This window comes from Drosophila sechellia, chromosome X (genome assembly GCF_004382195.2).
Source record: "Drosophila sechellia strain sech25 chromosome X, ASM438219v1, whole genome shotgun sequence".
NCBI lineage: Eukaryota > Metazoa > Arthropoda > Insecta > Diptera > Drosophilidae > Drosophila > Drosophila sechellia.
The window spans coordinates 18,869,656-19,149,602 of NC_045954.1; the positions used below are offsets into that span (position 1 = coordinate 18,869,656).

A 279,947-nucleotide genomic window follows, 5' to 3' on the forward strand; every position below is an offset into this window, starting at 1 on the left:
TTTCATGGCCAACTTATCAGCACTGGTGCCCCATCCGGCTGGCCACTTGGCAGGCGTGACACGTCCGATGGCCTACATGGGAGTGCGGATAGAGTGCGGATGGGGCATCCGGCTAGGCGGCGGCATAGCCCACTCACACATGGAGCCCACTTTGTTTGCTGTGAGCCCTTTAAATTGACGTTACGCATCCGCCCTGTTAGCCGGCACGCACTGAAATCTTTATGAATGGGCCGCACAATGGAAACGAGCGGGCCGCAAGTGGCTGCTGTGCCCGTGAATGCGAATTCCCACACAGTTCATGTGTGATGGCAGTCATTTGCATTTCGCTTTCATATTTTGGTAAAAAATTACAATGTGTGCGACATGTGGCTGAAATAAATCAAAGCAGCAGCCCACCCAGCCGCCAGGAGCCAAATTATGCGATGCTCTGATTTGTGGCCATTAGCTTGAAGCTTGCCGAGCAAATGTCATAAATTTCGGGCTCAAAATTAATGAAAAGCAAGCAATTTATGGTGGCAAAGGTCGTAGCGAGACTCTTGGTTCCCTCAATTCATTTCGTTTCGATTCGATACGGTTGAAAAAAAACAAAAACATGGATCGTGCTGGGCAGGCAGTCTAGCATTCCAATTCCCCGTGGACGGTACACACATACATATATAGATACGATGGGTGGTGTGGGTATGGGTGGGCAAAAAGACAAAGACCCACTCAGGTGTCACCGGAGAAATGACAGCTCATCAAAAGCCCGACGACGAGGAGAAGATGGAGGATGGCAAGGGGGACGCCGCCGCAACCCACGCCAAAGACAAACAAACAACAGCCATTTACGCGTGTCATCGAAGGGTGCTTTGATTCTAATTTTGATTGATGACAGTGGTGTACACAGTGCTCAGTATACAGGGGGAGTTGCAAGGAAACGCAGGACCGTTGGCTTAATGCCGGAGCACGCCAACACTGCCATTGGGGCACTATTCAGCAATGTATGACCTTTGGGAGGCTTGGAGGCTGGGGCTCTATTGACGACAACGCTTGTGATCAGCGTAAGACAACAAGGATGAGCTGAAACGTGCCCAGAGTGGGAACCGGTGTTTCTAAATTTCTGCAATTGAAGACGCTGCGCTTTAACTGCAGCCAATTTTATGTCAAAGCAATCCAATTTCGTTGAACATCTATTGGAAGGAAGCTACACATGCGGACTGGTGACCCCGATACTTCCGTTGCCTTTGCCAGAAGGGGTTCCTGGAAGCCTTAGGTAGCATGTTTCTATTTATATTTTCTGTTGTTTCTTGTCTAGTTAATAGTTGCAACTAATGAAAGACTCGGCAAAACGGGCTGAGGAGCATGGTACATAGTACCTGGTGACCCCTATCTTTTCCCTTAGAGTGATTGCAATGGGAATGTACACTTTTTCCTTCGAAATAAAATCCCAGAAGGCCCGCCCTTGGTTTATATTCGAAAAACCTCACCACCCCTGAAATATAAATCACACTCGAGTAATAATTAATTCGAAATCAGTTTTCGAATGCCAATCCCACACCCACATCTCACTTTGTCCCGTTCCCAAGAAGAGCTCTCGTTCGCTAATGCGATTAGTTTGAGTGCTGTCAGTGGGATTTTTAAACCGTTTAACAGCCAGCACATCTAGAGCAGCACATACTCGAGAGCCACCCACACCCCACGCCCCACACACCACCAAGCCCATCCTTCCAATCAGCATCCTCGTGGCGCCTTCAGAGTGCATTTCAATTTCCGTCTGTCCTGGCACGGCGATGTCGTATGGCACAAACACACAGAGCATTCGTGAGAGCCTGCTGCATCAATTCCAAGTCTCTTCCGGCCTTTGTTTGAGATTCGATTCATAACTTTTTCATCTTGGCTAGAAATAAAGCAAAGGAGCGCACAATCGAGGCCGGCGAGTACGCAGAGCTAAGCTGGAATACCATAAACAAGGAGCAGTCGCCAGCTCAGCACCCCGCCATCGTTATCTCTGCTATCCTTATCATTATCCTGCATACATACTCCTTTAAAGTTCCGCGAAACGAGGCGATTCGAGGCACTCCTGCTCCCGTTGCGCAAACAATGGGGAACGACTCGGAACACTCAAGTGCAATATTTGGGAACATTAATTTAATGTCTGTACATAAGGAGCGCAATTAAACTTTGACCAAGTGCCACCTTTTCCGACTTTTCCGGCCGAGCCTGCAACTTCAGCGGAGCGCCCTTATCAATGTTTAAACAGAGCTGCACAACACACCATACCCTGGCCCAGCTAAAAACAAAAGCAAGAGCTGTAAAAACCGGAAGAGACCGCTGAAAGTACTTGAATCATTTTAAGACCAAATTTTATTATTGCCCAGCAGAAGGAGGAATGAAATATTAGGGGGTAGCATAAGCGGAATGCAGGTGGCAAGCTCGTGTGGCATTCCACCCACGCCCCAAAATAACCTTGTGTGAAATCAGCGGGCGTGGGGCCGTGGCGATAAATCCGCTTTTAATTAATTAACATTTGACTTTGTGTTGCGACCCTGTAAGCTAATTACTGACCCCTAATTAGTCACCCCCCATCGATTGACCATCAGTGCACTTTCGTTGCACCCGTGAATAATGTACGAGCATGCTGGCCATCCGCCAAAGCACTCCGCATCACCACGACCTTTGGTTATGTGCTCCGGCTAGACATTGCATCATCCCTCCTGGCGCATCCTCAGTGGAGCCGCAACGTCCATGGGTTGGGAAGGCGAGCGGCTTAGTTCGGTGCGTATAATTAAACCTGTAAGCTGCTTATGGGTCTTCCTTGAACCGAGCAGCAAGTACCGATGGAGTGCATACCACCAATGCCGATTGGCACGTGTCACCGCACTTGACGGAGGAGTTCCAACTGCCGAAAGTCGCAAGTCGGAGATTTCTGCTGCCTTCAGCAAAGTTAATTAGTTGTTGACTCCCTGCTAATGGAAGACAGCAGCCAGTTTTCCCATTGCCATGCCCATGCCCACTCCCATTCCCATTCCGGTTTTCCATGCAGGCAGCTTTCGCAGCAGGCAGCATGTGTGCCCGTCAAGATAAATGCCGGATGCCGGGGAAGCCTTCTGGGCCGGCAATTTGTTAAATTTTAATTAAATTCCTCTTGGAATAATTGCATTGCCGGGATCGCAAAGAAGCCCCTGTTGATTTTACGAATTAGAAATCAAATAACAACGACGAGGCTCTTACTGCCAATTAAATTGCTCGACTTTAAAGTTTTGCGAACTCCCACACACACCCAAGACAAAGCGACAGAGATGGACATGGGGCAATCTGGCAAGTGGGCCGGGAGAGCCGGGAATTCAATTCGAGCGCAATGAGCTTCATGACTGGAGCCACTGGGTCGGAGTCCACGACCGGGTCAGAAGTGGCAGACGCGTTCGCCGGGCATTACTCAAATCGCCCCCGAATGATGGTCTATTTATATTTCTCGGCACGGAGGCGAACTGACCGACTCATGGACACGCAACAATTCCATTTGGCATCCAGTCCAGAGCAGCTCGGTTACGTATGCACTCAGCCGGCGATGGCTCTTTTGGCAGCTTCGTAACTCATTAATCTTGTGTACCCTCATGTAAATTTTCGGTGAAAAACCACGTGACGAATGCCCATTGAACTTTCGGCTCAGAAAGTAAAGTTTCTGCGGAGATGTGTTGGCTAGATGTTGGGTAAAAGTTTAATTGCTCACGGATCCCCGGAGACTACAGCTCTCTGGCAATTCGCCGGGTCGCTGTTCCTTAAAGGCCCCGGAATACCCAGTAATCACAATTTCTACTCGACTTGGCCTGCGGTCGCCACCGCCTGCGGCCCCTAGGGGGCGCCACATGGACGGCTCGGTCACTTGGCAGACAGTTTAGTGACCCCAAAGGACCGCCATGGTTCACACAGGCCCCCTACTATGTGTGCGCCCCTAATCGCCATGTATTAGAGCCGTGACCGCATTTTTGGGCATCCATATCCAAGAACGGACGGACGGAGTCTCAATTCCAAAAATTGGGCAGCATATTAAATATTTAAGCGTCAAGCCGTAAAAATGCCAATTTTCGAATACATAAATGAGCTCTCCTCTGCCTTACTCACCCATATAGAAAAAAAAAAGAAGAAAGAACACATGTATGGCTGGTGGTTTCGTCCTTGGTCTTGTAGCTTTTTCATCTGGCATCGCTTTGCAATTTAAATTAAGCTTCGAGAAGGAGCTCCACGTTTCTATCCTCTTCGCGGAATCAGACGAGTGTCTGGACCTGGACATCTCGGGTCTTGCAGTTGGCAGTCCAAGGGTGCCCCATCTGCCCCGAATTCCAAGCCCCCGACGACGAGCACTGCACACTGGGCTGGAATTGTATTTCCTGGCGTTCCGCGGAACCCACGAACTCAGTGAACCCTTTTCGAGAAGGGAAAACTTCTTTTACATAAATTAAACCTTTTGGTTAGCTCACAACTTTTCCAATTAGGTCATCATATCAAAGTAGTATTGCTTGGAAAGTTTTCAGTTTAGTTTTCTATCAATCTGCACTTAAATAAATATACTTTATTTTGGGTGCATTTCCTTGACATGTTAAGCTCCTTTAATATTTTATATTCAAGTATCAAAGCCATTTTTAAAGCCTATTGAAGTTCCCATAAAATGCTTCTTAAAGCTTCTTATATCGATTAAATATGGTGATGCAAGTTTTTGTTGGCCAATAATTCATCAAATGGAATAAGCTCGAACAAGCAATTTATTTAATGCAATTGCATTATTAGTCTCTTCATTTGTCATTTAACATATTGCCTGCAATATAATAACGAGGTGACAACAATTAAAACTGAGAGCTCGAGTCCAATGTGCCCGGTAAGACGCACCCCAAATATGCAGCATCCTCCAAAGGAAACAATTCCGTATCTGCCTGTCACGCCACTGTGCATACACTTAGCATATTCGCATTCGCATTCGCCATCGTATCTTCGATGGCCGAATGGACGGACTACAGCGGCAAATTGATCCTGGCTGGAGTAGGCGTCCTTAGACAGGAGTTTCACGTTCGACGGGCAGCCAATTTAAGTGTAATTGAGCGGGATGCCAGGTCTTAAAGGTCACCAAAGGCCGTGGGCTATATATATGGAAACAATTGAATAGGTTGCACAAAAACTGCACGCGTGCCTCAGGTTGGAATTGTAATTAAAGTGGGCTTTCTACTCCCAAGAACTTCAATTAGGCCAGGAAAGTGGAAAAACTAACAATTTCCAGCTGGCTTGTCCAGTAAAGTATATACACAAAGTCCCCAGCGTGGCGTCAAAAATCGCATCATGTTGTTTGCATTCCAAATTAGAAAAGCCAGAACACGCGGTCCTGCAAGTTTCGCAGTTTTCCGCGATGACATGTGATGCCCCAGATTAGGTGCCACATGGGTAAACAAGACTGCCACGGAGCAGTTCAGTTCCAAGTTTTGAGCCAAGAACCTGGCCATTAAAGCGTTCAACCGTACCATTTTCCCTGCGAGTATATGTATGTATATTCCGTTCCCAAGTCACGGATGAGGAAATAGCCATTAATGACTAAATAGCCTTGTAAGTTGGCCAGCGATGACTGGGCAGAGGAAAGTTTGACAGCAAACATCGACTTGGCTTAACAAATTCAATTTCATTAGCACAACAAGCATAATTAAATGGAACACGGCGGGTGAAGTGGTGCAAGCGAAACTGAAAGTGGGGCATGGAAATACGCGACTTTCAGCAAGGACATCTGTCTCGGATTTGGCCCGCATCTAAGCCGCTTAGCCGTCGAGGAATGGGCGAAATGAGAAAATCGAAAAACGGAAAACTTTTGGCCATTGACAAACGCATTAAGAGTTAAATCGTCGTCGTCGTCGTCGTCGTGATCCGGCATTCAATGGATAATTAAGGACATTCCCGACAGGATGCTGCACACTCGCTTCTATGCACGCAACTTTGGAGGAAGGGGATAGAATCCTAAATGGTGGTCGGTGTTTGGTGTTCCAAGAACTCCACCGGATTAGCCGGGAGTCAAGGTGGAAAAAGTGCTGAACTTAAGTGGACTTTTCTTTTTTTGGCGGTCTACAGATGGGAGCTGCAAAAGTGGCTATTAGTCGGTGAATTTAAGGGCAGCTAAACCAGGTGGAGGTGGTCGAGATGGAGGTGGAGATGCATTTGCATGCAGGTCTCGGACGAAAAGCTTCATTTCCCATTTTTGGCCCGGCCCAAAATCCAAAAGGTAAACTCATTTCCGCTCGGGGCGTGCGTAGTTCGCCGCGAATTCGTTGGCCAAAAATCAAAAGGGTTTTAGCCAGTTTCGAAACGGAGACACGATGTCTGCCCTCTGCTGTCACTTCTTAACGGCTTCGCCTTTTGACGTTCGCATAAATTGGCAAAAATTTTAATTTTCCACTAGATTTGCGTGGATTTCCCCGTGTTCTTGGTTACCAGTTCCGCTTTAGCCCTGTTTTTTCGCCATTCTATTTTGCCTCCTTTCGCTTCGCTTTGCTTTGATTTTGCCACATTTGTTGTGGCCAAAAGGAGGTGGGAGGTGGAAAATTTATGACTGCATCTCTTTGAGGTTTCTCGTTTTTTTATCTTTCTGTTTGCGTTTCACTCGCTTCATTTGGAAAACTTTTGCTTCGTCTTGATTTTACTTGTTTCCCCCAGCGCTGCCCACATTTTCCTCTTCCAGCGACATCCATGTTTTCGTTCTTGTCAATGTCCTTCCCATCACCCCGCCCCCGTAACCATCTCGTCTGCCAAGTGGTATCAGCTCCTTCTTTACATTTCGTTTCCCAGGCATATGACGGATATTCGTAGCGTCACCAACGACAGTTTGGGCACGCCGATAGAATTACCAGCCAAGTGCTGCCCATTCGTCCTTTTTGCTGCCTCCAATGGGGTGTCCTTGCCGAAAAAGAAACCTCTGTGTATATCCCAAATATCCTAGTTGAATTTACATAATTACGAACCATAAACTTGTTAAATGGCTCATATAGATTCCTTGGCAGTCTATAAAGAAATGTTCAAGTTAAATTAAGTGATAAGAATAGCTGGGCATCTATTTTTCTAAACAACTAATACATATCCCGTACTTTCTTGTTGTTAAATTACATTTTCATATTTGCATAAGCTCAATTCTAAGTACTGAATAGATATATTAGTACCATTACTATATAATTGGGAAAAGCATCTAATTTTCTTGGGCATCACTGCAAGGACGATGTCCTGCTGGCAATGAACACGATGATAGCGGGAGATCGACAGATGAAAACTCGCATAATGGGTTATTCGCTATTCCAATTGAAATAAGCGAATCAATACGCGAATAGCAGCACATTCAATTCAGAATCCTGTTTGAAGTGTAGCAATTGAGATTGGTGACGTGCTCCTCGTCAATTTGATTAATTCGCAGACTTTTGCCAAATGATATGGAAAGCCGCGGGGCCGGAATGGGGGGCGTTTTTCAACTTGGCCGTGATTTATGGATGAGATAAAAAAGTCTGAATGCCAAAACTTTGCCCTCGCCAACCAGCCGCGCAACTCGGGCGAAAGTATTTTTAGTCGCGCGTTCTCCGGATAATAAGCGATGAAGGAAGCTGGGGACAAAACAAATTATAGCTGATACCCGTGGCAAGCTTCAAGAGGCATCCATATGCCAAATAGGCTCATTAGATGCCGGGAGAAATCAAATTAAATCGGGGCGCCTGGCAACGAAACACGAGAACGAGAGCGAGCCGTGGATGAGGATGAGGATGTGAACATGGACATGGTGGACACTGGAGGCGCCACAAAAAAGAAAACCCGACACCAAAAGGCAATTTAAATCGACGGCCGACTGAATGAGCCGTACTATATTTCAAAAATGAGTAGGAGGAGCAGAAGTTGCAGGAGCAGCAGGACTACTCCCTGTCCAAGGAGCGCAGCTGCTCCTCGACAGCATTGCGGCAAGCCTCCTCTGGTTCGGTGGCCTGGATGCACTTCTGGACGCCAGGGAACTCCCGCTTGAGCACCGCAAATGTGCTGGAGTACAGCATCTTGTCCTTGATCCTGGCCAGCGTGGGACACCAGAGCATCAGGATCAGCTTTTCCTTCAGACAAGTGGACATCGTGCCCTGGCACTGGTGCTGGTACGCATAGTCGTAGACGGCGAAGCGGCACTGATTGGGTCCGGCCCATTGCAGATGCGTCAGGAAATCGTCGTAGTTCGCCTCCCTAACTCCCAGCGCCTCCACCTTGATCTCCCGCTCGTCCTGGATGACGAAGACAGCGTAGCGATGCTGCTTCAGCTTCCGGATCTGCTCGAACACTTGCTGGCACTCGCGGCTCAAATTGATGCCAGATGCCATGCTTGTTGATTCAGTGCAGCAGCCAAGATTTAGGCCAGAGAGACTGGAAATTTTGAAATTTTGATTTATGTACGAAATCCAGACGGAGACTTGCCAAATGCTCAAATTTCACACTGAGAGAAAAGTGAATGAAGAGTTGATTGAAAGCATATCATATCCATAATATGACAATACTTGTAAATATTGTTTGTTCAAGTAGCCATGCTTTTTTTTAGCTTTGAATTACTACGAATATGGGTGAAATGCAACCGATTTTACTTTACAAGTTTAACAACGATGCTAATTTTCCACAGTGCAGCTCCAACTGGGCCATGAATATTTATGGCTTCAGCACCTTCTGCTCCAGAGCCCACACTTTCCTGCAACCCAATCAAATAGAGATAAATTTAGAACTGTTTGTAAGGACTTTTGTCCATGCGAGCCGAAGGATACGCCACATCCAGTGGATGCAACGCGTGTTTGTGCATGCAAATCTGCTAAATGCCGCTTGTGGCCCGAAACAATGTCCAGTTTGTGGATATGGGCTTGGCGTTACGAAAATCGGATCTCTTTGTGGTTGAATTAATGCACCATTTTATTCCGAATGCCACAGCGACAGGATATATGTGTACATGTATGTACAGTCGCACATGTGTGTTGTTTGGCTGGCAAGTAGTTACGACATGCTGACTGACAGGAGCACAAAGGCGGCGGGCCACAGGATGCAAGGATGCGAGGATGGCAGATTGAGGGGCGCTGCAGCTGGCTGCTTTGGAGGGGAAATGAACTTACCCAGTACCCGCCACACGCCCGCTGGCAATGAGTATTAATGGTTTAAAGGGGCGCCCACAAACTCAATGAATAAGGACATAAATGTCCATTAGTGCGCAAAATAACAAGAGTTGCCAGATTCTTTCATAAGCCATTGTATCTTAAAATTTAATATGTCATTTGTTCGAACTTTAAAAGCAGACAATGGCCCATTTTCCCATCGATTGAGTTGGAAAATGTCACAGCATAGCTCGAGTCGAGTGCTGCGTTTGCCATGCACTTCATTTCCTAATTAATCTGCGGAATGGGCCGCGCGTATAAACATCGAGGTCCTTGAGTTGCTCGTGACTCGCGGCACATGGACGTGGTATTCCGCCATCAATTGAGTATCCATCCTGAGTGAAAATGTATTTAACTTATCCACTTTAGCTCATAAAAAGCCGGCAAACTTCATTCCCATACCATCCCATTCCATCCGATCCCATCCCACAGCGCTGTCAACCGCTCGGCGCCACTTACAGACACTCGACAACTTCTGGGAATAGATATACTCGTACCACACACACACACACACTCCTCTAAGGACTCGAAAGGATCCCCGTTCTATGCGTTTTAAATTCAATGCGCTTTCGGCCCGGGCTCATGCATATTTAAGCGCTTTTGCCGTGTAATCAACATGTATGGCTTATACTTTTATGCCATTAAGAGCCTACCATCTCCTGGAGCGGGAGAGAGAGAGAGAGGGAGTGCGAGAGAGAGAGTGTAAAACACTTTCTCATCGACAGAGAAAGTCCCCTTGGGGAGGTTGAGCTGTAAATTAAATATAAAATAACGTAAAATACACTTGAGGCAGCCGCAAAGTATACGGGAAGAACAAAAAGTTATGGCCATGGAGTGGCACACTTTCTATACGCCACCCACTCTACGTACACCCACTTTCTTCCGGAGCTTCAAAAGCCGCCCGGCGGCCATTGTTCAACGGAGATTTCGTTTTTATTACGCGTAAATGAAAGACATTTGTCGTTGAATGTCGACCAACGGGGGCGGGGCAAATGATGGAGGTTCGCCCGTCGCGGGCGGAGACCACCCACCCACAAACCACCCACCACCTACCAATCGAGCACCCAGAGAAAAAGGGCATAGTATACGTAATAGTTGGACTTTGTAAGAATCCAAGTGTTCCAAGAAATACATTAAGGCAATATTCTACATTGAGCACTTTCGAAAACTCATAAGGTAAACATTTAGCTGGAATCCGAGAACAAGATAACCTTTCAATTTCGGGGAATTAATCATGTCATAATCCAATCAAGATACATTTTAATTGAATTTTTCAAGTCATTTGAGATGCAAATTAAAGATGAACATAAGCTGCTAACAAATTTCAGTTTAAATATGTGCGAAGGGATCAAATAATAGGTTGAAGTTGAGGTTAAGAGCTTAAAGAATCATATAGAAACATGTAATGAATGTAACATTGACCGCTTAAATTTCCTATGCAACAGTATAAATGTTATCTAGGAGCCTAGTATCTTGGAGATACTTCCCTGTTAACTGTCTCATTGTTTGGATACATAAAAGCCATGATATTAAACAACCATTTGGGCCAACTTCTTTATTCCCTGTGCACACTGTGCATAAATTTCCTGCTAAGCTGGGCGATAAAAATCGCTTTACGGCTGGCAGGCGTCGCCTTTGCCTCCATGATGAGGCAACGGACATTGTTGACCAACATGCGAATGATTAACAAGCAATCGAAGCAATCACCAGGGAACTGAGGTTGTGACTCCGACGCCTTCGCCCTCGCTCCCGTCCTCGCTCCCGTCCTCGCTCTCGTCCTCGCCAGCCAGCCCATCATCACACCCATTCCGGATCCCGGATCAGATTCAGATTCATATTGAGATTCCAATTGCGATTGCGAGTGCCGCTGATGGATGGATGGAGCCTCGGGAAACTATTTTAATGGAAAGAGCGTGTTTTGCCGTGGGGGGCGTGGTGGGCGTGGCAGGAGGGCCGAAAGGCAGGGAAATGAAAAGCACATTTTTGATTTAATTATTTCGGTGCCATTCATGCACGTGCGAATTCAAGCCCCCCAACCCCTCCACCGTTTTCGATTCCATTGATTTGAAAAGCTTTAGTATTTCATTTCGCTGTTTGCTATTTGTTATTTGGCATTTGGTATTTGCTTAGTACTTGAAACAATAGTAACCCAAGGTTTCGATGGTGGCGCGAATGGAAGGTGCAGGGGTTATGGTTTGCATATGCTTTTGTTCATAATAATATGCATATATATATAAACATTCTATGCCATTTTCACACCCAATTAGTTATCAAAACCCCAACAAAGCTCTGCGGAAACATGCTGCCGCAACATGTTGCTACTTGGGGCGTTACCAACTGAAGAGTTTTTAATGACTCGAATGGAAACTTGTGGCAGCTGCATGGGAGAAGCGTAAAGTTTGCGCTGAAAGTTAAAGACCACTGCCCACCATCCAGTAGTCCAGTATCCACCCAACCAACTGGGCAGCAGCAGCACTTAAGTGCAAAGGCAGTAGGCTCCTGCTGTGACCACCGAGTCTGCTGCAACACCCTGCATTTCCAGATGGTCAGGCGTTGTGCACTTCCATAGTTACTTACTTGTCGACACTTCGCAGCTATCTCACCCACCATCGCCTTTTTGTCGTCCTTTAAAGGCAGTTGGCGCAAGTTGGCAAACACGCCCGCAGCACTTTTACCTACAGAATTGAAAGGAAAGAGGAAGTCCTACCGGAGTGCACACAAGAACAATAGAAGTCACGGGTCGCTGAAGACTAGGCCAGGTCAAAGTGAGTGTTTACGCTCGTTTATATATCAGCACAGTCGACGTTATGGAAAGCCGTTACGAGACTTCAAAGCACATCTGAAGGGGCTTACAGCTCATAAATTACCCACAAGAGTTGGGGCATTTAAAGTCGTGTGGCGTGAGATTCAGTAGAATCTCAGATGGTTTCCTTTGCATTTTTCCACCATCCACGCATGGATCTTCTTCCTGGCTTTTGGCCATTATTTTGTGCGACTGCCAGCGGTTTCCGCTTCCGCAGTGCGTGAAATGCGAAATTGCCAGAGGTTGTCAGGCTGAAAAAGATGCACGGGAAATGAGAAACGGCAATTAGCGATTCACAATTTCCAGAAAGCAGGAGCTATCGATTTGGGCATAATGCTACTTCCACCTTCTTGGCGACAAATTGATGGGTGGATGGATGGATGGGCGAAATGACACAGCCGATTGAAGCACAAAAATGCTGGTGGATCAGGAATACGAAGAAAAAAAAGGCATCACATTTTGATAAGATTGAAGCGCAACAGTGCGTATGAGCAATTTGCAAATAGTTCGAGTCCAAGACACGTGCCATGTACGTCCCGAAAGGAGCTCATTTGCCACAGAAATTGCAAGAGTTTGAAGTATTTGCACCAACTATTTCGCCTTTGAAAAGTTTTCGAGCCAATCACAGTTGGGCCCACACCCAAATTGATTCCCAATCCGATTGCGACTGCTTAAAGCTGCATCTGGAGTGTTCCGGCTTTGACCAGCAATTCAAATTACTTCCCAACTGGGGCGTCCTATAATTGGCATTCCTTCCGATCGACTGCCACCTGGCACGTCCAGTTATGCAACGACTGCTCGTTGGAAAGAGCAAATAGCGAAAAGTATGCACTGGCAGAAAATGTTACCTCGTGTCACAAACAAAGACATTCCTCGTGTCGTAAAAATATACAATATATAGAGTCCAAAGCCTTTAAGAACAAAAATACGCGAATTCTTCAGCAATGTGATGAGTAATTCGTTTACGCAACATACAATAAACATTTGCTATTTTAAGGCCAGAAAGCTCCTTTAACCATTTTCATATGGAGTGAATTTCTTGGCTAAATCCACAAAATGTTTGTGAGAGTGCCGCCGCTTTACTTCCATATCCGATTAAGTGAATTGCAGCGCGTTAACGCAAGCGGTGATTAATGCGTATTCCCTGTCAGTAAATACTTTAATCGTCTCGAAATGAGCCATCAACTCAACTGCAACGAATCAACGAGGACTCAACAGATGGCTCTCGATTATCGAGTGGTGCTCAAGTGGATGCAGGCATTTCATCCATTAGTCGAGCTCCTTGGGCGGCATTCGTTCCCCCCATTCCGGCCATTCCTCCATTCCTGCTATTCCTGCAGCCCATCCCTTCCAGCTAATCAAAATGTAACCGCTCCGAAGCAATTAAAGTGGCAACGTGGCGCACGAAGACTGTTGCCGCTTTTCCATTTGTATTCATGAATATCATCCGAATATGTGCCGCGTTCCTTTGGCCCGCCCGCTTATTTGGCACATCATCCTCCATTCGCCGGCGTTTTTGCTATTGCCAACCGCGATGCCAACTTTTTCTGCTATGCAAATGAATGACACGGCAAGTTTAGTGACTGCCGCAGACACTACAACTACGGTCGACCTGGATATATGTATGTACATTTGGTTATCCTCATCCCATCCGCCATTCCCATGAAAATCATCTCTGCCTTTGTCAAATAACTACGACAGTAGCTCACTTCTGCAGCCACTAACATGCCAGGCGCAAAGCAGTGGCCTCATAGAAAGTATTCGAATGATATATGCCCTGCAAAAGATTAGGGGCCACAAAAACAAATCATAAAACCATGTATTTTTAATCGACAAGCTTTACGAATTTATTCCGAAATATAAAGCTACTTTTTTGCTGCATACTTTTCGACACCTTAGGTGCTGGCATAACTGCAGACATCTTTTTGTCTAACACGTTTATATTTAGATGTTCTACATTTGCGTTGAATTTAAATTCCGACTATTTATATACTATTGCAATTATTAAAGGAATAGGGCATACGAATAGTGCTTACCCTGCAAATGGACTCTGTTCATCATACTTCTTGGGTGATAAGTGGAACAAGCAAAAGAAACAACAAAGTCTACTTGCTAGATTCATGGATAGCATTCACAGTAGTTCATTCCAGCAGATACTTACCCGTGGCCTAGCATGCTCCTCGATTCCCTGGCCATTTGCCGGAAAGAGGCGGAAATAATAAAATGCAAAAATATTATTTTTTAATTAAGTCATAATAGCAATGTCGAGGGCTAATCGGGGGCCCAGGGGCTCCTCCCTTTCGCCGAGTGCCGTGTGAATGCTAATGACCCGGGCGAAAGCCAAGAGGAGTAGAGCTGCTACCTGGACGGATGGATGGATACGGGGATGTGGACGGACTGGCGGGACGTGCTCACAGTTTTCGACAACGCGCACGCAGTTTGCATATTTTCACATCATTTTGCATTTGCCCAAGGACGAACCGAAGGCGCTGGTGGGCGTAGCACAGCATAGGGACAAGGACATTCAGCAAATTGCACGACCAACGGAGCCGAAACAAGTGGACTCTGCCATGGTAACTAACATACATATTATCCCAAGTGGGTCGTCATCTAAACAGTAATTACTTGTATCGAAGAGACCCAACCTGACCGCCACGAAGTATGTATCTCTGCGGTTCTGCGTCCATTTTGCGGATATTCGTCACTCATTTAATCAATCAATTAATCAAGAGTTAGCGAGCAAAAGCCGGGGAATTGAAACGATTGAAAAGATAAGGCGAGCACTTAAGGGGTTTATTGGAATAAATTGAATTAAATTTTCACGCTAATGAGCAACGCATTTGGATGGGGGGAACTCGGGATTTGGGATTGGGGATGGGATGGTTGCTGGATGGGGATGAGTCCCTTTGCCAGGCGGTTGCGTCTGTGGGGCTAAACTGTGTGCGTAATGTAATTTCCGGAAGTAATTTCGGAATTAACTTTGGCAGCCAAAAACTAATTTCGTCGGTGGTTTTTGGATTTGCGGCGAGAGTTCGCAACTTCTCTTTAGCATACAGACTGTGTTCGTTCTGAAGTATTCATAAATCATTGCCGGACTCGGTGAGTTTGGTCCGTATCTTTCCGCCTCATTTGCCCAGACTCAAGAATTAATCAAACTTGAAAGGATCCCTCAACACGCGTTGGGGCCAAGTGAATGTCCTTCGCATTACCAAACAGGTTGCAGCAGTGTATTCAAACATTGACAACAACAAATGGCACAATAGGTCAAATGGATGGCAAGTGTAGCTAAAGAAAATATTTGGTACAGCTAGTCATATATTCATATTTTCTATGCTTGCTTACCTTTGACTGTTTTGATGGACAGGTGGGAAGGAGGGTCATTGACTTTTGCTTTCTTAACTCGCTGTTCTTTTTTTTTTTGCTCCAGATACTTCATATTTCATTTGGCATGATCGACTAAAATTTGTACTATAATTTAACTACTTAATACATATTCATTTATCTTGACTATTGTAATGCTTGAAGATTCGGGAATGTCTTGGCTTTTTGGCATCGTATATTATGTATTCAATTTTGTAGTTTCTTTTCGAAAATATCCCCAATGAAGTACTTTTCCAGCTTGCCCTTGTCTTGGGTCCATAATCCTGATTTCAACTTAACAATATAAAAGCAATTTAGTAACATTGGTGCAAGTGGCTAAAATATATCTGGAGTGGGTTCGCTGGGCTTCGAAGGACGCGATTGCGTTGGCAACTTCTGGCAGCGATCGTGTCCAGGACGTAATGACCTTTGAGCCGTGCGGACCTTCCAATGCATTTTGTACAGCTCCTCGTCCTCCGACTGGCCATCGTTGGCCAGAGCAGATTGTGCCATCCTGGAGGTCGTCGGCTGCTCACTGTCGCGATCCTTCTGGTTCATCTTGGTCTTGGATACGGAATCACCAGGACGCGCCTGCAGTGTGGGCAAAGTCTCTGACAGAGCTCCCATGGAGATGGCCGACGGGCGATGGCCCAAGTTCCGCTTCCAGACGATGTTTTGCTTAAGATCTGGAATTTTCAGACGCGGACTTTCGATCGCCACTGGCCCAGCCTGCGCATCCATACGCATCTTGACCATATCGGCGATTCTCTGGCCGTAACGATGGCTCTCCCTGCTGCTGGCATCAGTGGATTCTTTTGGTCTCTTTTGATCTCTTTTGGTCATGGATTTCAGGTTAAAGTCCGACCAGAGTTTCGCAAACCCCTCGGATTTTGAGATATTTTGTTTATTGGCGTTGGAACTGGATTTTTGGTCATCCGGCTCATCTTCTGCCTCCAGGAAGGCAAATCGATCAATGTAGTAAAGCTTCTCTGGCGGTTTTCCCTTGCCGGAGGTCATCTGATACTCGATCATCTCGAGCTTGTACACATTAAGATGATACCGCATGCTGCGCATCCGGCAGCGTATAAATTCGGCAGTCAGATGACTGCCCAACTGGCTGGCAATCTTCTCCCACGAACTGCGCTTCATGTCCGTATCCTTGTACGCCGGCAGCGAGATCTTCCACAGGCACGGATGCTCCCTGTAGAGGTCCACCAGGCGCAAATTGAATTCCTTCTCCTGGCTGGAAGGCAGTGATGATGCAGCATGGCGCATGGCCAATAAACGCTTCTGGCGCTCGAGACGCCGTTCCTCCATCATTTTGGAGCTGTTGTGTGGATCTGTCTATTGCTTGTCTATTCGGATGAACGAAGTGTGTCCAGGGGCCTGCTCAGGTTGTTTTCATGGGGGAATCAATTGAATCCACCTTGAAATATTAGCTTTTAAAGTCTGTCAGCTGTTATTACGGATGCTGATTACATGGATCCCAGGTAAGCCAGCAGCAGAAGGTTTAGCCTGGGACTGAGCCTGGCCAGGAATGCGTCCCCGCTCGATGTCAGCAATTACATGCTTCAGTGCATCCGCATTATTTGTGCTCCGGGCAGGATGGGCGGCTCAAAGGCATCAGAATGTTGCAACCGCATAGTTGCCCCGCCAGTTGGCAGGTGAAAGGGGCCAACGGAAGAGACGGAGGCAAATGCGTCTCATGAAAGTTGCAACAAAGGACACGGCACTCACAAGTAAGTGGGTGGTGGTGGGTTGGGCCATGTATGCCATGAAGGGACATGGCACTTAAACGACAACAAAGCTCAGAAGGAAGCTCGCAAGTGCTGCCGGTTTATCCATTTTTTTTTTTTTTGATAGCTTGCCCTGCATCTCGCCGATAAATTCCAAAAATTCCTTAGTGCTTTGCCAATTTTCGGCAGAAATTTATCATCCGATTTCTAGCAATCTTTGCGAGTCATAACATTTATGTATTAAGAAAACCGATTAAGGTTAGTCATTTTGACTAGTTATAATTTCTTAAAGTTTCTCATACATAAGCTCTAATTCTAGGAACACCATGTTTATGATATGTTTAGTTGTATGAATGTTTAGTTGTGAAATATTTTGTCCGGAATAGTTTTATTTTTAACCGACGAATGAGTGCAGTAGTGGCCATCTCTACGACTCACATGATGGGTGGGCCACTTTAGTGATATTAAATCGCAGCTCATGCCAAATCCGTCAACGTAAAGTCGTCCTGCTCCTCCTCCTCCTGGCCCACCTGCTGATCCTGCTCCTGCTTCCACTGACATCTGCAGGATGCGTGTCCGGTGACTGCTCCTCGGATGCGGCTGGATTCCCTATTGGATGGAAGGGTATTTAATTAATTTCGCCACTCAGACGCGGCTGAATGGATGGATGGATAGATGGCTCCGGTGTCTCCGGTATATCCACGGATTGGAATGCGAATGCCAGAGATTGCGACATGGCGCTACGCCTCGTTCGTCAAATGCAAATGTTACGCACTTTACGCCGAATTTGAATAAACAAAATGCGTGCCAATTAAACACAGAGGTGCCGGTGGGAATTGAAGCTCCGCATTTTGCAATTGTGCCGCCTAACGAACGTGAGTAATTAGGGCTGATTGGCGTTGGGAATCGCACGTTTGCATAATTCAACAATGAATATGGGACAAACAAACACAGTTTCGGGCTCGATAGGGAAACGGAACCGGAATGGGAATGGGAATGGGAATGGGAATGGGAGGGGGAGGAGTGGGTGCCATCAGGCGGGAAAAACACGCAGCATTTGATTTTATCGCTTTGAGAAGGACTCCACTAATTGCCCACAGCTGGAAGAAAGTTTGCTGCGGAAAAATACACGTGCAGAAACCGGGGGTCATAATATAAATAAAGTAAATTACACTCTGGTTTAATGATTTGGGAATCTCTATTATAATGACTACTAAGGAACTAAATTAAACTAATCATGGAAAGAACATCTTCTTTGCTTCTGAAATCCTTTTCTGTACTTAAGTGCTTCATAGGCTTTCTTTCTCTACTTAAATCAAACTATTGTATATTTGCTATTCAACGAAATTTTCCATAGTGTATTTATGCTCTAGTATGTGCTTTAACATTTCATCACGGCGTCTCTGGCAAAATTAAAGCGTGTTAAAGCCTTGCATAATCCCAGGATAAGGGGAAGTCCCCAGCAATCTAGCCGAAGCCGAAGGATGACATGGTGGCAGAAGGTTTGAGGTCAAACTATGGACAAGAGTGATTAGTGCAGCTTGTGGCCTTGACGGCGTCGAAAAAAGTTAGCCAAGAAGTCGGAGGAACTAATTTTCTATGTTATTAGAGAACTTATAAACCGGATTACGTGGGGGGAAGCTGGGAGGGGAGTGTATGAAAGTGGGTTGCGGTCGGTTTTGAACGCATACCCAAACCCCAAGTCAAACTGATTAGTCAGTAACATCAGATTTACTTTTTCCAATTAATTACGACTTTTGTATTTTGCGGTTTCCACTCCTATAAGCGGATTAAAAGACACTTCCTTTGAAGAGTTTAATTGCCAAAACATTTAGATTAATCCTCTCGACAATTTCCGATGGCCAGATTCATTTCGATTGCCAGAATTCGGATGAGCAGCAAATTTCCACATTTATTAGAGTCAAAAACCAACAGCCTGCAAAAAAATGATCTGGGAAAATGGAGCACATGCCATTTGTTTTGCAATTAAATCGGATGTTAAGAGCAGATGATATTGACTTCAAATGCTTTTACGAGTGTGGACAGCTACATTTGTTCATATGCCAATAGACAGACGCACAAAATGAGTGCATTTATTATTATTATCAAAAACAATGCGCTGGCTTATAGTGTCAGTTATTCATCTCAATTAAGTGGTGTTTTATTCCGAATTCCATGCAGGCTTGACATCTTTTATTAACTTTTATTTTGTATATTTTCTTCACTTTGCAGCTAAAACTTTGGCTAATAATTCGACCGCCAGGTTGTGCGCATTCTTGTTAGCCCTGGGGATCCCCTTTCTCCAGGAGTTCCGCATAGACAAACGAAAATTTAATAAAGTCAGCCTCAAGCGGGTCCCCAGTCCGGTAATTGAGTTTTGATGGTCGAGTGTCAGGCGCCCCGTCCGGCCACATCTGTTGCCAGCATGTAAATAAGGTCCTGCCCGCAAATAGCCAGAGAGTGCCCACCGCCAGGACCTTCGCCATAACCACCCAGTTGCCTAACGACCGCCGTTTGTTGCCATCGGATCGCAATGTTCCAGTCATCGTGGGGGACCCTTTTGGCCGCACGCGTAACCAGCCACGCTTTCCAAATGAAGTCCCAAATCCTGCAACACTTATTGCGACTCCAAACGGCGAAGGGAGTGCGATCCTGCGCAGGAGCCACGGGGCAGCACCGCTCTGGCTTCCGATCTCAAGGGGGGGAGGGAAGGGGGAGGTTGATGAGCAGGCGAAACGAGAAGGCTACACTGGCACACCAATATGGATGGCAAATAGAGTAACTCATTCAACGATGCGTATACGTAATATGAACATCACTGGAAACTGTCGGGCCAGTCAAACGTCAAACTTTGTTTGGCTATCTTGCAGTTCAAACTATAAAATGGTATTTGCTACTAAGCTACTCAGATATCGGAATATGTGTAGACTTTAACTTGGCACAAGAACAAATATTGAAACAAACGCAACACCACGTATACGTAATGTGACATTCAGAGCAGTTGGGCTTGCCAAAATCCGTTTGTAGTTTAAATTGATAGATAATATTAGATACTAGTTAGATATCAGATAAAAGGTTTAGCCCGGAGTTGTACATACTGCATATCTTAGCTTAGCATAGGTACATTTATTCAACATTACGTATACGTAATGGGACATTCAGTGCAGTTGGGTTTGGCAAAATCTTGTTGGTTATTTAGCAGTTTCAACTGAAAGATAGTATTAGATGCTGTTCAGATATAAGATGAAAAGATAACCCCGGAAAAGTATTTATAGTACATGGTATGACTTTACATCTAGGAAACGTTCACGAAGTGATTATGTTCAAGAATATATATACCTAATCCATCCTAACATACTAAAATACCTTGAATTGATTCGAATTGCTGAACGTGTCATTAGTTTTGCTCCGTGTAGCTGCACCATCCATTCCGTGGGGACAGAGCAGGCTTGTGCCATGTTTGTGCACGGCAAATTGTGTTTAAACTGGATGCACTGCGGCACATGGGAGTTGGCTGCCGTTGCGAGGGCGGTTGGCCAGGAATCGAGCGATTCCTCGAATCCATTGTGCGGTGGACCATGCGCTCGTTTCGGTTCCACTTTCATTAAAAGTCCTTGCGGCTGCAGGATAGTCAACGTTAAAAGATCTGCAGGAGGCGTTAGGCATATGCGAATCGAATGCTCATCGGCTGCTACACTCGCAAAAATAGCATGTACCATATATATGTTGGTAAGCATTGAAGAAACAACTTTTTTGAAATTTGTTAAGTTAAAAAACGTTGCTTTGCAAATAATCTACATAAGTATGTAGTCTGCCTGAAAATGTTGATCCTCGAAACATAGGCTTTAATTTTTTTCAGTACGTGCAATGTACATATTTATATGTTTGAGCTTGCCAATGAGTTTTCCGTTCGACATTCATTGCAATTTGGCAAAAGCATTTATCATTCCAAAAGCATGTGAGTTGGTTGTAGTAAAAAGAATTCTATTTGCATAGCGACGATCAAAGGATGAGCTTTTACAATTATTTTGCCATAGCTGATGGGTTTAAAAATATTCATTTCCACCATGGATATTTCACATGGCATCTTGGTGAACTTTAAGTCGTCCTACTATAGTTTAATTATACTTATGTAGGGGCCCGATATAATTTCCATCTGACAGCGACAGGTGTGGACCTATTCTGGGTTTCTTGGGGCTTCAAATTCAATTCGAGACCAGGAAATCAAAAATACTCCCAGCTGACGCCTTAAATGAGATAACAAGTTTGTAATTTTGGCATAATTGCGGCCTCCGCAGGGAGAAGCGGCATGCTGGGCAGGATGAGCCCACTTCCTCCCTTCCCATCCGCACCCGCATCCGCATCCCCTACCATTCCACTTCTTCTTTGGAGTTGCGGGGCTGCTGTGTATTAATAATATTAAAATCAAAATCCCGTATTTTTGTCTGCCGCTGACTGCTGTTCAGCAAACAATTGCCAAAAAAAAAGTTTGTTTTCCTTGCCTTCGAATGGGGGGCTCTTAAACGGGCTTAGAGGTGGGAGGTCAGGATTCAGAGGTCAGGGGTTGGAGCTCGGGGATCACAAACCGGAAGCACACGTGCTGACAACAAGCCAATTAAACGCTTGCCAGGAACACGAAATTAAGCCTGCAAACTGATAACCCAGCCCGCCAAAGCCTTCCCCAGAAACTCGCCAAATTTGGCCAATTGAAACTTTATTCGTGGCCAAGAGCATCCAATAAACGGTTTTATATTCAATTTGAAGTTGATTTTGATTGTGCTGCTGTGATTTTGATTTAGCTTAGTTTAAACAGAAATAAGTAGTCTGTGTTCTATTATTTGGCATTTCAACAAGGCGACTCATTTGTGGCATTCATTCAGTGTTTAAACACTCAACTAACACTAATGAACAAACATAATTTAAATAATTATTTATTATAAATGAATATTATTGGTTTGCATAGGCATCCTTCTGCCTGGTAAAAAACCTTAAATCGAAACTATCTAATGAGAATTTAAAGTACCGACCATACATATTTAAGAGCAATATTTTTGAAAGCCCATCAATGGTTATTTTATGATTTTATTTTACTTATTTTACGGCCTTATATTCTCTAGACTTAAACTTAATACGCTTAGTTTAAAATGCCTTGTAAAGCTATATTTCAGGAAAAGTAGATTTGGATACAAGCTTTGTCTTAATAGTTTCAAAAACATTTTTCAGCTATTTTGTTAATGGGTTAATTTCCATGGACCTGCGTTGCCTGCGATTCCCTCGATGACCCTCGATTCCATTAAAAAACTTTAATGAAACTGTCTCCGCCGACAGCTAGACAAACAGGGCAATAAACATTCCTTGACCCTGATTTCAGCTGCTTCTCTTGACGGTTTTGTACATCTGCAGCCTTCTTTGTTCTCTGCGGGGCTTTTATTGTTGTTTTTCTTTTTTTTTTTTTTGATTTTCTTGTTGGCTTTACCGCTTCGGTGGCAAAGGACATTTCCAGCCGTGGGCAGTCGCCAGAAATATTTATTATATTGTAAATATAATAAATAGAAGGGCCTTTGTGTGCATTCTCGGCTAAATCAAAATCGACTTCCCCAAGGGCACATCTAATCCATCCAACTATATATATATATATATAGACATATATTGATGTACATACATATGTATTTGCGAAGCGGAGCAAAGGTATTTCTGTTGTTTTTTCATGACACTCGGCTCCATGGTGGAAATTGATATGTCATTGTGCGGATTTTCCGGGGATTTTTGCAATTAATTACGCTTAGTGTGCGTATACCATATACCCGGAACACGTCCTTATGGGCTCCTTAAGATCGACTGTACTTGTTGCCCGCCGATCAAGTACTTCAGTAATTAAGGGAACCGCACAATTAAATGGCATTCCATTTTGAAGCACGGCCCGCAATCCATTTATCCTGACTCGTGTGGCCAACTCTTTGTGCGGATCTCATTAAAAATTCAATAAATTTATTAAAAAAACAAAAGAAATGAAATATTTCCAAAAGAATGCAGCTTTTTGTTGTTTGCTTTCGCGCTGACCGCGCTGGCCGCTGGGCTGTTTCAGCATCCAGTTTTCGACCATTTGCTCGCAATAAGTGAAAATAAATTGTATCCCGCCAACAACTCGTTTAAGTCCTGCCACACACACGCACACACTCACATGTACGTAGACACATATACATATACACGCGCCCATTAAAGTCCTGGGAAGTGAAAATGGAACGGAAATGGAACCCCTGATGGTCGGAGAAAGGCGAAAAGCTGATGAAAACCAAGGCGGCAGGCGGGAAGCCAGTGAAAAATATCGACACGATTCCATTCTGCAGACAATGTTAACGATGATGTTGCTGTTGAGTGATGTTGAACTTGATGTTGATGTTGATACCAAATTTGATGCCGATGTTGAATTTGATGTTGTGGCACCATCAGCAGGACCAGCACCAGAACCAAAAGCAGAACCGTGCCGCCCATGATGGTCCTCTGATGTTGATTTATCGCCCTGGCCCTGGGTACACAAAGCATCCGCTGGCCTGTGTCAAATGCCCAAAGCGGCCGAATCGACGGTTTTCCTGGTCAATGTCCCAGGAAGCCGCACATTGGTCTTCGGGCCCAAAACAAGTGTGCGGTGCTCGTAAATATGCGGGTGTAAAATCCAATATCAAAATGCCAAGTTAACACAAATCTTGGTCATAACACCAAGTTCGGCGTATACACGCACTAAAAATGCGCGAATGAGTATCAAAGTACAGCAACTATTGTTCCGCATTTTATCAAATTTGATCCTTGGCCAAGTGTGCCGACTTGGTTTCGGCCATTTCCGTTTCCGCATCGCTGCTTTTCACTCTTTGGCTGTGTGAAATATTTTCGGCCAAGCACATAAAACTGTTGTAAAACAAAACGGCAGCCCGAAAAGTGTGCGTGTGTGGGTGCCTTCCGGAAGAAACCATCATCTAAATGCCTACCACGTGACGTAAGAATGACAAACGACGTTAGCGACTGCTGGACTTTAACTTTTCCAACTGAAGGCATGTCATCAAGGTTTGGGTCTTTAAGTCTATCTATCTATAACATGATGTTCCACAAGCTATGAAGTTAAACGTTTTAAGCAGGAAGTTAAACCCCAAAGACAAAAAATTTAATAATACTGTAGGTCTTTTATTTGAAACATGATACACATGCAAGCCACAGGAGGAAGTATCCAATAGCTGTTGCTCTGCCAAGTGCTCATATCCGAATGTTGTACTAACTAGAAGGTCTCAAGAGAGTTGGGTATCCAGTTCTGGCTACCCAATCAATCTACTTATGCCAATCGATGGGAGACACACAATAATAGACCTGATTAACTGGACACTTGTGGTAATGCAAACAGTATGGGCATTCAGGTCGATAGCCTTCATTCATTCAACTGGCTGCAGTCACGTGTGCTGGCTCAAAACAAAGGCAGTTCGATCGAGCACATATTTCAGCAGGTCCAGGTCACATCCACCATGTTTACATACAGGTACTTTTTTATATATATATATATATTAAAACGATGTCCATGCGGAGATACAGGCCGGTGGGTATATGCATGTCGGATGCCCACAGTGTCAGCAACTCAATCTTGGTAAAAATTTGTCGCACTGGAATTTCATTTATTCTGTTGACTTTGACTTTGTTGTGGTTGGCCAACATGGCCACAACACCGAACCCCCCAAAAAGCAGAACTACACATATGTACATATATATGCTGTATTTTCGAGGAGCCGGAGGCCAAACTACTCGGAATCGGCAGCATTTGCCGGAGTCCCCCAGTCGGACCGGAAGCATCGAGTCCGGAGCTGAAAACTTTTAATAAATCGTATTTGCGCCGAAAACTTGTGAAAGCTTGATCCAATTTTGGGCTTTATTAAATTGTTGACTTAAAATATTCATGCCGAAAACCAGGTTGGGCCAAAAAAAAATTTGATTCTCGGTTAAGTTTTTCGTTTTTCGCATTTTTTTGTGTGCGCCGAAAAAGTGACAACGACTCGCGTTGACAAGAATGAAAATAAAAGGATGCTCTGTCCTTCGTCTGGGATTGTAAATTAAAAACCAATCCCCGGCGTGGCCTCTCAAGTGGAAAACCCCCGTCATTATCATGTGGTAAGATGGGGGAAGGGGGAATCAAGTGCACAATCAACAAATGCGAATCAAATTGCATGGACGTCGATGCCCCGAGGAGCAGCCAGTGGCCACTTGGTCATCAGCCTAGACAATCCGCGGCAACAATTGGGGTTCATCAGTGGCGGCCGATTCGTTGGTTCAACAACCTCCGACGCAGTGGGTCAAAATCCTCGCTAGAAAGGCCAATATAAGGCAAATACAGATAGCAATTAGTTGCCGATGATGCTGCAGGGCTTAAACATGGTGTGGGTGCTACAAAATGTACAGAATTAGCCGGATGTGACATCTGTTCCAATAGAATTCAATCAAAACGACAAGTGCCACCATCGCATTGCGGGACCCCGCCCGGAGCCACTAAAGTTATTCCATTTTATTTCACTGTGTTTATTCTATTTATTATTAGAGGTGCCCAAATGGGTGTGGGAATGCGAGTGGGTGTGGGTGCGGGGATGCAGGGATCCGGAGCCGACAATTGTCCTGTGTGCTGGTGGTGTCAGCCCAAAGACATTAGGCCGCATTATTTAGGCTTTGGCTATACATAATCCCCGCTTGTCTCCTGTCTCCTGTCGCCTGTCGCCAACGGCTGTCAGCTGTGGCTCCTCGGCAGGATCTCAAGGAGCCTGGGCTAGTTCGGTGGCAATGTGCGTGTCGTGGCGGCAACTCAAAGCGCAGACACACTGGCACACAAACAACACAGGCACGTCAGTGCCATAAGCAGCCGGGAGCCACCGCATCCGGAACAATGAGCCGGCAAACAGCGGACGTGGAAACGGCAGAGCCGCCAGTACCACCAGAGCCTCCTTCTCCTGTTCCTGCTCCTGCTCTTCCACCATCCAACATCCATTCCGTAGCAGGATAAATTAACATCCCAGCTGGGCTGGCAAGCCATCAAGTGCTTGATGAGAAAGCCCTTATAAAATTCGACGTCGCGCCATTAAGAGGCATAGAGCAATCAACAGGAGAGGTCCTTCGAAGTCCTTATGATAAATTCATCGATTTGCGACTGCTGCTGCGAGATTTGTTAAACTTAAGGTCCCCAACATTTGTCAGGCTCCTTGGGTGGGCGGATGCGAATGGTTGACATGGGTGGCTGTTTATGAATATTCAATCATTTGCCAAGTTCATTGGAGCAACGATTCGATTATCCCCATCATTATATCCTCAAACTAGAAATAACTTTTCTGGGCACCGATGGCAACGAAAGTATGGAAAAATTTAATGATGATGCCTTTGCCTGCCCAGTCATGAAGATAATAACGAATGGCCCACGCCCAATTAGTCGTTTAGTGGTAAAATGGGTGCCAAAGAGGTCTCCAACTTTTCATGGCCCCCAATGGTCTTCACTTGTCGAGTGACTCTGCCATGGACCAGGCACTGCTCTTTCGCCACCATTACCATTGTCGCTGATGCCTTTAATCAGCTCTTTATAGTCGAGAATTTCGTTGGCTCCCACGCCGAATCCTGTGTGTGGAATCCCCAGGGCCTTCACGCACACGTCCGTATCATCGAAAGTGAAATTTGGGTGCGGTTTTGATTGTTTGCACCACTTGACCCCGTCCCATCATCATCATCGTCGGCACCTTTCGTGCTGACTGCCTCCTCCTGTCCGCCCCTCCTGCTGAATGGATCATCATCAAAACAAGCGGCTGGGCCACTTTACGTACATCCAGGGTGTTTGTGTCTGTGCACCAGTCGAGTGCCGATGGCTACTCAACAGCATCCCGAGCAGCCCGTTCTGGCCATCCACGATATCCACACCAGCACCCGCACCCACGCCCACATCCGGGCAGCCAGGTCAAGAGCGTGTCGTGAATATTTATACCTATTTGATTAGAGTCTCACGGGAGGAGCATGGATGCCCGAACATCTGCAAGTTTGATTGGATCCACTCCCCGGATACTGACGAGCTCGAAATTTATCGTTTAACGGACACTATAATTGAGCGGCACTCACCATAAGTTGGCCAAACTGGCGGATGTCGCTCCGAGTGGCATCTTATGACCCAGTTTTATTCCGTCTTTATTTTTGGGTGGCTTTGGGCGGTTGGTTGCTTGGTGGCTGAGTTAGTCACCTAACAATTCCTCACTGGGTAATCCTCTGTCAAAACTATTCGACGCTGCCAGTTGCAGTTTGACAGCAAGGACACCACACACATCCTTATCCTTGAGCTGTGGAACTTTCTGCCGCTGTGGCGTAAGGAGTCATGAATAAAAGAGCAGCGCCAAAGCAACCCATCATCGTCATCATCATCATCATCATCATCAGCAGTCCCCCAACATCCGCCCGTCGACCACAGAACCGCGGCGAGTAGTTTGTCCTGTCATCAGATGAGATTGGTACATGTCAAAGTCGCCTAATAACTATGTACGTCTCGGGCCGGAATATAAAATAAAATAAATTAAATAAAAGCCAAACTAGGCTAGGCAAACTAACTGAACCGGCACCCAGTTACCCAGTTTCACGAGCCAAGTGAAGGGTGTCAGCCGAATGCCTTCATAGGTATCCCCCATTCGACCCACACGAAGTGACATACGTAGCTGCGCCTTGATTATAAGGATGTGGCTCGCATGTTTTTTCCTCCCATCCGCCGTTTTTCCTTTTTTTTCTGGCCAGGACCAGCCTTTGCTGCGGAGGATTTGCCATAAATTAAATTACCCAAAAGCCCAAAGCAGATTTGCGAGCCGAGCCGTGCCGTGCCGTGCAGAGCCGAGTCGGCTGACAACTGCTCGTTTAGGGCCATACATCTTCCGGAATACGGAGTCCGGAGTACGGAATACGGCTCTTCCGGACTATCCCCGATCCGGGATTTCTCGAGCAGATGCGGACTTTTCTGCATACAACGGCACTTTCGCCGACTGCCTGTCAGTGCACATTTGCCTTTTGCCAAAGCCAAAGTTATGTGCATGAATAAAACAAATTGCAGCTCTTCGCTCCGCTTCATTACTTTGGGCCTCTGTTTTTCGGCCAATTTCTTAACGTGGCTGCCAGGCTGTCGACATGAAAAATTGAGCGGAATATCATTTGGCACGCTGCTGCATAATGCGATATTAATTAACGTGTCCATCTCGTATCTCAATCTCTATTAGGGGGTAGGAAATATTATATATAGTTATTATAAAAAATTAAATCAACTTATGGAAGAGGCAGCTGTAAAGTGCTAGGCTTTGTGCTTAGGCATTTTTTTAAGACTCTAATGCAACGTTCCATTAAAGAAGCAACCAACTTAGTTCCAAAAGAAACCCACAAGCTTTAAGATATACTCATATCTCATCATACTCATAACTCCTGAGAATTGTGGAAACTGATCTACTTTCTCAGCTATGCTGTTTTTTTCATTCAACTTTTATTGCTGCCGATTGATTAATTGAATGAGTAATTGGGATGCTGATAAACAGGAAAACCGAAATGTCAACAGTTGATAAGGAACATTAAAACACAAATTAAGTGGACGGTAAGTCCTTCACTCGGACCTTTACAGCTGAGCACCGTAAAGTGCTGAAGGGATTGCCCCGCACCCACTTCCACTTCCACTTTAAAATAATCATCATGGCCCTCTTTTTTGGCCAGGCTGCGGTGGCTTTGGGCCTTAATTGTCGACTCAGTTGCTCTGCTCTGCTGTGCTGTGTACTCGACAAGGCGACGAACCGAGAGCCTTGCAGCTCCATAATGACAGGCGGATGGACTCGAACTCGAACCCGGACCCGGACCCAGTCCACAGCCAGGACATAAGCGGCTTGTGCTCCACTCAACTGTCGCCTTTCGGAGCTGCTCCTAGCTTGCAATTAAAGTACCCACTTGGGCCCTATAAATTGTGAAAAAAGGAAGGCAGGGTCGAAAAAAGAATCCAGCACTTTGGTGTATGGGGCGGGGTCCACTTAATTCCCAGGTACTCACCCAAAAGGATTCCAACTATAAAAACATACAGCGAGAGTGCTTAAGTTTTACTCTGTTTATTTGCAGCAACCTTAGGAAGTTCAATTGAAACACCAATAGACTAGCGTCTGAGTTATTTTACGAGTACGATCATAATCACAAGTAGGTAAAAAAATCCATATTCGCCTTACTTAAAAAAAAAAAAACCACATACAGTTCGCTTATCATACATATTTACACCGCATCTCTCAGGATTCGGGCGAATGGGTGCTTGGAGGCGAATCCTGTACAGCTTAGAGCTGAGGACTGTTGACGGCGGCGGCGGCACTGTTGGTGCTCACCACCGAATTGAGAAACTCGTTGCGCGAGCGACTCCGCCAGGTGCCCATACCCATGGCTAGGCCGGGATTGAGACTGATGTTGGTGTTGGCACTCGCATAGGCGCCGGGGCCTGCGCCCGCCTGGCTGGCGGAGAGTCCTCCACCAGCACCACCACCGCCAACTCCGCTGCCACCTGCTCCACGACGCCAGGGCAGACCCTTAAAGGTGTCCACGAAGGCGCGCCGGAAGCTGGCGTTCATGAAGCAGTAGGTGATCGGATTGCAGCAGCTGGAGGAGTAGGCCAGCAGCTGGAGGAAACTGATGGCCGTGTAGTCCACGTACTCGTACACCACCGGTCCAATCAGCATGACCATCGTGTTGATCACGTACAGCGGCGTCCAGCAGATGAAGAACTCCAGCACCAGCACAAACAGCATCTTGACCACACGCTTCTTGCTCTCCAGGGTCTTGGCCTCGTTGGACCTGGATAGTGGATTTTGGATAAAAGGGAATAGGGCTGTCAGACTGGCTATGCGACAAGAATCCTACCTGCGAAGTGCCGCATCGTGGACGCGAATGCTCGGCGAGGAGGTCTTGGCCAGCGTCACCGTGGTCGTCGTGGTGGTGGTGATCACAGTTGGAGCCGTTGGTCTCGTTGTCAAGGTTGTCGTTGCCATATTGGTGGATCCTCCGCCTGCGGATCCCTCTGAATTTCCATTATTATTGTTACTATTTTCTATGTGGAAAAACATATGAACACAAGCCAAATATAATCAAACAAATTAACGTTATTAGCAGCAACAAATAAAACAGTTGCCATAACTAATCTGAACTAATATATGGACCAAAAATAATTTAATTTTCTCAAAAATTATCATATGTTGTTAAATAGATTTGTACCTTCTTATCGAGCATTTCACCAACAATCTATATCATATCGATACATTACATTATTTTATATAATATGAAATAATGTACGATTACATTTAGATACAAAATAGTATCCAAGGGATTGAAAGGGCCTTAATTTCGTGAATATGCTATATATAAAGAGGTACGACTTGATATTTTCTTGCAGTTACCAACCATTATAGACTGCGGTGGCGGTCAGGACGAGGATGCAGTTGCTACTGCTGCTGGTGCCCGGATTCGGTGCGCTTCCGCCGGCCGTTGCAGCGGAAACAGGCAGCGATTGCTGCAGGATGCGTCCGCTGTCCTTGGCCATGCCCACGTAGAGGGTACGCGTGATGAGGATGTAGGCCACGCAGAGGACGAGAAGCGGCAGGACGAGCAGCAGGAAGTCCAGCAGGATGTTGTAGAAGAGCTCGTATCCCAGGTCGGGCCAAAACTCACGGCACTTGCAGTAGCCTGTAACGGAAGTTGGTATAACAACAAGAGGACGACTGCTGGCCAGTTTGCTATGCACTCACCCGGTCGACTGGTGGGTATCAATTGACTAAAGACCGCTATGGGCGTCATGCAGAGGATGCCGCCCAGCCAGATGAAGCCGATGATCTTGTAGGCGTGGCTGATTGTCTGCCAGGATCGCGAGCGCAGCGGATGGCATATGGCATAGTAGCGCTCGCAGGATATGGCCACCAAGGTCCAGGACGAAACGGCCACGGAGGCGGCTGAAATAAATGGAAGCGGATAACCTTACAACAGACCGAGCACGGTGGACACACCCAGCTCCTGTCGAGCGGCATGTCAAATCGCTTTCATTAGAAGGTCCTTCGCCCGCGTTCGTTGCATTTTAATTACACAATTTGCATATTAGGACCAGACGAACCAGGCGAACCAGACCAACCAGACGGACCATCGCTCTTCGCACTTCTGCCAGTTCTTGTAGTATGACAAACAGTGCACGATGCAATTTGCAGAAAGTGCAATTAAGCTATTCCCCAGCCACTCCTTTTCTTGTTGCCCAGTCTCCTTTTCATGTGAGCCTGTTAGGGGATTTCCCATTGTAAAGCAATTTGCTCCCACACCCTGCCCATCCCTCATATTCCCTTGGCCACAATTTCATCCTGCCAGTATTGATGGGGCTACACAAGTGCGGTTCCATATGCAAGTCAATAGGGTGGACTGCTGTAGGGGAAAAACTGGACACCGGGAAAAAGTTTCGATTGGAAAATTGGTCAATTCTAGCGCAATTAAATGAGAAATATTTTCTAGTTCTTCAATCGATTTTTTTTTAGCACCAAACCATAAGATAACATATATGCATAAAGTCATCAAATAAATATGGTAAATTGATCAAATGCAAGCATAATTTGTTTGTATGTATGGGTGTATCTGGAATTAATAGTTTACCAAAACACTTGTGAAATTTGCAAATATATTTGTTCATACAATGCAATAGGCTGTAAGGTTTAAATTATTAATATTCCGAAATGGTTGTGCTTGCAGATACATTTGTGGTTTGCTAGATATACATATTTGCTAATAAAGGTATATACGTAATAAAGGTATATATTCAAAAGCAATAGGCAGTAGGTTCAATTGAATCAAGGAACGAGTAATTAAGACAGCCTGCATCAGTTCCCTTTTCTTAATTGGGACACCCCATTCAGGCAATTAAGGTCCACCCTAATGTGCTTATCCCTTCAGCCAGCTGCAGCTGCATTGTATTATATTAGAATGGTATGTTCTCGCAAAATGATATGCAAGTTTTAGATTAAAGTATAATACGTTTATGTTTATTGTATCTACAATTGCAGTGATTACTACTTTGAATGTTCAACTCAGGTACAGATGATATAGTAGATATATTTGCTAGCAAAGATGGTAGCCTTAGATTCTTTTGAAGTCGCAGTCCTTTTCTCATTTCCCCCTAGTTCACCCCATCCAGGCAACCAAGGTCCACCCTAATGTGCCTGCAATTCAGCTGCATTGTATTATATTACATTTTTGCTCCACAATTGTTTACTTTATATTTTAATTATGTATGCAAACTAATAAGAGCAGTAAAGATTGATTACCACCACCTGAACCATAGGAGTGCACCTCGTCCTGGCAACCAAGGTCCACCCTAATGGCGCTTGCCCTTCAGCTGCATTGTCACATTTGTCTCGCCCTCTGTTGCGTTTGTTGAGTTAACCCCCTGAAATTGAAGTTTACTTTTGATTGACGGCGGTGTGCGATGCTCTAAGCCAGAAATACTAGCATATGTGCGATTAAACTTAAAACAAACAGCGGCAAAGCATTTCCATTTCCATTTCCAGTTTGGTTATTCGCCCGCTCAACTTTAAGGCTTTTCGGCTAAGCAGTTTGATTGATTCGCGCGCTGAGTCTTGACAACTAAATCATTTCGAGATACCAATACAATCCGCCAAAGCCTTGTGCATGTGCTGAAATACTTTACTTACGACATGCATATATATATGTGTATATATATGCCCCATTCTGGCGCCCACAGTGCGTAATTCAATTGGCAAATGCAAAACTGACGGCAAATAAGGCGGCGTCGGCGGCAAATGACGAACCCAAATTGAATTCGATGCCCCGCCCCCTTTCTGCACGCCCATGATGTTTTTCTTTTGGCAACTGATTGAATTTGATTTGTGCGCAGAGTGGGCAGCAGCACGCCTTTGAGGCCAGAAAAAGGACATGGACGAGGATGAAGATGGGGATGGGAATGGGGATGGGGACAGCAGACGTGTTGAGCATATTACGCATACGACACGCAGTCCTCGAGCCCCGCATAAATATGCGACTCTGACAGGCCGGAATTTATAAGCGTCAGTTGGGTGATAAAATTTGATTGCCGCAAATAAAAACGAGCACACTCAGCAAAAAAAGGGAAACTCGTCCCTTTGACTACTACAGTCGAGAGGATTCGGTTTTCCATTCAACAAAGCTGGAAATAGCTTTAAGTTCGCAGCCACTTAAATCTTTTGTGCAAAGAACTAGGTGTTTGTCTCTAGCTTGGGGAAAAAAAAGAGGAGCACACACTTGAATGTTTTTCAACACTTTTCTGGGTAAAAGTGTACAAATATTTTTTCCAAAATTTGCCCGCTATGACATTTAGTTTGCATCAGTGGCATAAGAACTATGCGCCTGAAAAAAGTTCGATGGAAGCAAAAACTTTTAAGCGATTTTTTTTGTGGAATACAAATATTTGTAGCACAAAGTTTTTGGCTAAGGCGCGAGGTTTAAAATTGAAAATAGTTGCCAACTCTGTATGAAAACAGATGGTTTTAATCTCCAGCTCAAAACCATTTGTTTTCATACAGAGTTGGCAACTATGCCAGTTTGTGTTGGGTAACATGCTAACATGGCTAATTTCTTTAAGTGTACAGCAAGCAAGGCATTGAGCACGAAAAGACCGCAAAATGTGCTTTGACCAGTCTCAAAGTGAAAGAGAACGCCTGCGTGCCTGTCGCTCTTCGAGGAACTCGGAACTTGGTCCTTAGTCCTGTGATTACAGCTGCAGGCGGTGCAGGTTCCTGTCGCCTGTCGCTCGACTAAGCAGATTGAGTACTACACGCTGATGATGAAACATATTGCCGGACCTGGCGGGGAATGGGGCTGGGATGTGCTGCACAGAAACCTGGCCAAAAATTGGTGCTGATATTAGAAGTGTGCTTGGTAATTTGTTCTTGTGGCTGGGCCAAGTGCCCAAATTAGTTTGGCATCATCTCGAGTGACTGACAATCTGATGCGGTCGCTGACGGGAAAGTGACAGGCCGGAAAAATACTCCTGAGCTGGGATGGTTGACATGAAAGCGAGTGGATCACGGGGTCTTCGAATGGCTCGACTTTAAATACAAAAAGAAAAAAAAGAGATACATTTCCCTTGCAAATTGTACACATTGTCAGCGGATTCGAAGGAAACAAACATCTTTTCGGGGCGAAACTCAATTTAAATTCAATGATTCGGCCCAGCAAATGCATTCATTCTAATGCGGGGATTTCCACACGCGATGTACAAACTCGCTGTGAGGAATCCTGAGTGGAGGAGCGGAGGAGTATCCTACCGAAAGCCTGCCGCCAGTGGAAAAGTTTGAGTAAAAACGAAATCAGAGTTTGCCCAGACATTCTATTTAAGTTGCAAGAAACACAAAGTTGCTTTTTATCGAATTAAGTACTCCAAAGTGCCTAGGTGGCTGGCTGTGCGTCCAACTTGGCTAAGCTATCATCCGGAGGGATGAGGCATGCCCCACAGCCCCACTCTGCCCCAAATCCTGCCCAATCTCACATGTCTGGAGCTGATTCAGCCGAGCGTGGCTCTCTTAGCGATATTAATATTGTTCTCAAGTGCTTCCATTCCGAATTTCCAGATTTTAGATCTCACATTCTCCACGCCACGTGCAGTTGGCATGCGGCAGTTGGCAAATGAAAGTTGCTGCCGACTTTGCCGAACCGAATGTGCATTAATTAAAAAACTTCATGGCTAACAAATCCCGAAAGGCAGCAAACTTTTCCAAAACAAAGCCCTCGAATGGGACAAAGTTGAGCCACTAAGTTTCTGCCACCCACATTCATGGCCATGGCGCCAAAGGGAGTTTTTCTCGGAAATATATTCTCCGATCCTATTTATGAACAACAATTAGCCAAGGAGCAGAGAGAAAATCTTGCCCGCTGGCCAAAAACTCATCAGCACAAAGTGCTCCTCCCATGGCTGACCACCAGTGCCTGCCCCCCATTTGGCTCCAAAGGCTTCATCCCCCCTCTTAGCTTAACCATGCGACCAGGTGGCACTACTCCAGTGGGCAACTACATCCTGCGTATGCGTGGCGATAAAAACGAAACTTTAACCACTCCGCACAGTGTGGGCCCAAATGCCACCGTTGAACACATGTTTCGCAGCTTATATAGCCTTAAACAACGAAGCCCCAACAACGGCCACAAATGCAAAAAAAGAGGAAAAAAAAATTTTTAAAACGAGCTGCGTCGAAATTGGTTTTTTCTGTTTAACATTTAGTTGGAGTCTGTTTGGGGAAATGGGGAGCATCGGCAAGCCAGTGGCCTTTTTAGGTGCCAAGTCGAAAAACACCATATTTGTACATATATCCGGGCCGATCTCTTTGAAAATGGCAAGTTTTCCTGCCCGAATGTCGAGCTTAAACTCGTTAAAGTTCATTCAGACTTTAATGCCTTCGACAACTGGCAGCTAAAAAACTTGCCAAACAGAATAATAAATGTCAGAAAACATTAATGCATTCAAATCAAAGAGCCAAAGACAAAGGCTTTCACAAAAATATATATAGTTATAGTTTTTGCTCGGCCAAAGTTGAAGTTAAAAAAGTTGTCTGTAAATAGAATTCATGCGAAGAACACGAATGCATTTAGACCTTGGATTCAAACTGAAACATGAATTCATCATTGCTATAAATGTCACTGCACTTCGTTTCAATGGATTCCGAAAAGGTAATTTTGATAAGCAAAAAACATATCAATAAAGTAGGATTAATTCTTGTAAATAGCTATTCACACATTAAGCCCGATTAAAGGGGAAAAAAACTGCCGAAACATCAGTTTATCAGTATGGATTTCCATTAAGCTAATTTAAATAACTCATTCTATTTATTTGTTAAGCCAATGTTTACCTTGAGTTTATTTAAACCATAATTGACAGGCGTGCAACACTTTGATGTTTGCTTTCAACTTAATTTTAGTTTCGCATAACGAAACTTGAATACGTCACGATGAAAATGCAAGCATGCACGACATTTATAGAATTTCTTAAGCAAACGTTTACGTACGAAAATAGAAGCTATCGAGAGCCCGAAGCTAAGAGGACGTCTCTTGACCACCGCCTTGTTGCGTTCGCCATCGGCTCGCTTTGGGCCAGAGTCCCACCTCCTCCGGTGGACGCACCCACCTTCCGCACACCGTTTGCGATCCAATGACTCCGGCCTTGTTTGTTTGTTTTTTTGTTTTTTTAGTTGCCCATGTTCCACATTTCCCAAGGGCACCTCCCAACTGGCACCATTAGGAGGTGGAACTGCGACCGCGCTTGTGCTGTTCCGCCTGTAATTGCAGAGCCCCACGTCCACCTTCTCATCCTCATCCACATACACATTCCCATGCCGTGCGACATGTGTATGCTGCGCTGCATGTTGCATGTTCCCCAGGTGCGTGACGCTTGTACCTGCCACCAGGAACAGCTACATCCCACTCCGCTCCAGCACCCGGCCCCGTGCTGTGCCAATTGAAATGGTTATTTAATTCGCCCGTTCGTCTGTTGTGCGGGGGGTGGGGGCGTGGCAGGGGTATGGGGGCCAAAAGTATGCAGCGCTATTGCACACAGCCGCTTTAAATTGCGCAGCCAAGTATGCTACGCATTTGCGTTTGCTTTTTGCCCGACAGCATAGTGGCTCCGCCTCCCTTTGCCATCCGAGATCCACGGCATGCCATTAGGGTCGGGGCCAAGCCAACTCCCACGCAGTGACGAACTGGATGGAGGCCGGGATTACTGGGGCAACCTGCCACATGACGCAATGGGCAACAGTTACCGAAATCCTGAGATATGTATTTACAACGCCGTTGCTAATGCGCCGTTTCCCATAAACATAAAGAACGAGCTGCCAGTTTTTTCTCCCGAAAGCCCATTTAATTGTCCATGGGCCCCAAGTAGCGCCAACAAATGTCTTTTTAATCACGTCCAACTGTTGTCCTGCCAACGCGCTTGATTTGAAGTTATGCGATGGCCATGGGACTCTTAAGGATGCACGCTATCTGTATCCTGCCCACTGACGATGGCGCACACTCTGTCAATAACATGGTCCAACATTATGGTTCTCATTTCCATTTTCAGTTTTCTGGGAAAAGGCAACACGCACAGGGATATGGATACGGATATGGATATGGGTATGGTGGTATGGTGGTATGGTGGTATGGTGGTATGGTGGTATGGTGGTATGGAAGTAAAGGGGTAACTAGGAGGAGATGGAAACCAGGACAATGTATGCCCATCTTTTACACAACTTGTTGTTTTGCGCTCTTTATGAGCTCCCCCGCATGACAGGGCCAATAAAACGATCCACATGCGACGATAATCGTAAAAAATTATTTTAATGCCCCACCAAGGAACCTAAAAACGCTGGAACCCAAGAACCCAAGAACCTAGGAACCAAGGAAACTACGAATCCCGGTGGCCCCCACTCACACACGCGCCATAAATAGGGCCCTCAACTTATGTATTTGTAATTCCAGCTAATTGAAGGCTGCGGAAGATGGGGGAATTGGGCCAGCTAAGCTAATATTAGTCGGTTACTTATAATGTCAGAGAACGCAGCTCCCTCCAGTGGGACAGGTCGTTAAATAAGCCAGGCGTTTAGGCATTTAGTGGTTGCCGTTTACCGGGAGGACTCCACTCACCTTGCGAGAACTGGAAGAGCTTGCAGAGGAACTCGCCGAAGATGAAGTTTCGCAGCAGGGTGCCCACCAAGGTGACGGGCATGCAGAGCACGCCCAGCAGCATGTCCGATATGGCCAGGTTGAGCAGGAACACGTTGGTTATGGTACGCATCCGGCGATTCTGCACCAGCGTCGAGATGACCAGCAGGTTGCCCAGCACGGCGAACAGCAGGATCATGCTGTAGCTGGGTATCAGCCAGACGGGCATGCCAGTGGAAGTACTGGAGCTGGAGACGGGAGCGGAACTGGGACTTGGACTGGAACTGGTGCCCAGGGAGAAGGCCAGTTCGGTGACGAAGTCACTGGGCTCGGTGTCCGTATAGCCATCCCTATCATCATCGCCATAGCTGCTTGTCGCATTGCCCGCCAAGGAGCCAGTGCCTCCGTTTCCAGTTCCATTGTAGGGTGCCACGTTGAGCGACACTATGTGACCCGCCGCACTGGGCGCATTGGCATAGTAGTCGAGCAGTGCCCTATAGGCAGCCGCTGCAGCCATGGCCGCCTGGTCGGCATCCCCCTCCTCGTAGTTGAACATCCCGGTTGACCGGGTGATTCGTGGCAATCACTGGCCACCACCGCCGGACATGTCCCGTTGGGTCACCGAAAAAAATAAAATAAAATTGCACTCAATTGCTGTTGAAACGGCGACGCTTGCGCGCAGGCTGGCGAGGATTGCGATATGGAACTCGGGGGTATCCGAGCACACGAGCTGGCGGCTTTGGCTGCCAGGAGAGGGCTCGCCTGCTACCGTTGCGGGTAACGCGTCGTGGGCAACTGACGACTGGCGGACGAGGACGACGCCTCCGCTCCGCTGGGCTAGCTGCCGCAACATGTTGCGTGGGCGATGCCGAATGGCGCAAACTCACCACGGCAACTTGTGGCCAGCAGCATGCTGCCAAGCAGCCCTGTTGCCGGGCAACTCCCATGTTGCGCGGAGGACGTTCCCTGCCGATTGGGACAAATTAATACGGAGCACTGCGTCTGCAGCGGCGGAGCAGCTGCTGCTCGGCCCACGCACCGCGCAAATCATCGAATCAGCCGCATTCCTACGGCACTTGAGTGCCAGAGAATACAATCTCGGCTCGTTATGTATTTGCACAAATGTTCTGTGCTAATTCCATGGATCGCATTCCCAGCCGACAAGCTGGCAGGGATCAGTGCTGATCTAGCCATAGTTTTGGATATATAGCGATTCCGATTAGCACCTATAGCACCTATTTCAGAGCTTGCAATTGTTGCTCGTTTTTTCGGCGCAGTAAGTGAATGATATCGCCCTCGATGGAGGAAGATCACATGACCGGGAGCTGCAGTGGTCCAACGTTACTCCACGGGGACTGGCCAGGAATCCGTGTTGCCGAAGAAAAACCCCTTAGACCCATTCTATCTAGTTTTTCTTCGCTTTTGTTCCTTCATGTTTTGGCCAGGTGTCGCGGTGCATAGTTGGAATCCTTGGGTCTCCAATTCTCGACGTGACTCCACTTCTTGTAAGCCTCTTTCCCTATCGAGGGATCTCTTCCTTCTTCAAGGGATTCAGCTGCTCCTCAAGGACCTACATAGTTTAAGTTGAGGAGTATGTTGTGGTTCTTCTATCCATCTGACTATACATATCTTCTCACACGATGTTATGGTTTCCTGTGGCCATTCTGAAGCTTATCGAATAGTTTTCTGTACTCCAGGAGCCCGGATTCGGAGAGATCATATTCATCCGAAGGGATATTAGCTGAGATTTGATTTCTTTACTCATTATATGAGCAATGTCAGTTAAATGTCACGAAGTATTTATGCAAACTTCATTACGATAGGAGCAACTAGCACACTCAATTTTCTCGCGGTGTACGCATAAAACACTAGCCAACATCTGGCTTTTTTTGGTGTTTCCGAAATGCCTGCACTGAAAATGAAACTGAAAATAAAGCCAAATGCGGCGACATCGTCGCAGTTCGCGCGCTCTCGCTCGCTCCCCGCGCAGCCGTCTCTGTCGCACCTGCTGTTTGTCTATCAGCTGCCGTGAGGCCTTCTGGCCAGTGCATCTCGCTCGCACGCACGGCGACTGCGCCGCCGACTTCGGCGGTCGACGGTCGGCACTTCATTCGGAGTTGCAGACGCCGGCACCGCCGCATTCGTGAGATACAACTCGTGGTGGTCGGACGAAGTTCAGCGGCTGCTCTATTATCTGGATATCTGGAACTGTGCCTGGTTCTGTCCATCGCTCTTTGTGCGCTTGCATTGTGTTTTTTGTTGTTTTTCTGGCGCTGTGTATTTTTGTTTTCGTTGTCATTGTGCCACTCTGCCACTTTGTCACCTTGCAAACGGTCAACTCTTCCTGCCGGACCAGCGCTCCGTTCCCCTTCGAGACTCACCCGCGATCCCAGGAAGCTGTTCCCAAGAGCACCAGCATCCCAGCTGCGCATCGAAAACCATATCCATATCCATATCCACATCCAGAACACAGCGCACCAGCATGTCGGACGGCATCGAGGTCGAGCAATTGGTGGAGAGCAAGCCAAGAAGGGTGAGTAGTGGGGTGGGCACACATGGAGTTCGAGTTGGAGATGGGTAGCCAGAGCAGGCGGTAGTCCTGCTCCGGGCAGGGACCATGAAATGTGTGTGTATACCGGCAGGGGACGACCGAAAATTAAGAATTATAAAAGATTGGATGGGGCAGCCAGCAGTCCAGAGAGTCAGAGAGCAGGCCGGAGAGATATCTTATAAATGCACCGAAAGAAAATAGGTACTGAGTATGCTGATCACCAATCCGATGCCAAAACCTTCAAATGGAAGAAAGTTCTAATCACTAGATTATAAATAACTACAATTAAAGAATTCTGAAAAGTGGCATTGAATTCGATCTCATGAGAATAATGATAGATTTTCGAACTTTAAGTTGGTCAAATATATATCGTAAGATATAGGATTAGTAAAAACATACACATTTTATGACCAGAGAGCATTGATTATGCTACAATAATATAAAAGTTGAATTACCAACACTGGTATTGAACTCGGACATTGGCTTAAAGGATACTGTGAAACACTGTTTTCTTCCGGTGTACACACTGGAGTTGCTGAAGCCCAGGCCCATGCGGCGTGTGTGTATCTCGCTGGGCATGCGTGAGTGTCTGTAAATAACTCTGACATTGGCTCGCCGGCGACTCCGCTCCACAAGAACCGGCCCCAGAGGGCCAGAGGTCCAGGAGGCGGGGTGGCAGCTGGGTTTTATGGCTCTGCCCGGACGGAAAGGGGCAGGGCAGGGCAATGGCAGGGGCAGGGGCAGGGACTGAGTCTCGCGGGGCAACATCAGCTCGGCTGGTTGCGATTGCGGGGGCGGATGCAGATTGCGGGGGCGGATGCAGATTGCGGGGGCGACTCCGAATCCGAATCCGAACCCAAATCTGAATCCGAATGCGACGCCTTCGCAGCGATGCATATCAAGTTCAAGTGCGTTTGCAGTGCGACTGCCGCTGCTGCACTTGCTCGTTGGGGTCTCGAGACACCATCGATACCCACCGAAGACGCTGCGGTTAATGCGGCGGAGTCCGTCGCCCTGGCCAACACGTATAGCTTTCCAGATTACGGTGCTTAGCGGGCACTGGGAGCTGAGGAAACGGCTGCAGCGCCATTATCTTGGGGGTACTTCGTTTAGCTGATCGCGAGATCTGCGTTTCATGTGACTTTCGGTGCACGGCACTTGTTCGCCAACCTAATCTCTATGGCACCACCAAACAAAGCGATTGCGCTTAGCAGCCAGGCCAATAAATAATACAATTTCGAGGTTTCCAAGTGCAGGGAACAAAAGGAGTAATAATAAAATAAATGTGTGGAATCGTTGGGGATATTAGCCATTCCACACCCTCCAATGCTCGGGAAACGCTTCCTGACGCGCCAATTTTGGTCATCCACTCCCCGAGTCGTCGTCGTCGCCATCGTCACCTTCTGGCGGCATGAATCACGCACTCGGAACCTCGTTTCCCACAACCCGTACCCCATACCGACATCCCGTAGCCATCAGCATGGCCATCGCCAACCCCATCCGGCATCCCAGATCCCCCGACTCCGGGCGTCTGGGGCGTGAGCAGCCATAAAACAGTTTGCTCCTTTGTTTCCTGCACTGTGTGTTAGTGTGTGTGGCGAATGAAACATCGACGGCAGCGGAATAAAAATAAGAAATAAAATAAAGTGAAGTAAAGTGGGGGAAAAAGAACATTGACATATCGGCGGTCCCAGACCCGGAGCAAGTACGTCATTGCGACTGCGCTGCGGCAACTGGCAATTTGTCACTACATTGCGATTTATTTATTTGGTTTTTTTTTTCGATTTAGCCTGGCCAAGGCGAAGCGGTTAATAACCGATTCGTTGCAATTTATTGGTTATTTTCCAATAGCCTTGCCGATGAGTGAGTCAGTTGCATCGACCCACGAATATCCCGCATATTGTGTGTTTACTGTGCCGTATGTCATATATCTGCATCGCCTCTCCTTTATTTCCCTTTATTCATGCCCGATCGTATTATTTGGAATTTTTTCGTCTCTAATCTGAAATTCATTAGTCAACATAAAACAATTTCGGTCCACTTGTACATACACAATGAAAAAGTGAATAAAACACAAATGTGCAGTGCAGTCAAAAGTATCACTCGGTGAATACTCTTACTTTGATTGTTCATACTTTAGTATTTGCTTTATCAGCTCACGATCTATATATACCATACAATTAGATATATGTATATACTATACACAATCATAGTTAACTTAATATAATGTCAGGCATCAAATGATAAAAGATATGGGCATGGTGGTGTCTTTGACTCTGTAGTTCTCGATAGCTTGCTTTTTATTTAAGGACAAGATTCTTTACGTACGTTCTCATAGATTTTTATATTAAAGGTATCTCAAGGGTATCAGCGTTGAGTTACGCGGCAAGTCAGTTTCGAGCACCTGGCTGCGGATTCGGTTTCGTTTTCGTTAGCAATTTTTATTTGCTGTATTATGCTTGGTTACGTTTAGCTGCAGTTATAGCCGCGTTTGATGCATCGCCGGCCCGCTCATTGCCAGATATCGATGGATATAGCTATAGATACTATAGCTACATACACATAGCTGGCAATGCAGCGTGCTGTATGAATGCACACATGGGCATATATGGCTCATTACGTACGAATCCACATAGATAGATAGATACATACGTATCTATCGGATATGGAGGCATGCCATTTGAGCAGTGTGAATTGGCAGATGGCTTTCCTGCTGAAAAGGTGGCTAACTCCATGGAGCTGTTAGGATCATTGGTGGTTCCACTATATATATTTCCTGTCCTCGCTATAAGATTACTTATCCGTCTGACCGAGACTGTTGCTGACTGTTTTCCATCGAGAATCACGCATCACGATTAACCATATCAATTATGGCCTGGCTACTGTCGCTCGCTTTTCTATTCGCGGATCTTTCGAGCATGACGCACTCTGACTTTCCTTGGAACTAGTTTCCCTTTTTCGATAACATGAAGCCAGCCCAATCTCTCGATTCCTATGACTAAGCGCCAACCTCGGCTGGATTTTTATGGTGTGTAAAATTGGAACAGGCGAGCCCTGCAGATTTACCCGGCCACTAATTGCCCGGGCGATCCCAAGAACTTTCGGTAATAAATCAATTACAATTCCTTTAGTTCTGCGACAGTTTTCTTATCAGAGCAAATAGATGACAGTGCGTCAATTCCGGAGGAGGGGCTATCCGAGCCTATCCTATCCGATCTTTGGGTGCACTCCCAGCCCAACTGGAGTGATCTAATTTGTCGTGTTGTCATTGTGTCAGAGGAGGAGATATGGCCATATAGGTATATATATGTTTATAGATATATATACATATGTGCGAACGTTATCGGGCTTATCGGCTGGAAACTTAATTTCAGCTAATTTTAGCCAACAACTTGGCTCACGTAGCCGTGGAGGTTGCAGGAGGAGGACCGACATTTCTATATACATTTGTATCTGCTATCTGGCTTTTTTGGGGGAAAATTTGTCGGGTATTTTCGGTGGGTCATTCGCTGCAACGGTTTCTTAGTCGTCCGCTCATTTTTGGCACAGTTTGCGTCCGCATCTTCTTCATATTTTTTTGCCTGCCTTCCGACTAATTAATTCAGAGCCACGAAACGGGAGCTTCAGAGCTGTTCCATAGTTCTGTGCGACGCATAGAATACACATACAAACTCCAAGTTCTCACTGCGTCGCGTTGTGAAAGTCGTCGCCCGAATCATCTTTGGGTTTAATTGTTTGGCTTTTGATATTTTCGGCAGTCGTCGCTTTTCTAATTGATTTTTCTCACCAGACGCCGTACTCTCCGGTCATTGAACGCATTATAGAGCGATCTCTATCTCCATCTTCCCATCGGTATCTGTATCTGTATCCGTATCTCTGGCCCAGCTTCAATGTCTATTTATACGCGTGTTTAGTTCCTGACTCCAAGCCCGGTCCATTTTGGCTGGCAGCTGGCCCTCTTTGTTTGTTGTCATCCCGTTCCGACGACCCCAAGTCACTTATCAAATCTCTGACCTGCTTTCCGCCGGCTGCTGATTGAAAATTGTCACGCGTAAATTGATTTTAATGCGGCGATCCGCTTAAGACAATAAGAGTGCACTACGTGAAAGGGTAGTTTTCCAATCCGTACTCCAAGTAGTATACTCGTATCAAACCCATCGATCCAATCGCTTTGCACGCATCTAAGCTGGGCCCAACTTTGTGCACAGAAAGATGTGTTTATGTCCCATAATGATACCCCAAAGTCCACTCAATAAATCACAATTGAAATTAATCTTTAGCTAACTAAAATCGTATTGAGACTTCGTTTTTTTACATTTCACTATCAAGCATTCGAACTTATCAAGCCATTTAAATTCATTTACATATCGATTTTTTTTAAATCATCATATTTTGGGCTTCGAACCGGAACCCTCATATGTGTGTGCATTTCGATGGTAACTCGCTGATATCATTATCAAAAATGCTGTAATTTTATATGCGGGTATGTTCCAGCTTATCATAATAAATATAAATAATATAACATAATAAAATATGTATTTAGATTGGCTACTTTTCCACTGGCCCGCTGGTATTATGTTTATAAAGCACTAAAGTGGCAACAAATTGCTTTCCGTGAATCTGCCCGAACGTAATGCAAGTGGGCGATGCAATGGCGTGCCTTTTCCCTGGGCGATTTGAGGTTGCCTGACACGGAAACAAGTCGAATTGAATGTAATATAACCATCGAAAGCGAAAGCCCCGCTCAAATCTGACTCATAGATGGCGCCGTCAAGAGTACTTGGCCCCGCATTGAGTACATACAATACATTTCGCTATCGATGGGCCAAAGCGGATGATCATTCGCCTTGGCGAAACGAGGCGGACTTGGAATACATGATTAAGATATATACTTCCGTCTGAAAGTTGTTTACAATCCCCCTCTCCGCTTGCTTATAATCCTCTTCCCCCTTGCTCTTTCGCAGATGCCGCTGGCCACGTCGCTGGAGAAGGACTCGATTCGCGAGGCCTACGAGGATGTACGCTCCGATCTGACGGACACCGAGTGGGCGGTATTCAAGTTCGATGGCGCCCAGATCATTGTACATGCGCGCGGTCAGTGCTTTGAGGAATTCCGACAGCAGTTCGGCGACTCGGAGCGCGCCTTTGGCTACATACGCATCCAGATGGGTGACGAGATGTCCAAGCGCAAGAAGTTCATCTTCCTGACGTGGATCGGGCAGGAGGTGGGCGTCATCCAGCGGGCCAAGATGTCCACGGACAAGGCGCTGATCAAGGATGTCCTGAACGTGAGTAGCCAATAGTTAGAGATGCCAGATCCCAGATGCAGAAATATATCCTCTAATCTTTTGCAGAATTTTGCCGTGGAACTTCAGGCGGGAGTGGAGGCCGAGCTGGACATTGAGCTCTTCCGTGAGGCACTGAACCGTGCCGGCGGCGCCAACTACGGAACGGGCATCCGGGATAACTAAGCGGCCTCCAAGTTACTTTATATATAAATTTTTTTTTGCAACTCTTAACTGCTTACCAAACTGCTCCTTTCTCTTTAATTATTATGAATTAATTTTATGAAATTTAAAAACTACATTTTATGAAATATTATACAAGCAATTGTACAATTACTGGGTCCTCTTTTCGTATCATCCGTAGTGGCATTAAGGATTCAAAAATGGTACAAGAAAAGTCAATACCAAATTTCAAAAGCGGATGTAAAAGCGATCGATAAAAATTCGATGCCATGTGTTTATAGTAGAACTGCTGAATTTCTTTGATGATAAGACAAAAATTTTGCTCACTTGATACTAAATACTAAAGTGGACAGATATGCCAGAATTCACATTAGAAAATAAAAAAAAACTGTTCGTCTATTCAAGTTTCTATAGTAAAGAAACTAGTCTGGTTTACTGAACATACGCCGGGTGGATCGATTCGAATTTTATAAGCTCCAAAATGAAGATGGTTTACATTGGTGAACTTAATACTACGGATATGATGAAAATGATGAGAGATGAAGAATGATCTAGTTGCCTCTTAGTCCCGGGCGCTGCCTCGCGCTTCCTAGCGGTCCCGGAAGAGTACCGAGTGAAGTGCATCGATGTCCACCTCCACGCCAGACGAGTTGGTGGTCACGGTGCGAGAGCTACGGACAAGAACGTTAAACAATACTGCTTGACATCTTTAAAGCATATCACTCACCTGGCCTTGTGCACCGAGCGGCGGGAGGAGTGCGGATTGACCAGCACACAGTGCATTGGCTGGTCATCGAACTGACGATGGTGATAGGTATCTACGGCCTTCTCGGCGTGTTCCAATGACTTGTAAATAACTTCGGCGGTGCCGGGACGCACCACACGAGCGTCGTACACTGGGCCGATGTCGCTAAAAAGCTCGCGAATATCCGCAGTGGTCACGTTAGTATGCAGATTGCTCACCAGCAGGCGATATCCACCCTTGCTGGTCGACGTACCCAGCGACAATGGGGATGGCGAACGGCGCTTGTTCTTCGATGGAGCAGCTGCATTACCATCACCATCACTACCGCTATCGCTATCACTACCACCACCGCGACCAACGGCCCTTCTCCGGTTCTCGTTGGCGTAGATCCCATGAGAAATGCGAGGATCCTTCTTACTGACAAACAGACGAGACCGCACGGATTCTGGGAGTTTACTTGTGTTTGCTGTGTCGCGGTGGCGGCGCTCGAGAGGCTCATTGGTGGTATCTGCGCGTCCAACTACGAGTCGGGTGGTCAGCAAAGGACGCTCAATACGATTGCGGGCCGCCTCGTAAATGGAGAATGGATTTGTATCTATTTTGTTATTGAGTGGAGCCATGGACATCTCCACGTCGTTGCCGCGGTTCAGGTCGAGGCCACCAGTGGAGTAGTGTGGCAACGCTTGCTTCCTCTGCCCTAAGTGCAATGTTCGAGATATTTCCTCTGAAAGTAGAAGAGCTTTTTAGGAACGGCTTGGCAAAGAAAGACACTAACTAACCATCCTCCAGGTCCTGCATATTATCAAGATCAATATAGCGCCGTGGAGCAAAGGGTTGGCCCGGCTTATTGGACATGGGGTCAAAGGTTCGACGCAAGCCGGACAACATGTGGTTACCCAGTCCCACGACATCGTCGTCTGAGTCCCATTTCGCCTGAATGGTGCCGTCCGCATGGTTTGACATGCTAATAAGGCGGTGACCAAACTGACCGATGTGCACTCCCTTTCCGCGTGCGCGATGTGATGGCTCAAACGACTCCTCTTCTGCATCAATAAGTATTGGGGCCGCCGAACGGACCTTCTTTCGCTCCAGTAGCTGGCGGGCATCGATGCCCGAGTCGCGCACGCTCTTGTTGATCAGATCCCGGGCATCGGCTATCTTGGCCCGTGTCTTCGCGGCGATCTTGTTCCTGGCATCGAAGGTCCGCTTTGCCGGCGGATCAGAGTGAGATCCTCGAGCGACCGATGGCTTGAAAAAAGGCTTGTTCAGCAGCTGGCGCGGCTTGGAGAAGTTCGCATTGCTGCAATAGAAAACACATTGAGTGCCACTCCATTTTTTCAGCTGTCCTGTAAATGCACTTACAACTTTCTGTCGATGGGACGATAGCCGCGTTGCCCGCGCTTCCGCTCTATAATCTCGTCCAGACTCATATCGATGTCCATGGCTCCCAATGTACGCTTTTCACACCCTTTCCTAAGCTAGGTGTGAACTGAAAACAACCAGATTCAAATTATCCCGACTCCTCGAACTACGTTCGTAAAAATAAAGAACTGGCGTTTCACTGGTGACACTTGGGGTGGCGAACTATCGCCCAGCACTATCGATAGCAACTATCGCTTATAAACACTTTCGTGATGCTGGAAACAAATGTAAAAAAGAAACAGTAATATACTAGCACTAATGTATGAATACAAATATACGATTAATACTAATAAACTAATAAACTACTAATAAACTACGGTTTCACTTACAAAAACAGTTTTTGCATGTCTTAACATTAGTTTGTAGACAATTGAGGTCTTGAAAATTCTCAGAACTGACATTGATTCTCTTAGTACCCTTAACAAACATAATACGTTTTATCCACTGACATTACGCGTCACTAATTCGCAGTGTGCCCACGTCGGGTCTGGTCACACTGCTACCTGCACAACAAAAACAACGCACAGCCTTAGCTACCAAATATTTTTGTATCAGAATTTCACCTACTCTTTTAGGACTTTTAGAAAAATTAAAACCTTCTAAAGATACCACCTACCGTCCGTAGGTGCCATGAACCATTCATAATCCATAGTGGAATTATGCCTACGTACGTCCTTGCACGCTCAACGGGACTGCCAGTCAAGGTATGACTTCGATGATGTGAAGCCAGGTCGCACTCCTTCCTTCATTGTAGGCCATGAGTGCTCCTCCTTCCACCCTTTAGTCGCTTTTTACGCCAAGCCGGGAACGCTGAGGTAGTATTCTTACCACCCACCACACTGGACACCTGTTTGGGCTTAGCCACACACTCTGTGGCCATCTCGTCTGATCGGTCTCGTTCCATCATCTTAACTGGGTTAGGTGGTAGTCCAATCATTTGTTTTGGCACTCTGCCCAAACCGCCAACTCAAACGTTTCACAGTTTTTTTAACTGACAATATCCGTCTGATCGTATAAGAGCTTGTATAAGAGTTTGTATAAGAGTTTTTGCTTGTTTACATGATCCGCTGTGAGCTTTCAAAGTAAACATATGTTTTAACATATTTGGCGTTACGGTTTCGTGTTTGTTGATTGGCCGTTAATTGAAACAAAGCAAAACAAATTGATTCAACAACTTCTGTTAACTTTAGTAAATGGTATGTTCTAAATAAAAACAATGTGTTTGTGACCTTTTTTTTATGTTTTGTAATAAAAATGAGGTATTTGAAGCTTGTTATTTTACCAGGTATGGCATAATGCTTGATACTAGCATATTTGGACTATAAATAACCTTGTTCCAAAGACACTAGAATATTCTAGTCTATTCTAGTGTCTTTGCTTGTTCACTGTTTTTCAAGCTGATTCTAGCATTTATGTAACGTGTGAGCTTTTGTGTCGTTAATTTTTTCAGAATTATATCCAACTTCGACCAACTGTAAAGTCTGTTGTACTTTTTAGATGAAATGTCAAATGAGCCCGCAAAGAGAGAGCCCTTGTTTTAAAAGAATTGGTATTTGGTACAATTTTAAAGAACCGCCAGCTTTTTGAAATGGAATCTGAAAGGATTACTAGAAAATTAACTAGTTTTATGAGCCGTCTTACAGAAAAATGGTAATCATGTCATTACAATAGAACTTATTTCGAGAAAAAAACTAAATCAAACTATAGAATTGATTCGATCAGAGTAGGATATAGTATAAAGACAAATACTGAACATTCAACCAACAATTACAACCTTATTTACAATGTAGTATGTGCCTATGCAATATTAAGAACAATTAAATAAAATAGCATATTAACATATGGCAGCACTTTGTTGCTATGTTTATGTTTATGTTTATGCACGCAGTTAGGCCCAGGGCGGATGTAACATGATCGCCCACTCGAAGGCCACAAAGTATAAGTGCATTGCCCACTTGAAGGCCAAAAAGTATAAGTGCATGGTCAGCATTCACACGCCGACCAAATGCTTATTACATACGTACATACATAGCTCGCTCTCCCGATAAGCCTAGATATATAAGATATACATAAGAACTCCGCTCCGCCGCTGGCGTACCCGGCAGCGCAGCTACGCGGATTAGCCTAAGTCCAAATATATTCAAAACTGTAAAATCAGACACTCTGTAGACGTTGAGCTGGCAGAACCATTTCTGCCTACTCTAAAAAACCAAAAGAATAAATTGAAATAAATATAAAGTCAGCCCGACGGCTGCATTCAACTTAAAACGGACTTGTGTTCTGAATTGGAGTTCATCATTACAACAATTTCCCACGAATTTCATATGACCATGCTAGATGGCAAAACAGTTAGCGGTCGAATAAACCATTCTCGTAAGAACAAAAGGAGTAACACAATGGAGGATGTTATGAACGGATTACTTGTTTCATCGGATTCGTATATGTATATAACGGCTATGTCGTAAACTTCTAACACTAGTTGCAAATAATTCAATTTTGATAAAACCGTTGAAAACAATTTAAATAAATCAGATTCGCCAGATTCATCCAATTCCGATTAATTTCTGATGAGAAATATATAATAAATTCATTAAAAGTCCAAAATATAAATTTACAGTCAAATCTGTTTTTGTTTATTCGAGTTATTACTAAAGTTCCGCTAGCTGGGAATTATTTACATTATTTTTTATTATTTGCAGAATTTTGCCGTGGAACTTCAGGCGGGAGTGGAGGCCGAGCTGGACATTGAGCTCTTCCGTGAGCCACTGAACCGTGCCGGTGGCGCCAACTACGGAACGGGCATCCGGGATAACTGAGCGGCCTCCAAGTTACTTTATATATACATTTTTTTTTTTGCAACTCTTAACTGCTTACCAAACTGCTCCTTTCTCTTTAATTATTATGAATTAATTTTATGAAATTTAAAAACTGTACATTTTATGAAATATTATACAAGCAATTGTACAATTACTGGGTCCTCTTTTCGTATCATCCGTAGTGGCATTAAGGATTCAAAAATGGTACAAGAAAAATCAATACCAAATTTCAAAAGCGTATGTAAAAGCGATCGATAAAAATTCGATGCCATGTGTTTATAGTGGAACTGCTGAATTTCTTTGATGATAAGACAAAAATTTTGCTCACTTGATACTAAATACTAAAGTGGACAGATATGCCAGAATTCACATTAGAAAATAAAAAAAAACTGTTCGTCTATTCAAGTTTCTATAGTAAAGAAACTAGTCTGGTTTACTGAACATACGCCGGGTGGATCGATTCGAATTTTATAAGCTCCAAAATGAAGATGGTTTACATTGGTGAACTTAATACTACGGATATGATGAAAATGATGAGAGATGAAGAATGATCTAGTTGCCTCTTAGTCCCGGGCGCTGCCTCGCGCTTCCTAGCGGTCCCGGAAGAGTACCGAGTGAAGTGCATCGATGTCCACCTCCACGCCAGACGAGTTGGTGGTCACGGTGCGAGAGCTACGGACGAGAACGTTAAACAATACTGCTTGACATCTTTAAAGCATATCACTCACCTGGCCTTGTGCACCGAGCGGCGGGAGGAGTGCCGATTGACCAGCACACAGTGCATTGGCTGGTCATCGAACTGACGATGGTGATAGGTATCTACGGCCTTCTCGGCGTGTTCCAATAACTTGTAAATAACTTCGGCGGTGCCGGGACGCACCACACGAGCGTCGTACACTGGGCCGATGTCGCTAAAAAGCTCGCGAATATCCGCAGTGGTCACGTTAGTATGCAGATTGCTCACCAGCAGGCGATATCCACCCTTGCTGGTCGACGTACCCAGCGACAATGGGGATGGCGAACGGCGCTTGTTCTTCGATGGAGCAGCTGCATTACCATCACCATCACTACCGCTATCGCTATCACTACCACCACCGCGACCAACGGCCCTTCTCCGGTTCTCGTTGGCGTAGATCCCATGAGAAATGCGAGGATCCTTCTTACTGACAAACAGACGAGACCGCACGGATTCTGGGAGTTTACTTGTGTTTGCTGTGTCGCGGTGGCGGCGCTCGAGAGGCTCATTGGTGGTATCTGCGCGTCCAACTACGAGTCGGGTGGTCAGCAAAGGACGCTCAATACGATTGCGGGCCGCCTCGTAAATGGAGAATGGATTTGTATCTATTTTGTTATTGAGTGGAGCCATGGACATCTCCACGTCGTTGCCGCGGTTCAGGTCGAGGCCACCAGTGGAGTAGTGTGGCAACGCTTGCTTCCTCTGCCCTAAGTGCAATGTTCGAGATATTTCCTCTGAAAGTCGAAGAGCTTTTTAGGAACGGCTTGGCAAAGAAAGGCACTAACTAACCATCCTCCAGGTCCTGCATATTATCAAGATCAATATAGCGCCGTGGAGCAAAGGGTTGGCCCGGCTTATTGGACATGGGGTCAAAGGTTCGACGCAAGCCGGACAACATGTGGTTACCCAGTCCCACGACATCGTCGTCTGAGTCCCATTTCGCCTGAATGGTGCCGTCCGCATGGTTTGACATGCTAATAAGGCGGTAACCAAACTGACCGATGTGCACTCCCTTTCCGCGTGCGCGATGTGATGGCTCAAACGACTCCTCTTCTGCATCAAAAAGTATTGGGGCCGCCGAACGGACCTTCTTTCGCTCCAGTAACTGGCGGGCATCGATGCCCGAGTCGCGCACGCTCTTGTTGATCAGATCCCGGGCATCGGCTATCTTGGCCCGTGTCTTTGCGGCGATCTTGTTCCTGGCATCGAAGGTCCGCTTTGCCGGCGGATCAGAGTGAGATCCTCGAGCGACCGATGGCTTGAAAAAAGGCTTGTTCAGCAGCTGGCGCGGCTTGGAGAAGTTCGCATTGCTGCAATAGAAAACACATTGAGTGCCACTCCATTTTTTCAGCTGTCCTGTAAATGCACTTACAACTTTCTGTCGATGGGACGATAGCCGCGTTGCCCGCGCTTCCGCTCTATAATCTCGTCCAGACTCATATCGATGTCCATGGCTCCCAATGTACGCTTTTCACACCCTTTCCTAAGCTAGGTGTGAACTGAAAACAACCAGATTCAAATTATCCCGACTCCTCGAGCTACGTTCGCAAAAATAAAGAACTGGCGTTTCACTGGTGACACTTGGGGTGGCGAACTATCGCCAAGCTCTATCGATAGCAACTATCGGTTATAAACATTTTCGTGATGCTGGAAATAAAATGTAAAAAAGAAACAGTAATATACTAACACTAATGTATGAATACAAATATACGATTAATACTAATAAACTATTTTTTCACTTAGGAAAACAGTTTTTGCATGTCTTAACATTAGTTTGTAGAAGATTGAGGTCTTGAAAATTCTGAGAACTGACATTGATATTTGGAAATTCTTTTACTACCCTTAGAGATAATACGTTCTATCCACTGTCATTACGCATCACTATTTCGCAGTGTGCCCCTTCGCAAAACCGAGAACATTCGCGGTTAACTGTTTGCCCACGTCTGGTCTGGTCACACTGCTACCTGCACAACAACAAAAACAACACACAGAAAAAACAGCAAAATAGAGCCAGCCTTAGCTACCAAATATTTATATTAGAATTTTACCTACCCCGGCTGCGAAGTGCGCGCTTTTTACTGCGATTTTTCGGCTGCCCCTCACACACACGCGCACGCACACGAACAGTGATTGCGCAATTCCAGTGGAACGAGTGGAGTGTGGTGGTGTTCGGTGTGTGTGTGTAAACAACAAGCGGACGACAAGGAAACAGAAACAACGGGAATTGATTGGGACGAGTGGAGCTTTTGATGGGCAACTCGCAACCGCGTAATGCAAGCAGAAGCAGAAGGACATCCCAGTGGCCACAAGGCGCAGCGGAACTAGGCGCCACAGCCAGCGATCACCACTACCACCAGGAGGAGCTGCATCGGGAGCAGCAGCAGCAACAACAGCCGCAACAGGAGGAGGAGCAACCGAGCAGCAGGAGGATCCAGTTCCAGGCCCAAACCAACCAGCCAACACAGTCGCATCCTCCGGGCGAGGAGGAACAGCCTGTACAATCACAGCAGGTAATGAGTAAGAAAAGTTGCAAGTGGAGTGGGCGGTGGGTGGACGTTGTGGTATATATGGAGGACGGGCTGATAAGGCAACCCACATATGCGCATATAAACATACATTCGTACTTACATATGTAGACTTTGTTGGCCATGTTTGCCCTCGTCAGCGCGAATAAATACTGCGTCATTAATGACATTAATGGGTGCTGGGTTCGCGTTTTCCCCATTCAATTACGTTGCGGCTTTTGACCCCTGACCCCCACAAAACGCCCTCTTCCTCCCGCCGCCCCACAGGCAGCACGTGTGTGGGCGCTCTTTTCCGCACTTTTCAAATGCCCCAAGTATTTCCGCATTCGCATACGACTTTCATGGCCATGCCAATTGAGCCTCCCGCTGCGCAAATTCTGGCGCCCCCTTATCAAATCCGCCCGTTTTGCTCCCCCCTCTGTTTTCGCTGTATGAATCTGAGGATTGCACAGCCTACGCGGAGATCCAGATCTACAGATGTGAACATTATGCTCCATACGCGTGTGTGTAGCCAGACGGAATGGAATGGTGACCCTCATGCAAAGAAACGCTGACCACAGGCGCGGGCCAGCATATTGGTACGGCTTTTGCAAAAGCGTTGAGAAAATGAGATAAGAAAACGTATTTAGTTCTCAGTAGTAGTTTATTAAAGATTTTTCACATCAGAAATCCATATTAAGAGATAAAAACATATGTACACAAGAAGCGCATAGCTCCATTATTTTTCAAACGAATTGACTGAAAAATATGTTTTAAATCAACACTTACGTTTTGAAAGTACTTAGTAGGAAAACCATTTTAAATTCGCTGTATTACTCGGTTTGGCTCAAAATGGCGTTATTACTTTGACTACAAATCAGCAATTTAATGTAAAAAACGGAATTTTTTTCAAGAATGTGTCATAGTGAATACTGAAAACAGATGATCACTCTCGGTGGACACCACTGTATAGTCGATTCGCTCTCTCGCTCTCTTCTGCGTTCCGTTCCCAACTGTTCGATCATCGGTGGCGGTGTTTGTTTGCAAATATTCACAAGCCATACCGCACGTGTCGTCGCCCAGTGAAAATCGCAGAAGCATCTCCTACGCCTCCGTAGAAATTCATAGATTGCTAGAAAGTGTTCTGCGAATTCATTAGCTTATTTTTCCGGTGGAAAGGGATGGGATAACCGTTGAAAACGACGCAGGTAAGCCGTAATAAATCCGCTGAGCCCGTTTCAGGCCGTTTTTTGGCTTCAGCACTGGTCATTCAGTAGACAGGCAGTCCGCCGCGTGTTCAATATATAAATAACTTACACACAAATGTACATACACAAGGGATAGATAGCAGTGAAGGGCGAGAATTGTGTACTGAACACCAAAACCTAATGATCTGTCTTGTTTCAGCAACAGCTTTCCACCTGGAGTCTTGGCAGCCTTAGCGGAGGACGACTCAACTGGAGCTTCTCCGGTGCCCGCAACTCATTTCGCCATCGAAACAAGGCCACGCGAAAGAGGTAAAATCGCATTGACCGCCTCTTAAGTTTCCATAAATAATATGCCAACTCTTCCTTGCAGCTTGACCTCACTTCATGGCTCTCGTCGTGGCAAGACTCAGTGGCACCGACCTCTGACCAACTCAATCTTCAACTCGCACTTTAAGGAGTCCAGCAAGAACGATCTGTACCGTATCGATCATTTGGTGGCCAAGGGAGCCTTCGGCGTGGTCTTCAAGGTGTCCAGCAAGAGTGACAACAGTCAGTTCTACGCCCTGAAGGTGCTGAAGAAATCAAAGGTTGTTAAGCATTCTGTTCGGGTACTGGCAGAGATAAAGTAACTCACCTACTTTTTTTATACAGCTCATAGAAGACAACAGCGTACGGCAGATTAAGGACGAGGCGGACATTCAGAAGGTTTGCGGCCATCATCCGTTTATCGTGAAGCAAATAGATCTGTGGCAAAACCGCCACAACCTCCATATTCGTGCGTTAAGATAAAACTATACTAACGATTTTATGTGTATCCTAAATACTCTAATCCACTGCAGTATCGGAGTACGTACCCAACGGCGAGTTGTTCTCGAAAATAACTCACTTCTCCATTGATCTGGTTCGCTTGTACATTGGCGAGATAGCACTTGCCTTGGGTGAGTAAAAGAGGTCTTGGGCCAGCTAACCATAATCTCACGTACGCTGTTTTTAGATTTTCTCCACAACGCTGGGATTATATATCGTGATGCGAAGCCGGAGAACATCCTGCTAACTGAACAGTTTCACATAAAGCTAACCGACTTCGGCCTTAGCAAGTGGCTCAAACTGGGGGCAAACACGCGCACCATGTGTGGCACTTTCAAATACATGGGTACGATCTAATCCAACTTAAACATACAAACACCTAAGTAATAGATTTAGCTGTTAAGAGGCGCGCCGATCCATCGCAATCCAAATCGTTCAAAGGTATTTTCGTAAAGAAAGCCCAGCAAAGTAACTTAGAAGAAAAAGGGAACAGAGCAGTATAGGAAAATAGAGCATATATAACTCCCTGTTACTCTAGGATACTACTATTTAAGCTAAAAAACGATGTACATTTAATGAGATAGGTTATTGAACTATAAACATTACTGGTGAGCCAGTAAACATAATCAGAGAACAAAGATCAGACTCAAGAGGCATACCATAGCAGTCAGGCGATAGTAAGGGAACAAGGGAACCAACGTCACAATACCGACGTAACACTGTATATAGGCAACACACAAACGTAAACCCAATCTCAAACTCAAGCCGTAGAAGTTATCGCAATGAACGCGCGATCGCAGGTTTTTGATCTGACCATGGAGGGTCGTCAGGTGGACGAGGCGGTGGCCACCATTTTTCACACCGTCCTCTTCCACCGCTGCCTGGGCAAGTATATGTACACGGGCGACGCCCAGTATTCGATTGGCACGGTCGGCTACACGGACGTCGATTGCAACTTCATCGACTTCACCTACGTGTGCTGCACCTCGGACAGCTTGACACACAAGGTGAAGCGGGCCATCAACTCGTTCAGCGAGAAACTGCGTTCCAACGAGAGCTGTGGCTCCGGCCAGATCAGCCTGGAGTTCTTCCAGAAAAAGAAGAACCGCTGGCCCTTCCCGCAGGAGTCGATCCCATGGGAGGTGTGGACCGTGCACCTGGATCTGATCAAGCACGAAAACGAGGATGAGAGGCAGCTGTGCCGCGAGAATGTCTCCGATCTCCTGACCGAAAAGGTCATATACATCACTGAGCTGATGAATCGGCACGACTACGTGCCCAAGACGCCCAGCCAGAGCGAACTGGACCTGATCTTCGACACATCCTTTCCGGACGTGCAGCCGTATTTGTTTAAGTTTGACTACTCCACCTCGGGCTCGGCTGCTCCCTCCATGGGTAACGCCATGAAGAAGATCATCAAAGAAACGCTCGCAATGTGACGGGCTGGCGGGGGAACGCAAATCCTCCCATCATTGTGTAGTTTTGGTGGCCACTACTTAGTTTCTCGCGAGTTAATTTATTAGTATATTCTTTTTTTTTCAATCTTCTACGCCTGGTGTTTCGTTGCCCATGACCAAGGTTGGGTCATAGACAAGGGTGATAGGATGAAACGCGAAGTGAATAATTGTTTATGGCAAATGACACGTCCCTGCTGAACTAGATCGTTTAACATATAGGCTTCGTCTTAATTGTTCTGCCTTAATACTTTTAGTTGTTATCATTGCTTTAGATATTCACAAGGTTCCATTGACCACCGCTTAACCCACGAGCATGCTGGACTTACATGTCCTCGGCAGGATTTAAAAGCAGGAGGGAGATTTGCATAGATGTAGATAGCCATTAGCTATCCAGATCCCACCAAATGTATAAGCTATATCCCCTTCATCATCCATGCAAAACGTTCCAAAAACAAGCTTTGAGCTCCACTAGCAAGCAGTTGCTGTCAGCCGAGCAAATATACTTTGTTAATTATATTTTAATCGCCAATGTAAATAACGAAAACGATGCAAGCTATGAAATTGTGCACGGTGTGCGAGAGAAGAATCGAGCTGAACAGAAGAAAAGCAAGCATTAACGAATTCAGAAACCATCTAAAACCTAATGTTTAGATCGTGGCAAGTAGCGATGAGGCGGTAGAAATGTATGTATAAAAGATTGTGATTGTACTTGTAGTGATTAAACTATAGTACGGACTCCATGTACCCATGGATATCCAATATGTAGACATGTATGTATGTATATCAATGTTTATCTATATGTCCAAACTATAAAAGTAATCGATAAATGTACTTTACGACTTAACTAATATTGTAAAATCGATTTAAGCGGAATAAATCCTTTGAAGCACACGTTCAAAGTAGAAATGTAATTGGCCTTTTTGCGAGCATTATCCCAATAATCCATCCAATCAATCACATCGACCAGCCATGTCTCCGCTCCAAGTTACCCAAGCTGTCCGTTTGTTTTGTCCGTATAGCGCACCCCATGTCCGTATACCAGTTTATACGTATCATCCAAATTCGGCGCGCCGAACAGACCATTGCCTCTGCACCATTTGTTTGCGGGTGGGTAAAACGTTCTCCCCATCTCGTATCGTTACAGCCCCGGAGATTCTGTGCGGGGAACCTTATGGCCATGCGGTGGACTGGTGGGCCTTGGGCGTTATTGCCTGTCAGATGCTGACGCAGAAGGTAAGCGACCAAATCCGGTAGCGGGTAATTCAATCGGTAATAACCATTCAGAATGCGTGCATGCGCCATCTCGGCGAACCGATTTGTTTTCCGACGCAATAGCCATAGTACTAACATCCATAGTGCAGTCTTAGCTGGATCTGGAACTGGGGAACTGGTTTGCTGCATTGCATCAGTGGGGAATACTCGGTGTGTTGGCCACCAGTCCGCAATGAAGCTCTATAATCCGAGCGTTTATAATTGGCCTCGCCGTCAGAATCAGAGCTCTATATAATCAGGTGTTGTCTATCCAATTCAAAGTCGGTATTCATCTGTTTGATGTTCAGGATTAGATGTTTCCCATCCTCTCCCACAGTTTGGAACTAAAATCCCCAGATAGTATTCGACGCATTTTAGTTTTTCGATTTTTATTTAAGAATTTTCTCAGTCTATATAAAAGCATATATACTTCTTCTCATATATACGTTATAACACTATCGTTATTAAATGTAGTTTCATTATGTTAGAACTCAAATAAAAAAAAAGGTTTTCTCATTTATAATGTATCATAGGCGATACTCATCGAGTGCTGGCTTCGTTCTGGGTGCTATTTTTGGAAAGGACTTGGTCTTGATCGCGGTCTTGGTGTGGACATGGGTGGGCTGATCTAGGAGTTTTTTCTTGGGGCGGGCGGGTACCGGGTGGTTGTCTTGCAACGACTAAGATTTAATTAAGATTACATTTATTAAATTATAATTATAAGTATTACTTTATGCCATCTTAGCGGTTTGTCCTGTTTGTTGTGTATTGAATTGTTATGCCTACGCGTGGTTACCTTCCGATCCACTTGGTTCTATTGATCCTGGGGCAGAACGCCATCCTCTTCTCCACAGTCCTGCCCTTCATATTCATTGTATGCTTTTGTGTGTGTCATTTCGTTCTGCTCCATTTACAACTAAGGATACCACTAACTACGATCGTAATATTAAGACGCTGCCAAGGCGTAGCAGTGGTGCGATGGTCGGTAGGGTTGGTGGTGCTGGTGTTGGTGCGGGTGGTGCGGTGCGGTGCGGTGTTGAGTTGGAGTTGAGTTGGTTAAGGCAAGGTGGTAGATGTAAAGCTCTTACTATTCCTAGTTCTCCTTCGATTCGCTGCTCTCCTCCGACTCCTTGGACTCCGAGGACTCATCGACCTTGGACTCGGACTTGTCAGACTTTTCCTCCGACGACTTTTTGGGCTCGGCCGACGGTGCCTGGGCAATGGGCTTGGCAATGGCCTCCTCGCCCTTGACCACGGGCTCGGCAGCTGGTGCTTCGTCGATCTTCTTGGCCTCGGGCACGGCAGCAGGGGCAGCGGCGGCGGCTGGCTCTGGTGCTGCTGTCTCCTCCGTCTTCTTCTGTTCTGGCAGGGCCTTGGCAGCGGTATCGGCGGCTGGCTGTTCCTTCTCCTGCTCCTTGACAGCCTCCGTCACCTTGGTGGCACCGGCCGGAGCAAGTGGGGCATTGGTCTTTAGGACGGGAGCGGACTCGGCAACGGTTTCGGTGCTCTTCTGCTGGTCAACTGGCTTGGGGGCCTCACCGGACTTGGCCTGGGCAGTCTGGGCGGCAGGAGAAGCAGCCGCAGCAGCGGGGGCTGACTCGATGGACTTCTTCTCGGGAGCAATCACCTGGATGTTGGAGTCCGACTTGGGGGCTTCAGGGGCGGCGGTGGGTGTGGCTTCAGCGGCCTTGGCTGGCTCCTCGGGAACAGCAGCGTCCTTCTTGGCATCCTTCTGCTCGATTTCGTTGATCCTCTCCTGGCGGGCGGGCTGCTCGGGCACGGGTGTCTCTTTCTCGGCGGCAACTACGGCGGGAATCGCTGGCTCCTCGGCGGACTTGGCATCGATCTTGGGCTCCTGGGGCTTGACCTCGTCGACAACTTGCTTCTGCACCTCGGCATTGGCGGCTGGGGCTTCGGGGACCTGTTCAATGGCTTTGGTGGCCTGGGGCTGAGCCTCGGCAGCGGGTTCCGCCTCCGTGCGGGCAGTCTTCTCCTGCTTCTTCTCGGCCTCAACGGGAGCGTTCTCTTGGGCGGGCTTGGCCTCCTCGGGCAGGGTCTTCTTCTCGGGAATAGCTGGGGCGGTCTCTACGTCCGGCGCGCTCGACTTGAGCTCCACGCTGTTGATCTCCTTGGCTGGCTCGGCGGCAGGAGTGATGGGTGCGGGCTGCTCTGGAACGGCGGCCTTGGCTTCTATGGTCTTGGTCTCTGCCGGCTTCTCGGCCTCGGGCTTCAAGGGAGCAGGCTCAACGGCGGTGGGCAGCACGGTCTTGGTCAGGAGCTCGGCCTTGGTACCGCTGTCCGGCTGGATGGCCACCTCCTCGTCGGGCACGGGAAGCGCCCAAACGCTGGCCAGGCACACGGTGGCCACGAAAAGCAGTTGGCACTTCATTCTGGAAAGGAAACGACAGACGGGGGACTTTAATTTAGAACCCACAAAGCAATCGGCTGCACAATGACCCTCACTGAGAATTTTTTTAAATGTGGTCCGGACTTTCTATTCCGCTTTAAATTCCCCAATCATCGTTTCGTCTTCCGCGGAATTACGTTTCGTTTGGTTCTTTTGTAATTCGATTAAATGAAATTCTACCTTTGAATTGAAATTGCCTGTCGTCGGCGGCAGTTCGTAGACCCGGTGGTCCGCCAGTCCTGCTGGCATCCATCCCACTGGCCACTGGCTGCCTGTGCATCTAATGATGCTGCCTCCTTTCTCCCGCCACCGGCTGGTCCACATTGAAAGCGTTTAATTATTCAAATGCGGCACTTAAACGGTGATCACTTAAGTTTTTCAAAACTGACCATCTCGGACCATCTGACAACGACTGACTTGCAAATTTGGCCATCTGCTCATTTCCTTATGCTAATTAATTCGGCCGTTTAATGGCCATGGATAAACCCTAATTTATTGAAAGAGAAATATCAGATATAACGGTTCGATTTCAAATCTAATGGGGTTCTTGAGCCCGGCACCCATAAACAATGTGCATTTGAATGATGAATTGTGCTGTATGGCTGCACAAGACTATTCAACTATTGGCCATTACTGGCCATTATTTCGTGGGTGTTACGCAACGTGTGTCTGTCTGGTCGAGAAGCCATGGTTACCCCATGCCCGCTCCCACCCAAAGATACGATCTTTATAATTTACGAGCGGCTCTTGTTGGCCAAAACTGCATCTAGGTACATATGTACGTCGTCGCCAAGACTTGGCAATCGAAACTCGTTAAGAGACGCTGGCGGTGATTTGCGAAACCCAATCGGTTGGTTCACCCATTTGGCCACTTCGATGACCCGCCACCGATGCAGATAAGGCAGGCTCCGTTACTTGCACCAAGGATTCCACCCGTTTCGATACCTTGGCCTTGGCCAGCACTCACCTTTTGATTGAAGCGGCTAACGTCGGTTTAGAAACTGTGTTTGCTTTGGCACTGCGTATCTCACAGATACACTTATTTGTTAACAATTTGCGGTTTTGCAATTTTCGTTTGAGAATATTCTGGGATTTCGTTTCGCGTCCTGCAACAGAACACACAACGCACAGAGTTAAAAAAAAAGGTAGATTTTGGTTAAAAAAAAATATATATATGTGTGTGATATGTAGGTGGGATTCGTGTGGTTTATGTATATGTATATATATATTCTTAATCCACTGCGCTGCTGGCCTGGCCTGCCGCGTGTTCTCACCGGTCAGTTTCAAAAAACACTTTGAGTGGATGCCAGCGCGCCGGGGCGTTTATATACACTCGTCGCCGGATCACGAACGCCCGAAGTCGGCGTCGGCAGAGCATCGGCGGTATGGCCATAGACAGCGTGCTAGGCACGAACGTCGCAGCAGCGGCGGTAGCAGCAGCAGCATAAGCAGCAGCAACAACAGCAGCAGCCGCAGCAAGACGCAGCACGCAGCAGGCAGAATCTTTAGAGGATGGGGCAGCGGGAATGCGTACGTGAGAGTCGCAAGTCGCAAGGATCCCGTGGATATGGGTATTTTTAGTTCGGCGTTCTAAGCCGGGAACGAAAGAGCACTGCAGAACCCCATCCCCAATCCCAATGCCATGACCATCTCCCATCCAGAACCCTTTCTCCATAAATAGACGGCAAATTGTTCACTGCGCGCTGTCTATTTTTAAAGCGAATGCAATTTGTAAGTCTTCTGCAGAGACTTCTTTGGCAGACCGCAGATACGTGGTACCTGGTAACTGGCAACTGTTGGTAGGATCTATTTATAAAATCGAACTAGCCAGGATCGCTGGCTGCCCGCCCGCCCTGCGCTGATCGATTGCCATAAGCGTCATTAAACGCAGCACGATTTTCAAATGCAGTTGGTACGATGATAATATCAGCAATCAGCCAGGGCCAAAGAAAAATGCTTAATTGTGGTTCAATGCAATTGGCGGGGTTGCTTGCTCGCCAGCTTGCTCGGAGGCGGCAGAGGAGTTGGCCTGGCGAAAAAGAAACCGGTATCTACTTGGGCACGAGACGGGATTAGGGGGCATGGGGCCAGCATGCCTGCTAGTTCCACCAGCACCAGCAACCAGCACCACCAAGAACTTTAGCAATCGAGCCAAAGACGAACTAAGCCAGTGGCCAGAAGAGGACCAAACCAGACCATAACCATACCCATACCCATACCCATACCCATACCCATACCCATACCAATACCCATACCCATACCCATACCAGGCTGCATTCGATCCCGCCGAGGAACATCATTAACATAATCAAAGCAGGGGGTTTCCGATCGTTGATTATCTTAGAATGATAAATGCCTGGGGGCAGCTCCAAACAGGCCTGCCGATTCTTTTTATAGACTGCCACCAGATAAAATATAAGGTGTATGTATAGTACACATGAGCTCCAAAAAGGATAGATGCGTTTGGATCGGTGGAAAGTTCCACTTCCCCGCCAGAAAGTGGCGTTCCACACGCTCGTGGGTGCGCTAAATTGCCCAATCCGTAGTTGTCGCTTATGAAAGTCCACATCCACGACTTTTTCGCCTCCTCCAAATTGGGCCACTAAATGCCACATAATGCTTGTTGTACACCCGAAAAAATCCAATCAAAGCCAGTGATTTCGATCGTAATTCGTAGATAGATCATGAAATATACTCTAGATTCGAATAGAGATCATTTGAAATCGTATGATAATATATGTATTATTCAGACCCTTATTCATTTATAGCCCAATGGGTTTAAGATTTCCCTTAGTTCGTACATCAAATTATGGGGCATCTAATATCATTTGATTCTTTTCTCTTCGAGTGTGCACCCATGGAAACGAAGTGCCTTATGCGAGCAGAAGATACTATTGCGTCGACGTCTCTAAGGTCGGACAATCGTTTAGCGGAAAAGTTCTGGGAGAAGAGCTCTTAAGTTAAACGTGCTCTGATTGGATTTGGAAAGAGTCTGATTTCAGAATGCACACGATGATGATACTAATGGTGCGAGATAGTAACCGAGATGGGCGAGATAAACGAGGGAAAGCCACATTAAGTCGGCTGTCCAAGAAATATTTGAACGCGACCCATCTGTTTATTTACGACCCGTTTGGGTTCGGTACGGTTTTGGGTTTTATGGGCCCATGGATTATCTGGCCCCGGCTGTCTACCTGTTTTTCGGAATCTATAGTTAGGCAGGATTGGCCACGTAGTTGCGTACCTAGGAACTTGTAAAGTGTATGCAAAACCGATGGATGGCTAACCCAAATACCCAAATACCCAGAACCCGAAAACCTTTACGACCGACCCACCAACACCAGTCGTAGGCCAATTTTGAAGGTCGATCGCGCTGTAGATAGTTCTGTTGATCTCGTAGATCTCGTCACGAAAATGAATCTCATAATCTTTAGATATTTGCGTTTAGAAAAATCATGCATAATTGCAATTATTAAGTTGCTCAATGATTTCCATGGATGAACGGCTGAGGAACAACAACTCTGACTATGCGAACTGTTTGTTCATGGCAAAAGATGACGTATTCTAATGGTGTGACTACCGTGCTAATAGTCTAAACTTAGCTTAGATTTAAATCGCACTTTTACGAGTCTAATAAGAGCTTCTATTAGCTCAGGTTTGCCATGGCACTTTGCAAGTCCTTGTATACACATATGTATGTATCTATATGCAAACATATATAGTCAGTTCAGAATATCTCCCCACCAGACATTTAATTGCCCGATCTAAAAAAAAACCTCAGCTCTGCTGGAGGACAACCAAGTTAGAAGAAAACCTGAACCACTGAGTTCCAGCCAAAGTAGGCGATGCTATTAAAAAATGTGAGATTGCCTAGGCTACGCCGAAATAGTGATACCCTTTCTTTTAATAAGATATGATCGCATGATGATCTATGATCTATGATCGAAGATCTAAGAAATACGATACTTCATCAGCTTAAGGAACTCTTAAAGATTTCAATCTGAGATATAGATTTTTCTAGTTAAATATAGGTGTTACTAACTAAGTAACTCCTGTAGTTTAGGGTATCTGTGGTATGGAGAAAGCTCATGCGGAGCCCATACTCATACCAGCGCCAAATCAAATGCAACTTTTTGGCGCTGAGCTGGAGAAGATGGTGGAAAATTGGCCGGGCTCGGGAATGGGCACTGCTCTGTGGGATGGCTGCCGATCCTCCTAGCGTGTCGTCCGATCTGAAGAGGTGGGAATGCGGCGCCTTAGAGGTGGAGGGCAGGATGCACAAGCACTTGCCTGCTGGGCCAAGTGGTCAATTAATGGCTGCACTGGTCTTCTCATTTTCTTGCGACATTTTTATGCTCTTGACTTGCATAAATATTTGCGCAGTCCGCAAAAGGGAACCTCTTCTGGACGTAGATTTTCTGCAGGCTCTTTGCGGAGCAGCGAATGCAATAAATTTGTGCGCTGCCGACACGACTTGGGCATTGGCCATGGATATGGACTTGCTTGGAGTGGAGTAAAGCCTTTTAAGATTGGATGATCGGCGGAATCGCAGGGGGAAACTGCGGGGAATGGCCACGATGTGCTCGGTCTGCCATCATACATACGAGTATAATATAAAATGCACATGCGTTGCAATCAACATCAACATTGTCCTGGTCGTCAACACAAAAGCGAAAGGGAGAACTAGCATAGATCGCGAGGCAGGAGCATTACCATCATCATTATCATTATCATCCTGGCAAAGGTAATTACACAGGGCAGCAGGGGCTTAGTTTCCCGACTTGGTTCTGTGGCTCGGCCCAAATCTGCACATCCAACTTGGGCCACCTTGTTGCCCAGTGCTGGCTGCATGCCACATCCGTCTGCATATACACATCCCAGTACTAGACCTGCGAGCAGAGCTTCAGAGCTGCAGAGCTGCAAGACTGCAGAACAGCGGCCGAGTCGCCTTTGTATCTCATGGATACATAACTCTTTGTTATTGGCCTTGAATGTCCTAAGCACGGAAAAGAGGTCATTGTCGCATAATACACCGCCTGTCCAGCCCGTCCAGCCTGTCCAACTGGTGGACAATGACAGTGGACAGTGCCTGGCAGTGGTGGCTAGTGGATACTAGAGACTGGTAGATGGACGATGGACATGGACGATGGACATTCCCCCAGGGGAAAAACTGCAAAATCTATGCGCACTTTTATCCACCTCTGCGCGACGTTCGCCTTTTCTGTTTTGAAATTTGTAATTAAAGTAGACACGCATTTTAATGACTGTAATTGAAAAGGGCCCATCCCCATCCCATCATGACCATGTGGCCATGTGGTTCTTCTGCAGGCGATCGCAGTGGCTATCTTTGGCTAGATATGGATGCGCATGTGCATTTAAATAAATACATCTCGAATCTGGCGATTGAGCAACCTATTACGCCACGGATTTTGAGCCAACTCGCCGACTTGCCACACATCTTGGCCAGATCGAAGAGCACTTCCTGGCGCGTTTGTTTAGGTCTGTGCGGTGGAGGCCACCACTCATCGGCAAGCTGAGCACTCGTAAAGCCGCAATGGCCATTCGAAATCCGAAATCTTGCTGATTGTTTTCGGTTTTTGCTGCTGCGCACTTCAGTATTGTCAATCCGTTCTTGTCGGCTTCCTTTTCGTTTGGGGTTTGGCTTTGGGCTTTTGGCTTTTGGCTGACTGTGCAATATGCGATGTACAGTCGATTAAGACAATTATCTCTGGACATTAATTCTGGGAAATATAAAAATAATAATCACTATCAAGCTTTTTGCTCGCACTAAACTTTGTCGCGACGATAATTGGCCAACCGAGCGAATGGCAGCCGGAGAAGGAAGGCGGTTGATGACCTATGGTAGTTCAAACGGAAGATGGTCTTCGGCAACCCATGACTGGGCCAGGGCCAATCTGTGTGTGATTCTGTGATCCAGTTTGGCCAAATCAAACGCAGAAGTCGCATTCTAGCTGATTTGAATACACGGAGAGGAAGAATGTGCGACATGTATGTAATTGGTGTATTGTGCACTTGAATGATTGAACTATTGTTAATGGGTAGTGGTCAGCCAGCCATCCAACTTGGACTTGAATCCAACTAAAGCTTCTTCGGTGATCGAACGGTTTACCCCATTAAAAGCAAGTGTAATTAGGAGTGACTTTGTGTGGATAGGCATTTGGATTGGGAATGGTTCTAGTTCCCATTGTAGTGTAGTTCCGATGGAGTGACAGCTGGTGGCGGCCAGGCCAGCGTCCAGCTCACGTGCCGGCAATTACAATTACCATGCGTCACATTGTCAGCGATAAAGCAGATATAATATGAACGGACGGAGATCGCCAGCGTCTGCGGGAACCAGAGCAGAATCAGTGGAGCGCTCGACTCATCTCATTTCGCAACTTGTTTTCGAATCAACGAACCAGGAAGGTGGCATGGTCAGCCCCAGTGGCAGTGCCAGCCGCCCTGCTCCACCCGCGCTCTAGATCCAGATCTACCCCGATCCACCGATGATCATTACCTCTCCTCCTCTCGTCGCCCAGCCGCGACTCGCTCGTCTGTGATTTAATTTAATTTTTCTAAGCTAAGCACAGCCCAAACTGTTTCTCTTTGTCAACATTTCGCTGTTTGTCAGTTGGCGGTCGCAGCCGCATTGATTAAGCTTAATTTGTTGCTCCAAATGCAGGTCAAACCTTTCGAAATCTCTCGGCATTAGGCCACCACTCAATGCATCCTAAGTTGGACTTTTATCCACCGATACACACATATGAGTACATTCATTTACTTGTATGCTATGTGCCCGGCCAACGATCACCTTGAGTCTGGGAATGAATCTGGATGACTAAGGGGCCATTCGCTGACATTTCCCGAATGCCACCTGCGCTTTTCCGCCGTGAAAGTGCCAGCAGTCGCCGTCTCCCATCGTGAATGCCATTTTTGGGTCATGCCCGAGAGGTGGCCACTTCTCCGGTCGGCAGTGCATGTTAAGTTCAAGTGCGTGCATTGCTCGAACCCGGACCATAGTCATCCTCCATGAGCCATCTACTATACCCATGCCATATGTGCGAGTATTCAAGTGCAGCCCGTGTAATTAGCAGCTAGTCAGTGTCAGTAAGTAAGTGGCTTTTACATGACAATTGCGTTTGTCAAATTAGATTTGCATGAATTTAGCTATTCAATGGGGAGTTTGCTGTATATTGTGTTCCATAAATGTGATTGATCGAACCGACTAGTATTATTCCGGTGTACTGGTGTTCCAAATGTCACATGCTTGTATACATATGTCCCAATCCCTACGAGCATCTAGAAAGTGCCATTTTTGAGTTGACATGTGGGGTATTCGCCCGTCGATCTGACATTTGCCACCGGGTTTCCCCATGATTCCCTCCATGTGACCGCAGATCTGGAACGTACTCGGCAAGTGAGAGTGCGAGTATTACAGCACTCTCCATGGCGACAGCGACAATGGGTCCAGCAACAGCAACAGCAGCATCCATCAACTCGACAAAAATTTTCTATTTCTATTTTAGAAGTAGTAGCGCGCTAATTGAATCCAATTTGCATGCATTAGCGCTCGTGGAGCCGATCTGAGCTTTGCCGGGCTAGTTAGGCACAGCCGATCTTAGACATGGATCTTATCCAAGTCGGGTATCCAGATCTCAGATCGCAGACTTCAGATTTCTGATTTCCAACGTCGTTTATCTCATTGTAATCGACATAATTGCACTAGAAGTGATGCTGAAATTGGTTTAAAAGTTCCAGAATATTCATTATTTAAGTTCCATTTTATTATGATGGTTTGCGCTATAAGCTAATGTAGAAAATATGAATTTTATATCAGGTATATTGGTTCTGTAATTGGAACATGGTACTTTGTGGTGACCCCGATCTTTTCCTTAGCTTTTCAGATTAACTGGCACACATTTTACAGTTTAGCCATTGGATTTTTCTTAGTTCTTGTTAGTTAATTTGTAATTTTTTAAATGAAACATATGTATTAAGTTAGAAACTTAAAAAATTTGATAAAATAACATTTAGCTCATTTCAGACTCCTCTATCATAGATCCATTACATGGCGGGCTAGATAGATTAGCCCTTTTACCTGTGAATTGGTCGTGTTTTTGTAGCTATTGAATTCCTAGAAGAATTTGTAACAAAAATAATGAGGCCCAGAGATATGCTTATGTTTACTCCAGCTTATTGAGTTCCATGGCAAAAAAAAAAAAAGAAGAAAAAACCCAGAGCCATGTGGTTAGCTGGCTCTGTCTATAAGCTGACGTTTGTGATTTGCGTGTTCATGTGTCTGTGGCAAATTGTTTGGTTATTTAGATATGATTCAGGGCGTCACCATTCACCATTAGCATTGTTCGGTTGATCGTGTTGGCACCGGACGCTAATTATTATTTTTTGGAATAGCTGACAGGCGGTGAAGATACACAGAGGAGTATGGCTCATCGCTTTGGTTGTGACTACCCATGATATCTTGCAGACTTGGTGGTTTGAAATCAGAAATCAGAGACTCTGGACACATGGATGGGTTCTAGTTGTTTATCTATATAGCTATATACCTGTATAACTTGGCAGAGGTATTTTGCATGAGGGTTTGCGACTTGGCTAATTTCCAGCGTCGCTGAAAAGTATGCTCTAGTGAAAAGGATTCACTATTAATGGGTATTATAATCCTAATTGCAGTCGCCCAACATCAAACGTCACCTGCTGCGACGGAGGGAGAGTGTGGAGCCGGAGGACGGCCTGTCCAATGCCCCATCCATTGCCCAGATCAACGGCTGCCTGCAGGACAGTGACGGCGACAGCGAGGACTTCCTGCCGGAGGAGGTGCAGCACCTCACCCACGAGGGCAGGGATGTGCTGCGCAAGCTGCTCACCATTGAGCCGCGCCAGCGTATCCGCAGTGTGATGGCGCTCCAGAGGATTGCCATATACAAGGACTATAACCTGAGCTCCAAGCAGCTGCTAAGTGTAAGTCACATTCAGTTTACCATGCCATGGAATAGTCTTCCAATTGCCATTTGCAGCTCTCGCCGCGGGAGATTATAGCCAGGGATGGAATCCGTATCTACGAGGACAGGCAGTTCGACCAGCTGACCAATCAGTGTGCCATCGATGCCTTCCTGGACTTCTAGCGCCCGAGTTGGAGGAGCCTTACAAACAAAATCAGCCATATTTTTTCCACATTTTTTGGTATTATTTAAACTGCAACGTTCCATTTAACTAACAATTTGTACAAAAGTTTTATACTCTCGACTCGATTAACAAATGCCTTTAAAATGAAGAAAAAGTGCTTGCATTCTTTACAAGTGAACAAATAGCAAATTGTTTAAAAATTAATAATAAATTATATTCCATATTATATATGCTATATTGAGCGTTAAATTCAAATGTATTCAAAAAGCTTGCAGTGATAAATTTTAAATTTATAAACTGAGTTTTTTTACGTTTCGAATGCCATTTTTACACTGTTTATGTTTGCAATGTATTTTCAAGCTCGAAAAGTAATTTTAGTCCAATGCGCCAAAATAAATGTTTTCCTTGTTCTTAAAAGTTAAATAGTTTTTTATATGGGTTCCTTAATTTTAACATTAGAAAGATGTTATATTTTGTTCCCTTATAAACATCTTGGAGTATATTATATAATATGTAGTATTTGATAAAAATATCTTCAACTTATGTTCATGATTTCTTTAGGACCAACTCTTTTCTAATTATTTTTTTGAGTGACACCGAATGCTGTGTGAAAATAAGTGACGGCAAATGGGTTTCCTGTCCAACGTCAGGAGTTGCGTGCGTTGTGTTTGCCCAAACATTTCATGGACGAGTAAATAGAAAGCTCGCCGAACGTGGGTGGCATTGTCATACATAACCAACTACGGTGATTTTCCGCATTTCCCGGAGCTTTTCCCCCTTTTCCGGAGCTTTGTCAGCTGCTGCTCACGCCAGGATGCGGGCACGAACAGCCGGGAGGAGAGCGAGCGAGAGCGCCAGCGAGAGCGCAAGGACTCGCTGGTTTCCTTGCAGAGAGTCCTGGCGGCGGAGTAGCGGAGCAAGCAGCAACAGCGGCAGCGCAGTTACAGTTATTGGCAACAACAAATACATACACATGCACGCTCGCACATCGATAACCGTATCCAGAAGAGGTCCTTTCTAGAGGCAGGAAAAGGAAAAAGTGGACAGTGGTCACGACTCCTGGCCGCATCCAAGGAGCGGAGCATGCAAATTGGTCGCCGCTGGTGCTGGGTAAACTGCAGTTCCACACCGCAGGACAAAAGCACACCCACACACACGGTTACACTGACTTGGCCAGGATACATGGCTCTACGCAGGATTAGGCAACTCCAAACAGGACACTAAAAAACCGACATGGCACTGGTGCACACTTTCCTGGGCACCTGGGAGGTGAGTTGCTTCGTTACTTCCCAACTACCTGAATTAGTTGTCCATCTAACATATACACCCACTCCCAAAAACCTCAGATTGTCTGCTGCACGTTCGAGGGAAAGCGGGAGCTGTCCGGTCTAGAGGGGTAAGCTAATCCTGAAGAAACGTAGAGTCATCCTAATATTCTCCGACACAGCATCAAGTTCCGCCTGGATGACACCAGTGACATTACGTGGTACAACGACCTGGTCAGCCCGCTACCGGAATCCAAAGACTGCGGCACCTTCTGCGAATCGGCCAGTGTTCTTTTCAGCTGCGAGACCTTCGATGTCCACGAGATCAATCCGCGCCTGGTCTTCGGCGCCTTCGCCGGCCACAGCATCGAGTTCAGCGTATGTACTACACACATACATATGTGCTCCTTCTGCAGAGCCCTTTGGTTAACCTTTGACCTTTCCCATACGCAGACCAACACCTTAACGCCGACTGATACGCTGGTGCTCAGCTGCGAGAACTGGTATGCCGTGGAGTGCAAGCGCCTGCAGGACAACCAAGCCGCTGGTCAGGAGAAGCAACTGAGCTTCGGCGAGGCCCTGCAGGAGTCCTACTTCAGCGACGTGATGGTGAAGAGCTCCAGTGGCCTGGAGTACGCCCTGCACGCCTCCATACTGCGGCTCAATGGCTTCGATTGCAGCATGTGCGTGAACAGTGCCCCGTCATCGGATGCCGCTCGTCCTGCGACCAGGTCCTGCCACAGTGGACCGAACACCCCGAATCCCATACGGATCTCCGTGGCACCGGCGGCCAACGACGATGGGCATGAGAAGTCCCTGCCTCGCCTGAATCTCTCGCCCATTTACCTGCAGCCGCCGTGCGACTTTCAGACCATGCCCTCGTCCGGCTTGGGCGCCCAGCGCGTGCATCAGTTCAGCAGCAGCTTCAATTGCCTGAGCAACGGCAACGCCGGGGACTCGGAGTCGGTGGTCAGGACCACGGGTCTGCTGAGCCTCGAATGTGGCGGCGGTGGCGGTATGTATCGTCTGCCGCCCACTTCGCATTCGGATTCGCATCTGGAGACATCGCAGTCGCACTGCAAGAATATCTTTAACTTCTGCCAGGACCTGATGCTGCAGCCAACGCCGACGCCCATGCCGCCGACCACTGGTCTGGCCATCTGCAGCATCCGGAGGCCACCACTATCGCCGTACCGTGCCCGGAGTCCCTCGCCTTTTCCCAGCTCCATGGACACGCCGCCATCGTCGCCGCTGACGCCCGTGGGCGTGCTATGCAATCTGCCCAACTTCCTGCTGGGCCCCATCCTGCACTGGCTGTACACGGAGTCCCTGCTTCCGGACCTGGACGAGGATGTGTGCGAGAAGCTCATCAGCTTCGCGGAACTGCAGCCATCGCTTACCAAGCTGGTGGAGCCGACACGCAAGTACCTGCGGCTGATACGACTCAAGAAGTGTAAGCATTATAGAGCCTATAATCCGGTGTATATCGGCGTAACTCTTTACGGATTGCTTTTAGTTGTGGTCAATGTTACAATGGATCTGCACGGCATTCTCAATCGGGTCATACAGTGCATCAATCCCGGGAACATAACCCGCGATCCGGCGCAACTCTATGCCACCTTTCAGGATGCCTTGCGCGAGTGTGCCATTGGTGAGTCACTGGGATATCAGTTATCCAGGTTCTATAGGAGTATGCATCTTTTTAGGCTGCGCCAAGGTGCTACAGTTCTGCAATATCTTCATTACGGATGCCGCTCACATGACGCGATATCAGAAGAACGAAATCGTCAAGTACATCCGCACCCGCATTCCCATCTTCATGTCGCAAGTTCAGCAGCTGCTGCAGAACGTACTCGGAGTCTTTGTGAGTCTGAGTGTGGACGAGAAAGCCGAGCTGGTTAATTACCTAGTACCTGAAGTGAGTTACGCGGGCACAACTAATTGTATGTCGGGCCAGAGAACTAATCCATTCTATCCAACAGATCGAATCAACCTTATTTGTATTGACCGCTGTGATAGAGGAAATCAAAAACTCACTGGAAATCATGTGTAAGGTGAGTTGGGCTTGGGATTAGCAGGAGTTGTCTAAGCAGTAATAACTATTTTTCCCTAACAGGACCTTAAATGCTCCCACTTGGATCTGCCCCTCCAACAACAACAGGCGGAAGATGCTATTGTCATGCAACTGCAGATTGCCGATGGAGGCGAACCCTCGCCACGTCCTCGTCGCGGTGCTCCAGTGGGTCTAACGCTCTACGATAATCTCTCGGACAAGCAGCGCCTAAGTTCGGCGGAAAACGACCTGAAGTTTGTGCTCTACATGTACGAGGTGCGGAAAATGCGCGACATTTACGGCAGGATTGTGGCGGCGCTCGAAATAATCAAGGACAAGAAGTGGGTAACCGTGGACCATGGTTGGGATGACCAACTTATGATCTCTAAATCATTGCAGGACTACGTTCTGCGAAATGGATTTCCTGAGCAAAAGCAGCACAATCAACCAGAACCTCGAGCAACTGATTATGGACATTCCCGCTTACATCTTCATCGTGGAGAACCTTTCCGATCGACTGGACGACAAGCTGGGCTGGAAGGAGTTCAAATTCTGCTTCAAGCTGGCCACCAGTCAGATCGTAAGCTACCTGGTCCACTTGGATGGCTAAGAACTCCAGTTCAACCTCTTAATAATTTACAGAATGGCGTCATTGCCAAGCTACTGGACCACAAGGACGCCCTGCGGGACGCCATCAGTCAGATCTGCATGCTGGTGCGCAAACAGGAGTTCACTCAGTCCGTGATTGAACTGGGATTGCTGGACGACACTTGCACGCTGTCGAACAATTTGAAAATGGCTGATCACGAGAACAACCTAAATCAGGGCCTGAGCGAGAAGGATGCAATGTATCTGGATCGCAAACAATACTATGATTATAATAGCATTAAGGTAATACTATGATTGCTATATCTCAAACTGGTATCTGACTAACGATCGTGATTTTGCCTTCAGTTAAACCTCATTCGGCACCTCTGTGAGCCACCCATAGCCGCCAGCAGCAATCTCTCGAAGAACGCCCTACGCCTGCTGCACTCCACCCAGCTGGCCGACATGGAGTTCGAGGTTCACACATACGCACCCACGCCTGGTGCTGCCAAGGCAGGAGGCGGAACTGAAGCGGTCCCTGAAACCGCTGAGCCGGCAGCAAAAGTCCTGCAGGTGCACAGCTTCAAGGCACATCGGGTGATCGTTGCCGCTCGCTGTGAGTGGTTCAAGAAGGCCCTGATGTCGGGCATGCAGGAGTCAATCAACCGGAAGGTCATCATCACAGACACCTCACCCGTGATCTTCCGGCGCCTGCTCCTCTATCTCTACGGCGCTCCTATTGATCGTACAGTTGGTGCCGAACAGGTGTGCGAGCTTATGCTCCTGGCAGATCGATACTCTATAGATGATCTTAAGGTAAGAGATGGGTACTCCAGCACTCTCAAGTACAATAACAAATATGTGTACGTCGAACAGGAATTGTGCGAAAACACCCTATACTCTCTTATTGACGAGGACTCCGTGGTCTGCCTACTTGGAATAGCCGATCGCTACATGGCCACTGCTTTAAAGTCGAAATGTCTTTCTTTTCTCTCGCAACATGCGCAACTGACCAAGTGTGAAATATTCAAGGAATTGCCGCAAACACTTCAGGTGAGCACATGGATATGAATGAACGAATAAACTAGCATCACATTAATGCACCATCCTTTCAGCTGGAGGTTATGGATTTGATACACTGGTTCGGACGGGTCTCGGAGCCGTGGAACGATCGCGGCTTCAAGCCGCGGAGCAGCTCGCGCCACAGCCTAAAGAGTCCTTCGAAGCCACGCTCGAGATCGCGCAAGTCCTCGCCCTCCTACATGTGACGCCGACAAAGCGCCATTGAACACACGAATGCCAACTTCTTGTGATAATTTTAGAAGACTTCGCTATCCAGATCAGATGGATTAAATAGTCAGTAAGGCGGGGAGAGGAGCATGGTAACCAAGGACGAGCGATGCCATGAGTTTAGACTTTACAGGGCGAGAAGATTGCTTAAATCACTTACAGGAATGACCGGGACTCGGCCTTTCGTCTCCGATTAGTTGAAATATATCACCGGAGCAGAAGGAATATTCCCAAATATCAAGCCAAACGAAATGGGCAAACATGACCTGATTTTAATGCGTTTTACTTAGTTCACTAGTAGATAGATAGGATTTTGTCGTATAATTTACATTTGTTCTCTCGAATGCTATTATTTATGTAGGAAACCTGTTTCCACAAGTGTAAATCACTAAAACAGTTGAATTTGTCCGATTACAACAGCAAAAAGCAAAGATCGAATAAGTATAGAATGAGAACCATTTGACAGACACGTTATGTAAATACACAAGTGAGTAGCATAGAAAAACTTTTCGAAAACACTCCTTATTTCGAAATTTTTTCCACTTGTGGCATAGGTTAGATGTACACTTATATTCCAATGACGGGTAGGTAGAATCTAGTCCTTTGGAAATGCCAAAGTGAATAATTGTTTTGTATTGGACTAACGTAATATTGACAAAATGCATAATACCAATATTTTCGGTTCACCGAAGATTGTGGGCTACACTATTGTAAACTAACTAGTGTATTTTGACATATAGACACATATTAAATTTAAAACTAGACTATTTACCACGTGACATAAAAAAAGGTGTTATGAGAAAATTCGGCGGATTTTATGTATGACAGCAGCGTATTTTTTCATTCGATTTGAAAGCGTATCAAATTAACAGAATATGTGTACAAATATTATGTGTAAATTATATTATTGTACTAATTCAATACATTTCTTGTTGTCTTTTTAAAACATATCACAACCTAACTCTTTTTATTAGATACAGATTATAAAAATGTACGTATGTAAGCAACGCAAAAAAAAAAAAACATTTGTTTTAGCCGTTTGTGGGAGGTATTAATGGAAATAAATGCGTTAAAACGGAAATGTCTGAATGGTATGATATAAAAGGCAGGTAGTATATACTGATTTTGAACGAAATTTACAAGTTGTGAATCTCCATGATGCGCGAAACATTAATTTTTCAAACTATACATAATACCAAAATGTTTTATTTATGAGTGAAAATCAAATTTCTAACGGCCCAGGGGGGATAAGCAATAATCGCTAGCACTGCAGTAACGAGTACTTAACAGGTAAAGTTCAAAGTTCACGTATTTAAATGTTCTAACCGCCATGTTAAGCGCTAGGTAATGAAACGTCGGAAATGAAGCAACGAGTAAGATTCGTTACACATTGCTAGGCATTTTGAAGATAGGATGAATTTTAGCATTTCTTTGTTTTTTGCTTAATATGAACACATGCTTACAATTATACCCGTTACTCGTAGAGTAAAAGGGTTCGTTGAATAGTATGTAACATGCAGAAAGAAGCGTTTCCGACCAAATAAAGTATATATCTATATATTCTTGATCAGGATCAATAGCCAAGTTGATCTGGTCATGTCCGTATGAACGTCGAGATCTCAGGAACTATAAGAGTTAAAAGGTTTAGATAAAGCATACAGATTTTAGAGACATACACGCAGAGCAAGTTTGTTGACCCATGTTGTCACGCCCACTCTAATGCCCACAAACCGAACAAAACTGCCACGCCCACACGTTTGAAAAATGGTTTGATATTTTTCACAGTTTTATTAGTCTTGTAAATTTCTATCGATTTGCAAAAAAAAAATTTAGATACGCCCACTCTAACGCGCTAAAACCGCCAAAAACTGCCAGGCTCACATTTTTGAACAACTTTTTGATAGTTTTTCATAATCTTATTAGTCTTCATAATTTCTATCGCTTTTCACGCCCACACTTTTGTATAATTTTAAAATGTTTTCTCATTATATTCCCCATTATCTTCGATATCCCAGAAAAATGATGCAATTTCGCGTTAACAGGCAAGCTTTATGATAAATATTCGATAAGTAATTGGAATTGCCGTAACGAGTATCCGTTTAGTTACATTAAGTGAATTGCCGTAAGTTTTAAAAAATAACGAGTATTACATTCGCGATAGAGATGGCCAAAAAAGCGATAGTTGTAAGGAGTCGTAATTTCGTGCAATCTTCCTCTTCCAGTGGCAAAGTTCGCGGGCAGCCTAGCTTTTCCAGCGGGCCGCGGGCACTGGTTTTTCCAACTGCGTTGCCACAGGGCTGACCGCAGCTTTTCCACCCGAGAAACTTGGCGCTGGCGCTCTCGCTATCGCTACTCTCTCTGCCGCTCTCTTCTCGATTCGTTTCGATTCGCTCGTTGGCATTCGGGTTGCCGAAAAATGGAGACTGCTGCTGCTGGCGCTGTTGGCGCAGGAAAATCCATTTTCCATTTTCCTACATGCGGACACTGGCTCAAAGTATCGTGTGCGGCGGACGTCCTTGTCGTGCGTGCGTCGTTTGCTCGCGCTGACGGTGTTTTTTTTGCGTTGGGTTCAGGGAGCACATCCACATCGCATCGGGCAACATGGAGACATAAGCACCAGCTAGGCGGAATAACAAGAAGGCCCAACTAGAAGAAGAATAGAAGAACTCTGTATTTTGCAATCGCACAATTGGAATTTCGAATCGATTTATATAGTGTTGTGTGTTCTTTGCGGTTCGTGGTGTGCTGCATTTTCGGAAGATGCCTGGTTTTTTCTTTTTGTTTAGTGAGATTTTCTCCTATTTTTTTTATCAATTTCGGTGAGAGTGCTGTGCAACGAAAGGGAATACGCAAAAACGATTTTTTTTAGAAAGTCGCGAGAGTCCCCGAAGGAGAAGGCCATACATAGAAACGAAAAGGAGAAGGAAAAGCGAAAACGAAGCAAAGGCAGCGCAATAAGGTAGCAAAAGAAGACAAAAAAAGGAGGTTAAAAAAACGATGTATTTGTTTGTGTGCGAAAGTGCGAACACCGTTAGTTATGCTAACATTGACAGTGAAAATGTGAACAATACGCGGAGAAAAGAGAATCGTCTGCATGTGGAAAATATGAAAAGTGCCCAATAATACATTTTCACTTGACCCAGACGCTGGTGTGTGTGTGTTTGTGTGTGCTGCGAGTGTGCACACCAACACACACAATTTGTGGTGTGGCGGAGAAGACAGTGAGTGTTCCGGGAGAAGTTGCGAACCAGCTGGCTCGGTGGACGTAAATATTTAATTGCCCACTGGGTGTATGTATGTGTATACACACGGTTGTATAAAAATACGGAAATGTGTGTACTTGGTGATTTTTGTTTATTGTATGTTATGGCAAACGAATTTCGAATGGCCAAAGGTGTGAGAGTTCAACGAAAGCAACAAAAAGAGCAACAGCAGCGGCCAAGTCCTGAACTCCCCAAGTGAAATAACTGTTTTTGCGCAAAGTTTTCTGCCGTTATTGTTGTTGTTGTTGTTACTGCTGCTGCTGCTGCTATCTGGTTGTTGATATTGTTGTTGCACACACACACAAACAGGCACCCTAGCAAAATCATCATCAATTACGCCCCCTCCATAGAAAAACCAGAGAGTGTGTGCGTGTGTGTGCGCCTATCAAAGCTCTCTCTTCGCCCACACTCACACACGCACACGCATGCAATAGCACCCGCACCCGACACACACACACACACGGGCGCACAAAGAAATATAGTCCCCCTATAGGCACACTTTCTCTGATACTGTACCGTTTTAGTTTATTAGCTTGTATTCCCCCTTCGACAGTGGTGTTCGTTGGCCAGAAAGTCTGTAAAAATGTTTGTTGATTCGATCTACAGTGGAGCCTGCCCAAGTCGATCAACGCTTTCGGCCTTACGTCAGCTTGGCTCACGAAGGCCAAAACGACCCCAAAAGTAATGGGAGACAGCTGGTTCAGCTGGGCGAAGCTCCAAAACATTGCTGGTGGGGGGAAACTCCAAACTTAACCTTGATGTTTTCATTGTCTACTGTTGATGTGAGCACTGTTCTCTTGGTTTATAACTTCGAAGTTATGCCGAAATATGATTTGTTTACGAACTTTGTACGCGGCACTAACAGGAAGTTAGTACACTATGTAGTTCAGTTGTAGTTCTCGATAATCGCCAGTGGTCATAGATGACAACTTGCTCATAACCTTAAAAATCGGCGAGAGGTGTTTGAAAGTATGCAACTAATAACATTCTGCACCATTATGGGCAATTCCTATGTAACCCTCGAATAATTGTTATCTCAATGCCTTATCGTCGCTATTAGATATACACTACACTGATCCCCAACAGGTATTGTTTATCTTTTCTTCTTCGTACGCACGTGAAATTCTTTTCAGCAATTTCCCAGATGTGTGTGAGTTCATGTGCGTAGTCGTAAGTTATAGAAAACGGCCAATTACTCTCCCTGGGTAAAATTGATTGGACGTCTAGTCGATCCATGAACTGCCCTTAAATTAAAGTTCTATTACGAATAAGTAGTTCGATATCGATGTGAATGGGTGTATGGTATCGTACCGTACCCATGGTACACTTCCATTATCGCATGTCTAGCCAAATATGTTTGATGGCTCGGCCTTATTTTATGGCATCCGAATATCGAAAGAGTACAAACAAATTTAGCCCCGGCCAGCAAGTACATACCAAATCCAGACGTGGCAGTGTTGATTCCCCATTCCACACTGCACACTGTTATTTTCGCATTTACGGCGTAATTACTCAGCCAGATCTTGATGGAAAACGGCGGAGCGATCGCCACTACACTCATCTGTAGACAGCCCAGTTCACTCAGATGGGGCCACGACGCCCATATCACATGACCAGGCGGCTCTACAAATCCGCAGAGGATTGTCTCTTATAAAATTTGGCCGGTCAAGTAAGATAAGCTTCTTAAAGATATATAGATATAGCCGTTCGGTCATTCCCAACAAGATTCCTTTTGTTCATTAACGTACAGTTTAACTAAGCTGTTTCGTGCAAATTCCTTTATATTTCATATACATATTTCCCTTTAATTGGTAGCCTTAAGCCCTTTGAAATTCCAAATAACAGCTCCTTTGGACTTCGTTTAAAATAGATTTCATGATTTCCAAGTATTCCTATGGCCTCTTTAGTGATTAACGACTATTGTTATGCCAATGCAGCGCAGGAGGTCGAGTGGTAAATGCCAGGATCTGTATCTAATCAGTTTTGGGAAGTCGTTCCAGCGTGCTGCATAGTCTTAGTTCCGATGCACTGCTGCAGTTGTGGGCTCTCAAGGTGGGCGTTGTGGGGTGGTCGTGGGCGTAGGCGGCAGCGTCAGTGTTTCGGTGGCCTTGACCAAAGTAATGTGTGGGAAGATTAAATCCTCAAAAGAACGTAAACAATGGGGCATCTTAAAGTAATCCTTTAACAAAGCCCCCTGCTTAAGGCAACTCGAGAGCCCAGCAGCCAGCTGTAATCGCATCAACTGCGCCGTGCAACCAGAGCACCATTGCACGAGATGGTAATCAATATCAATGCAAAGATAAGCTCCTACCACTGCGAACTGTGGGCATCTTGAGTTTCCTGAGTTTCCTCAGTTTCCCCAGTTTCCCCGTTACCCCAGTTTCCTCAGCTTGCCCAGTTTCCTCAGAGTTCCCAGTACCCAATAGTCGGGGTAGCCAGGGCTCAGTGCTCAGTACTTAGTACTCAGTGCTCGGGGTGCAGCATTCAGCACTGCGAGGGACGACTAAATGCTGCTTCAGAGTCAATTTGCATCCCGTGTCGGTGTGTTGTGTGTGGCCCAGAACACAAGGATATGTGTGTGCTTTCTCATAGTTAATTCAGCCTTGTTTACGAGTTGGTTAAGTTGGCCAAGAGGCTCGCACTTGTTTACTTTAAAGGTTTATTGTTCATTGCATTGTGGCGCATATAGGGCAGCTGGTAGGATCAGGATTTCGAGTAGCAGGCGCAATCCTATGTGATAAATATAAGTAAGAAATAATATATCTCACATGTGCATCGCAAGCTCATCGAGCTCATTAAGTACTTATTTATTGGTACAATCGGTTATTAAGAGGTCCACAGCTGTGGACAGACAATCGAAACGCCCAGATTTGTTTATTATGTTTGGCAATTTTTCATCGACTGCCAGATTCCGAGTAATAAATAAAAAGTGGGCAAACCCGATGTGCAGCAAATTAATAAACTTTTGCTAACTGTGCGAGCATGTAACATTGGCACAAAAAACCAGAAGCTAAGGCAAAAAGGAGCAAAAGGCAGCCAGAGAGTCAACAGCGAGAGCAGCAAGAACAACAAGGACTGCAGGCAGGAAACCTCCCTCGCAAACGGAAACTCATTTGCCAACAGTTTGAAACCAACTTCCGGCCCAGTAACGACGACAACGACAAGGGCAGCCGCCTGCGACAAATGCATGACAAAAGTCACATTTAAATGGTCGAAGGGGGGGTGGTGGTGCGGGTTGTGGGGGCGGGCACTTCACGTGGGAGGGGCTGGTGGGGAAAACGCTTCAACAGTGGCGGCAACAAAGCCCAACAAAGTCAGCGCTACTTATCAAAATTAGAACAGCAAATCTCGGCAAACAAATTAAATATAGTAAAGCAAACTTTCCCACTCGCTGTTTGCCATATACATATGCACATATATATATATATGCTATGTATATATATAAATATATATATATGTGTATATATATGCGCCAGCACAGGAAGTCCGTAAAGCCCTCATAATGCCTCTGTGCTGCTGTTCGGTAACTGGAATAAGCGTTCCAATTATTATTATTTTTCGGGGAAATGCCTGGAGTTGAGCCAAATGCATCGGGAAATTGATTATTATTTTCTCGCTTAGTTTTGAGCTGTTGTTTTTCGGGCTAAAGTATAGGTAAATAAATACCATCTAAGTTACATTGTCGTGCGATTTCCAGATAAGTTTAACCGCCTTGAAAGCAACCTATACCACCTGATTAGGAATGCAGATGAATTATGAGTTTGGAGCTCCCCTTGTTGATTGGAATTCCAAGAAATCGCTCCGAAAATATCTCAGTGAATGGGAAAACCACAATTGTTCAGCCTGAAATTGTGCAGATTTTTGCAGAATTGCAAACGCAAACAATTCGAAAGCTCGGAAGTTTGCCGTAAAGTCCCCGATTTGCCCAGAAAATTGCTGAAGTACGCAAATGCATGCATGTGTCCTTTGAGTGGTTCGCCATCATCGCTAAGTACGCACCGGGCACGTCTTACGTAATTGAATTAAATCCTTTTTAATTTGCTAGAAGCGACCACTCTGCACATACATAAGGTGGGCACCTAATGCTCTGCCCGAGCATGAGCCTAGAGCTCCAGAGCTCCGCTTGATTGACAAATGAACAAATCGATGCGGAAAGACAGCGCACAGAGTGCATTATTGATTGGATTGAAATGGCCCCGGGGATGTTTAAATTGACTTTATCGCCTCGCAGTCCAGCGGGAATATCTAGAGAAGGCTTTAAGAAGCTACAACACATTCTCATTTCTGGAGCCAAGTGTTGCGAGAATGCCAAAAAGTATGCAGCGAAAATGAAACAACTTTCGAACTCAGCTATTGCATACCTTTGGACACCTTTATAGGTGTTTTGTATGCCCCACTGATGCAATGACTACACCATCGCATTTCTTGTAGGCTTTAGAAAAGCTACAAGTTCTTATTTCGAAAAGAAGGCATTTCACAGAAAAGTATTGCATACTTTTGGATACCTTACTAGTTCTTTTTCCTGCGACTCCACTGATTGAATAGCTTAAATGAATGGATTGCTTAAAAGCTATCAAGAAGCTACATATTCTTATTTGGAAATTAAATAAAATTAGTATCAAATTAAGCAAACTTAACTATTTCATACTTTTGGATACCTTTATAGTTGTTTTCCTGTGGCTGTTACCCTACACTGTTACAAGAGCTTCACTAACGAATTTCTTGGAGGCTTTCATTCTCATTGGGAAAACAAATTAAAATTATTATCATTTTCTGGCCAAAATGATTGAAAAGAGCGTTAATTTCCATCGGAGCCATTGCATACTTTTGAAGACCTGTATAGAGGATTTCCCCAATGATACTATATACTTCAAAAATCTCCCCACTCCTGAATATATATATTTAGGGGCGTTGTTCGTCTGCATCTTATAGTTACCAATATTGGTGTCACAGACCCATTTTTCTGCCAATTTAAGCCCAACAGCCTTTGTTATTTTCAAATGCTATCATTAAAGGAGGCGCAGTAAACCTGGCACATTGGAGTCGCACGCGAGCGGCTCCACTGCTACATGTATCCACTGGTATTTGACTGGAGCGGAAAGAGGTCGATAGGGCAAAGTGCGTTTGTTAATGACAAAATGGTTATACAAGTTTGCCGCGGGCACGCAACTACAAATAACAAGAATGAAAAGCTCGCTTGGCGAGCCAAAAGTCGAATACCCTCGCAGCTGCATAACAATTTGTTATATTGTTAGTTGGAAAATCATTTTGAAAGGCCACTAAACTCCGGAGCATTTATGCTGGAAATATATGTATGTACATAGGATGTAGTCAGACATAGTCATGACACTAAAGTCATGAAACCTCAAGGATATAAAAAACAGTATCCTGTATATCCTTGCTATCCTTTCTGTGAGGTAGGGAAATCGCAGAGGCCAGCTTAAAACGTGGAGAATGGGGTAAATTGTTCAATTTGGCCCAGAAAAACGTATTTCCGTTTAAATTCCGGGTTAAGGTGGGAGTTCCCGCCAGCAGCACTTGACTGTTGAAGGCACTTAAAAAGATGTCTGAAAGTATGCAATAAAAAATGAAGTCGTTTTTGAATGAATGCCTGAAATGATCAAGTTAGTTGGCTTGTATGTGTGTATACAAACAGTAGCTGCATATAAACTGATGTATTTTCTGTACGCCTTTTGTAGGTTTTCACCTGCACACACCGCCTTTAAAGTCCTGACACTGAATACCCGCCATTTGGAGGCCATGAAAGCGGGCTATTTATGGATCGAATAAGTAAAAGGAGTCCCAATCAATTTAAACACCAGTTCAGCATCTTGCGGTGGTTGCTACAGCAAGCTGGCCGAGAAGAGGGCACTCCACAAGGGCTTCGCCGGCGATAGGCGATACTAGGGGGCGTCACTTTTAACGGAAAGAAAGGAGAAGCCAACCCGACCGAACCATGAAACATTGTAAGTTTGCTCATGTATATTGTAAGGTGCTTTCCTTCGCTGGGATTTAATCAGAAATGTTTACCATCCTCGATGCACACTGTGGGTGTCTAAAAGTATGCAGCGAAAATAGAATCATCAAGATACCCCTCATATTGACGAGACTTCAGCTCCTTAAAATATTGTAGCGGACTTTTCGACACTTTTATGGAAGATTTTTAAGCTCAATTCTTCAGTTATTTCATCGAACTGTTTGCCTATTTTCAGCAAATATTTCCATACACAAGGACATGATGGAATTCGGGTAACTAAAACCGAGAGCAACGCACACAATTAGAAGTAGGACACATTCACAGAATACTTCATTCAGCGGTAATAAATCGCGCTAAAGATCATGAAGCGAACGGATACATCCGGAACGCGTAAATGAAAGCACACTTCCGAACGAAGCAACTTTGATATATATCAACCAAACCGAACTGTTCCCAGCGGATCAGTAAGAACCAGGACGAACAGGCGGACGACGAGGAGGCGGACGAGGCCGACGGGCCAGAGACGGCAGCCAAATCGCCGCCGCGCCAGCAGGCACAGCGGTCATGGAACCACCCGGCGGAGTGCCGCCGGACAGGGATCGGCAGCTGGTGCTCCGTAATCAGTCGGCGGCCCTCGTGCCCGTGGTCGTATCCGCACCAGCCACGGGACCGGGTGCCGCGCCCAACCCGCAGCCACCGGCACAGGCCCAGTTGTCCCTGGTGCCCAGCAAGCCAACCAGTCTGAGTCTTCAGCCGCATGCCGTGCTCCAGGCCATGCAACAGTTGTCGCCCTCGGCGGGTGGCAACAACAATGCCAGTAGCACCGCCGCCACCGCCACGAGCAGCAGCAGCGGGAACGCGAACAGCGGCAGCAGTCCCGCCCTAGCCTCCACCGCCACGGCCATATCGGCCACCACGCAGGCAGCCACTGCCTTCAGCGGCAGCTCGGTGGGTCACCACCACCTGCAGCACCACCACCAGCATACGCATCCGCATGCCCCACAGCAGTCACAGTCACAGCCACAGCCGCAGCACCAGCGCCAGCAACCGCATCCGGCCAGTGTGCCGAGTGCAGCGCCACAAAGCCACCATCACGGCTCCATATCCGTCAGTGGGTCAGGCGGTGGACTACTCGGCTCCAGCGGCGGCAGCGGCAACCAACAGCAGGCCATCGAGAAGCTATCACGACCCATGGCTTTCGATAAGGTTGGTGCAATGACCTGGTATATCCTAATTGAATTGCTCCAATATATTTTACATTTCTTTAGATGGAAATGCTGGTGCGGGAGATGCAAGATCAGGAACATGGCGTGCCTGTGCGACAGCAGAAGATGTTCCTGACTTCCATACCATATGCGTTTATGGGTAAGTGGTCCGTTACATCATCCAATCCTCAAAATGTCATAATAACTTGGATTTAGCTTATAAGGATTTATAACCATTTAACTAATCGCTGATTGCATATTGGTCACTTTCAGGATACGATCTAATTGAATGGCTGATGGATCGCCTGCAAATCGAGGAGTCGGAGGCCCTTAACATTGCTAACCAACTGTGTCTGCACGGCTACTTCTTTCCGGTCAACGACTCAAAGACGCTGACCGTGAAGGACGACTCGTCGCTGTATCGGTTCCAAACGCCCTACTATTGGCCCTGGCAGCACAAGGCGCCGGATAACGTGGAGTACGCCATCTATTTGGCCAAGCGATCGCTGCGCAACAAGCAGCGCCATGCACTGGAGGACTACGAGGCGGAGGCACTGGCCTCGCTGCACAAGAACCTGAAGGGCAAGTGGGACTTCATCTCGATGCAGGCCGAGGAGCAGGTGCGTCTGGCCAAGGAGCGCAAGAAAGGTGACAAGATCGTGGGAGACTCGCAGGAACGAGCTTACTGGAGAGTTCACCGTCCACCACCTGGCCAGTTCACTCCGTTGGAGCCCTGTCCAGTGCCTTCGCGCGATCGTCAGGGCCTCAAGCCCAATAAAAAAAAGACTGTCGATGACATGCAGCGCGACGTTGACTACTTGGGCAAGTCGCTGAATCGGACGCGGATGAAGATGTCGCAGGCCTGCGAGTCGCTCGTTTGCTACTCGGAGACATTCTCCGAATACGATTTCTTTCTGCAGCCGGCACTGCCCTCCAATCCATGGGTGACGGAGGATATTGCCTTCTGGCAGCTGAACAACACCTTTGTGGACATTCCCACAGAGAAGCGCGTCAAGCGGTGGGCCATCTCCATCGAGGAGCTCGTCTCCGATCCCACTGGCCTGCAGGAGTTTACCGGCTTCCTGGAGAAGGAGTACTCGCACGAGAACATCCGCTTCTGGATAGCAGTCAATCGATTGCGCCGTTCCGCCCACTCCCAAGTGGCGCGAAAGGTCAACGAAATCTACGAGTGCGTATGACGAACCCTCCACTTGATCACCTTTATATGTATGTGTAATCTTTTCTGTTTTTGTTGTTGCAGGGAGTTTTTGAAGCCCGGCGCACCGTGCGAGATTAATATTGATGGCAAGACCATGGAGAGCGTGCTCAAGGGCCTGAAGAATCCATCGCGGTTCACTTTTGACTCAGCATCGGAGCACATATACATGCTGCTGCTGAAGAAGGATTGCTACCCGAGATTCATACGGTCGGAGCACTACAAACGCCTGCTGGACACCGGCATACAGCCGTCGTACAAGAAGCGCTTTTTCAACTTTGGCGGCGTGAGCGGTGCCAAGAAGAAAATGACAGCCGCGCTGAGTAGCCAGCCGAATCTGGGGGATGCGGCCAAAGGACCCAGCGGCACATCCGCCGGCAGCTCCATGATGCAGGCTCCACCACAAGGAAATCTCGCCCGTCGTCGTGGCAGCGATCGCAGCCTCACGGGCTCCGCCCACGAGCTGGCCGTGATCGGTGTGAACAAGGATGCCGGCTCCAAGGTACCGCACTCTCATTCCCAGAGTAATCTCAGCGAAATCCCCTTCAGGTAAGTAAAGATCTCGACCGGATGGAGAGGTGCTGAGTGAGTTCAGTTCAATAATCGATACGATCGATATTCAGCGAGCTAATTTTTCTGATTTTTCGCAATGTTTGATTTGCCTGAAAGAGCCAAGCTAAGCAAAAACATCGTTTTGATTTTTGGCGACAAAGCTTTTGGTTTCCATTCAACATATATACTACTATACTACTAACTTTTTCACGATGCGCACGAGACCTTTAGAACGAAAACAACAAAGAATCCGAAATCCGAAATCCGAAACCCGAAACCCGAAACCCGATACCCGATACCCGAAACCTGAAACCCCCGAACAATTGAACAACAATTGATACTCTAACAATTGATTATATCATATATATGCCATACAATTTACATCACACACGCACTGCAGTAGCGATTCAATTTATCGAGGCGATATGCCACAGCGCCACATGGCGATCATGGATATTGGGATATATGCGGCTTACGGGAATCGCGAAAGTAGTTTGCAGACACTTCCGTAAGACATGTTTATTGATTGGTTTTGCGAAACGCTTACTACTTACCACTTGTACTAACTAAACTCTTTCCAAACCCTAAACGTAATGCTAGTTTTCTCCTATCCACACCTCTTTTGTTCAACGTTCGATCTGTGCCCCAGATCTTTGCGTTACTTGCCTTCTGTTACCCTCGACTTGTCGCCTGTTCTGCCCATCTTTGAGATATCCAACTATTTGTCCAAGCTACTAGGCAACTTGAGAGCTTAATATATGTATTTGTTAACTTTAGTATAAAATATTGCATCTTGGGGGAATGGGCGACATCAAACTCTTTTGTAAACTTACTTGTTGTCTAACTTCACCGCAATGCCCTTAGTATAACCGGTACTTCAGCATTAAGTTTAAACTATATTATTGAAATATGTTAATATTCCTATCCAGTTTAGGCTCTATTTTGTTATGTACCTAACAAGTTTTGGGATACAACCACCCAGTCCGATTGATCTTAATAAAAGGATGTAGCTCTTGTGTTATGAATCGAGTACCGGATATATGAAAGTCGGATGCACCGACTTTGGCATTTCCACTTTGCTGTTTCCTGTCATCTGCATCTGTCCAGCGAGTTGCCAGTTGCCAGTTGCCCAGTCTGTATGTCACCACTGTCACCGCTGCGATCCTGTTTGCCTCGCCTCTCTTCCAGACTTCACCAACTGTCTCCGAATATACAATCGTTGCTATGCTCGAATGTTTGCTGTTGTTATATTGTGTGTGTTCTGTACTATTTATGTACCATTTCGACATAAGATAAATATGGCCGATTTGACTGTTCGTTTCCGGATGCTTCTCCCATGCGCCTCTTACCCTTTTCTGTTACCAATTGTACATATGCATATATGTAAGTCTACATGTTGAACACCAGCATTCCTTTTAACCGCCGTCTAAATGTGTATATAGAGCATATGGTTTCCAGGAATTGCTATAATGTATATATGTGTACCATGGTTTGTCCCGCAGAGAAACGCCAAAGACGAAGACCACCGTCCTCGATGCCACGGAGTCCACATCGTCGTCCACAGCTCTGGCTGCGGCGGCCAGCAGTGCCGTCTGCCCGTGGGATGACCCAGCCGAATCAGTTCCGCCGCCGCCTGCGGCGCAAGTGAAGCTATCCGTGTGTCCCTGGGAACTGGATAGTGCCACAGAGACGCCGGCAGCGGCTCCAGCAGGTGGGGCAGGAGCGTCGAAGATCCTAAGTTCCACCGGGCAACCAATGCGATTAAATAGGTAGGCGCACACCACCCAGAAACTCCGGATGTTTGGACAGCCAGTAATCAACATTTTATGCGCAGCACTTCCTCGGACAACAGCGATGTGAATGATCGAATGCAGCGCAATTTGGGCATTCGCCATCAGAACACCGTGGACAGCGGCGAAGCAGGCATAAAGCGTCTGATTCCCAACATTCCGGAGCAGCGTCGGGCGTCAGTCTCATTTACTCCAAGGTAATCAAGTGCTTTCATGCCAAAGCATCTCGAATTTTAAAGCGTCTTCTATTGCCTTGGCAGCCCCACTCCGGATTTCCAGCTAGGAGGCACTCCAACGACGACCTCCTCACCAACTGTGGCGCCCAGCAGCTCCACTCCGCTGCAGGCACGCAGTGCTGTGTACGGCAGTGGCCAAGGCATCGCCAAAGATCCGCCATCTGGCTCGGATGTCGATGCGGAATTGGAGGAGGAACTGAACAAAATATCCCTGGGCGAGTCCTCGACATCGGAGCCGCCGCTTCTAGTAGTACCCACCCCCGAACAGACCCCGCCGCCCATAACGAAGATCACGCCACCACCGGGAGAAAGCGAGAATCAGGCGGATCAGTTGGTCGATTCGACCGAGATCCCGGGAAGCTCCTGTTCAATCCAAGGCAACCAGCTCGGCGAGGCCACGGCGACTGTGACCACGGTCAAGGAGGTCCAAATCGAGCTGATCGAGCAGGGCAGTGGTGTCCAAACAGAGCCAGGTAGTCCGCCCACCATTAAGGTCCTGGTGCCAGAGGCAACTACGCCCGTGTCCGCTGAGACCGCATCAGCAGAGCCAGGCGAGGATCTGGCAAAGATGGCAACCACGACCAACACCACCACCATCACCACCGAGGATCAAGCAGTGCGGGCGGACGATGCAGAAAGAGACGCTGAAATCGAGCAGACGGTTCTGGACGAGCTTTCACCAACCACCGACGAGTACCAGGAGGGACTGCAGTTTGGCGATGCCAAGGACGCAGTGGAAGACTTTGATAGCATAGACATTGGCTATATACCGCCAGCACCCACCCCGGCGCCCTCCATGGCGCCCCTGGCCGAACTGGACGTGGACACCGTGGACGACGAGCCGTGCGAACCGGCCGCTCCTCCTCCTCCTTCTCATTCTGCTCCGCCCAGCAGCAGCAGCAGGGAACTGGTGATGGCCTCCGGCTCGGTTACGGCCACGCCCACATCCAGCAACGAGGAGGCGCGTAAGCGGCGCAAGAAGCGAAATTCCGAGGGCAAGAAACTTAGCTCGCAGGACGAAAAGGACAAGGATGCGCGCGAAAGGGCCGGCGGCAGCAGCATGGAGGCAGCTGACCACAATGCGGTGTGTCCCTGGGAAGACGAGTTAGTATAAAGTTTCACACCACCTAAAACGTGGCTAAGTCCGCTTTCTCCTTCTCCTTCTCCTCCCAACCAATGCTCATCCACAGGAACGTCAGCACCAACGACGGCACCTTCGTGAAGACATACGCCACACTGGGATACTTATGAATAAAGCCCAATCTGTTCAAGACGGTGGTCAACAAGTTGCTGAAAAGGAAGCCATTGAAGAAGTAGGGCCAGGCCTGGGTAGCTAAGTTTATTATACGGAGGGAGTATCTATTATAATACGTACACATGCAAACATATTATGTAAATGTAAGTATTTGAATAATTGAGTGTATGCATATGTAAATGTTAAATGCTTCACAAGTTCTTGAAGCCGTTGAATCAAACGAGGCGCAGTGGTTTATTGCTGAAAATTTCAATTTCAATTGAAACGAAATGATATGAAAACGGTCTATGAATGCTACAAAAATACATACTTTATCTACAGACGTACATACTTATTTACAAATCCAAGTGGCTAAGATGGCTAACGTGGCTAACTAGAGTAACGAGAAAAATCAGAAGAAAACTAAATGGATATTAATGTGTTTAAAGTCGCGAGTGCCGCCTTCTGATTCACTTGTAAAAAGCGATACGATGATAATTAAACGGAGCTTAGATTCGGCAGACGACACATTTTAATGTATACAATGTATATGATCTTTCTGCGCATAAGAAACAATTTTCCATAGTTAATTCGAAGCTACACATACATATATATATATATATATATATATATATATATATATACTCCCCCTCAAAGTCAAAAGCAGTAATCAAGATCGCGATGAATATAGACCATAATTTGTATTATAAAGGTAGGCAGGCCAGCAGTGGGAACACTTCACAATCCATCTGCGATCAACTATGTATTTTCCCCTGGAAAAGCTCTTGTTATCCCAGCAAATTTGTGACCTCGAGAACCCCAGGATGAGCTGGCAAAGGGCAAGCTGGTGGTGCCTGGCACTTGGAATACTATTCTTGGTGCCTCGGTCTAGAATGGGGACAATACTATCTGAAGTTGTGATGGTGATGGCGATCATGCTTGCCCCTTGTCAACTCAGGAGCCCAAGATTTATTCAGCTATTAGTACAAAGTGTTGGGCCTATGTAACCATGGCTCCGATTCACCAACTAGAATAAAAGTCCCTCGCATAATTAAATTCACAAGTTGCTGCGCAAGTAGTTGCCATTTGAAATCTCAGTTCGAAGTTAATTAGCCGTTTCATTTCACGCGTACATGCCAGAACTCACGAGCCCCAAAATTGATGTGCAGTGAAAATGAAACACAGTTGGAAAACGCAAATATTTAGGAGAAGAAGTGATTATGTATGTAGATTATTAGAGAACCCATAGCCAACTTTGCCAGATTATGTATTATGTATTTGCCCATGCGAAACTGACTTGCGCGATCAACTTGTGCGTTTCAGATTATATACCCACGTGTCCTAGCAATGACTACCTAGTAATTTTCTCTATTCGACTAGAAATGTATTGAGCTGCCCGGCCAAACAATCGCAGTGGTTAGTATAACACTAACCACTTCTTACTCGTAGAGCCAACATCCATCGATGGGAGGGAGGCGAGATGGGCCGCATCTCTAAGATCAAATTGCATTCGATCGATTCGAACTATTCGAACTTAACTTAATGTGAATCTAACAAATAGAAGAGACGAGTATATGAAACAGATAAACAAAGAAATTAGAGAATCAAATTAAGATGAAATCCTGGTTGTTCGCGACTAATACCTTTATATGAATCGAAAGATGATAACTTATCGAAGAACTATTACAATCTAAGTACATATATTTCTATTTTCATTGTGCATATGAATTAGCTACTTTACTGTCGAAAACCGATTTGCTGGTAAACAATCTTTATATGGGATATCCGAATATCGGAATATCCGAATATCCGATTATCTGAATATATGAATTCTCTTTGTGCTTTCTATGCTAAACACACATTTTTGAACTACTTCAATTAACGAGACGAAAACCCAAAGCTGTAACACTTGAATTCCGAGATCCGTACATAAGTCCCCAAAACGATATCCCCAATGTAAAGAGCGTACCGAAAATCAAAGCCAGTGTTGCATAGATATTACGAAATAGTACGATGGTACGGTACGGTACGAGTACGGGGAGTACATACATCAGTATAGAGCATATTGAACTTATAGAGCATATAGAAAAATAGGAACGATGTGCCGATGTGTAGGGCGTGCGTACAAAATGTGTACATGAAACCACCGTTAACTTTGCTTCATGCGAGCCGAGCAATTAAAGAGTTAAAGAATAAAATACAAAATGAAAAATACAGATACAAGTGAAAAATGAAAAATGAAAAAAAGAATACCTAATGCAAACAGAATAAATCAGCAGCAGCAAAAGTTCCGAAATTGTTGTCGAAATATATAATAATAGCAGCTTTTAGAACAACACCAAGGAAGTTGTAGTAAATGCGGAGGAAAATTGTATTGTTGTTGTTTTTTATGTACATTTACTTTTTTGTATTACCGTTGTTGTAAGTCAAATATGCCAAAAATGAATAGTTTACTAAGAGTTTACAACAAAAGATTCAAATGCAGGCAAGATATGAATTACTTTAAACGCAAATCGCAAGAACAAGTTCCGAATGTTTTTAGTAGTCAATGGAGAATATCTTTTAATCGCTTACACTAAGTGTTCCCATGCATATTTATGGGTTCCTTGCCGAAACAGAAATCTTACATAAACACAAATATAACACAAGAACGCGGCTGTCGACTTTACTCCACCCCGGTACTCAAAATGTTCGAATAAAAGAGTGAATAAGTTACTGAATCATTGCATGCAACATAGAACGACTTTAGCTAATGGAGAATCGTGTTATTATATCGTATTCAATTTTTACCTGATTTGATCCCATTTCGCTATTTATTGAACGTTTGATGTGAATTTAAGTGATTCCCCCACCCACAGCATTCTGCAAAATAGAATAGTTAATAGAAAATGCAAATACAAGATCATACGTTCTCGATTCAAGTGTTTAACTTTAATATGCATTTTCAGTTTGAAGAAGCTCTTGTACATTTTGTGATGATCCAAAAATGTTTTTTTTTTAGAACTGGCTGCGATTTTTCGACTGTAGTGTTGGAATTTCGCAACCAAGAATGTTGCTTGTGTATTTAAGTGGTACCATTGTGTTATTTGAACTTTTGAGTATCGGGTGAGCATAGAACTAAGGAACCATTAGAGGTCCGATGGATTGATTGAGCCGCCACAGAGCCATTTTGATAATAAGAACAAAGAATTCGATAACTATGTATGTTTAATGGATTACATAAGTGTGTACTACTTCACGCAACAGGTGGGTGGCATTGCCCTGCAAATATTTACTTTAATTTCTGGATAATTAGTGCTCACATCACTGATTAGAGGACAGGAATGCGCAAAACAATATGCTTAATACATAAGATTCCAGAGCTTTTAGTAACGCCATGTAAATTCTGGGTCAAGAATACAGTTGTGAAGATTGAAGATTGTAACCGAGGCGTTTGTTATTATGTATTCAAGTCATTTATTATAAGTGTATACAGCTTATACTATTACAAAAGTGTTAAAAACATGAATTATTTTGAGAAAAAAAAAAACACAAAAAAGAATATACAACAAAATGTTAGTCGGTAAATGAAATCAAATGTAAAACAATTTAATGTAGACTGTACTAAGAATTCAAGGAAATTTGAATATCAACACTCCATCACGCAAATAACTAAAAGGAAATTCGCAAATTGAATAGAAGTTGATGGGAAAATTATTTGCACAGTGCAGAAAAACGTGTTATAAAATTATTATACTATACAAAAACTATATATTATTGAATTATGCTGATGAAATTAAAAACCATAAAAGTATGTAAAAAAAATTCAAATACAAAATGATTTAAATGAAGTACAATAAATATTCAAGTGACGAAAATGTACGAGCGGGCTCTTTTAATGGGAGTATTTTAAATGATTGAAGGAATGGTTGGAAATATATAGAATTTAATTTAAAAATTTTTGAATTTTGTTTTTGAACAGTTCGGGAAGTAAGTGTGACCGCATATTGATATATTCGGTATATTTATTTTCAGCTTGCGGTCAATCGATAACAAATCGCACCTTCTGATATCGATAGACAGCAAGCCGTTTTGCTTGTAAATACAATTTTAATTGGACAAACTAAATTGATGGAACCGGTGCCCATCCGGCCAAAGGCGCCGGGAGCGGATAACCGCGGAGCCCTGCCGCTGGCGGCGAAGAAGCCGGCCAAGAAGCGTTCGTACCACTGCGGCGTTTGTTTTACGGAGTTCTCTCGTCATACGGCCACCAAGCGGCACGAACAGCAGTGCGCCGTCAGGTTGAGGTGTCTATTCGTCTGCCGCCACTGTCTGACGCTCTTCGGCGAGGAGGCCCGGCTGGAGCGGCACCGGGAGCGAAAGCACATCGACGGCCAGTTCCTGTGCCTGCAGTGCGGCAAGAAGTACGCGTCCGCCACGTTTCTGTACCGGCATGTGGCCAGCTGGCACGGCCAGCAGTCGCTGTTCTACTGCGACATGTGCGCGGACAACTGCAACGACGTTAAGACCTTTAGTGGTATGCTGGAGCTGCAGGAGCACGCCGAGGAGGTGCATCGCCTGAGTACCCTGAAGTCCACGGCCAGTGATGCAGGTAAGTATCCTGCTTACGAGTAGTTGTGATGTTTATGGCATACCCTGCTTATTAATACTATTCAATCCGATCCCTGCAGACAGCCAGGTTGATGAAACGGAGGACCTTGAGATGCTGGAGGAGAACATTGAAAACATACTGCCCAGCATCGACTGGGACGACGATCTCACCTTTGGCTGGCCCACGGACCTGGACAAGGAGTCGTGCATTGTGGACGCCAAGCCGAGCGTTTTCGTGTGTCCCTTCTGCGCCAACGGATTCCCCGGCAGTCTGAGCCTGATGCGGCACCTGGAGCAGGTCCACGGACGCAGCGCCCTGGAGTGCTGCTATTGTGGCAAGAGCCATGGCAGCCGAGAAGCCCTGCGGTCCCACCTGCAACGTCTTCACATCCTCTTGCGCGGTCATGTGTGCGGTATTTGCCAGGCGGACTTCGCCACCGCCGATCACCTGAAGAAGCACGTTAATAGCCTGCACCTGGACCACCGACCACATCTGTGTCCCACGTGCGGAAAGAGATTCACCCAGCGGTGCCACCTCACCGATCACATGGGGACGGATCGCTGCCACGGTAATTACACCTGTGAATTCTGCGTGCGGCCCTTCTTTCGGGCCATCGATCTCGAACGGCATGTGAGTGAGGAACATCCGTAGGGCAGTCATCCTAGCGGGAATCGTAGATACCTGAGCGACATCTCACGTCCAGAATTACGCTTTATATACATTTAAGCAATGGATAATTCATGGATGGATAAGTCATCGGAAATGCTTTTCCAAGCGAACTTGAATTGAAAATCGCATTTTAGTTTTTGCTGTAAAATTAATGCTTATGAGACGATTTAATTTACACCTTAAGAACTATAAATATAAGCGATTAGTTACTTTAATATAGCAAGCAGAATTTGTTACACCATTGCAAGCTACGATGGCTGAAAGACAATGTACTTATATGAATACTAAAATAACAATACATGAAGTCATGTTAATAAAAACGGGCATAATTGAAATATTGCCTAAGGAAAGTCTGAAAGATTCAAAGAATGCCTAAAGAAAGTTTACAGAATATTGATGCGTACTGTTAACCTTATGAAAATAACAATGAAATAATGCTGCTTTATCAGTAATATTTATACTCCATTTCAACACATATGGTACAAATAAATAGAAATATCATAATATAAGATACATAGAATGCAACATAAGTATTGTTAATGTTGCTCTGTGTATATTTAAATCTAATCTCAGCGAGCCTCCTGAGCGAGGGTGTGCATAAGTCGAGATCGCGCTCTCCCAGCGTTAACTGTTAACAGTGAATCCCATCCGCTCCGCTCTAGGCCCCAAGATCGAGAGAGCGCTGAGCGGAGCGGTTCGATTGGGATGGGATGTGAGTGGAGAGGTGCTGAGCGGAGCGGAGAGCGCAATGCTGCGACAGCTGGTTACTGTTACTGTTACTGCAACAGCTACTGCTACTGCTATTGTTATTGGCGACTGTGATGGGGGCGCAGTAACTTGGCCCACACCGACGAGTCGACAGTTTTGAACGGAACTTGCTGGTGCTTGGATCGCAGCTCCGCCGATCTCCGCGAGGCTAACACCACCAACTTCGACGCGCTCAAATATATATCACAAATTACCAAATACAAAACCCTCCATTTGTGCACACATATTTTTTTGTTGTTTGTTTACCGTTTCGTGCTAACCGATTTGTGCTATCCGATTTGTGCTGTTGAACGTCGTGTAAAACATAGTATTCAGAATTTTCGAGCCGTGTTTTCATAGAGTAAGTGGTGCTTCTCAAAATTTTCAACATTTTAACACAAATCAGCAGCGTAAACAAGCAAGCCAGGGACCCTCGACTGCGTCTAACATTTAAACTGAAACTGCTTTTTGTTATTGTTTATATGTTTTTCCACTGAAGCTGGGCCTTTTAAAAAGCTCTCCACAGCGCACAGCCTTTTGTTATATATATGTTTTTTTTCCAAATAGCTTTCGAGAATAACCAGAACACCGTTTTATCATTAACAAATGCAAAAAAAAAACCAACAAAACAAAAAAGTACAATTGCAATTAACGTTTTTTGATCTGGCTGTTGAGTTATTCCAGTGGCTGTGTGGAAAACCCCCGTGAAAATGTTGCGCTTGAATTCCTAAAAACAAAGTCTAAGCCGGGCATAATCGGTATTCAAATCGAACTGCGTCAAATCGCGTGCGAATCGAAGATTTTTGAATCACAAATGAAAGTGAACTTGGCTTAAATGTAGTCGCTGCCTTAAATTGCAATAAATCAAGATGTTTATGATCGAGTTATTGCGGATAAATCGTCAATAAAGTTCAACAAACTAATGCTGGCAATGTGCTCAAAGTTCATGTTTATTTTTTAATTTACTTCGTTACTAAAATGCCATTTTTAAGTAATAATTTATTTTGGAATTTACAATTGCGGGTTTTTATTAAAAGGAAACACGTTTAATGATAACGTTTGCTCACAAAAGTCGCACATTATATATTATGTGATAAATTGATGCATATTATACTATTTTACTTTTAGGTTTTGTAAAACAATCACGTTCAGAAACATAAAAATGCCATATAAACTTAGGTGCAAATATGCGTTTCCAAATTATAACATGCATATTTTGTATAGAACTGGAGAACTTTGATATCCTACAAAGGAAACTATACCTAGATGAAGTCACACCTTCACTAAACTTAAAAAAAAACAATTATTTTAGATATGCCCTAGTTTTTCAAAACTTGTCCATATTTCCGCCTTCCAAAAGTTGAAATCGGTTAATCTTAGACTCGCATTCCAGACGTCGCCGTTGACCCGATCCCTTTGGGAGCCCTTTGGGAGCAAATGCATAATTTATCTTGTAGAGCTTGTAGAACCCACTGCCCATTGTCCATTGCCCATTGCCCTCCTGTTGCTCGAAGTTTTGTGTTTTCTTGTTTGTTGTTTGCTCTGCTGCTCCCCTGTCTACATGGGCCCATGGATGCAGTGGAGTTATTATCATGTCTATATTGTAATTGATTTGCCTGAGCGAATGACCAGACGGGGAGACAAGCTATGGGCCTGTTCCCTGATCTGCCACGCCTCCGCCCGCCCCGCCTCCGCAGGCTTATCATTAACGCTCGAGTCTTCCTTTTGTTTTGGAATTCATGTGCGGGGAGCAATTGCCTGGACGGAGGCACACCCTTCGCATAATTGTGGACCGCCCAATTGGGGATCGCGTTCCCGAGATGATTCCTTTAGGTTCCTCGCCTTTTCCTCCTTGAGATTACTTTATATGATTTGATATCTTCGGGTGACGTACCGGGAAGGAATGCCTCGAAAGTGGGAGAATAAATACAGGTGACACCTGCGCAAACTAAATACAGATCATATGGGTATCGTCTATCGACTATATGATACCTGAGGCATAGATATATGCATATGATAGCCTTGTAAGGTCAATATTCTTAGAGAAATCTTGTAAACAGTCGCTTGATTGCGTTTTTGGGACACCCTACACCATCGGAAAGTCTTTGCTGATCAGATGTCGCCAAAGTTAGCACACCTTTTTAGTACGGGGTACTAAAAGCAATCAGTATGAGGAGTAACAAAAGCCTGTCGCTTTCGCAATAAGTATTCGCATTTATACGTATATATTTTAAAAACGTGCTTAATTTTGTAATCTGCCTTTCCCCCTCCCCCTCCTCCCATCTATCCGTCTCCCTCTGGTCGATCTGTAATATCTGCTCTGACGAAATGCCTCAGTAGCAACAAAAACAACAACAACTGATAACTGATAACTGACTAGACGCGCAATGTTAACCGTTGAATCGGGTTAAAGAGACCTTCGATGTGACAGGTTGTGCAATCATCAGCGGCCCACCCATCGAACGAAAATCCTATAGAGGGTTTAAAAATTTGCAATATATTTTGAATCTTGTTTTAAGTCCGTAGGATCTATCGAAATTCTTTGCAGATAGACTAGTAAATTATTTGAAATCTTTTAAATTCCAATTGGAAATTATTCCGAAATTGTGAACTCGCTGTTAAGCTAACAGCTGTTACTCCACATAAAGCTTGTGCAGCAGCCGCCAAAAAAGAAAAACAGAGCAACAACAACAAGACGGCACAGAGGAATGTCAAGATGAATCACACAGGTGTGCGTGACACCTGGCAACAGTGAGAGAGAGAGAGAGAGAGAGAGGGAGGGAGAGCAATAAAAATAATCACAACGTTTGGTCTGTCATATCAAACGGCATTTGTTTAACTGTTAAAAAGAGCCAAGAAAAGTAAGGAAAACAGAAAGGAAAACAATGATAGCCGATTTTCGTGTGTGTCGATTGCAGCCCACAAATAAACACTTGTGCACCCACTGCACCTAAAACACAAGTGCAGAAACACACACACAAATTGAAACTCCCGTGGAGTCCCGTTACAAGGCGAGCTTAAAGCTATTTTTAACACCATCCGATCTTGCTCTCCTTCCCCTCCCCTTTCCACACACCCCTTACCATTTCTGCTATCTCCTTTCCTGTGTTGTTTTTTGCACCACTTCTCACTTTGCTTTTCTCCGTCTTGCCCTCATGCACTGCACGAAATCAGGATCTCTTAAAATTACTGAAAAAAAACTTTCCACACTTTGTTATGTGTAAAAATATAAAATAACTTTGTACGTTTTAATAAAGATCTTTTCAATTTGCAAGATGCATTCTAAAAGTTATTTGTATAGTAAAAAAGGCTTATAAAGCCACCTTAAAAACTTGCATCCCACTATTTTTCTTTAAATTGTTATCCTGTTCAGCAAAATGTCATTCGCCGTACATACAAAATTCGATTAAACTTAATTAAAAAACAAACCACTTTTTGTTTTTAGCTATACTAATTAGCGAAGCAAGCTCTTGGAATCTAGCAGTCCGTTCCAATATATATGTACATATATGTATGTATAGATTTCCCGATCCATGGGGGAGCATATGGCTATGTTTACATCTTTCTCACTTCTTCGTCTTCTATTTTTTGTTTTGCATTTTAATGAATGAACGCCTTTTGCGATTTTACAATAGCCATTTATATTTTATTTGCTATTCACTAGGCTGATAAAGCGCCTTGACCAGCAAGCTATATACAAATCTGTATATATGTATAGTATGTTTTACTGGGACCTATCACTATCACTAGGCGTGCGTTTCGTTATCGACAGCCCAAGAAGAAGGGGAATGAGAAGAACAGAAAGAGAAACGCGAACTGACCTATAATAAGAATTTTCATATTTAAGCAGCACGCAAAAAAGAATAAGAGCAAGGGAGCGACGAGAATAAAAACAAATAATAATAAAATACATCAAATGCCAGAGCCACAGTGGAGCCGGCACTGGAAATAAATTTATTGGCTTAGCAGCATAAGAAGAAGAACGCGAATTCTTCAGTTCACAAGGAGAACGCGAATTCTTCAGTTCGAAAGCAGAAAGCGAATTCTTCGGTTGGCTAATTTTACCTATGATTTCATTTTCGACCAATTGCACTTTTCCTTCGAGTGCAACATAATCAGTAGCTGAAGCTTACTTTCCATATGCAGGAAATATTAAACACCCTACGCACTTAGCATTCGAAATAGAGTTTGAGAGACAGGAAACGGACTGAAGAATTCCCGCTTGAGTCTTCTAGATTGCCGGCGATTACACAAGAATCCTGTCGCCTTTTGCCGGCTTGTAGGGCTTTAATGGCCACAAGTGTAGCTGATTTATGAGTCAGGGCATGGCCATAATAAAAGAAACGGTCGAACAAACGCGGCTCATTCATAGCCAAAAGTGGTAGTGGTAGTGGCATTACATTGCCTTGTACCGTGTAAGCAGTGTGCGCCAGGGGCGTATGCGTGACTCAGTCGTTTAGTAGCCATATTGAACTAGACACAATTGCTTGACTTACCCTATGCACCTAATACATTTTATTGTTCATTGAATTGTTTACTTGGCATTGTAAGTTATTTGTCGAATACTTTATGATTTCAATCGAGATTAAGGGGTGTTTATCGAGTGCCGCTGGTGACTAACGCCCGGTGCTTCCTGTCCCCCGGCAGGTTGATTGTCTCATTGATATGCCTGACGCACGATATCGTACCCTCGAGTGATGATAAGACGTTTTGTATCAATGTCAAGTTGGCCGTCGCAGGTTTTTTGCTGCCTCCAACGTTGGACAACATCGCGTTCATAACCGAAATGACCCCAATTCGAATGGAAAACGTGCCCGCCCGCCCCCACCTGTCACCCACACCTGAAGAACACACCTGCTGCCCGAAGAATTGACATTGTGGGGGAAAAGCAAATGAACCCTAGGAAAACAATATGAATCTCTGAGTCTGTCATCTTCCAACACGACCCGTACATATATCAAGTCGTAAATCAGTCAGAGGAAGTCTGGGAATAAAAGTCGGCTTCACACTTCTACCGGCATAAAAATAAAAATTGAAAAATATACAAATTTTCAAATGAAAAGGAATCTTTACGTTCTCGAATCTTCGCGGCTTTGAAGAATTTTCCAAACAAAATTAAGCTGAATTTCGAGATTCCGAAAATATTTATTTATGCTTAAAACATGACTCACCTTTCGATTTGAAGGTCACTTCCGCAAATTATAGTACATTAATAATTTATTACTAAATTGTTTTAGCTGAAAGTACGTTAAATTTCCTGGTAATGATGTATTATCCCTTGGTTTTAGCTAATTGTAACGGATTCTGTGTCCTTCATCGCCATTGAAAGTGCTCTTCCATCGCATCCGCATGGCCATGTCCCGAATCCGAATCCCAGAACCCATGCAGCATACATTGCTCCCCCTGCCACTGCTCCTCCTCGTCCTGATCGTCGGCAAGGCAGCGGCGGGCTCCTTGGTGTCCCCGAACAACAGGCAGCCATCGCAGAGGTTCTTCTACGCCGCCGCCACGTCCTCCTCCTCCACGCAGACCAAGGTGCGCCTGCTCCGCCAGGCGGACGATCCCGGTGCGGCGCCGGGTGCACTGGAGGGCAGCTGCTGCCAAGGAGCAGCCGCGGAAGCCGGAACACCATTGACGGTAAGACAAATGCTACAATCACTCCAACATCCATCAGTATAGTGAAACTAATTAGAAAACTATTTGATAGTGTTATATTATTAGGAGATTTATTATCGAAAATTCAGAGTGCTATAAGCAAGTAGAAAAAATTTGGTTTTATCAGAAGGATTCGAGTGATATAATAAATGGGTTTTTAAAAAGTTCCGAGGGTGATTCCAATTACTACATTTTTGGGTTTTTGGTACACTGCATAAAATGCCAAGAAAGTGCTTTTTGATGAGTTTGATAAGAGTTAAGAATTTTAGTTAGTCTGTTATTTAGCAAATATTACTATAAAATACGGCTGCATCTAGATGGCGCCACTGTGTCGCCCAGAGACATCGCCTATTTGGGTCAGCGTCATCACCGCGTCTTGTTTGCAGCTTGATAAGGCGCTGCCTCGCTGCACAACGCCAACCCCAACCCGATCCCAGATCCCAGATCTGAGACCCCAATCCCAGACCCCAAACCCCACCAAAGATCGGGAGCAGCCGGTGGACACAGTGGCGCCGTTGTCTCAGCGCATCTTCTCACGCAGCGAAAAGGAATAGAATAGAAACTACGCACCAAAAGTAAAAAAGTAAATTTTTTATCAAATTTTGTAACTGCCAAGAAAATTTTATATTTCTTTAATTAAAGAAGTAACTTGTAGATACTTCAAAGTATCCAATATACTAAGTATCTATAAAATTGAGCACTTAATTATATTTTATTAAGTATTTTCCACTTAACAAATTCCACTTATTAGTACTTTTAGTTCTGATAGCTTTTCTGGATACCTTTTAAAGGGATTCCCTATTACTTCAGAGTACAGGCCAAATTTCTCTCAGTGTTTGCCTTTCTGCTTCTGTCTTTGGCATTGATAGTGCTGCAGTGCCGCCTTGATTCCAAAACAAACAATTCGCATTACGTTTTTAATTGGGCGTTACTCACTGGCCCCCACCTCCAGTACCTTCTAACCCTAACCCCCACGAGAACAAGCGTTTTGTTTGCCTTGCTGTCCAGATCAACAAAAGATTTCCTTTCCCGGCGAGAAAAGCGTGGGGATACTCATATGTACACATATACACTTTTATATTTATGGCGGTGGAAGGGTTTCTTTTCTTTGGGATTACGGTGGAGTTGTCATATTGGCTGGGTAAACAAGTGGGGATAGGTTTCTGGGCACTCGGCAAATATCCACCAAGACACAGAAGTCGAAACAAAAACAGTTCCGATATCGGATAGCAATTAGTGTTAAAAATGTGATTCGCTTCCCGGAAGCTTATCAATAAATAAATACATACATATGTAGAATCTATTATTCGTGGTAAACATTCGTTTTGATTAAAAAAAATATATGTTTATAATTAAATGGTAATATTTGAGCTGCCTATTGCTGGAATTATTGCTAAAAACGTAGCTATACAAATATTCAATAATTAAAAAAGCACTTCTAAGGCCTAATAATATCAATAATAAAGTCACTTAAGCCTTAAGTTAGTTGCTAATTTGAACCCACAGCTCACTGTAAAAATAGATATATTAGCCTGGCTTATTTCTTTACGATCGTTATTATCACATTATCATAAAATATGCCACTTCCTCTGCGATCGTTTGTCATTTGCCCTTGAACTTTCTCCGCATTGTGACGCAGCTGCGGATATGTACATATATATGCCACCGATCTCCGCCAGATCGGACAATTAACGTCTGGAGTCGCAAATGTAGCTAATGAATCATGGCCCGGAGCATGGCTAGCGTCAGAACTACATACGTACGTGCAAATTGGCCGAAAGCAAGTCGAACTGGCCACGTGGGTTACGTGGATGCGGATTCACTTGCTCCTCCGCCGCTCGGAACGGCTACCGAAATACGGCCAAAATAACTGGGTGACGCACGATGGCGTCGATTTGGTGTTTATTCAAACCATTTCTATGCAGTCGCCGTACGTTTTTCAATGGAATCTCGTCGTCGATTCGTATGGGCAACGCTAGTAGTGGCCCATGACTAAGTCCAAATGAATGTGCGGGTGAACTAAATTCATGTCCAATCCATCTTACAGCTCCCACTGGCCGTGTCCGCTGAGCTGACCAACGTGACCGCCGACTACGATGTGTCCGGCGAGATGCCCTCCTCCAAGGGTGAGTATCTGGACACCCATATATCTAGCTAACTATACTATTTGTAAACTATCTTTGCAGAAAACTTTAAGCGCAGCATCATGAAATGTAAGCAATACTTTTACTTCCTTTTAAAATGAAACTCCTTACGCGAATTCTTGAGCACTTTGTGCTTGTTTTGATCCTTGAATAGTTATCCTGATACCTGATCACCATATTCTCAATCTCCAGCTACCGTGAGGAACGCAACGCCGGCGAGCTGCTCCCCGCAACCGACGATCGTGGAGCTGAAGCCGCCGGCGGAGGACGAGGCGAACTACTACTATATGCCCGCGTGCACACGGATCAGCCGGTGCAATGGATGCTGCGGATCCACGCTGATCTCCTGCCAGCCGACGGAGGTTGAGCAGGTGCAGCTGCGGGTGCGCAAGGTGGACCGGGCGGCCACCAGCGGACGCAGGCCGTTCACCATCATCACCGTGGAGCAGCACACGCAGTGCCGCTGCGATTGCCGCACGAAGGCGGAGGACTGCAACGTGTACCAGTCGTATCGCAAGGATCTGTGCCGCTGCGAGTGCCACAACAGAGACGCCCGGGACAAGTGCCTGGAGCAGGCCGAGAACAAGTACTGGGTGGACGACAACTGCACCTGCGTCTGCCGCTACAACCAGAGCTGCACCACCGGCACCGTTTTCGATGAGACGCAGTGCATGTGCACCGACGTGAGTGGCTCCCGATAGGACACAGCTAGCCAGAGGCTCCGGCTCCCCGGAGGCTCCACGGGCAGGGATTGGTTGCGATCTGGTCTGGTCTGGGCTGGTCTGGGGATCGGTTGTGCTCGTCCTTGGTTGGTTTACGGTTGGTTCCTGGTGGTGGCTCCCTAGCTTAAGCTGTCCCAACAAGTTCCTCGCTTATTTATTGTAGCCAACCCGTACAGTTGATAGTTTCCTGGCAATTAATAGAATTACTTAATAGAATTTAAAAGGCATAGGTTGAAAAGGTTTCCAAAACACTAGAAATTCACTCTGCGCGAATTCTTCAGCAGTGTAGTTTCTAGCTAGGAGTTGGCTATTTGATCTATTGATCCCAAATAAAGCAAATAACTAATGGGTAATCCTTTGGTTTCTGCACCTAAAGTAGAAAATAAATTAGTGAAAAACATTTAGTAGATATCAGTTCATAGTTCTCAGGTCCCACTGTCTTGTTTTTGGGTTTTGTTTAAAGCTATTGTTTGTTCAACTGCTAGCACACACTCTGTATATTTTATGTAATTTAAGTCACTTTACAAATGTATGTATGTATGTTTTTACTTCTGTTTCTTTTGTGTTTCGTTTTAGATTAAAAATGTCGAGTATTATTCTTAGAGTCCACAGAACACAGCACACACAACACACAAATTTGTTCGATTGCGAAACCTAAAACTCTTGTGATACTGTTCAATTAACTTTCTCGAAAAAAGAACTAACCTTATATTAGCACCTTCTGCTTAGCGATTGGTTAAGGATTGAAAAAATAAATGAAAATACATTAAATAAATATATAGCTGAGTTGAGGCAAAAATGGGAGAAGGGAGTTGCATTGTGTGAGTACTTGTCCTGCTTAAACGTTTATTGAACCCGCCCAGAAACGATAATATCTCCATCTGCATGTCTAATCCTTCCTAAAAATGTAAATATTTCAATTATGACCCTTTCCAACTTCCTGCTTCTAGAATTATTCCAGATAAGTAACCTAAAATTGTTAATTAATAGATTCGATTTTGTTCTTTCATTCCTAGCCGGCTGCACCCATCGATGTCTTGGACCGCAAACGCTTCATTGTCCAGGCGGTACAGGTGGACCCCGATAACACCACCCTGTACAGTGTTTGAGGACAGTTGGTCGCCACGGAGTACGAAGTAGAGACGCCAGCTTCCTAGCGGGGAATCCCCGAGTACTGAGAAGGCAATTGCCGGGAATTGCACCGTGTACTTTATATTATTTATAGTTATCGATTAAACCTAGGCTAAAACTGCAATACCCCTAAACTTAACACACAGTATTTACCCCCCTCTGCATCTGCGGCACAAGAAAAACTTTAAGTGGTTGCGCAGAAATCTCTGGCGATTGGATATTTACTTGCCACAGAGAAATGTACTTTCAGATACATTTTCGAAGTATTTTAGACCTTTCGAGATTTCTGCGCAAATCCTGTACATTACTTTTATGAATTTGTTTATATAACTTTTTAAGCGCCTTTCACTTTGTCGCGGCTTTGTACACATTTGTTGATTTCCGTTTGTTTAAGTTTTAAGTCATCCAAAAATAGTTGTCCACAATTTAAAGACTTTCAATTATTCGCCGTACTTCATTTGTATGTAACTTTTTTTTGTAAAAAAATGTTAGACTTAAGTTTGCGTAAAGAAAATACAGACAAAGTATTGAATTATTCAAATGTATTTTGATTCACAGCCTTTTGGGGGAATACCTGGTGCCAAAGTAAAATGAAATATTAAAAGTATAAAAATCTTCTTCGTAAAACATGTTATTCAATTTCGAACATCACATTGTAAGGTACATGTATTTAAAATATACAAGAAAGGATACAGGAATGGAAAGATGGACAGACGGACATGGCTAGATCGACTGGGCTATTGATCCTGATCAAGATTATATATACTCTATACAGTCGGAAACGCTTCCTTCTGCCAGTTAAATACTTTTCTAGTATAATCTAGTATACTCTTTTACTCTACGAGTAATAAGCCCTTATTATTAACGCCATCTATGAGCATTTTTAACTTTTCAACAAATTGTACAGACTTACTTCGAAAAAATGTTATTCAATTTCGAATATGTTATGTAAGCTTATGCTACAATGACGCCATCTATGGGCAATTAAAAATGTATGAGCGCAGCTCCATATATGAGTAGCTGTTGTCTTTCGATAGGCAACTACCCTATTATCAATAGCCGCCTATCGGTATCCGGTCATCTCTAGAATTTCACGAAAATTTCATCCGCCAAAAACGTAAACTAAAGGAGTATCTTTCGAAATAAGGTGATGCCGCAGATGACCAGCTGTCCAATAAACTGCGCAAACAGAGACTAAGATCGGTGCCACCAGATTTCGAAAAGAGCTGCAGTGAATCCTGCGCTCAGGAGGCTGGGATATTGAAATTTCCACCTTGTGGGTGGTACAGCTGCGCAGGAAGAAGAAGAACGACAACGCTGCACTCGATTTGATAAACAAAAGAATTAAAAACTCATAAAAAAAGGATTAAATCGGTCACCTGAAGAAGATGTCAGGCGAAAGTTAGTAGGATCGATCCCAACACTTGGTCCAGCAGCAGCATAGAAATCTCCAGATAAGGATGCAGGTGAGTGGGATGAGCCAAAACAAAGCAAAAATGGTGCGAGCCAGTTGATCCAATTATGGGTAGTTAATGGGAAATATTTCATAATAACGTCGTATTTTGAACTCATTCCGTATGAAATCATACAGGTGGTTATAGTGAGACCATCTTCTATACTCTACTCGATAATTCCAAGAGGATCCCTCGTTATTTGTAACTACTGTCACTATAGTCCTTAGAATGTCTGCTTAGTTCTGCTTTATTCAAACAAAGAGTCTTATTTAGTCTCATTAGGTTAGACAGCTAGTTAAGTAAATTGTTCCTGCAAACGACTTTGTTTAAAGCATTCGAAATGTATCAAAGCAATTCGCGAATCACTATGTTATCATATAATCGAAGCCAAAAGAATAAGGAGCAGGAGAAGAAAATGGTAGCCATTCCCATCAGCGTAAGGTGCTCTCGTTAACTTATCTAAATCTGGAATTCCTTTGTCTTTCCAGCAAATGGACGATCCGCCTTCGCTGCCCGTGGGCACGGAGGTGAGTGCCAAGTACAAGGGCGCCTTCTGCGAGGCGAAGGTCAGCAAGGTGGTGCGCAATATCAAGGTGAAGGTGGCCTACAAGCAGGGCCTAGGCTCCGGCATTGTCTCCGATGATGCCATCAAAGCACCAACGGGCCAACTTCGCGTCGGTGCGGTCGTGGAGGTGCGTCATCCAGATCGCAAGGAACTAGTGGAGGCTACCATTACGAAGATCCAGGATTGTTCGCAGTACACGGTGGTCTTCGACGATGGAGACATCACCACGCTCAGGCGAACGGCTCTGTGCCTCAAGAGCGGCAGGCATTTTAATGAAAGCAAGACGCTAGACCAGCTGCCACTCACCCATCCGGAACAAGGTGCCCTCCATTACAACCGCGTTACCTCGCAGAATCAGTGGAAGCTCATCGCCATGCGCCTGGGCTTCACGCCCTGCACGGTGAGTGTGATGAATCTGGTGAAGCAGGCGTACAAGAAGTTTCTGCAACCATACGGCGATTTTCATCGAAAGCTGGGCTGCTCCATGCTGATGACCTCGCGCAACTCGAACCGCAGCAAGGGTAGGAGTCTGGTGCGAGCCAATTCAGTGGCCTCGCCAAAGCCCATGGAGACCATGAAGACCGAGACCATCAGCAAACTGGCCCAGCCCAACCAGACAAACGTAGTGGCTTCCACATCGAGCAGTGCAGCAGCAGCAGCGGCGGCTTCTTCTACGCCGGCAAGAGCCGTGTCCACCGCCTCGCAGTCGGCAGCTGAGGAGTCGGGCAATACCAGTGAATCCAGCGTGGTGGTGGAGCCACCTAAGAAGCAGAGGAAGGGCTCAGCGGGCGAATTACTACTATATGCCCGCGTGCACACGGATCAGCCGGTGCAATGGATGCTGCGGATCCACGCTGATCTCCTGCCAGCCGACGGAGGTTGAGCAGGTGCAGCTGCGGGTGCGCAAGGTGGACCGGGCGGCCACCAGCGGACGCAGGCCGTTCACCATCATCACCGTGGAGCAGCACACGCAGTGCCGCTGCGATTGCCGCACGAAGGCGGAGGACTGCAACGTGTACCAGTCGTATCGCAAGGATCTGTGCCGCTGCGAGTGCCACAACAGAGACGCCCGGGACAAGTGCCTGGAGCAGGCCGAGAACAAGTACTGGGTGGACGACAACTGCACCTGCGTCTGCCGCTACAACCAGAGCTGCACCACCGGCACCGTTTTCGATGAGACGCAGTGCATGTGCACCGACGTGAGTGGCTCCCGATAGGACACAGCTAGCCAGAGGCTCCGGCTCCCCGGAGGCTCCACGGGCAGGGATTGGTTGCGATCTGGTCTGGTCTGGGCTGGTCTGGGGATCGGTTGTGCTCGTCCTTGGTTGGTTTACGGTTGGTTCCTGGTGGTGGCTCCCTAGCTTAAGCTGTCCCAACAAGTTCCTCGCTTATTTATTGTAGCCAACCCGTACAGTTGATAGTTTCCTGGCAATTAATAGAATTACTTAATAGAATTTAAAAGGCATAGGTTGAAAAGGTTTCCAAAACACTAGAAATTCACTCTGCGCGAATTCTTCAGCAGTGTAGTTTCTAGCTAGGAGTTGGCTATTTGATCTATTGATCATGGCCATGTTCCCAAATAAAGCAAATAACTAATGGGTAATCCTTTGGTTTCTGCACTTAAAGTAGAAAATAAATTAGTGAAAAACATTTAGTAGATATCAGTTCATAGTTCTCAGGTCCCACTGTCTTGTTTTTGGGTTTTGTTTAAATCTATTGTTTGTTCAACTGCTAGCACACACTCTGTATATTTTATGTAATTTAAGTCACTTTACAAATGTATGTATGTATGTTTTTACTTCTGTTTCTTTTGTGTTTCGTTTTAGATTAAAAATGTCGAGTATTATTCTTAGAGTCCACAGAACACAGCACACACAACACACAAATTTGTTCGATTGCGAAACCTAAAACTCGTGTGATACTGTTCAATTAACTTTCTCGAAAAAAGAACTAACCTTATATTAGCATCTTCTGCTTAGCGATTGGTTAAGGATTGAAAAAATAAATGAAAATACATTAAATAAATATATAGCTGAGTTGAGGCAAAAATGGGAGAAGGGAGTTGCATTGTGTGAGTACTTGTCCTGCTTAAACGTTTATTGAACCCGCCCAGAAACGATAATATCTCCATCTGCATGTCTAATCCTTCCTAAAAATGTAAATATTTCAATTATGACCCTTTCCAACTTCCTGCTTCTAGAATTATTCCAGATAAGTAACCTAAAATTGTTAATTAATAGATTCGATTTTGTTCTTTCATTCCTAGCCGGCTGCACCCATCGATGTCTTGGACCGCAAACGCTTCATTGTCCAGGCGGTACAGGTGGACCCCGATAACACCACCCTGTACAGTGTTTGAGGACAGTTGGTCGCCACGGAGTACGAAGTAGAGACGCCAGCTTCCTAGCGGGGAATCCCCGAGTACTGAGAAGGCAATTGCCGGGAATTGCACCGTGTACTTTATATTATTTATAGTTATCGATTAAACCTAGGCTAAAACTGCAATACCCCTAAACTTAACACACAGTATTTACCCCCCTCTGCATCTGCGGCACAAGAAAAACTTTAAGTGGTTGCGCAGAAATCTCTGGCGATTGGATATTTACTTGCCACAGAGAAATGTACTTTCAGATACATTTTCGAAGTATTTTAGACCTTTCGAGATTTCTGCGCAAATCCTGTACATTACTTTTATGAATTTGTTTATATAACTTTTTAAGCGCCTTTCACTTTGTCGCGGCTTTGTACACATTTGTTGATTTCCGTTTGTTTAAGTTTTAAGTCATCCAAAAATAGTTGTCCACAATTTAAAGACTTTCAATTATTCGCCGTACTTCATTTGTATGTAACTTTTTTTTGTAAAAAAATGTTAGACTTAAGTTTGCGTAAAGAAAATACAGACAAAGTATTGAATTATTCAAATGTATTTTGATTCACAGCCTTTTGGGGGAATACCTGGTGCCAAAGTAAAATGAAATATTAAAAGTATAAAAATCTTCTTCGTAAAACATGTTATTCAATTTCGAACATCACATTGTAAGGTACATGTATTTAAAATATACAAGAAAGGATACAGGAATGGAAAGATGGACAGACGGACATGGCTAGATCGACTGGGCTATTGATCCTGATCAAGATTATATATACTCTATACAGTCGGAAACGCTTCCTTCTGCCAGTTAAATACTTTTCTAGTATAATCTAGTATACTCTTTTACTCTACGAGTATTAAGCCCTTATTATTAACGCCATCTATGAGCATTTTTAACTTTTCAACAAATTGTACAGACTTACTTCGAAAAAATGTTATTCAATTTCGAATATGTTATGTAAGCTTATGCTACAATGACGCCATCTATGGGCAATTAAAAATGTATGAGCGCAGCTCCATATATGAGTAGCTGTTGTCTTTCGATAGGCAACTACCCTATTATCAATAGCCGCCTATCGGTATCCGGTCATCTCTAGAATTTCACGAAAATTTCATCCGCCAAAAACGTAAACTAAAGGAGTATCTTTCGAAATAAGGTGATGCCGCAGATGACCAGCTGTCCAATAAACTGCGCAAACAGAGACTAAGATCGGTGCCACCAGATTTCGAAAAGAGCTGCAGTGAATCCTGCGCTCAGGAGGCTGGGATATTGAAATTTCCACCTTGTGGGTGGTACAGCTGCGCAGGAAGAAGAAGAACGACAACGCTGCACTCGATTTGATAAACAAAAGAATTAAAAACTCATAAAAAAAGGATTAAATCGGTCACCTGAAGAAGATGTCAGGCGAAAGTTAGTAGGATCGATCCCAACACTTGGTCCAGCAGCAGCATAGAAATCTCCAGATAAGGATGCAGGTGAGTGGGATGAGCCAAAACAAAGCAAAAATGGTGCGAGCCAGTTGATCCAATTATGGGTAGTTAATGGGAAATATTTCATAATAACGTCGTATTTTGAACTCATTCCGTATGAAATCATACAGGTGGTTATAGTGAGACCATCTTCTATACTCTACTCGATAATTCCAAGAGGATCCCTCGTTATTTGTAACTACTGTCACTATAGTCCTTAGAATGTCTGCTTAGTTCTGCTTTATTCAAACAAAGAGTCTTATTTAGTCTCATTAGGTTAGACAGCTAGTTAAGTAAATTGTTCCTTCAAACGACTTTGTTTAAAGCATTCGAAATGTATCAAAGCAATTCGCGAATCACTATGTTATCATATAATCGAAGCCAAAAGAATAAGGAGCAGGAGAAGAAAATGGTAGCCATTCCCATCAGCGTAAGGTGCTCTCGTTAACTTATCTAAATCTGGAATTCCTTTGTCTTTCCAGCAAATGGACGATCCGCCTTCGCTGCCCGTGGGCACGGAGGTGAGTGCCAAGTACAAGGGCGCCTTCTGCGAGGCGAAGGTCAGCAAGGTGGTGCGCAATATCAAGGTGAAGGTGGCCTACAAGCAGGGCCTAGGCTCCGGCATTGTCTCCGATGATGCCATCAAAGCACCAACGGGCCAACTTCGCGTCGGTGCGGTCGTGGAGGTGCGTCATCCAGATCGCAAGGAACTAGTGGAGGCTACCATTACGAAGATCCAGGATTGTTCGCAGTACACGGTGGTCTTCGACGATGGAGACATCACCACGCTCAGGCGAACGGCTCTGTGCCTCAAGAGCGGCAGGCATTTTAATGAAAGCGAGACGCTAGACCAGCTGCCTCTCACCCATCCGGAACACTTTGGCAATCCCGTGGTGGGTGGTCGAAGGGGCAGACGGCGCGGTCACCTGAACGAGGACAGTTCCGAGGACGACGACGAAAGCGATGCCAAGGAGGTGGTGAACGAGAAGGAGGAGAACATCGGCAAGGTGGTGTGCGTGGAGACGGAGTCCAAGAAGAAGGACAAGGAGAAGTGGTTCCCCGCACTGGTGGTGGCGCCTACCGCGCAGGCCACCGTTCGCATCCGCGTGAAAGACGAATACCTGGTGCGCTCGTTCAAGGATGGCCGCTACTACACGGTGCCCAAGAAGGAGGCCACCGAGTTCACCCGCGAAGTGGCGAGCAAGCAAGATGTGCCTGCTGTGCAGGCGGCCCTCGAGTTTCTGGACAGCAGTGTTCTGCCTGCCCATTGGGACAGGGATTCGCTGTTCGGGCTGACGAACATCTCGAGCGATGACGAGGGCGAGATTGACTCGGACTCCTCCGACGATGAGCCGCACGAGGAGAAGGATCGGTTCGTGGCCCAGCTGTACAAGTATATGGATGACCGGGGAACACCGCTGAACAAGGTGCCCTCCATTCTCAGCCGGGACGTGGATCTGTACCGTCTCTTCCGTGCGGTGCAGAAGCGAGGTGGTTACAACCGCGTTACCTCGCAGAATCAGTGGAAGCTCATCGCCATGCGCCTGGGCTTCACGCCCTGCACGGTGAGTGTGATGAATCTGGTGAAGCAGGCGTACAAGAAGTTTCTGCAACCATACGGCGATTTTCATCGAAAGCTGGGCTGCTCCATGCTGATGACCTCGCGCAACTCGAACCGCAGCAAGGGTAGGAGTCTAGTGCGAGCCAATTCAGTGGCCTCGCCAAAGCCCATGGAGACCATGAAGACCGAGACCATCAGCAAACTGGCCCAGCCCAACCAGACAAACGTAGTGGCTTCCACATCGAGCAGTGCAGCAGCAGCAGCGGCGGCTTCTTCTACGCCGGCAAGAGCCGTGTCCACCGCCTCGCAGTCGGCAGCTGAGGAGTCGGGCAATACCAGTGAATCCAGCGTGGTGGTGGAGCCACCTAAGAAGCAGAGGAAGGGCTCAGCGGCCAGCAGTCAACAGGGCAAGGTCAAGAGTCTGGTGGAAAAGTACGAGGAGAAGTCGACTGTGGTTCAAGCCACTTCGTCCGGATCAGTGGCCGGATCGGGAGCCAGCGCAACAGCTGCGGCCATACCAACCACTTCGGCAGCTGCTTCCACTCCGACCAACTCGTCATCAGCCACTGCGGGTGGCTCAGCAGCCATTGCGACCACGGCAATGAACAAAGATGCCGAATCGGATCTGCCCTTGGCCAAGATCAAGGCAGCGGCTGTGGCGGCCGCTTCCACCAGGCATAGCATGGATAAGGAGACCAACATCAGTTCGGGCAGTAGTGCCTCCGCCTCCAGCAAGGCCAATTCCGCGGAAATGCAGCGCAGTCGGGATGCCTCACCATCGGGTAAGTGAGAACGAAGTAGAAGGGGTTAGGTAACCACTGATTTCCAAAATCGGTTTGTCTTTATTTTGTTGTGGACAAACTGTCGTCTTAGTTTCTATCTATGTCTCCTTCTATCTGAGTATTGCCAGAAATCCCCCCTTCAGATAATCTTCACTTTGACTTTGTGATACGCGTTGGCCAAGACGCCACGCAGATTCCAGATGTGCTCGAATTTCTCCGGCTGCACATTGTACGCCGAGTCAACGGCCTTGGCCCAGATCTCCACATCACCGGCTTTCCTTTGGGCCTCGGAAACGGGTAGACGAGCGGTCCACAGGGACCAGCCGTAGTGTCTGCCATCGGGAATCTCCTCCTGCTCCAGTTCGGCCACGTGCCAGCTTACACCCTCATCATTGGTTAGGTCCACCCTCACGATTTTCCTGCCGCCGCCGCTCCACGCGTATCCCCTAACCGTGATGTGACCCTCGTCATCGTCCACTTTCACCCTGGCCCCTGGCTGTGGCGTACAGATGGCCGAGGTCACCGGCATGGCCTGGATGGCATCCGACTTGCTGAAGTCTACCGTGTCCCAGTCGGTGCTAGGGCTAAAGCCCTTGTAGTCGTTCTGCTGCCAGTGCGAGTCCGATTCCTTGTCCGCCACCACGATTCGCGTTAGCCACTTCACGTTGCGGGCGCCCACTGTGCCGGGAACAATTACGCGGATGGGGAAGCCATGGTCTCTGCTCAGCGGCTCATCGTTCATCTCGTAGGCCAGGATGACATCTCCCCTGGGATCCAGCGCCTTGGCGAGTGGTATCGATGCTCCATACGGGTGGGAAGTGGGATCCAGGTCGGCACCCTCGAAGATCACGTGCTTGGTCTCATCCGGCTGCACGCCCTGCTCCCTCAGAACGTCGCACAGTCGAGCTCCTGACCACTTGGCATTGCCCACTGCACCAGCTCCCCACGAAAGACCTCGGAATAGGAACAAATGGACCTAAGGGAATCATCAGAGAGATACCTAACTAGACGACTTACCTTTTACGGCCTTGACTTTGGTCATCTCGGAGCGTCGATTGCCACCGCACATGATGGCCGCCGTGACCGAGTGCTTGGGCAGGGCCTTGATCCCCTCCAGAGTGAGGGTCTTGTCCTTGGCGCCACCTTCGATCTCCAGCTCGTAATCCTCCGGATTTATCACTGGCACTGGCAGGTGGTTGCGCACATAGAATAGCTCGTTGGGCGTGTAAAACTGCTCGGCCAGCAGTCCGATGGGTGGCTCAGCGTTGAAGGGTCTCTTGGAGGCTGGCTTGAGCAGAGCGTGGCGCTGCGGCTCCTGTGACCAGGGTGAGCCTAGCTCATCGTCCACGTTGGTCACCACCAGTCCCTCCAGATTGCCAATGCGAAAGCCCTCTAGGAGCTCCAGAACCTCCAGCGTATTGTGCTGCTGGTAGATGGCCCAAAAGGGATCAATGGCACTGCCGGCGGCCATCAGGATCTTATCGCCACCGGGATGATTTTCGGCAAAGTCCGTGACATCGTATACGCCCAGGCCGTAGGTGACCCAAATGCGTTTCTCGGCACAGTTGTGCTGCTCCACTTCGTCTGCCCTGTAGGTGGGCAACTCCTTTCTGTTGGTCACGTGCCACAGTCGGGCCGTTGCCTCCAGTTCCTCCTCGCTGGCCACCTTCTGCCCCTCGAGCAGCACATGGTTCTTCTTGTCGGTCAGCCAGTGGTAGCCCAGGGTCAGGCCACCTGCCCAAAAGGCAGCATAGAGCAGTTGCTCCGACCTGCTGCCCGGAGAACTCCATTGGCTGTGCTGCTGCTCCTCCCTTTCTCCATTGCTACCTCGACTGGTGGTCAGCAGAAGACGCCGGTGATGCTGGTGGTGCCATCCGCGCAGCAACCCCGTCCAGCTGGGCCTGAGCAAGCGCATGGTTATGTAACTGATAACCGGTAAATCACTCGATCCGTTTCGAATGAAATCCAAACCAATCTCAAGCTGCCCCGCTCTGCTTCTTGCCGCACCGGTGAATCTGTTTCACTGCTGATTTATGTGGTCTCCTAGTGATATGTCTTGTGTTTGTCCAGTGCCGTCATTGGCCCCAGCAGCCTCTGGCCCCCAATCGGCGTTGGTTTAATTGATAAGCAATCTTGGGAGCGCTAATTCGGCTTTTTACCAGCCGCCCCCATGCGATATTTCGCGCAGTTGGCAACCCGGTTTCGTGTTGTTTTCATTACCCCGTTGCAGAGGGTAGCTACACTTCACCATCTCGTTGGTGTTTATCAAACTTTATGAAGAGTACAGACTTTGTAACTGGGTGATGAGATAAAGTAAACATTATTAATTGTGAAAATAGTTATAATCATTTAATCATTTGTGTGCATTTGTAGATAATCCACTATAATCATATGTAACTATAAAGTAGTTTCTATCTATAAATGCTGCTTGAAATATCAAAAATTAACCATATTATATATATATATATATATATATATATTATATTCTACATATTATATTATATTGAAAGTTGCACCAAGTGGCAGCATATCCATTAAGTATGGTTGTAGGTAAAGAGTATGTGAGATTCGACTCTAATTTTACATATTTCCAACGAAGTACTCGCCGAAGTACTCGATACCACCTGAAAGTATCGATTCCAGTATCGATACTTGGGCAAAAGTTGTCGGCCAAGAGTGGATAACTAAAATACACGCTAATAGCGGAAATAAGCTCGTTAAAACAATCATATCTGCAGATAAAAAGCTCTGACAAAAGCACTTGTTGCTTCGTTTGTTTTTATGGGTATGATAATTTGATAAGACATGCTTTCATCTTCCCTCTCCCTCTAATTCGAGATATGCTCATGAGAAAAGAATAGCAAAAAGAAAAACGTTTAAATTTGTACGGATATTTTATAAATTCTCTTTTTGCTTAACACCAGCAAGTTTGTTTGTTTGTTTTGTTTTTTAATGCTCACTAATGTGGAAATGATGATCTACTTATCACCGCTCTCTTTCTAACTGGTGGAGCTTTTTAAAACGCTTTTTAATCAAAAAAATTTTCATTTATTTCGTGGATATATCTGTAGTAATGCAAGCACGATTATGCTTTCATGTTGATTAGTTGTTTATTGTCTTTGAAGGCATCTTCCCTCTCTTTCGAACCAAGATGTCTCAGAAATGTTTATAAATAAAATGCGAAAATGCGCGAGGGCGTGTGTAAATAATTATTAATTGTTCTGCTGTTCATTTCGTTGGATTGAACAGTTTCTTTTGTTGGACTCAATATTTAAGTAGTTGAATGATTAGGATATTAATGCTGTGAAAAGTATTAAAAAAAATGTTTAAATATGTATAATCTATATACATATATAACCCTATACAATTGGTTAAAACCACCAAATAAAAAATTACTATAGTTTATTAATAACCATAAGTAACGAGTTAGGAATGAGGCCATTTAAATAATTAATAAATAAAACAAAGTAGAAGACTCGACGTTTATTAATAAATATGTCTTACTTCCAGTTGCTGCACCGCCCTCTGCTGGCACAAGCACATCCGGAGCAGCGGCCACCGCCCAGCCCGCGTCCAACAAGAAGGAGAAGCACCAGCGGAGCAAGCAGGCGGACAAGGAGAAAGACAAGGACAAGGAGGAGAAGCAGGCGAGCAGCGGCAAGCGGAAGAAGGAGAAGATTAGCGTGGAGAAGATCGACACCGGCGACTTTGTGGTGGGCATCGGGGACAAGCTGAAGGTGAACTACCACGAGAAGAAGTCGCCCAGCTCGCATGGCAGCACTTACGAGGCCAAAGTAATCGAGATCAATGTCCAGCGCGGAGTGCCCATGTATCTAGTCCACTACACAGGCTGGAACAATCGCTACGATGAGTGGGTGCCACGCGAACGGATTGCCGAGAACCTGACCAAGGGATCCAAGCAGAAAACTCGCACCATTAGCACCAGCAGTGCGAACAGCGGCAGTGGTGGGGGAGGAGGTTCCCTTTCGGTGCAGGGCTCACAGCCCCCAGGAGTGTCCGATAAGCAGCCAAGCAAGGATGGCTGCTCCAAAATGTCACCCTCATCGGGAAATTCGACTGGACCTGGAGCTCCATCGCAGTCGGGATCTTTGGGAGGCGCCAACTCCACACCCTCGCTGCTCTCTACGGTAGTCAAGACCCCACCAACGGGAGGAGCCAAGCGCGGACGGGGACGCAGCGATTCCATGCCGCCGCGTTCCACCACACCCTCGTCTGTGGTGGCCCACTCTGGTCGCACCAAGTCCCCGGCTGCTTCACAGCCGCAACTTCAGCAACAGATGAAGAAGCGCCCGACGCGAGTCGTTCCCGGCACCACCACTCCACGTCGGGTGTCCGATGCTTCAATGGCCTCCGAGTCCGATTCAGACTCCGATGAACCGGTGCGGCGTCCAAAGAGGCAGAGTGCCAAGGACAAACCACAAGCGGGCAAGGCACAGCCGCCAGGGAAGGGACGCTTGGCCAGTAGTGCCTCCTCCTCGGCACCCGCTGCCCATCCTAGCGATGATTCCGAGGAGGATGAGGAGGAAGAGGAACCATCAGCGGCAAGAGCAGCTTCCTCCAAGCAGCAGCAACAGCAGGCTTCCTCTTTGCGGGGATCCCGGGCCGGAGGTAATCGTGCCATGAGCAGTGGCGCCGCTTCCGCTAAGGGACGCGACTATGATCTTAGCGAGATTAGATCGGAGCTTAAGGGATTCCAGCCGAAGCTCCTGACGACCGCCGCGAGCAACGAGGAGCGGAAGGATCTTGCGAAGAAAGAGCCATCCGATGAGGCAGTGCTGCAGGACATCAAAAAGGAGCCCAAACTGGAGTCGTCGGCCAAGAGCAGCTCCACGGAACTGTCCTCGGAAACGGAATCGTATGCGGACGAGGACTCGCAGTCCTCCGACTACCGCAAACAACTAAAGGGATGTGGAGCAGGCAAAAAGGAACCCACAGCCTCTCCCTCCAAATTGCATCATGAACCAGTGACCAAAAGGGAACTGGCTGTAAAGGAAGAGCCTCTGAAAATCGAACCCAAAACGGAGCCTAAGGAGGAGGAAACCAAGAGCAAACCCTTCTTGTCAGGAGCAGACATAAAACCCACCGCCCTGATAGCGCCAGCTAGATTTGGGAATACCTCGGCTGCCCAGGCAGCCAGCTCATCCGGATCGGGCTCTACTACGGCCAAATACACGTCGGTGATCGTGGAGAAGCCCCTAACAATTGGCGGCAAGAAGTCAGTGGAACAACATTTGCCCAAGAAGGCAGAGCTTCTCAAGAAACAATCCGGAGGAGCTAGTGGAACAGCTGCTAGTTCTTCCTCTGCAAGTCAGGAGTCAAAGAAGTTTGCAGAACCTGTGGCAAGCTTGAAAGTGGAAATGCCGGCAGCTTGCTCGCCCTCATCGTCCTCCTCCTCGTCCAGTTCCTTCTGTTCGACAGGTTCCGCGGTGAGTTCAAGTTCGGCCACTCGCTCCCTGCCGGACATGAGCAAGCTGGAGATCAGCAGTGGCACTGTCCCAGGAGCGACGCCGGGAGCAGCGGCTACACAGCCAGCCAATGTCGCACAGGTCAGCTCGTCCGGTGCGGCCAAGGAGTCGAAGTACAGCAGCAGTGGAGGAGCTGCTGCAGGTTCGGGAATAAGCATGCGGAAGCTACTCTCCTCGGATGTCTATGAGTTTAAGGACACGGAGCCCTTCGAGTTTGAAAAGCGCATCTCTCCAATGGCCTCTGTGGGCGGTACTGTGACTGCCGGAGCCACTGCAGCCGGTGCAATGGCGGCTGCAGGAGGTGCTTCGGTGATCACGACAGTGGTGCCAACACCAGGAGCCTCCGGATCAGGCGGAGCAGCCAGTGCCTCCACTCCAGCCCCAGTGGTGGTCGGATCGGCGGCCAGGAAGCAAGCACTCAAGGCCAGCGCGATTCAGCACATCCTAGAGCACCAAAGTCCCGCCGCTGGTCGCGAGCGTGGCTATGGTGGTATGACATCATCATTAAGCTTATTAACAGCGCCCAAGCTTAAAAAGAGGGGTTCTCCACTGAAGGAGCCAGCCTTGTGTATGGAAAAGTCGAAAACCTACAAGTTGGATAAGGATCAAGTCCAGCTGCCAGTGGAGCAGAAGACTCAGCAGCTAACCCAACCCACCTTAGGGCCAGTAGAATCATACGGAGCAGGCACACCGGAGGCCATGTCCAACTTGAGTACGCCAACTACATCGAGCGGCCACGCCCAGCTGTCAGCCTCCTCCACTTACAGCCAACTGACTCCGCATCATGCCACACCATTCGATGCCTTGAGGAAGTCGCCCAGTTTTAATCTGAACATCACCGCCTTGAACGAGGAATTGGCGCAGACTGTGCAAGAGACCACTCGAGCGCTAACGGATGCACTGCAGCCTCCAAGTACGCCTGTCCCGCCGCCCGTGTCGGCCAGTGAATCTACACCAACTGCAGTGACGCCAGTGATTACCGCAACGCCCACAGCTGGGTCAGCCGGCTTGAGTTGTCCCAGCACTCCACCCACGGGAGCAAACCCAGTTTTGGCCTCGCCCAAGTTGAGCACACCACCGCAGGCGATCAATGCCAGCAAGCAGCCGCCGGCTCCACACATTGTGGGCAGCCCCTTCATCGAAACCAGGAACGTGTTCGAGCTGAGCACATCCAACGAAGGCAGTGGCTACAGTTCGGGCGAGTCCAAGGACAACAAGTTTGAGAAACTGGAGAACGTGAAAATACTGCTGGCCGGAGCAGTGGGGCCCTTCGACCTGGATGCCGGAAGCTATGAGCAGAAGACCAGCTCCATAGCGGACAAGGTGCTGAAGGCCATCAGTCAGAAAAAGGAGGAGGTGGAGAACAACAAGGGCAAGCCGCCGGTGGAACCTGCTGCCGCCGCCAAGACACCAGGGAGTGAGGATGTGGTGCCAAGCCCGACGGCCAAACTGGATCTGTGCAGTAGTGCCATCAAGCTCGACACCCTGAAGTTGTTGAGCGAACCACTCAAGATTCAAACGGGTCCACTTTTGGGCGAACTCTATAGACCCGGACCAGCAACCAGCAGTCCGGAGACCAAGTCCATTCTGGAGTCTTCGTTGCCGGCAAAGAACAGCGAGTTGAGCGAGACGATTCAGAAGCTGGAGTGTGCCATCCAGCAGCGAAAGACGCCGGTTGGTGGAGCCCTCTCGCTGGCCAGCTCTACGGCAGGTACCCCACCCAACGCCCATACTCCGAACTCGACTGCCACTGCAGGAGCAGGATTCTCAGACGAATCAATGGACAGCACCGACTCCGAGCAGCGTCTGGTCATCGAGGATGTGATAGCGGAAGAGCACACAACGACCACAACAACTGGCGAGCAGAAGAGTCCCGGATCCCAGCAAGAGGAGGGTCAAACTAATACGGCCACCATGGCGACGGCGGTGACCGCCGAAACGGAGGGCACCAGCAGCAGCACACCCACGCCTACGGTTCCTGCTCCCGTGAAATTGGAACTGGGTGCCAAGGCTATGCCAGGAATCCAAGCACCCATTCCTCTGAAGCCCGCAGAGGGTAGCTCCTTTGCTGGGAAACTCACCGGGGTGGTTCAGCCACCACCGCTGTCCAAGCTCCAGCAGCAGGAGGAGATGGGTCAGGCTCAAGGCCAGTCGAAGAGTATCAGCTCCTTTGGCATTCCCATTGTGCTACCCGAGATTCCCGCCTCTGTTGTGGTGGCCACGCCAGCTCTCATGGTGGCCTCCGCCGCCACAGTGATGCGTCACAGTCCTGGCTCTACGCCGAACTCGCAGGCACCCGTCCTGATCTCTCCCAAAACGTTCCTTACCGCACCAAAAGGGGCCGAGGTTGGTGGACTGTTGCTAAAGGCCTATACAGGAGTGAGCGGAGCAGTGGGAGCGGCACCAGCCGGAAGCGTTATAGCAGCTGCCGGCGGAGGAACACCCACTGTCATCTCCAATTTCCCCCAACAGCAGCAACAGCAGCAGCAGGCCAGCGTGCTTCAAGCGTCATCGGAGATGACCACCAACTACGTTATGGACGCGGAAATGGCCGAACCTTCCAACAGCAGTGCCCCAGTGGTGGCGCGCCCATTTGTGATGCACGCCGTGGGCAAGGAACTGTTCAATGTGGTTGCTCCGGCGGCCAGCTCGCCCTTGATCAGCGATCCCCACAACGAGTCGATTAATTTGCTTTGCGAGGAAACCATACCGGGCAGTCCGGCGCCCAATTACGGTGGCACCGATCAGCTACCACCCGCGGTGAATTCGGCTCTAGCCATCGTGGGCATTACGCCCCTGCCGCCGGATACGCCGCCACCCGTTCCAGTTGCTGCCATCCAGCAACAGCAGCAGCATCAAGTGCAAAGCGGCCAGCAGCAGCAGGCGGCCAAGACGGGAGAGGTCAATCCCTCGGCGCCCAACAGTTCGCCGGACTCGGCCAGCCAGGATGAGAGTGGCGAAGAGACGAAGAAGAATGCAGAGCTCGAGCACGAGGACTCCACCGGACTGGGAGCGCTGAACAAGCGTAAACGCAACCGCAAGCCGCTACCGATAAACGCCCAGACGTCGGCTGCCGTGGCGGCCCAGCTCCAATCCTTGGGCAAGCGGCGACGCCAGGTGTCCGGAATGCGCAATCAAAAAACCACAACCACCGCCGGTAAGTTAGCGTTGACCCAAGTAGATCCCTTGAGCAAGTAGATCAATGACACGTGCCTTCACTTTCAGCGGGCTCCGATACAGACGACAACTCGGATAACATAGCACCGAACACAGGACAGCAGCAGCAACGGCAAAGCGCCCGCCAGCACATGATGCCCCAGAGCAACGCGCAGCAGCAGCAGCAACAGCAATTGCTGCAACAGCAGCAGACGCAACTGCAGCAGGGCATCCAGTCGACCAACTCTTCGGGCGTGCGACCATGTCCGTACAACTTCCTCGTCGAGCTGGGTAAGAGCAAAAATGAATTTCCTGCCCCACTTGGTTTCCATCTAACAGTCCGCTTTCCACTGCAGATCCGGCTCTCAGCTCCGACGAGTGCATCACGATCCTGCGCAAACAGATCCAGGATCTGCGCAAGGCCTACAACACCATCAAGGGCGAACTGGCGGTTATCGATCGGCGGCGCAAGAAGCTGCGTCGCCGGGAGCGCGAGAAAAAGCAGCAACAACTGCAGAGCCAGCAGCAGGGCAAGATCTGCGCCTAACTTGGGTGGCACTCACATCAACGTGTGTTGCGCAACGACCCTCCTATTTAATCTTGTTCAAATACAAACGACTTTAGACCGACAGGAGAGCTCGTTGCCAGTCGTTTATAGACGGATTTTAAATATAAAATGAAATTGTATATCTATGGATTTTTTTCCAACTCTAGTTTTAAGCACAAAACTTAAGGTTAAGCACAAAATTGTCTATATAAATACATTTCAAAAAATGTATGTAATTCGTAAGCAACAAACAAACAAAATGGCATTTTTTTTACCTCACCCTTGTGTTATGTGTATGGAGAGTATTATAAAATCATGGAATTTCCACTGTTTTAATTCAATCATATTTCATTTGTATCAAATTTCGGGCTTGCACATTAAAGTTAACGCGGACGTCTTAGGAAACGGAGTATCCACCTTCGAGCAGGATATGGTGGCCGTTCACGAAGCTCGACTTGCTGCTCAGCAGATAGCCGGTGGCGTCCACCACCTCCTGCACCTCGCAGAACCGGTTCAGCGGGATGTGGGCCAGCAGCGGTCCACTCTTGGCGGGATCCGACCAGTTGTCGGCGCCCATTTTGGTCAGCACCACGGTGGGATTGACGGAATTGACGCGAATTTTGCGCGGACCCAGCTCCAAGGCCAGCGACTTGGTCAGCGAATCGAGGGCCGCCTTGGTGGCACTGTAGGCCGTGTGGCCGCCAAAGGATCGAGACGACGCTATCGAGGACACGTTGACAATGGAGGCTCCGTCTTTCAGGCGGGGCAGAAGGGATTGAGTGACATTGAACACCGCCTTGATGTTCACATCGAAGTGGCTGTAGGGAAATGGAAATCATATATTAGTTAGAATTGGATACGACTAATTTTTCCAAAACTTTTTTGGGATTCGTAAATGGTTTAATGCTACATTTAATGCTGAAGGTCAATTAGAGTTGGGCTTCCAGTTGCCTTTTCTTATAATCTGATCATGATAATCGTTATCATAGTTTAACGATTCCGGTGATCGTGATCTTTTAAAAACCAAACAGAACTTGTTTTTGATAAGAACGAGAGTTCCGTTTAGTTAATATTCCATTTGGATGATTTTTAATTAATTAATTGATAAATTTATTTATAAATACGATACATATTATCTCGTTTATATATGTTATTTTTACTTTTAGTGAAGAAAAGAGAAAATCAAATAGGTTTAGAAATGTTTGCCGGCAATAAAAAAGTTATAAACATAAGATAATATTAATAAAACTGTGTTGGGATACCTATTAAACACTATTTTTTTTTTTAATGTTGGCTAAAAGTACTTTTTTTTGTACTTTTTTACTTGTCCCAAAGCTAGGCTTGCTAGCACAGCTTTTAGCTGACAATCGGATGATCACCATCCACTTACGTGTCGAAATCCGGTTCGGTAAGCTCCTCGAAAGGCTTGATGATGGCCACGCCGGCGTTGTTGACTAGCCCGTCCAGCAGAGGCACCTTCGCCAGTCCCTCGCGCACCGCCTGCCAGCCGCTGAGATCCAACTGAAGCGGCTGGATGTGCACCGGATCGAAGGCCACCAGCTGCTGGAGCTGCTCCGGCTTCCTGGCCACCGCGATGACGGTAGCACCCGCGGAGGCCAACTGCTTGACCAACGCCTGGCCAATACCGGCCCCGGCTCCGGTCACCAAGATCACCTTGCCCGCAAGATCTGTCCACATGATGATAGCTGCTTAATATTGGAAAGTTCCGTTCCGAATGCAAGAGGATCGCTGGGCGAACTGAACTAGAAATACTGTTTACACCTTATCGACGCCACCAATCGCCGGCCAGACCGGAGCTTTCCTCGGAGAATCCGAAGCCGGGAGCTTTGGCTCTCTGCGGTAGGGCGTTTAAGGTCGTTCTTCGATCGCAGATCTCCAGAGAATCTCCTCCAGGGGGTGGCAGTGGGGTGGCCCGAGGCTTGGTGGCCCCCTGAACTGATAAACGATCGGTTATAAATAGAGCCATAGGCCCAAATAGAGCGATAAGCACAAGAATCCGGATTCGTGAATGACCTGGTGGTTCTTCAAGCCCAACCAGTTTCTCAATTATAGCAACTATAAACAATTTGCATCTAAGCTCCCTACTTATACTTAAATAAAAAAAAATTTTCAATTAAGCAATGGTTTGAATAAAGCACATTTTATAAAGAAAAAAGAAATTTAAATAAACATACTTAACAGCATTAAAGTTTTTATTATTAAATTAGTTAGTTACTTGGTTAAACTAAAAGTTTGGAGGCGACTTAGTTAAGTTAGCTAATTAGCATCATTTTTGAATTTAATCTAAAGTATCAGAACATTTGAAAACTATCAAATAAATAATTCAATATAATTATGTAAATAATTTATGCCGAGCAAAGGTTTCTGTTTGGGGACCAATATTTAATACATATAAATTTCGGATAGAACTCTGTCTTAAGTTGTTATTCATCTAAAAATGTGAACTTTTTAATTTCAGCAGTGTTAACTCCTTGGAATATAACAGTGTAAACAGTTATTATATCGCTGTCATCGATTTGCCTGCCAATCGATAGCTGCGGCAAGTAGTCAACAAAACAAAACTTAATTTTAGTTAAAATTAAATGAATAACTAACTAAATCAGCTGAAAATGGCGCAAACGCAAGCATCAGGTAGGTCCTAAGTCATTCAAATAAGCTCACATTAGTTTCACTTTTGCAACAACCATTTAGCCGCCAAGCGCATGAAGCTGGAGAAGAAGCCGGCAAATCCCGTGGAAGAGGATGGTAACTATTGCAGATAAACCTGTTTACAGGGCATAACTCCACGCTTCCATCCGTAGAGACGCCTTCTGTGTTCAATCCGAAGTACAGGGTGTGCCCCTACTTGGACACCATCAACCGTAATCTGCTGGATTTCGATTTCGAGAAGCTGTGCTCCATTTCGCTGACGAGGATCAATGTTTATGCGTGCCTGGTGTGCGGCAAGTACTTCCAGGGACGTGGCACCAACACCCACGCCTACACGCATTCCGTGGGCGAGGCGCATCACGTGTTCCTCAATCTGCACACTCTGCGATTCTACTGCCTGCCGGATAACTACGAGATCATCGACTCCTCGCTGGACGATATCAAATACGTGCTGAATCCGACGTTCACACGCCAGGAGATTAGCAAGTTGGATCAGTTACAGCCGAAGCATTCGCGAACCGTGGACGGTGTTCTGTACTTACCCGGCGTCGTGGGTTTGAACAACATCAAAGCCAACGACTACTGCAATGTGGTGCTGCATGCACTCTCCCACGTCGGTCCACTCAGGGACTACTTCCTGCAAAAGCAAAGCTATGCGCATGTCATGCGGCCACCTGGCGATTCCGTGTTCACGCTAGTGCAACGTTTCGGCGAACTAATGCGCAAGATGTGGAATCCGCGGAACTTTAAGTCGCACGTTTCGCCACACGAGATGCTGCAAGCTGTGGTGCTTTGGTCCAGCAAGCGTTTCCAGATCACCGAGCAAGGCGATCCCATTGACTTTCTGTCCTGGTTCCTCAATACCCTGCACCGCGCCCTCAAGGGCAACAAACAGCCGAATTCTTCTATACTCTACAAGATATTTCTGGGCGAGATGAAGATCTACACGCGCAAGATACCGCCCGTTGAGTTGGACGACGCGACCAAGGCGAAACTGCTGGCCACAGAGGAGTACAAGGACCAGGTGGAGGACAAAAATTTCATCTACCTCACATGCGATCTACCGCCGCCGCCGCTGTTCACCGACGAGTTCCGCGAGAACATCATACCGCAGGTGAACTTATATCAGCTGCTGAGCAAGTTCAATGGCTCCGCCGAAAAGGAGTACAAGACTTACAAGGCCAACTTTATGAAGCGCTTCGAAATCACCCGCCTGCCGCAGTTCATCATTCTGTACATCAAGCGATTTACCAAGAACACATTCTTCCTGGAAAAGAATCCCACCATTGTGAACTTCCCCATCAAGTGAGTGTCAGCACGCGAGTGTTTTTACAATGTTAATTACAACTGGTTTCCGTTTTCAGGCACGTGGACTTTGGCGACATTCTGGGCATGCGGCAGCGCGACAAAGATGTCAAGGATACGAAATACAATCTGGTGGCGAATATTGTGCACGACGGCGATCCCAAGAAGGGCACCTATCGTGCCCACATCCTGCACAAGGCTAACGGCCAGTGGTACGAGATGCAGGACCTGCATGTCACCGAGATCCTGCCGCAGATGATCACGCTCACCGAGTCCTACATCCAAATCTACGAGCGCTGTCCAAACTCCTCGTGATCCTCCTGACTTTTAGTTACTCCTAGCGGTATTTCGATTAAAAAATTGCATGATAAAAAAATAAAGTATGCTGTAGTCCAGTGTAAGGACTATGAGTGCGCGTGAATAGGAGAAATGTAGACAAGTGTGTTTAATTGTAGAAGAACAGTGCTGGTTAGATGGGCTCTTTGATCTAACTCTAACTTAGACTTAAGAATTGGTGTTCGTTTAAGCTTTAAGCCTCAGCATCAGCTGTGGCCCAAAACAGCTGGATTGCGCATGCGTTGTGCCCACTCCATGCACGACCAAGTGGGTGGATTGGGGCCACGACCAGCAAAAATCGATGGCATCGCCAGTCGTTGGGTGATAGTGTTCGGAAGCATGTCGTCGGAGCAGCCGGAGAACACCAGCTACGAGCAGGAATGCCAACGGGCGGAGCTGCTGGGTCTCCAGCCGCCGGATCCCGCGGAGTTCGAGCGCAAGCGGCAGGCAAGACTGGAGCACGAGTTGGCCGAGCAGGAGGCCGCCGAGGCGGTGGTATGTTTTGACCTCTAACCCCACACGAATCGCCACTAAAATTCGCTCTCCAGCTGCTGGAGCAACAAGACGAGAGCCTGGGCAATGTGGGTGGCAAGCTGGGCGAGCTTAATAGCATCCTCTCCAGCACGCAGCAGAAACTGAATCGCTTCAAGCAAACGGCGTGTGGCAGTTTGACCAACATATTTGCCCGGACCAGCTCGGGCTCGGTGGATCTTTCGGCTGGCATTGGTAGATCGGGCTCAATCGCCTCCAGCCAGGAGGAGCGTCCTCCTGTCCAGGAACAGCCGCTGGCCAAGCCCCCGCCGACGGCTGCCGAGGTCAGCGCCGCCAAGGCGGCCAAGCAGAAGCGCATGGACTCGCAGCTGGACAAGCTGGACGCGCTGATCAACCAGGCGGACAACGCTCAGATTGCCATGAGTGAGCAGACACAGCAGATGCGCCGCCTGGCCAAGTGAAGTGCCCCCCTGAGCAGGTGATGATCCATTGCTGACCCGCGAAGCCCACAAAGAAACACGCGTTCGCTTCATGAAATGAATGTGTATATGATGCCAACTTTATTTATCCTCACTCCTCCTCAGGTGATCCTCGTCGCCTGATCCTGGGCAGCCTTCTTCTCCTCTTCTTTGTTTGGATGAACACATGAGTTTCGCTTAAAACTAAATACAAGTTGAGATTACCCAAAGCGTCTTCAATCACATTTGTCGAGTAATTATGCGAGTAATGTATGACTGTCAGCAGTACCGTCTTACAGTCCCGGCGCGCACTGCTCCGCCTTACATTCATCCCATTGACTTTAAATATATACATATAAGTAGGTGTGTTCCCATATACTTTACATCAGAGTTTTAAAATTAAAATGTTTCTCGGCTATTTGTTGACATGTGTAGTTAAGAACAGAATTACAAATGTTGGACAATAATGTTTGTGTGTAATGTTTGCGTAGCTAAATCATAGTTCTTACATATTCTGTTTTAATCTTCTTTCTGGAAACATATTGAAGCATATTACTATATATTTATAATATATGTTATTCGTAAGCAATAACTTTTTTTTTTCGCTTAGTTCCTATTCATTTTTTTTGGTAAGTCACATTTCGGAAAACTTGTTAATTCAGTTCTTTGAAAATATATTAAAATTGAATATTTTCAATATTTCAATTTTACTTTATAACTACTATTACTCTACTCTTATTTTTTTCTCGTTAACTTATGTGAATTAATAGGGAACGTCAAAGTGTAAACAAAAGCAAACAATCTTCTTTCTTTTCTTCATAACATGTGCAGTGCGTTTCGCAGCTGTAAGGCCAAGACTTTAACATGTCGCATTGGACTTACAGTCACGGAACGCACTGCATTTGTGCTAGTACATACATATAGAAGTCGTTTATCCAGCTAATACTTGTTGCAAAACGTTTGTTAAACTATATATAATATACATATATGTAAAACGAGTCAAGCAATAAAATCAAATCAAATTTTTTCTTCACAAAACAAAAAATAGTCTTTGGCGTTATCAATTCCGCTTACTGCTAATTAATTTCAAGCCAATGTACAACGAAAAAAAAAGCAATGGATGTGAGGACTTGCATCAAAGGCATAGTAAAGTATTTTGGATGGAACTGATTGCTAACCTAAAAAAAAAAAAATCTTTGACAAATTATTGGGCCAGTCGGCCGTTGTATACCGAAAACAAGAAACATAGTTTCCGACTTACAAGCTATGCTTGATTTCTGAATAGAATTGGGGCACTACTTGTCCTCCGGCGAGGCGGACGGGGTGGTGGTGTTGGCCATTTTGGCGGAAGACTGCGGCGGAGTGGGGCTGCGTTTGAGCAGGGTACGCATGCCGAGTGAGTGAGCCGCCGTGTCCTCCGAAGCGGTGTCCGTATCCGAGTACTCGTCATCGCTCTCGCTGGCATTTCCTGCATCCGTCTCGTAGGGATCCACCTCCTTCTGATGCATGTTGCTCACTTGATCCATAAACACATCCGAATCGACGACCCCGCCGTCAGGTTGATCCTCGTTCTCATAAAAGAAGTACGACAACTGCAGGTGCTCCTCCGTACAGTTCGTGCACAAGACGTCCGGAATCAAGCGGCCATTCGTCTCGAGGCGCTTCTGAATCATTAGAAACATGGTCAGTGATACATCCATATGGGGCAGCGTCTGCTGCGCCTGCCACTTCTCCATCAGCGGTGAATTGGCGCCAAAAACGCCGTAGTACAGCTTGCAGGCGCGAAAGCAGCGTAGACGGCTCGAATTCGGGCGAATGCGACGCAGCACACGCAGCTGTGACTCCACCACGTGCAAAAACATGTATTGTTGATTTCGGTTGGGCATCGAGGTGACCAGCACCGCACGACTGGTGTTCAAACAGAGCTGAGGCAACGGTTGAGGCCACAGCGAGTGCAGCAGACGCTTGAATAGCTGCGTCAGCGTGGAGTTTTGGAAGAAGTGTCGCTCGGGGGCATTAGCCGCCGCTCCTGCGGGACGCCAACGCACCGCATCAGCCCAGATACGAGCGGCGGTACCATCGAACATGGTCAGCCCCAAATAACGCATGCAGCGCTGACAGTACAAGTGATCGTCGCGATTGAGCATGCACGAACTTTCTTTGTTAAAGTTGATGACCACATAGTTGAGGCCATAGAAGAGATCCGTTTCGGCGGGCGTCAAGCTAATTGGTTGGGTCTTGCCCGCCGGTCCATGATTGTGGCAAAAGAACTCACTGGGATCCACCACTAGGCTGGGAAACTCCCTCAGCCTGCGATAGCTCCGGCCCGCCACCAATTCCGCGCGGCAATCACGACAGTTGATAGTGATGGCCTCGTTCTCCTGGCAGGAGAGGAGTAGTGGCGCCAGCGGCACGTCCACAGCGTTCCCATCCACGCTGGTCATATCAATGTTGTTGTAGTTGAAGCGGAAACTCATGTTGCTGCCACTGACCAAGAACGTGGAAAGGCAGGCAATGTCCATACCGAACTGCGCGTGTCGTATGATCATCAGCTTGTCGGAGTCCTCGCTGTCGCTATCGGAGCTGGAATCCAAGTCGACCGCCTGATTCTCAGGTTTCTCGCTGATATAAACATTGTAGTCGCGGACGACGACGCTAGTCGCGTGGCTCTGCGAAAACTGTTGGTCGAATCGCAGGAAGACCACGCCGCTGAATAGGTTGGGGCGCAGTTCGATGCACAGCCCGGTGATGGGCATCTTGACCAGTTCCTAGGAAAACGCGAGAAGATTGTGAACACGACGAACGAAATGGGCCTACCGTTCCTTATGGTTTTTCGATATTAAGAGCGTCACTTGCCAAAAGCTATCGATTGTCAAGAATGAATATCAGTGTGACCGTCACTTGAAAGCTGGGAATTCGTACGCGGAAAACCGATACTCTTGACCTTATCGAATATTCAGTCGAAAATAATCGAAAACCGATATCGAGTGTGTGAGCACTATCGCTGACCACTAACACCAACAACGTTTAGGAGCAAAAGAGTCGACGATGCGATGGGTAAAAACAAAGCCCCGTGTAAAAGTGTCCGAAAACCGTGCGTAGCATCAAACAAATCGTAACTCGGCCAGCGAATCTAGGTGCCGTTGTTTTCGGGGACGCGTGTGCAGTGCCGTTTTAAGTGTCGGTAATCGCCAAAATCCACAAAAAATTTAAGGATTTTTTAAAAAAACGTTCGCTAAACGCATTTCGTTCGTTCACTCACACACACACGTCAACCTAACACACGCACAGACGCAGACAAACACAACGCGCAGCGCATATACACACACAATGAAAAGAAGGCAGTGAAAATCGACAAGCGCACGCATGCACACACACACACTAACGAGCACGCAGGCGAAAAAGTGTTGATATATATCCAATATATTGATGTTGTGTGCAACGTTGTTGTTGCTGCTGCTACTGCTGTGTGAGTGAGTGAGGGTGAGTGAGAAAGAGTGAGTGCGGTGCGCGCAGGATAAAGCGAAGATGATACACAAAGCGAAGGAGTGAAAAAATAATTAACGGCAAAGAGGACTGCAAAGCGCAGAGCGGATAAAAGAGGAGCGCTAACAACAATAACAACGACTGCGGGTCCCCTGCAAAAACAACAATAGCAAGAACCACATCAACAACAATAACAACAGTAGCAAGAATATCAACAACAAGAACTACAAATACAAATTGGCCCTCTCATTTCGGCAGTCGCATAGCATAGCCCCATCTCACTCTCTCGTTCGTTGGGGGATACGAAAAAGTTCACATGCAACAACAACGACAACAAACAATAGCAGTCGCAGTCGACGCGGGCAGAGGCAGAGGCAGCGACAGAGACCGCGGCGCACTGAACGTATTTTGTACATATAAAGAAAAATAGTTTTTAAACTCCCCAAAATCTAAATCTAAACCTAAAGTTAAGTCTAAAAGTGAAACCTAAAGCCCTAAGCATAAATCTATAGTTAATAAGTTAATTAAAAGCAAGCAAGTCCGGCGGTGTGCTTGAGTTAGAAAGGGGAGAAGCGAAGGAGAGGAACACAGCCAGAGAGAGAAAAGAGGAAGAGTAGAACGCTCAAGAGAAATTCGCCTTTTACACGATTTTAAATTGAGCGTTTGGCAGAGATCCATTATACATATACATCCATCCAAAAAGAGAGGAGAGTAACAGTGAGAGAGACGGAGGAAGAGGAAGCGGAGGAAAACAAACAAACGGGGGAGCAGCTGAAGAAGAAGAACAAGAATCAGCTTCAGCAGTAGAAGAAGGAGCAACTGTAAACACACACAATCTCAGCCTCACGCTGGCGAATCGCAACGGCGGCAACAACAACAGAGGAGGAGGAGGCGGCGGTAACAACAACAACAATGGAGGAGGCGGAGGAGCGGCTGCAGTCGGCGCTGGCGCCGAAGGAACAGCAGGAGGTGGCGCAGGAGCCGGAGCGGCGGGCAGAGACGCTGCAGGAGCAGCGGCCAACGAATGGAATCCGGAGGAAATGGACCGCTTCAGCTTCGACGACTCCATCCGCTTCGAGGAAGACTCCCTCTGCAGCTGGAGCTCCGAACCGGAATCGCTGTGCAACAACTGGCGCGGCTGGAAGAAGCCCGCTGCAGGCAGCGGCGCAGGCAATGGCGGCTTGAGCGGCGTGGGCGGTATGTCTGTGGCCGGCGGCTCGGGAGCACCGCCGTTCGGAGGAGCAGGTGCCTCTGGTTCCTGCACACCGGGCGGCAATGGAACGGCCATGGCCAACACATCCACCTGCGGCAGACATTATGGTGAGTAGCATCTCCTTGTTGCTAGGGCGGGATTTAGGGCAGTGTACTCGGAGCATTCAGCATTTCACCAGTGAAACTACAGTTGTAAAAATCACAGATACAAATCTAAACTGTCGTATCTATTATTGAACTTCTTAAAATCCGAAAAACGTTCTCCAACATTGACAGTTTTTAAAGTTCTAAAAGTGTGCGTCCTAAAGACATCAAATGCTATCCTCTTTTATTAGGAAATTAAGACAAACTTTCGTATAACAAGCTTTCATATGTCGCATACAAAAGATATTGAGTCCCTCATCCCGCTTATATCCAAATAGTTAATACCTATAACTTTTCCCTTTATAATGAGTTAGGCACTACTCACATGTACAGCTTCTTTGAGCTATCTGTATAGCGTTAAATAATCAATTACTTGCTACACAATTTAGTTTTTAAGCCAAGTAGAGTGATTTGCTTTAGCTGTATGTTTTACTAGCTTGGTCTCATTTTGCTATGTGCAATGCACATTTGGCCACACTGTGCTGCCTGTAATTATACGCATGACCTTTCCGCTTTTGGTAAATTCTTTAAAATTGGCTTAGGCACAACAACGAGCAGGCTGTAATTGTTGTTGCCCTATGTCTGCAATTGTCTTCTTCGTTTCCCCGCATTTCCTCGAAGTCCTCTGCTTATCGCTGAAGTCAAAATCACGACTTTGGCTACCAACGTTTTTTATTTTCATTCGTTTATACGAGTTTCCTTTTTACCTTTTGGTTGCGTCCCTTTGTCTTTCCCTGTGGCTCATTACGCTTGTGCATGTGGCTGGGGCATTGTTTTTTTTTTTTTGTTTCGTGCCTGCCAAGAGACGTTCCTTACACGTTTTCTGTATCCTGTGCGCCGCCGCAGCACTATCATCATGTAATATCTGGATATCTGGCTGCGACTGCGCAGTTCGTCCTCGTCGCTGTTTCTTCTTCGTATCCTCCATTCGTCTTCGTCATTTGCCCATCCACTGCATTCGTTTGCTTATTTCCCTTTGTTCGCCTGAGCAGTGCTGCTGTGGAGGGAAACAGGACTATATTTGGAAGGGTCAAAGGACTAAACAGAGCGGCAAAGCCAAGGAGAAACTCCAACCATCCAGTTGTCTTCTCTGTGGATTCTTTGATAGCCAGGGTTGCCAGCTTGTTGATTTTATTGCTATTTGTTGATGCTAAGCAATAGTATTGCAAAACTAGCTGAACTTGGCTCAATCGTAATCATTTTTAACTTTCTGTAATGTTATACATAACTTTTACTTGCTATAAACAGAGGAGTTGGCCAATTATCTAATTGTTCATATGCTGTTGGTTTGTAAACCTAAAGGACCAATAGTTGGTAGCTTAAGCTATTTGCTTTTGGCGGGAAAATAGCCAAAGAGCTAGCTCTGCGACTGGGTGTGTGTGCAGTGGCGAAGCCAGCTGCATTTTCATGCTCGAAAGACATAATAACCGCATCAAAAAACTATATTGCCTCAAAACGATGTCGCTGCTGCCAGCTGAACACGCTGACGTCGACTTCGACGTCGATGCTGAGGCGACGAGAGCCTCGCTTTGTTGTGTCAAAGAACCTTTTCAAGGATACCACCACAACCTGCCCCCAAGGGGATGTAATAAAAATAAATACGACGACGACGACACGAAGGAGAGTCCATTATTCCCTTCGCACCTTGCAGCTCCTCCGCCCCGTTTGCTGTGGCTCCCCAGATATGGTAGTTCTTCAGATAGTTGCAACGGAAGAAGCCCATTGATTTGATTGATCCAGAATTGTCAACGGCTTCTGATGCGATTGAATGCTTATATACACCATATGAATTCTGTGCGTTCGAGCATTTAACATGCCATAATTGAAATGTTTTGAGCCAAGTTTTGGTGCGCTGACTAAGGGGTTCTATTAATTTTTAACTAGCATCCAAATTACTTATTAATTTGATGACATGACTTGACATGAAAACGAACATCAGTTAACCCAAGTTGCAATTGTCTGAATGTAAGGTTTGGTGACCTCAATCGATAATTATACTGATAAATTCCTTGTCCGTTGTGTGTAAAAGGCAAATGGAAATGGCCTTTATACCGAATTGCACAAAACCCAAGTGTATTTGATTGAAAATAGAGTATGGTGACCCCGATCGATATATATTTAATTAACGTACTGATTGCTTCCTGCCTGATTTAATTAAACGGCAAATGGCAAATAGTGTTGTCAAATTGCAATTGATTTTAAACAACATTTCATTAGGAACATTAGTTAAATATATAGACTATGGTGACCCCGCTTTCTTTTAGGGAAAATAGAACACCATTTTAAAATAGAAACAAACTTTAAGCAATTAAGGTTAGTATAGTTTTGAGGTGACCCCAATTCTATGTCATTCATACTATATCTCTCCCATTGAGAGCTGTCATCCAGGGGATGACAGGAACAACGCAGATGAGCGTTCGCCAAGTGCGCCCCGCATAAACGTAAAGCGCAGAACGTCGATGCGATGCAATGACCCCGAATAAACCGAAACCGTGCAATGGTCACGCTGCAGTGCTGACAATGCAACTCCGTGTCCGTGAGAGGTGTGCGGGCTGTGAGTGTGTGCGTGCCTTGAGTGGCCGGCGTTGCCACATGTCATCATCTAATTAGTGGGTCGAGGCTCGCTCGGTGTCAATTTCGAACTGAAACTGAAACAGAAACAGATGCAGATACAGCGACCAGCTGTATTTTTCACATTTCGCCGTGCATATCGGTTTCATGCACTTCCGCAGCCAAAACAATTGCACCAACATATGCAGCACATACATGCTTGCTGGCACTTTGACCTGACCCCCTTTTTTTTTTTTTTTTTTGTTATTTGGCTTTCGTGCGAGCTTTTTGTGCCGAACAACCCGAATTTGTCGCTGGAAATAAAAAAAATATATGTAGAAGCATGGCACAAGTATAACTATCAGCATATTTTCAAATGAGTTATCAGCGCATAAGTTATGATTTAAAATAAATAAATCGCATTGATTTATGCCAGTGTAACTCAATTTTAACACTAAGTCTTCAAAAGACTTGTAAATTATCATGACCACGTGTTAAATAGTCTTGAGTGGAGAAACTAGATTCACTGCGATAACTTATTCAGTGTGGGTAACACTTTTCGAGATGAATCCTTTTGGTTAGCGATGTGTACATAGGGATTTCAAGGAAGAACTCCACTCCGAGTGGCAAATAGTCGTAGGCAGTGTGAAGTTGCTCAAGTTTGAGGGGCTCGTTCGGCATAGCACAAATAACTGGAGCATGAGTCTTTGTGTTGCATATTCTCCCTTTTATTGTTGCACGTTTCGTTAGTGCGACGCATGGAAATGGAAAACAAATTAAAGTGCAAATAAAAACTCCGAGGGCGAACGCAAGAGCGAGCCCAGTTGCGGCAAGGAGCAAACCAGTTTGAAGGGGCAGCAACAGCCTTGAATCTGCCGTAAAGAAGTTCAATGGGAAAAATGGCATATATATGCATGTATGTATGTATGTACGTGCACATATACGTGAATCAGTTATTAAGCCTTCCTCAATCAAATCAATCTGACTCATGCGGCCATTCGGATTCCACGAAGTCCCTCTCTTAACTGAATTCTTCATCTGACAAATGCATTAAGCTGTTGCTCTTGGATTCCTTGCCTTGCCTTTTCCTCCTCTCGTCAGTCAAATGGAATTAAAATAATTAAAACCGAATGAAACTCAGAGTGACGGTAAGAGTACTGCGTACTGTCGGATCTTAAAAAAAGTTAAAAAGAAAGGTAAAATAATTTCAATGCTTTAATTATAGGTAAACTTTCTTATACCTAAAAGTTCGACTTGGGTCCATAAGCATTAATGTTTCTCAACTTGCAAAAAATATTAAAAAGAAATGCAAACAATCGCTGCTATTTTCCTGGCCTTTGCTGTAGCTGTGTGTATGCATAAGACAGGCAGACAGGCATGAGCAATAAGTTAGCGCTTGCGGAAAATGACTTTGAATAAAATGGTGCCAAAGTGTCTGAAAATTAAGCGAGGGGGGGGGGGTGGGGGTGGGGGTGGTGCACGAAGAACGGGCCAACGAGCCGACGAACGAGTAGAAGAAAACAAACACAAACAAAACAACGACCTCTTTCGCTCAGTGCTGCCAATTTGGCTCGTTTTTTATGGAACCCATATACGATATGTTTGAAGAAATTACACATTCAATTCGATTTTTTTGTTATACTAGTTTGAATTAATGTTAATATAATCTTAATAATTTGGTTGTATCAATTAGGGATATATATTTTCTAACAAGCCAGTTTCTGAATACAGATCCGAATTAATAAATAAGAATTATTTGCAAACGAGTAAATAGAAATGGGATTCTTCGTTAGCTTACTACGAGTAATGATTCAAACAATTGAAAGTGAAATCGGTGAGATCTGTTTATCCTCCTGCGCGAATTTTTTATTTGCGTGGGCGAACTTGAACTCTGTGTTCTTTTTTTCTTGGCGGCTGCATCATCATCAGCAAAACACCGCACCATATATACCATACATAAGTATGTATACGAAATACAATAACAAAGCTCTCTACTCTTTGTTGTGCTTTGGGGTCATTGTTTTTTTTTTTTTTTTATGTTTGTCTGTTTGTTTGTCTTTTGTGTTCTGCGTTCTGCGTTTTAAAGGCATTGGAAACGAGACCTTTAAAATGCAGGTCCCCTCTTCCATTGCCATTGGTTTATTTGCATGCCAATTCAGTGGATTTCTGTTTATCTACAACTCAATTGCTCCTCGAAGATAATGACATTGGTTTACGCAGGGGAAAATTGCGTGGCCATGATTTCCATGTTTTCCCACGACAACCACATCGCAGAAAACCTATACTTTATTTACACAGTTGCCTCGCAAGAGGGATTACGTTTCAGACTGAAAGATAATCAATCGTCTGAATCCCAAATGTTTATAAAGGCGATATCTATTCGGAAGTACGACTACACCAATTTATGGATAGTGGCATGGGGGACTTTAATGGAATTCAAGATAAGAAACTTAATTAGCTAAACATCCCTTTTGGCATTTATTGAGGCTTGAATCCAAGATAACTTGGAAATTATTAGGGAGAAGGCATGGAAAAGATTTGAGTTCAAAATGTAAATATAAGATAGTATCACCTGAAATCGTGTAATTTGCGGATGGGTGATATGTGGATATAGGAATCCGAAGAATCCTTATCACCTCGCACTTATCGAATTATCCTAAAATATTTATTCGTGCTCTGATGCGGCATAAACTTAATATGATTACGCGTATTCCGCCAGACAATCTAATTTACATTTTGTTGACCTGTTGGGGGCTGTGTGCTGGTTTTACCCCGAAAAAACCTCGTGGTTGACCTCCCTTTCGCTGGTCATTGGCCGTTGGCTCCAGAAAAAGTTCTTTAATTAATAAAATGCCCGACATGGGTATGTGGTGTCTGTGTGACATGCATGTGGCTTTTCCGCGCTTTGTTTGTGTTTAATTATGGTAGAAGAAATATGGCATTAGTCATTTGGCAGCTTCTTCGAGAAATTAACATCGTCATGGTTTTCCCTTATTAAACTGGTTGCTTTAACTTGGGCTTAAATCCATGCAACACTTTTGGCGGTTATCTAATCGAATATTTGACAAGGTTTGAGTTTAAATGCTGCACAGCTGAAGAATATAATGGAATTCATTGTTTTCAATGATACCAATGTTGTTAGAACTTAGAAGGCATATTATCAATCAAAATACACTGTACAGATAGTTTGATGGTACCAGTGCATTATCCAATACCCAGATGCCTTCTATATTCCGTTCGCCTTCTTCCAGAAGTATCCACATTGGCCGAACTGGCAGCCCGCTGTGTGGCCTCCTACATACCGTTCGAGCTGGTGGAGCACGTGTATCCGCCGGTGCCGGAGCAGCTGCAGCTGCGCATTGCGTTCTGGAGTTTTCCGGACAACGAGGAGGACATCCGGCTCTACTCCTGCCTGGCCAATAGCTCGGCGGATGAGTTCAATCGCGGCGACTCGTTGTTTCGGTTGCGAGCTGTCAAGGATCCGCTGCAAATAGGTAAGTTTGTCCAGCGCCAGGGGATAAATGCTAGACGCAACTAACTAACTAACCCATTCACTTGCAGGCTTTCACCTCTCGGCCAGCGTGGTCAATCAGACGCCGCGTGCCTATTTCAATGTGGCCGTCACCTTTGACCGCCGACGCATCTCCTCTTGCAACTGCACCTGCACCTCGTCCGCCTACTGGTGCTCCCACGTAGTCGCCGTTTGTCTGCATCGCATCCATTGCGTAAGTATGGTGCAGGGTGCAGAAGTGTTAAATGTCTTTTGTTTACTCTCCCTTGTGGTATCATATCAATTGGAATCGTGTTCATTTATACAACTTAAATTCTATCGTCTTGCAGCCCCAGGAGGTCTGTCTGCGTGCTCCGGTATCGGAATCATTGACTCGCCTGCAACGCGACCAGTTGCAAAAGTTTGCCCAGTATCTGATCAGCGAGCTGCCTCAGCAGATCTTGCCGACGGCTCAGCGGCTCCTGGATGAGTTGCTCAGTGCGCAACCCACGGCGATCAACACTGTGTGCGGTGCACCTGATCCGACGGCCGGCGCCTCGATCAACGACCAGACCAGCTGGTATCTGGACGAGAAGACGTTGCATAACAACATTAAACGAATCCTCATCAAGTTCTGTTTGCCCGCCCCGATTGTGTTTAGGTGAGTAATCTTATAGAGCCTTCTATCCTGACTCCTTTGCAATTTATGGGCTCTATTATCGCCACAGCGACGTGAACTATCTGACGAACTCGGCTCCCCCAGCGGCGGCCGAGTGGAGCTCGCTACTCCGACCGCTGCGGGGACGTGAGCCGGAGGGCATGTGGAATCTGCTTTCGATCGTGCGCGAGATGTACAGGCGCTGTGATCGGAACGCAGTGCGTCTCCTGGAGATCATCACGGAGGAGTGCTTGTACTGCGATCAGATACTCATCTGGTGGTTCCAGACGAAGCTGGCACTGATGATGGGGTCCCACGGCCACTCCGGCGGTAAGCACTCTAACACTCACTCCAACTCCACGGCTCTGCAGCATGCTTGCAGTTCGCTGTGCGACGAAATCGTTGCACTGTGGCGATTGGCAGCGCTCAATCCCGGCCTGGCGCCGGACGAGCGAGATATGCTGCACGCCCAGTTCACGGCCTGGCATCTAAAGATTCTTGACCGGGTGGTCAAGAGCCGAATGATGCCGTCGTCGTACACCAACAAGCACCAGCAGAACTCGAGATCCGAGACGGAGCTGTTCATCGGCTTCAAGCCGGCCATCGAGGCGTGCTACTTGGACTGGGAGGGCTACCCCATACCGGGAGTGACGCACACCCACGACACGAATCCCATCTACTACTCGCCGTTCACTTGCTTCAAGCACACGGACCTCAAGGGCGAGTCCAACAATCCCGGCCAGCTGAATGCCACCCAAGCGCTGATGTCGAACAACAAGCACTACAATTACTTTAGTTCATCCAGCGATCATGGCATGCACGCAGGAGCCTTCAAGCAGAGGTTGGACCGGCCTTTTCGTGAGTCGCGATTCTATACGAATCCGGCCGATCTGGACGGAGGAGCAGCGTTGGCGGGCGGAGGATCTGGCAGGTTTTCCACGGGACTGGGTTCCGTTGCCGTTGGAGGAGCTGGTGCAGGAGGCTTGGGTCAGATGAGCGGAGGAGTTAATAACTCCGTTGGAGGGTCAGCGGCCGCCGAAGTGAATCCCGTGCAGCAGCAGCTTCCCAGTGGCTCGGCGGGAGTCGGTGCCTCTGTGACAAATGTCAAGGTTGTGGTAGCAACGGATGGCAATCGTTCGAGTGCCAGCAGCGAGGGATTCTGCGAGAACGACGATTTCGGGGGCGACACCAGCAGCAGTCATAACTACTGTCCACCTGGACAGGCGGTTGTGCCTGGCCAGAAATCTACCCTCACGGAGTCGGATTCGCAGAGCAGCTTCGATGCAGTGTCGCAGCAGAGCAAGGATGAGCCACCAGTCGGGGGAGTGGGTGTGGCAGTGGGTGTTGAACAAGCCCTTTCCACATCTGACACTTCGTCGGCCTCCTCCTCATCGTCATCTGCTTCTACAGCTTCGGGGAGCTCTAATAGTTCCACTTCCTCTATGCTGATGGCTGGACAGGAGGCGACTGTCGGGGTTGGTGGCGCTGTGCAGCAAACACCTCGTCGCCTCAGCAAGGATGAATCCTTTAGCAGCAGTAGCGACGAGTTCAACCAGGGAGGCGTGGGTGGATCAGCAGGTCGAGCGGCTATGGCCTCCAGTGGTAGCGGATCGGGTGCTGGCGACGCAGTAGCGGTAGGAGCGGGATCAACAGCTGGCGGAGATCTGACGCCGGTGCCCAGTACATCGGCAGCTGCCCGTGCTGCCTTGGCCGCTAGCTCCACGGGGCCGGTGATTTCCGCTTCACCTCATCTTGCAGCCAGCGCCGCAGGAGGCTTAGGAGTGCTGGGTGTGGGTGCATTGGGTGCAGACCAGCCTTGCACCTCATCCGCGCATGCAGCCCGAGCTCTGGCAGCTGCAGTGGCTGCTTCCAGCGACAAGCCGCATGTTTTCTCCAATGTGCGGCCCACAGAGGACGCCTGGGATATACTGCTGGCCAGAGCCGAGGGTTTGCATGCCCACGGTCACGGAGCCGAGGCTTGCATCCTGGCCGTCCGTCTGGCCGAACAGATGCTGGCTAATCCGCCTAACCTACTTTTGGAACTGCCACCCGCACCCAAGAGAAAGGGCAAGAAGCAAAACGTGAATCCCATCTCGCATCAGTTGACAGTTGTGGCCTCTGCAACGCTGTCCAAGTGTGCTTTTCTCTGCACAGTGCTGTCGGAGAACTCTGAACACTACCACATTGGGTTTCGGATATGCCTCTTCGCCTTGGAGATGCCGCGACCGCCAGCAAGCACCAAGCCCCTGGAAGTCAAGCTGGCCAACCAGGAGGCGGACATACTGGCTTTACTGAAGCGCCTGCCGCTGGGATCCGCGGAGCTGCAAGTAATCCGAGAGCGAGCTGAGCAATTGCGCAGCGGAACCTTTAAGACGCGAGGAGAGGCTCTGTTGCCGATTAACCTGGCCACGTTTATTTTCGATGCCCTAGTTACCCTTAGCCCCTTAGGTGGATCCACAATTGTCCCTGGCGTGGCATCCTCTAGTGGTGTATCAAGTGCGGCCGGCAAGTCTATGGTCAATACAGGCACACGTTTGCTGCTCTACAAGCACAACAGCGATGAGAGTCTGGGATTCGATGCTGCAGTCGCTGCTCTAGGACTAAAAGCCAATGTGTCAGAGGCAGAGCATCCGTTGTTGTGCGAAGGAACCCGCCGGCAGCGCGGGGATCTTGCTCTGACATTGCTTTCCCACTACAAGGATGAGCCCCGCAAGATAGCCAAGATCATGGAGAAGCTTCTGGACAGGGACATACATACGCTTCTAAATGCGCCACTCCTGCCCGCTTATTACTCGAGTAATCCGCCTGTGAGGACGCGAAGTAATCAGCCCACGCGCAGGGAGGATCACGATTATGGCGGTGGCTCTGGATGCGCCTCTTCCAACTGTAATCCGGTAGCCAATTTATGTGAACTTCTGCCGGCGGACTACGGCAGTGTGGGAGGAAACAGTCGACCACACAGCTCCACGAGTGCCGAACTGGAACTAAGCATGTGTGCCCTGAGCATGGCCAGCAGTGGCAGCCAGTCGGGAGGTGTTCAAGGTATGGTGCCCACAACGAATGCAGCGGGAAACACGGGAACCCCCAGTTCCAGCAGCACGACGGTCAGCGGGAGCCAGAATCCCAATGGTAATCCCAGTGGCAGCGGTGGAGGAGGAAATGGCGGAGGTGGCAACGGAGGTGGAGGCGGCGGCGGAGGTGGTGGAGGCTCCACCAGTAGCCGAAGCAAGGAAAGCCGCTATAAGGGAAAGAGAGCATATCCCTCGATACCCAACCAGCCATCGGAAGCCAGTGCCCACTTCATGTTCGAGCTGGCCAAGAATGTGCTGACCAAGGCCGGCGGCAATAGTTCCACATCGCTCTTCACCCAGGCGAGCACCAGCCAAAACCACCATGGACCGCACCGTGCCCTTCACATGTGCGCCTTCCAACTAGGGCTGTATGCCCTTGGTCTACACAACTGTGTGAGCCCCAATTGGCTATCGAGGACGTACTCGTCGCACGTCTCCTGGATCCTGGGGCAAGCTATGGAAATTGGTGCGCCGGCGATAAGCTTTCTGATTGACACTTGGGAGGCGCATCTCACGCCTCCCGAAGCGGCAGGCATGGCCGATCGTGCGTCGCGCGGATGGGACAGCAACATGGTCTATCCAGCGGCGGAGCTGGCCCTGTCTGTTCTGCCCCACGCAGCTGCCCTCAATCCAAACGAGATCCAGCGTGCGATTCTACAGTGCAAGGAGCAAAGCGATCTGATGCTGGAGCGGGCCTGTCTAACCGTGGAGACAGCTGCCAAGGGCGGCGGCGTCTATCCGGAGGTGCTGTTCCAGGTAGCCCGCTACTGGTACGAGCTGTACATGCGGAACACGCCGAATAACAGCGAGTTTGAGCCGCACGACGACACCATGGATCATTCGGCCGTGAGTCTGAGCGCCCTCATCGAGTCCCAGCAGCAGCACGAGCTCCAGCAGCAACAACAGGCAGTGCAGCAGCAACAGGCGGTTCAGCAACAGCAGCAGGTGGTGCAGCAACAGCAGCAGGTGGTGCAGCAGCAACAACAGCTTGGCATGCCCAATCCCGTGGTGCAAGGCGGCGTGGGCCCCGGACCCGGACTTCCCGTAGCAGTGCCGCCACCCGTAGTTGGTTCTGTCCAGAATCCACAGGCCCAATTCCAACCCGTTGGCGTCGCCTCACTGGCTCCCCTCGGAATGGCGCAGTATCCACCGTACAGCTTCTGCCAGGGCTTGTATGCGCACCACCACAACCTGAGCTATCCGCCTGGGCAGATGCAGATGTTCATTTCGGCAGGGCCGCCGCCGCCACCTCAAGCATACGGCGGCTACCAGCAGCCGCCGCCACAGCAGCCGCCGAATCCGCAGCAACAGCAGCAGGTTGTGCAACAGCAGGTGCAGCAGCAGCAGGTGGTGCAACAGCAACAGCAGCAGGTTCAGATGGGCGGTCAGGCGCCACCAGGTCACCCTGGGCAGCAAGGACATCCGGGCCAACCGCCCTCTGGCTTCCAGCCGCAACCACTGCCAGGAGCATTCCAGGCGCTGCCGCCGCAGGCCTATCAGGCAATGCAAGCGGGTCCTCCGGGCCCACCGATGGGTCCGCCTCAGGGCTACTATGGTCCACCACCACCACCGCCTCCGAACGGTCCGCCTGGCGTGGGCGTCGGCGTTGGAGTGGGCGTGATGCCAATGCGCCAGCATCAGCACCAACATCCCGTTTACCCATTCATGCAGCAGGCGCCGCCGCAGCCACCGCAGCAGCAACAACCGCCGCCCTCGCAGCCACCCGTGCGACAACGACAACCACATCAGTTTACGTGAGTGATCCCAACCATGAGTCTTATTTGTGGTCAGCTTATAGGCGTCATATACTAATTACTTCTTCTTTTATGTAGACCCACCCAGCTGCGATATCTGCTGGCTGCCTACAATGTGGGCATGCTGGCCATGGAAACACTGGCGCGACGCGTCCACGACGATCGGCCGCAGGCGAAGTATGCCCGCAATCCGCCGTACGGCGAGGATGTGAAATGGTTGCTACGGATCAGCAAGAAATTGGGCACCCAGTATCTGCACCAGTTCTGCATCTGTGCGGTCAACTCGATTGTCAGTCCGTTCGTGCTGCACGACGTGGCTATTGAGTCCGCCCACTATCTGGGCAGGAACAACCACCAGATGGTGATGCAGCACCTGCGCTCTGCGCTCACACCTCTCGTCCAGAAGTGCCAGCAGATGTAAGTACTCAGCGTGCTGTTGTACGAAGAATGATCTTAGCTAATGTGGACCTTTTCCATTGTCGCAGGTACATCCAATGCATCCACCAGAAGCTGTATCATCTGACCCAGGGCGACTATGAGGAGTTTGCCAGCATTGTGGTGGCGGCACGCGCCGCTTTCCAGATCACGCCGGAGGGGAACGCGCAATTCAAGGACTGGCTGCAGTCTATCAAGCGGTAAGAGATCCTGCAATTTGCACTTTGTAGTATGTTTACTAAGTGGTCGATTCCTGTTGCAGATCGAAATCATGCAAAAAGGAGCTGTGGTCCCAGATCAATGCGGCCCTGCAGAGCAACTCCAAATGACAAAGACTTGACTCCTGCAATCTGATGACGGCAGTGGCAACAGCAACATTGGCGACGACGACGGCGGCGGCAGGAACATCGGTCACAGCTGAGTGCAAGACAACAACGGTGGCTGCCAGCAGCAGCGGCAACAATAGCGCTGGTAATCACAACAACATCGGCAATAGCAGCAGCAGCGGCGCCATCACCAACAACAACAGCAGCAACGGCGGCAACATCAACATCGCCATCAGCGACTCAGTGAACGGACACAACCATCATCATCACCACCATCACCATAGGCATCATCATTTACTGGACACGCCGGCCAGCAGCGCTGCGGGATTAGCAACAGCAGCAGGAGGAGGAGGAGGGACAGCAGCATCAATCCCAGTGGCAGTAACACCGGTTGGCAATACACCAGCAACAGCATCGTCATCAGCATCAGCTGCAGTTGCAGTTGCAGCTGCTGCAGCTTCAGCAGCACCAAGCAGCGTGGTCAGCTACGAGCGATCGGAGCGAAGACCCCCACTACTGGGAGCACCACCGGCGCTGTCCACGGTTAGCAACAACAACGGCCGATCGGGCGCAGCGATCGCTTATCACTCGCTGATGCCGAACTATTATCCCAGCACGCGGCAGCTGCACATGCATGGCCATGCCCGGGGTCACGCGCAACCACCACAGCACGGGCAACCCCATCCCCACCAGCAACCCCAGCCACACTCGCATCCCCACGCCCATCCGCATCCGCACCCACATCCCCATCAGTACCAACTGCAGTCGCTAAGCCACTACCATCAGCAACTTTAACAACGTGTCGCTGGCATTGCCCACGGGCACGGGCTACCAGCGGCTGATGCGCCTGCTGCTCCTGCTGCAGCGTCGTCGCTTTGGCTGCCGCAAGAACAAGACGGCGGCGGCGGACGAAGTGGGAGAGGAGGTGGAGGCGCAACTGCAGCAGCCAGCGGTGGCTGTGCCTGTCGGCGATGAGGCTGGGAACCGGGGAACCGTCGCCACTTGGCTCTGGCTGTGGCTGTGGCTGCTAGTGTTGCTGGTTCTGCTGTTGGTCCTGGGCCTGCCGCTGCTGCTGATGATGCTCCTCTGATCCGCGTCCACATCCGGAGCCATTCCCCTCCCGAGAACCACCGCACTTAGTTCATGTTAAACATAGTTCTTATTTGTATCTTCAGTTTTCGTTAGCCATTTTTTTTTTTCGCATTTAATCAAGCTACACTTAGATACACGATAGAGCCACTTTTCAGGAGTGGTGTGTGTGCGTGTGAGCATTTTAGACTGAGATATCTGCCAACAACAACAAATACCGATGCCCACACACAGGCACACACCCACGCTCAAGAACAACAACAACACCCACAAGCATGGAAGTTGGGAAAGCTCTGTTTGATTTTTCAAAAATGTGTTCAGTTAAACTAACGTATTTATAGTCGATCTATCAAATAGTTTTCTACACCGACAGCTATATGAAAAAGAACTCGGACTTATACATATATGCTTACGATCCCTAGACCTAAATTTAAATAATTTTCACTAACATCAGCTTCGCAAAACGTAAGAATACCCATCTTCTTCTATATATATATTTTGTAATCTTAAGTAAGAGTAATGAAAGAACGGTTTATATACCCTATACATATTAATACCTGTGGTTAAGCAATTTTTTAGGATTTTCAAATTTATTTGACCAACAACATCCAATACCCAACACGAAACCCCATCGATGCACCAGAAATTCTTCGCTGAGCAGTTTATTTTGAATGTTCAACTAGCAAACGATCTCAACTAAAGTATTCTCACATTTCCAGTTGTGTTGAATTACTACGTTTGAAAAATGTGGGAAAGCGCGCCACGCCCACAAACAGCTGAATCTGATGGATGTGTATCTAGGTCTATACAGCTAAACTATAGATAGCGAATATTCGAAAAAAAACTGCCAGGATTTCTTTTGCTTCGATCCACATATATGTGTCCGTCTTTTCCGACCTTATAACGACCGAGCAAAGACAGATTGAAACGATTTCTAGAAAACGCAAATCATTATGCTCACACACATGCACACACACACACACTTTTTATGAAATACAACTATTGAAAGAAAATGGTTTTTGTTGGTTAATCAAACGAGTTTAGCTGAATCATCAGAAGAGGAGTTTCTATTTTTACATTTAAAATAAACAACAACAAAAAAAAGAACAAAAAACTACAAAAACAACCGAAAAAAAATATATTTTTTGCTTTTCAAAATTGTTTATATTATAAAACCTTTTTAATTATTTTTTAATGGTTTTTATATCGACACATATAAAACATTCTTATTATTAAACCATTAATACACAAAAGATACAAAAAGCAAACGAAAAAAAAGATCAAACAATTTTTTTTTATTATATACAAACAGTGCTGTTTTGAATAAATATGGTTTTTTGGATTTATTTCAAAACGCAGTGAAAAGCGACAAAAAAAACGAAACAAAAAACAAAAACACACAAAATAATCTATGTTGGTTTTATTTTTCTTGGTTTTCCTTCCAGATCACATAATTTGTTTACTAAAACTTTGGTTTCCCCTTCTTATTATTATAGTTTAGTTGATTCTTTCCTTTGCGGTTTTGCCACCCAATCCCATCCTCATCATTCCAATCCAACGCAACCGATCTTCAGCCCAAGCAAACAAAAAAAAAAAAAAGAAAAACTAAAGCAAACTGCCACTTTCTTGAGGATTCGATTCAGTAATGTTACATGAATATTATAAATATAACTAGTTATACACGATCGCGGGATTCCGGGATTCCGGATCGGATCCCTGGATTGGTATCGAAGCAGCCGGATCGCTTCAGTTCCCGCTTAAAGGTTGTAAATACGGACGACGTCTTATATGAGTATTGTAACTCCTTGTGTTTTTGTATAATTACGAGTAGAGCAGCCAGAAACCGATTATAAAGCGAATATATAAATGAAATTACATCGAATCCAGGCCGATTTGGATTTGGATTCGGATTCGGATTCGAGTTCTGAAAGCAATCGCGTAATTTGTAAACTTTTAGTAGGCAGTGTTTTATACAAAGAGCGTAGCAAAAATAAAAATACCGAGAGCAACTTAATCTATTTATATAAAGTAAAACGAACGCAATCTGTAAATTAAAATTAACAACATGTTTTTAAATTACCATATAGTTGACTATTTCCGTGACAAAAACAAAAAATTGAAAACAAGAAGAAACAAAACCCAATTAGAAGAGATGGCAGACAATTTCTCGCTTTGTTCGCCATTAATATTTGTAAAATAACAATAATCCCCAATTAGCAAACCAAACGATCGAAGAACGAATTGTGGAAAATATATAACTATAGCAACGCAACTAGCAGACAAAGGAAGACCATTAACCCCATTGACTCGAACCACTCAATAACAATAACTGAATAGTAAAACGAACAAACCAACAACATTCGATCTAAAATAAAAATAATAAATGCGAACATAATGTTAACGTAGCCGATTAGCCTTTAGATCACATATAGCGCATATTTTACACAAGCGTAGTGAACCAATTTCCAAACTAAACTTAGAAACTCCACGAACCCAAACTACACAGATCCCCAAATCACCGACTCGCCTACACCAAAGTTTAAACTCCAAGTCGTTTTTTTTCCAGTCATTTGCAGTGGAAAAGTTTTCACTTCCTAAAGAATTCCCGCTTAATATTAGATTTCAAAATTCGAAATCGTGCACGTTCATACCTCCTTATTTTTAATGGTAGAAATCGAAAATCTGGTTTTTGAAGATCTGTCCCATATCATTCAACTGCCACTGACATTAGGTTCATCTTAGAACAATATTAGGACGTAACGCCGATTCCATTCGAGATTCAGTTTCCACCAACTTGGTCGTAGGACTCCACGATTTCCCCCCACAAGACATGCACCCACAATTATCCTTGCACCGTGGCGTTTATATAGCCATGCACTGTATCGTCCGGACCTGGACGGGATGTGGATGCAGTGCGGCTATATCAGCTATGTAGCTTGCGAATCTGCTTCCCGTTTGGATCTGCACCGCATACATAACATATATACAAATATAGACAACTCCCATATATATATAAATATATATATATATATATATTTACAGATACATATTAAATTGAAGCGGACATAAATTAATATTTAATCTTAAGTCGGAAATAAAACATTACCTCATACTTTAAAAACTTATGAAGACAGTTACAAGTAGAACACTCGAAATTATATAGATTATATACCATATACACGATAAATATAGGCCATTTTTTTGTAGCAATCGAACTTAGGCTTTATGAAATTCTATCATTTGTGAAACGAATAGCAGCTATGATTTTCCTGTTGTGAGAGAGAAAAGCGAGAAAAACCGTGGAAATGTGCAGTTATAGCGAGGGATTCCATTCCGGGGATTCCCCCATTGGCTCCTTTCTCTACTCATGGCTCTTTGTACATTTTTGCACTGTAAAAATAAAATATTAAACATATAAATATATAAATTGCTTGCTAAAAAAGTTTAAAAAAACGAATGGAAAACGCGCAAAGTTTAACATAAAATATATACATACATGAAGCGACGTTATTTATATATACGCCTACAGAAACATGCAAAAAACTATTATATACAAAAAAATATATACATACATATATAAATATATATATATACAATACTTATTTACATTGCGTATTTTAGCGTTTTATTCGACATCGGAAAATAAAAAAAAATAAAACCAAAAACCAATCGTAGAAACGCTACAAAAGTGTTCTTTTTAACGAAAAAAAAAATAAATAAAAATAAATACAGAAAGCGGAAAATAGAATATTAAATTAAGCAACAGAAAATATTTATACACTGAGATGCCGCGGCGAGTTGAAAGTTTGAATATTAAAAAAAAAAGATGGGAGAACGACAAATTTTTAATTGAATTTTTAATTTTACAAAAGCATACATATTTTATTTACCAATCGCTGTAAATATCAAGCAACACACTATTCTGGCGGGCTTTTTTGAGTTTTTTTTTTTAAATTTCAAACTGTCTCCACTATTCGGCCACAGCCCCCAGCCACGCCCCATGAAACCAATACCACTACAATGCAAAGCTTTAATTCATTGCCACACACACACACACACAGAGACACAACACACCCACACCCAGCAATGCAAAAGTGCTTTAAACATAAAAAATACGTTTCTCTTAAGTAAACTTGAAAACTTTTTACAAACAGACGAAACACAAGGACACAGAAAACAAGAACTCTGCCAAAATCAAGCTAATACAGACGAACAAAAGTAAAAACTAAATGAAAACCGAAATCTTCTCTAAAAAATAACAACAAATTGTAAACAAGAATATAACACGGAAATAACTAATTAAACATAAATGATTAAATAACGAATCGATGAGCAGAACGAATAACAAGAATGGAAATTAAAAAGCTTATTTTATATATTCAAACATACAACAATAAAAAAACCGAAATGACCATTAATGAACTAAATTATAAACGAACCGAGATATAGTGTATATGAATGATTTTTAACAATGTAAAAATTTTGAACCAGTCTCTTTCGAATTTTATTCGTTTTCAAATGGCCCGAAAGGCAAGAAGCTGAGTTAGTGAGGGACAGAGATAGAGTGAAGAGAGGGCTAGAGCAGCGCATTATTATTAACTAATTTAATATGCAATATATCTACTATATTTAAAGAAAACCAAAATAATACAGATACATGAACGAGGAAAATTAAAATATACACCGCAAGGGAGAACATAAAATGAACACATTTTAAAACAATGAAAACGAAACGGAAAAAAATACAAAAAAAACACTCAAATAAAAAAGAAAAAAACAGAACAAAAAGGAAAAAAAACATAAAAACAGTTAGTTTTTCTCATATCGAACTTAAATTCTGCTTGGATGGGGCGACAACTCTGTAAAGGACTATTCTCCGATAGCCACAACTATGTTATCGATATTTGCACAAAATCTAGTACATTTTTTGAATTTGCACAGAAATTGCCTTATTCAAATATTACAACGAGTTTCACTTGTAATATTTGTATTAACTTATTTATCAAAAGATAGGTGTAAAAGGTAAAACTTAAAATTATACAATCTCTAGATTTATATATTAGTAAGCTTTGATGGCTAGGGTTCGTATTTGCAAGCCGCCAATCGATTGTTTACGTATTTGCGCACACTTTGGCCACACTGCCCCACACTGTTGCACTAGTCAATCGATTGGCTGTGCCAAATAACGCCTCCTGCTATCGATATCAACCAAGAAAAAATAAAATTTATTAAATAGATTTGTACATAGGAAATCTGGTGAGGCGAAGCGAATAACATCTGGTCGAGCCAAAAATGCCAACCAAGTTGGTGGGCTAAAATAGTAAATCCGAAATCACAGACTAGGAGCACCAGAAGGAGTAGGAGCTGACCACCAGTGGAGGAGCGACCGTGCGAGCGAGCGAACGAACGGAGCGGAGCAGAGCAGTAAAAGCAGTGCAGCATTGATTTCATCTTAAGCGGAGATGAACGAGAAAATCGTGCCGGAGCAGCGCGGCGGCGAAGATTCCTCATCCTCCGTCACGGCGAAAAGTGCAACGGCAGCGGCGTCAGCGTCGTCAGCGTCGATGACGTTGGCCTCGGCGGCCTTGGAATCGCACAAGGCGACTACCATCACGACCGCCAGCAGCAACCCTCGCACCAGTGGAGCATGTGCATCCTCCTCGTCATCCTCTCAATCTGCATCTGCACCTGCATCGGCGTCCAGCTACCAGGAAAAGCAGCCGATGCTGAATGCCACCGATATGCGCGAACTGCGCGAAATCAAGCAGTTGCTGTGGGGCGACAATGTGCGCGAAGATGTATTCAAGCGTTGGTCTCAAGGTAACCACCCAATCAACAGCCCCGTCTCCCCATCTCCTCATCTTCCCATCCCCCATGCACATCGTATGCACCACCACCCACTGTGGGCAAAAAGCGCGCCCTTTTTGCGCTCGGCAAGGCTGCGTCCAGTTGGAATGGGCGCTTTTATCTTCAACTTGGCCCAGGTCATGTTCATTCATATTTACTCTTGTTTTTCCAACTACAATACAATCAGTTTCCTTTTCGCTAAGAATAGAAACTTATCCCAGGTCATGTCTAAAGCATTACTGTCAAGAAGCAAACATGCAGATTGTAAATACTCCGTGTCTTTATTTCCTGTTTCATATCTCGACTCTTATAATTGGGCATTAATTAATTACTTTTTTTAGTACCACGAGTAGTTATAGTATTTAATGACTAACTACGATTATAGACAAAGTTAGTTAGTTAACCTGTCATCAAATTTTGAGATAAATATGTCCTATTTCAATACTCTTTTTTCAAAGTTATCGTTAAGATGAGAGTATTGAATATTGAGTATCTTTCAAGTACCATTCCTTCTTATCAAACCTTTTTTTTTGCTGCTATTCCCAATTATTAACCCACTAGACATGAATATATTACAATATTGGTAGTTTAGCTCGCTCAATTGTAGATATGAATACAAGATTTGGTAGCTTTATAAAGGCTGGTAAAGGTTTCCGCACTACCTGCCCTCTTGTGCTCCTCCACTTTTCACATTGCAGTACCCATCTCTAATTTTACTTACACTAATTTATCCACCAGGATTCGAGTTTAGTAAAGTGGAACCGTCTGCATTGGTGCAGAAGCAGGGCGGTCCTTGTGCTGTGATAGCGCCGGTGCAGGCGTACTTGCTTAAGATTATTATCATGGACTTGCCAGGCATCAAGCTCTCGGAGGTTGGTCAACTTCTACCACTTGAGTACTACCACGCTAATCTCCACACTTATTCAGATTTCCCCCGACAAATCGCAGAACCTGCTGATCCAGGCATTGTGTGACATCCTGAAGAACTGTCGGGCGCCGCGTTACCGCATCGTCCATCTCTTGCGCCGACGTGGAAACGCTACAGAGGCTGGATCACCCAAAAAAAGCTCACCGGCCGGCGAGGAGGGATCTGCTCCAGCTGGCCAAGCGGCAGGATCTTCCGAAGAGGTGGAGGAGGCGGCTGAAGCCACTCCCGCCTCGGTCAGCAAGTTGTCCCAGGCCCTGCAGCTCGATCAGGACTTGCACGAGGAAGTGTCGCCGGATGAGTTCCACGAGCGCCTGCACACGCTCCACTTTAAGGATATCGAATCCGTGGCCCGCTACTATATGGAGAACTACGGCCAGCTGGCGCACACATACGGCGTGCTGCTGTTCATGTACTCGGTGTTCCTCACCAAGGGCTCGGAGCTGGTTGCGGCCGATATATCAGACACGTCGGAGCCCCTGATACACAGCACATACGGCTATGGAGGTCAGTCACTGATTAACCTAATGCTAACTGGGCGAGCCGTTGCCCATGTCTGGGATAATGAGCAGGACGTTGGCGGACTGAAGCTGCGTGGCATCTGTGAGCAGAGCGACATCGGCTTTATAACACTGATGGAGGAAATGCGTTACTGCACGGTGGGCTCCTTCTTCAAGAACCCACGCTATCCCGTATGGGTGATGGGCTCCGATACGCATTTAACCGGTGAGTCATCCAATAATCTACCCCTTTTGATAGCGCTTTGTGCGCCTTCGCCGTGGTCTCTTACTAAGTGTAGACCTCTTATCTCTGCCCAGTTCTGTTCAGCAACGAAAAGAGGCTTGTCTCGCCAGAGACGCCCTCGGAAACTGGTCGACGGATCTTCAAATCGTACGACCCGGAGGGCAACAATTTCATATCGACCACAATGCTGCGCGAAGTTCTCGTCGCCTTGAATCTGGTTAGCGAGCCGGCCTAGTAAGCTAAACCTAATGTCGTTCCATAAAGACGGTTTGTAATCGATGCCTTTGCAGTGTCGCCCTCATGCAGAAGCGTCTTGATCCGGAGAACTTGGGCATTATACTGCTAAATGCGTTCATGGACGAGTTCTTCCCGCTGGAGAGCCGCTCCACGCCTGATACGTTCGAGCTGATGCACTACAACGGCATACCGGGCTCCAATGAGAACAACAAGGTGAGCAGTGGACCGGCCAATCTCTCTCGTTCACTGTGATGGCCAATTTATATACGGAGCGCTTATTAACTAATATATTCCATGCAGGTGCGCTACTATTGCGGCACGGCCATTTTGCTGGAAGGCGATCTGAAGTCGGTCTGCACCTCGAACCCGATGGTCACCTGCCTGCAGACCAAGTGGCCAAACATCGAGATAAACTGGCACGACGGCCATATGCCCTCCTTGAATTGACGTCGTCAAGGGGTCCAGAGAAAATCGCTGCAGAAGGTGGGCCAGAGTCGCATGGTACACCATGGACATACTGTGATGGAGAAAACACTGTTGTAGACAGAAGAAGACGCGATTGCACGTTTCTATTTCACACTAAGTTGTATTTATTTAAAAATATTTTAAAAAAACCGCTAACAACGTACCAACCGAAATATTAACAAAAATTAAAAAAAAAAAAGGGAATAACAAAAAGCAGAGCGGCTAAACACTAACAGATTCGTTTCGAAGAAGAAACTGCAGCCATTTTGATGCATCCGCAGGGGATTAGAAGGTTTACGCCAAGCGTTGACCCACTCAAAAACACCCCGAGAAAATTCCATGAAAATGGAAAAAAAAGGAGTCGTACGGGAATGGAATGAACATACATCTTACAAAACAAAAAAACAAAAACAAACTCAAATCTAAATTCTAAAATTGTACGTTTAAATTTGCATTGCAAAAATTGAACTCAACTAAAAATACAGGCAACACAATATACCTTAATGAATAAACTAAAAATCGAAAAGAACAAATCGTAATTGAAACATTAGACAGACAAAGCAAAAGCGAGAGTATGAACGAAATTTGTTTTTGGCCTTTTAACAAAAATTCTTGTAGTGTTAAACCATTTAATACAATTAAATAAACACAGATGCATTGAAAACAGGGCGCAGAAAAGGGCGTATTCGAATCCAGCATCAGAGCGAAAGAGACAGGGAACAGGGATAGAAAGAGAAAGTGAGGGAGAGAGAGAGCAAGGCAATGATTACTTCAAGTCAAACAAGAACTAAGTATAAATTAACAAAAATAACAATTCTATTTAAAATAAACAAGAAAAATCCAAAATCTCACCCAAATGTTGTGCTTTTTTTTTGCGTGCAACAATTTGTACTACCTAATTTCCTAGCAGAACCCGCACATTTTCCCACTTTTCCTCCAAAAGTGCTCATACATAGATATTGCATTCATGTGTTTCAAATAGGCGTCCCTATCTATCCGCATAGTACCGACTACATACATACTCTACCTTAACTGTACATCGGCGGTGGACTCACTCATTTGGCGGCGATAAGAGAATCTGGAAGTCCGGAATCCTTGCTTCGCTCCTTGCGAACAGCTTTTCCATCGCATGTGATAGCCCAGCACATACATACATTAGTATTAGGTCCGCAGATTGGGTAGCGCTAATCCTTAGGAGCTCTTAAGTTGTAAAATGTACGCAGATTATTCCACGATGCCTGGCCTGAGTTGCTTATTACGAATAGCCTAACATACACGATAGCCGTTCGTTATGAATGTATTTATTGAAGTAACGCTTATTTTAACATTGTTTTTGGCACTAGGTTTCTTATAAAACTGTTCCCACGACGATATAATAAATCTACTATTGAAAATACCAAGTGTTTCCCATCCTTTCGTCGCTGCCACAAGCACCACATCCTTTCCAGAACTTCCGCAATGCATTATTGAGTTCCGAGCTCAGGAATGAAACGAATCTACACTCTGTTTATTGGGACGACACTTTTTATTTTAAACATGCAGTTGATATTCACAATTTTATATAATTCATAATGAATTCATAATCTACAATTTCTATAATGCAATTCATAATTCGCAATTTCCGCAATTTCCAAGTTTGAATCAATAATCGAAATCAAGTTATATCTCACAATTTATGCTTATTCCTAAAGTCCACCTAGTAGTGGTCTCGTTTCGTCGCCTTGCCCTTCTCCCCGCCCATAAAGATCTGTATATCCAGTCGATAGTGACGGGGCTTTCGATAACGGCGCTCCCGCGGCTCGCCAGGCATCGGATCTCATTTGACATCCAGGAGCCTGCGCTGGAACATCTGCATTGCCAGGTTTCGCAGTCCCTCGCCCACGATGGGAACACTGCGCGGGAATTCGCATTCGCGTGCTGGCAAACCGCACAGCTGGCGGCGCAAGCGCAAATCCTGGCGAGCACTCAGAGCTCGGCTGCCCGGACCGCAGACATTGCCCACCAAACGCTGGCGCTCGACGGCGGCGCTGCGAAGACCCATCTGCACGCAGGCCAGTGGCTCCAGTTGCTGCTGGCTGGCCAGAAATTCGCGATAGTCGAGCAGTGGCGAGGGTATCTTAGCCGGAGGCTCCTCGTCTCCATCTAGTTCGCGCTGCTGGCCCTGCTCCTTCTCCTGGAGCAACTGCTGGCGCGCCTCCTCCATGACGCAACGGGCGTAGCCCTCGCCGGCCATTCCGAACGATATGCCCAAGTCGAGGAGCACGCGGTATGGCTGCCATCTCTGCTTGGCGGATGTGCCGCGATCCACGCCCTGTTGGGCCGCCTGAGCATCGCTGGCCTGCTGACGGGTCTCTGCGATCAATCCCTGCCAGTCCACGCCCAAAGCATCGCCAATGCCTGCGGAATGGGATGGGAAAAAACATTTTTTTTTTTTACATCATGCATCATTTCCACTTGACCTTACATCAACATCAAATAAATGTGACCATAAATCCGAGTCTGAAGTATTGACAAGCATTGTGGCTACCACGTTGTCATCGGATAGGACAAATGTTTATACATAGATGACTTACCCTTGTGGCGCGCATCCTCCTCGAGTTCGCCATCGGATATTTCCTCAAAGTCCAGCACCTCGTCTCCCTCCTCGCCCTTGATCGGATGCCCAGACACATCGGTGAGTGCCTCGTTTTTGACCTCGTCCGCATTGGTGTCCATTTCCTGCTCCGGCTCCGTGGGCAGCTCGTTCTTGGGCCGCACCTTGTCCGTCTTATTAAGAATATCGTCATCGCTGTCGCTAATCTCGCTCAGCTCACCCTCGACGGCGCTGGAGCGGACGGGCTCCTGCTTAACTGGATTGCCCTCAGAAGACATAGACTGATTCAAGTTCAGACTCTGGGTTGGCGAATCTTGGGCGCCCAGTTCGGGTGTGCCTGCCGAGTCTTCGGACGCATCTTCCTGCTTGATGCACACGCTATTCAGTTTGCTTACCTTAAACATCGATTGAGGATCACAATAAGAGAAATTTATTACTAATGGAAATTTATGGTTTTACCATTTCCGCTGGACAAAATGACTACGTTATTGCACAACGGTTGGTGAACAATTGATTTCGAATGGATGAACGTTGCACTCAGTTAACATAAACACATGTACATAATTATAAACAAAGACGAAATCATAGCCGCCAAATGATATGATAGGCCGCATCCGATGTCTCTGCAGCGTAGTAAACGAAAATCAATCGCACCTGAGCCAGTATTCCGGGATTGGTGGTGGAATTGGCGGCGCTTTGGGCCGCAGCCTTAGCCGCTGCCACTGCTGTGGTGGCCGCCGCAACAGCACTCGCCTGTGCGGCAGCATTTGGTTTGGCCGCGTTGAGGAGTGGATTCAGGAGCGGTGTCTGCGTCGGCGAGACCAGCGGAGCGTGAGTGTGCTTTTTGAGGAAAGTGGACGATCCGGGCAGACCGCCGTCCCGGGCGCCCAGTGCGCCGCCATCTCGGGCAGATCCATAAGGCAATCTCTTATGGGGAAATCCGCGTGAGTAACCACCAGGCGGTTGCACCGGCAACGTCATCAGCGGTGGCGGATGCGATCGATAGCCGGGCCGCTCGCCGTGATCGCCATGACCGTGGCCACCGCGCCGGAACCCTCTGCCGGATCCTCGTTCGCCCCTCGGATGCACATGGTGGTGCGGGGAAGCTGGATGCGGATGGGATGGTGGTGGCGGCGCGTCATCGTTATCTCGCCAATCACCTCCAGAATTGGACGACTGCTGCTGCCAGCCGCGTGGCTTTTCCCGCTGATCGTGCTCCAACCAAGCGGGCTCGTTTTTGATAGATGGCCTATCGCCGCCAGAGCCTCCGCCTCCTGTGTCCGGTCGATCCTCGCGATCGCGCTCCCGTTCCCGATCACGCTCTCGCTCCCGCTCGTCCGCATCCCAGTCGGGCTCCGAAGCAGAATGGTGCTGCTGCTGCGAAGGAGGGCCTCCGCCCGCATGAGCTGGGGGTTTACCCCGCTTGGGGCCGCCAACAAAGGCACCCGGTCGCCCAGGGGTTCCACTAGGTCCGCCTGAGCCGGCACCAGCTCCCTCCTCCTCCCACTCGCGCTCCCACTCCGGTCTGAAGTCGCCACGGGTTCCAATATTGCGCTCCCTTTCGCGGTCGCGTTCTCGTTCCCGATCCCGTTCCCTGTCCCGGATTAGACGTTCCCGCTCGTCCGGATAAAGGGTGTCTTCCGTTTCGAGGTCACGGTACTCTCGTCCTTGCAGCTCTCGTTCCCGCAACTCGCGTGCCTCCAGCCAGGCTTCTCGTTCCCGCGAGGAATAGCGGGCATCTAGATAGGCGCGCTTGTAGGCCCTAAAATAAGGAATTCCCAAACGGCGGATTAGGTAATGCCGATTTCATGGCCATAAACATTAATGAGAAACGGATTACAATCTGCTACCTAGTTAACCAAGTTCTAGGTAACAGAAAAAAGTAACCAAAATGGTACAGTTTCAGCTATTCGTGGAATAGTTAGGTGCAGGCCCTAAACCTACCTCTCCCGCTCCTCCTCGGAGTACAGTTCCCGCGGATCACGCATTCTCGGTGCATAGTGCTCGGGCAGGGGACTGATGTCCCGGCGCCGATACCTTCGCATCTCGTCGATCAGCCCGTGTCCGTGTCGTTCCTCCAGATACTCTTGCTCACGGTCGTAGGGATCCAACTCGCGCTTATCGCGCACATGACGCCCGCCTCGCTCGCGCTCTCGTTCTCTTTCGACGGTGTCCAGCGATCGCTCCCGGCTGCCATATGGAGGAAGATCCAAGTCTCGACCGGGACCACCGCGTTTACCACCCTCCTCTTCCTCCTGACGACGCAACTTCTCGCGAGCCAAGCGTTCCCGCTCCCGTTGACGTTCTTGGCAGCGAGCCAAGGCCTCAGCGCGCTCCTTGTCCCTGGCTGCCTCCCGTTCCGCACGCTCGCGCTCCCGATCCCGACGATCTCGCTCCCGCAAAGAGAGATCGTGGCGTTCGCGCTCTCTTTCTCGTTCTCGCTCGCGCTCCCTTTCCCGCTCCCGTTCTAGGGACGGAGTACGTCCACGTGCGCGGGTCTGGATGATGATCTTCTCTCGCGACATCAGCTGATGATGCATTCGCGCGGATGAGCTGCTGCTGCCGCCTCCAAGACCAGAACCTAAGCCTGTAAGTCAAGCAACATTAATGGGTTAAGACATTAGTGGGATGAGCTTAGACATAACTAGATGTGGTATCTGATAGTTACCTGGACTCTTTTGCCGTTTACCCACGATGTCCTGGTGGATGCGAATCTTGGTGGTGGTGGTAGTGCTGCTGCTCGGCGGACTCCTGCTGCTGCCCAATCGATGATGGTCTCGCTCCCTGTCCCGTTGGACGACGCGCAGCTTGTCCCGCTCCCGTTGCTCCTTGCTGGCAGCCCGTAGCCTTTTCCGCTCAGCCAGCTTCTTCAGCTTGGCTCTCGTCGTCGGCGACAGGGAACGATGGACGTGACCACTGAGGGCAGCGGCCGCCCGTTTCTTAAGGCGCGCTTCCTTCAGCTTTCGTTTGATATGATTCCGCTTGGCTACCAGCTTCTTTTGCACATGATCCCGTTTGTCTCGCTTGCGACGCGACGACGATGGTTCATCTCCGGACGAGCTGCCGGCGCGCCGTGAGCTCTTCTTTTTGCGATGATGCCGCTCCGCGGAGCGCGGATGATGTCCATGGCCGTGGGGATGGGGATGACCGTGGACGCTACCACTGCCGCCGGGACCACCGGTACCACCAGGTCCCACTCCCACGCCGACCCCGCCCACGCCCTGCTCGCTGTCCGTGCTGCTGTACGAGCTGCTCCCGCTGTCGGAGTCCGAGGTGGAGTCCGAGCTGCTCGAGTGCGTCGCACTGTGACGGGCGGCCTTCTTGTAGCGGCGCAGCGACTCCTTGGCCTTCTTCTCCATCGCCGCGATCTCCGCTAGCCTGCGCGCCTCCGTTTTGGCTGCTTTCTCTTCGTGCTCCGGTCGAAAATCAGCACGGCTACGCGGCTTATAACTAGTTGCAGCGTATCTTGTGATATAATGTCCTTTTTCGGAGGCGCGGGCTTGCCTTGTTGTCTATTTTGTTGGCGTTTTCTTTTACTCTTCTTCTTTTCTATTTTTCTCTACTTCTTCGTGTTTGTTGTTATCGATAGTCGAGACCATCGGTTACAGTCAGCACGACGGTACATATAGATTTGCGATCGAAAAAATATAAGTTTTAGAATATTGTTTATTATTATAATATATTATAATAAAATATAATTACATATATAATATATATACACTTTTTAATTGTGACTTAATTTAATATAACAAATTTATAAAATATAGTAATACTATAATAAATATTTGGGATAATTATATTTTTTTATTTATCAAAATTTAATTACATATATAATATGTTCATTTTATAATATTTTATTAAAGTGACATATAAATGAATATTAATAATATTAAAATTATTAATATTACTTAATACAAATATTATTTAATAAAATATTTATATTAATATCTTAATATAAATACAATAAATATTTGTGATATTTCTATTTCATTGTTTTTGTGACATTTTCTGCTTAAAATGAGTTTGGTTTTGGTTTGAACTACAGTTTCGTTATCGATTTACCGGTTCAGCTTATCTACCCGGTTGATCAACCGTTTCTTGAACCGGGTGATTCAATCTGACTTCTGACTTATCCATTTTTATACCCGTTACTCGTAATGTAAAAGGGTATTCTAGATTCGTTGAAAAGTATGTAACAGTCAGAAGGATGCGTTTCCGACTATATAAAGTATATATATTCTTGATCCGGATCAATAGCAGAGTCGATCTGGCCATGTCCGTATGAACGTTGATATCTTGGGAACTGTAAAAACTAGAAGATTGAGATTAAGCATAAAGATTCCAAGACAATAGACATAGCGCATGTTTGTTGACCCATGTTGCCACGTCCACTCCTACCGTAGTATACTGCCACCCCAACACTTTTGAAAAATGTTTTGTTATATTTTCATATTTTTATTTGTTTTGTAATTTATATCGATTTAATAAAAAAAACTTTTTGCCACTCCCTTTTTATTCTCCAATATCTATTAATTATCCAGAAAAATGATGAAATTTCGCGTTCTCACATCCGCTAGCTGAGTAACGGGTATCTAATAGTCGGGCAATTCGAATTTAGCATTCTCTCTTGTTTTATAATGTGCTCTTTAGTTTATTTAAAAGCATACAAAACTAATTTAGAGTCCATTAAACGGTAAATTTATTAAAAAAGGGGCTTCAATTCGTAGCATCCTAAACATTGTATAAAGCAGACTGTTTTACTACTTAGTTAAGCTGAACTTTTCATTTTGAAAAGATTTTCAAATCTAGCTGGCGGTGCTTCTAGGGTCAAGTCGTATTACGGGCACTCCACCGGTTTCTCCTCAGTTTTGCTACACACCTCGACACTTCAACACCTCAACACCCTATCGCCTCGGCACACATTCTCTCTCAATAAAACAAAAAGCATATATTTTTATAAGGACACATTTTACCGGCTTGTAAAACCCGCATTCATTCGCTCGAAAACCGATGAATTTGATCCGCCGGCAGCCTCGGCTGCTAAGTAAGCGGAGCACGTGGCTGCTTAGAAATTACGTGGTGGCCAACAGGGATGTGTCCGAATCCGTTTCCCGTCCTGCGGCGTCTATGTCCACCCTATCGTTACCCGGACCAGCGCTGGCTGCCGCCGCCCCAGTATCCGCAGTATCCGCCGTATCCCTGGTACCCCGGTGCACCCACTCCAGCCTCCAAGGAGGTGGACAAGGAGAAGGTAAGTTCCATGTGAAGAGTATTCTGCACACACAATTTTCTGGGCATATTATTGACAACTTTTTGTGTTGTCAATGACTTTGTCATAGTGACATTTCATAAGTGACACCTGCACTTATTGAAAATTCTATATTCATGAAAGGAGGAAGAGGGCTCAGAGGATCAGCCACCGGAAGATCAGCCGCCGGAGGAATCGCCACAAAAAGACAGTACTCCGGAGGAGCAGCCCCCGCCGGAGCCGCCAAGCCTGGAGGAGCAGCCCCCGCCGGAGCCGCCAAGCCTGGAGGAGCAGCCCCCGCCGGAGCCGCCAAGCCTGGAGGAGCAGCCCCCGCCGGAGCCGGATCCGCCAAGCCCGGAGGAGCGTCCACCGGAAAGCCACCTTCGGGCAAAGCCCCAGCAGCGCCTCCCCCTCCTCCACCTCCTCCGCCAGCTAAATCTGCACCCCCAGTAAAAGCCAAGAAGCCGCGATTGAAGACCTTCGAGATCTACCGCTGGAAGCCCGGGGATCAGCCGCAGACGCAGACCTACGAGGTGGACCTGGAGCAGTGCGGCGCCATGGTGCTGGACGCCCTGATTAAGATCAAGAACGAGATGGACCCCACGCTGACCTTTAGGCGCTCCTGTCGCGAGGGCATCTGCGGCTCCTGCGCGATGAACATCAATGGAACGAACACCTTGGCCTGCGTGTCGTCCATCGACCAGAATGAGAGCAAGTGCTGCCGCATCTATCCACTGCCCCACCTGTATGTGGTGCGGGATCTGGTGCCGGACATGAGCCAGTTCTACGATCAGTACCGCTCCATCCAGCCGTGGCTGCAGCGCAAGGATCTGAAGCGGGAAGCTGGGTCGGCACAGTATCTGCAGTCCGTGGACGATCGTCTGGTGCTGGACGGGCTGTACGAGTGCATCCTGTGCGCCTGCTGTCAGACCTCCTGTCCATCCTACTGGTGGAACAGCAACAAGTATCTGGGCCCCGCCGTCCTCATGCAGGCCTATCGCTGGGTCATTGATTCCAGGTGAGTGCGGCCATGATGCTGCCAGTTTTCCCAGTGTGCTAAGATTCGCTTTCAGGGACGAGGCCACCGAGCAGCGACTGGACTTTCTCAAGGATCCCTGGAAGCTATACCGCTGCCACTCGATCATGAACTGCACCAACACGTGCCCCAAGCACCTCAATCCGGCTAGAGCTATCATCCAGCTGAAGCAACTGCTTGTGGGACTGAAGAAGAAGGGGAAGCCACAACTGAAGACCGACGCCCTTTTCGCGGGAAAGGCGTAGGACAATGTCGACATAACGTCATGGGACTTATTATACATAGATATGGATATACATACATAGATATATATATAGTATATAGTAGGTAATGGGGATGCTGTACTGTACACACTGGGCAATACACCAACGACACATCCTATTAACTACACATAAAACCAGGACCTGATGGGCTTTACATTAGGGGTGGTTGTGCGATAATAAAAAACGATTGGACTCAATTTTGTTTGAAAGTGGATGAGGTGATATCGAATATCCTGAGAGAATGCTGCACAAGATCAAGTCGTCTATTAATTGATCAATTGGAAGACAATCTTTACAAACGCCAGCATGGGTACAAAATAAAGAGATCGTCGGGCAGATGGATTGCAGTTGGACAAATGAATCCAACTGATACCCCAAGCACGCCCAGCACTCCAATGAATCCCCAGCATCTCCATTTCCCTCTTCGTCGCCACATAGATCCAGATTCCAATCCCTATCCCGATCCCGATTCCGTTTTTGTGTGCTATTTCTGCGCCGCCCGTTGCAATTAAGTGGGAAAATGCTGTTGCAATGTGGATGTTAATGTTCGTGTCTGCACCAGACGCATCCAAACAAATCACATAAAGAATGGAATCGGATGAAATGAGCCACTTCCCACACTCGAAAAAATCACATGGTGTGATTTGAACACCAAACTTTCTTAATACATTGTTTAAGGCAAACAAATTTATTGCCGTGCAGGCCAGGAGATTTGTTTTCCAATTGGCCTGGAGCAGGAGCAGGAGCATTGGAGGGCAGTGAATGAAGCCAACTGTGAAAACGGTCCAAACGTCTCGATGGGCATCTATAAATAGGGCAACGCAAATCTTCCGCCGGGCAGAAGAATCGGAGACGGGAGTCATTTCGAGTTCGGTATGGAATACTTCGATGTTGTTTTCTTTAAAAATAACAAGGCCCTACGAACTTGTCAGCAGCCGTCGCGAAAACGGGGAAATGAAAGCAAGAAAAGCGGGAAATCTTGTCACGCTCTCATTTACACAACTTGCACTTTTCCTCTCGTTTTCTTCGGTTTTTTAATATACCCTTATACCAACGAGAACATCGTCATCATGTACCATATGTGCAATTTTACTTTACTATTTTGGTAAATGTATGGAAAACCAATTTTGGAATTAGTTGGCAGGTCCTTCGGAATCTAAAAATATTATAGCATACTTTTGTACACATTTCTATGTGCTTTTTTTTAGTCTCTTCTTATTTTATTTATATTTTTTTTATTATATTCTTGAAGTAGTGTATGGAAATCTTCGCCCTTACCACTCGTCACTTAGGCTCGTATTTATTTCCTTGGGCTGCGACGACACTCAATCGCCTTGACACAAGCTGACAGGCACAAATCAGATGAAAAGCCTTCGCCAAGAGCTCCGGGAGATTAACCAAAGCCTGTTGATCCGCAGCTTCCCATTCTGCTGCCGCTGGAGAGAATCATCATTCCGGCCGATTCTCCAGAAGCTTAGGCCATCAGGAACCGCGTGGCGAGGCGAGGAGACAATTAAAAGGCAATTCCAGCAATGCGTCTGTTTGCACCTGCCGTTCAGATATCAGCGACAAACGACATTGTCAACAGCAAGCCAGTCGAGCACGATGATTACACTAGCCAGAAAAGCAAAAGATATTTGATATAAAGCCATATCTTCAAGAGTTATTATCTTAAGGTACAATGATCGGTTATGGCTCGAAAACGTACGAGTATAGACTTCAAAAATATGTTTAAAAGTAGGACATGTCTTAGCTTTTCTGATATTAGTATTTAAAAAAGAAAGTAAAATTTCGACAACCATATGATTCACCAAAGTTCCTGTTTGGTTGTGCAGTGCCCTTTAAAATAAATACATCTCACACATGCAGACTCCGAAATACTTGGAGCAAATTATGTTGGACTAAAGTCCCTGGCTCCTCCTTTGTCGCATTTCCAAGGTGTCGAGGCCGCTGACAATATGGAGCATTCCCCCAACTCCAGCAGCTCACAATTTAAGCTGTTAAGCCGCCGCTGACGGCTGACAGGTGGCAAGGGGAATCGGAATCGGAATCGAAGCATCCGAGTGCCGAGAAACAGGCATTTTCCAGGCACATTTCGTCATAGACGCGTGCTGGAATTGGCCGCGTGCGAAAGAGAGGAGGAGTCGGACAGTGAAAGAGATAGGGATAGATACCGAGATGCTAACTATCCCTAGCAATGGAAATAAAATGCCAGTTTAATTGACATAGTGACCCCGATTTGCTAATTTTTTCCAATCGGAGAAAGGTGATTTTCAAGTGATGTACTTTAAAATGTGGTCACATGCTAACTTAATATTATGCTGATTATTTATTAGTTTGGTGACCCCGATCCTGCATTTTTAGCTTGTTAATGGTGACTACAGTTGCTTATCCTTCTCTCTCGAAGGCATCTGTTGATTTGCCATTTAATTTAACAAATTCAACTCAAAAACGCTGTTACAGCACTGCAGCATGGGAACGGTTTCCTGCTTCTTGATGGTTAATTTGATTGCAACGCTGTTGTTGCCATAGTTACAGATGATATAAAATCCCCAAGATTTATGGCTTTTAAATTTCCATTCATGCCGGGAGCTGGCTGATTGCTGGCATCCAGAGACAAAAGCGGATGCACAAATCAATTGTCATTTGGCATGGAGTGTTGTCGACGAGAGTAAGTCACTTGTAAAATGAAGTTTTTAATTAAAAATGCCCACCACTGATTGTCTACTTTATGTCTTGATGGCTTTCTTAGTGCCTTTTCTCCTTTTATCGCTGGCAATCGCTTTCATTTTACTCTCGTTTGAGTTGAGAGCACCTTCGAGTCGGTTGAGTTTCCTTACTTGAGCTAAGATCATTGGAATTATTCGTGATCAGTCATCGGTCGACTATTGAAAGACTAAGACCCCCAAGCTATTTAATCTCTCAACTTAAATATATTTGCCATTCTATTTTCGAATCTCGCAGTCATTTTGCTCAAAGGGAGAGAGCATCTTCCGAATAATATTGAAAAAGCTTTTCACTCATTTTGCTCAGAGTATATTGCTTCAGTGAATCACATATGATTGATGATCTGATGATTAATTAGGCATTTTATCGTTTCAATAATTGACAATAATAAAACCCCGTTTAATTAATTCCGAAAATGATCGATGAGTACTTGTACAGAGTTGAAAATGGGAGTATAAACAACGTAACCCATGATTAATGCTCTTGATCTATCAGATCGATAAATGTTGATACCGATATGTTGATATCGATAAGATGTCCCGTTGAATTGGAGCCCCAGTTTTCAGGTGTTCCGAGGGCATCTGAACTTGGCCGATAACTTTTTGGCGCAAAGCTTTGGCCCCCATCAGGGCTGTTCCTCTGTCCCTTTCTCTCGCCAATCCTCTCCGGCTGAATCGCTTGGATATGTAAATGAATTACTCGTAAATAGCTAATGTAACTACGAAAATATTTACATATGCGTAAGTGGGTGTCGGCAACCCGCACACGGATTACACTTGCAGAAATTAGTGGTGTAAACCTATTGATTACTATCAAGGGACAATAAGTTTTACTATTGAGTGTCATTTAATGATAGTTGCTTGATCTATTGATCTATGATCTATGATCTATTGCTTAGACTCTAAGCCTATATTTCGGAAAATAGATCTTACAATAGGGTACGACCTTAAGCTTTAGCATAGATGTTATATGTCTATGCATATCAAATCTTAATAAGCTGAGTATAGCAACTATTGTATTTCAAGATCCAATCACATAAATTCAATTTGGCCCATTATTTGTAATCTTCCAGAAGAGTTGTGAGTTGTGATTATTTGTTTGTTCTTCCGCTATTGTGCACTGATTTCGGTGAGTGTAGTGAGCGCATTGCCACGTGCGGAGCGTGCAAAGCTTCAGCTCGAAAGAGAGCCGAGCGGCGAGCTTTGTGGCGGCGCCTACGTCACAGGGCTGCTTTTAGGGGGCGGGCGAGCTTTCGGCGCCTAGAAAACAACCCCAAAGCGGCACCGCGAATCAGTCGCAAAAAAGTGCCCGTCGCCAGAACGCTGAAAAAACAGCAAACAATTGAGATAAATAAATAGACTCGAGATAGGAATAGTGACAGAGTGACAAGAAGCAGCCAAAAGCGAGAGCTGCCACAAAAATCGAATTTTTTAAGGCAAAAACATCAAGGTAGTTAACAATTGCATTTTTTTTTAAGTGAGAAAGTGTGTGTTTGTGGCCGAGTGTGTGTGTGTGTGTCTGGCTGGCAGAATCTTCTTGCTCTTATTCGTTGTTTGCACTTTGATCCTAATACTTGTCACTATTTACTCGAATCAATCAAGGAATTCGCCGAGAGGATAACGAAAGCGCTGCACCGCAAAAGCGACCCCCTCCATCAGTCCATCAATCCATCAGTCCATCCAGCCAACTATCCCCATCCACAAAATCCAGATATCCGCGAATCCAGGAGCCAACGGTGACGAAAGCAGCAGGGGCAGGACTCGCACACAACCGAAACAACACAACAAACCCAAAACACACACTCCACAAAGATGTCATGGAGATATGCGGTAAGCAAAAGGACAATGGGGAAGCGGGGAAGGTGGGAAGGTAGGGTTGAAGAAAAATACAGGAAAAGTGGGCGGATAAGGTTAGTAATAATGTGTACAGAGCACTGAGGGAAAATCTAGGCATAAGAAAAAAAATGCCTTATTTAATGAATATTTGAATAAGGCACGAAATCCCAGGACAGAATACGGAAATAATATTAGCGCCTGTGGTGCGCTTCGTCACTACGTAGACTGCCGTTCACGGCGATAAGTGGGCAACTAGACTATCTATTTTGTAAATATTTTTAAATTTCTGTATTTAGTTTAAATAGATCCATATTAAGTTGGAGCTATCTTATGTAAAACAAAGAACTTAATATGAAGTGTTTTTGCTCAGTGTAATGAGTGGATGGGGGCGTGGCGCGGGCTGCTTTGTCAAGTACCGCGTGGCAGACTTTTCGACGCTGACTTCGGGCATCTGTCAAAAACAGCTGATGACGATGTCGCGTTGGCGAGTGATGATGATGACCTTGACTTGCCTCAATCTTTGGCCATGTCTTCCTTCCTCTCGCTCCGCTGACCCAATTTGCCCACCCCAGGCAAGCCACTAACCGCCCAACCACCCACCATTTCACCTATAACCCACAAAGAACAACGACACAAAAAATCAGGGCAAGAAAATAGAATTTGTTCTATTTTCTGTGGGACAAAGGCCTTGGCACATGTGTGCACCATCTACCACCCACCACCCACCGCCCATTTGATGGCCTCCAAATGCAAATGCAAAGTTCAAGTGCCTTTCCAAGGCGTGGCAGCGCACCACCCAACCAACCAAGCACTTAACCACCCAACCACCCGAAAATCCCCACCAAACTATTCCCAACATGTGGGTCGTTAAATAACCATCTTTGCCTGTGGCTTTTATCAGGCGATTATCCTGGCATTAACTCGCTTTTGGCGCCTACTTTTTTGGGTCACCACTGCACGGTGCGCCGGGTCACCATGTCCTTGGTATTGCTGTGCGCAGGGTAAAGGTTTCCCAGAATTAAGGCTGCCCATTTGTAACTAAAACTACACCTTTGGTTTCTTAACACAACACTTAGAGTATTCTTGTATGCATATGAATGCATATTTACTTCTTAAGGGATTCTTACTGCACAACTTCCGACTGGTACAAAATCGAACCTAAAGTGTTTCATTAAACGGAGACCCCTCGTTCTAATTAAAAAAAAACTCCAGCCACAAGAGCTACCCACTGGGCATTAGCATTAGACTAACCGAATTAGTGACGCTGCACTGGATTTGATTGACCCAAAAAAAAAGCGCGGATCGCTGGTAATAGGCTTTGGGCCTTTGTGGGCTGGCTAAAGAAGATTACTCATACGCCGCGTGGACCAATTAACTTGATTATAAAACGCAAAACAAAGTGGACCAAAAGGCAGGAACAGCAGAAGCAGAACCCAGTGAATTTGAGGCCATCCAAATCGAATGCGAAAACTTAATGAATTCAGAGGCAGTGAAGCGCGTTAAGTTCCTGCCCGCTCTTCCTCCATTTCAAATAAACGGTGGCTCGAAATTAATTGCCCGGCTTCCGTGTAATGGCCATTGTGAAGAGCTGTAAAGTCTATATAGATATATATATATATATATATGTATATATAGATCTATGGCAGCCACTCTGAGCCACAGAGCTTAGCTAAAATGTCAATGTCATCGCCGTTTTCCGCTGCCAGTGCTGCTGGCTCAGTGTCAAGCCCATCGGGAGCGCTAATTGAACAATCGATAGAGCAGTGTTTAGGCCCACATATTGTGTGTAGTGTAGGTAAATACTATATATAGACGCTTTGTGCCGATTGTGGGCGTGTCGCATCGCAGCTGTTGCGCCTGATTGAGCAGAAAGCGAAAGGCAAGCGCTTCGAGCAGCACTGAGAAAAAGTCGGCTCAGTAACAGTTTTACAACACTTAAAATGCGAGCCATGATCTGTGGCTGTAATTTCAATATGTTTATACTATTTAAATATATTTTTTCATACTAAAGTTAATCGGTGTAGTACCACACAGTTAATACAGTTAATTTCCGAGCAATATCTGCCCAGTTTTTCTCTCTCTGTACCAGCTGCGGCAGAAGCTGAAGTTAATGGCGGCGACTTGAAAGCGTTTCCCCATTTGGACCGAGCTAGAAACCCACCCAAAACGGGGGAATGCGTTTTTCCAAGCTCAAGGTCGATCGGCGATCTGTGGTTGGCCTTCGGAAATGGGAGAGATATTCGTATAGATATGGGGGAAAATGGGAGATACACCAAATACTGGGTGATATCATATAAATTCAATATACTTCCTTATTAATAATTTTAAAATTAACAACTGTATGGGAATATATTTTATACACTTCCTTGGTATGCTTGGTATTTATATATAGATAGTTTTGAAATTTAGATAGAATACAAAACTAAATAAAATCTGCTTTTTTTATTGTTGCTATTTAATTTCAAGCATCCTTCCCTTTTCGTACAATTCTTTTATTAATAATTTCATGGGCTTAATCGGTTAGTGGCGATCCTTAACCCTCTGAAGCCCATCTCATTTGCATGGCAGATGCATAAATTTTGTGGATTGCCTCCTGGATGGGCGACAGCTTTTTGATGGGCAACTCGGGGAATGTGCTAATACTATATACTATTTACTATAACTATACGTAAATCATTCGCAAGCCATAAACGTGGCCGCCTTAAAAGGCAAATTAAACAGGGAATGAATTGCGCATTTAATTGAAATTTAGTTTTGCAATGTGGCAAATCGTTTTGGCTTCGTTTCGTTGATTCGCCCGACAGCCAATGTTGGGAAATCGAGGGAGGAATGTCTCTTTCAGTTTTTTTTTCATAATTATCTGGGGTATTTTGTTTACATTTTTCTTCCTTCTGAGTGGGGTGATGGGGGGGGATGTTGGTTCGTTGACTGTTTAATCAATAACAAAAAAAGTTACTGCAGAACACTGGCTTGCATGTCAATGCGATTTGCATTTGTCGAGTGGCCTAAAACTATGCAGATTATGCAGATGCAAGTATATAGATGAATGCGCAGACAGATTTTTATATATATATACACATGTGTCATATCTATATCTATATATGCACGGATTTATCAATGCCATTGGCCAGACGAAAAAAGCTATGTAAATTCCTTGTTTTTTTCTTCGTTTTTCGTTTTGGTCGAAAATTAATTGTTGCTCTTCATTTTGGTTTGCGTTAATTTCCAACATTCGCTGCCGAGCATTTTCACACTTGAAAATTGAATTTGTTTTTCATCTCGATCGCGTATTTCTATTTCTGGGAATTTCTCCGCTCAAGGCCGAGCAAGTAAATAGCGAATAAATTACAAAAAACTTTTCATAAATATATATGCATGGAAAATGTCCGCAGATGGAGGAGAATAATTAGCATGAGGTTGAACAATTTATTGAAAAGCAACAAATTTATATTGAATTTTAATTTGAATGAAATAGTTAATGACTAATATATATCCTTGGAAGTAGCAATCAAACCTAAGGCAATCCTATTAAAAAAATAAGTGAAAGGCTGACCGCATAATTTCCCCTCACGTCCTTCCTCTTAGTTAGTTTAGTTTATTTAGCTGATTGCTTTGTCTAGCCGCCATCCCTTCATCCCTTCATCCCTCCACCACACCCATCCTGCCTTCGTGCCCCACTTTGTGGCACAGTGGCATTGTTCTTGCATTTTCCATTTAGTTTGCTGCACTTCCTGCCGTCGCAGAAGGCAATCGGATCCAAAGGCGAGAACTGTGTCAGGCCCAGAGGTCAAGCAGTTGCCCAACTGTTGCCACCTGCCACCTGCAAGCCGCAACATGTGGAGCGGATGTGGGTCAATCGCTGGCTTTTGGCTGGCTGGCTGACTTGACCCAACCAGCGGTGCCAAAGGACATCAATCTCAATCCCAATACCAATACCAAGCGCAATCGCAACGAGATTATGGCATAGCCTTCTCCATTGAGAACTAGTTCATAGAGAGATTGTATTTAGATTATGATGCAGTGCTCTAGAAAATTAATGGGTAAGGGAAATAGCTTATTCCTTTTAAAGTCGAATTTGAGGTACGACCATCGAAGTGCCCAATTTCAATAAAGAACAGTGGAAAGTGGGAAAAGTTACAAGTGGCCCCTCGTAGTTTCCACACCCGCCAAACACACCTCTCAGGTATTTTGGCCCCTTGGCTGTCGACGGTTTTTTTCAAAGCGGCTATAATAAGATACGAACGCTTTCAAAGTTGCCAATAAATTGAGATTCACTCGCACGAATCGCTCAGCTGGGCGAGGGGTGACGGGCAAGGGGGTACAATATCGAAGCGGGAATGGAAGTGCTATATATCTGACTATATCCGTGCATGTATGCTGGCGATTAGTTGGGGCACCGCTCCGACATTCAATCATGCCAGTGTTTTTCACTCGCTTTTCGATTTTGTTGCGCCCTCGTATCTGGCATTTCGCCTCTCGCCGTTTTCCCCCCTTTTTGGATTTGTCGTGTCCAGCTAATTGTCTTGTCATGCGGGCCTCACAAATGGATATATATATATATATATATATATAGTATATGTGGCACAGTGGGGGGAGTGGGGCTACTTGGCCGGGGGCGTGGGATGAGTCACAGACAACAAATTCGTTGCTGGGTTCCACTTGCTCCATTAGACATTTTCTCTGCCGTTCGGTTCGGGTTTTTCATCGTACATCTGTGAGTAATTTTGTTTCTATCAAGTATTTTTAGATGCAAATCGTTGGGCGCGTGGGTGGGAGCGCAATTTTCTTGGCAAGGGGGACAAGGTCAAGGCGCAGCTTCACACTCACCTGAGGAAAAGCTCTATTGCTCTGCCTCTATTTCCGTTTTCACCTGATGCATAGAATGCTTGGGATATATTTAGGTTGTTTTGCAGATACTTTCCGTATTGTGTTACGCTTTGGAAAGAAAGACTTCATCGAATGTCATCATAATTTCGCCATTTCTCTATATTTTTTTTAGTTATTTTCTAACTTTTGTCACTATTTTATTCTCCCTGTGATTTATTTAACTTACTATTTCAGCTTCTCACAGACAGATACAGCAGCAGTATCGGCGATAGATATAGTCCCCACTATTATCAGGTTTGTCCCCACCTCCGGAAAAGTATCTTTGCATGCGCTTTTTTTTTTTTTGAGTGTGAAACCCAAATTGTGCTGTCTGAAATGCAGAAGTTTGCTCAGTAATTGTGCGTCTCTAATCTCTGCTGTTGTGTGATTTTCTCGATTTCCGCCACTAACCCAAGTTGAAGACTAATTTTCGCTTACTTCTGGTGCCGCAGCACATAACACTCGTATCTGGCGGATATATGGGCCACGGCGAGAATAATGCTATAAATAATGTCCACATCTTGTGCGCCTTTCATCAACAGATTTAGAACAATTAACCCACACACACCTTGCGCAGGCAAGAATCTCAATCGCTGACTATATATATAAGTATAAATATAAATTTAAATATAAAGATGTATTTGCCGAGAGCTATATGCCACAGAGATCAGTCACAATAGATAAGCGTCAAAATGTTAAAGAACTCTGGCGACAGATGCTTTAAATTTATATATCATATACCTCATACCATATGATTTTCTCTCTTGATCCCGCCAATGTTTTTCGCTTATTTTCAATTTCAGGGTCGCATGCCGCGACAAAAAGCAAAAGTTTCCGAAACGTGAACACCAATGCCCCTTGAACCCTTCCCCCGATTCGCAGATGATGGTATTATGACAACTCAGACAGTCGATAGCCAACAAAATGGTCTCGAATAGGGAAAACAAAATGTATAAAACATCGCAAAAGGCAAGACAAAGTTTTCACTTTCTGTCCCTGAAATTGTCAGACGACAAACGGCATATAAATGGTATATATACATTTGTATCTGAGGAATCCTCCGATTCCACCTCCCTCAATCCGTCTGATTTGTCATCTTTTGTAACCAAATGGCGACCTTCGCCTTTGCCATAAATCTGCAAGGCGAGGCATTTTATTTCCCGGTTTTTTGGCAATTGTCGCCAGGACAATGATGTCATGTGGAATGGCAGGGGGGAATCCTTAGAAGCCGGCCAAAAATTTCCACGAAATCTAATTACCGAAGGATTTTTTAGTATTGCTAAATGGATTCTGAAGGCCAAAGTTTTACTGCTTTTCTTGAGGTCTTACAATCAAATTAACTGATATTAGGATTGTGATTATCTAAATATTTTATACCAATCTATGGATCTTAGCGGAGTTCAGCTAAATGCGGAAACTAATAGCTTAATCATGTACTAAAACTTGATCCACTTGTGTTTCGTTCGATGTGTGTGCCATTTGAATTGAGTTCATTGATTATATGTATTAACCACATATATATTCTCGATCGCCTTGCAGTCGCCCAGCCGCCTGGAGACCTCCGAACAGACCACAGGCCGCCAGCTGCAGCGTGTCCTGCACTACTCGATGGCTCCTAGCCGGGCTCTTCCAGGACTAAGACGCGCCGAGTGCGCCATCCACGACGTTGACTGTGATGAGGTCTACCCGGGCATCTACATTGGTGATGCGTAAGTTGTCTAGCCAGTTGGATGCCAATCCCCTAACGACATTCTCCCTGAATTCCACAGTGCGGCGGCCAAGAACAAAACGTATCTGAGATTGATGGGCATCACCCACGTGCTGAACGCGGCCGAGGGATGTCGGTATGGTCAGGTGGACACTGGACACAGCTACTACCGGGATATGCCCAGCATCAGGTTAGTCCAACGTTCCGGAGTGGCATCCTCGATCGCCCACTTGCTGCTGAACCGACAAGAGGCAACAACATGAACAATCGAAAGGAATGCAAATTTGCCCCAACTTTCGCTCAAAATTTGTTCATATTTTGTTTTGAATCGCACACAGTTTTGATTTCGATTCGATTCTGCACACCCGCACATTTCAAAATTTCTTTCAAAAACTATTCCTGTTTTTCTTTCTCTTTTTTATCTTTTCTCCACCCTCGTCAATACCATATTTGTGCCACACTTCATAATCATTGTATTGCACCAAAAACATCACCATCACCATTATCCATTATCACCTCGATTTTGGCTCAACTTTGTTGTTGCTGTTTGTTGTGTGTACTGCGTGTGTGTTTGTTTGTTTGTGCAATAGACGCAGCCATAAGGATTGTGTTTTTAGGTACATGGGCTTCCCCATGGTCGATGCCCCAACGACAGACATCTCGCGCTACTTCTACGTGGCCTCCAAGTTCATCGACAGCGCCATCAGCAGCGGCGGTAAGTGACGGGGTAATGGGTCCAGGGTAAGCAGAGCAAATGAATGTTATCAGTGGAATATTAGATTCAATCTTAAATCTCATGGGAGCACTTGTGTTTTCGTCTATGGTGACCCAAACCTTTCCAGTTGAGTGTCACTACGATCTCGAAATGTTTGAGATCCATTGAACGATTGTTGGAAAAAGGATGTTAATGTTTTTAAACAATGTAACTCCTTTAAAGACTTAACTAATAACAATGTTAAGTGGAGGAAAAGGTTGTGACTCGGCTAAGTTACATTTGGTGACCTCAATATGCCGTAAGGTGACCAAGATCTTCTCTCTATGGTAAGTAGCATCTAAATACTTGTTCGTTCTATAAATCAGATAAAATCAAATCAGAAGAAAGCCAAACATAGCTATATCCACTGTATCCAGTTAATGCGAGCTTACTATGGATCCTTCACCAGATTGATATTACCTATAAGACTCTCCACTAATCCCACTTCTCCTTACGCAGGCAAGATCCTGGTCCACTGCCTGGTGGGCATGTCGCGATCGGCCACCTGTGTGCTGGCCTACCTGATGATCTGCCGGAAGATGTCGGCGGTGGACGCGATACGCACGGTGCGGATGAGGCGCGATATCCGGCCGAATGACGGATTCCTGCAGCAACTGGCCGACTTGGACATGGAGCTCAAGCGCAAGAACCTGTATCCCTACTAGTAGGCATAGTTTTGTGGGACTTGACGGGGAGCCTGAGAGACAACCAAAGATCCAGGGAGAGAGTAAACGGGGGGCAATGACATGGATCTTGTAGGGGATCCGGCAACTAACCAAATGAAAAATGATAAAGAAAAAAGATTATAATTATGAAATGAAAATCGAAAAATGAAAAATGAAAAATCGCTGTTCTAAACAAAAATGGAAGCCTACAAAGCTAACGACTTATAATGGTAACTTGGTCTTCTGATATATATAAACTGTTCATCCCCAAAACTGTATAATCGCGGCATACCCATATTGTAGGACTAATACGAGTACGAGTATATAGATATACACAACCAGCCAGAAGGGAATCAAGTTATCTCCACTCTCACTCGAACACTTAGAGACCTAGATTGGTAGAGCCACGATCGAAGCAATATGAGGCGATCAACCTATATACCTTGCCTATACCTAGACGTACAGATTTATATACATGTATTCCGGACCCACATCTATGCGAATTTTTTCCAAGGCTCTCATCTGTATCCGTGTTAACGTTCTGTTTCATCCCATACACCAATACCCAACCCTATAGCGAGCCCAAGTCCTACATGTGTAAGAAGAGCTGAAACTAGATCATGAACAATGTTTGCGGACACAAACGTAACCAGATGCATATATACTGATATATAACTGTGTAACGGATATACAAGCATGCGTTATATACACCTATACCATATATATATATACTATATACACAATGTAATAAAACCAAATTCATATTTTCTAGAACATGTACCATGTTTAAGAGCAGACGAAACAAATAACTAAACCAAATCAAATGAGCAGAACAAGTAACTAAAACTAAAAGTAAACTTAAGGAGTGATTAATAATAAAAAACCAAAACAAGAACAAAGTCATTGAGAATTTTTAAGTTCACAAACATATATGGATTAAAGGAATGGAATATATATACATTGAAGAATCTTGCCTCAAATCTTAATGATAGTTTTTTGTAGATTTCGAAAGCGGAAAACTGCTCCAGTTCTTAAATCACATAGAGCCCTTGGTGAAGTGTGAAGGAAATTGAATTCGATTTCCCCAGTTCCCACCCTTTCGCAATCCCAATTCCAATCCCAGTCCCATCCGAGTTGATGGTGTTGTGGGGTCTCGGACATTAGCTGCGCCTGCTAACTGCCTGGAAACACCTGCAGAGGCATCTTCTTATCGAGGTTCTGGACTCACCAGGCTCACCTCGGCGCGTAATTAAAACAGATGATATTGGCTACCTGGAACTGGGGCTGCTGCTAACCGCATAGTTGACCCTAATTTGGAACTATCAATAACTGAGGCGAACTGACCCAAAACACAGGAGAACCACAGCACCTAGAAGAATCCAGAATCCAACGAGGCCACCACAAAGATTTCGATCGTGCGCACAGTCAAAACAATAAAATTAATGTCTCCGCTCGGGTTCACGAGGTTCACGGGGCTCACGGGGTTTACGGGGTTCACGGCTAGGTCGGGATCAGCGGGTGCCACTTAAGTGGTCCCGAAATGGAATTCCTCTAAGCCCTAAACAGGTAGCAGTTGTTAAAAGTCGTTGAACAACAAATGCAACAACAACAGAACACCGTATTCGGGCTACAAACTCTTCTGCCAGCCATGAGATCCCAAAACAGACTGTTTAGAGTGCACAAATGTCGGTTGGACTCGTATGCATACTAGGCTGATGGAACTCGACTTTGGATGATACGATATCTAGGAAAATTGGTATGCGGGGTGCTAATACATTAAAATGTGTTATAAATAGTAAATCAAAGCACTGTGTGTGGTAGTCACTATTATGTATCACGAACTTGGTGTTGGGCTATCTAAGGAAATTAAAAACTTGTCACTAGCCCAAATGAACTTAAGAATATTCAGAGATACTCCATGACCAACTTTAATAATATGCCATAATGTAAATGAAAGTTGGTATGACTATATATGTACTTAAAGCTACAAATTGTAGGTGTAGTGCATTTCTCATTCGTATAGGAGCTTACACACCGGTTGTTTGCTTGATCAGGTCAAATGGCAAAAGAGACGATGTCCAGCGGCGTTGTTGGTATCTTCGACTGGCTTCTCGGGAATGTCCATCGCTAAACTAGTTTCTCGGTTTCCCAGGCCTCGACCTAAGCTGCTAGAAATCATTTTTCAAAGCCCACACTTAAGACCCGCACTTCATGGAACGGAACAGCTGGCCCCTCGAGCTCGCGATATGGACTATAGACCATACACAACCATGGCCACATCCCCATCCACTCATCCTCGTCCATGTCCCTGACACATGCTCGGGATACGGAATCGAGGAGTGGGTAAATAGATGAGGACTCTATGCACATGAAACAATTATTATTATTAATAAGTTAGTTTTGTTCTATACCACGTGCCACCTCTCCAGCTTGCTTCGTCCTTCGAATTACGCTATAAGATTAAGCATGAAAAATGTTACGAATTTTCCTCTCGCATAATTAATCTTCATCTGGCGCTATGTTTGCCTCTCCATGTGGGGAATGGGGCGGGGCTGGGATCGGGGGGAGGATTTTACATGCGAAAGAGTTAAATAATTATAAGTACACACACTACTCACACGGGGTGTGGATGGCAACCCTTCGGTACACAGAACACAATAAGTATTTACTTAAATTTGACAATAAAGATGCACACTGTTCAAAAATTTGAGCAGACAAAATGGCGGCCCCAATTAAAGTTCATATTTAAATAAGAGGCATGCAGGGGCTTAAAAATTAAAATAAATAGCATGCACATTGCATTTCTCCTCGTGTATTTGCCACTATGCTCCCCTTCGAATTGTCCTTTTAAGCTCTACAAATAGTTGATGGCCCAGCAGCTGTGTCCTGGCGAATCAGGAGCAGATAGATTGCCATGTTGAGTCCAGGTTTCCGTTGGCACAGGGGGAATTACCTTGTTACTGGTTTGTTTGAGCACCTGTAATTGTTTACGGAACCTGCATGTGTGTTGTAATGTTATTTATATCCGTGCCAGCGCAGATATCCTTCGGATTGAATTCCACTATGGCTGTTTAATATTTCAATATTTAAAATACTTTTTTTCCCTTTTTTATTCGAACCCTGCAACGGTGAAAGTTATATTTTTGCTTTTACCTAATAAACAGATCGAAGACTAACCCACTTTTTATTTACGCAATGAAGCATTGTCTTTTTAAAGCCTTTTCAATCATATTAAACAAAATGCCTGCTGAAAGGTATAAAAAACTAGTGACGATCGCACCTTAAATATATTCAATAGTTCTGATATAAAATTACGCGGTGGAAATTTGGCTTTACACTCAAGAAAATAAATACACCCTTTAAAGTATCCTCATTGGGATATATGGAAATATTACGGTATCCTCCAAAAACCATGAATAAATGAACTAATTAAAATGATTAATATTATAAAAATATAAATCTTAAATTCAAAAGTACGAAACTGACTGCGAGAGGAAAGCTGTAGCCATACATCTAACTTCACATCTCCCTCATAATTTTTTAAGGTTCCACCTGGATGATCGTTCTCGAGGATAGCAAAGTCCAACGTAAATACTTGGGAATTGTGTAAATGTTAGCTGCTATCCAAAAATCCATACATTTTGCACTTTCTTAAACGGATCTGCAATGTTTTCACAAAGGCGAACATTGCAAGAACATCCTGTCGCCACTTGGTCATCCATTTCGCGGAGCATACTCCCTTGGAGGCATCCAATCCCCTACGATCCTCCGTTCCCTTGAGATGGTGACAGTTCTCCTCGGACACTTGCAATTTAAGCTAGAATTTAAAAGTTTATGCTTGATGTCAGAGAGCACAGACACACGATTCGTTTCCTTTCGAGATAAGTTGAATAAACAGTGCAAATCTCTATGCTTAACCCGATAGCTCACAGAATCTGGGTAAAAAAAAAGGAAATGAAATTTTACAATAGGTGCGCATCGTCACTACGCGGACAGCCGGCCATAGTGATTAATATGCCAGGATTCCTTTACATCCAGTACAGAAATGTTCGATTGAAAGCGCTTAATTAAATGTGCCCACAAAATAATAAAAGTTAAGAAAAAAGCGATTTTTGTATTTTATTTTTGCGGAATTATTAATGAGCTCAGGAGCTTTGGGAGTCGCAGCAATTGGGATGGGCTTACGGCGCACAAACTCTCGCAGCTTGAGCAAATATTAAATGCATTTTGGGCATTCAACGAAAATGGGCAAATTCAAAAGGGAAAATGCCAGATGAAAGCGATGCAGATGCAGGGATGGGAAATTTGTGGCTGCTCGACGGAGTGAAAAACAATAAATAATGCAGCCAATTAAAACTTTGGCTGTTTGGCTTCAAATTCAACACCAACAGCAATAACAATGCGCTGGCCAACAACAAATGAACACGAGCATGCACATAACAACAAATGCAATAACAACTAATTGACAAACAACAGAAAATTGAATGCAATAAAGCACATGGCATGTGGGTTAACTTATATAGCATGTAAGTATGCGTTATACATGCCACCGTTCCGATATATACGTGTGTACCATATATATACATATATGTTCGCCCATCGGAAGCACGCACTTAGCCATAGATATATGCTATGCTATATCCTATATGGTCATCTATCTGCTCGGTGTGATGTGATGGACAGACAACAATCAATTAAAAATGGGAAGAGTAATCGAAGTGCCAGCGCTGGCTCGACTAAAGCATACCCTATAGTACTAGCTTGCTAGAATAACATTTATAATATAATAACTTAAATTCATCTGTAATTCATTTATTACCCTCGATTTTTTAAAGTAATTATTATGAAGCTCCAACTATCCTCCTTCTTCTTGCAGTGTATCGACAAAAAGCGAAACAGAACCAGGAAAATCAATGCAATTTGACAGGAACACGGCGTTGCAGCAGCATCATCTGACCGAGAAAAAGAAATAAAACCAGCTACAGGCCGTCCAGCCTCTCGGCTACTCGAAATTATTATTATAAACTTCTTCACTTTTAATGGAATTGTTATCAAAACACATTAAAAACGACAGACAAGCAGAATGAGTGAGTGAGTGTCGGTTGGAGGGGGTACGAGAGCAGGCAGAGGGGGGCATTGGGGCGGTAAGGGGCTGCAAGGGGGCGGGGCTGGGGGAAGCTGGACGGACACGCAAGCCGAACGCATCGCAACGAGAACCAATCAAATGCACTTTGTCAATGCCAATTCACACAATAAATCTACAGCCAGATAGCAAAGTGCCAGACAAGAACGAGGGGTGCGGCGGGGGACTGGGCTCGAGGGGGGTCCCCAGATGTGCACTGAGAAAAATTGAAAGTCACTTTGGTTCGAGAAAATATCTGGAAGTAACTCAAACTTGTCAGGGTTTAATTATGACCTATATTTCTATCGATCTCACGAACTAAAATATTTAAGTTTGGTGACCCCAATCCATTTTTATAATAGTATAACAGCTCAAATACTTAAATAATGTTGCACTTATTAATAAATGTAATTATTCAAATGAAAAAGTGAGTTGTTTTAAAACTTCTTGCACTTTACTTAGATGGTGACCCCTATTGCAAGTCCTTTAAAAATGATATTGTTTTTAGAAACAGTTTTCCAATTTCAACATATAAGACTAGTTGATTTGGTGACCCCGATATTGCTATCAAACAAGGTATTTAAATGTGTAAGTTCTTCAGGACGAAAATACTATTTCGAACAATATGGAACTTTGAGCTTAGGCTAGTCATGGTCACCTTTTTTTCTGAGTGTATTGTGGAGAGAAAGAAGTGGTAAAAGGGGAATGGGTGCTGCTTTGACAGAGAGAAGAGCAACAAAAAAGCGAAACATGAGAAACGATTTGGGTGAAAAAGAAAACCGATCACCGAAATATTAACTTAAGCGCCAAGCCGAAACGCTTTAAAAAACACTAGACGACACAGTGAATGTAAATCACACATATTATATCATAAACTATTGTATAAAACTGAAACGAGCTTGTATATGAATCCTAAAATTAACATCTTATGGACTTCGAAGTTTTAGCTTAACCTTTGGAGCTGTTAGCTTTGAAAGTCCTTTGCACCTTCATTACCTGCAGACCAGGATCCAAAAACCATCGCCAGCCATTGACCCCGAACCCAAATGATAGCCACGTGCCCCAAGGCTAAGGTGTCCAGCGAAACAGGCGATCAGGGAGGCAGTGGGGTCAGCAGACCGTGGAGAAGCCTGCCACATGGCATGGAACTGGTGGAGCTTGCTACCTGAGTCCTCGGACCGAGCAAATTGCGACCACGCCCTCTCCCACCTGGGGGACGATCAGCCTGCTGACACCTAACTTCTTTGGGAAACTGTGATCTGGACGGCGTGAGTTAGGGATCAGGGATCTGGAACAGCTGCCGGTGGCACTGGGGCCATTAGGACTCATTATGGTCTGCGGACTCCAACCTCCTTTCTCTCTCGTCTGACACTCTGTTGATTTCTGCACTGACATTCTGTGGATTTAGCACTGCTCATTAATGTCTCCTCTTTTTTTTTTCTTTGTAGGTGTCTAACCAAAAATAACAGAACAGAAAAAAAATTGGACACGCTTCGTCGCCTTTGGAAAAAAAAGAGACGGGGAGACAACGAATTGTCTCTGAATTAATGTTGAAAATTAAAAACTTCACACGCACCTTTCTCGACCATGAAAAACGCGTGCGACAAAGCGATATAGAATCGAGGGAGGAATAGGGAAATAGTCATAGAAGCAACACAAAATGGCCAAATAGCAAGATAGATGTGCTGAGTGCAGCCCAACGAAGTTTGATCGACGACACTACGAGATAAGAGGTCCCAAGACCCATAAACACAAGAGCCCCGGAGAAACTGAAAACCACGGAGGGCATAAAATGGGAGATGGATATCTGGCTTTACCCAGAATCAGAATCACACAGAACTTTGTGGAACCTTCGGGCGAAACTACAAATACTTAAAGTGGATAATGAATGCCAAAAAGGGGAAAGTTTTCGGAGGAATAAAGTGCACCTTTGGTCTGCAAAAGTATCGTCGAATTCGAGAGCTTCATGAAAAATGACGTGTGTGGTATGTACATATGTATATCCATTGCGAAACTAAGAAAATACTCAACTTTTGAGGTTACTTGCTAATTTTATGTTTGCCTCTTTGGCCTAGGGTCTTAATAGCCAGCTTACACTGGGCGAAAAAAAATATCTTTAATTGGAAAACAATGTTGTACGTATGCCTGCAAATCTTGGCAAAGAAAACTAGAACTAACTCTTTAAAAATTATGCACTTTTGAATCATAATGAAAAGTAATCTTTTTATATACCAATGTATCTACAAATTGTTGTTCATTTCGTGCAGTGTAGCCCTGCGGCCTTCTTACGCTCACTAATTAAGCAAATCGACGGCAAGTGCGTGTTCCGCGTTCACATCCGTCTTCCTGGCGGAGAGCGGGGTGAGTTGGGGGGTCGGACAGGTGGGGGTGTCATGCGTCAGCGGAGAAGGGGCGTCTGGATGGGGGAGAGGGTGGTGGGGGCGGCAAGTCAAGTGGGGAAACAATGGGAATGCGTGGCTGATGAATTACTTGCGATGCGGAGTGTGAACAAAGGTGGATGGTAAGAGATGGTCAAGTGTAAGCCCTCCTTTATCCCTAATTTCCACACACACCACCAACACCACACCCCTCCCCTCCTGTGACGAATTGCCAAGCTGCCCCTGAAAATGCAGTTCAGCATTTGAAAAGTGCAACAAGCACGAAGAAACATAAAAATATAATAAAACGAAATGAAAAGCGAAGGACCGGGGTCTTCTAATGGTGATCAATCTTGGTGGCTTTGACTGGCGTCTATGCGTGGCACTCTTACATAACGACTTTAATATATTTATATGCACTAATGCATACCCATTCCTTATAGCGCTACAGTTACACACGTTGGCTGCATTTCTAATTTAATCTATATATGTATATAAAACAACAGATATAGCTATTCTCATTCGAAAATGATTAAGTAAAGCTTCTAAAAAGCACAAATAATAATTTTAATATCTTATTAATATAGAAGTTAAACCAACTTATGAGTTAATCTATGCATTCGGTTATTTTATTTCATATAGCTTAAGTTAACAATTTAATTCACATATATCCCATTGAAGTCCATATGGGTGAATCCTTTTGACCAGAGCTTCTGGAAAATTTCCCATGTCCGCGTAACGCTTAATAATTTGACAGCTCATTTGACAGATGGGCCAAAAAGGCAGAGAGGAAAACGGGTCTCAATAATAAATTAGCTAAGAAAAAGCGAGCCGGACGACCAACAAAATGTGAACTGTAAATGGAACAAGAACTCAACGAGCGACAAATGCAATTTGGGAACGCATTTCAGCTTCAGCATTTCACGAGGACTTCGGGCCCAATTCGAGTTTCGAGTTTGTAGTTTGCAGTTCAGTTTCCAGCTCGCAGTTTTCTGCTTTCAGTTTTCTGTCTGCCTTAATAGCCATTAGCTGGGCAATTTTCTCAGCACACCAATACAGCGGCAGCACACACACGGCCAGACGGACGCACACATGTATGAAAAATTGGCAGAAACGCATAAAAAAGAGCGCGGGCAAGAAGCAAAAAATCTGCGACAGGAAGCGGAAACTGATCGAATTGTCTGATGCTGTGTTAGGGTTGCCCAGAACTCATCATCCGCCATGTTGGCCGCCACTCGGTGTGTCGTCTTCTGTCTTTTTGGTTCGGAATGCAAGGCAAGAAACTCATTACCAAGTTCATGAACTTTTTAAGCGGAATAACTTTGTTGCCTCGAAACTATCGAAGTTACCTTAAAGTACATAGTTTATGAATTCATTAAAATATTAACTAAGTTTTAATTTATAGTGGGAAGTAGGTATTTTAAATTAATGCAACTACGTCTTTACTTTGAGTATTAATAACAAATATTCATAATATTCACATAAAATTGATTAAATCGATCATGCCCCTTCTCCAGCACGCTGGTAATGGGCATGCAAGCAGTTGGGGCAACCAGATACCCTCGACCAGCTGCAATCTATCAACCGACAAAACGCCTGCAGACAGAAACAGAAGGAAGCGAACTGCACACAAAAATTAAAACAAAACAGCAAATAAAAAAAACACACGAATGATGAAATAAACAAGCGACCCGAAAAAATTGCGGGCAGCCAAATAAACGAAAACTGAGCAGAAATGGATTTATGTAAATATTAATAAAAAATTCGGCCATAACAATTTGTTTTCGGTGTCCGTCTGTCTGCGTCTGTGTGAGTGACAAATATACCAATTAAATAAATGCCAAAAAATAAAGGGCTTAATGCCAGAGGAATATGCAAATAAACATTTATTAAGCCAAATCACGCAGCAGAAATAAATCGAGAAACAAAGCGCGCGGCCATTAAAATGTGAGCGAATTGTGAACACAAAATATGGCTCATTCGATATGGTTACTCAAAATGGCAAAATGGCAAAAAGGCAATATGGATTTTACCATTTTCAAAAATATTTATGTTTTGGCAATTTATAAGGTTTTGCGATGTGTATCCAGGTAGATAGGTATTAAAAATATATTTTCTGTATGGCGATTTTTCTCACTAATATTTGTATATCCATTATGGGTTTTTAATAAACTTAGGGAAATAGTCAAATTTTAAAATATTAAAATATATTTGAGAAAGAGATGTTTTCAGGCTCTTAAATTATTCGTTTTTTTTTTTTCATATTATATAAAGTTCCCAGAATCTAATTTGACAGCAGAAATATCTATCTTTTGTCCAACTAACTTGCCAGCATTGATTTGTTGTTATATAACACACATATGTACATCACTATCCTAAAATAATATTCGTGTTTCAATTTATTTTAGATTCTTCTATTTAATACGTGATAATATGCAACTTTGGTTTCCAGGAATGAGTGAAATTCCTCTGCGCCAAAACCCATCTTTTGCCCCAAGTCAGCATGTTTTTTTTCGCTGCAGTTCATTAAGAGTCTTGAAGTCTTTTGGGGCCAGCAGCAGTATCTGTATCTAAGTGCGGCTATAGCTTTGGCTATATCTCTGGATATTTGCGGCTGTCATTTGAGCGCCATTTATGCGGCACACTCAACACTATCAGCATTTATTCGAGTCTCCTGTCTGCTACTATACTCGCATTGTTTTCGTTTTTTTTTCCTCCTTTCTGCAATTTTGGTTTTTATTTCGCTATTTTTGCAGCGTAATTCCATAGACCAGTTAACGGGTGGCAAATCAGAGGGTGTTTGGGGCATGTGTGGCACGACAAGTGCTGTTGTTCTTGCTGTTGCCACAGCCGCCGACACTGATAACAATGTTGAATGATGAAAGCCATTGATGGGACCTGCAGCAATGACGTCCACGATGGAGATGATGATGATGACAAAAGCATGATGATTAAGCAGTCGATGGCGTCTGGTTAAAACACACTGGCAGAAAAAGGGTGCAGCTGCTTCATTGATTTGATTCGTCTTGTGTATCAATCGATATAACATAAGAAAGCATCTTAGTGTCACTTAATACCTATTATAATTTGTAAAAATAAAATAAATCATAAAATAAAATAACTGAGTTGTTTAGAAAGAACGATAAGCTTTGTAATATTATGTGATATCTCTTTGGGGGTACAAGTTCTTTATCAGAATGCTCAACATTATAAATTTGTATCCTGCTACTTAACTTCAGAATAACATTGCCCAGACTTAAACAGCATTTTTGAGTAGAATAACTTTAAAAAACTTTAAAATGTGTATCATTAGGTCTGCGGTTTGCATTGATAGAATTGAGATTATTTTGTTGGCAAACAATTTTGATTGAAAAAGTTGAGTAACGTTGTTGTTTTTCTCTCCGTGCCCACAGGCACATAAAACGCACACAAATCCACAGAAAGCTTCATATAAAGCGTATAAAGTTGCGCTTTATCAACAATGTGTCCAATTTATGGTGGGCGAGTGGCATCTAGGAATAAGTGGGTGTGGCAGGGGTAGGGAGGAGCGGTTGGAATTGGTCACATTCTGGCGATCCATCCATGTACTGCCCCTCCCCGTCGCCATCACTCCTCTTTTCTGAGCCACGAATCTCGCACTCTTTCGTCTCGTTCTTATTATTTTTATTGCTCGTCGGACGCACTTAGTCAAAGTGCAGTAACCCGGCCCCCCTTTCAGTCGATCCCCTCCTGGAAGCCCCCCTGAACCACCACTGATATATGTAGGGTGGGGGATGGTAGGAACCCAAAAAGATAAGCAAGAGCAACACGACAAAATCTGATTTCATTGTAATTGATTTCTTTGATGCGCGCGAGGCATTTCAAATCTAAAGAAATTTATGGCGACTAAAGCATACCGTGTAGCTTAAGTTTGCATACGAGTTTCATTATGTAACTTAAAAAATATTTTAAATAGTGATTGTAAGTAATAAAGCACCAATGCGCTTATAAGCTCTAAATTAGAGTTCAGCTTAGTAGTTGATCATGAATTATGAATCAGCTGACTTAAAGTTTGATGTCCTACATCTACATATATTCCATAGTTAGTCATAACAGCCCCGTCTGAGTACAGGGTATGTAATAAGTGCCGGGTGAGCATGGGAAGAGGAAGATGATAAGGCTTGTGGAGCGGTAAGTTTTTGGGTCGCCGGTACTTTACACCTTTTTTTTTTTGGAGCTTACAATCAAGTGAGACAGACTAAAATTAGAGCAGCGTTGGACAAACAAGTCTTCAACGCCTTCGCCCCACCGCTCGACCCCTCTCCCCCTAGCCCGCCTCCTACGCCATGCCTCCGTCTCTGTCGCACCGCCATCTTGCCTCTCTTTCTGCGGCTGCTGCGACGACTGACAGATGCCGATGGCAGTTTGTCGTGGCTGCCGCTGTCAATTAAGTCAAATATGATCGAGTGCGCGGCGTCATAAATCTCATACAACTGTCAAATTTTAGACAACTTCAGACTGCGACACAATCCACAACTTACACTGCAAGAAACGGGCAATTTCAACTGTTCAATTTGTTTGGTTTTCTGAAAAGTTGAAGCATGATGATTATGATTTTATATATCATGAATGAAACTTATCGTCATTATGCTTAAATAAAATGTAAAAACATTAGAATGCTTATATTGGTAGCTATGCAAATCCGAAGAGTGCTCTACTCACATTTTTTTGGCCAGTGCATGGGCGTGCTGGTGTGTGTGCCGAGTGAGTGAGAGTGTGTCCAAGTGCAACACCCAACTATGGGCAGGCAATTGCGACTGCGACTCCAACTGCAGCCGCACATTTACAGCAATTAAGCCAAGACATAATCAAGGGTTGTGGATGGGGGATGGTTGGGGCTTGCTTGGGGGGGGGGGGGGTCGTGTGTGAGAGGAGAGGTGGTGGTGCACAGGGGGGGTGGTGCAACACATTGTCTGGGAATCGAGTCGAAGAATGTTTAATTGTTTGCCTTTGATTTATACTCGCGGTGCAAGCGCACTGCAAATGCAGCAGTGGTAAATCAAAACGGGTAGTTCAAAAAAATTGAGAAAAATCCACAAATACTGCCATTGCATTCGGAATAATTTGAACTGTTCGAGTATAAAAAGACGCAGCTAGATTTTGACAAAAAAACAGAATGTGTTGCACTTAAATTCGCATCTGTACGAAAGAATTTCCGAAACACTTAAAACACAGGTAACGCAGCTAATGTGATTATTCAAACACTCACTGATTCGCTTCGATTAATCATTCGACTTTTTTATGCACATTCTGTGCTTCCATTTCACGATTTCTGATTCGTGTTCGAGCAGCTGCAGAAAAACAGTCCAATAATAACACCAACGACTTGTCAGTCGCTGCCTCTATTTTTGGTAAATTTATTTATATTTCTGCTTCCATTTAGTTCCATTCACTAAACCGATTCCGAAAGCAAATTTCGGAGCACTTGCCGAGCGACTTGAAGTGAATAAAAGCCGCTCAAAGTCCGCTCAACCCCACTTACCCCTCTAGCCCCGCCTCCGAATGGAGTAAATTATACAATTTAGTTGATAATCATATGGTTGGAATGGTGGGCGTGGCGAGTGAATGGCACACAGGTGAAAAACCAGGAGTGAGAGTTCGGCTAAGTGAATATTTGCTCTGAATAAATCAGCAGTTAATTCTGAGCGTTAAATTAATTTTTTATCTCGAGATCTAATTAAATATACGTTTCGAATAAATTAGCAAACGCCTGAAATGATTCATAGAATGATGATTTCACCCACTATATGGTTAGCTATAAGGGTATAGGGCAGAATTTGGTTTGTGGAGTCGGGGTTAGAACTTGACAAGCAGGCCAAGATCACAGCAGCCACGATAGCGATCGCAAGTGAATAAGCCAACTCCAAATCCATTCGAGAACGGCGGCCAATTCAGCTCGTAGGCCAACTGCTGCAGTGGAAAATGCGATGAACGGATTGATTGAATCGCATTACACGAACCCACTTCGCACCACAGTGGTTTTTGCCATTTCAGTGGGCAACCTAGAACCTGAACATGACCCACCGAAGGCTCCTCAGTTCCTCAGTACCGCGAATAAAGTTCAAGCGATTGTGGTTGAGAATGCTTTTCCGCAATTATTTCTGAGTGACATTTAAACCTTTCGACATTGGCTTGAATTCCAAACCAAATTTGATTACCGACAATTTTGAGTTGGGTCTTAAATCTTACAAAATATCTTTTCCAACGCTGATTGGAAAATGTGAATATATCGGTTTCGTCTGCTAGATAATTGTTGTAATTAAAACATTTCAAACTTGGTGTCCTCTCACATTTTGCTAACTTTTTTAACAAGTTCACTCTCAACTATTTTCAAATTGTCATGGATTTTAAAGCAAATAAATTTCTTGCCATTTGGTTGCTTGAAAAACTTCGTTTTTCTGAACTTTTTTATCTTCTCAATTAACTCGACTTGTAATCATCGTTTATGGCCACATCAGGCAACTTTAATCTGGATTAAATGGGCTTATTTTGTCAAATACATTTCATCACTCGCAAGCTGCGCCTTATCCGCATAATTAAATTTTCAATTTGGATTTTAGTGTTATTTTCGTGTTTCGTTATTTCCTCTATTTTTCTGAATGTGTTTTTAATTTGTATGGCGGCCCACTGTGCGCGGTTGAGGCCACAAGCCGAGTGGCCCAATATGCATAGATCTTGGCCCCTTCCAGCCAACTCCGATCGCCGCTCGGAATGCTTTGCATCCAAAAATGTTTGTAGATTACTGCCGCGGCTGTGAACAGCATGATGCCATCAGCCATCAGCCAGAAACATTGACCGCCACTCGGAGTTGGACTCCAAAGTCGGGCCTGAGCTGCGACTGCGACTGAAATCAGGCGGAGTTATCTCCGTGCATTGCTCAGTGGCCTTCAATCGCCAGACTGGCCCATGGAAATGAAGCTAAATGAATTGTGGCCAAGAGAGCCGGCGGAGGCCGAAAAGAAAAGTTCTCCCATGAGCTTGTGCTTGGAGTGCACTGCACAAAAAGTGAAGTGAGAAGAAGTGATTTTACTTAATGTTGGGGTAAAGGAAGGTTCAAAATCACATGGCTTTCGTAACCAACAACTTTGTGAAATGGCCCTTCTTTCTTTTGATTGAAATAGAGAAATTTTCGCTTTTTCTTCCAGTGTAGCCCGAGGTGGGGCCCTCTCAACTCGGTGTCGAGTCAAGGCTCCGTTATCGCCACGCATATTTGCATGGCTGCATTTTCCTCTGCATCTTATTCTTCTGCTGCATATTTCCCATAATTTCTCAATATCTTACCGTATCTTAGGTTTCTTTAACATCTTTTTAGGTTTGGCCTCTATATATATTTTTATGTATGTATATTATACTATAATCTGTGGTCTGCAGAAAACAACAAATTGATGGGCAGTGAAATACCATATTAGTTTAAGTAAAATTTATAGATAAACTCCAATGCGACACAGAAAATGCATTTCGACAATGAAGCTGTGATACTTGAACGAGAAATATGAAACACACTATTTCCACATGGGCCATAATATATTCAAATAATATATTCAAATAGCCATTTAAGAGTGAATAATTCGCCATGTTACCAATCGTGTAATCGCATTTAGCAGGTATATCTACGTGGTACAATGGCCTAGGGCAAGTGTACATACATAGACTCTTATGGAGATATATAGGCGCCCATTTGATTCACACTCCACACTCGGATGTGGGAAGGAGAAAGCAACAGGCTGTGCGAGGGAGAGGGCGAAAGGGGCCCAAAGCAATTTGCATTTCGTTTGGAACAATTGACAAATGATTCATAGGCTCGGAATCGGAATCGAAATCGAGGCACCGATCGATAAGCGTTTCAACGGGTTGGACAGCTTCAGTCAACTGGACTCCCCCTCCTTAACTGACCCCGCCCCCGCCCCCGCCACCAATCCCGCCCCCCTTTCCCGGGAAGCGAGACACCGAGTGCCCTTGAAAATGGCAAAAACACATGCTCCATGGAGCTGCAGCCATCCATCGATCCATGCTCTTTTGTGGCCAGTCGCCAGTCCATTTGAAGTTGAAGTTGATGTGGATGTGAATGTGGAGTGAGCTGGAGTGAAGTGAAGTGAAGTGAGTGGCACACAAAAGATGCCTGGCAAAATGAGCAAACGGCAATGGCACAGTGGGCTCATTAAGCAGGAACTCCGATTGCGCAACTATGTATGGTCGTTCGAAATAAAAAAATGATCATTTTTAGAAGGCATAAGGTCTAAGAATTGCTGCTACAAAGTTTTATATCGATTCTTGGAACAGTTTTTGAAATATTTACAATTGGGATTGGAAATAGTTGAGTAAATGGGATAATATTTGTTTATTTTCTTTACTAGGCAATAATTAATTACTTAGCGTTTCATAATTTCCTCCAGCTTTGCCATTTGAATACATAATTTTCCGCACTAATTACGTGATAATATTCGAGTGCATCTACAAGAATTCAACACTGTTGTGTTGCCACTTCGCAACATTCAACACTGCACAAGCATCATGTAGCAGCAGCGAGTGGAAACCACAAAACGGCAATTACGTTGCCACATTGCCATTGAGGCGACGTATCCGTTCGGCCGGGCGCAGAACAAATACAATCATAAATAATATGATTATGATACCACATACTGCATGTAAGCCCCCCAGCCCCTCGAATTTTCCCCTGCGCATGCGCAACCTGCATTCTAAAGAGGAGACCCCGAAGATCCAACAAAGTCGCGCAATCGTTTGACAAACAAAACAAAAAACAAAAAAAAAACTGACAAAAAGCAAGAAAACGTATTAAGAACGCCCCTTGCGTTGCTGCACGTTCTTTTTAGCCGGTCTCTGTCCAAGAAACTATGCCACATAAAGTCACATATTCCAACTATATGCCGCACAAACCATCTATACTCGTACGGCATAAAAGCCAACATAAAAAAATGAGAAAATAAGGCACGTTTCGTAGGGACGAAATTTGAAATACACTTGATCAGTGGGTCACTTCAGCTTTTAACCATATTCCACCTTTAAAAGGGGGTATAAATTATGAAATGGGCATATAGTTCACCTCATATACTTTTGGTATAATCTTACATACTGTGATGTACAATGTAGTATCGTTATTCAGGAATAAAATACATATAACTAACGGATAAAAGTATAGTATAGTACACAAACCATTAAGGAATTTAATCTATTAATGACTAGATTATCTCGAATTTTGTTAATATTCTAGCCCACTAAATGGACATATATTAAAGGCATTATTATTTTGCAATATAGTCATCACAGGCTGTTGGGATAATCACAGGTCATATGGAACTGGCTTTGGTGAGGGTATGGAAATGTTATTTCATTATCATGCTATGACAATCAGTCAGCACAACTTGAAATCAGCTTTTGGGCCGACTTTGCCGCTCGTCGCTCGCTGTTCGCTGTTCGCTATTCGTTGTTCGCTGTTCGTTTTTCGTTGTTCCATCGTTCGACGATCGTTGTTGGTTGTTCGTCACGTTGTTCCTGGGTGTTAGCTATGCTGTTCAACATGATCGGGCCAGGCCAAGAGCCATGAGTAATATTTGTTCAACATAGGCCGCAGCAGCAGCAGCAGCGGCAGCGGCAGCAGCAACGCCCTTTTTTGTCGGCCCGCCCCCGCCCTTTTTGGCCAAGTTAACTGAAAGCAAAACAAAACCCAAACCAAAAAACCGAAACAGAAACCGAAAACGAAAACGAACCGGACCAAGAGGTACAATGAAGTTGAGCCGCGAATGAGACCTATTAGCAAAGTCAAGCGCCGCTTCGAATTGAACTGTCGCGTATTTCGAATACCCTGTAAAAGCATTTCATTAAATAAATCAAATCTATGTAAACACCAAAAACATATCTAAGTAGCAAGATATTTCAGCTAATTTTTAAAAATTATTATTAATCTTCTTTTAAAGCAGCCTGAATTTTCTTGTGTAGTTTTCGTTTTGTTGAAAGAAAAAAGCGCCGAAGTTTGGGGAAACTAATTGCGGACATATTCAAACGTACATATCTCTGGGTTTGTTGCAGAGAAATCGATTTAGTTGCTAAAGAAACTCAAATTGTTAATACATATTGCATTTTAAAAAACTAAAATTAATTAAAATAATTAAAAATAAGCTATAAATGGTAAAAGAATTGTATCCAAAATCGTTATCGAATATCAAATTACTTTACCTTGCGATATGAAATGAATGTCTTTAAATATTTTTAAAAATCTTTGAAAAATGCCTATTTTTCATGAGTTGGTGATGGTGGTTTTTGTGATTAGGGTATCGATAAATCGCCAATGAGAACTCTGCGTCGCATGTGGAGCCCGCACTTTTTTTCTTTCGATTTGTGTGTGGAGTGGGAAGGGGGGGGGTTTGCTTTGGAGCGCAGCTGCTGGCATTGTTGTTGCTGTGGCATTTTTCAAATTTGCGCATTTGTCTGCGCTTTGCATAATTTTCGTCTTATTTATTTTGCGGTTTTTTCATTTTGTTTATTTTTGCTGGCCGGTTGTCTCCTTCTTATTTTGGGTCATATTTTTTCGTGGTGCGCAGCAAATTTGCGCCGAGTGCCGTAGTGTTTTGTGTGGCGGCTTCTAAGTGGCCACCAATGAAAAAGAAAAGAAAAGCGAAACAACGGCGGGCGCAGTCAATAGGAAAACAAAACCGCAGAACAATAAATGAGACTCGAGTGATACGATGAAATACCAGCCAGCAGAAAAGTAAAGTTCAGAGTGCGGCCTCCAAATGGGGCTTTAATGGTCACCCAAAATAATGGTGGGTAACGAGGGGGGACGTGGGTTGGGCTAAGTTGCCTGTTGCATATATAGAAACATATACATATATCTGCCAATTGTCCAATTGTGCAGTTCAAATTAATGCAATTTCTCAATTCGATTGGTGGAATAATTGGGACTTTGTCCATTGTTCGGCATTGAGATGGTTAAAACGAAACTTTAAGTCGCTGTTAATCATTTTAGCCCTAATTTATAATAATTTATTTATTTATTTATTTATTTATTATATATAGTTTTGGCCAAGGGTTAAAAGCCGACTCAATTAAATCAAATATATGTATCATGGGCACTTAGTTCAACTACACTTTCTGCTCAGCTTAGCTTAAATTTGATTCTATTTTGGCCCGAATTATGCCTCATAACGAAATATGATATGTGAGGGACCCCAATTCAGAGTTCCATTAGTCACCACATTTAAACTGCATAATAAGCTACTACTGTGTTACTACTGTTTAATTATACGTTAAATATTACGCTTCGTTGCGTTTTTTTATGGCTGACTTTAGTGAACTTTTTACATTTCAGACAACATTTTACAATAACAAATAATATAATATTTGATTGATTTTTTAAGCTATTTTAGATATGATTCAACTTAAGAATTGCAACTTCAGCTCTTCTATTAATGATTTAAATAGAAGCGGAAAAGTAGATGTAATTTCTTGGCCTTGCTGATAAAGTTTGGCTTTAAACTTAGAAGAAGAATGATCTTTTCTTTAGTAATGATTAAAGTTCGTAGCATTGTATTTAAAAGTCCCTTATTTTTAGAAGACGTCTTTCATGACTGTGCCATCTCGCTCTGTCGCTGCCCCATTTGCCGTCCTTTTCTCGCTTCTCGCCGCATCCGCTGATTGCTTCCCACCCATTTACCATTTTTGGGGTGACTCGAGCAGAAGTCAATTCACCTACAAAAGTTCGCGGACCCGCAACATTTGACCCCGTGTTGCTGTCTGTCTCGCTCCTGCCTGCTCGTTGCCAGGCCTCGCCATCGCCGTCCTTTTCGCACCTTTTCGTGTAACAGTAATCCAGTTGCAGGCTTTTGAGCTTTTGTTGCAACACGCTTTTGTGGCACGTTCGTTGCCTGAGTCTTTTGTTTGCCACGCAGATTTATGTCATTCCTTTTGGTTTTCATTTTGCACGGCCAGCGCAACGGGGTGAGGGGGGCTTGCCAGAGACTTCAACTGACCGAAACTGCTGGATTACAGTGCGCTATGGATAAGTTGACCGGACTTGGTACAATTATTTTTTTGAAACACCATTTTCCTTTAAATGCCACTTTTTAAATGTTGATTGTTACTTATATTCCCGTTTAAAATCGAATGATTTTTACAATGCTAATATGGGGAAATGTGTTTTCGAAATTAAAGAATTGTGTTCAGGGATTTTTAAGGTAGTAAATTAAATGTATTAATATCTATATAATTTGTATTAAATTTACTTTAGTTTAAAAGGAAACAAGTTTCGATTACTTTAAGTTTCAACTGGATCAACTTATCGAGGTCGATCTGTATTTCTGTAGTCGCTGCCTTGCGCCTTTTGCTATTTTTTCTTGCCTTGCATTTTGCTGCTGTTGTTGTTGTTGTAGTTGTTGTTGCTGGTGCTGCTTTAGTTTTATTTCTTCTCGTTTTTGTGCATTCCTTGGGCGAACGAGCCTCAACCGGTTCTGTTTGCCATTTTAGTTGCATTTGGCCGAGAGAGAAGAGGAAGGAAAATTGTTTTCAGGTTGGTTTGCTCTTTGGCAAAATGCAAAAGATAGCCAGAGCGAGACGGCGAATGCTGGGTGCGACTGAGACGGCAGAGGCCTGGGAACTCTTCTCCTTTTTCCCACTTTTGTTTTGTTTTGGTAGCGATTTGCAGTGCTCTCCTGCATCCTGTTGGACCGGTTACCCGTCCACTCCTGCCCACAAAAAATAAAGCCACAAAACTGACACAAGTCGGAATTCTATAGCGTTTTTTTCAGACTTTGGGTTACCCATTAACCGGATTAAAGTTGTAGGATTATCTATTTGAGGGATAACAAAATAATATTTTCCAAGCCATATATGTACAAATAAATTTAAGGAGTGCTTGCTTGCCTTAAACTCATTTTTTGGAAATTTAAAATTATTTAAAGTATTGCACATAATTTTTATAATAACTAATATAAGCATTGAAAGCGCCTCTTTGGCCGGAACTACATACTCCTAGCCTTCAACATATTTTTAAGCATATAAAATATACAATGTATGGTATATCTATAAATTTTAGAACGAAACTCCTTTTAATAATTCAAATATTTATTTTCAATTATTGCACATACCCTGGCTGTAAACATTAATGGGATACAGCAGCAGCTTGTTTTTCGTGTTTTCCGTTCAGTTTCGTTCAGTTTATTTCAACTTTATTCGACTTTTCCCTGAAAACTTCTTTACTTTTCCTCTATGTGCTTCGAACACGGTCCACACTGGCAGCTCGGACACGCAACTCTGATATTTTAATGTACAAATAGTAACATTAGTAAATATTATTTAAGAAATTAAGGAATGATTTCAAGAACTTACAAATTATTTTTATATATAAAAAAAAAGGCTAATAAAATGCGGTAAACACGCTTAAAAACGAAATGTTAGGAGATTTCGTTACCAAGATTATTTTTGGACCTTGAGTTCGAATCGAGCCCGAACCTGCCCGATTCGAACATGAACCCGTTCGGCTCGCACCAACGAGTTCGACGCGAACGGCGACGTCGCACGCAACACGCTCGACACGAAAAGTGAAGTTGCCGTACAAATGGTGTTTCGCTCGCGATTCAAATCGAATTTGGACTTCGCAGGGGACGTTTCCACAGGCGTTCGTCGGAGAAAACACGGGAAAACACGGGATAAACTCGGGAAGGAATTTACCATTTCGGAACTCGGCTTTTCGGCCTTTCGTTGCGCGCGTGCTTGTCTGTGTGTGTCTCGATATTATTGTTGCTGCGCTGCGTCGGTGTGTGTGTGTATTTGAGCCACGGAGAAATTGTTAACAAATACAAAAAGTAAAAGAAAACGAAAAAAGAATAAACCGGTTCCTTTTTTTCTGCTTCTTCTTCTCCTCGTCGCCTGCAATTGCCTTTTCGTCATTCGTAATAACTAAAATCGAATTCGTTTCGACAGCGCAATTTTAATTTCTTTTCGGTTTTTGACCACCCGTTCTTCGGTGCGAAAGTAATAACAACCAAAACAAGGCATAAACTATATGTAGCATTGCAAAATTAACCAAATTTTTTTTACTGTGCCCCAAAACGAATACGAAAAATTCCAACGAATCAGTGAGTGCAAGAAATCAAGGAGATAAAGTTGCGAATTAAAATCCAGTGCCAAAAAGTGAGAGAAATACGAGAAACAAAACAAAAGTTGCAAATTTACCGAAAAATTGAAACAGCAGAACACACACACGGACACAAAAAGGAGGAAGAAAGGTGAGCACAAGAAGCGCAGGAGGAGAATACGGTAAAATTGAAATTGTTGTTGCACCATTCACTTGCATTTTGCGCGAGAGAGAACGAGACGGGAGATCGTCTCTCTTTCGAGAGGATCTGCGGATCTGATCCTCTCCCTCTCTCTTTGGCCTCCTCTTTATTATGCATTTCGCATTACAATATCGGTGCCTCTTTTGTGGTTTCTTCCTAACAAAACCCTACATCTTTCGTTCATGCTGTCCCTGTCGCACCTCGTACTTGCAGCGTTGAAAATTCTTCGGTTTTAAAGACCCAACTTTGAAAACCCAATTCAGAAAAGGCTAACTATTCAAATCTTAGATTTTACGTCAGCATAAGTGTTATAAATTTATATAATTTGACCTTTAAAGAATATTATTTATTACTTTAAAGTTTTCTATTAGTTTTAGACATTTCTTAAAGAAAGTTCATTATACAAAAAAACACTTGTGTTTCGGGTTATTTAGCCGTGTTCTTTAGTTTAAAAAGCATTAGTGGTGTATTCAATCTACAACTTATTAAAATGAATGTGAGACTCCAAATTAAAACAACGATAAATACCCAAAGCCAATCTACAGTTTTTGGTTTTATTTAAATGTTTAAAAAGCCATTTTCGCTCCCATAAAATTCGATTTAGTCAACTTGAACCGTGGTTTTGGTTTTAGTTTCTAGCGCGCCAAGTGCATGACATTTTAATGGCCTTTGGGTAGGGAGGGGTGGGGGGTTGAATGGGGGACCATTGGGGAAAGCAGGGGTAGTGGCAAGGGACGGGAGAGGGGAGGATGGCGACATTGTTAAGTGCCATGCAATGTGTTTTCTGGGGGCTAATGAGCGGCAGCCAATTCGAGTGCCAATTAAGTGGAATCTAAATAAAAATTTAAATTTTTGCGGTCTATTTTAGCTGCAGATCAATAAGTCGCCGGAGAAACTAAGCCCAAAATTCCAAGGGACTGGCAAATATACCTAAAAATAATGCCATTAAAAATTAACAGAGACGAGAGAAAATACAACCAAAATAGTTATTCTGTGTTTTAGCTAAAATTATAAGCTTCTGGCTTAAAAAACAACAACTAGTTATTGATACTTTGTTGTTCAGATACATTACGTCACTTTTGAAGTAAGCCCTCAAGTTGATTTCAAGTAACAGATGCATTTTCCCAAATTAAGATAGAAACTGCACTTTTTCCACGAAATAATGTGAAAGAAAGAAGAACAAGGAATTGGGGCAGCGGAAAGCAAAGTTGAAAATTGTACACGACATTTTTTAGATGCCCGAATAAATCAGGCAAAGCACAAAAAGCAAGTTAACATCGCCATTAACTGCAATTGGGAATTAAAAGAGGGCCAAGAATTATGTGAACCTAGCCAGGCTATAAAAACAAAAGGGGAATCCGCATCAGAAACGGAATAAAAGAAAAACCATATGTGGTGTATAAACGAGCCAAATGAAGTTGGGATGCTGAATGGATGGATAGTTGAGAACAGGGAAATCGAAGCAGAGATATGGGACAGATAGTACCGCTTAGAGATCGGGGATTAAAGAGCGAGATTTAACCATTTGTGGTATGAATTCGTTGAGTTTTGGCCCGCTTACAGCGAATTTTTGAGATATTAATTAAGTTTCGGAAGTATCTTCAGCTCGTTTTTGCCTTTAAATTGCCGTGGGCCTCAGCTGAAGTTTCTTGTTTCTTTCTCGTTTATTGTTTATTGTTATTTGAATTTTTTTTATTCGTTGCTTTATGATTTTGTGCTGTTTTTCTTAAGTTTTTTTGTTGTCTGTTTGTTTATTTGCTTGTTGTGGTGCGGTGTCTTCCGTTTAAGGTTATATTTATTCAACTTTTATTGCAGTCGCCGCGTGCGACAAATGAAAATAAACGGAAAATAGAGACGAAAACGCTAGGAAAAGTAAAATAAATTGAAATAAAGAAATGTTTCTGCTCTCTTGGATTTCACTTTTCAGCAACTTTGAAGCACATTTGATTTTCTTTCACCAGCAGGAAAATCAAAATAAAAGCTATGGCCTACGCACTGGATATTGGTAATGAAAGACTTTCAATTATTCGATAAATCGGAATATTATATTCTTACATTTCCGTAGACTTCATTCAGCAATCATTGTTTCCAAGTCCTTTGCTATTTTGCCCATATTTTTCTAGGTTTTTAGTTTCTTGGCAGTAATGGGCTTTGTGGCTTTCCCAAGACGGCTTTTATTTATTCTTTGCCATCGGAGAACTGCTTACACTAAATAAAAACTTGTTCCCTTCAATTTATTTAGTTTTTTTTTTCCTGCTGTTCGTAGTTTCCCTAGAAGTTGCCGTTTTAATTGAGCGAAAAAAAGGCTCAACTCTTTGAAGATATTAAATTTCCAAATGATTTTTCAATCTGTGCACAGATCTGGGGAAAAGTGTCTTTTCCGTGAGAGGGTGAGAGGGGAGAACGCCGGCCGCCCATGGTAACTTGACTTTGATTGCTTTCGGCTGATAAACGTCTGAACAAAAAAAAAAAAAAAAAGAAAAAAAATTCTGACTAACCGGACAAACACCCTCCCCTCGCTCCCCTACCCCGCTTTAGAATTTCCCTCCACCCTTTTGATAATCGACAAATTGCTGTGTGTTTTGTGTGTGTGGCAAAGTTTTTCTCTGCGCGCTTCGCTGGAGAAAAGCGGAGAAAAAAAAGTGGAAAACAGTTTTGTCATGCTCCTGCTCATATGACAATTGTCTGCCCATTTCCATTCTTATATTTTCCAATTTCTTTCTTTATTTTTTTTTCGCTCATTCACGGTCAACCACTTGACCTGGCCAACAATTTCCACTCCTTCGACCACGTTGATGACTTCATGTCAGCAAGTTTGCAACGTTTTGGATGCCTGAATTGCCGGGGCCAGCAGCAAATGTCAGTCGGAATTATCTTTCGAAGAAATAATTTTTAATTTTGATATGACATGCGGACAGAGAAGTCTTTTTCCCTTGACTGCGTGTGAATTCTCAAAGTTTCCCCAAAATGCTCTGCTCTTTGAACAGGAAAATGCAGGGAGTAAAATGCTTGATAAACTGGGAACGCATTAAAAATAGGGTCTTTAAATGGTTTTTGAGAATGAGCTTCTTAAAACGAAGTTTGGTTAGTTAAACACAAATCAAGGATTAACAGATTCTCTTTCAATTGTCTGAGATTTTGCTGAGTTCAACAAATTCGAGCATTTTAATTAGATTTCTAAACAATCTGCCAGTGAATCTATAAAATAATGAATTTATTTCAATTAAATGTACAATAAGCAATTAAAGTGGGGCCATAGAAAGAAGCTTTGCGCAACTCGGTTCAATCAAATGGAATCAAATCAAAGTTCTTTCATCTTGCCTTATCATTTGATTTCTTTGCATTGCCCGCTTGTTTCCATATTAAACGTTTTTTTTTTGTCACAAAGCGATTTTAATTTTATGCTGCTCGCATTAAAATGCAAAAAAAATCACATCAAAACCCATATCGATTTGTCCAAATGGTAAATGTTAATGAGCAGGGAGCTGCGTGATTTTTCGCCCGACTTAATGTCATTCCATGTGATATCTTAGCAAAAAAAAAAATCAAAAAAATATAAGAATGAAATAAAGAACAGCAGCGGAAAAGGGCAGCGAACAAAAAGCAAAAGAACTTGGCCCTGGTCAAAAAGACAAGAGAAATTCGGCATTTCGGAGCGTTTAATCATTTAAAAAGCATCTTTGTAAGCGAATCCCCATACCAGCGACTTCCTCGGGAATAAAGTAAAAAGTGCCTTACGTTCCTCTGGACTTTGCTCTCAGGGCTTATACTCTATAAGTTGGGATTATAAAATTTTTAGGCCGTTTGTTAGCCAAGCGAAATTTTTGAATTCTGTAGGGTTTTACGTGTGTTCCTCTACGAAACTATAAATAATTTCTTGTAAAGTGTTCAATCATTTCATAGTCATACTGTTGGTATGTATTAGCTTAGATTTAAGTTGAAAGATACTTAAGCATGGCTTTCAAATTGTGGCAATATTTCAAATTGTTCGTAAGTTTCATAACACACCTCTGAGCTGTCAGCTAAAGATTCAATCTGCAAGCGTGCTCATTTATTCGGTTTCCAAAATGTTTTCCCAGTTTTTTTTTCTACATATATTTGTCCTGTAAAACAGTCAAAAGTTGTCGTTGTTGTATAAGAAAGTCACAGTTGGCAAGATTCCGCGTCTCTGGACGCCCCTTCACCAACGCGCCCCCCCTTGGTCACGCATTGAACTAAAGATTGAGGTCACCAGAAAAAAAAAAAAAAAAAAAAAAAAATGAAAAAAGAGCTAAAAGATTTCGGGCGGGAATGTGGAAGGAAATGCGTGGCAAGTAGGCGCTTGGCGCCTCGGTCACAGTATCAGTTCTGCCCCACCCCCGCATCTGCGTGACCCCCTATCCAACCCCGCCCCCGGAATTCCCCGCCCCTCGATTGGCCTTGCCTTGCCGGCGGGCACAAGTTACAATAACTTTTGCCACAGTTTAAGTTGCCGCCGCCGTGCCATTTCGTATCTTTTCTTTCGGTTTTTCTCTTTTTTTTTTTTGCGTATTTTGCTTTTTTCTTATTCGTTTTTTTGGGGCGACAAGGGGCGAGGAGGCGTGTCAGTGTCATTGCTACTCGAATGCATTTTAATCCGATTGAGTATCTCACGCCGTATTCGGTCGAGTTTTCCGGTTGGGAACTTACTGCGCTGGGTATCAAAAAGTCTTCTCAGTATAAAAGATAACAAATAAATTAAATAAATTCACTGAATGAAATTCAATTGAGAAAAATATCATAACTCTAGTATCATTGATACTATTGGGATTTATAAAATTAGACCGTTTCAGTTATTATTGAAACTAGAAGTTCACAAAAACAAGTTTCAGAGCGCATTTAAATAAGTGTATCTTTTACTCATATACCCTTCAATTCTGTAGAGGGGTACCAGATAGTTGGTTAAGCTGCGTTCTTATTTTCACTTAATTTTTTTCGCAATGAATACTACTTTTCTGCCAAGACTAGCAAAAGTTTGATCTTCTTTTTCGGCTGGCGCATTCAACTTTATTTAGTAAATCGGCTTTTTTATTTGCTTTTCGATAGAACAAAAGAAAATTGAACTTGAAGCAAGTTTGCAACGGTTGGACCAAGAAAGGTTTAGCCTGGGGTCATGGTTCAGGAATGAAAAGGCTTTGGGCCCACCAAAAAAAAAAAAAAAAAAAGGCATGAAAGGCTGGCTATACAAAAAATGGTATTAAAGGGCCAGCAAAAAGTGGTATCCTCTTGTCGTGTATAAATCTCGGCTTGTGGTCGTCTGCTGACTCAGAAAGTTGTTAGTTTTGAATAGAATTAAAATTCTAGGCCGTAGCCAAACTGGATTCTCCTTCACAAAAAGTGTTAATTTCTGAAGTTTTAAAGTGAAGAAGAAAAAAATATGATAAATATTCATGGGCGCGTGAATCATTTGGCAAACGAGATTGGCTGTCAAAATAATTTGGTTGCCTACACAAATCGAGTGGTTATTGTAAGGAATTTAGTTAAATATTTGAAATTTTAATTACCTAATTTGCAAAGCAATTTGATTTGAATTTAATTTGATTCGATTCCAATTAGGTGTGGAATATTTTACACTTAACTGCTTAAGGGCATGGAAAGATGTCAATTAACATCAAATGTGCATTTTATTCATCGTGAAATCTGATTACGTAACTGAAGGTTTTCCGCATAGCAAACCCAAATAGTGTTTGCCAATTTCCGCCCGCCTATTATTGTTTATAATTCGAAATTTGCAATGGCCCAACTTACCACTCACTGCGATCTTTTGCAGCATAAATTTGGTAACTTGGGGGCATCTGGTGGATGCACAGAGTCCAGAGTTTTCGGGACTGCAGGACCAGGTGGAAAAACAAAAGTGGAAGGTCGGTGTAATTGAACGGCAACATCGGCGAGCAGAAGAACAACAACTGGAGAGCGTAAAACATAAACAGACAGGTAAGTGGAAGTGGGGTGAAGCCACCTGTTGTCAACCGGGCGAACTAGTACTCAGCTCATCCACTCTATTTATTATTTAGCTAGTATCCACTGTTGACCATCCGAGTATCCGAGTGCTACTACTGCCACTGCGTCTACTATCCTCTGACTCATCCGTATCTGTATCTATTTCGGCCCGTGTGTATCTTGTCTTGTCGACTGTCTCAAAAGTGAGCGCAAAACTTTGCGCTTTCGACTTGTAGATACTTTGCACCAGCCACCTTATATCTTATGCCCCAACCGCCCGCCGTCCGTTTACTTCCGCTGCTTTTGTTTGGCTTTCGTGCAGTTTGCTATCTTTAAGATACTTTCTTCGTATTTCGGGTACTGTTCTTTGCCCAGCTTCGGCCTCGGCTTTGGCTTCAGTTTCAGTTTTCTTCCTCTAAATACTTTTCGCTGCCTGCAATTTTCGAACAAACAACAAACAGGAGGAAAAACAACAATTGCAGCTGCAAACTCTTTGAGAATTTCCCTCCGCTCGAATTCTCCGTCGATTTTCCCTCGTCCTCGTTTGGGTTTTCATTTTCGGCTTTTCTCTCTCCTGCACAACTCGATCGACAAATATTTGCCACTACAATTAGCGCTCACCTGTGATTCCTCGGTGTTTGTCTAGTTAGAGAGGAAAATTCCAATAGATTGAAGTTGATTGTAATTTGCATCAGGGCGGAAAGAAAAGGTGTTAACACTGATTACATAGATCTGCCATTCATTTTTTTTAAGTGTAACTCCCAATCTATTGATAATACCCAAGATATATTACTAAAAATCTATAGATTATTTAACTGTATGCCATGCATATTTCTTCCGCCTGAATGAACTTTTGCGTGACTTTCAGAAAGGCAATCCGAAAAAAAGGTTTTCCAATTCCAAATGGTCAAGAAATCAGAAATTACAGATAAGCAGCGGCGGGCAGAGTAAACTTCACTTAAGTTGGGAACAACTTATCGCATCTTTTCTCACTTAAATCCCCCGCTCACCTGCGTTTTTTTTTGTTTTTTTTTTGGATTCCTCGCACTTTGCCCGTCGAACCATTCAAATTTAAATCAATTTGATTCTGATTAGCCACACACGCAGTTCTTTCCCCAACGCTCGAAAACCTTTTCTTCCTTCTTTCCCTTTCGCTCTTTCAGTTTGTCCCCATGGTTTTCGGCCTATGTTTCTCAGTCGTTTTCTCGTTGTTGTTGTTGCTGTTGTTCTTTGTACCTACAACTAGTAAATAAATTAGTTTTTATTATTGAGAAAACAGGTTTCCACTTTAAACAGAGTCAGAGCGAGAGGGAGCGATTTAGGGAGTAGGAATGTTGACTCTTGGGCACGCAGGTTCAAAAAAGGAAAAAAAAAAACACAAAACTGGTACACTCGTCGAAACTTTGGGTACGTTGTTTGTAAAATATAATGATAGTAGATGTATAAATACGATAATATTGATAATAATACCATATAATAATACATAAAGGGAAGATAGATCAAAAGAAATTCCCAAATACTTAAAGTATAACTTCCTAAAAGAAAGAAATGCAATTCTTTTTTGCGGTGCACGAAAAAAAGAATTCTTCACAGTTCGCTGACAGAACCTGTTTAAACAGAAAGAGACGTAGGGCTTGTGCAGATAGGTCGGGTAGGCAGAGAGAAAGAGACGACAGAAAGGGTGCCGATACCAAGAGTCTTCTGGCTTCGTTCGCTCGATTTCTTAACACTTTCGTGATTTGAATTTTTTCTCCTCTTTTTGTTGTTGTTTCTCTTGCTGTTTGGAATCAATTAAATCAATGGAATATGCACAGTGCTCACTGCTCAAAACATAAAAAGTAAACCCGGCAGGCCAGCAGCAAACACTCCATACAAACAAATTATGAACAAACAGCGGCGACGAGCAGGAAGAAGAAGCAGCAGCAACCGAGGATTGTATGGATATGGATGGGGCTATATCTATATGGTTATATGGCTATATGGCTATATGGCATAGTATTCATATATTGCTCCCAAGGAGTTGGCGAAGCGGTGAAATATTATTATTCAATGCCATCGATGCGCTCTGTTTACCATCCACTTTAATTTTCGTTGCTTTTTTTCTGTGTTTTGTTTTGTTTTTCCTGGCCCGTTTTGTTGTTTCAACTGTTTATGCGCCGTGTCTAATGACAGTTTTGTGGTCATTATTTGAAATATATATATAGATTTATATGTATATAGCCGAGAATATATGTGCTCCGAGATTGATGGGTGTGTGCGTATCTATGCGTTTGGATAACGCCCTGGAAAACCCGACACAAACAAGCTGAGTTTTCGCAATTAAATGTTGGCCATAAATTAAATGTCTGTTGTCCACGATAAAAGCAGCAAGCAAATCGAAGAATTCGAATAGCGAACTTGGGTAATACCGCATACGCTGGGGATTGTAGTTGGGGTTGGGCACACTAATTGTGTGCCACACTGGTGGCATACTAAAGGTTATAGCAATATCAATAAAATGCACAAGTCGAATATAGCTACAGGCCTGCGAAAGGAATGTTATAATCGAGATACATATGTATGGCCCATGCGGATATCTTTAACTACCAACTTCTTGGTTTTATACCAAACTCTTGGTTTTGTTCCGATTGAATTCGATTTGATGCGATAATAGGCATCACACTATATAATCATCAGCATACGATTGTTTACCCAGGCACACACAATTCCGAATGCCGACTTATATGGGCAATGGTTATGGGCTATATAAATGATGATGCTGCTCATTTCTTGTTCGATATTGTTGTTCTTGCTGCTGTTGTTGTTGTTGTGTGTGGGCCGCCGATTTTTTTTTTTTGTTTCTGTTGTCGAAATGCCGCCTCTGATAAATGAGTTTTAGCGTTTTTGTTAAAACGACGTGGGAAAATAATGCATTGATTTACATGGCAACACACAAGCTGACCATCGAAACAATGGGCAATGGGGCACCTTCAGACCCCCGCCTGTCTAGTCATTCTCTGGACTCGAAATAGAGTCTCTGGTGATCGGGCACGGGATGGCATTGGATTGAGGTGTGGACGCAGCACATGGATCAAGTGGGAAGTTGGCTGGAAAATCGCCAAGATTGTATGTATGTGTATTTTCGAGGAAGAGAAACACATTTGGCAAGATGAAACTAGTATTTCAAGTGTTAGCTATAGTTAATATGTTGCAAATAAAGTTGGTGAATTTAACAATGACTTTTACTAAAACCTAATATATATATATCGTATATATACTTGTTTTATACCCTAGTCTTGCCATGAGAATGCATTTTCGAGCAGCTCCAGAGCCACATTAACTCGGCGTGAAAAATAGCCACTCATTTTCAACTTAATCCCCGAACCAATCTCGATTCCCAATTACTTGACCATTTATTTTACTGCATCCTCCGCTGCACAGTCACTTGGAACAGCTGTTAAACTATTCAAAAGTAATCGCTCCACTTCTGGCCCCCCACTCACAGTGCCCCATTTCCACACCCACACCTTGTGCTCGCTCCTCCCATGATTCACTTGTTTGGCTACTTTCTCAAAGAAAACGACGAAGAAGCTGGCACTGGACTGAAAATAGCACTGAAAAAAACAGTGCTCAGTATTCAAAATTAAACTAACTTAAATGGGTTTTCGGTAGCACATTTGACCTGTATCAAATTATCATAATATTATTATTTTCCCATTGCCCTCCACCAAGTGCCCTGCTCACAAATCGAACGGCAAATCATGCCCGTCAGTTGCAGAACTCAAAGATCTGCCCTTTCATTAGTTGAAAAGTGCCAGAAAAGTTTGCATAACAAAATAAAGGCCAGCCGAAAGTGGGAAAACAGGTAAAAGTGGTTGTGTGGGTGAGGAGGTGGTGGTTTGTGAAAAGCCAATGTTAATGAAGCGGCTCTTTGTCCAAAACTGTCGGACTTGTGATATCTGAACTGGCAATAAGCGCCTTTCCATTCATAATTCGATAGACATTTGGCCACTGGCAACCGCCCACAAGAAGACACCGCCGCCCCTGCCCCTGCCCCTGCCACGCCCCCAATTCCCCACCCCCTCCCGCTACCGTTCTCGGCCAAACGGATTCCAAAACTGTGTGTAAAAAGTATTTTCAACTTTTGGCCACATGCTTCATTTATCACAAATTCATTTATCATTTGTCCCCTCACACTCGCACAAACACACACACACACACCGAATGATACAAAATGCGAATGTATTGCACACTACCCACCCACCGCCCGCCCACCCACTTCTTCTTTTTTATATTTTTTTGAAGTTTTTTTTTCGGTTGAATATATGTCGCTGGCAGTGCAAGTCGCCTTCGAACCCAAAAACTAAGCTTGTCCAAATATAAAGCGAGAGATATGGCAACAGAGGAGCAGGGCGGGGGGTGTGGTGCGGTGCGGTGCGGTGAGGGGGAAACCAGACGAAGAAAAATGATAAAGCAACAGCCAGAAACGAGGGGCGGCGGGCTTGGACGGGGGCGTGGCAGTTCCACAGGACGAAGGCGACTAGCGAAAATTCGCATAGCTCGATAAAAATTGTGAGGCGAGCAAAAAAAAAAAAAAATGTGAAAAAAGCCCGAAAACTGCCAAAAGAAAAATGATAGAAAGACAGAAAAAATGGTCGCATAGAGAATCTTATATGGGGAATATACCCTGTAATTAAGAACATCAGTTCGAAAACATTGCAATTATATTTTAAAAACTTATATCGCTATTATTATTCAAATATTTATTCATAATAATATTTCCCTAAATATAATTTGGGATCACAAAATATTTTAACTATTTAAACTACAATAACCGATTGTATGTCTTGTAAAATTAGAGGGTAGCTAAGGTACTCCCAACCTGAGGAAGGTGAACTGTAGTCCAAACTCCTACTCCTCAGCGACTTTCCTCTTTTCCGGAGACCATTCAGAGGATAAGGTCAGGAAAACGCTTTACAAATCCTCGAAAGAGACTCGGAAAAGCGGATGGCGAAAAAATCGCCGAAAATGAAGCGAAGCGAAAATAAAATTTCCAAGCTAATGACAAAAATTTCCGGTTTCACAGCAACAGCAGAAAAAATAGGAACAACAACAAATGATAACAACAACAACAACAACTTTAGGTGCAGGAAAATACGCTTTCGATTGGCAAAAGGGGAAAATCGAGGAGCGAAATGTAATCGCTTGCGAAACGCGTGCAAAACGCGCGCGCGACTAATGATACAATTTCATTTGTGTGGCAAGTGAAAGTGTCTCAAAAAAGCAAAAGGAGCTTGGAAAAAAAAAAACTATGGAAGAGGCTGGAACTACACTGCAAAAGTATTAGATTTTTAATACAATTAGATTAGATGCAGATATTTCTGGTAATTGTGCTATCTTTATGGTATTCAACTTGCGTGAGTAAATGTTCTTCGAAAGCAGAAAAGAACGTTTCATACCAGAAGTTTTTGTTCATTTGCTTATTAAACAAATCAATCATAAGTGTTAACTAATCTTAACAAGTTAACTAAAAACCAAAACACTAGTAGGCGAGACTGCTCACACACATAAATATCCGTCGCACGGAAAACAAACAAACAAAACAAACAAAGAAGAGAAGGATGAGCAGCCAAGAACACCACAAGATGTCCGGCGGCACAGACGTGGTCGATCTGGGCAATCGCTTCTCGGCGGACATGGCGCGCCTCTGCATGAACGAACAGTACGCGGACGTGGAGTTTATCGTCGAGGAGGAGGAGCCTACCCGCCCACCGCGCCGTACTCGCGGCACGCAGCGAATACTTCCGGGCACTGCTGTACGGCCTGGAGGAGAGCACACAGCGCCAAATACCACTTGAGGTGCCGTTGGCTGCGTTCAAGATTCTGCTGCGCTACATTTACTCGGGCACACTGCTGCTGTCCACACTGGACGCGGATTCCACCATCGAGGTGCTGGGCATGGCCAATCAGTATGGATTCCAGGATCTGGAGATGGCCATCTCGAAATATTTGCGCCAGTATCTGGCCTTGGACAATGTCTGCAGGACTCTTGATGCGGCGCGTCTCTACAAGCTGGAGGAGCTCACCGAGGTGTGTCTAAAGTTCATGGATCGCAATGCCGGCGACCTGCTGCGGCACAACACCTTCAATAAGCTATCTAAGGAATCGCTGGTGGAGGTACTACGACGTGACTGCTTCTTCGCCCCCGAGTTACAGATCTTCTTTGCCGTGTGGAACTGGAGCCGCTTCAATAGCAACGTGGACTACAAGTCCCTGATCAGTTATGTCCGCCTGTCGCTGATAAGCCTCAAGGATCTTCTGCAGGTGGTGCGTCCCTCGGGCATCCTGGATCCCGACCAGATTCTCGATGCCATCAACGAGCGCTGCACTTCGAAGGCGCTGCCCTACAGGGCGGCGCTCTGGCCGGAGAGGAACGTGGCCGCAGATATGTTTCAGTCGCGCTGCATCCAGGGAGAGTGTCGCGACGCGCTGCTGGATGGAGATGTGACCACCTATGACATGGATAAACGGTATACGCACCACTGCATCACGGACAAAGATGCAAGCATTGTGGTCGAATTGGGCACGATCTGCATAATCAAGCACATCCACATGCTGCTCTGGGACAGAGACAGCCGGGCGTACTCCTACTACGTTGAGGTGTCCGGCGACCAGCAGCATTGGGAGCGCGTAGTCGACTACAGCGATTACCACTGCTGCTCCTGGCAGTACTTGTACTTCGCACCACGACCCGTCAGATTCATTCGACTGGTGGGCACCCACAACACTGTGAACCGGGTATTCCATGTGGTAAGTCTGGAAGCCATGCACACGGCCAAGGTGCCGCGTTTAGTTGACCATTTTGTGGCGCCCAAAAGGAACGTGGCCACCATTGAGATGAGCGCCATTGTGACGGACGCCGTGAGTCGCATGGTCAACATGGTAATCAATGACTCTTGTATGCGTAACGAATGGGACTCGGAATATACTTACCTCTCATTTGGCATCGGCGAGATCTCCGTCCGTTTGGGCCGCTGAAAGTTAGGTTTAGTAAAAAATAAAGGCAATACGAACAACACAAACTTCAAATGAGTTACAGCGTTTTAAAAAACAATTTTTGCCCAACGATCCGATTCTCGGAGCAGAGGCGTAGGAGTCAGGGGTTCTGCGGGGAGCTTAAGGGAGGGGGGCGGCTTGGGGCAGCCTTTTGTTGCGCATGCGTTAAGCGTTTGACGGTGATTTTTTCAAAGGGGCAATCTCATTGCCGAGAATTGTGGAATTTTAAGTGCTTTTCTCAGGTGTTTTTTTTTTATGTTTTGTTTTTTGGCCAAAATTGAATGGGAGTGGCCGGCGGTGGGTTAAGACCACGTTCGAGTCAAGCGAAAAACAGTTAAATCCGCGCAGGCAATGGCCCAAATGAATTACCACTGGCGCGGTAATCCCCGCCACAGTTGCCAAGTTAAGACTCGGGCTCGAACTCGAACTCGGACTGGTTTCCTGGGCTCTAGGCCCTCCTGGCGAAATTAGTTTTCCTGGAAGCTAAAGCAAAAGCCAAAGCTTCACGGAGGACAGCAGCGGATGGAATGACATTCCAGGAACGGTAAAGCGATAAAATAAGAAACGAATTCTCGAGACATAAATCACTTCTTCGCCCTCACGTCCAATAATAAAACATAAATATTTGGAAAAGTGATTAAAGTATACATATATGGTAATGAATACAAGCTTCAAGAAATGACTGCTGAAGCGGAATAGGAGTCATAAAGTTCCTTTTAATATTTTCAGAGCATTTAAATGTTTATATGATCATTAATATACTGGAATATTTTGATTTATTTACCTAAAAATTGGTGTTTTTATTTGAATTTTGAGGCACTTTAAAAAAATCAATGATTTCATTCAAGTAAATAGGCCGACTTATAAATTTTAATTCATTTCTTTATTGAAGGGTCCTTTAGCTCGATTTTCAGAAATAAAACTAAAAGGCTTGCTTACATTTAAATTTAATTTTGAATACGATTTGATTAAGAACAACTTCTAAAAATGGGTATATTTTAATGCACCTCTTAGATATGATTTAAGCCCCACTTTTTCTTCTGTTTTCCTTTGGGATTATTGGAAAAATCTGCAGATCCAATTAATGCAGCCATCTGCTTACCAGCGACAATCGCATAAAGTTAACTCCCCTGTGGGGCACGAACCCCCCTCCCGCGCTCTACAGTCCCCTCCCCCCTCCTCCGCTTTTCGCCACCCATGTGGAATGCATCCCCCCATTTGGTGTCGCTTCTTCATCTCTTTGCCGTTCTTATACTGCAGCCGTCGTCGCTGCACTTAATTTTCATAATTAAAAAAGTTTACCTTGGCGAACCTCATGTGCGTGCCACGCCCCCGCCCTGCCTCGCAGCCCTTACCGCCCTCCCCATCGTTACCAGCACTCCGCCCCTGGCTGGATACGCACATTGGATCCGCCACACACTCGGAAAATTCGCTATCAACTTTAAAATCATATCACAATTACATTTCGCTGGCTGGCTTATAGTTGTTTTTCGATAATGTTGTTATCGTTATATGTTGTTTACAAAGTTGTTTAATGTGCGTAGGAATTTTGGGAAGCTTTTTTTTTTTAAATTAAATAGCATATGCACATTTCTAATGGTTTCAAATTTCGAAAAGTGTGCACACAACTCCTACGCTGCCAGAGGCAAAACGTTTTTGTAATTAATTTATGCAAATAATCAGAGACGCCGCTTAGGGTTGCCACCCCGTTTGAATGAGGTTCGGTTGGGGGGCCAATTGCAATCGCCCTGAAACACCCACCGCACCCCTGCCGCCCATGCGTGGCATATTAAAACGAATGACCCTCGCCCCACAAACAATATATGTATAAAAAATACGTATTTTTTTATAAATATTGCCCTATTCCCCGTGTTGTATACGTATTTTTATGTTTTTTTCAACATTTTTTTTAGCCACTCCCTCACGTAAGGATTAAGTAGACAAGTTGGCAAAACATAGCGCCATGCAATCCAACAATCCCCGGCATTACCCGCCGCCCCCTCTCTTGTATGTCATCATAATTCCTGTTACACATGAGGGGAAAATCCGAGGGGGTGGGGCTGGGGTGCTTGCAAACTAGTTTTTCTGCAATACTTTATTTTCCCGGCTCTCCGCCATTCGCCCTATTTGCATGTGTGCGTGTGTGTGTGTGCAAGTGCCTGCTCCTTTTGCCATTTTGGAATTTATTATAAAATATTTTGTATGTAATTCCCTTCTTGACTTGACTTTCGGGTCGCTTTCAGTGTTTGCAACGCTCAGAAAAAACCGAAATAAAAACGAGTGGTAGATATCAAAAGGAAATATAAAGCAGGACCTTTTGAAAATGAAAGGAAAGAGGCTTTTATTGTATGAAGAAAAGGATACTTTAGTAGAGCTAATTTGAGTAGGTAACCTACAAATATTTAAAGGTATTGCTAGTCTATTAATAGATAGTTTCAATAAAAATGTCAAGAAATTGACGTACAATAGTAATATTAGGTGTTTATATATAAATGAAAAAAATAAATCACGTGGTGTATTAAACCTCTGCATATCCTAAAATAATCATCTTAACCGGTCAGTTAAGAAAATGTATTTGGACCAGAGGATTTTAAAAAACTGCGGGTATTTGCGACTTAAAGCCTGGAGAATGTCCCTGTTTCCACGTCAAGCCTTTCACTGATTTCCCCCTATTTTGGCATGCCAGCTTTTGGCCAGGCTAAGACACAATGACTGTGTTTCATTTCAGGGTTGGGGCTGCGGAGCCCTTTTTTTCTTCGAGGAACCCTCGCAGAAATTGTCAAACAAAAGGCAAAAGGGGGAGGCATTGAATGAGCAGCGAGTTGAGGCGAAGGCGAGCCTAATGACTTGAGCCCCACAATCGCACTGCGAGTCACAGTGACAGTCACAGTTACCGCTCCCAATCCCAATCCCGTTCCTGTTCCCACAACTTCCCTTTTACCCGGGAGTGCCTTTTGTGACTGGGTACTTTCAATCAAAGCCGGCCCGGACCGGGCCGGGACTTTGGACTCGAGCTCCCCTTTTTGGCAGGGAGCAGAATGGAGAAAAAAATGAAGGGGAGTTTCAGAAACTACCAAAATGGGGGAGAACTACTACGGCCGCGGCGACAAAAAGACGAGGAAGCAGTTGGGAACTAGGGAAACCAACTGCGGTTGTTGGCCCGATTTCTTTTTTCGGGTAGCTTTATGACTGTTTTTCCCCGATTGCTGCGGTTCGACGTTACTTTTCCCGGGTGAACTGTCGAGTTTGGACCAAGGATGCGGCTTCGAAACTGCTCCTAACCGATTTAAAACCGATACGTAACCGTTTAGAAAATGTACGATTTTTTTTTTAAGTTTTCGAAGATTTGCCATTCTCGATAATTGCAATCGTTTACAAACATTTTGCATATATTTTATATTTATTTTGAAGTTTCGAAACTTATATTTTCTGCTCAAAAACAAGGCTCAAGGATCATATCATTATCATTAAAGATCATGAAAACCATTTAAGTGCAGCTGCCTCTGGACAATAATTTTTTGCACCCCTGGTCGGTTTGATGGGGCTACAATTTTGCTGTTGTTTTTGCTGTTGATTTTTTTTATTCGCCCCCTTCAAAAAGGGGTTATTGCCCGACACTGGGCAACCCTACCTCCAGTAAACAAAAAAAAAAAATGAAATAAAACAAAAATGGGGGAACACAGTGGGAAACCCTCTGCCAACTGCACTGACTCACTTCGACTACTTGAGAGTGTGTTGCACCCGCAAAAATATATAAAAAAAAGGTTAAATTTTTTGTTATATAACAAAAATTATATATACCACTAGGAGAAGACGAAAACTAGAAGGGGATTATTAAAGTGAGAAAGGGGCGAGCAGGAGAATTTGAGAATTGAGAGTGGCAAATGTGGGCAATGTTTATTTTGCGTGCCGGGGCACTTAGCGTAATTTCCGCTTCTAGGCGAGGCCCAGAGACAAAGTAACTCCGACTCTCCCGTTTCTCCGACTCTCTCGTTCTCTCTCTTTCTCTGTCCCATTCCCTGAAATTCTCCCTTTTTGCCTGATTTTTCCTTGAGACATCCTTAATGCTTCATTAACCGCTTTTACACTTGAAAAAAAAAAAAAAAACAAAACAAGCAGTATGGGCAAATATATTTCTTTTTCGGTTTTGCATATATAAAACTATTTAAATTATAAAATTGTTCAATATTTAGCTTCAAGTAAAATATTAATAAATTAACAACAAGTTTAATTTCCGTATAAACCAGTATGTTTATATTCTTAAACGTCTAGGTTGTAGACTTTATTTCTCCCTGTGTAGGCATCCATAAAACATATCTGTCTATCTGTGCGTTTATCTTCTGCCTCCCTCACATCAGTTGTCGCGGCGCAGAGAAACCCGGATTCAGTACTACCTGAGCTACTTTTTACTTTTGGGCAAATATCGAATGACAGTAACCCACGGAGAACGACCTTTGCTCACCACTTAAGTGGCTCAGTGCTCATTGAAATTTGAGGCTGGAACCGCGCAGCTTCCTTCTTCTCCTCAGCCTCCTTAGAGCCACCTACCATCCTCCTCCGCATTCCCCCTCCCACCCGCAGAGCCAAAACCGAACATCAAATGTCTTGAGGCCGCCGGAGAAGAAAAAAATGCAGAGAAAGAAGAGTGGAGGTTGTGGAGAAAGGAGGACGCAAAAGGAACAAGTCCCAGGCAGAACCTTTAACGGCCTACCGACAAAAGTCTCATTGTCTCACGGGCCACATGGCCCTGTAATCAAATGTCAATGAGATGAAGGACGTACTATCATTCTGCACACAGAAAAATCGATGTAATTAACATAGTTAACACAAGATGTTGATAGTTAGAATAGTTAGTATCTAGAGCCTAGACAGGGTTGTAAAAGAAGTGTAACCTAAAGTGCTACATTTATGAACTGGATACCATTTGTGTGTTGTGGAATAGATTTATGAGTATTTTTCTCAGTGTGTAAAACACACTCTTACTATGTCTTTGCCCAAAAGTTCGCTTTAACTTTGTGGTCTAATTAAGCTTCGGGCGACAAACAGAAGTAGTGTCGAAAAGCCAAGGCAAGAAGCAAAAAGAAGTTGGTCCGGTCCGGAAAAGGGTTAGAAGGAAGCATAAGCGAAACTCTTTCGTTCGACAGTTGGAGAAAAAACAAGGAGCAGGGAAATCGGAGGCGGGCGCAGAAAAAAGGACCTGGAAGCGGATGTTGCAAATGATTCAATCAATTTGGATTAGATGCCAATCCTTTTTTGCGCGACAAACTGCGGATGTGGAAGCACAGCAATGTGGATTGGCGAACACCGCGTGATTCATTTAAAGATCTTAAAGATGTAGTGTTGGAAAAACACTCATTTTACACCACCGCACACACCAAAAGTATTTTCAGCAGTCACATTTATATTGAATATTAAAATACTTTCCCGATATGGATATATGTATGTATGTATGTACATATCTGCGATATTGGCGGATGAACAATATTCCAATGGATATGGTTACCTTGCATACATGTGTGAGTGCACATTTTTTATGGCCCTATTTACATTTTTCGTTGCTCATTAATTTGTGCAGATTTAAGCGGCTTGGATGCATGGATGGACGAGGGAAAACCCTCTTAAATAGTTCCACTTTTTGATGGCCCCTTTCCCATTCCGCCCTCCAGCATCAGCAGATCCACTCTGTTCCGCAATTCCGTGGCCATTCACTCTTCCGCATTCCATTAGTGCGTCAAAGTCCCCGTTCCGCGAAGGGAACTCACTTAGAGACTTTCCATCCGTTTGTCTCGTAGCTCATCCCTTTGTCTTGGATCCACCAGCACCATCACCATCACCATCACTAGAACCATCGCCCTCACCAAAACCAGAACCATAACTCTTCCACCGACCTGCTGGGTTTTTGTTGACTACGTCGCCGCCAGAGGTTCATTTTTACAACCCGAAAAAGTGGCGGCTTGGGGGGGAGGGGCGCAGCGCAAATGCTCCCGCAAGTTCTTGGCTTGCTGAATATAAAAAAATATATATACATACATATATACGTATGTACGGCCCGAACAAATGCTTTAAATTTTACAAAACTTTTCCCAAACAAAACGAAGAAGTTGCATGCGAGATGGCGAGGCGGCGAAAAAAAACCGCTGAAAATTGCAGTCGTAAAGTTTAATTGTGGCCAACACAGTCGACCCACCCGGGCCACTTGAGGAGTGGCCACCCAAACCACCCGGCTCCCACTGGTGGGTGCCTCATACTTACCAGTATTCCAAATATAATATATCATAATTGGAGTCATTTTTTGTTAATACTTACACAAATACCTAACATGTTTTGATCTTAAAAATGCAACAACTACACTACTTTATAAATCCATACAATTGAACTTCAACTTCAAATCGAAAATAGCACCTTAAAATTCTACAACTCACTGTATATACTTGCAAATATACATACATACATATGTATTATGTATTAACTATGGAAGGAACTGCATCAAATTTGCACAAGAAGTGTTAAAATTGTGCGCCAGCTGCACGCAAATTTACACAGCGAGAAAATTGGAGAGTGAGGGCAATGGGCGGCGGGGGGCGTGGCGTAGTCGAATAAACTAGCAGGAGGAGAACGAAGAAGGCAACAAACTTCTTCAACAATCCAATGAAAAATTGTCCAAATAAATATTTTTGCAATGGACTCAAAGCAACAAAAATATTAACAAAAAAAAATATGGAAAAATGGGGAAAACTGTTGGGAAAACCAGGAAAGAGCGTCGAACAAGTCAACTGATGAAAGCATAAAACAGGAAAGAAAAAAAATGCGAAAAGCGGAAGTTCACACTCGAGTCAAGCATGAAATCGTAGAAGAGAAAGTGCAGGGGAATCCCAGAGCCAGTGGTGCTGCAAGGACCAACGAACTTAACCATGCTGGCCAGTGTCCTCGTCAATGGCCTATAGAGCGGCAAGAAGAAGCAGTGCCACAGAATTTCCCAGTGACATCAAAATTTACATTTTGCACTCAAAAAGAGTGCGAAGTGAAAGGCAGCAAAAAAATTAAAGTGCAAGAAAAAATACGAAATTGTATAAAAGGGAAAAGCAACTTCCACTGGGGTAAAACCAAATAAAAGGGGTTCTAGCAACAGGGGCGTAGGAGAGGGGAAAGATTTTCATAAAACCAAACATATATTTGGAAATTTCCAAAATATAAATCGGAAAAAAGTACATATCTCTAAAGTTTCCAATCCCTTAAGCGAAGTGCTGTGAAAATGACATATGAAAGTGATAACTAACCCAGCTAACAGTTATTAGAGGTCGATTAGGCGTAGTCAACATTTTTTCTTTTTTATAAACCCCCTGGTGCGAATTCCACCTACGCCTCTGCAAAAAGGGAGTAGGTGTTGACTGTGCAACAACAAAGTTGGCAATAAAAATGCAACCAACCTAAGCGAGACAGAGATATATGAACGGCGCAGGGGACGCAGTAAGGGACTAAATCATAAATGGATGATGGTCCACACCAGCCAGCCAAAGGACGAGGAGGACGAGGCAAGTCATAGGGGACAAGGGGGCGTGGCAGTGTACTAAAGGAGCAGGGGGTGGGTGGTAAGGGGGGAGGGGTGTGGAAGGAGGCCTGGGGAAAAGGAAAAGCGAGCAGTGGACAAGAGGCGAAGGGAACTGCTGCTGAAGGAGCATAGGAAATGAGTTTCAGGACTTTTCCCAGCTTTGTGTCTAATGGCAACTCGGCCACTCGGAGGCAGCTCACAGATTTCATTTTGAACTTTTGAGGTCTACAACATATATATATATATATATATAGATATTTAAATTTATACAATATAGGAAGACTTTAAACCGAGTTTTATGCAATATAATTGTTTCAAACATTCATCGTTTGATATTGTACATCAATGTATGTATGTATGCATTTATGGTTTATTTCGCAAGATAATATACTTATTTTGAAGATATTCTTGAATTTTAATGAATGTTTTTTTCCGTCGTTTATATTTTGCATTAAATTAAACTTTCCTTGGCATAAAGAGATTTCCTAATTGAAATAATACCATTTCCTTTATAATTCCACACATCCCTTTGCCACGAAATGTTTAATTTGTTCTCCTTTGCTCTAGATCTCCCAATTATTTTTCAGTTTCTCTGTTTCATTTTAATTTCCACTGCCACTTGCCCCCAATTGAGTCACTTGCCATTCACCAAAAGGCAAAATCACAAAAAAAAAAAAAAAAACACACACACAGAACAAATTAAAAAACAGATGGAGAAAACATAAAATACTGTCATGTGCTTGCCTCTGAAGTCACTGAAAATGTCACTGTCTGCGTTCGTATCTGTGTGTGAGCCCGTGTATCTTGTAGTGTTTGATTTGCGCTTGATTTATGCGCTTTTTAAATGCCAAAGATTAGACATTTGTTTAGCAATTAATTTTCGATGACACTTTTGCCCACGAAAATGAGGCGACACGAGCGCAGCCGAACTACAAGCGGTTTTTCCAGCACTGGGCAGCACTCGGATCATTAAGATAGAACGCCCACACGGTCACAGTTTAGTGGCGTCCCTCTGCTGCCACCGTCTTTGCACCGCCTCCTCCCCATGCTCCACCACCTTAGCCCATTGCCATTCACTCGTCGTCCTCCTTTCCACTCCCAATTTTTTCAGAATTTTTTTTTGTTTCCTACTGGCAGCAAGCGAAACGAAGCGGGCAGGTGCTAATTAATTATAAACGCTGATCAGAGGGTAGCGCGGGTATGCTCAGACACTCAACTATCTCACTTTATGATGTACAAATGCGAATGGTTTCAAAATTTATATTTTGAGCTATTTCATGATCCATTTGCCTACAGGGTATCCAGCACGTTCAGCTTGCGTTTAACCGCCTTGTCATCTGTTTTTGTAAACTGTAGGAGGAAGGTGAAAGGTGCCTGGCTGAAGTCTAATGGTGAAAAGTGGGAACTTCGCGGCAAGTGTGTCGCAAGCAGGTCCCAAACATACAGATAAAGTTGTGGCAGGGTGTCTTGGGGACACATCAAGTACCGCACCTCATCAATTTGGCTGGAAGTTGACTTAATTTTTTCACTTTTCGGATGACAGAGTGCCGGGGAGAATCGAGGGCAAAATAGAGATGTGCTTTTGAACGAAAAAGTAAATATAGTTTGTGCTTAAATATATCAATCCTTACATCACCTGCACATGTTTTCAGCTGTATAATCTTGAATTTTCAGTTTAATTAGCTTAAATGCTGGAAAATTTTGATTCACCGCTTTTTCTCCCCTATTTTTCCAGCTGCATTTTGCTCTGTCGTTTAAACAAAAGAAAAAGAGAGAGAGTGAGAGAGAAAGAGAGAGAGAAAGAGAGAGAGAGAGAGAGAGAGAGAGAGAGAGAGAGAAAGAGAGAGAGAGAGAAAAACAAAACACGAGTTCACGCTTTGAACAAAAGACAAACTAAACTTTTGTTATTGTTGAAAGTCGTACGAAACTTCAATTAAATAAATTATTTTTATGAAATTAATTATGTGTGAGCAAGGGAAAAGCACGAGCACACACACACACACCCATTTACAGTAAGAAGTGAGATAATTAAAATTAAAAAAAATATACATAAAAGAAAACAATTGCATGCAAAATGCATAAAAGGAAACTCCAGGGCTTTCCACCATGGAAAAACGACATTAACTTTTGGACTTTTCCCTTTGGCTCGCATTGTCCAGTTCAGAAAATTGCAATTTTAGCATTAGGTTTAGCAGAGACTTAGAGTTAAAGGAGGAAAATTATGGGCAAAAAAGAAAAGGTAGCCCCTTTAATGTTTAATTTTCTTTTGAAATTACATTAAAATAGTATAGTGTATTCACCCATTCGATTTCACACCAACTCGGATTCCATTTAGCCAGGGAGTTCGGATTCGTGTGCTTCTCACTCCAATTTTCTTGCGGGCCATGTTTATTTTTAAAGGGATTTTGCGCTTGCCAAATTGTTAGGATTGAGTTGGGTCCGATATTTTTGGTTGGAGTGGAGTCGAAGACACACACTTCTTGGTATATGCATATACGAATATATATGTGTGTGTGTGTGCAGTGTGTGCCCCCTTTGGCCCCGCCCCTTTCTTCTGCACCTTGTTGTGGCATGTAGTTTATTTATTTCATAGTTTTTGTGCTGCATCATCTTCATTTCCGGCCAGGGCAATAGAAGGAGTGTGGGCCATGGACTGATGAAGAAAGCAAACAACTTCCTAAACAGTCGAGAAGAGAAGGAGGAGGAGATGGAGGTCTCGGGATTCGGGAGTTATAGTTCGAGTTAGAGAACCCCGCAAAACATTTTGTTTTTATGCCCCACTTGCGTGTGGCAGCTGCATTAAGCCGAAAAGATGGGGCTGGGGTATGGGCTATTGGGATGGGGGGTGGGGGTGTTGTTGTACTTTGACCCCACATGAAGTGAGCCAAATCTGGGTGGGTGACAAAGTGGCTGTGATTATGGCCACGACACAACAGCGTAACTTGCTAAATAATGTTAAAATGTTAAGAAAATCAAAACTCTATTGAACTTAAAATATGAAACATTATAAAAATATTGATAATATATATTATATAAAATTCATACTAATTTATATATTTGTTTCTTCTTTACAGGTACGTTTCTATTCTCTCTCTTTGCGAAGCCCCATGAAAATTAGCAACTGGCCTTGCGATCTTAATAAAAAGCGTACTTGGCGTTGGTAATATCAATTAAATAGTTATTAGACCTTTTTTTTTGTTCACTGTACCAAAAAGATGAGGAAACCCGCATCTATTCTGTGTGGCTCCCACTTGGACACCCAACCGCTCCTCCAGCCCAATTGCCCCGCCCCAATCATCATCATCATTGCAGACGTTTAATTGAAATGGCCCAACGCACGCCACGGCACTAAAAACCATTTCAAGGTGCCGCATTAGTCGTCAGCCCCATCAGCCAAAAAGCATGGCGCAGGTGATGATGAGAGGTGCGAGTTAGTTGGCCTGGCCACGTCCCTACCAAAACGCAGCTGGGAAAGAACCACCATGTCCGTAGGAAGCGCCAGTAGGGCCAACAAAAAGATGACAATTATAAACAATTTTGATTTGCCTTGGCGATTTATCATGGCCTCAGGCGGAAGTAGAAGTTGCGGGGGGGTTGGGGTGCTTTGGCGACTACGACGATACTATATAATCATAAAAAACAGACATCGAAGGCGATTCTGAAGGACTTTTCACAGCCTTTTTAACCGCCCTCTTCCAGTCACCATTTTTCACTTTTTTCATGCCTCTATTTTACTGGCTGCTCTTGATGGCTGGAAATTACGCACAGCATAAAAGGAAAATGAAAAATTATTTTTAAAATTAAGCGCAGATAGGGTCTGAAGGGGGGGATTCAAATTGCGAAAATTAACAAGACGGATGCGGAATAATATATGGACTTATTTTATTAATAAATCGAGTGCCATAAATATGCTTAGATTTAAAAGGTGCGGTCACACTGCAGTCAGTGGGTGGGGCAGATAGATAGCAGTGACTATAGTCAAAGTGTAAATTCGTTTCCACTTCCACACTTTTCCATTTCCATTTGCCATTCGGCGTTTTCCTTTTGCTTTGCGGTGAGCCGGCGAATGATGTTGCAATAAAATGTTTTCCACGATGACGATTATGAGGCGAATTCCTTATGGTTCCGCATAAATTTTCAACAAAGTTTATTCTCTTTGGCAAAGGATGGATGAGGGAGGGATGGGGGTGGTGGTGTGGTATCGTGTTTTACCCCGATAAGCATGCTAAAGTTGAGTTTCAGCATATTTTCGGCAGTTGGGAAATTCAATTAAAAGGCAACAAACGACGTCAGCGCGGAAAAGCGAGGAAAGCGCGTCATGCATCAATCAATGGCATCATCAATCATAAGCCAACAAACAATATATGTATGTATATACATATACACTATGTATAAAGTATTGGGAGCAGCAGCAAATGTATGATATTCATATTTATGCAAACAACTTTCGTTGCTGTTGCGGCAAGTCATTCATTGAGTTTCGAGTTCAAAGCAAATTGATTAGAGCCCGCCATCGCGGGGCAGCAAGGGGTTAAGGCTGGTGCTGGTGTTGCCACACTGATAAACTCCAGTCTTGGGCAAATAATTTTTGAAATATTTCAGCAATTCTTTATCTGGTTAGCGTGCTTATCTTATGTACACACAAATTGATTGCAAGGGGTTGGGCTGTGACTCAAGCCGAGTCTCATCATATGTGAATATTTATTCTGCTTATCTGGTATCATTAGGTCATCGGTTCTGCAAGCAATATGATAATAACTTCAACTTAAGAATAACTTTACTTTACTAGTTTAAAAAGAGGCTACGAATTACTTCAAAGCCAATAATTTAGGCGTTGTGCCCCATGAGGAAATTCACCGTCAGGCGTAATTCCATTAATTTGGATTTTCCTCTTTGCAGCGCCGAATGGAAAAAGGGCATTTTTGGGGTTAACCTCAATTATCATTGTGATTTTCCCCGCCCATTTTCCACTTGCCCCTGCCCACGGAATATATACATACGTACATATGTTTGCGGGGTTTGTTAATGATAATTCATTGATGTGTGATTGGCAAACAAAATTGTTAATTTCTGGCGCACTGATGATGTTGGCTGTTTGGAAGTTGTTAACGAGAATTTCGTTATTATTACGTGCTGTAAATTTACAATTCCCCCGGATTCCCCCCACCCATTGTTTATTGCTGCTGACAGGGGGCAGTTAATGAGGCGTGACGGCCAAACATATAGTTAGCATTAACTATAACCGAATCGATCCGATTCGATTCGCCCGCCAGGGAGGCCAGAATTAATTGCCGAGCAGCCAGAGTTGCCTGATCTCCGATTTCGCTCCCACCTGGAAATCATCATCATTATTAATTGCTTTTCCGACGATTAGGGGGTCGGTGAAACGGAAGCGATTGCTGTTGCCATCTTACCATATTTATAATTAATGTATTACAGCTTTATTTTTTTTATCAGGTAAGCGTCAGGCGCATAAGGCAGCGAAACTGGGCTTGCCAACTTTTTGTTAGAATTTTATAAAAATAGCTGGTCTTTTTTTCACTCGAGAATGCATTCACGCGAGTTGCGCTTTTTTGTTTGGTTCTTTATTGGGGGCATTCACCTTAATGCACTTAAGTTATGAATAACCGATATGCCCGGAAATCATTGGGGTCACAAGTGTTAAATTATAAATTTACTAGACGAAAATAAAACTAAATCGTATATTAAGCCACATTAATGCGATGAATCCTAAGACACATTGGCACCAGTATTTTATTTGTATTTATTATGATAATATTTACCATCAAGATTCCGGCACTTGAGCATTGGCATCCAGTTGAAGCCGCCTGCTTATCGAAATCCCCACTTCTTGGGCCTGTTGCCAGTTGGTATCCTTCGTCCCCATTTTCGTGTCCCCATCCTGTCTCCATTTCCATGGTGTGCATTGCTTCAGTTGGATTTTTGGGGGCTTCTTTTTTGGAAGGGATAAATCAACAGCAGGCCAAGAGGAAGAAAACGCATCTTTGTCGCTTCGCCTTGTGCACACAGATACTCCCATTTATGTGTGGGTATACTGATATATATGTACTATATCTCTCTTCTTCTCACATCGCTTAGCTTTTGTTGGTTGTTGCTTTTGTTGTGCTTGTTGTTGACTGGCCAGAAACTCGCGGTTTTAATGTGTTTTTAATGTTATTTCCATGACATGCCGCCAACATTTAAGCTTGGCCCCAGCCAACGTGGGGTTAAGGGGGGCTGCGATGGGTTAAGACGGTACGCCCAGCCCTAAGTTAGAGCGAGGCGAAAGCATAGTTTGTTGCACGTTTTTCGCATAGCTCGCCGACTTGTGGAAGCCCCCATTCTTCTTTATTTCTTCCCATATCGTGTCGCTCTTAGTTTCTTTTTTTTATATTTTATTTGGGTTTTTTCTTTGTTTCTTTATCTTGCCCTCGAAGAGGGTATTTCAATTTGGGTTAAAAGTACGACAAACCATAATATACAAAATTTTCGTTACTATGCGGGAACATCACTAAGCAGAAATCCACAAATATTGTACAAAGCAATACAAATATGAAAATGCTTTCAACTTGCGATCTTGTTTGATACATTCCTTTATACTTGCTATATATTTTTTGAGACAACTGCCAAGCTCATCAGTTCATTAGGGTATTCAGCGGTACGTTTCGTCCATCTGCGTATAATTCCCTCTGATTTTTTCTCCATATTTTTTATGTTTGTGGCCGCTTCCGGAGCTATCTCGCCCACATTTGGCTGAGTGTGAGTGACGTCGCCCAGCCAAGCGAGTCACACCCCAGAAAACCAGAACCCAGTCAAAATCCCCCAAGCCCCAAGCCCCAGCCCCCTTTGGCGCGACGCCTCTGCCCACTTCCTTTGGCTGATGCATTAATGTGGTACTAAGAAATATTTTGCATATTTACTTTGAAATCTGTGAGAAATAAGTTGAATTTATGCTATAGACGTGGCGTCTTATCCTTTTGATGGTGGTTCGACGTAGGAGGGGGGAATCGAGAAACCACTTCAATTTATTGACCAGAACCACGTTTCTTTTACCAACATTTCCGGCTTATTGCCAAATACAGAATTATTTCGTAGTACAAAAGAATAATTTTACATTTCAGAGAGGAAACAATTTTGCATGACATTAGAATTGTCTTTCGAAACCATTAGTAGTTATTCCAAATATAATAATCCCATGCCACATATCTATAATCCCAATGAATATGAAATGATATATGTATTTCCAAAGCGAATCCCCTATTTACCGCATTTAATTGCTCACCAAATATTTTGACACGAAACCGAACCGAAAATGTGTTCCCTTCTGCGATTTGGGATCTCGCCCGTTCTCGGATTTCTGTACACGAATCCGGGTTAGGCAGGGGCAGACGAACACCTTTTGCCTGATCTCAAATCGCCCATCAAAGTGGGCGTGTCGCGTCGGCCGGGTTTTATGGTTACCGTTAAATGAGGGTGAACGAGAAGAAGCGACAGCTGGTTCATGTCCCCACTAAGTATGATCGATTGATCGCGATAAGCGAAACATTTTGCGCTAAAAATGTGCGGAGAAATCCTCGGCTACCGATCGCTCTTTATTCGCTTTAACAATCTTTATTTTTATGCTCTTTTTTATATACATATATTTATATTTTTTTTTTGGGCCGCAGAGGTTTTGTTGCGATTTGCCACGCCCCTTGAGTGCACAGCTCCCTGTTCCCATGAAATCATGCTTGTTATCTCTTGGTCTGCTTTTTTATTCTTCTTCGGGTTTTTGGGTATTTGGGATTGTATCCTGCTGTTACACCTCCTTCCCCTCAGGAGCCGTTTTCCAATTTGTATTGTTGTTTTTCCCTGCCACCGATGCCGCACACATGTTCCAGCGCACAAGAGCAAAAGGCGGAAAAAGGCATCGGAGCATCAAGTTGAGGTTCAATTACTTGTAATTTTAGCCTCAACGAAAACAACTTACAAGTCGGAGATCCTTTTTGATGCCCTTCATCTTGGGCAGACAGTTGTTACGAATTCGGTACGAAAATAATGCATTCAGCACCGGAAACCGATGATACCACTCGGAATTAACAGTGTATTTTCGGGTCTAGAGCTGAAACTAATTTTCACTGATATTGATAATGATAATGACTGATAAAAACACCGATCTTAAGTCATTGGCATCATTAGTCACTATGGCACTGGCCAAATTACTTAGTATGCGATCCTGTAAAGTAGGCAATATGCTGCATGCCGTATTTTTTAAAACCCCTCGTTCTTATTTGTTTTTCTCAATATATTTACATTCTTTTTGTTGTCTTTCGTTTTAAATTGAGATTTCGCTGGCAGCATCATTTACAGTTCTCAACCTTTTTCCCTTTTCCGGCGCTGTTGTTTTTGTTGCTGCCGCTGGGATATCCTTGCCAGCTGTTGTTGTATTTCACACTTAAGTTGTTGTAATTGAAGTGTAAATTTTTACATCTGTTTAATATGCATTAAAAGCAGCAGCAACAAGGAGCGGCAACAATAACACGAATCGATAAAATGATTAAGGCGAAGGATATGAAGACGGCGGAAAAGTTTACATTAAAAGTTGGGCGCCAAATGTTGGCATCCAATGGCTGAATGGAAATTGAGGAAAATCCAGTTGGTATGATAGAGATGGAGATAGATGATGAGCGAGCTACACAGAGGAAAAACAGTGTTTGCTAATTTTTCATTTTTGAGATTAACAACAAGACCATTTAATAAGTTAGAATGCCTATAAACTAATAATTTAACGCATTTTCCTGCCTGGCATTCAGATATTTTTCTGGTGCCAAGAAATTGCGATCAAATGTTCAATGTGACAAATTGGCATCCTTGGAATCCTTGCAAGCTGCCCACCTTTCCCCGCCCCTTTCTCCACTTTCTCCCGTGGGCCATCGCTTAATTTGGTCTCATTATCAAAGCCACCTCTTCGCTCCTCCTCATGTTTTTGTTTCCTCCCGATGTATTTTTCTGTTGGGTCTACTGTTTTTCTTTTCTCCTTTTGTTCTTTGTTGATTTTTCCGCTGTTTTTCCAACCTACAGCTCACACACACACCGACACACAGATGTGTTTTCCAGCCATCTCCATCCGATTTTTTCGATTCCTTCGGGGTCTGTTATTTTGCATTCATCTGGCAAACAAGTCACGTAACATAAACGATGTATGATGGCTGGCAGTCGAGGGTTAAGCAGCTGGCTGTTGGGGGGTTAAGAGGTGGTGGGCGCTGGGTGGTGGCGGCTGGTGGTCAAGGAGAAGGAGCAAACAAAGCACGGCAACAACAAGTAGCCAAGACAAAGCAGAGGCGCCCAAGAGTACCAACAATCAAAAGGAACAAGAAAAATATTGTGCATAAAACTTTTCTAATAATAACGATCACACGGCAGTTTGGGGGTTGAAAAAAAAGAAGGGGGGTTGGGGGTGGGGGTGCAGGGGTTGCGAATATCCAAGACAATGCCTAGTGCTCCCCCGGAAAAAGGGGTGGGGTGTGGTGGGTTGGGCGAAGGGCGTCCAAGGCTATTGTTTCACTCAGCCAACAAAACTTTGCGTGCAGAAATTAATTGCGTGACCAACGAAACAAAACACAGTACAGGGAAAAAATCAAAGCAGCAAACAATAAGTGAAAGCAATTGAAAAAGAATTCTTTTATTTCACTTCTTTAAATGGGCGATGGAGGCGAATGAAATATTTAAATTGTATTAGCTAAATGGGTTAGGAGAAAATACGTAAGAATATGGAAATGTCAGCGAATGAAAATCTACTTAATTTCTACCTTGTAACTTGGCCAACTTAATTAACTTCAATTAAAGTTGAAAGTTCAATAAATGGACGAAACGAATGACACCAGACAAAACACTTAGATATTGAGAGTTGTGAAATGAAATGAAGTATAAATAATTCCAATGCTTATTATTTATGCACTCAATAATTCAGCAGGCGATTTAATAATCCGCTCAGACATTTTAAAGTTGAAAAGAGGACGGACGAAGTGGTTTAAGTTTGCCGATTTACAAATTATTTATGGCATAAACAAATGCCAAAAGCAGAGATAACATTGACAAAGCATTTTGCCCAAACACCTTGAATGTGCATTTTTGCCCAGCCTCCTGAAATATTTTACGCTCAATTAAATTTTTCCTGATTTCACCCTGTTGATTTTTTGTTTTAATTTTCCCACTTTTGTGTGTATGTATATTTTTCTCCATTCTCTGACGGAGTTTGGATAAAATATTTGCGGCCGAACTGAACTGACCCCAATCCCTGACCTGACCTGCGCCGGATTCTGATTCGGATTGTGACTCTGATTCCAGCGCCCCTCCTTTGCCGCTCTGCCCCTGCTCGTCTTTCCACCGACTTTCCACCGACTTTCCCCGGCTTTTCCCCCGGCTTTTGCCAGCCCAGCCTCCACCACACGCTTTGTGCTGGTCCCAGTTGGGGAATTTAATTCACATTGATTTCATTTCGAGCGCCGTATTGCGTTGCATTTTAAATAATGCCAGCGGCTTCTGATTTTTTCACTCGCCCGCCGCCGGGACGCAGTCGGTGCGGGGGGAGATCATCACTTTAATTAAACAAATGCCAGGCGAAGGCGTCAGTTTTTTTTTTTTTTATCAATTTTAAGATGGCACTGCCTGCCAGGGCAAAACTTGCAAAATAATGAAAAAAATCGAGAAAAATCGTGAAAAAGATGAAACAGAATGGCCAGATTGATGGAAATGAACTCGTTCTGCTGCCAATTATGAACTGCCGTCGCTTTCAGTCATATAGGGCATATATACATGTATATATATAGTATACATAGATCGGTGGCAGCTGCTATCGCTTAACACATGCCAGGTGGCGCTAATAAACACCATAAGCCCTTGAAGTCAAGAAGATTTCCAAAAGTAATATTAAAAAAAAAATATATATATGAAAAGGAAACTAAAAAAGCAGCAAAGGGGCCAGCTGCAGTCTGATATTAAGTTCATGTTCAGCTTATGGAATATATCCAATAGTATTTTCGCAGCATTTAAAGCATTATTCAATCGGCAGAGGGCAGAGCAAAATAAGTTGCAGTATTAAAAACCTGTTAACTAATTAGTTAAAATATACGCATATATGCGTATAATAATTGAATTTACTTTAAAAATATACACGTAGCCATAAATAATTACTTAATAGCATTATAAAACCTATTTTCATGTGTGTTAAGTAAATATAAAAAATTTTTAAGCATAAGTGCAATTTAAAGCGTATAAAAACAACAAAAATGTTCAAAAGTTATCTTAAGTACTTTTTTTTTTGGTTCAACACACAAAACATTGTAGTGAAAAAAATATCCATTAAATTGAATTTTTTCTTCTTCGCTTTTATTTTATTATTTCATTTCCACGACCAACTCTTTAGGACCATTTTCGAATCATAAGTTAATAGACATTTAATCTGGTCATATAATTATGTGCAAAAGTAGGAAAAACTATGCAAAAGTGCGAAAAAAAGAGGGAAAAAAGCGGGGAAAGGCGAGGGAAAACTTTCAGCTCCGAATGGGGTTTTCCGGGTTAAATCCAAACGCAGCTCCGCCGTTCCCTTCGCCTCGTTTTTAATTATGGACATAATTATTTAATGAATATGTGTGAATACATTATGTCTGCCAGCAGGTTCGAGTGTGCATGTGGGTGATATTATATGTCCAGACTGCCATTGTAATCGGTGGGCGGTGGGCCACGCCCCCATTTCTGTAAGGCAAAATCAATTTAATTTCGGCTGCAAACGAATGACCGAGAATGAAATCATCTTAAAATTCAGGCATCGTAATTCTTGTTGGCATTTTTTCGCTTTTTTCTGTTTTCTTTCTTTTTTTTAATTTTTATTTTTTCTTTTTTGTTCGTGGGCCGCTGTATTTTTCATAAATCGAGTCTCGTTTGTATAATTTTAATCAACGGCAACAACAATGCAGACTGGCGAGGGCACACTGAGAAATAATAATAAATAAGCATATAATAATTGAAAATACAATTAGCATAATTGCCGACAGAGGCAGATGCAAAAAAGTATAATTAACATAATTAGTGTTTACACATATTTAGCCAGCATTATGGGGCGGTCTTTTTTATTTTTTTTTTTACTCCGCGCCCACTTTTTGCATTATCTTTCCGCGGAAACTGCTTCTTTGGATATGGCGAAAATAATAATCTAGTTGCAACAAAATAAAACAAAAAAATAATAATAATAATAAAAAAAGCTCATTAAGAAAGACCACGAAAAAGCGTATTTTTATACACATTTTTTTTTGACTTGTCAATTCCATTGTTTATCTGCGTGTATAAATAAAAACAAACTGCAATATCTCTTTTAAAATAAATACCACAAGCTGTTTGCCATAAATTGTGTATAGCGCAACTAAAATGATAAAAAAAAAAAAAAAAAAAAAAAAATAGGAAGTGTTCAAACAAAATTTTTGTGTGCTCATAAATTTTCCGGTTGGTTTTTCCCTTTGTTTACGGGAAAAATGCTTATCAAACAATTTTCGCAAATGAAATCAAATGTATTCGAGTATATTTAGTGGCAGTTGAACCTGCTACTACTCCAGTTCTATAAAGATAAAACATTTAAAAAGGTTTTTGCGTGCGCTGTTTTATAAATATTTTAATCCATTTTTGTCCCAGTTATTTTTTCCAGCAATTTTCGTTATACGGGCAGTAAAATTCGAATTGAGCGCGGCGAAAGGATTAGCTTTTCAATAAATTGTTACACAGGCATTGATGGGTAGTTGGTAGTGGAGATGGCAAGCGCTTAGTAGTAAATTACTCCATTGCCAGATGAAATGTTTGAGTGTTATGATTGCTTACTCAATTCTCGATAGATTGATTTCATTAGAGCGGCCTTATTGCCCAGCCATTAAGTCAAGACACTTGTATGCACTTCTGTACGGCCTCTCATTTTGGTTAATTTGTTTTATTTCCAACATGTCCATTCCCACATGGCATGCCACTTATTCTGACCGTCATCTTAATGGCAGAAATTCCAGGGACGTTTTGGGGAATTCCGGTGGCCAAAATTGGATGCACTTAGCTGGATCTTCAAGCGCAAAACTAGAGACGAGCGGAGAGTATGCGAAAAAATCAAGCAGGGCTCTTCGGACACTGTCTGCGTACGTGAGGCATGAAACGAGATGGAATGAAACAAAATGAAATGAAATCAGGCAAATAAAATAAATAAATAAAGGCACGGGACAGGAGGAGTAGTATACGGAGTGCAAAGCAAGAAACTTTTGAATAACAAATGAAGGCTGGCTGCGGCACAGACAAAACCTGAGCGGACTTTTTAAGCAGATTCCCCAGCATCAGCATCAAAGACGAGTAGAGGAGTACGAATACGATTCGAGTAAGAGTAAGAAAAGCATTCCGAGTAAGAAGAGTGGGCATATGCTTTTTTTTTCACCGACGTTTGCTGCATCAGCAGTAGGAGCAGCAGCCACAGAAGTCGCAGCCAAAAGTCAGAAAGTTAAGCGTTCCTCTCCAGTTCCCCAACTGCTCACCTCTTTCCTCAAGCTCCTTCCACGTCAGAGCTGACAGCTGGTTGCAGTGACTGGAAAATAGCTAGTTCAGGCACTTCAAGTTGGTCGGAAACACATTATTGATAACTTCTGCTGCCACAAAAAGGAGCTTCTTACATTTGGCATTTTGAAAAAACACACCCAGAAAGTAGTTTGTTTACATAGGACTTTTGAGAATCGCAGAGAAGAGCACATCGTTCTATTTAGCATTTAGTACTGTTTAGTATTAATTCAGTATTTTCTTGAATACTGACATCAAAACGTTGCTGTTTTTATGTAAGCTAATACTTATTTATTTCACTTCGAATGCCAGCTAGAACCCGGCCAAGTGGCCAGTGCTGTTTCTCAACGCGGCGTATACGTAATCTGCGGCTGTCTGATCACTCACACGACCTGTCGCCCCACTCCGCTCCGCTTGCCCCGCCCGTCCGCCGAGCGGCTGGCTCATCCGTTTGTTTGTTTGCTTGTTGGTTTTGTTTGGTGGCATGCCTCGACTGCTGCCTTTAGCCTGATACGCCACTGAGTAGCAGATTAGTAGCGCTTATGCTTGCACCTACTACGTGGCAGCTCCAACGCACATGGGCATGGTCGAGCGGGGATGCCGGAGCGCACGAAACAGAGAATAGGTCGGTTTAGCGGGCTCTGAATGGTTGGCGGGTGGCTCACGCATGGCGACTAAAAACCCGCGTTACTCGTTCCCCGGAATGCTTTCCGCATTCCCCGCACCTCCGGCTAGGGGTGGGTATGTCCATCAACTTTGTCAGGGACTTTGGTTTGTCGGTTTAACATATCTGCATATCGGGGAAGTCCACCACATGCAGATATGATCAGGCAGCGCTCCGGGTAAATACATATTTTTCGGTTGCTTATTCAGCTGAAAGCAAACGCTCTTTGTCTGTAGTCTTTTTTGTCTGTATTCTTTTTTTTACACAAAGTTATCATACCACACCGCAAAATGGGATCCCTTTTAGCTTTCATAAAAAAGCGTAGAGGAATATAATTGCAGGCGAGTAACATCAGTGGGATGATGATGACATGAGGAGAACTCAAATAACTGACTTCCTGCGACAGGCAACCCAGTGAATAATCCTGTAAGTTTGAGTTGTAGCTGATCAATTTTAATCGATTCAGCGGGCAGAGTATTCCCGAAACGTGTTGGCCTGCCTTTATTGGTTTTGCTCCCAGGCATTGGGATTGGGTTTTGTTTTCAGGTTCGGCTTCGGGTTTGTGCCAGTCCCAGTGCCCGTGCCCGTGTCTGTGCCTTTTTTCCTTCTGATTTTTCTATGTTTGTGCGCCGTCTGTTATCCTGGTCTCGTCTTGGGCCGCTGTCATCTGATCTGTGGCGTGGCTAAGTGGCCTCGCTGCAGCCTCCGTGTGCCCCCCACCCGGAATCTGGGAGCTGGGACCTGGAACCTGGATCCCCGAAACCTCAATCCCCGAATCCCCGAATCCCCGAACCGCGCCGCTCCCCCGAACGATTCCGTCCATCAGTCGGCCGCATCCATCCACCCGCCATCATGACATGACTCGCTTTTGGCTTTCCTGCTCGTCTTTCAGCTCAGCTCAGCTTGGTTCGGTTCGGTACGGTACGGTTCGGTTCGGCTCCTCCACTCCACTTCATGGTTGTCTGGCGTATGCGTTTGGAATTTTTGATTTTGCCACATTGCAGTCTACGGTATACAGTCAATATGCAGGATGGTCCCTGCTGCACTTCATACTCCATAGCCCCTGCTCACTGCTCCGTGCTCCCTGCTCCATACTACAATCCCCATTCCCCACCCGGACTACTGTGGTCCGCTCTTGCCGCTTTGTTTGTTTTTGTGTCCGCTTTTTCCTGCTTTATTTTTGCTCTTCCCCAAGCAGATTGAATTTTGATTTGGCGGGTAATTGAACTTTTACTACAGCAGCCAACTGTCCCGTGCCCCCCCGCTCCTGCATTCTCCGCATGCTCCTCCCTCCTCCAATTTTACTGGCCATGCCTTTTGCCTTGTGCCTTCTTGGCCATGATTAATGACCGGCAATGCGCAACGCACGATCTACGTTTTTGGCCTCATCATAAATTATTAAACAAGTCCACTTGACACATGCACATGGAGCTGGGAGCTGTGGCGGGGGTTGGGGTCGGGCGGGTTTTGGATCTGGGGGGATTGAAAGAAACTCCACAATATAAATGACCAGAACGAGATGGCAGCCCCCGTAATCCCCATCTTCCGCTCATTTCCCGGCCAACAAAACTGTACAAAACGCTCTCAGGCTCTCGATGCCTCGGTTCTGGCCACCGACACCCTCCAACACCCTTCTCCATTTCAGAGGCTCATTCTCGGAGAGATCCACACAACATTTTTGGCATTCCCCAGACACCAAAAACGGTAAAAACGAGACATGTCCGAGCCGAGATGACAAAGACAAAGTCGCATCCACCCATTACCCGCTGTCCCCTGGCATCGCCATCTGTGGAGCATGTTTAAATGATGATATACTTACTTATAAAGTGATCAGTGGATCGTCTCGTATAAATTGGCAAACGCAGCAGAAATAACTAGGATGGCGGAGAGATCGAGAAGCTGTGATCGAAGAGGAGCTTACCAACTGGAATAAATCAATTCAAGTATGCATTTGGGAGCAAATACTTGTATACCCTTCAATTATCTCTGCAAGATATGTATGTGGTACACAAAACTCCCCATGCAAATATAGCTCTAAGTTCTAAGCTAAATGTTTTGAGAAGCGCAGAGAAAGGCATTTCAGTGTATTTAGCCACCTTAAGGGTGTGTTAAAGCCCATGGTGTTGTTAATGGACCGATCTTGATGGACTATTCCAAGGTGGAAGCATTTGTGTAGCTACAACACACAGATAAGAAGCGAAACGCAACGCGAAGCGTCGAATACCAGCGAAAGGTGCTAAAATTGATAGCCGACACAGACGAAGGGCAGGAAAAAGGGATGCGATATGCAGAGGAATAGGGATGGGGATGGGGCATCGGGCATCGGGATCCGGGGAAAAAGGAGTCGGCTCAGACAGCGGAACAGGCTACAAAACGCCATCGAAGCGTTGCGGGCCAGAGTTCCCTGCGCTTTGTTTACCCAGCGACGATGGGAACTGCAAGACATCCGATGACGATGCAACCGCGATAAGGCGAACAACCCAGAGGAGCAGAAAAAGCATGGGGCCGGGAGAAGTGGTCCGATGATTTCAGCAATAATAATGACAACAGCGACAACATTTCATAATAATCAGCGCGCTGGGGAATGCATTAAAATGCCCCAGAGATCAGAGATGACGGAATTGATGATGACTGGACTTCTGCAGGAGCCCTTGTGAGCGAACCAGTTTTAATGGCTCGGCTGAAATATGTATAATTATTGTATTAGTATTGGAGGTTCTACACACACACACACACACGTATATATATAAGGTATTCCAAGAATTTGTCTCTATGGGAAATTTGCATTTTATGAAGCAAACGTTGAGGAAATATTTTTAAATTCCAATTAAAAAAGGGTTCTTTCCTTCATAATCAATAGTATTAAAGCTGTAGCCTGTAAAAAGTTCTTTGCCTTTTATAAATTAATTGCGTGAAATTGAATGTTTATCATTATCATTCATTATTTTAAAGGGCATCTATATGGCATTTTATTAGCTCAACTCGATAGTTCAATATTAAATTCTTGAACATAATCACTTTACCGTCGCTTAATTCCCCCCTCCCCGAACTGCCAGCACTTTTACTTATGCCTGCTGCAGCACAATTCATAAAAGTTTAAAACAAAATGGGAAAACTAATTTCAGCAAAAACTTGAAAAAGCCAGCGCCGAAAGGCAACGGACAACCGATTCCGGAACAAATCCGCTTGGCGGGCAACTCATTATTAATTCATTGTTTACTGGGCGCCGGTTGCATTTAAGCGATAATTGAACGCTCTTTACCGGCAAAGAAATTATCAACTCTGATTGCACGATGCGCAATGCTTATTTTCCTTATTTTCCTTACTTTTCGTCTCTCGAATTCATTTTTTCGTCCCGCATTTTTGCCGTATTTTTCCTGCGGCTAAGAACCTGGTACCTGGTAGCCATCTGTCTGTTGGCTCGTTCACTTTGCCACACATATTGTCATGTGGAATGCCAATTTAAATTGTATACCCAAAGGACATTGCACATTGCACATGTCTCGACATTGCGTCGTTTGTTGGTTATTCCCAGAGATGCGGAAGGTACAATTTCTGTTGTACTTTACATGGCATAGAAGGGGTATATCCATTCGCTTCAACGTAAAAGAGCTGGAAGCCAAATTTAGTCAATAATTTACTCTATATGAGCATATATCTTTACCGTGTGTACCTTGGGTACATTTACATGTATACAGGATACAAGAAAATAGTAACTAAAAAAGTATATCCTTTCTTTAGAACACGATTGAGATGGATGGCAAAGCCAAAGAGTCAAGTAATATGAAATGGAAACAATGAACATCTTGACTTATTCCTAGATGTACCTTGGGTACAATTTCGTGCAAAAATGCCCCTTTCTCGGAACACGTTTAAATACATAATCCAGCGTTTAAATACATAATTAAAAAGTGTAGGGTTAGGGTCCCCGCACAGCCGAGTGCAGTTTGTGAAATTTTAATAAACCATGATGATGTTATTGTACCTCGTTGTGATACCAAGTACCTTTGTGTGAAATACCCCGTTGGTCGCCCATCTCTGGTTACTGCTGGTTGGTGTTGTTGTTGCTGTCCTGCCAAAAGATTTGCCATAGTCACCGTCTTTTTAGTTGTTATTTCCTTGGTTCGTTAGTTGTCTAGGTCTTGACAGGACAGCCTTTACCACCTGTCTCCTCCCACCTCCGTCTGTCATTTGCTGTCGTCGTCATTTACCTGGTTGTTGCCCACCCTTCCCCCGCCCCTGCCCCTAGCCACTGCCCCTGCCCCTCAGCCTCGTTTGTGACATCGTACCTCTGGCAGCGTGTCCTGCAGGAATTTATGGGAAAATAACTTGCTGGAAATTTATGAAAACTACGACGCCATAATAACAATAATCAGACTAAGTAGTGACCGCTGCCAGACATAAACTCTGACCAGATAAACTCGTCGTTCCCGTCGCTCTCGTCGCTCTCGTCGTCGTCGTCGTCGACGTTGCAGTTCCCTCTCCTCAATGCTCCATATATTCGCCATATAAAAATGCTAATGTCTGGGCGACATTTTTAATGTGAGTAAGGAGCTGCCGGCTGCCACGCCCCCTTGGCTCCCTGGCTCCCTTGGTCACAGCTTAATTAGCAAAAATGTCTCGCGAACTTCAGAGACGACGACGACACATTAAGATAAGAGGTTCGCCTTAAGCTGATTGCCTGGTTTAGTGTTATCTGGACTATTTATAGGGCCACTGGCGGCAGTCAGACTGCCAAATGGTTGCCTTTCTATCTGTATATATCTTTGTCTATATACATGAATATACATATTTATATATACAGCAGCCCATTTTTGATGAAGCGAGCCAAGAGCAAAGAGATTCATCTTTGCCTATCGTCTTTCCAGATTTTATGCCTCTGGCCGGAGAAGATGTTTCAAAATTCCACTCCATTAACAGCTTAATGGTATTTCAGATAATTTGTTAATCTCATTTAATATTTTTTTAAGTTTCCGTGAGGCGAACATAAAACACAAGTGGTTGCGAGGGGGGACACAACATAATGTGCAAATGAGGCATAAAACGTAGAATATCAATCTGCATACTTGCAGTACAAAAGTATCGAAGAGAATGCAACCGACACATGCGTGTTGCACCAGCCAAACTTTCTTCCAACCAACTGCCCTTAAACTTCAACTTTAAAATTCTGTTTTAATACTTTCGAAATTTGTGTTCCAACCAACATGAAACAAGCAACTATGTGCTATGCACCGCAGGTGCGTTCAGCCCCTGGAATTCCCCAGGTGACCGACCACGCTCCACTGGCTTCCCTGAGCCCTTTTCCAACTGGCTTCCTCGACTCTCTCGAGCGAGGCTACTAAAGTTACCATGGGGCAGAAAATAGAAGAAGAAGAAGCGCTGCCAGGCCGCCCAACATGAACTGACAAATTTCTGTTTACACCCTCGGAAAATATGCAAAAATGGCGACAGGTCGCTGGCCTCGTGCATAGTTTTTCCTTCGCTCCTGTTTCAACTGCATTTAAACGCAAATTTTCACTCGTTCTTGACATTCATTTGGCCAAAAAGTGTTTCGGGAGTACGGGGCAACTACGCTGGGCGGGAAATGGGAACTGGGCAAAGGGAGCTTGTAGCATGGAGCTTGGAGCAGCCGACAGACTGACTGGCACTTGACATGCAGGCAAACGTGTTGACTTTGTCTAGAGAATTGGTTAACTGGAGGGGTGCAAGGTGGAAGGTGGCGAATGAGAATGAGAAATTCATTTTCTGCAAGTGTCATATATATATATTTTTTAAAAGAATACTTCCGAATATTCCCTATTAGTTGTACGTATGAGTGTTAATGTTAATTAAAGTTAATTTGAACCACAAGTTATCTTTCAGCACAAATCTCAACCTTCCCCTCTTCTGCCGCGTCCATTCACTACTCATTTTCGCCGAGTGTATGCATTTGTATGTGTCGCAACTTTTTTAATGAGCGCACAGGCAAATGAAGTAGCAGTGGCAGCCACCGCAACCAAGGGGCAGGAGGGGGTTTCCTCCGAAAGGGGGGGGGGGGCTTCCCAGTGGTGGGGACCAGCAACCGCCAACGTGTCATGGCCACCATAAAAGTTTTGTGACACTTTTTTTCGCCTCGGATGCCGCTTCTTCAGGTCTTCCCTTCGCGAAAGTCAAAATCTGTGAAAGAAGTCGGCGAAAAGGGAATTTTAATAGATAGAAAAGAATATATATGTACGTGTAAACGTATATATATGTACATACATATATGGAAAGGGGGAAAAGTGCAACTTTTTTGCAGCGCGTAAGCAGAAACAAAAGTTTTCAGTAAGTGTGTGTGCACAGAAAAAAACAATCTATATAGAACAAATGCAACACTATGAAATTGAAAGTTTGCAGACAAGGATTTACACTTCTTAAAATTAATAGATCTGTGTATTCCTCGAACTATGTACATATTATTATACATATTTATTTGTTACTTTATGTATATATTTAAAATTTCTGATTTTAAGAAGTGCAGACATTTTTTCGCTTGTGAACGTGTGTGTGTGTGTGGCGTGCCACTTGATGTGGCTTCTATTTGCCGTTTGCCTCCCCATTCCCATCGCCATCGCCATCGCCTTCTCCTCCAGCACTTGCCTCTCTATATTTGCCCGTCGTCAACACACGCGCAAAATGACAAATTAATGCGACGCTTGCCTCCCTGCCCCCAGCCACGCCCCCTTCGCCACACACCGCCCTCGTCTGTCTGGTGTCGCCACTTGGGTGGGCGTTGCGTAAGCGCAAAAATTGTTTACGACATCCCCACTCTTGCTCGCCATATCCATATATAACTATAAATACTTTATAAGATCTTGCGGCTGCCTTTAGGCGACTCGTTTACGTAGTGGCGCCCTCTGGCGGCGCGAAATCAAACGAAATGTAATGGTATTATATTTCCAACTAATTTGTAATTTTTTAGCAAGCGCTATATTTGAATTGCGAAATAAGAGAAATAATAAAATGGCATTGTTAAGTAAAAACATGTGTAGCAGTTTTTCTTTTGCGTTCTTAAGTTGGTTATGCATTCAATACTAAATTATGGTTAATTAACCACAAGTCTTTAAAATGACAAAAAATGGGTTAGTATTAAGATTTTTTGGTCAACATACATAGGCATTTATTTCATTTCAAACCGGAGTCGTAAATCTAGCCCTGATTATGGCACATGATCCTCTAAGTTCGGGCCTCGTCGTTTCCAAGAGTGAGAGAAATGCTACTTAGGCCATACATACATGTACATGTAGATGTACATAAAATCCCATACATTTCATAAGCTTATCTTTGGGGGCTCCAAGTGGCACTTCCCGGCATTTCAACACCCTCGGCGGAATCAATTTGTTAGGATTCCGAAAACTAAAAGCAAAGCTCAAGTGATGACTGTCAGTGCCCCTTCCTCGCCGTCTGTCTGCCCCATATATCATAATGATGAGGATCGGGACTGGATCGTACCGAATCGTTTTGGAATCGTTCTGTTTGCCGCATTTTTTCGGCTATTTTTTCAAGTGAAAAATCAGTGAGGCACACATTCCTCGTTGTTTGGGGTTTGGGGGTGTCTGGCTCTGGGGTTTCTCTCCTTCACATTTTGTACCCTGCTTGGGCCAAGCATCTTCTCTAATTGATTAAGCGTGAAATAATTTCTTTTGATTGACTTCAATTGAAATGAATTATTCTTTAATTGGAGGCGCGCAGTCGGCGACCAAAAAAAAAAAAATGAAAAAGAAATGAAACGAATTCAAATCGAAGCGACGTGAAATCTTTCGTTCTAAGCACAATGCGTCGACGCAACTTTAACCCATGCTGACCAAATGCGGGAGTGGGGGCGAATGGAACCCCCATGTCATCGATGTGAATTGTGTCTATGCGGCAATACACATTCAACGAACGAAGAGCAACAAATAACTTTGATTTTGATTTGCTTCCCTCGAAATATAAATGCAAAATTTGCAGAATTACAAAAAGGAGCATGAAATGGGGGAAATAGTTTTTGATTGGTAAATATACTTTTCTAGGCTGGAGCTATGAACTTGCTGATATCCAGTAAGTACAACTAAAGTTGTATAGGATTCTAAGGAGTGTTAAATATATCTGAATCTTTCAATTTGTTTAGTTTTTCGAGTGGCATCTAAACTCATACCCTAATCTCTAAATGTGTCTTCTTTTCAAACGGAAATGAAGTTCACAGAAATGTGAAACTGCCGCTGTTTTTGGTGTCGTGCGACTCCCCCAACTAAAACACCCCATGGCCGCACCCTGTATTTGGTTTCGGGACATGTTCCTGCCACACCACCCACTTCCCCCCCTCCCCCCAAAAAATCGGTGTCCTGCCTTGCTGGCTATGCTGTTGTGCCTGCTGCTCCTCCGTTGCCCGTTGTCGTTGTCAAGAACAAAAATAATAATAAAATTTGCTGTCGCTGCGAATATAAACAGGCAATTTCTGTGCCGCTCCCCGTCGCCTGTCCCTCTGACCCCCCCTCCCCTTACCCCACCATCCTGCCGCACCCCCAACAACTCCCAAAAAAAAAACTGCCTCACCAGCAATGGCAACAACAACTACAGCAACAACAACGGAAAACAGGAGACGATGGCAGCTGTTTTTAATGTCTGCACAGCCGCCTAATGGCGCTTAACGGTTCACAGAGGGGGCAGCTGGGGGCGTGGCAAGCGGCGGGCGGCGGTCGGAGGAGTCGACAAGAAGTTTGAGCTGCACTCAAAGAAAAATGAGTGGTGCATCTGCAACATCAAATGTCATTTGTCTGCTGTCCATAAATGTATCAATCTGAATAGATTGTTTTCACATTTTGTGTTCTTTATCAATAAATAATTGAACAATAAGTATGTACCAGCAGGTTTTAGATCTTTCCCTACACATTTTTTCCGACTGTACTATTGGCACTTTAGTCGCGCGAACAGGGCAGACCAGAAAGTTTAGTAAGTGTTTGTGTGTGTGTTTGTCTGGATTTGTGGCAAAAATTGAAAATCATATGCTCATCGTCATTGTCCCCACATTTTCACTCCTTCCGCCCAAAAACACAAAAAACAAAAAAGGCGAAAAACCGCGATCCTTATTGGCATTTTATGTGCCCGTTAAGTGGCAAATGTTTCAACAAAAATAAAAATAATATACTGTGAAACGGTGCAAAACAAAACAAAATCTGCCTTTAATAGAGCAAACCCAGTGGGTGTGAAAAATGAGAAATGCTGCCTAATCTTGTGAATATTGACAGCAAATTACCTCGCAGTTGGCCATTAAAAATGATTTTCCTAAAATGCCAAGCAGTTCAACTGTTTTAAGCTTATATTTCTTTTCGTAAATATCAAATCAATGAAAATAAGCCCCATTTTGCAGCATTTTTATGCCGCTCAACTCGGTGAAAACAAAGTTTTCGTCGATCGTCGACTTGTTATGAGCTCAACTCGATTGTGAAAAAGTTAAACTTGATTTGACCCAAGCAAAGCTTATTCTAAAATGGGATTACCTCTTCCTCGGGCTGCCCAATCATCTTTGCGCTGTACTGGCCCCAAAAACTTGCCCAGGTTTTCCTGTTTTCAAAAACATAATTTCCTCGACACACACACACGGACAAACAGAAAACACAAAGGGAGGAAAAATGCCTTCTATACAAAATGTGGAAGCCAAAAAGTTGCACAAAATTGCCAAAGTTTTGTTTGCTTATGCATTGCACTGCCCTTGTCAACCGTTCGCCCTCCAAATATCCGCCCCCTATTCTCAAAAAATCCACCCCCCTAAAAAAAAGTGGAATGCCCCTAATAGTGAGTAACCCTGCTATTTTCTTTTTTTTTGGCTGAAAGAGGGAGAAATTATGTCAGCAGGACGGCGAATCGAGCGATGGCCGGGTGTGTGAATTATTTATGTGCCAACTGTCCTGCCCCAACAGGCTTCTTCTTCATCTTGTGGCACGCATGGGTTAAGCCCGATACCCCCCAACCCCCTCACTACGACCATTCCGCTCCTTTGTGGCAGTTTATAAATAAAAAGCATTATTGCCGCGACTTTTGGGTGAGAGATTAGGCCTCATCCTGCTGGAAAATATATCAAATGAGGTATAGAAAACTTTTAAATGTATGCCATTTATTTAAAAATAACAAATTAAAGAGCAATCGATCTGGAATATACAAAACTAAGGCATTAAAAAACGATTTTTTTTAATATTTATGAGTTCCCTTGCTCCAACTAAACGAAATGTTTCCAAAACTCAAACCTAATTACAGGATATTGAAAACTTCGGTGTTTATTTCTGTAATTTTGATTAAATTTCTTGGTGGCTATTTTTTCGTGCTTTCTTTTCCGCTTCGCTTTCAGTTGGCCACGTTGGGGTTTTCGTTTGAAATTAGTACGCATTGTCCTTAATTGTTGGGGCGTTTGTGCAGGGGGCTGGCACTTTATGGGTTTTTGAGGGGGTGTGTGTGTGTGAGTGTGGTATATAGGGCTTTGGCTTTGGCCAAGAGCCATTGACTTCGTTCCCTGCTGCGTGTTTATTTATTTGACTTGTGCATGTCGCTTTTGGGTGTTAACTTTAATAATTAACGGCATTAATTGCCGCATATGTCACATGTTTGCTTTGCGTCCCCACCACAGCCCCCATATAACCCCATAACCCCCTGAAAAGTTCGCCTCGGGCCTGCATTTGTCTTATATTTGGCTTCGTTTTGTTTTTATAGAGCTTTCCGCTCACGCCAGCCAGTCGAGTGGAGTGAAGTTGAGTCGCTCCTTTGAAATATTTTAACGCTTATGTCATTTCCACAGTTCTACCCATTTGGGGAGTATTTTCCTTTGGCCCGCTCGTCGTCCCTTTCAGCTGCATAATTCATAGATGGGCTAAATGGGAAATTATGCACTTCTAGGTCTTTAATTGACTGGGTTGACTTTCCCGCTAAGCTAGAGGGTGTATGGTGTACGTATGTGTTCTTGGCTTCAAACTGGAAAGCGAATTTAAATCGATAATTGTAATGACTGTGCGTTGCGGCATACAGTACTCGTAACCTAATAATATTATTTTGTTTGCCATCAGGGCATTGAATCAAAGTTAAATCGAAGCCTAACCCTAACCCCTTTTGGACAAACCCACTCGATTGTATATTTTATCACTCGATTTCTACGGCCACCCAGCTCGAAGTTATCTACAATATTTGGCTTGACAATGTCATAAGAATTGCCATGGCTACTTTTTTGATATGTAATGTTTTCCTTTTCTATTTATTAATAGAGGTTCATTAGAGACGCCAATAAACCGGTAGAGTCAGCCCCCCTTCCCCCTCTCACGATTGAAGAATGTTTTGTTTATCGTTCGGATGCGAGTTTCGATTCGAAATGTTTTGTCTCCTAATGAGAACTAATGAATGCGTTGGAGTCACAAGCCTGAGTTGGATGCTCTGCCACCGGTTTTCCTTTAGCATTCATTATTATTATTTTATGCGATCCGGCTGGTGGGTTGCACAACAACCCACACAAGATGAGAAAATCGGAGACCCAAGACCGAAATCAAAACCAAAATCCAAACCGAAACGATCCGAAAACTGGTCTTCGATCTGCTCTGATTCGATTTTGGGGAATGACAAATGCATTTGAGATTAGGATCGGAGATCTTATCGCGTCTCAAACTAATGGGCTTAAATGTGATGACAATAAATTGATTTCATGATTATGGGAATTCGATTTGGAATTTATGGATGGTAATAATGCAATTTGAAGTCATTTAGATGTGGAGATAGAGGCATATCTCGGTTGGAATTAAGATATTAAAAGGTGAAACGCTTGGCATTAAGATATGTGAAGTGGAATAAGGCGGGTTCGTAAAGTTTGTAAAAAAAAAAAAAAATAATAACACTAATGTAAATTAATCTCTGGCAATAAAGAGCAGCGATATGATCGGTTAAACAATTTACGAACACGGAAATACATACACAAAATATTTATTGCTTTTCAAATAAGCATTTTAATATCCTGCATTTACAGGAAATTTAGCAAACGCCCGGCTTCAATTTTCACACGCCCCCGCGCGTTGGGGACATCAAAAAGAAAAACTTCTTGAATGCTCCTTGTTTTGCTTTCCATTTTGTGGCTTCTGTAAAGTGTTTTCACAGAGCGAGAGTAAACGCTTAAGGCGCTTATGGCGAGGAAAAGTTCAAAAATCTCATTAAATACAACAATATAAACAAGCAGCAACAAGAACCATATACTAAATATTTATGCCCGGCTGTAAAAGTTCATTTTTTTCGCCTTTCTCCCTCTGTGTATCGCATTTGGTTGGCTTTCCATATAAAAATTGTGTAAAATAATAAAAATAATTTCAACGACAATACAGACACAAAGCGTTGCACACACACACACACACACGCGTGCAACACATTGTCGCCCCAGACGCCATTTTGGCTTTGTTGTTGCGTGTAATGGATGCCGTTATGTGCAGAAGCAGAGGAATCGGGACGGGATTGGGGCGGATCCAAAAGGGGTTTGGTTTGCGGATCGGAATCGGGCTTGCGATTCGCCTTTTTGCATTACTTCGACTTGAATGCGCTCTGTGCAATGGCCAATGCACATTTTCCCCTCGCGACCGTGGCATAAATATAATTATTTTGTTATAAAAATGCATTCCGCACAGAAAAATTGGATGGGGGCTAGTCCTTTATGCGACACTTGTCCTCAAGCATTCCATACCATTCGCACACGAGAGCAAAATGTTTATTGCCCCGACATTACACGGGGTAACCATCCCCGTCCGTCCACCCTTTCAGTTCGAAATTCCACTCAAGTGGTTTTTGGTCCTTTCTATGCGAGTCTCATAAATATTAGTTGGCTGGTATCGAATGCTGTACGATGGTCTGCGCTGTCTGAAGGTTTTAAGCTTACGTAAAATGTGCTTTATGAAGCATATTGCAGATAAGAAAAACATTTATTGTGCTATTCATTAATTAATTTTATATCGTTTGATTTCCACAAATTACCCAATAGATTGAGATCTCTGCTTATTTATGGGCAATAAACCATTAGAGAAATAAACCGTATCTATACATAGTTCTAGTTTAGACAATTGCCATTCATAATGACTGAAAATTTACTTGAATATTTTCTTCTCATTGCAGTTTTTAAAGCGCCCCTCTTCACAGAATTCTACTCGTTGACGAAATCCGCGAAATACTTGCTGAAGGGGAAGTTTGTATAGAGGTAAGTCCTTCGAATATTAGAGCCCAGACAACTGTCGTTGGCATTTGGTTAGAAACCCCATACCCTCTAGTCAGATAACTGCTCATCATACCCCACTTTTTTCTCATACATTGAAAGAAATTGTCAATTTTATGACCCAGACAACTTGGCAAAACGGGTTAAGAAAATGTAACTTTAATTTGAGCAAAAGCAATATAAACTCGACAATTTAAAGTTTTAGAAATAATATTTGAAGCAATAACATAACATGCTCGATATAAAGAAAACTGCCCTGTGGGATAAATTTGAGTGTCATTCAGTGTATTCCATGGCCTGTCCTTTCTTCACGTTTCCAGTCAACTGATTATAATAACACGATTTATCAAATGCACGTAAATTACAATAAATTAAACACGAAATTAATATTAATGACAAAGGCAGGCACACACACACACGGGCAGTTCTGTGCGGTTGTGTGGGTGCAATTGGGGTGGTGGTAGTGCGCGGGACGATAGATGAACGGGAGATACGAGATACTCGCACCCAAACGCATATAGATACATGCAGGCAATATGCTCGTACGCATATCTATCTTGTGTGTTTGTGCAGAGACAATTGCCAAATTAAGTGCATGCCTCTGTTCCAGCCACGCCCCATTTCACAGCCGGGGCCCCCATTTGGCCGGACTTTCCCCCACCGCGCCTTGCCTCACGCAATTTTCAGCCCCCTGGCTGCACTCGTGTGCCATCTTAAATATGAAAATCGTTCTTTTGATTGCAAATTTGCTTATTTGCATTGCATTTGCGAGACCCGCAGTTAATAAGCTCCGGACATAATAGTCCAAACACACACAGAGCGAGTCCTGCACGGCGAAAGCCAACAAATGACCAAGCGATTGATCAGGACGAGCTAGCTGAATGGAGACCAAGTGGAGGCCTAGGGCTCCCAGCCATCCTGGCGCAGGAGAAGGGTCAGGAATTTGGTTTGCAGAAGGAAAAGGGATAGGGAGAAGTGGATGCGATGGAAGGCGCTTTTGTCGATTGGAGATGCCTGAGTGAATTCCCCTTGATGATGATTCAGTGATTGGGAAATCCTAATATGGTAGTCACACTATAGGGCTGTGAATCGCAAATCGTGATTTCATATTTGTCTGAATCAACTCAAGAAAATAAAATAAAATTCTGCTAAGGGAGCCTTGGAAAATTTCATATCTACACATAGTTTCTGGTTATTGCTCAAGTTAACTAATATAAAATAAATATGTATTTTGTTCAAGATGCGGAGTTCCTAAACACAACTTCTTAAATAAAATAAAACAATATTTATATATATGAAACCCTGAGTACACACATAACTTGGAAACAAGTGGATTTGGATCGTAGCAATCACCTTTTTCATTAACACCGGCTAATTAATTGGGCACTAAGTAGCACTCACCATGAGTCACTGTTTTCATTATCTGTGATTTGCCTTATAGTCGCCTCGCCGGCAGCTCATCCTTAATTGCGATTGTTGCAAGGACTTGCAGAATTTGCATATTTGATGAGCCTGGCTCTCCCTCTCAACTCCTCCGCCTGCCTGCATACATGCATATACATACATATACATAGCGGCTCCTGGGGTCTTTCGATATCAGAGATGCAGTCGAGGCAGTCCAGTCCGGTCTGCTCCGTTCCGTTCCTTTCCGAACGTCTACGTACCTGGCCTGTTGAGTTGCAATTTGGCCAACAAATTATGCAACAGCAGTGGCAACAGCAGCAGCACTACTGACCCAACTACACAGTGGCAATAGAGGGGTCTGGAATGGGGGGACGAGTGTCCGTTTGCTGGCGCGTTGACTTTACGGCCCGTCCGCCGGGCTCATCCGTCCGGCCCGGTTAAATAATTGTAATTTATGGCATTTTACACAAATAAATATATGGAAATCAATAAATTTACCTCACACACAGGCCACTCTCTCTCACTTACAAAGACTATCCCCATGGAGTTGGGCCTCGGTTTTTGGTTTTTGGTGCATTGCAAATTGCTTTTTGCCTTTGCTCTTGCACTCTGTGTGCTTGTTTATTGTTATTTGTGGACTTTAACAATTATTTTATGTTGTCACAATTTAAAAACCTATGGTGAAATAGAGAGATAGACGCAATTCACTGAACAACACTGGCCAGATCAGGCAGCATTCAAAATTAATTTTTCCCCCATGCTTTTTCATTTTTCAATCATTGCATTTTGACTTTTTTCAAATATTTATATGTCGACAATATTTTGCATTTCAATTGCGGTTTTTTGGTGGCCAGCATACGCACACATCCGTCTGTAGACACATAAAGACTATAATAACTCTGTCAATTTGACTGGTTTTCGGTGGGGTGTTACACATTTTGTTAACTTTGCACGAATTGTTGCTTGCGTTTTAAAAGTTTTGATTTGCGAAACAAATTCCAGAGCGCTTGCATGAGTTTTACGCTCATTAAGTGTGACCAGATCTGTACGAATTACGATTAATCTAGCCAGACCTGAGTACAAAGCAAAGTAATTACAAAATAATTAAGCTTTTAAATGTTCTTAAAATACCTTAAGAGTGAAATCCATTTTTCTAGGTCGAATTTGCATAATATTTTTATTTTTACTGTAAACTGAATAACTCTATTTACTTTATTTGTTTTTGTTAAACCTAGTGGTCGACAAAAAATGCATTTGACTCTCGGCTTGAACAGGACAAATCAATTTCGCTTTTGATTTGGATATCTCAAAGCTCTTAATTTAGTCGATTTGATTTGAATCAAATGGAATTTTCATTCCATGCATAGTGTTGGTTAATGAAAAAAGGCCAGTGTCCTTTTTTAACTAGTCGGTTTTATTTTTTGTTGAAAACTGGTTTCGTAAATTGAACTCGGTAAATTTTAATTCAATTTTCCGTTGCATATGGCACAGAAGCATACAAAAAGAAGTCGGAAAAACAAAAAATATATTGTCATAAATATGTTTGCCTATGGCTCGAGCGATGCCACACCCCCCGCCCTTAGCACAGACATGTATAAAAATTTTGTGTCGTGTTGACTTTTGTTTGGCTTTCCACATATTGTTTGTTTGCTCCGTTCGCCCGCTGCCTTTTATATTTTTTCCATTTTAAATTGTCATATTGGAAAATCGAAATTAATTAAATTGTGTCAAAGTTATTAAACTTTATTGTCACTCGCCATAAATAAACAAATGTCGTGCGCAATACGCTCTAAGCCTATAAATATAAACATACAACATCACCTCCGTCCGCCCCGCAGCTCGCAACTCTTTCAATTAGAATTTATAGAAATTTATAATTGTTTATTTGTAATATTTCCCTTGTTATCTTTTCCTCTTTTTCTGTTCTTTGCCGACTGTTTGTGGGCTTGTTTGGGGTCACCTCCGCGCCTCTCTTCTTCTGCCCGTCTGGCCCCCAAGCTCCACACTCCTCGCACTCGTTAGTCACGCGTTCGGTTTGCCGCCGCCTGGTGTGAAAAGTAATTATGAACGCTTTATGACAGCCGGTCAACTTCATTCGATGTCCATTAATTTGGCCACACTTAACTGTGTTCGATGTGTTTTTTCCTTTTTCGCTGGGGATTTTCTTCTGTACTCGCCGCTTGGGAACAGGAAACTCTTGGGAGGAGGTGGGTCGGTCAACCGTTGGAGAAGGAGAACTTTTATATTTAATATCGTTGGAGACTTGCTGAATTTAAAACATTTTATTGACCATTTATTGCTTTGCTACTTTACGCATCGTTAAAGTGTAGCAATCAAAGGATTTTATTGAATATTCAGTTCTGTGCGACGATTTCTTGGTTATAAATGGTGAAAATGCGATTGGAGTGACTTCAATTTTGAACTTGAAAAATGGAAGTTTCATTCGGTTTGCGTGGCGCAGTGCCAACTATTTTGGGAAAATTCTCAGAGCTCGCAGATCGTGAGCTTTGATTGCATGCCAACTCCTTAAACGTCGACTTACCTGCCTCCATCGCCTTTGTTTATTTTCCATTTTATGTGTTGTCTCAGCTGGACGTCGAAAGAGACGGCGAGAGGCGGAGTGAAAGAGAGGGGCGCGCCCCGAAATTCCATCGCCGGTCACGTATGATGGCCCATATGTGTGGCCAACTCACTCCCCTTCCCTGCTGGTTTTTGGCTTCCACCTTGACTTGATCTTGGATCTCGTTTATGCGTTTGTTTGTATATGTTTTTAATAAAATTTATTACACTCGCACATGACGAACATGCCATCTTCCTCCCTCATATTTGTTTAATAGAAAAATGGTGACCCAAACATAAACACGGGAATTTCTTTTTCGAAGGGGGCGGGGAAGGGCGTTAATTTTTATTATGCATCGTCTGTCTTTGGCCTATAATTATAACATAAAATTTTTATTGAAATTTCTAAGGCGTTTCCATTTAGTAGTTCTTCGCCTGCCAGCGTCCAAGTGGCGATAGAGATGAAAATGGATAGGTGGAGTGGAGCGGAGGGTTGGGGGAATGGGAGCCGCACACACGAAATGAAAGTAATAAACATTTATTTCATTAATTTATTATTGCACACGGGCTGGCTTTCGCGTGATAGGGGATCGGATCGGATTGAAGTGATGTCATTATAAATGCATATACCAATCAGGCTAATTTAATTTACCATAAATTCTACAACCGCAAAAAATATACAAATTGACACCGAAAATGTCGCAGCTCCAACAAGAATAATAATAACAATAATATCTGCACAAAGCCTGGCCAGCGGACCAATGGCGTTTAAAGTCAACTAACAAGTATAATAATAATAATTATAATAATTTTACTGTCAATTTCAGCAAACGGCAAATTGAAAATTCAAATGCGAACGGGCAACAAAAATTATTTTCATGCATTTTTCATCTCGCTTATTTGCTGTTTGTGTAATTTCAAACTAATTAAACTGGAAAATATTGAGAATAACAAAGGATTGCAATGCGAGCAAGAAAATTACGGAAATACTAGAGCCCCGGTGGGGAAATGAAACCCATCGCATATGTTTTTATGCAAAAAATGTCGCATAATTATAGTTGCCACGCGCAAATACGCCAAAGTCTAATGGTAACTTCGCAATTTTTTTCATAAAAAAAAAGCACGTGCATGCATCGGTACAAATTTCCTCATACTAGCCTGATGCGATGGCAATTGAAATCACTTTTAGGGGCATTTAGGATCACATTAGGTGGCCATTTTCGCCAGCCATCAGCGACCATGTTCCTACGTCCCGCTTAAAATGCATCTTCTGTTGTTTCCATCAAATGCCAGCCTTTGGCAGTGCACAACACACGCCAATGGGGCATTAGCCAATGGCTCTTTATCTACCTGCAAGCACCCCGCTTCGGCCGCCACCCTTTTTGCCCTTTTCGCCCTTTCTGCCCCTTAATCCTCGTTCAAGTCCCTCCGTGTTGCCTCAAAGCACTCTGTGCTGTTAGACCGTTAAGTTTTTAATGAAATATTGCCGGGGCGTTATTTGTTTAGTGCGCTTCATCAAATCCAACCAAGCAGTTTGATAGAAAGATGCACAAGAAAAAAATTTAAGCACTTATCAGTTGCCCAATGAATCGCGTATCTGTGAAGTGACCAGGCTTATGTGGTGAAATATTAGTGTGCCCAGACCTCGCTGTGCTTCTTGAACGTGCGTTAACCAAGTGATCAATAGATAAAAATTGAGCAACGAGATTAGTTCTTACTTTTCTTACAGTTACAGTTTCTTAGGCGAAATTTCTCGCAGTGTGAGTGAGTCCATTCGCTGGCCATTTTAGCCCGCAAATGGGTTTCCTCGTTTCCTTGGCCGCGTGTGCTCTCTGGCAGGTGCCGGCTTTCAATTTGCTTTCAATCGCATTGAAATAAAACGCTGAAAGCGAAACCGCCAACAGCCATTCCCGCAAGAGGCACGCAAGTGCGACAGGGAGAGCTGATGAATGGGATGGGGGGCTTTTGGACTGAAAACGTTAATAAATTACGGCCAGCAGAGATTATTATATGTGGCATGAAAAATTATGCACCACAAGCGCGCTCGAGCCTATGAAGGCCTCTCATGTGTCACGATAGAAAACAATTCAATGTGTTTTCTTTTTTCGCCTTTAATTTCCCGGTTTTTTTTCCCCGGCGGTGTTAAGTTCTCAGGTGGTTCAATGTGGGAATTGAGTTTGGATTGCGTACCGCTCCCTCAAACACGAACAAAAAATGGTGAAAAATCTTTTGACTTCGACTCTGACACGAAAACGATAATTAAAAATCTCACTTTTCATAACCGTCAAGTTGTCAGTTTAATATTTTTTGTTGGCCACTTACATTTACAATTTGGCACTGCACGCAATATGGAGAGATCGTAAGTTTCCACTTCGTAAGTCGATCTTTTTTCCAGTATCGATTCGAAATGCAGCTGTGGTCCATTTCAGAGCGAGTGTCTTTACGTCGCTCGGTGAATTGAATGTTCACATGAAATTACACGACTGTCCAATTGGGAGCTGTATGGATGGATGGGGGAGGTAAACTTGCGACCTGGGGCTTGAACAGACTATGTAATGCCCGGAACACTTGACAGGGCCCTGGGACTTTCCTCTCTTTCTTCCCTCTATCTCCCGCCCTCTCTCTCTCACACGCTTTCGGTCCCTGTTGCACGCATATTTCATCTGTGCTGTCTGAATTTTTGAAGTGATTTCAAAGTGATTATTTTTTGACACATGGGGCAACACCTGCGTTGCATTTGCAGCTGCCTTCAATGGGATATATAGATATATAGTTGATATAGTTGGTGTGTGAGATGCATGCAAATGCATATATGCAAATGAGTGCTCCCTCTCTTTCACGCGGCGCTGCGTCCGTTTCTTTCGCTCTCGCTTTGCGTGCGCCTGTTGTTTGTGTGTAATTATATAATTTGACTGCTGCAATTATGTTGTTCGCCGTTAATTGAAATGTAAACGTCATCATTATGATAAGACAACGTCGGGGTCACCACTCTGCCACACAGCTGCAGAACCAAAAGCAGAAGAATGGCAAGAAGATGATGATGACGACGATGATGATTAAGAAGAAGAAGTGAAACGAGTCGAGGAGGTGGATTACGAGAAGGGGGGGACCCCTTTTGTTTGCGTGCATCTGGTGGCAGAACGTGTCAATTCCATTTTTGATGGCTTCACACGCTTCAAACGCTCACCGGTGGATTGTCTAAGGGGGTGGAGTACGAGGGGAGCCTATGTGACTCACTAAGACTATTAGCGCCTGAATCTTCAAGTCATTATTTAAGGACCACATGGGCGAGAAGTCAGCGAACTCATTAAAGTTTGCCGACATTCAGATGCTTGAAAATGGCACAAAAAAGATAGTCCAGGGTTGCAAGCATTACAGGAAGTTCGCAATGGTGGGTTAATGTTACTAATGGAAAAGTAATAACAACTTCATATCCTACTTGATACTTTTCTTGCCTCCGAAACAGACATGTATCCTTGTCTGAACACGTGTATGAATATTATAAAAATAAATGTTAATATCAAAGATGCCAGGTGGAAAAGGGGAAGTCAGCTTACGCGCCACGCCTCCAGACAAATCGACACCTTGTGCCGCTAAAAGTTCTGCGTCTTACAACAGAATTTTGATACGTTTTAATTAAAACTGGAACCTGCTGGTTGAGGCTTTATTTAATTTTTTATATTTACATATTTTTTGTTTTGTAAGATGACAACCCTATTAGGATGTCTAGGCAAGTGTATGCGTCTTCTGTCCAGTTTGCTGCATTTGCCTTCGCATTAAGTTGGCAATTCCATTCATGTGACAGGCCATATGAGCAGGGCAACCCTGCAGCCACGCCCCCATGGCCGAACTCCGCCCACTTCCTTCCTGGCTGCCACTGTCTGCGTACGTGACATTTGTCGGCGCCACCGGGAAGCACGTAGACGGAAAATACTCTGTAAATCTGTACGCTCTTACGCTTCACTTCCATCCGTTCCATAAGTTGGCTAAGTAGGCCACATTTCCACATCCTATAAAATTTTATTTAAATTTCACTATAATAACTCACTTCAACTCTTCACTCAAGCGCCATATCAAATAAGCATATTATATAAACTTGAATAAATTAATGCCAAATAGTGTACTTTACGGTACTGAATTTGATATATTTCCGGCACAGGGTATTTGCTAGTCGCAAGGTTCTATCCTGGTCTTCTTGCTAGTTTCTTTGCACCGCTTCTTGCGCTTTTCGATTTCGCCTTTTGCAAGTTCTGGCTGCACTTTTTTTTCTTAGCTTCTATTTGGCGTCTTTTGGTCGTCGCAGTGGCAGTCTTCTTGGGGTTTTTACTTGGGTCCGTTCGGCTGGCACTTTTTTTTTTTTTGTGGCATATTCCGTGCCGTTCCGTCGCGTTCTTGTATTTGCCCCTTGTTTACAACTGCGACGCCGACCAAGCGCAAAAGTGCTTGTTGCCGCAGGACTGCGACTGAAAGTTTGAGTTCAGACCGAGACGGGACAGAATTGCGATCGAGGACGCAAGTCCTGCCATAAATTTTGCTTATCTAAACGGAAAAATACAATTTGTAATTGAAAATATTTTCGTGCACATTCGCACACTCTCGCACTTGCACTTACATGAGCTGAAAAGTTGCTTTTAAGTTCGGTTTTTTCTCTTTCTTTCTTTTCTTTTTGGATTTTCGTACATTTAGTCTTTTTTGTCGTTTGGGCCGCCTCCGGATTTTTGGCTTCTTCTCAAGTACTTTTTTGATGGCCACTTGTTGTTGGACATTTCTAATGGCCTGGGAAAAGTTTTTGCATTGTTTGGTTGCCTTTGCAGCCTTTCTATGCGCTTCTCAATGAGCTTACTTCGCGAAGTATGGCAATCTCTCTGATTGGTTTGTTTGCTCTTGTTTTTGCGACTTGTCTCTGCTGCAGCTCAACGCAGCCTAAAGTTATTCAATATTGCATTTTTTCATCCGACTGCCTTAGTCATTCATTGATGGAATCTAATATATACTTTCTCAGGCTCAACAAAATAAAAGCGCATTGTAAAAGGCGTGCTTAAATATGATACTGGTCCATAAGCCTTTAACTTGACTCTTGCCATCATTCATTTGAAATTCGATATGTATTAGCTTTATTTTCATAGTAATCCTAAAGTTGTTTCAACGTTCGGACGGCCAAACTGATTTCCATGTAAGTTCACGAAGTCTTTTATTGTAGAAAAGATTGCTAGATTTACACGGTTTCGCCGAACTAAATCGTAATTTATACATTTGCATTGTGCTGTAAACTAACTTAGCTTTCTGGAAACCGAATACATCGCTCGAGTGTCAGGTTTTCTGCCTTTCTGCCACGCTTGTGTTTTTTTGTGTTGCCAATGCAAAGATTTCGATGGCCCGGCGTTAATCAGCTTAGCGGAATTATGAGCTAATTTCCCGAGCGCCCCGTTCTGCGCTTCTCATGGCGTTTACATCGCTTATGCAACACACTCGTCGTTTGATTGCGGCTTAGTAGCCGTTGCATAATCGCTTGTCGCTTAATTTATTTATTGATTGACAATATTGAGACCCTTTAAAAGCCACACTACACCCATTCCCTCGGGCGGAAATGGCAGCCAAGGGCCCACAAATCGTTTTAATGCGTTCTTAATTAGCTGCAGTCGCTGGATGGCAGCTGCAACGCTGTTGGCGTTCGGTGGCACTTGTTCGACATTTTCAATTGGCCGCATTACTTAAAGTGCACAGCCACGTTACCCGCTTTTGCCCGATTTGCCCGCTCCTCCGCCACACCCCGCATGGCCCACGCTGGGGCCTCTTGGCTCCTGGCTCTCCAGGCGATGAGTAACCCTTGAAACCGCAAGTGGAAGTGAGCTCTCGCCACTTGGCAGCAGAGTTGCATTTAGTTGCCATCTGCGAGGGCTTAAGTATATAAATGTGCACTACCCGCAAACATACATATAGATAGAGTATTGTGCGATATACATAGATGTGTGTGGCTCCTAGGATGCGGATAAATCCATGTGGGTAATATTTGACAGAAGTGAAATGTGTTCGCTCTGGCAAAACGACTAATGAGGAGAGTCTTGGCCAAATCTTTACTAACGCTTATTGATGATGATGATCGTTATGACGTCGCTCTATGTCAAAATTAAGTGGAACGTGGATAAGTCTGACTAATGAAGAAGCTTTTAGGATGGGTTTTAAGTCTTCAGGCCTCAGGTTTGTGTTCGTTTCTCCAATAAATAAAACACACAGAGTTTTACCTCTTAATTATTTGTAATTGCTTTCACTTCTGGCCAGAGATGTTTTTCCTGTGACATTCATTCTCTGAACGATTTCTACACTCGAATTGCATTGATGTAATTCTTGAAGGCCCCCCTGTGTTTTACCTTTCCGCATGAATTGAAAGGATTTGTTGTCGTTTTATTTTGTTGCGAAACTCCTTGAATGCTTCGATGCTGCAGGGGGGGGGGCGTTCAGGATGTTGAGCATTTTAATTGTTTGCCTCTTTTGGTGGAGGCAGCACAGCACAGCACAGCCCAGCAGAGCAAAGCACTGTGGCAGCTAGAGCAAGTGCAAGTGCAAAAGTCGCAGCTTATGCCACCTGAAGAGCAACAAGTTCCGCCCGCCGTCCTCTCGTCCTCCGTCCGCAGCCTGCTATGCTCTATGCTCTATACACACATTCTGGGCAGGACTTGGCACTAGGATTAGTTATATTCATATCCATATCCTTTTGCTGGAACGCAGCTGCAGCTGCCGCAAATTGCGGCACGACTTGTGGCATGCTCCACTTTTATTAACTTTTTAATGCAGCAATGCCAGAGCTTTCCCCGCTCAGCCCCCCAGTTTGGTTAGAGAGTTTTGCCAGCTTTTATAAGTTTATGTCGAGCAGCTGTTGGCTTCTGTTCCTTGCTTCTTTTTGTTTGCCCCCGTTCGTCCTTTTTTCCGAACTTTTTTTTGTTTGGCTCATTTCTGGCATGCAAATCCTGAGCCCCACACCATCGCCCAGCATCTTGGGCTTACTTTATTGGCTTTTGGCTTGTGTGGGGGAAAAGTTTTGCAAATTAATTACATTTTATTGGGCTCGACTTGAGTTGGAATGAACTCAAGCGGGGCGGCAAACTTTATTTGCGGCCCCGCACAATAAGCAAGGGTTTAAAGTTCAAGCACTTGGCCCAGTATTATTAATAATAATAAGCTAATGCCATCAGCACGGCCTTAAAAGATTCCATGGCTGTCGACGCTCACTGTCCTCACTTTCCTGAAATGCATTTTACGACTTTAAAATTCGAAAGCTCGTAAAAACGAAAAAAAATGGAATGGATGGAGGGGAAAGGCCATAAAATGACGAGTAAAATCGGATGGAGAGGGGGAAATACAATCATAGAACAAGTACGACAACGACACCCAGACCGAATGTGAGTTTTTATGGCTAATCAAACCTTTGCCACAGACAAGATAAACATACGAGAGCGTTTCCACTGACTTGATGCAGCTACGCGCACAGTGGAATCGAGCTATCTGCAGATAATTCATATTTCTTGCGCTGGGCTTATCTAAGTCATTAATTTAAATCAAAGCAATTCAATTTCATTGGTTTTCAATTGTCTATTTTCACGATAGCTATTAATATTGAATATTTTTCAAATTTCTAGGAATATTTTATTCTTTTCGTCTCGTGACATTTATTTGACTCCATTCAGTCGGAGTAATCCAATCAATTACCATAGACTCAAAAAATTGTTTTGACTCGGCTACTCTTTGATGATAATTTGGTTTATGCCTCTTCGGGACATTTTTATTTATCTCAAGGTATACTACATTTATTATGGATTCATTGAAGTCTTTCGAAAAGAGCGTACCAATTTTAACGATTATAACATGATAAGCCTAAAAACGAACCACTTTGAAATTTCGAAGGATTATAAATTGGGCCTTAGGCTAACAGCCTATTGTAAATTTTCCACGTTTCATTTTTATATGCAACCCTTTCGCTTTGCATAAACAGTCACCCTCGTATCCCTACACCTGTTGATAAAGATCAGTGTCCATTATTTTGGGTGGCCCCTGGGCATAAAAAAGAGTATTTGGAGAGGAAAAGGTAAATATAAAGTATAATTTTGATGATGATGCAGTTGGGTTCAAGTTGGGTGGAATGGGTGGGCGCTCGTGTACCAGCTGTTTATGGTGCGTTTACGACACATCAACCAGGACACGCACACGTGAGTGAGGGAGGTGAGATCGTTAATGGCGCCCAACGTGGGGCCCGCATGGTAAAATCGTAAAGCTGACACTCGCAACTTCCCCCTCAAGCGCCGATCCCCTTTCACCCCCCGCGCCGCTGGCGTGATAGTGATGTGGCACAATAAGAGAAACATGAAACACGCAAAACAAACGAAAGTAAACAAGCGGAGATTTTTGTGTAAAGTTTGGTTTTTTCGACTTTTTTCGGCTCAGCTACACCAAAGTCGTGATTTTTTGTTGGTCGCAGAGCATAAAAATCCAAAAATAAATAAACAAATAAAGAGCACAGGAGAAAAGTGAATTTATTTTATACGTTCACTGCTCGTAAAAATCAATGAAAACATTTGTCAGGACAAGCTTTTCTGGCTTGATGGCCCACCTTGCCAATCTGCTAGAGGAATGGGTATGGGGATGATGTTGACCAATGGAATGGGGCTACTGGCAGCTCGGATCGGGGGTTGAAGTTATTCCAATGAAATGCCTGCGAAAAGTTTTTCTGAACCAAGTTTCGTATGAAATTTGTAGCCAGAGGAACCGAACCAAACCAAACCGAAGCGAAGCAAGTTGGCGGGGAAAATAAGAGGAGCCAGGAGCAGGGAACTATAAAACTTGAAGTTTGAGTTTCTTTGAAACTGTTTTCATTTCTTTATTTATTTTCGCTCTCCTTCGTCAGCCTTCGTTCTATAGGTGGAAAGGAATGTGTTTGATGCAAGCCAAGTTAATTGGATTAACACTGAGGCCCGCACACACACACACACACCCACGTCCAGTGTTGCGAAATTCGATTTATGGCCAAAATGATTTAATTGCCAAACATGGCCAAAAAAGTGAAGACGAAGAAGCTGTAAAGGGAATTTTGGTATTTTTCTTCTTTTTACTTGTTGTTTGTCCTTTGGAGTTTGGTAATGGAAGTTCAAAGCCGGTCTAAGGAAATTGCAAAGGGAGATGTGTTGGCAAATGGATTTTGGGCTGGAAAACTTTGTCACGCACTCGGAAACTAATATCAAGTGCGAACTAGCTGGTTCGGAAGGATATGAATTCCTTCCAAATGGGTTTCAAGTAATGCGCTTTCCATTTGAGTATATTTCGATTTAAAGCATTAGCCAATTGTTAATGATAATGGGTTAGCTGGCTCCCCACCAATGTCCATATATTATGCGTGCAGCGAAGACTTGTAATTTTCGAAAATTCACTTTAGAAATGAGGCCACACAAAATGGTTTCACCTTTTTTTTTTGTGAGTAAATGAACCCCAATTTTAATTTAGCTTAAGTGAAAAGTGTACTTGTTAAAATGGAGCAATTACAAATTGTTTTCAGACCGAAGCTCACCTGAAGACATGTACCAACTCTCCTTGAAAACCGTCTTCGGGCTTCCATTACACGGTTGTCCCTTTTGCAGCCAGCAATCTGCCATGTAATTTGGCCACCCCTGCTCCGGCCGCAGAAAAACTCATTTCGTGTAATTAATTAAAGCGACCCCGGGAAAGGTCAACAACAAAGCCGGCAAAAAGGGACAGTACACGAGTACTGCTGCTTACTTTGTGACTACTTCTGACACGGCTCAAGTGCATCAAAGTCGGAGGACCATTCGGGTTTGTCTGGTAATTTGATCAACTCACTGTGCCTTTCCCCTTCCCTCTCGCTGTCCCTGGCCCTGTCCCTCTACCTTTTCCTTTTGTTTTAGGGACATAACACATTATTCCACATTGCTGAGCACTTTTTCGAGCGGTCGGAGGTGGCCGGCTAATAATTTAGTTAAGTTGCGACTAAGTCAGGCAGTACGGCTTCACCGGGTTTCTTCCAATATTTTTTTTTTTTTCGCAGACCTCCTCCCTCGCTGGGCATATGGAAATCGGAATCCCATAAAATGTAAGCGTGGCTCAAGTTGCCTTTACCATCGCCATCACCATCACCATTGCCATCGCCTTTTGGTTTTTTATTCCTCCCCGTACACGAAATAAAATTAGCTCAATGAGCATTTGTGCAATCAAGTGATTTTTAAACAAGCAAACGGAAGGGGTTTTCAAGGGGGTTCGAAGTAACCCCTGGGACGTGGCGAAAGGGTTGTCGGTGATATACTTACCACGGATACGGGCGGAACACAGAAACCCAACCTTAAACCCCTGGGACGGCGCGGGCTGTGGCAAATAAATTTCACACATATTTGCACACTCATACGGGGACCGAGTGTGTGTTCAATAATTTTTTTCCATTTTACTTTTCCCCTACAAGGTCGTCTGGTCGGTTGATTGTAGTGGAAACGGGGAGTGGAGGTGAGGAGAACGTAGGCGAGTTCCCCTTTTACGTTGACTCACAAAATAATAGAACCACGGATAAGGTGACCCAGACCCTTTCTTCAGAAGGGATCTTCGCTCGTGTGGTGTTCATATGTGGGGTTTGTCTGTGGGGTTTGTCTGTGGGGTTTTTGCATAATATCATATTTACCAGCTGCTTATAATTTCGGGCTTTTCCTATTGCCTCAACCTTAGCTGTCATGTTTTATATCGAAATTCCTTGCCTTGGCTGCAAGTTTGTTTATCTGTGGGCAAACAGAACCCGCTGGCAATAAAAGAACATGACTCATGGCACAGAGTAGCTGAGGGAAAGGGTTGCTCTCTATTCTCAGCTGCGGGTCTTCCGACATCCGAACCCAAAAGTAGAAAAGAGGAGAATCGAATGAGACCCTTGCATGTAGGACTTCAGTTCGGTGGCGGTTTCTTTGACGATTAATTTGGTGCACAGATCATTGATTAACAATTGGCCATTGATTGGGGGTTGCAAGGAAATGGCGAAGGAATACAAGAGGAAATCAGGGAATCTTTTGTCCAATGGGGGTCATAAATTGGGGTTTAAAATAATTAGCTCATTGTTTATTATAATAATTGAAGCAAGCTAATTATTTTTCGGTCTACATTTATATGCGATTTCCGCTGATTAAAGGGTATACTATAATATACTATCGTTTAAAAAGTTATTTTCGTTATGCAATACAACTTTTTGTTTATGTTGTAAAATCCGCAGATTACATTTTTTAAGCTCAAGCTTCTTGAGCAATAGAAGAAATGGCTTGGGCAAAACCTTTGATTGAAAGGTGACTTTAAAGTGTACCAGAGATGTCAGAGCTGGAAAACTTTACCAGCGGCATCGTCACGATGATCATTATCATCATTTGCAGAGGTTACACTCAACTTATTAGGAGCTTATTCCTTCTGCCTGCTTTCTTTTTACATTTTTGTCAATTTACCGCGAACTCAAGTCATTTGTGTGTGGAAAATTCTGAAGGAGGGTCGGAAAAGCCGGCGAAGTGGGGTGGGGGTGATGTGGTGCGGCAACGGTAGCCGCCTGTCACATTTGCCGCGACACGATTTCATTTGACTTTTCCCCGTTCCCCAACCACAACACATCCTTATTTATTCCTATTTTTATGTGCATGGTAGGAATAAAAAGTACAAAAAGTGCAAAAAAAAAGAAAAAAGAAAATACAACAAAACCTGGGAATAACAGAAACGGTAGCAAGTGAAACCGAAAAGGGAAAATAAAATGGCAAAAGGCAAGCAGTTATTCTTGCTGCGCATTTTCACTCCTTCACTGCTTCACCCCATTTTCCATTTTCCCGGCGACATTCATTCGCATTCCTCCCAATTGTGTTATAAATTCAAAAATGAATAACGCACGTTTGCTTGCGGTTTGAAATTCTATTTTATTTGTATTGTGCAAAATGCTTTCACTTTTCTTTTTTTTTTTTTTTTGTCGTTCTTGGGTTTCATTCTTGGCTCAATTAAAACATTTTGCGATGACATTTGTGGGGTTTGACTGGAGGACTAGGAAAAGTCGGACTTTTGTGACCGGCCGCTCCGCATTTGGGTTTCTATTTTCCCCATTTTTTTTTAATTTTTTTCGTTGAGTTGAGTCGACTTAAGGAAATTTTTTTATTACTGAGCAGTATGCGGGGTTGCAGTGAAAGCAATTTGGTTGATGTAGTTGTTTGGGGTTTCCCGGCAGAAAAGATATTACATCACGAATAGCAAAAGGACTTAGATACATACATAGATACGTAGAAGTGGCAGAAATATGTTGGACGTTTGAAAACAAATTCAAGGTGAGCTTAAAGGGCATTCAATCAGAAAACGAGAGTCCCAGAAATCCGAGGCCAATCGGGAGAAGCCGAGCAAAAGTTCCATAGACAAACGGCATCAGAATTTAATTCAATTGCAAATCCCATATCATTCCCACAAAGTTGAGAGAAACATTCAATTATGAATTCTGAGAAAAGCTACAAAAAAAGGAAGAGAACCCAAGCAGGCACACACAAAAATTGAAACAGGAGAAGGAAAAGGAAAAACTACAGAAAACTGTTTTATTTATCCAACATTTGACTTTGAAATGATGAAAATGCTAAAGCTAAAAGGAAAACCAGGGGAAAATTTCATTTGCTCTGACATTGTAAGTCACATTTGATGTACAATGCTGCTGCTGCCGCTGCTGGTCGCCACTCCGACTGATTCCTGCAGCATTTCCATCATTTCCATCATTGATGGAGTTTCTTTTGGGGCATTTTGGCCCTACAGTCCACTTGAAGAGAGAGCATACGCATACTAATTAAATCTCAACTCTGTACTAATATTTTCTCGTTTCGTGTTTGTATTTACAGATTCCAGGAGGTTGGAGAGCAACAAGCGTTACTGGGAAACTTCTTCAAAAATTTCGGTAAGTGGAATGGCATTGAGGGGAGCCCCTATGTTTGGGGAAATTTTTTTATCCAATCTACTGTCTCAGCTCTTCGTCGATACCAAACTCATTGGAATTTCGAAAATGATAGCGCTGACATGAAAGTTTCTTTGACCCCTCCCCCAGCCACCGCCGCTGTCTATGTCATCACCCCGATTTTTCCTATTTTACTTTTATTGTGTTTTATGTCGCAACAGAGACACAAAAAAGACAACCCAGAAATCGGCTTAAAGCGCAAACAGAGAGGGAAATGCGATGAGCAACAATCCGAAAGATGCGTATCTTGTGGTCCCCCAACTAAGCCCCCCGTCCACGAATTTTCTCGCAGTGTGCGTGTGCTTAACTGTCTCTTCATCAGCATCTTCAGCTCAATATTTTCGATATGCATCTCATGTGCGTGTGTGTGTGTGGCTTTTTATTGTGATTGGGGGTAAGATGTTTTCTTTTTTTCTCCTCTATGGCTTTTCCTAAAAGATAAAAAACGTATCTGCAGCTGGCCGTCGTCCGACGAGCGTTTTGTTTATGATTTGTCAAGATCTTAGGGCCGGGAAAATGTGTTTTAAATTGCCGAAGCATTGGCGATAAAGGGCATATATTTTCACAGGCAAATGTGGTGAACTGATATGATTTCTTTTACTTTCTTATAAGGTTATAGATGTGTTCTTTGCACTCCTTGAACTAATTATTTAGTTTTTCATTGGATAAAAAGGGGTACCAAAAAGACGTACCAAAGCATCCGTTCTGGTGAGATTAAAATTTGCTATGTACAAGCAGTAGTTGTGAGGTTTTCCTTAGCAAACTGTAAGTGAACCCACTCCTCTTTCTAGTGCTAATAAATTCACCTTTTACCGCAAAATATTGCCCAACATTTGCGAAAGACAAACAGCTCAGCCCTAGATCTTGGCCATATCTCGTTCTACTGTGGGCGTAGTGCCAACATAAATCTCCTCAACAATCTGCCATCCCCTACACCCGGCTTTTCCCACCCCCAGCATTTTCCTGCTCATCTTTCGGCTCCTGTTTTCCCGCTTGGCTGTTGATTTTTGTCAACCTAATACAAAAGGCAAACAAAATTTGTGTTGGCATTTGGTTAGATTTGCCTGAGCGGTCGGAAAAAAGGGGGGTAAGGGCATGGGAAGGGCGGAAAAGCGGAAGGGAAGTGAAGTTGTGGGCCGGAGTTCATGAGGCAAGTGGGCACTGGGGACTCGACTTGATGAAGGAGTCCGGAAATCAAATATTCGATGAGTTGTATGAATTACAGGTGGGCCAAATGGGCTGGGTATGGTCGAAAGAAATATCGAGGCGATTATCGAGTGTTGAACTGAGGGTTTCCTCTGAACCCCAATGACCTCTTGTAACATCAGTAAAGTTGAACTTCACTGAAAAGTGTGTGTGTGTGTGTGTTGGGGTCACCAAAATAGCCACAGTTAACATAAAATAATTTAAGGAATGAAACAATTTCAACAATAAAGGTTGTCTTTATTAGAGTAACAGAAAGTCAAACTTTGGTCTTTGAATTCAAGGCTCGGCCCATCTCTCCACACCTTTGTTTCAATCGATCGGGGTCACCCAATTTGCTGAACCAATGGTTAAGAACTTGTTCATCACAACCCCCGTGTCCCTTTCATCGTATTAATTAATTTTCACACTCATTTGGTCAAATATTGACCAATATAGTCGAGTCCCACTTGAAGGGAAGGAAAAACAAATGGCCGAATGCATTTCCCTTTCATTAAGCGTTTGCTGTTGTTGTTGCTACTGAAGCTGGTAAACGTGTGGTTGGTGTTGTTGTTTTTGTTGCTCATGAACTTGTTGTTGCAGCTGCAATTGGCCACCAAGTTGTGGCCCACATTTTGGGTGTTTTCGCTCCTGCTGCTCTCGGCCAAAAAAGCTTTCACTTGAGTGATCCACCCACGCGTCCCTTTATGACCGCACCGCCCTCTCTTGGCCAGCCACGCCCCCTCTTGGGCCGCCCTTGTGCCTGGAAAAGTTTCGTGTGTGTATGTTAATTAAAGTCATTACGTGGAGAACGCCACCAAAAAGGAAACAAAAGCCAAAATGGCGAGCGGCTGCAAATTGCACACAGCAGGAAAATACAAGCTTAGTGGAAGGACATGTTAAGTACATTCAGTACATGGAAATCTTTAATATTTTGATAGTTTAAAGGAATAACCAGTGGTAATCAGTTACCAGTTAAGGGAATAATCAGTGTTGTGCGTCATTTAATTTGCTAAGAAAACCAATAGCCAATAAGTTTATGCTTTATATTTAGAAAGTAAAAAATATAATATTAAATATATTTCTGGCTAGTTAGTATGATAATTTTCCTCTGTGCATAATGATAAAGGGGGCTACGTGCGGGGTGGGGCGCTGGATTGGGGTGGTGGGGCACACGCACACACACGTAGCAACAACAGCAGCAGGAACAACAACTACAAAGTGAAGCCAAACGCTGCGCCAAATTGGCCAATTTTCATATGCATGCCAAGCAGCAAAGGCAGGAGCTGAAAAGCAGGAGCAACAGCTGCCGAGCTCAAGGCAACAACACACTGGCCAGGAGTAAGTGAGGGAGGGGGTGTGGTGTGTGCAACGGGGGGAGGCGTGGCAGGTGCAGGGGAAAGGGAAAGCAAAGAGGCGAAGAGGCAAAGTGGCAAGGAAAATCTCCTCTTTGGCATTGACATCAATGAATAATTTTCAGCTGGTGGAGCGAAGGGCAGCCGAAATGGGTGTGTTCGGTGTGTGGCCCAACTGCAGAAACCACGTGTCAGGAGCATTGTTGAAATAACGAAACATGTGAGATGGCTGCACTGCAAGAAATGCTGTGTGCATACAAAGAAGAAATCAAGGGAAAAGTATAAAACTATGCAGAGGAACTAACTACACAACTGTTATGCAATGTTATGAAATGTAAATGTATGTTTGATTCTGATTCTGTGATAGCTGAAATGAAACATTAAATATGTTTTACCCACTTGCCATTAGTTGGCATTTGTGGCAGTGTATTGGCTCTTCCATCGACATTGGCAACCATCCACCTCAACCACACATCATCCTCAACCTCATCTAGTCTCATCTCGTCTGGTGCTCTAATGATGCACAACATGCACAAAATGTGTTAATGACAAACCAACCGACTGCCGACGATTCATGAGTTCTTTCCTAGAACTCGATCGCCTCCTAATGAGTCCCGCCCGTTGTACCTGTTGCCCTTTTTTTTTCTTCTGCCCAGGTGCGCTCCTCCCTCGGGGGCGTTGGGCGATGGGCGTGGCAAGTGGGGGAGTTGGTACGGGCTGTGCACAACTTGAGTTACTTTTGCTTTTCAAATCGATGCTCCGATGCCGTGGCCAGAGTGAAGCAAATTAAATTGCAGCATGAAATCGAATTGCCAGCAGGCAGCTGAGGCATTCAAATGCAGAGAGCAAAAATGGATGAGAAGGGGGGGACGCTGTGGTGGTGGAGCAGGAGTAGTATCCATAAGATACATTCTGGGCCGGGTCTGCAGCTGCTGCCTTTACCAGAACGAACAGGAAGAGGATGGACCCAAGATTCAGCAGACTTTAAATTGCTTTTGCCGCCCCCTTTCACCTGGCTAAAAAAAAGTTAAAAAAAATATAGAAAATAGCTGCTGCAAAAAGAGTTCTACAAAGTGTTCGATTAAAATAGATATTTTTATGGCTTTTGCATTCGAAAATTGCATTAGGCAAGTGGTTGGTTGGTTGCCTTCCATGAAGAGGAAGAATTGTTTTCACTACCCAGATCGGTCCATAAAGATATGTATTTTTCTATGCCAAGGGAAGCAAACCACTTAATTCGCTCCAAGGATTCGGGCCAAATCGAACTGAAATGAATTTAAGGTTAGAAGCTAGCTCCATCTATCACTCCGCATTAATATGGCATTTCATTATGAGTTTTACACACTTTTAAGAACATATGACTGTGTAGATATGCACGTTTTATACGCTTCCTGGCCAAAATCTTAATTGAAAAATGCATATCAATATGCGATACTGGGCGTTGTTTCCATTTGGAGTCATCCTTTTAATTTCTGCTTTTTGTTTCGTTTTTATTTCCTCTATCTCAAACCAACTCAATCAGGCAAATCAAAATGTTGCAAAAATGCAGCAAATAAACGGCATATGGTTGCTATTGTTGTTGCCGTGTTATCATGGTTTTTTGCGTCGCAATTGTTGTTACTTTTGTTGGCAACGCCTCGACAAGACCACAAACAACTCGTTAGAATTTGCATGTGAAATGCAATCGGCCAAAACAAAAAGAAAGCTGAAAAAAAGAGGAAAATAGCCAACGCAAAAAGAGAGGAAAAACGGTGGAAAAATCAAAGAAAATTTAGCTAAAGATGGGCTCGTGATGGTCGCTTTTATAGGCAGCAGGAAGGGATAACAAAAAAACCAAAAGGAATTTCTCAGCAATAGTGTGTTGTTCTAGTATAAAACTCAAAATATACATTCGTATATTATGCAAGAGGGTTTAGCAACAAATAGATCCGTTTTCTGGTGTCGTGAGTGCTGAGCTCCAGCTCGTGATTCGTCACGCGCTCATCTCTAAGCCAAACAAACATAACACAAAAAGGTGAAAACAAAAAAGACGAATACGCAGGCACAAACATTTCCGAGCTTTGTTAAGTGGAAAAGGGATGGGCATAAAAGCGAGATAGCGTTAGACTTTTCCGGGGGCAGTGTTTGGCGGATGGTGATGGCGAAAGGGGGCGGTGGGGGGCTGTGCAATAGAAATATGTACGGGGCAATGGAAATTGGGTATTCCTACGGTGAAACAGCAACAAGAGCATTTGGCTATATAGCAGCGGATGGCTATCAATTTGATATATCAATCAGAGTGAGGGCCAAAAGTGAAAAGCACGAGTAAAAATCCAGCCAAGAGGAAGGGAAATTCATTTGGATTGTGTGGGCCGTTGCCACGCCCATTTGGTGGGGCCTAAAATTGAAGGGGGCGGCGTGGTTTCGATGTGAAAGGTAATAGCCTGCACATTTAACCAGCGGCAAGATAATAATTAGTTTTAGTTACAAAACATTACTTTTTGAATTGTAAATAATACGATATTATATTTAAATACTTGTTTTGATGATGCCGCCACTTTGGCATAGAAATACATCATCTACGGATCACAACGATTTGTTTTAAACGGCCATGTTGTCTATTTGAGGAGCATGTCGATATTCAAATATCAAAAATATTCTTTCCAATACGAGATTGATTTTTATGGCTTGTTTTTCTGGTCTTTATGGCTGCGAGGCTATTAATATATCTGGCTGTATGGTAAATAAGGACTTTGACGTCTTAATAACATCCACAAACAAACAGACGCACACACATATAACCATGGCATCTTAAGTCGATATTTGATATGGTTTTATTATTTTCTGCCCGTTAATAGCCCTGCGCTCTCCCGACCCCCAAAAACTTGGCCTTGAGCCGGGCTCACATGTGCAAGTGCTCATATGTACTCCTCTCCATATAACATATACATATATATACATCTGTATATATACATCTGTGCGTTCCGGTTTTGTCAGTCTGTTTCTAGGATTATCTTGGACACACGCTGGGGCACTCATAAAGGGCGGCGGCCTGCCCACTCTGATTGATTTATGTATTCCCCCACCACCCGCACCCCTTCAAAAAGGTGGTACGGTATAAGAAGAAGAGGAGCGGGGGGCTAAGGGTGGCTCTCGTCACTAGCTGTTTTTCTTTTTCCTACTACTTCTTGGCCCTTTTCTTCCCGGCTGGCTCATTTCTCCTTTGACTGTTAATAGCTTTAATGCTGTTTTATGGCATTTCGTGGAGAAGAAAAGGCCACAGTTTAGTGGGCCAAGGGGATGGGGATGGGCATGGGGATGGGGGTGAAGTTGTACACATTGGGATCTGGAAGTGGAACCGAAACGCATGCCAGCGCCAAATGTTTTACATGCGTGCCTTTCGAACACTCCAAGAAAATATATGTACGCAAGAATTACGCGTAAAATGACTTACTCAACTGGGCAAGCTGCGTGCATTTGTGCTGGGATGAATGCTCCTCCTGTTACCTGGCCACTTCTCGCAGTGCATCTCGGCCACTTAGTGTGGCAACAATGTTTGCGCATAAATAAATTGGAATCGACTGCGGGTGCGGGTCTTGGAGCTGTGCGGTGCTCATAATTCCAGCTTTTATTTGTGGGATTTTGGCATGGCATGTCAGTCATGCATCTCTGCAACCTCCTTACCCATCTCCCTCCGCCTCCGCCTTAGCACTTTTCTCCCCAATGCTCCTCGGAACCCTTGACCATTCCTCACTTTGCACGCTGATTAATGGCTTTCCGTACTCCACAGATGATGCCCGACTTCTGTTGCTGCTAAATACGCCGAATTTCTCACCGAGAAAGCTGAGCAGACCGAAAGTCCGTACGAATTTGATATTGAAACCACAATGTATCCGGCCAGCGGCAGTGGAGGAGGCAGTGCAGCGACCGCTGCTAAGTTCCAGAATCGCTGCGGATCGCCGCAGTTTGCCAGCGACTATCCGCACCCACATCCGCACCAGCATCCGCACCAGACGACATCGGTGGCGGTGCACAGTGCCCCGCCCGGAGTGAGTGGTGGCTCCATAGCCAGCGGTGGGTCCATGTCCATGCGTCACGGCCAGCGGGTGGTGGCCTCAGCCCATCAGCATCCCAGTCAGATGACCCTGAACCACGGCGGCATGGGACACAACCACGGCATGGGCATGGCCATGGGAATGGGTCACAACCATGGACATGCGGCGGCCACCTTGGGCCATCCGCACTCGCATTCGCACAACAACAGCAGCAGCAGCAGCAGCCACGGACATGTGGGCTCGCATCTGATCTTCCCCGACGACATGGACAGCATCGAGTTTTGCATGCCAGCGGCGCCCTCCTCCTCGTCCGCCTCCTCGCAGAACGGTCTCGGGATCGGGGACCAGTTGCTCTTGGGCAGCAGTCACGGCGAGGCGTTCACGGAGCGCCGAAGGAGGGGTCACAGCCGGCGCAGCAATCATAAGATGGACGTGGAACAGCAGGTAAGTCTTGGGGCAACGACGAGGGTTGGTTTCATAGCCCTAATCCATATTGCTTTCTTAAACCAGGTTAAGTGGTCTCGCAAAAACATCGCCGCCACCATGGAACGCTTCGAGCCCACGCCCAACACACAGTCCTCGTCGTCCACTTCATCGCTGGACTATGGATTTGCAGCCGGCGTGATGACGCCCAGTGGCAGCAGTGCTACGGCCTCACATGGCGGTGGCGCCTCCAATCCCTCACTGCACGTGGCCTTCAACGGAGGCGGTGGAGCAGTGGGCGGTGGTTCAGCCTCGACATCAGGAGCTAGTGGTGTCAGCGGCTCGGGAGCAGCTGCAGCGGCGGCGCCCTTTAATCATGTCTATTCGTATGCTTACTACGAACCGGGGGCAGCCAAGTGTCACACCAATGTGCCTGCCGCCCAAGGAGCTGGTCCTGGACAGGGTCAGGCCCACCAGGTCCAGTCGAAGAGCCCGCCGCGCAACTCGATACGCGCCCTGCTGGCCAAGAGCTTCCGCTCGAAGAGCAGCACCAACCATGGCGGACAGTCCACATCCAGTTCTCCGAGTGCCGAAGAGCGGGATCGTCACACGTATACCACTCGCTACGGCACCACCGAGAACCTGTACGAGGAGGTCAGCGATCAAAAGATCCGCAAGGTGCTGTCCGACAACCGGATCGCCAGTGGCTCCAGTGCGGGCAATGTGAAGGAGGAGCAGCGCCGCGTGCAGCACAACCACTTTAGGGTGCTCGACGAGCTAAATCTCTCGCTGGAGGCCCTAATAATGCCGCCGACACCGCCGGACGTCAGTCCCAGTCACGCCATGGGCGCCGATGAGCCAAGCACCTCGATGTCCGCTGGTGCAGTAGGTGGATCGGCAGTGTCCAGCGTGGTGGCGGGACCCTCAAAGACCGCCCAAAGACCCCGACGCGGCGGCCTCCTGGGCGGTGCAGCTGGGGCAGGGGGCACCTCGAACTCGAGCTCCGCCTCGCACGCCAGCCTGGAGAACCTATCGAGCACCCTGAACAGCATGGAGCTCAAGGATCACGGCCACAGTAGCTGCATCAATCCGGAGTTCGATGAGGGCGACCTCGACTCCGGCTTCAGTGGCAGCGGCAGCAGCAGCGGCGCCAGCTACAACGAGAGTCTGCGGTACTACAAGTCCGCCACGCCCACCGGACCGATGCACCACCATCACAACCACCAGCAGCAACAGGCGATGCACCACCACAGCCTGAACAACAACACCTTGCCGCACAACCTGCGCAGCTGCCGATCCTCCACAGCCTCGGGCACTTCCACATCGAAGAGCAGCATGGCCAGCTGTGGCGAGGATCAGGGCATTGGCATGACCTTGGCTGTGGGCGGCGGCGGCGGTGGTGGCATGATGACGCCCATGCACGAGGGATCTGGCGTTGTGGGCGCCGGTTCCTTGTCCCCCTTCAACTATCCACGCCGCTGCTCGGCGGACCAGCAGCGTGCTACGGGCAGATCGATGGCCTCCGCCGTGGGCGTTGGACCCGGTGTGGGCATGGCCGTCGGCAACATGGGTGGCGGCAGCATGAGCATGAGCAGCAGCAGCAACGTGGCCCTGTCCACGGGCGCGAAACCCAAGAAGAACTTCTGGACCATGAAACCGTGATGCTACAAAAAGGCGCTGCGTCACATTTGCAAGAAATGGACTATTGTTATGGTGAGTACAACTGTCATTATTTAACTAAATTTAATTTAAATTAAATTTAAGATTGAAAAGTTTACTTCCTTATTACTTTGTATAATAGTTCAAGAGATTATAGAGTTTTTTATCACTCAAGAGTCACTTGACTCACAGAACGTCCATTTTATCCACATCGCCGCCGTGATTGTGATTGTGTTAACCCCTTTCACTAGTTGATTACTTTTATGGCCATTTTGTCATTTAAGATCATCTGGCATGATTATCGCCGTCGCCATCACGATATTCCCACCCCCTCCACACAATCCCAAATCTCAAATCCCACTGCCATAGCTCCCATATCCCGACTGCTTTTGGGCATCAATTTCAACTTTTCAACTTTAATCATAATAAATTTGCGGCCCCGTTTTTCAGCCACGGCCATGGCCATAGCTTATAGCTCCATTTCACAATCAACGAGATACTTCCGCTGGAGAGGAAGCAGATCCGCGCGAGATATACATATATGCGCGTAGATGGAGGACGCAGGGGGTCGGCGGGCGGTTGGTTGGGATGTGGAGGACTATCCGCATTCCCAAGATAATAAATTTATTAACTGAGCGGCCCGACATCATCATTATCTGGGAGAAGCGGGCAAAATGTTTTCATCCCTTCGCCGCCGAAATGAATCAATTAAAACTGATTGAACTTCATAGATTTCCTCCCCCAATGTATACATACATATATATAATATACACACATTTGTGTATACTTTTTTGTATCTTGCTCTGACCGAAAAATACGAAAAATTCATTTATAACTGAAACTGGGCTAATCCGCATCGCTCATCAATTCTTTCTTTTTTTTTTTTGGCTGTGGGAAGCGCTTCAAAGCGCTGCGGATACTCCGGAGCCACATATGCCCCCATTTTTATACTGGTCACGGGGATTACCCCGAATACGCCGATGATGATGGTTAGCAAAGGGGAATATACTGGATGTTCAGGGGGGACGAAATCCGAACAGGGGAGTGGGGTGCCGAACATTAAGGCGCCTGTTGAAATGTCCGCAGACCTAAAGATGCACCCATACCATTCCATACCACACCATAGCATAGCATCTAACACCCCCTTAAATCCGCCCACTCCACTTTCCCCATTACTCGGTGTGTGAATAATACCATTATTCATTGCATTTTGTTATAAATCTGTCAATTTGCACAATTGTGCGTACAAGCCAACGATTCACTCGAAACAGGAATTGAGACTGAAAACATAATATTGTCTCAAAAATTAAGAAAAAAGTGGTAATACTTCTAAAACTTTAGATAAATGCAGTTTATGCTTATTTTATATTTGTGTTTCCTTATCAAAAAAAATAGTTTATTTTCAAACTAGGTAATACATTAATGTTGCATTATTATTTCCAAAATATTGCCAAGTATTTTTTGTCAATTAAAGTGTGAATATACCATTTTTTCTCTGAGTGTCAGGATGCTTTATGCTTTATGCAATTCGACAGGGTTTGCAAGGGGATGCAATGTGAGTGCGTCGAGGGGTCGAAGGATCGCGGGTTGGGGTGGCGGAAAGTGGAGTGTGGGGAGTGGGAGGGCAACACACTTCAGCCCTCTAGGGCAGGGTCGCACATGTGTGTGGCAGCCCCAGGGTGCACGCTCCTCGCGTTCCTTCCGCTCTTTCTGCGCTTCTCGCATTTCGGCGGCGGCCATAAAAAATCTGTTGCGAAAACTCGGAAATTGCTCCGAAGGCGAAACTATTTTTACTGGGTATTATTAACTGGGTATTATTGGTTGGCAAACAAAGTGGAAGCACGCTGAAGGTGCTCCACAGTGGTCTTTGAAATCACCATTTAGTATTGCATAAGGACGTTTGAGAATTTCGACAGTTGTTACATCTTGAAACTGAGTACAGAATACGGATTATGTATTCTACAGGCTATTGAATGCATAATACTTAATTATTAAGTGGCTTCTCTCCTCGTAGTCATAACGTAATCAAGAACTTATCCAGGGTAGCAAATGCATCGACTCCTTGAGCCGTGCCTCCATTTCCTTCGCTGTGCGATGTTGTTGTTCCGCTGTTGCTGTTGTCCGCGTGTTGATTTATATTCGAAACTGCGCCGAGGCGCAACTAATTTGCCTCGGGTGTTAAGTAGCATGTGAAATAAACGCAACGGGAGAAAGCCAAACACTCAGGAGTGCGGTGGGGTAGGGGAGGGGGAGTTGGAGAGAAAACTGGGCGTTGGGTGGTTGGGAAAGCGCTGAAAAGGGAAACTCTCGGCTCGGTTGCATTCAATGCCGTTTGGATGAATGGAAGCATGATAGGCTGCGAACGAGTGTGTGTGAATGGTCCCTTGCCGCTCCATGAATAAGTGACCGAGTGCGAGTGTGTGGACCATGAGGACCCGGCAATATATGCCATATGAGCTATATGTATGTGTACATAGCACTCCTTATTCAATCGCTTCTTATACAGAACATTTATGCGATGAATTTCCGGAGTCATTTGTGAAATCGGCCAAGAATGCGAGCACATTCCCATTCATTCAAAATCTCATTCATTTAGTTTTCCACCATTCAGGCGGAACATAGCATTCACCTTGAATTGGGGTTATTAAAGTCGAGAAACATATACGCAATTCCATATTTTCTGTCCTTAAATATGCATTTATATGCTTACTTATAGTTTCTAGTTTCTTATATTTCCTAAAACATTTCTTTAAGTTATTCCTAAAGCTGTTCGTTTCAAAGCACTTGTGTTGCCTTTCAATACAGATGAGTAATAGTAAGTGAATATGTAGCACCGCTCATTCCAGTTGATTCATCCTATTCATTTATTCAAGACGACTTTGTCGAGGGCATTCGTTTTTTGTGAGCATTTTCTGGGTGCTCCAGACACAAGTTTGGCTACAAGCCCAGACATCTCATCATCATCATCTGTATTAGAATTTAACCCTTGACCCTAACCCTCTGAATCCCCAACGCAATCGCCCCTCCGTTTTCTTTTTTTTTTTCGACTTTTCTCATACATGTGACCGAAAACTAGTCCTTGGGCAAGTCTATCTGGAAACGATTTGTGCACACTCGATTTGACAGTCAGTCAGTCAGTTGCTTTCCATTTCCCCCCTTTTATTATTTTACTTTTTTTTTTTTTTTGGTTGGGGGTGAGAGCTCTGTAACCCTTTCCCGCCCCACAGCCATTTCCCATTTCCCTTTGCACCGAGAATCGTTTAAATGTAGCCAACAATAATAAAACATTTTAAACTTGCGCCGGCTAATAAAGCAAAGAGGGAAGGGAGCGGAAGAGGAGGAAAAAGGGGGAAAGGAGGAAAAGGAACTCGAAATGAAATCAGCGCCACATCGAAATGGGAAAATGGGGAAAACGTCTGCTTTTCAGCTCTGGGCAAATATGAAAATGGATCTCGCCAAGAACGACGACGATTTGGGGATTCCAGTGCCGGACAATGGAGATAAGGATGATATGGAAGGAGCCAAAGGAGCTAAAGGAGCCGATGGAGCCAAAGGAAGGATTGGGGCAGAATGGCACATGTGCTGGGGAAATCGGGCATAAACATTCACTTAGCCATAATAAAAGCCAAGCCGCACACAAAGTACTCAAATGAACAACATTTCTATTTAAACAGGGGTCAGGGGTCATCACTCCGCTCGGGGCCAAGCTGGAAATTTGGAATTTGTCAGAAGTTTGGTTGAATGAAGCCCGGTTCCTGGTTCCTGCTGCCTGGTTACTGGTGCCTGGGTGCCTGGGTGCCTGGGTGCCTGGGTGCCTGGTTGACTTTTCTCCGGCTAGATTGCGCCCGACTGATTAAAAATTGAATGATGAAGGCCCCGGAGACGATGACGCTCACATTGAAATTGTTAAACTTGCCCCCTCCTCAAGTAGGAAAATGTTGCTTGCTGCCAAGGAAAGCCATCATGCCTTATTCTTATGCAACACTTGGAACACGGAAAGAGAAAGCTGAAACTGAAATTAAAATCGAACAGATTCGTTTAGCTGGACAGCCCTAATTATTTGCAGTTATATTTATTATTTATAACTGAAATGACACGTTATTTGCTCTTAGCATCTGAACAAATGCAATTATTTGGTCAATTTAAATGCAGCTCTCGGTGGTAGAAACCATTCAAAAGTAATTAAAACAATGTAGGCTAACAGGCGGTACATATGGCAACAAATTTTTAATATTGGGAAGAAAGCAGGTGCAAATTAAATCGATAGTTTCTAACCGCAAACAATGGCCATTTATTCCATGTTGCTGCCAATACAGTGTTTTCATTTTAATGTAAATTGCGCTCTGCTCGTAATGCCCCTTCGACATTTTACAGCTTTTATTCGCGTCTCATTTAACCGACTGACATTCCTAAATCCAACGCGCAGCATTTCTGCGAGTGTAGCTGAGTGGAAGAATGGCGAAGGAACGGCTTAACCCGCTGGCGCCAAAGTCGCGTGGGTAGCACAATAAATTTGCAAGGACAAGGACCCGTTTGGTCTGGTCCTCGGTCGTCTGCTCCTTTCATTGGCAAGGCGCCAAGCCAACGGATCAGGTCCAGGTCCCGGGGAACGGATACGGGCGGATGGACGGGCGGGCAGAAGGACATACGGACAGCCAGACGAACGGACGGATGGACGGACGGACAGGGGTGATGGCGTAACGGCGGACCCGGAGCACAATGCCAAGGTGGAGCAATAACACACACTGAATTTTGGGGGTGGCTCAACGGTAGCTGGTGGTGACATTGTCCGCCTGCGTTCCCTTTCATACTCACTCGTGTACAAGTGCACTGAGAGAAATACCAGCTACTTGGAAGTGATAGTTCAATGCATGGTTATCATAGGCAGTTCGTGCATCTCAAAGGAGTAACGATGTCTGGACTGTAAATAGGTGCTTGGAAAATAAAATCCATAACCCAAGTGCGAGTATTTTTTGCCAGTGCACGCACAGAGCGTCTGAGCGTACTCCTTGGTTTTCGGGGGTTGTCTAACCGAAATCACCCACCACTCGCCGCCTAAAACGAGAACTGTAGTAAATAATTCTTTAAAGATTTAGAGACACTCCACCCGCACAATTGCAAATTTTTATGAGATATTCGAGGCGGAAGAACGGGGGTGTGGCGCGTGCTTGTCGCGGCTTTTTAGCTATTTTCTTCAGTCGAACGGTACTTTGAGACAAGGAGAGCGAGGGGCAGTTCGTCGTCGTCGCCGCCATAAGCCGGCCACATATCAAGATTAATTTTTTCCAAGATAATAAATTCAATGCAGATTAAATGGCAGAGACCATTAAATTATCGACTTGAGGTTCGCTGCGCCCACAGCTGGTGTGTTGTTGTGCGTGGTTTCATATCGAGGGGTTGGACCTTTGGACCTCACCGGGGATTCGGGACGAAAATCAGGGAACTGGCCTGGGTACTGGGAATAGCAACCCACTATTTGGGCATTGTTCGGCGGCCTTAAGCTGATGACTGCATTAACATTAACAACGGGCAAACGTGCGTGAAGAGCAATTGATAATGCCAGATGAGATGAGCTTGCTCGGCTGGGATGATGGAACATTTGTTGCGCAATCAATTCGACTGCCAAATGAGACGCAGTTGTCTAAAGGTTTATTCTGTCTCAGTCGCCATTGAAGGGCTCATCCACTGGCCGGGTGAAATAAGTCGCACAGCTCGTAATTGAGGTGGATTACCCAACTATCGTTTAATATGTGGCATTCGGCACATGGTGCTCATGGCTCCAGTTGATTTTAGGGCCAGTGAGTTCGTTATATTGCAACCTAATTCAGTCGAAAATGGTCACCTAACTGAATTTCGCACTGATAAAGTGTTGGAAAAAGTATGTTATCTTGTTTTGCCATCCAATGTTTGGCTTAAATGCTAAGCCAAACTGACTTTAGCTGCCAGCATTGAATTATTTAGAAAATAATCGTTAATAACTTCTGTTTTTTCCCACCTCTTGCTGTTGCCGATGGTTATGGAATGTGCATTTTTCAGACCCACAACAAGCCGTGTTAATTGACTTTAAATCCGATTTAAATGGCCAAGTTTTCCATCAGCTTGTATGAAAAAATAGCCTAATGGACCTACATGGGATAATCTTTATGGTCTTCGGATATTCTGTTATTTCTTCTCCTTTATTCGTGCCATGAAAGTTATAATAGAGATGTACAACTCGCCGGGATTTTGCAGATCAGCTTGCAAGTAAAAAAGCATGGAAAATAAAAAAGAAATGGGCAAAACTTGTAAGTGAAAACGGAAAACAAAACGCAACGCAGACACATCAATTACGGCAAAGGGTTGAAAGATGGGAAAATCGGAGCGCAGCTTCAATCGAACGCGACTCGTTGTGCCTTATTCCGGCTTTTGCTCCTTTTTGGTCAAGATGGAGAGTAGTAGCGAGCACTGCTAAATGCAAACGACAGATCCTCCAACCAAAACGCCCAACCATAGCTTTATCTTAGCCCATCAATCAGGACCAGAACGCTAAAAACAAGAAAAATTCAAAAAGGAAAACCAGGCAGTGCAAAAAACAGAAATAGAATCTCAAAGTCAATTTTTTGGCAAACAAACAAACCGATTGACGTAGGCCCCTAAAAACCAACAAAAAAAATAAAAATCCCATTCCCCATTTTTCCTTTGCTTAATCAATGTGTGGTGGTGAGTGCGGGAAAGCGGGGAAAGCGGGGAAATGGTTGGAAATGGCTGGTGAAATGTCAAATGCGTTGATTGGAAAGCCGCCAGCGCGACTAAAAACGCTGGCAAATCGCGTTCGCGTAAATGTGAATGAGATTTGTTGCAAATCAATGGGGTAAAGGTAGCGACGAGGGCAAGGCACTTGTCCCCTCCTGTCCCGCCAGACCGCACAATCAGTTTCCGTTTCCGGTCGCTGGCCGCACAATTAAGCGCGGCGTCGGCCATTTTGCCCGTGTCCCTGCTGCTGATGTTGTCGTTGTTGTTATTGTCGCTCGGCGTTGGCTAATAAACAAGCGCTGCAAGGTGCGAGGTGGGAAAATTGGGCAAGCAAAGGTGCCAAAGCGTTGGTTCCGCACTGGCAGAAAAAAGTGCACTGATCGAGAATGTATATACTCACCTAAGAAATGGGACACCGACTCTATT

At 44.6% G+C, this 279,947-nt stretch overlaps 27 protein-coding genes, 3 long non-coding RNA genes and 1 pseudogene across 48 annotated transcripts in view; 19 read left to right on the plus strand and 12 right to left on the minus strand.

Moving 5' to 3' along the window:
* Positions 1-7,825: 7,825 nt before the first annotated feature.
* LOC6614901 (cofilin/actin-depolymerizing factor homolog) lies at positions 7,826-8,485 on the minus strand. Its single transcript, XM_002039282.2, has one exon. The coding sequence runs from the start codon at positions 8,343-8,345 to the stop codon at positions 7,899-7,901; it is 447 nt and encodes a 148-aa protein (XP_002039318.1). The 5' UTR covers positions 8,346-8,485; the 3' UTR covers positions 7,826-7,898.
* A 6,232-nt stretch (positions 8,486-14,717) lies between these two features.
* On the minus strand, positions 14,718-16,694 carry LOC6614902. The gene is made up of 2 exons (XM_002039283.2): positions 15,301-16,694; positions 14,718-15,243 (listed from the first exon to the last, which is right to left on the minus strand). Exon 1 carries the CDS (start codon positions 16,636-16,638, stop codon positions 15,655-15,657), a length of 984 nt encoding a protein of 327 aa, XP_002039319.1. The 5' UTR covers positions 16,639-16,694; the 3' UTR covers positions 14,718-15,243; positions 15,301-15,654.
* A 12,460-nt stretch (positions 16,695-29,154) lies between these two features.
* Positions 29,155-38,539, minus strand: LOC6614904 (cholecystokinin receptor type A). 2 transcript variants are annotated; one of them, XM_032725961.1, is made up of 5 exons: positions 37,740-38,539; positions 30,845-31,045; positions 30,501-30,782; positions 29,964-30,120; positions 29,155-29,897 (listed from the first exon to the last, which is right to left on the minus strand). In XM_032725961.1, exons 1-5 carry the CDS (start codon positions 38,311-38,313, stop codon positions 29,387-29,389), a joined length of 1,725 nt encoding a protein of 574 aa, XP_032581852.1. In that variant the 5' UTR covers positions 38,314-38,539; the 3' UTR covers positions 29,155-29,386. The 2 variants fall into 2 exon arrangements, with proteins under 2 accessions (XP_032581852.1, XP_002039321.2); XM_002039285.2 differs by having other exon boundaries at positions 29,964-30,150.
* Positions 38,540-39,889: 1,350 nt separating this feature from the next.
* Positions 39,890-45,929, plus strand: LOC6614905 (coactosin-like protein). The gene is made up of 3 exons (XM_002039286.2): positions 39,890-40,290; positions 45,273-45,596; positions 45,663-45,929. Exons 1-3 carry the CDS (start codon positions 40,240-40,242, stop codon positions 45,777-45,779), a joined length of 492 nt encoding a protein of 163 aa, XP_002039322.1. The 5' UTR covers positions 39,890-40,239; the 3' UTR covers positions 45,780-45,929.
* Positions 45,930-46,173: 244 nt separating this feature from the next.
* LOC116802218 lies at positions 46,174-48,089 on the minus strand. The gene is made up of 4 exons (XM_032725982.1): positions 47,884-48,089; positions 47,301-47,821; positions 46,504-47,245; positions 46,174-46,447 (listed from the first exon to the last, which is right to left on the minus strand). The coding sequence occupies exons 1-4, from the start codon at positions 47,961-47,963 to the stop codon at positions 46,366-46,368; spliced, it is 1,425 nt and encodes a 474-aa protein (XP_032581873.1). The 5' UTR covers positions 47,964-48,089; the 3' UTR covers positions 46,174-46,365.
* A 341-nt stretch (positions 48,090-48,430) lies between these two features.
* On the plus strand, positions 48,431-51,159 carry LOC116802221. Of its 2 annotated transcripts, XR_004362578.1 has the most exons (3): positions 48,431-49,139; positions 49,394-49,593; positions 50,643-51,159. It is a non-coding gene; the product is annotated as an uncharacterized LOC116802221 (long non-coding RNA). The 2 variants fall into 2 exon arrangements; XR_004362579.1 differs by lacking the exon at positions 49,394-49,593.
* Positions 51,158-53,080, minus strand: LOC6614906. The gene is made up of 4 exons (XM_032725983.1): positions 52,868-53,080; positions 52,285-52,805; positions 51,488-52,229; positions 51,158-51,431 (listed from the first exon to the last, which is right to left on the minus strand). Exons 1-4 carry the CDS (start codon positions 52,945-52,947, stop codon positions 51,350-51,352), a joined length of 1,425 nt encoding a protein of 474 aa, XP_032581874.1. The 5' UTR covers positions 52,948-53,080; the 3' UTR covers positions 51,158-51,349.
* A 381-nt stretch (positions 53,081-53,461) lies between these two features.
* Positions 53,462-70,594, plus strand: LOC6614907 (serine/threonine-protein kinase S6KL). 3 transcript variants are annotated; one of them, XM_002039288.2, is made up of 9 exons: positions 53,745-54,005; positions 55,407-55,516; positions 55,578-55,794; positions 55,859-55,982; positions 56,047-56,145; positions 56,202-56,360; positions 58,616-58,704; positions 69,818-70,105; positions 70,162-70,594. In XM_002039288.2, exons 1-9 carry the CDS (start codon positions 53,745-53,747, stop codon positions 70,267-70,269), a joined length of 1,455 nt encoding a protein of 484 aa, XP_002039324.1. In that variant the 3' UTR covers positions 70,270-70,594. The 3 variants fall into 3 exon arrangements, with proteins under 3 accessions (XP_032581871.1, XP_002039324.1, XP_032581870.1); XM_032725979.1 differs by having other exon boundaries at positions 55,413-55,516; positions 70,162-70,269; XM_032725980.1 differs by lacking the exons at positions 58,616-58,704; positions 69,818-70,105; positions 70,162-70,594 and adding an exon at positions 57,744-58,382 and having other exon boundaries at positions 53,462-54,005.
* Positions 56,367-58,382, plus strand: LOC116802220 (autophagy-related protein 101). Its single transcript, XM_032725985.1, has one exon. The coding sequence runs from the start codon at positions 56,797-56,799 to the stop codon at positions 57,451-57,453; it is 657 nt and encodes a 218-aa protein (XP_032581876.1). The 5' UTR covers positions 56,367-56,796; the 3' UTR covers positions 57,454-58,382.
* On the minus strand, positions 59,101-62,443 carry LOC116802219 (protein bangles and beads). The gene is made up of 3 exons (XM_032725984.1): positions 62,404-62,443; positions 62,097-62,235; positions 59,101-61,112 (listed from the first exon to the last, which is right to left on the minus strand). Exon 3 carries the CDS (start codon positions 61,109-61,111, stop codon positions 59,816-59,818), a length of 1,296 nt encoding a protein of 431 aa, XP_032581875.1. The 5' UTR covers position 61,112; positions 62,097-62,235; positions 62,404-62,443; the 3' UTR covers positions 59,101-59,815.
* A 628-nt stretch (positions 70,595-71,222) lies between the features above and the next one.
* LOC116801989 lies at positions 71,223-76,387 on the plus strand. Its single transcript, XM_032724643.1, has 13 exons — positions 71,223-71,539; positions 71,617-71,666; positions 71,718-71,913; positions 71,989-72,988; positions 73,052-73,186; positions 73,242-73,453; positions 73,518-73,589; positions 73,652-73,929; positions 73,988-74,168; positions 74,231-74,479; positions 74,543-74,992; positions 75,053-75,229; positions 75,292-76,387. Exons 1-13 carry the CDS (start codon positions 71,504-71,506, stop codon positions 75,442-75,444), a joined length of 3,189 nt encoding a protein of 1,062 aa, XP_032580534.1. The 5' UTR covers positions 71,223-71,503; the 3' UTR covers positions 75,445-76,387.
* Positions 76,388-77,494: 1,107 nt separating this feature from the next.
* LOC116801991 lies at positions 77,495-79,391 on the minus strand. Its single transcript, XR_004362390.1, has 2 exons — positions 78,593-79,391; positions 77,495-78,112 (listed from the first exon to the last, which is right to left on the minus strand). It is a non-coding gene; the product is annotated as an uncharacterized LOC116801991 (long non-coding RNA).
* LOC6614910 lies at positions 78,108-94,800 on the plus strand. 3 transcript variants are annotated; one of them, XM_032724640.1, is made up of 11 exons: positions 78,108-78,425; positions 84,429-84,695; positions 84,942-85,912; positions 85,975-86,071; positions 86,185-87,100; positions 87,173-87,676; positions 88,080-88,187; positions 89,182-89,448; positions 89,514-89,666; positions 89,730-90,809; positions 90,896-94,800. In XM_032724640.1, exons 3-11 carry the CDS (start codon positions 85,271-85,273, stop codon positions 90,954-90,956), a joined length of 3,828 nt encoding a protein of 1,275 aa, XP_032580531.1. In that variant the 5' UTR covers positions 78,108-78,425; positions 84,429-84,695; positions 84,942-85,270; the 3' UTR covers positions 90,957-94,800. The 3 variants fall into 3 exon arrangements, with proteins under 3 accessions (XP_032580531.1, XP_032580533.1, XP_032580532.1); XM_032724641.1 differs by lacking the exon at positions 78,108-78,425 and adding an exon at positions 78,621-78,687; XM_032724642.1 differs by lacking the exon at positions 88,080-88,187.
* Positions 94,801-94,988: 188 nt separating this feature from the next.
* Positions 94,989-96,568, plus strand: LOC116801990 (zinc finger and SCAN domain-containing protein 10). The gene is made up of 2 exons (XM_032724645.1): positions 94,989-95,530; positions 95,610-96,568. The coding sequence occupies exons 1-2, from the start codon at positions 95,050-95,052 to the stop codon at positions 96,179-96,181; spliced, it is 1,053 nt and encodes a 350-aa protein (XP_032580536.1). The 5' UTR covers positions 94,989-95,049; the 3' UTR covers positions 96,182-96,568.
* Positions 96,569-97,026: 458 nt separating this feature from the next.
* Positions 97,027-107,133, plus strand: LOC6620948 (vascular endothelial growth factor C). Of its 4 annotated transcripts, none has more exons than XM_032724647.1 (6): positions 97,027-97,307; positions 102,235-102,583; positions 104,649-104,727; positions 104,788-104,814; positions 104,938-105,428; positions 106,044-106,244. In XM_032724647.1, the coding sequence occupies exons 2-6, from the start codon at positions 102,296-102,298 to the stop codon at positions 106,068-106,070; spliced, it is 912 nt and encodes a 303-aa protein (XP_032580538.1). In that variant the 5' UTR covers positions 97,027-97,307; positions 102,235-102,295; the 3' UTR covers positions 106,071-106,244. The 4 variants fall into 4 exon arrangements, 2 of the variants coding, with proteins under 2 accessions (XP_032580538.1, XP_032580537.1); XR_004362389.1 differs by lacking the exon at positions 106,044-106,244 and adding an exon at positions 106,484-106,568 and having other exon boundaries at positions 97,028-97,307; positions 104,938-105,553; XR_004362388.1 differs by having other exon boundaries at positions 97,028-97,307; positions 104,938-105,553.
* Positions 107,134-107,665: 532 nt separating this feature from the next.
* LOC6614917 (AT-rich interactive domain-containing protein 4A) lies at positions 107,666-111,533 on the plus strand. Of its 3 annotated transcripts, none has more exons than XM_032724650.1 (3): positions 107,666-108,064; positions 108,541-109,017; positions 110,444-110,653. In XM_032724650.1, exons 1-3 carry the CDS (start codon positions 108,059-108,061, stop codon positions 110,468-110,470), a joined length of 510 nt encoding a protein of 169 aa, XP_032580541.1. In that variant the 5' UTR covers positions 107,666-108,058; the 3' UTR covers positions 110,471-110,653. The 3 variants fall into 3 exon arrangements, with proteins under 3 accessions (XP_032580541.1, XP_032580540.1, XP_032580539.1); XM_032724649.1 differs by lacking the exon at positions 110,444-110,653 and adding an exon at positions 110,884-111,533 and having other exon boundaries at positions 107,667-108,064; XM_032724648.1 differs by lacking the exon at positions 110,444-110,653 and having other exon boundaries at positions 107,667-108,064; positions 108,541-109,600.
* A 532-nt stretch (positions 111,534-112,065) lies between these two features.
* LOC6614921 (mucin-19) lies at positions 112,066-124,326 on the plus strand. Of its 2 annotated transcripts, XM_032724638.1 has the most exons (5): positions 112,066-112,464; positions 112,941-114,801; positions 118,312-123,444; positions 123,513-123,734; positions 123,800-124,326. In XM_032724638.1, the coding sequence occupies exons 1-5, from the start codon at positions 112,459-112,461 to the stop codon at positions 123,988-123,990; spliced, it is 7,413 nt and encodes a 2,470-aa protein (XP_032580529.1). In that variant the 5' UTR covers positions 112,066-112,458; the 3' UTR covers positions 123,991-124,326. The 2 variants fall into 2 exon arrangements, with proteins under 2 accessions (XP_032580529.1, XP_032580530.1); XM_032724639.1 differs by lacking the exons at positions 112,066-112,464; positions 112,941-114,801 and adding an exon at positions 117,568-117,586.
* Positions 114,827-116,984, minus strand: LOC6614920 (probable sulfite oxidase, mitochondrial). Its single transcript, XM_002039301.2, has 2 exons — positions 115,819-116,984; positions 114,827-115,755 (listed from the first exon to the last, which is right to left on the minus strand). Exons 1-2 carry the CDS (start codon positions 116,714-116,716, stop codon positions 114,941-114,943), a joined length of 1,713 nt encoding a protein of 570 aa, XP_002039337.2. The 5' UTR covers positions 116,717-116,984; the 3' UTR covers positions 114,827-114,940.
* On the minus strand, positions 124,309-125,757 carry LOC6614922 (L-xylulose reductase). The gene is made up of 2 exons (XM_002039303.2): positions 125,381-125,757; positions 124,309-124,808 (listed from the first exon to the last, which is right to left on the minus strand). The coding sequence occupies exons 1-2, from the start codon at positions 125,686-125,688 to the stop codon at positions 124,388-124,390; spliced, it is 729 nt and encodes a 242-aa protein (XP_002039339.1). The 5' UTR covers positions 125,689-125,757; the 3' UTR covers positions 124,309-124,387.
* Positions 125,758-126,531: 774 nt separating this feature from the next.
* On the plus strand, positions 126,532-128,399 carry LOC6614923 (U4/U6.U5 tri-snRNP-associated protein 2). The gene is made up of 4 exons (XM_002039304.2): positions 126,532-126,642; positions 126,703-126,756; positions 126,813-127,965; positions 128,025-128,399. Exons 1-4 carry the CDS (start codon positions 126,621-126,623, stop codon positions 128,278-128,280), a joined length of 1,485 nt encoding a protein of 494 aa, XP_002039340.1. The 5' UTR covers positions 126,532-126,620; the 3' UTR covers positions 128,281-128,399.
* Positions 128,400-128,604: 205 nt separating this feature from the next.
* LOC6614924 lies at positions 128,605-130,263 on the plus strand. Of its 2 annotated transcripts, XM_032726489.1 has the most exons (3): positions 128,605-128,796; positions 128,850-129,271; positions 129,378-130,263. In XM_032726489.1, the coding sequence occupies exons 1-2, from the start codon at positions 128,641-128,643 to the stop codon at positions 129,252-129,254; spliced, it is 561 nt and encodes a 186-aa protein (XP_032582380.1). In that variant the 5' UTR covers positions 128,605-128,640; the 3' UTR covers positions 129,255-129,271; positions 129,378-130,263. The 2 variants fall into 2 exon arrangements, with proteins under 2 accessions (XP_032582380.1, XP_002039341.1); XM_002039305.2 differs by having other exon boundaries at positions 128,850-130,263.
* Positions 129,322-132,139, minus strand: LOC6614925. The gene has a single exon (XM_032726486.1). It carries the CDS (start codon positions 132,005-132,007, stop codon positions 130,547-130,549), a length of 1,461 nt encoding a protein of 486 aa, XP_032582377.1. The 5' UTR covers positions 132,008-132,139; the 3' UTR covers positions 129,322-130,546.
* A 117-nt stretch (positions 132,140-132,256) lies between these two features.
* LOC6614927 (zinc finger SWIM domain-containing protein 8) lies at positions 132,257-146,407 on the plus strand. Of its 2 annotated transcripts, none has more exons than XM_032726484.1 (8): positions 132,257-134,057; positions 139,895-140,137; positions 140,205-140,368; positions 140,484-140,794; positions 140,862-145,616; positions 145,695-146,033; positions 146,102-146,251; positions 146,314-146,407. In XM_032726484.1, the coding sequence occupies exons 1-8, from the start codon at positions 133,778-133,780 to the stop codon at positions 146,378-146,380; spliced, it is 6,309 nt and encodes a 2,102-aa protein (XP_032582375.1). In that variant the 5' UTR covers positions 132,257-133,777; the 3' UTR covers positions 146,381-146,407. The 2 variants fall into 2 exon arrangements, with proteins under 2 accessions (XP_032582375.1, XP_032582376.1); XM_032726485.1 differs by having other exon boundaries at positions 139,898-140,137.
* LOC6614928 (cyclic AMP-responsive element-binding protein 5) lies at positions 146,387-148,871 on the plus strand. The gene has a single exon (XM_032726488.1). The coding sequence runs from the start codon at positions 146,405-146,407 to the stop codon at positions 147,170-147,172; it is 768 nt and encodes a 255-aa protein (XP_032582379.1). The 5' UTR covers positions 146,387-146,404; the 3' UTR covers positions 147,173-148,871.
* A 3,752-nt stretch (positions 148,872-152,623) lies between these two features.
* Positions 152,624-156,353, plus strand: LOC6614929 (ubiquitin carboxyl-terminal hydrolase MINDY-3 homolog). 2 transcript variants are annotated; one of them, XM_002039310.2, is made up of 7 exons: positions 152,624-152,722; positions 152,805-153,286; positions 154,052-154,185; positions 154,241-154,964; positions 155,057-155,216; positions 155,273-155,432; positions 155,520-156,353. In XM_002039310.2, exons 2-7 carry the CDS (start codon positions 152,929-152,931, stop codon positions 155,664-155,666), a joined length of 1,683 nt encoding a protein of 560 aa, XP_002039346.2. In that variant the 5' UTR covers positions 152,624-152,722; positions 152,805-152,928; the 3' UTR covers positions 155,667-156,353. The 2 variants fall into 2 exon arrangements, with proteins under 2 accessions (XP_002039346.2, XP_032580144.1); XM_032724253.1 differs by having other exon boundaries at positions 152,625-152,722; positions 152,788-153,286.
* Positions 156,354-157,188: 835 nt separating this feature from the next.
* Positions 157,189-161,829, minus strand: LOC6614930 (fl(2)d-associated complex component). The gene is made up of 5 exons (XM_002039311.2): positions 160,946-161,829; positions 160,222-160,864; positions 158,932-160,039; positions 158,258-158,672; positions 157,189-158,081 (listed from the first exon to the last, which is right to left on the minus strand). The coding sequence occupies exons 1-5, from the start codon at positions 161,634-161,636 to the stop codon at positions 157,501-157,503; spliced, it is 3,438 nt and encodes a 1,145-aa protein (XP_002039347.1). The 5' UTR covers positions 161,637-161,829; the 3' UTR covers positions 157,189-157,500.
* A 1,295-nt stretch (positions 161,830-163,124) lies between these two features.
* LOC6614931 (succinate dehydrogenase [ubiquinone] iron-sulfur subunit) lies at positions 163,125-165,021 on the plus strand. Its single transcript, XM_002039312.2, has 3 exons — positions 163,125-163,528; positions 163,670-164,543; positions 164,599-165,021. The coding sequence occupies exons 1-3, from the start codon at positions 163,288-163,290 to the stop codon at positions 164,804-164,806; spliced, it is 1,323 nt and encodes a 440-aa protein (XP_002039348.1). The 5' UTR covers positions 163,125-163,287; the 3' UTR covers positions 164,807-165,021.
* A 976-nt stretch (positions 165,022-165,997) lies between these two features.
* Positions 165,998-167,711, minus strand: LOC116802154. The gene is made up of 2 exons (XR_004362527.1): positions 167,665-167,711; positions 165,998-166,438 (listed from the first exon to the last, which is right to left on the minus strand). It is a non-coding gene; the product is annotated as an uncharacterized LOC116802154 (long non-coding RNA).
* A 1,123-nt stretch (positions 167,712-168,834) lies between these two features.
* LOC6614932 (dual specificity protein phosphatase 3) lies at positions 168,835-178,282 on the plus strand. 4 transcript variants are annotated; one of them, XM_032725231.1, is made up of 7 exons: positions 168,835-169,000; positions 169,153-169,380; positions 174,448-174,507; positions 175,792-175,961; positions 176,022-176,150; positions 176,551-176,675; positions 177,174-178,282. In XM_032725231.1, the coding sequence occupies exons 2-7, from the start codon at positions 169,363-169,365 to the stop codon at positions 177,377-177,379; spliced, it is 708 nt and encodes a 235-aa protein (XP_032581122.1). In that variant the 5' UTR covers positions 168,835-169,000; positions 169,153-169,362; the 3' UTR covers positions 177,380-178,282. The 4 variants fall into 4 exon arrangements, with proteins under 4 accessions (XP_032581122.1, XP_032581124.1, XP_032581123.1 ...); XM_032725232.1 differs by having other exon boundaries at positions 168,836-169,000; positions 176,578-176,675; XM_032725233.1 differs by lacking the exon at positions 174,448-174,507.
* A 20,460-nt stretch (positions 178,283-198,742) lies between these two features.
* Positions 198,743-279,947, plus strand: part of LOC6614935 (hornerin) — an 86,449-nt gene continuing 5,244 nt past the window's right edge. The window contains exons 1-6 of the mRNA XM_002039316.2: positions 198,743-199,155; positions 204,995-205,158; positions 247,089-247,170; positions 264,024-264,079; positions 270,443-271,151; positions 271,218-272,843. Of these exons, the coding sequence (XP_002039352.1) occupies positions 270,540-271,151; positions 271,218-272,792 (2,187 nt within the window). The 5' untranslated portion in view covers positions 198,743-199,155; positions 204,995-205,158; positions 247,089-247,170; positions 264,024-264,079; positions 270,443-270,539 and the 3' untranslated portion in view covers positions 272,793-272,843. The remainder of the gene's footprint in view (positions 199,156-204,994; positions 205,159-247,088; positions 247,171-264,023; positions 264,080-270,442; positions 271,152-271,217; positions 272,844-279,947) is intronic.
* LOC6614934 lies at positions 210,753-212,920 on the plus strand (annotated as a pseudogene).

What these genes read in the sequence shown, in the direction of transcription:
- LOC6614901 (XM_002039282.2), bottom strand. Translation starts at nt 8,345, where the DNA reads ATGGCATCTGGCATCAATTTGAGCCGCGAGTGCCAGCAAGTGTTCGAG.
- LOC6614902 (XM_002039283.2), bottom strand. Translation starts at nt 16,638, where the DNA reads ATGATGGAGGAACGGCGTCTCGAGCGCCAGAAGCGTTTATTGGCCATG.
- LOC6614904 (XM_002039285.2), bottom strand. Translation starts at nt 38,313, where the DNA reads ATGTTCAACTACGAGGAGGGGGATGCCGACCAGGCGGCCATGGCTGCA. An exon ending in CGCCACCGCAGTCTATAATG is followed by an intron (nt 30,151 to 30,500) that starts GTTGGTAACTGC and finishes TTTTCCACATAG; the next exon opens with AAAATAGTAACAATAATAAT. An exon ending in CACGATGCGGCACTTCGCAG is followed by an intron (nt 29,898 to 29,963) that starts GTAGGATTCTTG and finishes TCCACTATCCAG; the next exon opens with GTCCAACGAGGCCAAGACCC.
- LOC6614905 (XM_002039286.2), top strand. Translation starts at nt 40,240, where the DNA reads ATGTCGGACGGCATCGAGGTCGAGCAATTGGTGGAGAGCAAGCCAAGA. An exon ending in TGGAGAGCAAGCCAAGAAGG is followed by an intron (nt 40,291 to 45,272) that starts GTGAGTAGTGGG and finishes GCTCTTTCGCAG; the next exon opens with ATGCCGCTGGCCACGTCGCT. An exon ending in TGATCAAGGATGTCCTGAAC is followed by an intron (nt 45,597 to 45,662) that starts GTGAGTAGCCAA and finishes AATCTTTTGCAG; the next exon opens with AATTTTGCCGTGGAACTTCA.
- LOC116802218 (XM_032725982.1), bottom strand. Translation starts at nt 47,963, where the DNA reads ATGGACATCGATATGAGTCTGGACGAGATTATAGAGCGGAAGCGCGGG. An exon ending in CGTCCCATCGACAGAAAGTT is followed by an intron (nt 47,822 to 47,883) that starts GTAAGTGCATTT and finishes TTTCTATTGCAG; the next exon opens with CAATGCGAACTTCTCCAAGC. An exon ending in CGCTCGGTGCACAAGGCCAG is followed by an intron (nt 46,448 to 46,503) that starts GTGAGTGATATG and finishes TCTTGTCCGTAG; the next exon opens with CTCTCGCACCGTGACCACCA.
- LOC6614906 (XM_032725983.1), bottom strand. Translation starts at nt 52,947, where the DNA reads ATGGACATCGATATGAGTCTGGACGAGATTATAGAGCGGAAGCGCGGG. An exon ending in CGTCCCATCGACAGAAAGTT is followed by an intron (nt 52,806 to 52,867) that starts GTAAGTGCATTT and finishes TTTCTATTGCAG; the next exon opens with CAATGCGAACTTCTCCAAGC. An exon ending in CGCTCGGTGCACAAGGCCAG is followed by an intron (nt 51,432 to 51,487) that starts GTGAGTGATATG and finishes TCTCGTCCGTAG; the next exon opens with CTCTCGCACCGTGACCACCA.
- LOC6614907 (XM_002039288.2), top strand. Translation starts at nt 53,745, where the DNA reads ATGGGCAACTCGCAACCGCGTAATGCAAGCAGAAGCAGAAGGACATCC. An exon ending in AACAAGGCCACGCGAAAGAG is followed by an intron (nt 55,517 to 55,577) that starts GTAAAATCGCAT and finishes TCTTCCTTGCAG; the next exon opens with CTTGACCTCACTTCATGGCT. An exon ending in GTCAGATGCTGACGCAGAAG is followed by an intron (nt 58,705 to 69,817) that starts GTAAGCGACCAA and finishes TCCTAATTGCAG; the next exon opens with TCGCCCAACATCAAACGTCA.
- LOC116802220 (XM_032725985.1), top strand. Translation starts at nt 56,797, where the DNA reads ATGAACGCGCGATCGCAGGTTTTTGATCTGACCATGGAGGGTCGTCAG.
- LOC116802219 (XM_032725984.1), bottom strand. Translation starts at nt 61,111, where the DNA reads ATGAAGTGCCAACTGCTTTTCGTGGCCACCGTGTGCCTGGCCAGCGTT.
- LOC116801989 (XM_032724643.1), top strand. Translation starts at nt 71,504, where the DNA reads ATGGCACTGGTGCACACTTTCCTGGGCACCTGGGAG. An exon ending in GCTGATACGACTCAAGAAGT is followed by an intron (nt 72,989 to 73,051) that starts GTAAGCATTATA and finishes GATTGCTTTTAG; the next exon opens with TTGTGGTCAATGTTACAATG. An exon ending in ATGATTATAATAGCATTAAG is followed by an intron (nt 74,480 to 74,542) that starts GTAATACTATGA and finishes TTTTGCCTTCAG; the next exon opens with TTAAACCTCATTCGGCACCT.
- LOC6614910 (XM_032724640.1), top strand. Translation starts at nt 85,271, where the DNA reads ATGGAACCACCCGGCGGAGTGCCGCCGGACAGGGATCGGCAGCTGGTG. An exon ending in GACCCATGGCTTTCGATAAG is followed by an intron (nt 85,913 to 85,974) that starts GTTGGTGCAATG and finishes ACATTTCTTTAG; the next exon opens with ATGGAAATGCTGGTGCGGGA. An exon ending in AAGGTCAACGAAATCTACGA is followed by an intron (nt 87,101 to 87,172) that starts GTGCGTATGACG and finishes TTGTTGTTGCAG; the next exon opens with GGAGTTTTTGAAGCCCGGCG.
- LOC116801990 (XM_032724645.1), top strand. Translation starts at nt 95,050, where the DNA reads ATGGAACCGGTGCCCATCCGGCCAAAGGCGCCGGGAGCGGATAACCGC. An exon ending in GTCCACGGCCAGTGATGCAG is followed by an intron (nt 95,531 to 95,609) that starts GTAAGTATCCTG and finishes CGATCCCTGCAG; the next exon opens with ACAGCCAGGTTGATGAAACG.
- LOC6620948 (XM_032724646.1), top strand. Translation starts at nt 102,296, where the DNA reads ATGGCCATGTCCCGAATCCGAATCCCAGAACCCATGCAGCATACATTG. An exon ending in CGAGATGCCCTCCTCCAAGG is followed by an intron (nt 104,728 to 104,787) that starts GTGAGTATCTGG and finishes CTATCTTTGCAG; the next exon opens with AAAACTTTAAGCGCAGCATC. An exon ending in CGCAGTGCATGTGCACCGAC is followed by an intron (nt 105,429 to 106,483) that starts GTGAGTGGCTCC and finishes TTTCATTCCTAG; the next exon opens with CCGGCTGCACCCATCGATGT.
- LOC6614921 (XM_032724638.1), top strand. An exon ending in TCGGGATGCCTCACCATCGG is followed by an intron (nt 114,802 to 118,311) that starts GTAAGTGAGAAC and finishes TCTTACTTCCAG; the next exon opens with TTGCTGCACCGCCCTCTGCT. An exon ending in AAAAACCACAACCACCGCCG is followed by an intron (nt 123,445 to 123,512) that starts GTAAGTTAGCGT and finishes CTTCACTTTCAG; the next exon opens with CGGGCTCCGATACAGACGAC.
- LOC6614920 (XM_002039301.2), bottom strand. Translation starts at nt 116,716, where the DNA reads ATGCGCTTGCTCAGGCCCAGCTGGACGGGGTTGCTGCGCGGATGGCAC. An exon ending in CAAAGTCAAGGCCGTAAAAG is followed by an intron (nt 115,756 to 115,818) that starts GTAAGTCGTCTA and finishes TCCTATTCCGAG; the next exon opens with GTCTTTCGTGGGGAGCTGGT.
- LOC6614922 (XM_002039303.2), bottom strand. Translation starts at nt 125,688, where the DNA reads ATGTGGACAGATCTTGCGGGCAAGGTGATCTTGGTGACCGGAGCCGGG. An exon ending in ACCGAACCGGATTTCGACAC is followed by an intron (nt 124,809 to 125,380) that starts GTAAGTGGATGG and finishes ATTTCCCTACAG; the next exon opens with CCACTTCGATGTGAACATCA.
- LOC6614923 (XM_002039304.2), top strand. Translation starts at nt 126,621, where the DNA reads ATGGCGCAAACGCAAGCATCAG. An exon ending in AAATCCCGTGGAAGAGGATG is followed by an intron (nt 126,757 to 126,812) that starts GTAACTATTGCA and finishes TTCCATCCGTAG; the next exon opens with AGACGCCTTCTGTGTTCAAT. An exon ending in ATTGTGAACTTCCCCATCAA is followed by an intron (nt 127,966 to 128,024) that starts GTGAGTGTCAGC and finishes TTCCGTTTTCAG; the next exon opens with GCACGTGGACTTTGGCGACA.
- LOC6614924 (XM_002039305.2), top strand. Translation starts at nt 128,641, where the DNA reads ATGTCGTCGGAGCAGCCGGAGAACACCAGCTACGAGCAGGAATGCCAA. An exon ending in AGGAGGCCGCCGAGGCGGTG is followed by an intron (nt 128,797 to 128,849) that starts GTATGTTTTGAC and finishes TTCGCTCTCCAG; the next exon opens with CTGCTGGAGCAACAAGACGA.
- LOC6614925 (XM_032726486.1), bottom strand. Translation starts at nt 132,007, where the DNA reads ATGCCCATCACCGGGCTGTGCATCGAACTGCGCCCCAACCTATTCAGC.
- LOC6614927 (XM_032726484.1), top strand. Translation starts at nt 133,778, where the DNA reads ATGGACCGCTTCAGCTTCGACGACTCCATCCGCTTCGAGGAAGACTCC. An exon ending in GTCTGCATCGCATCCATTGC is followed by an intron (nt 140,369 to 140,483) that starts GTAAGTATGGTG and finishes ATCGTCTTGCAG; the next exon opens with CCCCAGGAGGTCTGTCTGCG. An exon ending in GTCCAGAAGTGCCAGCAGAT is followed by an intron (nt 146,034 to 146,101) that starts GTAAGTACTCAG and finishes CCATTGTCGCAG; the next exon opens with GTACATCCAATGCATCCACC.
- LOC6614928 (XM_032726488.1), top strand. Translation starts at nt 146,405, where the DNA reads ATGACGGCAGTGGCAACAGCAACATTGGCGACGACGACGGCGGCGGCA.
- LOC6614929 (XM_002039310.2), top strand. Translation starts at nt 152,929, where the DNA reads ATGAACGAGAAAATCGTGCCGGAGCAGCGCGGCGGCGAAGATTCCTCA. An exon ending in CTGGTTAGCGAGCCGGCCTA is followed by an intron (nt 155,217 to 155,272) that starts GTAAGCTAAACC and finishes ATGCCTTTGCAG; the next exon opens with TGTCGCCCTCATGCAGAAGC. An exon ending in GCTCCAATGAGAACAACAAG is followed by an intron (nt 155,433 to 155,519) that starts GTGAGCAGTGGA and finishes TATTCCATGCAG; the next exon opens with GTGCGCTACTATTGCGGCAC.
- LOC6614930 (XM_002039311.2), bottom strand. Translation starts at nt 161,636, where the DNA reads ATGGAGAAGAAGGCCAAGGAGTCGCTGCGCCGCTACAAGAAGGCCGCC. An exon ending in TAAACGGCAAAAGAGTCCAG is followed by an intron (nt 160,865 to 160,945) that starts GTAACTATCAGA and finishes CTTGACTTACAG; the next exon opens with GCTTAGGTTCTGGTCTTGGA. An exon ending in ATCCCGGAATACTGGCTCAG is followed by an intron (nt 158,673 to 158,931) that starts GTGCGATTGATT and finishes TCGATGTTTAAG; the next exon opens with GTAAGCAAACTGAATAGCGT.
- LOC6614931 (XM_002039312.2), top strand. Translation starts at nt 163,288, where the DNA reads ATGAATTTGATCCGCCGGCAGCCTCGGCTGCTAAGTAAGCGGAGCACG. An exon ending in AGGAGGTGGACAAGGAGAAG is followed by an intron (nt 163,529 to 163,669) that starts GTAAGTTCCATG and finishes TATTCATGAAAG; the next exon opens with GAGGAAGAGGGCTCAGAGGA. An exon ending in CGCTGGGTCATTGATTCCAG is followed by an intron (nt 164,544 to 164,598) that starts GTGAGTGCGGCC and finishes ATTCGCTTTCAG; the next exon opens with GGACGAGGCCACCGAGCAGC.
- LOC6614932 (XM_032725231.1), top strand. An exon ending in ATAGTCCCCACTATTATCAG is followed by an intron (nt 174,508 to 175,791) that starts GTTTGTCCCCAC and finishes ATCGCCTTGCAG; the next exon opens with TCGCCCAGCCGCCTGGAGAC. An exon ending in CAGCGCCATCAGCAGCGGCG is followed by an intron (nt 176,676 to 177,173) that starts GTAAGTGACGGG and finishes CTCCTTACGCAG; the next exon opens with GCAAGATCCTGGTCCACTGC.